Consider the following 288,358-nt stretch of genomic DNA (forward strand, 5'->3'; position numbering starts at 1 on the left):
CAACCGATGAGTTATTAGGTGTCAGCAGGTTACCTGCTTACAGCTGAATGTGAAAAAAATAATTGCAGGAAAAAAAAAAAAAACAATTAGGAAAAAAAATGGCATGGGGTTGTTCTAACCCCAAATCCATACCAGGCCCAAGGGCCTCCTCAAAACCCTGGGCTGTGGTTGTGGAGGTCTGCAGGCAGGGGGCTTATAAGATCCCGCTCTCCCCCCATGTGAATGAGTATGGGGTACATACTGTAGTACCCCCACCCATTCACCAAAAAAGTGTACAAAATAAATAAAGACAGTACACAAGTTTTTGACAATTTCTTTATTAAAAAATAAAAAACAATGTCCCCCGATGAAGATCCATTGTCAATCATGACTCCCATCGCTCCTGAAAAAAAAAAAAAAAAAAAACACAAAAAAGCTCTGCTTCCAACGATTGCTCCCATGGTCTGTCTGGCCTGCCGTGTGACATTTCATAAATTTCTATGCAGTGGGGCAACCTGGCGACAACACCTGGTAGCACCGCCCCCATGTGACATCATCGACCGGTGCATGCTGGGCTGCCAACGTCACAGGGGGGGGTACCACGTGGATCTACATCGAGGGATATTGTTTTTTATTTTTTAATGAAGGAATTGTCAAAAACTTGTGTACTATCTTTATTTACTTTGTACACTTTTTTGGAGAATGGGTAGGGGTACTATGTACCCCATACTCATTCACATGGGGGGGTTGGAATCTGGGGGCTCCCTTGCAAAAGGGGGCTTCCAGATTCCGATAAGCCCCCTCGCCCGCAGACCCCCACAACCACAGCCCAGGGTTGTGAGGAAGATGCCCTTGTCCCCATCAACATGGGGACAAGGAACTTTGGGATGGCGGGGGGGCAGAGCCCCAAAGCAACCCACATGTTGAGGGCATGTAGCCTGGTATGGTTTAAGAGGGAGGGGGCGCTCTCTCATGCCCTCCCTTTCCTGACCTGCCAGGCTGCATGCTCGGATAAGGGTCTGGTATGGGTTTGGAGGGGGACCCCACCCCGTTTTTTCCCAATTTTTTTTTTTGTCAGCAATGCTTTTATCACATTCAGCTGTCAGCGGGGAATCCAATTGACAGCTGATGACTCATGGGTAGTTATGGACGTGGCAAAATGCATCAAAAACACACAAAAACGCAAAAAAGCATGTTCAAAAACGCACCGCAAAACAAGCCTGAAAAATACATCATGCGTAGCCCGCATAGATGTGAACCTAGACTTAAAACTGACTATACAGCATGTGAATTTCAGCAGGTTCCCGATGAAACTCTTTTTTGGTGCATGGTTGTCATTGGTCTTCATTGTTCTCAACTGATTATGAAAATTTGTGGCCTCTCTTCATAGTTCATACAAGCCTTACTTCCAATAGGTGATGTAGCCACCCTGCCCCAAGCAGGGGCGACTATTTAAATTTAGTCATGCTGGATGGTCTGATTTAGGCCTCTTGCACACAGGCGTAATAATTAATTTATATAATGTTTATACTCAGGAGCTTGTTGCCAGAAAGACCCTGAGTACAATGTTCCGCAAAGACCCTGTGTATACAGGTGTATAGGCGCCTAAAAATGCGTATGCGTATACATGCATAAAATTCTTCTTTATTGCCAATGTTACAATATACATGCATAAACATGCCTATACACACATATGTGCATACAAATCTGCACTGTGTTAAGATCAGTAAAAAATGGGGCATTTTTTTTACTCCTGTGTGCAAGAGGCTTGATTCTAATTACTCATTTGTTTTTTTTCCTATGCTCAGTGTTGCTGTTGTTTCTCTTTGCTGCCAGTAGGTGTCACTGGTACTTCTGGTAATAGAATGAGATGGTTCAGTAATACTGAGTTATGAATATTTAAATATTTATATAGCAAGGAAGGCAGTAGGAAGCACAGATTAGTGCCTACAGGGGTCCCGAGGGCCACACAAAATGTGCCAAAGGGCCGCAGATTGGGCACCAGGCCATTATATTGTATTGTTTAATATGTTTTCTAACAAACTTCCGAAATAGTTCTATATATTTTATGATCATATTTAAAACAAAAAAATAATTAAATTGCAAGCAGGTGGATCCCCATTGAACACATTATGTAATTTCTTAAAAATATGTTATGCTAGACCTTATATAGGGGTTTTACTGCAAAGGTAGTTAATACTTATTATATGTTATTCCAGGCTGTAACACTACAAATGTGCAAATGCCAAATGGGGTAGATGCTTATACTAATTGTGCATGTTTACAGCTTTATCATTGTGTAACATGACATCACTGCCAGGAATCATAACACTTTGTGTCTCTGATTAATTATACAGCATGACAATATTGCCATCTACAGCATAATGTTAGTATTGCAGGAAAGCAAGCCCACAAGTGTTTTATACAAGAACAAATGTGAACAAATATCTGCGCTAACTAGAAAAAAGAATTAGCAGCCAGCATAGTTTGTTGATTCATCAAACGCACATGAAAAAAGGTCAAAATGCAGCGCTAAATTGAAACAAAGTTATCAGGTGAATATAATAGTCCATAAAAGAGTAAAGATGACGTGAAGCCTCCACCAAACTTCATTGTGCACTAAGAAAGCACTCCACACCCACGTGCTGCCAATCTGCTTACCAGAAAAATATGAAAAACATGCGATGTAATCATATGATGCCAAGGCTCAACAGTAACTGCGAACGACACACTCAAGTATAAAATGTACATCATCACAGAAAGAAAATAATCCGCGGCTCACAGCGTGCTTGCATCGGCCAGCCTGACATGTTTCATCCTATGTGGATATCATCAGAGGACAGAGTGATCTTTCCAGGGAATTCAAAGCAGACAAAAGCCCACAAATCTGGAAAGAAAATTACAGCCATTGGACCGAATATGCTTCTTCTTCAACTTAGGCCTCATGTACACTGCTGCTGGTAAACAGACGTTTAGGAGCAGTTGTGCATTTTTTTCAACTGCTCCTGAACTCTCCTCTATGTTATCTTATCAGTACATGTACACAGGGTCATTTATAGTCATTTCTAGGCAGTTGAGTTTAGAGGCCTTTTTTGGAAAGCAAAAAAATGAGTTCAGACGCTGAGTTTAGAGGCATTTCAAGCGCCAAACGCTTCTTAACGCGGCTAAATGCGGTAACTCGCATTTAGCCGCATTTCGCTTACAGGCGTTTTTCATTTTTGGCTATTTTGAAAAAAAAAAATTTTTTCAAATGCTTCTAAACGTAAACGCGGCAAAACGCCGGTAAACGCAGCAAAACTGACGTTTTAAATTGTGGGTTACTATCTGTCAAGTTAAATTGTTCAGGAGAGGTTGTAAAAATGTCCCGTGTACATTAAGCCTAATCCAAAACAATTACAATGTAAGACAGGGGTAGTTTTAAAGTACCGGTAGTTTTATTTAATAAATAACTTCAATTAACAATTTTGTAAAAAGTGAACACTAGATACAATAAAAAGGTACTTAAAAACAGGATTGTGACAAACATGAAACACAGGCAAAGCAAAATGGTCCAAGGCTAAAATACAACGAAACCATATGGCAAAAATGTCGATCGAGCTGTGACAAGGCTGAATAATAAAATGGTCACAGTGTAAGTAACCTAAAAGGACAAGTCTGTACATTTTACCGCTTCAGGTGAAATTCTGATGAAATGCAAAAAGACACTAAAAGATTAGAAAGATAAGGAATCACTTCATTTAAAAATAAACATACTCTGACATTGCACCATTACACCCTCTTCACACTTGTGCGATTTGTCATGTGACTTTGGACTTAAAAATCGCATGACAAGTCATACCCCATGTTTTCCAATCATAACCATGTATGTATAAATGAAACTTGGGCATTAAGGCCGCACCATAGACATTTGAGACCTAAGTTTAAGCACTGGGTACACTCCTGGCCACATAAACATGTGTAGAGTTTTGCATACAAGTTTAATTTAATTAAAACTACATTATCCCACCATTCCTAGATCTGCATTGCCCAAGCTGTGGCCAAGATTTGAGGTCAACCACCGCAGAGAAAGCTATTGCTTGGGACAGGTTGCAGATATCTTCTTAAATAAGTAAGCTGTGGTGGTAGTTATAGTACAAAATAGGTCAGGAGGTCTAAGAAGGGAGACCAGTGTACTTTTACTGTAAGTTTACTTGTCCTTTTTAAACAAACCTGCCATATACAATGCATGCTGATATCCTTCTGAAAATGCCGACTGCCCCTCTTGCTCATCCCCTAGCTCCATTATTGAGTCAGTGACCATGTATAATAGGGCGTACACATGGTCGGACTTTGTTCGGACATTCCGACAACAAAATCCTAGGATTTTTTCAGACGGATGTTGGCTCAAACTTGTTTTGTCTACACACGGTCGCACAAAGTTGTCGGAAAATCCGATCGTTCTAAACGCGGTGACGTAAAACACGTACGTCGGGACTATAAACGGGGCAGTGGCCAATAGCTTTCATCTCTTTATTTATTCTGAGCATGCCTGGCACTTTGTCCGTCGGATTTGTGTACACACGATCGGAATTTCCGACAAAGGATTTTGTTGTCGGAAAATTTTATCTCCTGCTCTCCAACTTTGTGTGTCGGAAAATCCGATGGAAAATGTCCGATGGAGCCCACACACGGTCGGAATTTCCGACAACACACTCCGATCGGACATTTTCCATCGGAAAATCCGACCGTGTGTACGGGGCATAATTGTTCTAGTGTCAGCAAGACTAAAAGCTGAGGTGGTCAGCAATGGCAAACTTTGTGTTTATCCCATCAGAATAGCAGGGTTCAAACTGCATTGTCACACAAGTAGCAATTCCCACGAAAATTTGGAATTTACCATTTACAGAGGCTCCAGGACCATTTATGGCACCATTAATGGCATCCATAAGTCAGGAAATATTTTGCTCCCTCTCTCATTTGCACTTAGATTCATCCATTATATCTCTTACAAACTCTGACCTACATTACACCATCCAAAACGTACTGATCATGCTGAAATCTGAAGTATGCGTTGCATTAATATTGGCTAGTCTGTAAATTCCAACCCTGATTTTCCCTGTGAAGTAGAAGTATAATACTTGGAAAATCCTTTAATTACGACCCAAGAACAAAAAAACGTTGCTTTGGAAATTTTTAACAACCATGCTTATATAGATATAATAGTAGGCAGTACATAGGTAGGTGGGCTAGTTTCTTATCAGTCTAAAGCAGGGGTCTCCAAACTTTCTAAACAAAGGGCGGCGGTCTGTCAGTATGTGTGAAAAATGCCCTGACATAAATGATAATAAACAATGCCTCTTCATTGGTATTAGTGGGAGGAATAATGCCCCATCATTGGTGTCAGGGAGAGGAATAGTGCCCCATCATTGGTGTCAGTGGGAGGAATGGTGCCCCATCATTGGTGTCAGTGAGAGGAATAGTGCCCCATCATTGGTGTCAGTGGGAGTAATAGTGCCCCATCATTGGTGTCAGCGGGAGGAATGGTGCCCCATCATTGGTGTCAGTGGGAGGAATAGTGCCCCATCATTGGTGTCAGTGGCAAGAATAGTGCCCCATTGTTGTATCAGGAGAAGGAATAGTGCCCCATCATTGGTGTCAGTGAAATGAAAGCGTGCCCCATCATTGGTGTCAGTGGGAGGAATAGTGCCCCATCATTGGTGTCAGTGGGAGGAATGGTTTCCCATTATTGGTGTCAGGACAAGGTATAATGCCCCATCATTGGTGTCAGTGGGAGGAATGGTGCCCCATCATTGGTTTCAGTGGAAGGAATAGTGCCCCATCATTGGTGTCAGTGGAAGGAATGGTGCCCCATCATTGATGTCAGTGGGAGGAATGGTGCCCCATCATTGGTATCAGTGGGAGGAATGGTGCCCCATCATTTGTGTAAGGAGCAGGTATAATGCCCCATAACTGGTGTCAGTGGGAGGAATTTTGCCCCCTTGTTGGTGTCACTGGGAGTAATAGTGCCCCAAGGGCCAAATTTAGGCAGGCACTGGGCCACATCCAGCCCCTGGGCCGCAGTTTAGAGACCACTGGTCTAAAGAATATGAATATGTGCAAAACATTATTAGAGCCATGCGCAGTGTGCAAACATAAGCAAAGCACACAGAAAGTAGTACACTTTTATACAAAATTTAAAAAGTATTTCACACCATATACAAAAGTCATCACCATTCATTTTCCCTTATATTTAGGATTCACCACTGTTGTCACTGCACTCTTGTAGATGGGGTTTTCACCCTGGAAAGAGAGTGAAAGAGGCAAGCATTAATGCCTGGCACACACAATGAGATTATCGGAGGAATGATCGTCCCTTTTTTTTTTTGCATGCTAATCTCATATCAAAAATGAAGAGTTTACTAAAGTTACGAAAATTCTTGTACGACAAAATAAAAATTCAGAAGTGATGTAATGTGTTGTAGTGTATTTGTATTGCATTTTCAAATGACAACTGTACTGATTAAACGAAAATCGCACGATCTGCCATCCTGCGATTTTTTTTTCCGTGCATGTCCGATCGGATAATATCAGATGAGCTGTCATGATCAGCTCTCGAAAGCTGTGCACGAATGATCCGATTATCGTACGATCGCTCCAAAAAGTGGTATTTTTCGTACGATTTTCTGATCATGTATATGGGGCTAAGACAAGGCCTTAGTATATTATGCAAAATATGTCAATTAAACATTAAATACGTAGGTAAGCAGATATAATCAAACCATTCCCACTGAAAACCCCCACAAAACAGTCATTTATAAGGCAGTCAAACATAAAACTACATCATTGTACATCTTGTCCCCACACTGACACCAAAAGGGAACCAAACACAAAGCAGAGCTGTTAGAGTAAACTTGTTGCATTTCTTGAAGTGTAAAACAGTTCTTGAATGGGATGCAAACAACTTCCTTCAGTGTAATATCTCTTATATCCAACAAGTGTTTAAAGCTGAACTGGAGGAATTGCAGCAGTTTTTAAAAAAATCTCCTGGTTTATAAGGGGTTAAGTCCAACAAGGTGTATGCCACCTCTGACAATGGACCTTTGGATCTCTAATGCAGCAGCTGCAGAGACCTTTGCAGCCACTCTGCCCGCCTCTCCTCTTGTCCAATAATGGAAGGCTTTATACTATGTGCACCTATTCGTAAAATACAAGTATTCAAGTAATGGACAGCAGAGGGGAGGGATGGGGAGAGCGGCTGCTGTGTAGCAGAGCAAAGCTCTCCTGTTAGAGCGCTGAAAGTACAGCGATAGCTGCACTCACAGTGCTCATTAAAAATGTATATAGTAATATAACAGAGATAAGTCCATAAGGTGCCATACAGCTTGTTGGACCTAAAGAGTAACTGAAGGCAGCTTATACTCACCTTTCCTCCAAAAGTCCCTGTTTCTCGCCGGCACCGGCATTTTCTTCTGTGTGCTTGTTTTTGGCCACCTTCATTGGTCGGCGCAGGATAGAATCACTCTGGTGAATGCGCAGGAGACTGCCATTCTGGCATACAGGGATTGGACCAGCCGCTGTATGCCGAGCTGTGTATGCGCAACTCAATTTACATGCTGGGGACACTACGAACAGGCAGTTAAGTGTACATTATTTCAGAAGAGTCATTGCATGTAAAAAAGCCTGCCTGCTCACAGTGAACAACAGCAGAACTTTAGTTATGCTTTAACCCTTTCATAAACTAGCATTTACTAAAAGTCCTGCAACTCCTGGAGTTTTGCTTTATAAAAATAGACTGATCTTAACCACAGACAGTTCATATTTAAAAGACCAATAAAGTGAAAAATGATGCTTCTTGTATACTCTATACCAGGGATCTCCAAACTACAGCCCTCCAGCTGCTGCGGAACTACACGTCCAATGAGGCATTGTAAAACTCTGACATTTACAGACATGACTAGACACGATGGGATTTGTAGTTCCGGAACAACAGGTGGGCCATAGTTTGGAGACTCATTTTCCATACTGTGAGCAGCAAATACATATAATACTATTCATAACATGAATTCCTTTATTTCAACTATAATGTTGCCATGTGTCCTTACGCATGTAGTGCTCAACCCAGAAGGGGCCGCTTGACGCGCGGGGGCCCCCTCTTCTTGTGACCATGATTCTGCAAACAGCACCACAAACACTGACATGCCTGGCAGAGGGGAATATTTATTGCAGATGTCTGGATATACAATCCAATGATTTAACCCTTTGAGAACCAAGGGACGTATTTGTCCTATGTTTTTAATTGCCTGTATCATCTGATTAAGAACTTAAAATACTTTTTTTTTTGGTTTGAGTCAAAGTATTAGTTCTTATCAACAAATGGATCTAGCTTTTTTGCCATTTATTTCATGAAATGGTTTAGTTACAGCAACTGAAGTGTACGAACTTACGAAACTGTACGAAAATAAACATTGCTTCTTTTTTTTCCATAAAAAGTAACTTAAATAGTCAGATGTTATTGGATCATAATTCCTCCCCCAAAAATGACACAAGTGTGGAAATGGTTTTATTTACAGTATTGTTCAAATACATTCAAAAAATATAATTATTTTTATATTGATGACGGTAATCTTATGGTCCTCAAATTGTTGTATGGTATTCTAGAATACCACAGTAAATATTTAGACAATAGCAGGAAGTAAATTACAAGCAGAGAAACAACAGTGGAAAAGAACAGCTAGCAAGAATAAACAGTTAAACAAACACACTGCATTGAATAAACAAGGGCAGGAATGTGCTGCAAGCACAATGATAGGTATAAAACACAACCCCTTCTGCACCCTACTCTGGATAACCCTAATTGTGGGGAAGATATAACACACTGTCAGTTCAGCAGTCAGTAGTGATCTACTCTACTCCTTTTGCTGGCCAGCACGTTGGAGCTCAAAACATTATGTTGGTGCACTTGGGGTAGTGTTCCTATAAGAACTGACACAGGCAATAATACAGTGATCCTTTGCAGGCAACTCTGTCCCTGTTACACAGATGCAGTACAAGGTTGGCCAGCGGCCTCTCACCAGCTCCCTGTCAGCACTAGGTAAGGTGTCCCCTTCTGTCAATGTCCTCGATTTCCAGCTTCTTAGCTAGACAGCATTCTCAGAATCCAGGGTTCACTCCACTGTTTCAGAATGGTGACGATCTGTCTTTACAGCTCTCAGGTACCACTACCTGCTTACTGAATCTGCTTCTCAACAAAATGTCGTCTCTCCTCTCTCCCCAGGTGCAGCAGGTATGTCTCAGTCTCTCTGCAGAATGCCCCCTATTCCTCTTCTCAGCCCAGGAACACACTTAAAACACTCCCTTCCTCAAGTGGGGTTTGAAGTCCAAAAACAAACTATAATATAGGTTAAGTCTCTTTTTTTTAACTACCTTTCCCACAGTCCTTCATATGTCTCAAGCAATCCATGCCCTCAGTTTGCCCCCTAGTTTTATACACTGTTGCTGCTAAACAGACATTTAGGAGCAGTTGTGAATTTTTTTCAACTGCTCCTGAACTCTCCTCTATGTTATCTTATCAGTACATGTACACAGGGTTGTTTATAGTCATTTCTAGGCAGTTGAGTTTAGAGGCCTTTTGTGGAAAGCAAAAAAATTAGTTCAGATGCAGAGTTTAGAGGCATTTCAATCGCCAAACGATTCTAAATGCGGCTAAATGCGGTAACTCGCATTTAGTCACATTTCGTTTACATGCGTTTTTCATTTTTGGCTATTTTTAAGAAAAAACATTTTTTTTTTCAAACACTTCTAAACGCAAACGCGGCAAAACGCTGCTAAATGCGGTATGTAAACACGGCAAAACTGACGTTTTAAACGTGGGTTACTATCTGTCAGGTTAAATCGTTCAGGAGAGGTTGTAAAAACGTCCCTTGTACATTATGCTTAAACTGTTTCTGAATGCTTTCCCCAAAGAGGAGCAAAAGTAGCATTGTACACAAGAGACTTGTAGCCAGGTCTAAGTAGTTGCTCTTCTCTCTGCCAGCATTGCAGACTGGGGCCTCAAGCAGTTGCAGCAACACACCCCATTGCACGGGTAGAGACCAAGCTCAGCAGTTTTTCTAATTGGCTTTCTCTGTAACTGCGCATGGGCAGTTCAGTGTCACCAACAAGGATTTTTTTTACCGCCGTCCAACGGGGGCAATCCGAACGAGGATATAAGGGGGCACTAAGGGGGCACTCTGGAAGGGGAGGACGTAAGGGGGCACTCTGGAAGGGGAGGACGTAAGGGGGCACTCTGGAAGGGGAGGACGTAAGGGGGCACTCTGGAAGGGGAGGACGTAAGGGGGCACTCTGGAAGGGGAGGACGTAAGGGGGCACTCTGGAGGGGGAGGACGTAAGGGGGCACTCTGGAGGGGGAGGACGTAAGGGGGCACTCTGGAGGGGGAGGACGTAAGGGGGCACTCTGGAAGGGGAGGACGTAAGGGGGCACTCTGGAAGGGGCAGGACGTAAGGGGGCACTCTGGAAGGGGCAGGACGTAAGGGGGCACTCTGGAAGGGGCAGGACGTAAGGGGGCACTCTGGAAGAGGAGGACGTAAGGGGGCACTCTGGAAGAGGAGGACGTAAGGGGGCACTCTGGAAGAGGAGGACGTAAGGGGGCACTCTGGAAGAGGAGGACGTAAGGGGGCACTCTGGAAGAGGAGGACGTAAGGGGGCACTCTGGAAGAGGAGGACGTAAGGGGGCACTCTGGAAGAGGAGGACGTAAGGGGGCACTCTAGATGAGGAGGACTCAAGGGTGGATTCTGAAAGAGGATATGCGTCCATAGTTTGGGTTCTTTAAATTATTAATAGGACTCTTGTAAATAGGATTCTCTTGCTGGAGAAAGGAATCCACAGAGAAAAGGTTCACACATATAGTCTGACAGAAGTCTGGACAGTGACTTAAAAGCAGGTGAAATCTGAAATACATCTAACAGGACAGCTTTGTGGAAGGAATCTTCTGGTCTAAAGCATCTGAAAAGGCTAGCAGCTACCACAAATGCGAAATATTCCATCTGTAAGCTCTCTACACTTCCAATCCAATGTATAGGAACAAACTGACAACTACAGAAGCTCAACACAAATGTCCTGGGAGGAACGATAGCTTGGGATCTCCTCCAGTTTTCAGCAGCGCTGCCTAGAGGTAAGTAAGCTATAATTTACTTCTTATTAACTATATCAAAAGTAGGGATGAGCCGAAACACCCCCCCGGTTCGGTTCGCAGCAGAACATGCGAACAGGCAAAAAATGTGTGCGAACACCGTTAAAGTCTATGGGACGTTAAAAATCAAAAGTGCTAATTTAAAGACTTTTGTGCAAGTTTGTGCAATAAAAAGTGTTTGGGGACCTGGGTCCTGCCCCAGGGGACATGTATCAATGCAAAAAAAAGTTTTAAAAACGTATGTTTTTACGGGAGCAGTGATTTTAATAATGCTTAAAGTGAAACAATAAAAATTAAATATTCCTTTAAATATCATGCCTGGGGGGGGTGTCTCCTTAGTCTGCCTGTAAATTAGCGCATCTTTCCCATGTTTATAACAGTACCACAGCACAATGAAATTTCGAAAGGAAAAAATGTCATTTAAAACTGCTTGCGGCTGTAATGCATTGTCGGAACCCGGCAATATAGATAAAAATCATTGAAAAAATGGCATTGGTTCCCCCCTCCCAGTCCATTACCATGCCCTTTGGGTCTGGTATAAATATTAAGGGGAACCCCGCACCAAAAATATTAAAAAAAAAATGGCATGGGGGTCCCCCAGGCCCCCCAAGCACTATATACTCTGAACAGCAGTATATATACTATACGGCCTGCCCTATATACTAGGCAGAAAAATTGGGTCTTAGGTGTTGGTGGTGCCAGAATACTGTAACCCTTCACAGTTACTCTTGTTGGGCGCAGGAACGGGCCCTGCTGTGAAATTTATATAAAAAATTCCAATTACATGTCCCTGTTAAACAGGGGCAGAAAAATTGGACCTTTTGTTTTGGTGGTGCCAGAACACTGTAAGCCCTCACAGTTACTCTTGTTGTGCGCAGGAACGGGCCCTGCTGTGAAATATTATATAAAAAATTGTAATTACATGCCCCTGTTAAACAGAGGCAGAAAAATTGAGCCTTGGGTGGTGATGCTACAACACTGTAACCCCTCACAGATACTCTTGTTGGGCGCAGGAACGGGCCCTGCTGTGAAATATGATATTACAAATTGTAATTACATGCCCTTGTTAAACAGGGGCAGAAAAATTGGGCCTTGGGTGGTGATGCCCCTCACTGCCCGATGTACTGCTGGTCGAGACCCGCTGCGCTTTATTATTAACCCCCAGGCGCTGCCTGGCTCACTGCCCATACAACTGGTTGCTAGACACGGCCTGCCCCAGCATTCAGAGCAAGCCGTAGGAGAATCTCCTCCTCCCACCTAAGCTCAGCCCCGACTCCGCCACCGACTCTACCCCCCGACTTCGGGTCTCTTTCTGATGTCTGTTCCTGCTCTGGAAGAAAGGAAGGAGAAATGCTCCCTGCCCCGAGGACGTGCATGGTCACTCTCCTTCCTCCCATACACCGCCCTCCACTATCCCCCCTCCCATCATACTGCCCTCCACTACACCCCCTCCCATCATACTGCCCTCCACTACCGTCCCTTCCATCATACTGCCCTCCACCACCGTCCCTTCCATCATTCTGCCCTCCACTACCCCCCTTCCATCATACTGCCCTCCACTACCCCCCCTACCATCATACTGCCCTCCACTACTACCCCTCCCATCATACTGCCCTCCAATATCCCCCTCCCATCATACTGCACTCACTGCCTCCCCTTCCATTATACTGCCCTCCATCATACTGCCCTCCACCCCTCTCATCTCACTGCCCTCCACTGCCACCCCTCCCATCATACTGCCCTCCACTGCCACCCCTCCCATCATACTGCCCTCCACCCAATAATTCTGCCCTCCACTGCCACCCCTCTCATCTCACTGCCCTCCACTGCCACCCCTCCCATTATACTGCCCTCCACTGCCACCCCCTCCCATCATACTGCCCTCCACCCCATCATACTGCCCACTGCCACCCCTACCATCATACTGCCCTCCACTGCCACCCTCTCCCATCATACTGCCCTCCACCCAATCATACTTCCCTCCACTGCTACCCCTCCCATCATACTGCCCTCCACTGCCACCCCCTCCCATAAAAAAAAACACTATAGAAAATAAAATCTAATGGTAAAAAAATAGTAAAAAAAAAATAAAACAAAAATTAAAAACTACTGATCCTGTCCACTACTCTACTGACCACGTCCACTGCCCTACTGACCACATCCACTGCCCTACTGACCAGAACCCTGAGCTCTGTACATAGCTCATCTCAGAACTCTGCACTCTGTACATAGCTCATCCCAGAACCCTGCACTCTGTACATAGCTCATCCCAGAACCCTGCACTCTGTACATAGCTCATCCCAGAACCCTGCACTCTGTACATAGCTCATCCCAGAACCCTGCACTCTGTACATAGCTCATCCCAGAACCCTGCACTCTGTATATAGCTCATCCCAGAACCCTGCACTCTGTACGTAATGCACTCCAAACCCTGCATGCTTTTATCCTTTTTTTTTAACTGAATGTGCTGGGGCTTGTATGTATCCATGAGACTTTTGCTTGCGGAACAATAATAAAAGCATATTTTATAGGTACAAGGAGGCCCGAGTTTTGTTTAATGACGCCCCTTGAGCTCCTCCCACTGTCAGAAGTTTGACCGCACCCACATTTGCCGTGGCGCGCTATGCAAGGTTACTTCCTTCCTCAAGTGCCCCTCATTCTGAAGTTGGGAACTATGGTGGTGGTGATGCCCTAAACCAAAAATATTGTTGGAAGCTAGCATCATCAAGAAAGAGGAGGAATAGGATAGTCAGCATAGGCAGTCTTCAAGGGATCCCACATCCATAGCAAATTCAATCAGTTACATCAGCATCAGGTGCTTGATAGCTGCTATTCCAAGACTGATTAATTTTTATGAATGTGAGCCTATCAACAGAGTCTGTGGACAGGCGCACTCTTACAAACCCTCCAGCAGCACTGAATGTGCATTCAGAAAGCACGCTGGATGCAGGACAGACCAGTAGCTCGATTGCATATTAAGCAAGTTCTGGCCATTGGTCCATCCTAAGACCCAGTAACCCAGTGGATGCTCTGTTGGAAAGGTTTCCAAGTCTGCTCTTGCCCCTAGATATTCCTGCACCATATAATGCAGATGCTGGCGAAAAACAGACAGGCAGACCCGATCGGACCGATTGTGTGAAAGGGGCCTAAGGCTGCTTTCACACTGATGCACAGCTGTTTATCTGCATCTCAACTGATTCAATCTTCACTTCTTCCTCAGGATTCCTGCAGCTGGTTGCTGCTGTCCACCAAGTGGTTATAACTGGTGGCTGCTGCTGGCTGTCCTCCAGGGCTAGTACTGCTGTTGGGTACTGCGGACAGGTGCTGGTACTGCTGGCTGGTACTGCTGTTGGGTACTGCCTGCTGGTACTGCTGGCAGATACCGCTGGCTGGTACTGCTGGTTGGTACTGCTGGCTGGTACTGGTACTGCTGGCTGGTACTGCTGGCTGGTGCTGGTACTGCTGGCGGGTACTGGTACTGCTTGTGGGTACTGATACTGCTGGCGGGTACTGATACTGCTGGCGGGTACTGCTGGTTGGTACTGTGGGTACTGGTACTGCTGGCTGGTACTTGTACTGCTGGCTGGTACTGCTGGTGTGTACTGGTACTGCTGGCGGGTACTGGTACTGCTGGCAGTTACTGCTGGTTGGTACTGGTACTGCTGGCGGGTACTGGTACTTTTGGCTGGTACTGGTACTGGTGGTGGGTACTGATACTGCTGGCGGGTACTGATACTGCTGGAGGGTACTGCTGGCTGGTACTGCTGGTGGGTACTGGTACTGCTGGCTGGTACTGGTACTGCTGGTGGGTACTGGTACTGCTGGTGGGTACTGATACTGCTGGCGGGTACTGGTACTGCTGGTGGGTACTGGTACTGGTGGCTGGTACTGGTGGCTGGTACTGGTGGCTGGTACTGGTGGCTGATACTGGTACTGCTGGCTCTGGCACTGCTGGCTCTGGCACTGCTGGCTGCTGTCCGAGATCGCGGGTTCCCGTGCATTAGTGTGACAGAAGCATGTGGCTGCAATAGAGAGCAGAGCCGATGCTTCCTGTCACAGGTGGAGTACATTTGGTATCACTACACCTGTGAAGGAGCCAGCGTTATACAGGAAGCATCGGCTCTGCTCCCTCTAGCGGCGGCTCCGTTCTGCGCGCTGATGCTCGGAGATGGCGGGTTGGAAACCCGAGATCTGGGCTTGCTGACCCGCCATCTCAGAGCAAGACGTGGCGGGCCACATCGGAGGGTGCCGCGGGCCACATGTGGGCCAGCGGTTGGGCACCCCTGCTTTAAGGCCTCCTGAAGGTGTTTCATCCTCTGATCCCTCTGCGAAGGCAGAATGAGTTCTGCAACTTTACCCTTGTAACATGGATTAAGAAGGTTTGCCAGCCAGTAATGATCCCTCTCCTTGATATCACGAATCCTAGGGTCCTTTCGCAGGCTTTGCAGAATAAGGGAGGCCATGCAGCGTAAGTTTGCAGACGCATTTGCAACTCCTTGGGTTTCTGGGGACTAAAAACCATCCCTTGAAGACTGAGTGTTATCCTCTACATCCATGCTGACACAATCCTCCTCCTCCTCTTCTTCCTGTATGTTTGGCGGGCCCGCAGGAATGCTATCTGGATCAAGGGGGCCTTGAGAGGAAAAGAAGTCCTCCTCTTCCTCCCGCTGTTCTGCCTCAAGTGCCCTGTCCATGATTCCATGAAGCGTGTGCTCCAGCAGGAAGACTAGAGGGACAGTGTCACCGATGCATGCATTGTCGCTGCTCACCATCCTTGTGGCCTCCTCAAATGGTGACAGGACAGTGCATGCATCCTTGATCAGTAGCCACTGGCGTGACGAAAAAAAGCCAAGCAGCCCTGACCATGTCCTGGTGCCATACTCGCACAGGTACTCATTGATGGCCCTCTGCTGTGTGTGCAGCCGCTGCAGCATTGCCAACTTTGAGTTCAACCTGGTGGGCATGTCACAAATGAGGCGGTTGGTGGGCAGGTTGCATTCCCTTTGAATGTCATGAGCACTGGCATTGTATGACCGGCAGAAATGACCACAGACTTTTCTGGCCTGCCTCAGGAGATCTTGTAAGCCTGGGTACCTGGTCAAGAACCACTGCACCACCAAATTTAGGACGTGTGCCAAACATGAAACATGGGTCAAGTGTCACTGTCGGTGGGCGGAGAGAAGGTTGGTGCCATTATCGCATACAACCATTCCTGGCTGAAGCTGGCGTGGCTTCAACCACCTCTGAATCTGCCCCAGCAGAGCTGACAGAATCTCTGCCCCAGTGTGGCTCCTGTCCCCTAGGCAGACCAACTCAAGCACTGCATGGCATCTTTTAGCCTGGCTGCTTGCATAGCCCTTTGAGCGCTTACAAAGCACTGCTGGTTCAGAGGACAAACCTGCAGAAGAGGCCATAGAGGAAGAAGAAGAGGAGGGGGTGGAGGAGAGAGCTGTGGCAGAATCACCACTAGCATTTTGGAGGCGTGGTGGCGAAACAAGCTCCAGCAACACTGAACCCTGTCCTGCATCCTTCCCAGCTGCCAGCAGAGTTACCCAGTGCGCCGTGAAGGTAAGGTAACGTCCCTGCCCATGCCTCCTGGACCATGAGTCAGCAGTAATATGAACCTTATTGCTAACCGCCCTGTCCAACGAGGCCAAAACATTGCCTTCCACATGCCGGTAGAGAGCCGGAATGGCCTTCTGTGAAAAAAAAATGATGTTTTGGAACCTGCCACTGAGGTACAGCACATTCCACAAATTCACAAAAGGGGGCAGAGTCTACCAGCTGAAAAGGCAGCAGTTGCAGTGCTAGCAATTCGGCCAAGCTAGCATTTAGACGCTGAGCATGTGGATGGCTGGGACTGAATTTCTTTTTACGGTTCAGCAACTGGGGTAGGGAAATTTGCCTGATAAAATCAATTGGTGGTGTACTGCTAGCAGATTGGCTGCAAATACTTGGGACACCTGTTGTTATACCTTCATTCCTCTCAGTGCAGGTTTATGAGAGGGTTCTGGTTTATGTGTTCTGGTTTTGAACGGCCCGCCTGGTTATTTGGACATATATATCTTTTGTGGCCCCCAATGATCTCCCAGCAACGGGGCCACAAAAGATATATATGTTGGCTGCCTTGGAGGGGTCAGGGAGGAGGCGGGACGAGTGCTGTACACACAGGAGAATTTCCTGTTTACACAGCAGCCTCTGTAATAGGAAGTCCTGTCTCCTGCGCTGCCATTGGAAGACTTTTCTGTCCATCATAGGAGGCGGGACTCTGTATTTAAGAGGCCGCCGAGAAAACAATAGTTTTTCCTGTATGTAATCTTTTGGCGCTCGTCCCGCCCCATTCCCTGTCCCCTCCAAGGCTGCAGATGGATGGGCATCAATCAGGCTGCACTGATGGCAATGGTGGATGCTGCATTCCTGGCAATGGTGGGTGCTGCATTCATGCCAATGGTGGGTGCTGCATTCCTGGCATTGGGGGTGCTGCATTCCTGGCAATGGTGGGTGCTGCATTCCTGGCAATGGTGGGTGCTGCATTCCTGGCAATGGGGGTGCTGCATTCATGGCAATGGGGGTGCTGCATTAATAGCAATGGGGGTGCTGCATTCATGGCAATGGGGGCGCTGCACTGATGGCAATGGGGGTGCTGCATTCAAGGCAATGGGGGTCCTGCACTGATGGAAATTGGGGTGCTGCATTCATGGCAATGGGGGTGCTGCACTGATGGCTATGGGGTTGCTGCATTCATGGCAATGGGGGTGCTGCACTGATGGCAAGAGGGGTGCTGCATTCATGGCAATGGTGGGGCTGCATTCATGGCAATGGGAGTGCTGCATTCATGGCACTTGTGAGGCTGCAGATGGGCACTGACCCTTATTTTGCTTCACGGTTCTTTATTTAATTTTTTTTTTTGTCCTGAAACTTAAAGACAAGGTGCGTGTTATATGCCAATAAATACAGTGTATTCAAATAACACGCCTGAGCTCATCTCTTTACTCGCACACAGCCACAAAGGCAAGATAATTCTTGTTGGGCAGTATATTAGTGCTTGAATAAACACACTTAGACCAAATTTTAATGGTTCAAAGAATGTCAGGCAAAATGGTCGGCCCTCACGCATGTTCACTTCATCAAATCTGGCCCTCTTTGAAAAAAGTTTGGACACCCCTGCTTTAGACCATCCAGGGCATGGCTCATTAATCACTACTCTCTGACTTCTGTCTTTTAGCCAATTTCCTATCAATTTACAAACTGAATTTTTTAAACCTGTAGACTTTAACGTACACATCCGTGTGTAGGAAACTGTGACAAATGCTTTTGCAAAATCCAAGTATACTATATCCACAGACACTCCTTTTTTTGCTTACTTCCTCATAAGAAGAAATCAGATTTGTTAGACAACTTTGGTTTTTCGTAAGTCCATGCTGATTATTGCTTAAAATATTTTTTTAGCAAAAACTCTTCTATATGGTCTTTTGTTAACCGCTTCCCGACCGCCTCACGCAGATATACTGCGGCAGAAGGGCACGTACAGGCAGATTAACGTACTTGTACTTTGCCCTTTAAGAGGCGGCTTGCGGGTACTTGTGCCTGCCGGGAGCTCCGTGACCATGATCACGGGTCCTGCTGACCTGATGTCCGCGGGGATACCCGCGATGGTCTCACGGTGAGGAAGAACAGGGCGATGCTAATGTAAACATGCATCTCCCCGTTCTGCCTAGTGACACTGTCACTGATCTCTGCTCCCTGTGATCGGGAGCGGCGATCAGTGTAGTGTCACACACAGCCCCCCCCCGCACAGTTAGAAACACTCCCTAGGACACACTTAACCCCTACAACGCCACCTGGAGGTTAACCCCTTCACTGCCAGTGACATTTTTACAGTAATCAATGCAATTTTTTAGCATTGATCGCTGTATTAATGCCAATGGTCCCAAAAATGTTTCAAAATTGTCCGATGTGTCTGCCATAATGTCACAGTCATGATAAAAATCGCTGATCGCCGCCATTACTAGTAAAAAAAAAAAATATTAATAAAAATGCCATAAAACTATCCCCTATTTTGTAGATGCTATAACTTTTGCGCAAACCAATCCACAAACGCTTATTGCAATTTTTTTTACCAAAAATATGTAGAAGAATACATATCGGCCTAAACTGAAGAAAAAAATGTTTTTTTATATATTTTTTTGGGGATATTTATTATAGCAAAAAGTAAAAATTAATGCGTTTTTTTTCAAAATTGTCGCTTATAGCTTATAAACATTTTGTTTATAGCGCAAAAAATAAAAAACGCAGAGGTGATCAAATACCACCAAAAGAAAGCTCTATTTGTGGGAACAAAAGGACGTCAATTTTGTTTGGGAGCCACGTCGCACGGCCGCGCAATTCCCAGTTAAAGCGATGCAGTACCGAATCGCAAAAAGTGCTCTGGTCTTTGGCCAGCAAAATGAACCGGGGCTTAAGTGGTTAAACTATCAAGTATCTTCCTAACTAGAGAAGTTAAATTAACCAGCCTGTAGTTACTTGATAAAGACTTTGATCCTTTTTTAAATATAGGCACCACATCAGCCTTACACCAATCCAGTGGTATCACACCAATCATTAAAGAGTCTCTGAAAATTAGAAACAATGGCTTAGAAATAACAGAGCTCAACTCTTTGAGGACCCATGTGTGTAAGCCACCTGGTCCAGGTGCATTATTCACCTTTTTTGACTAAGAATTTTTTGACTATATCAATTTTGAGCCATTGTGGATCATTTGGAGCTATGTCAATACTATCTCGATTAAGAATTTGAGCTCCCCATGCTCCTTTCTATGCACAGAGCTAAGGAAGGTATTTAATACATTTGCCATTTCCCAATCACGAACTCAAAATGATCTTGTAAGGCCTCCATGCTCAGACCTGATTTTTTACTAATAGTATACAATATTTAGTTAAACAATAAGACTAAAATCATAAAATATGCGAGCCAAGTCTCTGATTCGTTGTACTTATTGAAGCAGCGCTGAGTGTCCGATGTTATAAAACACTATATATAAAACAGATGCTGGAGAGACAGGAAAGTTTCAAAATAAAGATGTGGTCTGTAGTTATGAAGGTATACGTAGAAATCCTTCCACCAATAATGATCACCGCGTGAGGGGGTCGCCCCCCGTGAGATTGCACTCACCACAATTTTAGCAATCACAAGCCTTTGAGGGCGTCCTCAGATGACGTCCGGAAGTGACGAAACGCGTCAGAGTCGTAATCTACCGGAAGTGACGTGTGCGCTCCACGGAAGGTAACCAGGAAGCGAAAAAGACTAGCTGCATACAGCGCGCATTCCGGAACACCTCCCGGGGGACGAATAACACAGGCACAGTGCACTTTTCAATGCTCTTTTAACCTATTATATCTGGTACGCATATTTTAAAAGGGGGAAGTCTGTTTTTGTGTATTATTTAATAAACATCCTTAAGCAATATTACGCTATATGGCATCTCATTTTCTCCCCATGTTATACTTACCGAGAGGGTCTTGCACCACCTGGTGGTTGAACTAAGGAGACGGCAAGTTTAAAGATCATTATCCAAAGGCTTGTGATTGCTAAAATTGTGGTGAGTGCAATCTCACGGGGGGCGACCCCCTCACGCGGTGATCATTATTGGTGGAAGGATTTCTACGTATACCTTCATAACCACAGACCACATCTTTATTTTGAAACTTTCCTGTCTCTCCAGCATCTGTTTTATATATAGTGTTTTATAACATCGGACACTCAGCGCTGCTTCAATAAGTACAACGAATCAGAGACTTGGCTCGCATATTTTATGATTTTAGTCTTATTGTTTAACTACATGTTCAATTTTTAAAGTAGCTGCTTGAGCCTGCTGCAGCTGATTACAGAGTAATTCCAAGGCGCGGATTGATGTGAGGCAGAGGCGGTTTAAATTGTCCACATATCTTACAGTTTTAGTATACAATATTTGAAGGATTTTTGGGGGCTTGTCCTATTTTCCTTTGCAACCTGTCATTTGAATTGAATTTTTACAGCTTTGATATTCTTTTTACATTTTCTGGTATATTCTTTTGTAACATTTAAATGATAACAGTGTTTCTTCATTTTTATACTTTTTAAATTCCTCTTTTCTTATTATTCTTATTTTTCTATTATTCGGATGTAGCTATTTTAACTTTAGATGTGACCCACATAGCTTATATTTTTAGCCCTTTAAACTTATTGCACATATATTTTGAAATTGATTTGAAGCATTCCCATTTATGTTCTGTGTTCTTTAAAGACAACGATCCCTCTATTCTAAATCTTGGAGAGCAGCCCTCAGGCTTGTAAAATATGATTTAAAAATTATATGTTTTTATCTTTTCAGTATGTGCTTATTGTTTACGGCTTACCTTAAATGAAATTAAGGTCACTGTTGCCCAGATGTTCTTTTATATGAATATCAGTAATAAGCTCCACAAGTTTTGAGATCAATGCCGCGTACACGCGCTTGGACATTCCAACAACAAAATTGTGGATTTTTTCCGACGGATGTTGGCTCAAACTTGTCGTGCATACACACGGTCGCATAAATGTTGTCAGGAATTCCGAACCTCAAGAACGCGGTGACATACAACACTTACGACTAGCCAAGAAAAATGAATTTCAATAGACAGTGCGGCTCTTCTGCTTGATTCCGAGCATGCGTGGAATTTTGTGCGTCGGAATGGTCTACACACGCTTGGAATTTCCGACAACGGATTTTGTTGTCGGAAAATTTGAGATCCAGCTCTCAAATTTTTGTTGTCGGAAATTCTGACAAATGTCTGATGGAGCCTACATACGTTCAGAATTTCCAACAACAATCTCCCATCGAACATTTGTTGTCGGAAATTCCAAGCGCGTGTACGTGGCATAACAGGTCCAACAGAGCATCATTTCAAGCAAGGGATTCGATAAACCGTACCATAAAATTATCTTGTAATAGGTTTATAAATTTTTGCCCTTTTACGGTTCGAGAGGTGCCATTACTACAGTCAATTTCAGTGTATTTGAAATCCCCCATTATTATCACCATTGCAGCCCTAGCTACGCAAAGAACTGAGTCTCCACTATCTCATTAATTATTCTTCTCATCACCTTCTCATCCCAGTCTTTAGTTTCTGATTTTTCTCATAAGAAAATTGTACAAAAACGGTACACGGTACAAACAAAAATCGTTTGCTCTGTTCACGTGCGAGAAACATTTTGGAGTTTGTCCCTTCGGAAATTTTCATTTGAAAAGTCTGAATCGATTGTCGACAGTTGTGTACACACTATATGAAAATCAAAAGATCGTGCCTCGGACTGAATTTTTATTCCAATTTTTTCATAATGTGTACCCCCCTTAACACTGCTTGACCTATAACAAACTCCAATAATCAACTTTGAAGTATGTACGTATGTTTGTTCTACCCAAAAGAAAAAGACATCGCCATCTTTTCGTTTTACCCTGTCTCTCTGAAAGAGGGCATAGCCAGTAATATTAATAGCCCAAACATGTGCAGGATGAAGCCAAGATTCAGCATTACCAATTAAATCATAGTTCTCTTAACTCCTACTTTGCTTGGCAGACTTCTGTCATTGGTGAAAAAACACTTTAATTTATTGTCACATTTGCACTTGTGTTTTGCATATCTGTTTTAGTAGTTCAAACAGTATCATAATTTTCAATAATTGTTTGAAACATAAGAAACTCATTATCACCCTCTGACCCATGACAAACTTACTGTATCTGCCCCATTATATTCTAATTCTCCCTCTTCCCCCCTCAATCCAAGTTTAAATACTCCTCCAGCCTTCCCATAAACCTCTCCCTAAGCACATCTCCCATTTAGGTGCAAACCATCTTTAGCATATAGGATGTGCCCCAATGAAAAGTCAGCCCAGTGCTTTAAAAACCCAATTCCTTCCCTCTTACAACAGGTCTTTGTCATGCATAACGTTCTCTAAGCTTCCCCTGACTTTCCTATGTTGCACGGGCAATATTCCAGACAATTTTAATCATTTTATTTCACACAAATAGAGCTTTCTTTTGGTGGTATTTGATCACCACTAGGTTTTCAAATTTTTGTTTTTAAAAAGAGAAAACATTTTGAAAAAAATTATATTTTCTACTTTTTGTTATAAAACATGTAGAATAAAATCAATTTTCATCATAAATTTAGGCCAAAATGTATTCTGCTAAAACCTGTATATTAATTGGTTTGTGTTAATGTTATAGCATCTACAAACTATGGTATATACTGTATTTGAAAATGGATCAATCCTGATGTACTGAGCTCATAAATTGAGGTCCTAAAATGCTAGGACAGTACAAATTGCCCCAAAATTACCCCTTTTTGGAAGATAGACAGTCTGAGGCATTTAGTAAGGGGCACACCAAGTTTTTTGAAGTTGTAATTTTTGTCTTTTTTCTTTCTTTAATAAAAAAACATTTTTTTCATTTTGTTTTCATTTAATACTATTTTTTATATACTTTGATCAGAGTAGTTCAGTGTCACCATAGTAACAATCTGATTTTTTTTTATACTTTGTTTGCTGTTACAATGAAGATCAATGTAACAGCAAAGTTTTCAACTGTCATGAATGGGTTAACTATTCATAATAGCTGAGATCACTAGTGATTGGCTACAGCTAATTACATGGTACATGGTGTTGTGATTGGCCCAGGTACCATGTGAAAGCTGTGGGCCATTCACAACATAAGCAACACAGCTGTTATGAATTGATTCATTCATAACAGCTGTGTTGACATTGTGATCATGTGACTGCATAGCGATCACATGATCACCTGGCCCCGAGTACTGGGATCCACTGCTGTGTGCCCCTAAACTCGGAGCAGGCACATGATGCAGGCACATGACGTACATGTACATGATTGTGACACCCCACCTCAGTATATGTACTGTGATGGGTTGGCAGGTGGTTAAATTGATTCTTAAAAAGGATCCTCTGTAGATGCAGACTTTTAATAAATATAACAAGACACTTGCCAGTCCAGGGATTCAGCGCTGTCCTCACCTGGGACATGTTTTGCCCATCTTTATGGACTCGGAACCATCATGTTTACTGTTTGAACAGTGCAGTAGCCTCCTGGGACCTGTGATGTATTCTGGGAAGTTGTGCACAGGAAGGAAGGGGAAAGAACTTCTGCTGGGATCACCTAGGCAATTAGGCAATCCGAGCAGAAGTGAGAGCAGGTACCTGCTAGAAATAGGTATTTATATATTTAAAAAAAAAAAAAAAAAAAAGGGGAAGTTGTGCTTTAGGGATCCTCCATCTGCCATGTAGTCTGTCATTGGTTCCTACATGGACCAAGACAGCTGGCCAGCCCCTCCCAGTACTTTATGAACCTGGTCCACCACGTGCCAAACTCTGATTTTAGAGAGACAGCAAGCAATTTAGTTGAGATGATCCTAGCAACAAATTACTCTATCAGTTCTTCCTGATTTAGGAATCATCAGTTATCACCAACTGTATAGGCCTTCCTGCATTACATTCACCACCCCAGCTAGATGGGCTGCTCTCCTGGCTGTTAGGAGTAGCAGTGACATGTCAACAACTTCACCCAACTTGGCAAAATTGTCAGAGTGCTCAAACACAGGACTGACCTTCCTTTTCTGCCCCTACCACTCCCTCTAACTACATTAACCCATCTTCCTACTTGATCATCCTGAATTACCCCTCCACCCTCCACATCCACTCCAATAACCACCTTTTCAGTGAGAAGAAGATTCTTTTTTAAGGCTTTCCATTCACCTCATTGTTACAATTTGCTCCATTTCAGTAGTAAAGTTTTCTTTATCTCTAGTGTTTTTAAAGCCAAGATGAAGTCAGTGTGCCCCTCAGAAAATCACACACATCCCCCGTATACTCACTAGAAAACCGTACACACACAGTATGGTTCTATACATATCCCCAGTGTCATCACTAGAAAATTGCACACAGGATAGCTCCATACACCCAGGACCAGATTTCCCACAAGGCCACCGAGGCCAGGCCTCGGGGCGGCAGTGGTGCAGGGGTGGCACTGCACCGCTCCCCTTATTATACAGTTTTTTTCGCCGCTGGCCGCCGCTAGAGGTCCGTGGCCAGCGGAGACAATGTCTTCACCGGCCGCCATTTTGCAGAAGACTAGAACGCCTTGTGGCTGACAATAGAAATTGAGCTGCGGTGCCGCCCACCCCCCGCCCCGCTGCTGGTCTGACAGTCTGTGACATGTTGTGGGAAAGGCCGCGGGGCGGGGCGGGGGTGGGCAGCCTCCCGGCCGGCTCAATTTCTATTGGCAGCCACCCAACCGGCTTCGTCTATTGTTCCACGCTGCCTGAGTGAGTCTCCGCTGCTGGGGGAGGGGGGCTTCTCCACTGGGGACACCTGATGTAAGGGGGGCTTCTCCACTGGGGACACCTGATGTAAGGGGGGCTTCTCCACTGGGGACACCTGATGTAAGGGGGGCTTCTCCACTGGGGACACCTGATGTAAGGGGGGCTTCTCCACTGGGGACACCTGATGTAAGGGGGGGGCTTCTCCACTGGGGACACCTGATGTAAGGGGGGGGCTTCTCCACTGGGGACACCTGATGTAAGGGGGGGGCTTCTCCACTGGGGACACCTGATGTAAGGGGGGGGCTTCTCCACTGGGGACACCTGATGTAAGGGGGGGGCTTCTCCACTGGGGACACCTGATGTAAGGGGGGGCTTCTCCACTGGGGACACCTGATGTAAGGGGGGGCTTCTCCACTGGGGACACCTGATGTAAGGGGGGGCTTCTCCACTGGGGACACCTGATGTAAGGGGGGCTTCTCCACTGAGGACACCTGATGTAAGGGGGGCTTCTCCACTGGGGGACACCAGATGTAAGGGGGGCTCCGCTGCCAGGGACACAGATCTGTAAGGAGGGCCTCTGCTTCTGGGAGCACCTAATGTAAGGACAGACTCTGCTGGGGGCACCTGATGGCATCTCGTGGCAGGCGACGTGGCAGGTGACATGCTCAGGGGTCCCAATGATTCTGGATTATGGTGAGTTGAATGATTTCATTCTATATTACAATGTAATAATAGAAATAATGCGCTTCAATCATCCTGACACCACAACAACCATGGTGCCGGGATGATTGAAGCGCTAACACCAGGTGTTTGGAGTATCTTTATCTGCTGATTTGTTAAACTCTGGAATACACATTTCTATAGTGGTGTAGGATCTGGGCCTGCTGTCCCTCCATCCCTCTTTCCTTCCTTCTCTCTCCTTCCCTCCTTCTTTCCTTCTTTCTCTCTCCCTCCCTCCCTCTTTTCCCCTTTCTTTCTCCATCTCACGTTCATTTCAGACTCTAACCACACCCCCAATTGAACCATGCCCATATAAGCCACGCCCACTATTTTACGTAAACCACGCCCCGAATGGTGGTGGTGTGTGTGTGTGTGTGTGTGAGGGGGTGGGGGCGGCATTGAAGGACCCGGCCTTGGGGCGGCAAAGGGAGTAAATCCGGGCCTGCATACACCTCTCCAGTGTCCTCACTAGAAAAGCACACACAGGATCTTTCCTTACACATCCATATAGTGCTCCCAACTTAAAAAAGAACTCAAAAACTTAGGAAAAGGACCCACTGTTACTGCACTGTAACACTTACATGAAATGGGAACAGATTGCCCCATCACACAGGGGCAAGAGGCATTTCTCTTAGAGGGCTCAACATTGTCTGTGCTAAATCATTACAGTGTGACCAGGGAGAATTGTGAACAGGAAAACTGCTGGCATGTAATTTCCAACCAGGGCGGTGCTACCACTAGGCAAACTAGGCAACCGTCTAGGGCGCACTGCCGCCTAGGGTGCCTGGCCGCTGGTTTCCCTACTCTCTGTCTCCCGCCAGTCTCTGCGCTATGTAGGTTTTCGGTGCGGTGGTGACTGTATGCAGGGGATGCCTCTGTCTGCAGCATGTAACTAACTCAGGCGGCAGCCGCCCCGTCCGTAAGTAAGTAGTGTCAGAGCCCATCACTGGAGAACTCTGTCCTAATGGAACGGAAGCACACATCCCCTGCGTGCCGCCTCTATGATCAGTGACCTGTCTGTCTCTCCCTCTCTGAGTCTGCCCATACACTATTCCTATACTGAGTCATGTGACCCCCTGACCCCACCCCCCCGCCATGTCACCGTCATTCGTAGAGGCCGCTCTCTCTCCCGGCCTGTCCAGTACAGCGGCACCGTGTGCTATAGCCTAATCAGATCTGAGTAGTGAACGCTCCGGTGCTGGTGACCGCTGGAGGCACAAAGGCAGGGTTTGTTCCTGGCACTGGCAGGGCCGTCAGATGCATGTAGAACCCCGGAGAGTGAAGAACACTGACATTGTATTAGGAATCAGGTAGGTCAGTGAAATGGTCAGGTATGTCAGTGTAGGTGTCAGGGGGGTCAGGTAGGTCAGTGTAGGGGTCAGGCAGGTCAGTGTAGGTGTCAGGTAGGTCAGTGTAATGGTCAGGTAGGTTAGTGTAGGGGTCAGGTAGATCAGTGTAGGTGTCAGGTAGGTCAGTGTAAAGGTCAGGTAAGTCAGTGTAGTGGTCAGGAAGGTCAGTGTAGTGGTCAGCTAGGTTGGAGCAGGGGTCAGGTAGGTTGGAGTAGGGGTCAGGTGGGTCAGTGTAATGATAAGGTAGGTTAGTGGAGGTGTCAGGTAGGTCAGTGTAGGTATGTGAGTGTAGGTAGGTCACAGTAGGGGTCAGGTAGGTCAGTGAAGGGGTAAGGTAGGTAGGCCAGTGTAGGGGTCATTGTAATGGTCAGGTAGGTCACATGGGTTACATAGGCAGGGCAAAGGGGGTGGAGTCAGCAACATCCCCTTCCCCCTTACAGCATTAAATACTTACAGCATCCCATTTGGCATTCATTTTCTCTTTTTCAAATTTGGCAAACTCTCTTCTGTCATGAATAATCATAAGAAGCTTCCATATAAGCAACAATGCCAATCCAATAAGTACAATTGCAGCCACCACACCAGCAACGATGGGAACTATATCAGGCCCACTGAGACACTCTAGAACAGGAAATCAGTAGATGTATTCTCATTAGCTGATAACTTTATATGGGAATGCTGGGGAACAATAATATCTCTGCTAAGGATACATTACCTGGCTCTCTCACAACATGTACATGAACCTCAGAGCTAGAATTTATAGAATAGGTATAGTAGAACCAGCAATCATCTACATCCTTCTCTGTGCACTCTTTAACTGTGAGAGTGTCTTTCTGTCCTGACTGAGGTAACTCATCACGGCTGTCCACTATAGTAAGCTTGAAATGTGCACACTGGGTATCACACCCTTCTTGTTTCTCTCCTTTATGGAATGCTCTGCACTGAACACATTCCCTGATTAAACAAAAAGAGAGAAAACAAAGAGGCATTAGCAAATAACTCTGTAAAATAGACAAGCTATGTTAAAACAACACATAAAGAGAAATAAAAATTAAAATATGCTAGTGGATAAAAGACCAGAATTTGGCTGTCATTCTATGGTGTGCACGAAGGATCAGAGTTTAACTGCGGATGATGAAGGCACACCTGTATAACCCCCCATAAAACTAGAGGAAGCCCTCCTCTGTTCACCTGTCACATCTGACTTAGAGGCATGGCTGTGCAGTTCTAAAATCTAGGTTCCCCACTTTAAATAGAACATTGTGAAGCCAAAATATATCTATAGGGAAATTAACAACCTAAGTGGTGAAATCAGAAGATGCATAGTTACAGCTACAGAACTTTGGTGTCATAGTCAACAGTGGAGGTGAAAGCCACAGAGAAGTAGGTAACTGCAGGTGAAGTTGCTATTAAAAAGACTTAAGCCAGTCATAGACGGTTTGAATCTCGGCTGGTTCACCAGGAACTGGCATGAGATTCAAACCATGTATGGGCAGGTTGAATGCATCCAAGTTGATCGATCGATCAACATGGGTGCAACCAGCCTGTTGGATTTTTACATATGATTATTGCTAGCGGCTGTTATAGCTGCTGGTAATAATTACTGTGTTCTCCCGGCAGGGATGGCTTCCTCCGCCCCCCTGCTGGGAAAACTGACTGATGGGGGAATTAAGAGGTTTTCTTTCCTGCAACCTGTGTTTGCAGGAAAGAAAATTGCTCCATCTATAGCTGGCCTTAGCTATGCACCTGGTGTTATTTGCAAGATCCATTCAGCGTAGAGCCTAGAACACGTCAGGCGGCATCGGCCGGTTCAATAGAACTCGGCCTGCTGGGTTGAACGAAAAAAAACTCAGTGTGTACCAGGCTTAATGATTTAGCTGAACTAAAATTGATTTTTACATTTCTCGTAAAGAAGAAATGTGTTCCTTGTTAATACTCACTTGTGTTTCACACAAACACCAAGAGTGGTCTGGGATGTCTCATTCTCACACTTCTGTTCATGGAGTTTGGGGTCTTCACATTTACACCTTCCACAGACACATCTTCCTCTTCCATTACATAGCTGACCATTAGATGCCATGCACGTTGAGTTATCTTTGGAGCAATCACAAGCACTACCAGAAAAATTAGAGAAACATATGCATTTTCTGCATTTGCAGACTCCATTACCTGTAATAAAAGACATGTTTTAAGTATCCAGTTTGAAAACTGACACACGTAACTGCCATATTTGCCACTTTGTAATTAACAAACACCTTTCCATTTTAGCCTGCAACTACCTATGATTGTTACTGCTTGTCCTGATTATCAGTGCAGTCCCAACAGTGCTGCCAGTCAGCGCCTCTTCATCAGTGTCACATATCAGTGCCGCCTACCAGAGCCCATCAGTGCTGCCTATCAGTGTCCATCAGTGCCACCTATCAGTGTCACCTATCAGTGCAGTCTCATCAGTGCAGCCTCATCAGTGCCCATGAAAGACCATGGAAGAAACAAGGAGGGTCTAGCTCAGACTACACAAACTAAGAAGACAAACAAGGATTCCAAAATCATATAGCAAACATCTAATTTGGCCCAAAACTGCCACTAGATGGCAGTATACTACAAAACAATAATAACCTGATGCAGTTCAATATACAATACAGAAAACAATACATGAATGTGGAACAGAACAAATCCGACTGCATTAAAAAATGTAACCATGTGCGGGCCTAATATCGGGAGAAGTGTTACATAGTTAGTTACATAGTTAGTCAGGTTGAAAAAAGACCATCTAGTTCAACTATAAAATAAAAAATAAAAAGTATCATACAATCCCATATACCCAATTCTATACCCACAGTTGATCCAGAGGAAGGCGAAAAACCCCCCAGAAAAGCAGGATCCAAAATTCCTTCCTGATCCCAGAGAGGCAATGGATTTTCCCTGGATCAGCTTTACCTATAAATGTTAGTACCCAGTTATATTATGTACATTTAGGAAATAATCCAGGCCTTTCTTAAAGCAATCTACTGAGCTGACCAGAACCACCTCTGGAGGGAGTCATTTTCACAGCTCTTACTGTGAAGAAACCTTCACTTTAACTTTATGTGATAATGACTAAGCCCCTTCCATCCCCTTAAAATGATGCCCCCCCTGAAAAAAGTTCTGCAGACGCCCATGAAGATGATGTTACTCCCGCATACACGGTTTAGTGTACATAAACTTTGACAGGCAAAGAGAAGGGCTCATGATAAAAAAGACCAATAGGGTGTCTTCTGTCATAAAAATCCTACCTGTCAGCGGTTTTTATGTTTAACCACTTGCCGACCGCGCTATAGTTGAATGACGGCTACAGCGTGGTCGTCCAGTTCTGGGAGGCCATCTATGACGTCCTTCCGTGATCGCGCCGGGACACTGCTGATCACAGATTGAGGTAAAGAGCCAAATCAGCGGTTCTTTACCACGTGTTCAGCTGTGTCCAATCACAGCTGAGCATGATGTAAGCAGAAGCCAGTTATCAGCATTCCTTTCCTCACGCTGACAGCATGATGAGAGCCAATAACTAGCTTGTGTAAAAGGGACATCTACACTGATAATCAGTGCAGTCCCACCATTGCTGCCAATCAGTGCCCACCAGTGCCGCCTCATCAGTGCGCATCAGTGCAGCCTATCAGTGCCCATCAATACCCATCAGTGCAGCCTATCAGTGCCCATCAATACCCATCAGTGCAGCCTATCAGTGCCCATCAATACCCATCAGTGCCACCTCATCAGTGCCCAACAGTGCAGCCTATTAGTGCCCATCAATGCCCATCAGTGCCACCTCATCAGTGCCCATCAGTGCAATCAATTAGTGCCCATCAGTGTAGCCAATCAGTGCCCATCAGTAGAGCCTCATCAGTGCACATCAGTGAAGGAGAAAAATTACCTGTTTGCAAAATTTTGCAACAAACTATGAAAACTTTTTCATCACCAAGTGAAAATGAAGTAAGAAAACAAAACCAATGCAGTTACCACATTTAAAGTGTAACTCCACTTCTGTTGAAAAAAAAACTACCCCCTGGGTGATCTATGTACATTGCAAGGATTATAACAACCTTTGTTGCAGATTCCTACCTTTTTGTTATTCTAAAGAAATCCATGTGTGTTTGTCTGTGACTCTGTCCTGAGTGGGTCTAATGGGAGTGGTTTCATAATTATCAGCCAGCTGTGGCAGCTGTAGGGCTCTAATGAGGAAAGCTGCTGGGCCTGCATCCCTTTAGACATGTTCTTATTGTGAGTATCTCACCAAAAATAATTTTTTTGTTGCAGGTGATGCCTGAAATCTGACTTGTATCTTAGTGTTGACTTCTGGGAAAATTGGTGAGCCAATCACACAAGCAGGAAATTATGTTTCTGGGGAATGGTCAATACACATTCTGTGTACGGAACAATTTCATGTAGCCATATTGCTTTGCATTTAAATTACAGCAGCTGCCGATTGAAAAGGAAAGGTAATTTTTAACCGCTTCCTGACCGCCTCATGCAGATATACTGCAGCAGAAGGGCACGTACAGGCAGATTAATGTACCTGTACGTTGCCCTTTAACCACTTGCCGACCGCCTAACGTATATATACGTCGGCAGAATGGCACGGGCAGGCAGAATCACGTACCTGTACGTGATCTGCCTCCCGCGGGCGGGGGGTCCGATCGGACCCCCCCCCCGGTGCCATCGGCGGTCGGCATCTGACTGGGAGCGTCGGGAGGCGAGGGGGAGACCATCCGATCGTGGCCCCCCCCTCGCGATCGCTCCCAGCCAATGGGAATCCTCCTCTGCCTGTGTGTAGTTTCACACAGGCAGAGGATGTGATGTCATCTCTCCTCGGTCTGGCAGTTTCCGTCCAGCGCCGAGGAGAGAAGACATGTAAGTCCACACAACACAAACACACACAGTAGAACATGCCAGGCATACTTTACACCCCCGATCCCCCCCCGATCGCCCCCCGATCCCCCCCCAATCACCCCCCCCCCTGTCACAAACTGACATTAGCAGTATTTTTTTTTTTTTTTTTTTTTCTGATTACTGCATAGTGTCAGTTTGTGACAGTTACAGTGTTAGGGCAGTGAATATTACCCCCCTTTAGGTCTAGGATACCCTCCTAACCCCCCCTAATAAAGTTTTAACCCCTTGATCACCCCCTGTCACCAGTGTCACTAAGCGATCATTTTTCTGATCGCTGTATTAGTGTCGCTGGTGACGCTAGTTAGAGACGTAAATATTTAGGTTCGCCGTCAGCGTTTTATAGCGACATGGACCCCCATATACTATCTAATAAAGGTTTTAACCCCTTGATTGCCCCCTAGTTAACCCTTTCACCACTGATCACTGTATAACCGTTACGGGTGACGCTGGTTAGTTCGTTTATTTTTTATAGTGTCAGGGCACCCGCCGTTTATTACCGAATAAAGGTTTAGCCCCCCGATCGCCTGGCGGTGATATGCGTCGCCCCAGGCAGCGTCAGATTAGCGCCAGTACCGCTAACACCCACGCACGCAGCATACGCCTCCCTTAGTGGTATAGTATCTGTACGGATCAATATCTGATCCGATCAGATCTATACTAGCGTCCCCAGCAGTTTAGGGTTCCCGAAAACGCAGTGTTAGCGGGATCAGCCCAGATACCCGCTAGCACCTGCGTTTTGCCCCTCTGCCCGGCCCACCCAAGTGCAGTATCGATCGATCACTGTCACTTACAAAACACTAAACGCATAACTGCAGCGTTCGCATAGTCAGGCCTGATCCCTGCGATCGCTAACAGTTTTTTTGGTAGCGTTTTGGTGAACTGGCAAGCACCAGCCCCAGGCAGCGTCAGATTAGCGCCAGTACCGCTAACACCCACGCACGCACCGTACACCTCCCTTAGTGGTATAGTATCTGATCGGATCAATATCTGATCCGATCAGATCTATACTAGCGTCCCCAGCAGTTTAGGGTTCCCACAAACGCAGTGTTAGCGGGATCAGCCCAGATACCTGCTAGCACCTGCGTTTTGCCCCTCCGCCCGGCCCGGCCCAGCCCACCCAAGTGCAGTATCGATCGATCACTGACACTTACAAAACACTAAACGCATAACTGCAGCGTTCGCAGAGTCAGGCCTGATTCCTGCGATCGCTAACAGTTTTTCTGGTAGCGTTTTGGTGAACTGGCAAGCACCAGCCCCAGGCAGCGTCAGGTTAGCGCCAGTACCGCTAACACCCACGCACGCAGCATACGCCTCCCTTAGTGGTATAGTATCTGATCGGATCAATATCTGATCCGATCAGATCTATACTAGCGTCCCCAGCAGTTTAGGGTTCCCACAAACGCAGTGTTAGCGGGATCAGCCCAGATACCTGCTAGCACCTGCGTTTTGCCCCTCCGCCCAGCCCAGCCCAGCCCACCCAAGTGCAGTATCGATCGATCACTGACACTTACAAAACACTAAACGCATAACTGCAGCATTCGCAGAGTCAGGCCTGATCCCTGCGATCGCTAACAGTTTTTTTGGTAGCGTTTTGGTGAACTGGCAAGCACCAGCGGCCTAGTACACCCCGGTCATAGTCAAACCAGCACTGCAGTAACACTTGGTGACGTGGCGAGTCCCATAAGTGCAGTTCAAGCTGGTGAGGTGGCAAGCACAAGTAGTGTCCCGCTGCCACCAAGAAGACAAACACAGGCCCATCGTGCCCATAGTGCCCTTCCTGCTGCATTCGCCAATCCTAATTGGGAACCCACCAATTCTGCAGCGCCCGTACTTCCCCCATTCACGTCCCCAACCAAATGCAGTCGGCTGCATGAGAGGCATTTTCTTTATGTCCTCCCGAGTACCCCTACCCAACGAACCCCCCCAAAAAAGATGTCGTGTCTGCAGCAAACGCGGATATAGACGTGACACCCGCTATTATTGTCCCTCCTGTCCTGACAATCCTGGTCTTTGCATTGGTGAATATTTTGAACGCTACCATACACTAGTTGAGTATTAGCGTAGGGTACAGCACTGCACAGACTAGGCACACTTTCACAGGGTCTCCCAAGATGCCATCGCATTTTGAGAGACCCGAACCTGGAACCGGTTACAGTTATAAAAGTTAGTTACAAAAAAAAGTGTAAAAAAAAAAAAAAAAAAAACACATACAAAAATATAAAATAAAAAAAAAATAGTTGTCGTTTTATTGTTCTTTCTCTCTCTATTCTCTCTCTCTATTGTTCTGTTCTTTTTTACTGTATTCTATTCTGCAATGTTTTATTGTTGTTATGTTTTATCATGTTTGCTTTTCAGGTATGCAATTTTTTATACTTTACCGTTTACTGTGCTTTATTGTTAACCATTTTTTTGTCTTCAGGTACGCCATTCACGACTTTGAGTGGTTATACCAGAATGATGCCTGCAGGTTTAGGTATCATCTTGGTATCATTCTTTTCAGCCAGCGGTCGGCTTTCATGTAAAAGCAATCCTAGCGGCTAATTAGCCTCTAGACTGCTTTTACAAGCAGTGGGAGGGAATGCCCCTCCCCCCCCCCAACGTCTTCCGTGTTTTTCTCTGGCTCTCCTGTCTCAACAGGGAACCTGAAAATGCAGCCGGTGATTCAGCCAGCTGACCATAGAGCTGATCAGAGACCAGAGTGGCTCCAAACATCTCTATGGCCTAAGAAACCGGAAGCTACGAGCATTTTATGACTTAGATTTCGCCGGATGTAAACAGCGCCATTGGGAAATTGGGAAAGCATTTTATCACACCGATCTTGGTGTGGTCAGATGCTTTGAGGGCAGAGGAGAAATCTAGGGTCTAATAGACCCCAATTTTTGCAAAAAAGAGTACCTGTCACTACCTATTGCTATGATAGGGGATATTTACATTCCCTGAGATAACAATAAAAATGATTAAAAAAAAAAAAAAAATGAAAGGAACAGTTTAAAAATAAGATAAAAAAATAATAATAATAAAGAAAAAAAAAAAAAAAAAAAAAAAAAGCACCCCTGTCCCCCCTGCTCTCGCGCTAAGGCGAACGCAAGCGTCGGTCTGGCGTCAAATGTAAACAGCAATTGCACCATGCATGTGAGGTATCGCCGCGAAGGTCAGATCGAGGGCAGTAATTTTAGCAGTAGACCTCCTCTGTAAATCTATAGTGGTAACCTGTAAAGGCTTTTAAAGGCTTTTAAAAATGTATTTAGTTTGTCGCCACTGCACGTTTGTGCGCAATTTTAAAGCATGTCATGTTTGGTATCCATGTACTCGGCCTAAGATCATCTTTTTTATTTCATCAAACATTTGGGCAATATAGTGTGTTTTAGTGCATTAAAATGTAAAAAAGTGTGTTTTTTCCCCAAAAAATGCGTTTGAAAAATCGCTGCGCAAATACTGTGTGAAAAAAAAAAATGAAACACCCACCATTTTAATCTGTAGGGCATTTGCTTTAAAAAAAATATATAATGTGTGGGGGTTCAAAGTAATTTTCTTGCAAAAAAAAATTATTTTTTTATGTAAACAATAAGTGTCAGAAAGGGCTTTGTCTTCAAGTGGTTAGAAGTGTGGGTGATGTGTGACATAAGCTTCTAGATGTTGTGCATAAAATGCCAGGACAGTTCAAAACCCCCCCAAATGACCCCATTTTGGAAAGTAGACACCCCAAGCTATTTGCTGAGAGTCATGTTGAGTCCATGGAATAATTTATATTGTGACACAAGTTGCGGGAAAGAGACAATTTTTTATTTTTTTTATTTTTTTTTGCACAAAGTTGTCACTAAATGATATATTGCTCAAACATGCCATGGGAATATGTGAAATTACACCCCAAAATACATTCTGCTGCTTCTCCTGAGTATGGGGATACCACATGTGTGGGACTTTTTGGGAGCCTAGCCGCGTACGGGACCCCGAAAACCAAGCACCGCCTTCAGGCTTTCTAAGGCCGTAAATTTTTGATTTCACTCTTCACTGCCTATCACAGTTTCGGAGGCCATGGAATGCCCAGGTGGCAAAAAAACCCCCCAAATGACCCCATTTTGGAAAGTAGACACCCCAAGCTATTTGATGAGAGGTATAGTGAGTATTTTGCAGACCTCACTTTTTGTCACAAAGTTTTGAAAATTGAAAAAAGAAAAAAAAAAATTTTTTTTCTCGTCTTTATTTTCAAAAACAAATGAGGGCTGCAAAATACTCACCATGCCTCTCAGCAAATAGCTTGGGGTGTCTACTTTCCAAAATGGGGTCATTTGGGGGGGGGTTTGTGCCACCTGGGCATTCCATGGCCTCCGAAACTGTGATAGGCAGTGAGGAGTAAAATCAAAAATGTACGCCCTTAGAAATCCTGAAGGCAGTGATTGGTTTTCGGGGTCCCGTACGCGGCTAGGCTCCCAAAAAGTCCCACACATGTGGTATCCCCATACTCAGGAGAAGCAGCTAAATGTATTTTGGGGTGCAATTCCACATATGCCCATGGCCTGTGTGAGCAATATATCATTTAGTGACAACTTTGTGCAAAAAAAAAAAAAAAATTTGTCACTTTCCCGCAACTTGTGTCAAAATATAAAACATTCCATGGACTCAACATGCCTCAAAGCAAATAGCTTGGGGTGTCTACTTTCCAAAATGGGGTCATTTGGGGGGGTTTTATGTCATCTGGGCATTTTATGGCCTTCAAAACTGTGATAGGTAGTGAGGAGTAAAATCAAAAATGTACGCCCTTAGAAATCCTGAAGGCAGTGATTGGTTTTCGGGGCCCCGTACGCGGCTAGGCTCCCAAAAAGTCCCACACATGTGGTATCCCCATACTCAGGAGAAGCAGCTAAATGTATTTTGGGGTGCAATTCCACATATGCCCATGGCCTGTGTGAGCAATATATCATTTAGTGACAACTTTTTGTAATTTTTTTTTTTTGTCATTGTTCAATCACTTGGGACAAAAAAAATGAATATTCAATGGGCTCAACATGCCTCTCAGCAAATTCCTTGGGGTGTCTACTTTCCAAAATGGGGTCATTTGTGGGGGTTTTGTACTGCCCTGCCATTTTAGCACCTCAAGAAACGACATAGGCAGTCATAAATTAAAGGCTGTGTAAATTCCAGAAAATGTACCCTAGTTTGTAGACGCTATAACTTTTGCGCAAACCAATAAATATACACTTATTGACATTTTTTTTACCAAAGACATGTGGCCGAATACATTTTGGCCTAAATGTATGACTAAAATTGAGTTTATTGGATTTTTTTTAGAACAAAAAGTAGAAAATATCATTTTTTTTCAAAATTTTCAGTCTTTTTCCGTGTATAGCGCAAAAAATAAAAACGGCAGAGGTGATCAAATACTATCAAAAGAAAGCTCTATTTGTGGGAAGAAAAGGACGCAAATTTCGTTTGGGTACAGCATTGCATGACCGCGCAATTAGCAGTTAAAGCGACGCAGTGCCGAATTGCAAAAAGTGCTCTGGTCAGGAAGGGGGTAAAACCTTCCGGGGCTGAAGTGGTTAACCACTTGATCCCCGGACCATTATGCTGCCTAAGGACCAGAGGTCTTATTCCAATTTGGCACTGCGTCGCTTTAATTGCTAATTGCGCGGTCATGCAATGCTGTACCCAAACAAAATTTGCGTCCTTTTCTTCCCACAAATAGAGCTTTCTTTTGATGGTATTTGATCACCTCTGCAGTTTTTATTTTTTGCGCTATAAACGGAAAAAGACCGAAAATTTTGAAAAAAAATGATATTTTCTACTTTTTGTTATAAAAAAAATCCAATAAACTAAATTTTAGTCATACATTTAGGCCAAAATGTATTCAGCCACATGTCTTTGGTAAAAAAAATGTCAATAAGCATATATTTATTGGTTTGCGCAAAAGTTATAGCGTCTACAACCTAGGGTACATTTTCTGTAATTTACACAGCTTTTAGTTTATGACTGCCTATGTCATTTCTTGAGGTGCTAAAATAGCAGGGCAGTACAAAACCCCCACAAATGACCCCATTTTGGAAAGTAGACACCCCAAGGAAATTGCTGAGAGGCATGTTGAACCCATTGAATATTTATTTTTTTTGTCCCAAGTGATTGAATAATGACAAAAAAAAAAAAAATATTTACAAAAAGTTGTCACTAAATGATATATTGCTCACACAGGCCATGGGCCTATGTGGAATTGCACCCCAAAATACATTCAGCTGCTTCTCCTGAGTACGGGGATACCACATGTGTGGGACTTTTTGGGAGCTTAGCCGCGTACGGGGCCCCGAAAACCAAGCACCACCTTCAGGATTTCTAAGGGTGTAAATTTTTGATTTCACTCTTCACTGCCTATCACAGTTTCGGAGGCCATGGAATGCCCAGGTGGCACAAAACCCCCCCAAATGACCCCATTTTGAAAGCCTGAAGGCGGTGCTTGGTTTTCGGGGTCCCGTACGCGGCTAGGCTCCCAAAAAGTCTCACACATGTGGTATTCCCATACTCAGGAGAAGCAGCAGAATGTATTTTGGGGTGTAATTTCACATATTCCCATGGCATGTTTGAGCAATATATCATTTAGTGACAACTTTGTGCAAAAAAAAAAACAAAAAAAATTTGTCTTTTTCCCGCAACTTGTGTCGCAATATAAAATATTCCATGGACTCGACATGCCTCTCAGCAAATAGCTTGGGGTGTCTACTTTCCAAAATGGGGTCATTTGGGGGAGTTTTGAACTGTCCTGGCATTTTATGCACAACATTTAGAAGCTTATGTCACACATCACCAACTCTTCTAACCACTTGAAGACAAAGCCCTTTCTGACACTCATTGTTTACATGAAAAAGTTATTTTTTTTTGCAAAAAAATTACTTTGAACCCCCAAACATTATATATTTTTTTACAGCAAATGCCCTACAGATTAAAATGGTGGGTGTTTCATTTTTTTTTTTCACACAGTATTTGCGCAGCGATTTTTCAAACGCATTTTTTGGGGAAAAAACACACTTTTTTAAATTTTAATGCACTAAAACACACTATATTGCCCAAATGTTTGATGAAATAAAAAAGATGATCTTAGGCCGAGTACATGGATACCAAACATGACATGCTTTAAAATTGCGCACAAACGTGCAGTGGCAACAAAATAAATACATTTTTAAAAGCCTTTAAAAGCCTTTACAGGTTACCACTTTAGATTTACAGAGGAGGTCTACTGCAAAAATTACTGCCCTCGATCTGACCTTTGCGGCGATACCTCACATGCATGGTGCAATTGCTGTTTACGTTTGACGACAGACCGCCGCTTGCGTTCGCCTTAGCGCGAGAGCAGGGGGCGACAGGGGTGCTTTTTTTTTTTTTTTTTTTTCTTTATTATTTTTTTGCTTTTTTATCTTATTTTTAAACTGTTCCTTTCATTTTTTTTTTTTTTAATAATTTTTATTGTTATCTCGGGGAATGTAAATATCCCCTATGATAGCAATAGGTAGTGACAGGTACTCTTTTTTGAAAAAATTGGGGTCTATTAGACCCTAGATCTCTCCTCTGCCCTCAAAGCATCTGATGACACCAAGATCGGTGTGATAAAATGCTTTCCCAATTTCCCAATGGCGCTATTTACATCCGGCGAAATCTAAGTCATAAAATGCTCGTAGCTTCCGGTTTCTTAGGCCATAGAGATGTTTGGAGCCACTCTGGTCTCTGATCAGCTCTATGGTCAGCTGGCTGAATCACCGGCTGCATTCTCAGGTTCCCTGTTGAGATAGGAGAGCCAGAGAAAAACACGGAAGACGGTGGGGGGGGGGCATTCCCTCCCACGGCTTGTAAAAGCAGTCTAGAGGCTAATTAGCCACTAGGATTGCTTTTACATGAAAGCCGACCGCTGGCTGAAAAGAATGATACCAAGATGATACCTAAACCTGCAGGCATCATTCTGGTATAACCATTCAAAGTCGTGAATGGCGTACCTGAAGACAAAAAAATGGTTAACAATAAAGCACAGTAAACGGTAAAGTATAAAAAATTGCATACCTGAAAAGCAAACATGATAAAACATAATAACAACATTGCAGAATAGAATACAGTAAAAAAGAGTAGAACAAGAGAGAGAGAATAGAGAGAGAGAGAGAACAATAAAACGACAACTATTTTTTTTTTATTTAAATATATATATATTTTTTTTTTTTACACTTTTTTTGTAACTAACTTTTATAACGGTAACCGGTTCCAGGTTCGGGTCTCAAAATGCGATGGCATCTTGGGAGACCCTGTGAAAGTGTGCCTAGTCTGTGCAATGCTGTACCCTACGCTAATACTCAACTAATGAATGGTAGCGTTCAAAACATTCACCAATGCAAAGACCAGGATTGTCAGGACAGGAGGGACAATAATAGCGGGTGTCACGCCTATATTCGCGCTTGCTGCAGACACGACATCTTTTTTGGGGGTTCGTTGGGTAGGGGTACTCGGGAGGACATAAAGAAAATGCCTCTCATGCAGCCGACTGCATTTGGTTGGGGATGTGAATGGGGGAAGTACGGGCGCTGCAGAAGCGGTGGGTTCCCAATTAGGATTGACGAATGCAGCAGGAAGGGCACTATGGGCACGACGGGCCTGTGTTTGTCTTCTTGGTGGCAGCGGGACACTACTTGTGCTTGCCACCTCACCAGCTTGAACTGCACTTATGGGACTCGCCACGTCACCAAGTGTTACTGCAGTGCTGGTTTGACTACGACCGGGGTGTACTAGGCCGCTGGCGCTTGCCAGTTCAATAAAAAGCTACCAAAAAAACTGTTAGCGATCGCAGGGATGAGGCCTGACTCTGCGAACGCTGCAGTTATGCGTTTAGTGTTTTGTAAGTGACAGTGATCGATCGATACTGCACTTGGGCTGGGCTGGGAGGAGGGGCAAAACGCAGGTGCTAGCAGGTATCTGGGCTGATCCCGCTAACACTGTGTTTTTGGGAACCCTAAACTGCTGGGGACGCTAGTATAGATCTGATCGGATCAGATATTGATCCAATCAGATACTATACCACTAAGGGAGGCGTATGCTGCGTGCGTGGGTGTTAGCGGTACTGGCGCTAATCTGACGCTGCCTGGGGCGACGCATATCACCGCCGGGCGATCAGGGGGCTAAACCTTTATTCGGTAATAAACGGCGGGTGCCCTGACACTATAAAAAATAAACAAACTAACCAGCGTCACCCGTAACAGTTATACGGTGATCAGTGGTGAAAGGGTTAACTAGGGGGCCATCAAGGGGTTAAAACATTTATTCGGTAGTATATGGGGGTCCCTGTCGCTATAAAACGCTGACGGCGAACCTAAATATTTAGGTCCCTAACTAGCGTCACCAGCGACACTAATACAGCGATCAGAAAAATGATCGCTTAGCGACACTGGTGACAGGGGGTGATCAAGGGGTTAAAACTTTATTAGGGGGGGTTAGGGGGGTATCCTAGACCTACAGGGGGGTAATACTAACTGTCCCAACACTGTAACTGTCACAAACTGACACCAATGCAGTAAAAAAAAAAAAAACCGCTGGTGTCAGTTTGTGACAGGGGGGGGGGTGATTGGGGGGGGATCGGGGGGCGATCGGGGGGGGGGAATCGGGGTGTTTAGTGTGCCTGGCATGTTCTACTGTGTGTGTAGTGTTGGTGCACTCACATAGACGTCTTCTCTCCTCGGGCCGGAACGGAAATTACCGAGCCGAGGAGAGATGACATCATTTCCTTTGCTGCTGTTTAGCATACAGCAGCAAAGGAATGATGTGATTGGCCGGCGGCGATCGCGAGGGGGGGGCCACGAACGGATGGCCTCCCCCTCATCTCCGATCGCCGTGGGACAAAAGACGACCGCCTCGGGCACCGGGGGGGGTCCGATCGGACCCCCCACCCGCGGAAGGCAAATCACGTATATGTACGTGATTTTGCCTGTTCGTGCCACCTTGCCGACGTAAATCGGCGTGAGGCGGTGGTCAAGTGGTTAAGAGGCGGCTCGCGGGCGCGCCCGCCGGGAGCTTCGTGACCGTGATCGCGGTTCCTGCAGACTTGATGTCCGTGGGCATACCCGTGATCGGCTCATGGTCTGGAAGAAAGGGGAGTTGCTAATGTAAACAAGCATATCCCCGTTCTGCCTTATGACACTGACACTGATCACGCTCCCTGTGATCGGGCGCGGTGATCAGTGATGTGTCAGACACAGCCCCACAGTTAGAATCACTCCCTAGGACACACTTAACCCCTACAGCGCCACCTAGTGGTTAACCCCTTCACTGCCAGTCACATTATTACAGTAATCAATGCAATTTTTTAGCATTGATCGCTGTATTAATGCCAATGGTTCCAAAAATGTGTCAAAATTGTCCGATGTTTCTGCCATAAGGTCGCATTCACGATAAAAAAAACAAAAAAAAAAAAAAATCGATGATCGCCGCAATTACTAGTAAAAATAAAATTATCAATAAAAATGCAATAAAACTATCCCCTATTTTGTAGACTCTATAACTTTTGAGCAAATCAATAAACGCTTATTGCGATTTTTTTACCAAAAAAATGTAGAAGACTACGTATCGGCCTTAACTGAGGGAAAAAAAAAAAAATTTTATATATTTTTTGGGGATATTTATTATAGCAAAAAGTAAAAAATAATGTGTTTTTTCAAAATTGTCGCTATTTTTTGTTTATAGCGCAAAAGATAAAAACCGCAGAGGTGATCAAATACAACCAAAAGAAAGCTCTGTTTGTGGAAAAAAAAGGACGTCAATTTTGTTTGGGAGCCATGTCGCACGACCGCACAATTGTCAGTTAAAGTGACGCAGTGCCGAATCGCAAAAAGTGCTCTGGTCAGGAAGGGGGTAAATTCTTCTGGGGCTGAAATGGTTAATAACATTCAATTACAATATGACTTATATGGCAATTGTACACGCTATATTAATTTTTCTTTATTTGCTATTTTTTTCCCCACGAAAGTGAAGTTACCCTTTAAGGATTGGTAAACTCAGATAAAATACAATTTTGATTTGGGGTTTAATACAGATTTAAGCATTTTAGGGTTGTTCTTTCTTACAATTAGTGTTGAACTCACCTCCACAAATCAATCCATTGGATCGATCACAATTGAAATTGTCACAGTCACAGTATTTCCCAGAGTAGACCTCATTGGGTTTTTCCCTCTTCTTACACACACACTGGCCACAGATACAGGCTCCATTGTTACTGCAGATCTCTGAGCTGTTCTCCTTTCTGCACTGAGCATCCATGTCTTCACTGCTGACTTGCTGTGTGCTGCATTCACATTGTTTTCCAATACGCCCCTCATTGCATCTGGAAATATAGGAATCCAGTGTGAAATGCCAACATACACCAAAAATAATTTATGCCTCCATAACCTCAAGTTTGCACTCCTAGAAAAGTGTACATTTAGCTCTGTGCTTCCAAAAAAAAAAAAAAGTATAAGATGTACTGTACCTACAGTTGTGCTCAATAGTTTACATACCCTGGCAGAATTTATGATTTCTTGGCCATTGAATGATAACACAAAAACTTTTCTTTCACTCATGGTTAGTGTTTGGCTGAAGCCATTTATTATCAATCAACTGTGTTTACTCTTTTTAAATCATAATGGCAACAGAAACTACCCAAATGACCCTGATCAAAAGTTTACATACCCTGGTGATTTTGGCCTGATAACATGCACACAATTTGACACAAAGGGGTTTGAATGGCTATTAAAAGGTAACCAGAGGCGTCACCAGGGGGTGGCTATCAAGGCTGGAGCCCCGATTGTGGAGCCCATAGCCCCGAGTCTCAGTGGGTGTGGAGGAGGGACGAGCGGGCGGGTCACGGCTGCGGCGGGCGGCATTGGAGGTGGAGGAGAGACTAGCAGGCATGTACAGGCACTGAGCCATCGGACCACCACCTCCCTCACCCCCCCCCTGCAGCGCTCACCTCTTCTCCCTGCTTAGTTATGCAGCGCGGCTGCATACAGACAGGATCCTTAGGAGTGGACACTGATAAGCTCATCGTACGATCCAGAAGACATGCAGCCACACACAGCTGTGACATAAACTTCCTCGGCACTCTTCTCGTACGATGAGCTTATCAGTGTCCACTCCTAGAATCATGTCTGTATGCCTGTCTGTGTTCTGTCATGTCTGTATGCCTATCTAAGCAGGGAGAGGAGGTGAGCGCTGGGAGGGGGGCATAGAGCAGCATGGGGGGGGGGAATAGAGGAGCACGGGGACCAGAGCAGGGGGGGGGACCAGCAGACCACATGTGGGACCAAAACAGCATGCGGGGGATCAGCTGAGCATGCGGGGGACCAGCGCAGCACACAGCACATGGGGGACCAGCGCAGAACACAGCACATGGGGGACCAGAACAGCACGCGGGGGACCAGCGCAGCACACAGCATGGGGGACCAGCGCAGCACACGGGGGACCAGAACAGCACGTGGGGGACCAGCGCAGCACACAGCACATGTGGCACCAGCGCAGCATGCGGGGGACCAGAACAGCACTTGGGGGACCAGCGCAGCACACAGCCCATGGGGGACCAGAGAGGCACTTGGGGGACCAGCGCAGCACACAGCACAAGGGGGGCCAGCGCAGCACATGGGGGACCAGCGCAGCATGCGGGGGACCAGAACAACACGCTGGGGACCAGCGCAGCACACAGCACATGGGGGACCAGCGCAGCACGTGGGGGACCAGAACAGCACGCGGGGTACCAGAACAGCACACAGCACAGGGGGACCACAGGAGCAAGGGGGACCAGAAGATCAGGAGAGAAATGCAGAAGCATGTGGGGGAACAGAGAGGCAGGGGGGGACCAGAGGAGCACAGGGGGACCAGCGCAGCACGTGGGGGGACCAGCGCAGCACGCGGGGGGGGCAGCGCAGCACACAGCACACAGGGGGACCAGCGCAGCACGCGGGGGGGACCAGAGCAGCACGCGGGGGACCACAGGAGCACAGGGGGACCACAGGAGCAAGGGGGACCAGAAGATCTGGCATGGGTGAGACCTGTCAAAGTTGGCCGGTCTGGATGAAGTCCAGGGCCAAATTTTTGTCCCAGTCCAGCCCTGGAGATGAGCGGGCGGGCGATCAGAGATGACATCATCTCTCTCCGCCCGCCCATCACCACTCTTCCGCTCTCACAGCTGGGACTTCAATGTGGGAGCGATGTGCGGCGGGGAGCAGAGAGATGACGTCATCTCTCACTGCCTGCCACACATCAGCGCTCTTCTGCCATCACAGCACGGGCCTCTTCAATGTCGGAGGTGTGGTGGGGAGCAGAGAGATTACATCATCTCTCACTGCCCGCCCCACATCTCCACTCTCCTGCCCTCACTAAATGGGCCAGTGCTGCCAGCTTGCCACCAATGCAGCGAGAATGCACATTTGGTGGCACTGGCTGGCATGGCAAGTGACAATCTGCAAATGGTGGCAAGTGACAATCTGCAAATGGTGGCAAGTGACGTGGCAAGAGACAATCTGCAAATGGTGGCAAGTGACAATCCGCAAATGGTGGCAAGTGACGTGGCAAGACACAATCTGCAAATGGTGGCAAGTGACAATCCACAAATGGTGGCAAGTGACAATCCGCAAATGGTGGCAAGTGACAATCTGCAAATGGTGGCAAGTGACAATCTGCAAATGGTGGCAAGTGACGTGGCAAGAGACAATCCGCAAATGGTGGCAAGTGACAATCCGCAAACGGTGGCAAGTGACAATCTGCAAATGGTGGCAAGTGATGTGGCAAGTGACACGCCCAGGGCTCCCACCGCTTCTGCATTATGGTGAGTTGAACCACTTCATTATATATTACAATATAACAATAGAAACAATGCGCTTCGATCACCCTGACACCATATCAACCATGGTGCCATGATGATTGAAACGCCAACACCAGCCTTCCTTTGCCCGCAAAAAATTGCTTACCACCGGCGTGCCCCCCCGCCAGGTTGGTGACCGCTGCTATGGGCTCTAGCCCCAGATCTTTTTCAGACCTAGCAACGCCCCTGAAGGTAACCATCCTCATCTGTGATCTGTTTGCTTGTAATTAGTGTGTGTGTGTATAAAAGGTCAATGAGTTTCTGGACTCCTGACAGACCCTTGCATCTTTCATCCAGGAAAGGCACACACCCCCTCCCCACACATGCAGAAGTTGCCTGTGTATAGTTTAGCTGTCTACTAATCTATTTTAAACAACCGTCATAGCTGTACGTTGGCTCTTTAAGATGCCTCAGGCGGCACGCAAATCGTGCCCCCGGAGCCGATGCTAGTGCCCGGCAGGCGCGATGACCGCCAGGCACCCGCGATTGCTCGTTACAGAACGAGAACGGGGATGTGTGTGTGTAAACACACAAATTCCAGCTCTTTCAGGGGAGTAGAGACAGATCGTGTGTTCATAATAAGTATGAACACCGATCTCTCTCTTCCCCTAGTCAGTCCCATCCCCCCACAGTTAGAACACACATAGGGAACACAGTTAACCCATTGATCACCCCCTAGTGTTAAATCCTTCCCTGCCAGTGTCATTTATACAGTAAAAAATGTGTCAAAAGTGTCCGATTTGTCCGCCACAATATTGCAGTTGAGACGAGATTGCAGTTGGGACGAGACAGGCTGCACACACTACCAGAGGCATACGAGCTCGCCGCTTGTCGGATTGATACTGCTGTTTTTATATTCTAATGTGAGTACCAAATACTTTTTGAATAAAGAGATTTACCATTTACCAAACGGGATTACACTATTGGCTTTCTTCCTGCCTATTATCCCCTATATTCCCCCCCGCACCACACCTGAGGGAATCCCATCCTAGGATCCAGGACAGTGAGGGACGTGTTGGAGTCTATAGGCGGATGTTACAAAAGCTCTCCTGATAAATGCTTTTGCCCTATTACCTTAAGGTAAGGGGCCATTACTTACCTGAGTGGTTTTGCACACGAAGAAACACTTGATGTGATTCACCCTAGCACTCTAATTGCAACGTGTGCATGCTAAGACGTTGCTGTTACAATTTTCAAAAGGACTTTTTTTCTTATGGATTTTTTTGTACGTTTCTTTTTTTCTGTCACTTCATTTTTTGAGATCTCAGCATATTATCTATTTTGATGTCGTTTTGCACAGTATGCACTTTATATAAAGAGTAACTTATTACTCCTCCACTGTTTAAAGGTTGCACATTGCACTTTTTGCTTGCACTGTACACTTTGTTGTTTTAAACTGTAGATGCACACAGCTTTAATTTATTATGCACTTTACTTATGATTGATTTACTTATGACAGATACTGTTGTCTAGGTAGCCCCACTACCACGGTCATTTACCTTGGATTATGTGCATTTTATTTTAGTTGATTCGAATGACGGTTTATTATTTCATCCAGAATATATATATATGTCACCTCTCACCAGCTATTTATTAGCTTTAATATTTATATTTTTAATTTTTTTTTCACCTATTTTCACTATATCTGTGAAACATTTATTTATTATTTAAATTACACTTGTCCTTGTATTGAGGATTAGCGCAGCACCACCCATTTATACAATATTGCAGTCCCGATAAAAATAGCTGATCGCCGCCATTACTAATAAAAAAAAAAAATAATAATAAAAATGCCATAAATCTATCTCCTATTTTGTAGGCGCTATAACTTTTGCACAAACCAATCAATATACGCTTATTGCGATTTATTTTTTACCAAAAATATGTAGAAGAATACATATCGGCCTAAACTGAGGAATTTTTTTATTTGTGGGAAAAATAGGATGTCAATTTTGTTTGGGTAAAGCATCACATGACACAATTGTCAGTTAAAGCGACACAGTGCCGTATTGCAAAAAATGGCCTGGTCATTGAGCAGCCAAATCTTCTGGGGCTGAAGTGGTTAAGCACCAAGCCTATTTCTGACACTTGTTTACAAGTTAAAATCAGTATTTTTTGCTAGAAAAATTACTTAGAACCCCCAAACATTATATATTTAGCAGAGACACTAGAGAATAAAATGGAGATCATTGCAATACTTTATGTCACAACGTATTTACGCAGCGGTCTTACAAGCAAAGATTTTTTGGAAAAAATACACTTTTTTAATTAAAAAATAAGAAAACAGTAATGTTAGCCCAATTTTTTTCTATAATGTGAAAGATAATGTTATGCTGAGTAAATTTATACCTAACATGTCTGGCTTCAAAATTGCGCATGCTCATGGAAACTTTGGTAATTAAAAATCTCTATAGGCGACATTTAAAAATCTACAGGTCACCAGTTTAGAGTTACAGAGGAGGCCTTGGGGCAGAATTATTGCACTCACTCTAACAATCGCGGCGATACCTCACATGTGTGGTTTGAACACTGTTTACATATGTGGGCGTGACTTGCGTATGCGTTCGCTTCTGTGCACAAGCTCAGAGGGACGGGGCGCTTTACATTTTTTTTTAATTATTTATTTTACTTTATATTTTTTCTTTTTACACTGTCCCTTTAAAAAAATGTTTTTGATCACTTTTATTCCTATTACAAGGAATGTAAACATCCCTTGTAATAGAAAAAAAGCAGGACAGGGCCTCTTTAATGTGAGATCTGGGGTCAAAAATACCTCAGTTCATACATTTACTCTAGGTTCACAATGCAGCCTGATTTCGGGAGGCGATTTGACAGACATCTGTGTGGGTTCCTGCACAGATGTCTATACAAATTGCCTCCCGAAGTCACCAAAAGTAGTACAGGAACTACTTTTGGGAATCGGTGCAGCGCCACAAAGTCGGTGCCACACCGATTCAGATGGTGTCATTTCCGGCAGTAGCCGCCGATTTGACATGTGACTGCATGCCAAATCGCTTCACTGTGAACTTGGGCTTACACTTACAACTTACTGGGCTTACACAAAAAAATCTTAAAAAAAAAAAAAATTGTGCCTTTAAGGCCAGAGGGCGGAAGTGACATTTGACGTCACTCCGGTCCTCCAAGGGCATAGAGTCGAGTGGGGGCCACCTTGCCCTCACTCGACTTCCTGCCCATCTATCCTGGGGATCGGCTCTGGTAAGCGGCGGGAGGGAAGGGGGGCACCTCTCCTGCCGCCCATAAAAGTGATCTTGCGGTGAATCCACGGCTGTGACCGCTTTTATGTTAGAGGGGACCACCCACTATCTGCTGCCATAAACCTGGTATTTAACGTCAAAGTAATGACGAATATATCCACGGTGGGCGGTCTGGAATTGGATATACAAGAAAAATCAGATATGAAAGACTGCACATGATCAGAAACAATAAACAAGAACAAAAAAAGCCATTGTCGTATGAGAATTTTCGTACATTATTTCCTTACTTAGTTTCGACTTGCTGTGAAACATCGAGGAAAACCGGATGATCGTTCGCCCCGATTTTCTTATAGTGTGTATCCACCTTAAGGCTCCATTCACACCTGGGCATTCCAAATCAGGGGCGGAATTGCCACAATTCTGCCCGCCATTCAGAATCGCGGAAAAAAGTGTGACGCGTTTGCGATGCCAATATTTCTCAATGGCACCCCAAACGCGGCATGATTTTGCAGAGATTGTTGCACGAAAAATCGCGGCAAAATCATGCAAACAAAAACATGGGACACGTGTCGCCCAAAAGAAGTCCCGCAGCAAAATCGCACCGCGTAATTGCCAGCTCTCATCACTCTCCACAGTTAACCAGCTGTTGTGGATCTGCTCGTCAGTCCCGCCTACCTAAAGATCACCAGCTCACTTCAATCCTGCCTTCGCCTTGGTCACATCACAAGAAACCATCTCCTGCGTTCCTGTTTAAAGACTGGCTTTGCTGACATCCCTTCTGGCTCCTTCTCCTGCTTGCTGTTCCTCTACTTGGATCCCTGACTTCTGGCCTGGCTGATTACCGGATCTGGGTACTGAACTCTGGCTTGGCTGATTACCCGATCTGGTTACTGAACTCTGGCTTGGCTGACTACCCGATCCGGTTACTGGACTCTGGCTATGCTTTGACTTTGCTTACTCTATTTACCTTTTTATTTTTATTAATAAACAAGTGTGATTTTACTGTACTTCTGTCTCGGTCTGGTTCATGGTTTCTGACAGTGGCGCCTTACACAGGCTTAGTCTAGGGGATATCTTATTGTAGATTTATTGCCGCAATCAACAGGAGAGAGGGAGAGTGTGCAGGATACTCCAAAATGTTAAAAGAAATTAGCAGAAGGATAAACTTTAGACAAAAATCTTCTTATAACCCCTTGTATACTTTGCTGCAAGTAAGAAGGAATGGCTAATCTGGAACTCTCTGTGAGCAGTCACAGTCCTTTCAGCATCCTCTGGCATTTACATCCCCAATAATACGCACACCTGGGTTTCCGGTTTCAGATCTGTCATTCCCTGGCTGCTGGTTACAGCCAGCATCTGATCAAACACAATCTGTGTCTGATCAGCTGTTTTGAAGGGCAGGGTAGACCTCAATAGACCCCTGAGGTCTCCATAAAGAGTACCTATCACTTGCCCAAAGCTGTCACAAGGGGGTTATTTGCCCCTTGTGATAGCAATAAAGTTAAAAGAGAAGTTTGGGGTTACTAAAAATATAAACATACAAACTCACCCCTATGCTGCAGCAGCGCTGTGAAGCTGCGGCAGTCGGCTCTAAGCCTGAGAACTGAGCGACCCCGTGTCTGCTGATCTCTCAGTTCTTGGTCAGCTCTGAGCAGAGAGAGATGACTGTCAGTCACCGCTCTCCACTCTGTTTCTCCAGTGCTCATTGGAGCACCGGGCTGGAGAGGGGGCAGGTGCAGCTGGCTTCGGCTCTCGGCTGGAGCCAACTGTCAATTAGGTGGCTGGGTGGATCCCAACAAAATGGGCATGCAAAATTTTAAATCTTTACATATTTGGTATCTATTTACTTGATGCAACATCATCTTTTATATTTTGTGCCATACTTGTTTTATTAGAAAAAGTTGCAAATAATACAGTATAAAAAGTGACCATATTGACAGAAACATCAAAAAGTAGGACAAACATGGAGCTAACATATAGATCCACAGAAAATAAAAGGGCATATCCAGAGCAAGATATCTAGCTAGGCAAAACATTGCACTAGAGGTCACATTAAACCAAGAGTAATGCTTGATACACACTAATGGGTTGAACGGAAAAAAAAACTGACAGCTCCAGTCTGAGCCACTGTATTAACTATCAGTGGCGACTGGTGCTCAAAATTTTTGGGGGGGGCGCAAACAAACTGAAAAATTCTGAAAAAAAAACATCAATTGCAGCCTCACTGTGCCCATCAATTGCAGCCACTGTGCCCATCGAACGGCGCCACTGTGACCCCCCTGCCCGCTCGCCGTCTGCCCGGCACTTACCCTGTCTCAGTGGGGCAGCAGGTGACGGCGGCGAGCGGTGTCCTCCATGCGTCCCCTCCCATCCTCTCCTCCTGATAGACGTCCAATCACAGCACCTGTCGTTTCAGCCAATCAGGTGACAGGTAACAGACCCAAGCACCTGATTGGTGGAGAGGTGGTTCAGTGTTAGGAAAGCGAATATTCATTCGCTGTTCTAACACACCTGGGTGAACTGCAAGCGCCAAGCATGGTGCTCGCAGGTCACCTTTTTTGATGCCTATTAGAGCAAAAACACCCCCCGCTGCTGTAATTAAGGCGCCCGAAAAGGGGCATGAATCTATCCATTGGTCATAGAGGGGGTGGCTGGAGAGAGGAGGGCAGCGCCTGTGCGCAATTATGGACGCACCACCACTGCGAACTATCTGAAGTTAGTACAGCAATCTCCCTTGCTGAGCTAATGTGTTCTGACGGCGGGACGTCCCAACCTCCCCCCGCAGAATACTCCGATCAATGCTCTCTGCCATTGGCTGAGAGTGCTGGTATAGAGTCGGTTGGCTGTTGGTTTTCCAGCATGCTCGTCTGACAGAAGCCGGCCAAACGGTTGGATTGTCTCGGACAGACCATCATACACACAGGCAGAATGTCGGCCAGTTTTTATTGAACCGGCGGATGTCTCCCAACATTTGGCCCGTGTGTATGGGGCTTTATTCTGGTGTAATAAAAAAGGCAGAACCACATAGGTTGTCACACCCTTCTATCAACAGCTCCCAATTTAGTTGAAAGGAGGAGGAAGTAGCAAGAGGAGGGTAAAAAATTAAATAAAAAAGGGGGGTAGGCAAAAGGAAGAATAGGGGGAGGGGAAACGCAGAATGCAGGGAGGAGTGGGAGAGAAGTCTCGCCACACAACGATCCAGAAGCCCAATGGGACTAAGAGACCAGTAGAATCATCAGTTCCTTGCGCCAAAGACTTAGCCTGAAAATCACAAGTAATCCCAATATTCAGCTGTCATCTGAAAGTCCAACCAACAGAACCATATGGCAGTGAACTTAAACATTCTATCCTGTGCAATGTGTATCCGTTCCTCCATCTCTGTCATTATGTTAATCCTGTGGAACCATTTCCACATTGTGGGAGTGTCAATGCCAATGGCAAGGTATACATTGTTTAGCCACATTAACCATGCACATCGCCAAAGATTTGTTATATTCTGTCCTTGAAAGAGTGGGGTAGTGAAGCAAAAATTGTCCAGCGTATACGCATCTTTTATATTTTACTAAAAAATTGGGTATTATATTGTGTTTGTGTGCATTAAAATGTAAGTGTATTTTTTCCTGAAAATTTGTGCTTAATAAATGACAGCACAAATATCTTGTGATAAAAAAATTCCCACAGCCACCATTTTATTCTCCAGGGCCTCTGCCTTTAGAAAATATAATGTTTGGGGGTTCTAAATAATGTTATAACAAAAAAAAATGCTGATTTTAACATGTATGTGAAACTTCCCCGGACAGCTAGTGATTAAGAATCTGTTGCTGCCGTAGGGGTAGATTCAGCAGCTGTAGTTAGAACTACCTGAATTTGGTGCACGCGTTGGTAATGCTATTGCTGCAAACGCTTACCTGAATAAGGTGAACGTAAAGGGAACTAACACTAGAAGAGTGACATTAGAGCTTTTTTGAATTCCACAGACTGTGTCACACATCTTCTAAATGCACAGAGTATGACATCTTCAGACTTCAGGTGATCTCTGACACATCACTCAAAGAGTCAGGATCACATTAAGTGCTTAAATAGGTGCTTCAGTCTCACTGCAAAAAAAATAAAAGTTAGCAGCTACTTATATTATTGCTGCTAACTTTTAATATAAGGACACTTACCTGTCCAGGAATCCAGAGCTGTCCTCACCTGAGCCCAGTTGGAAGACTGTGATATTTTATAAAGGGGCATTTCCAAGAAGTAGAGACAGGCCATTTCTCATAACCCCCTCCAAAAGAAAAGCATACATTATTGTGTATGGAAGAAAAAAGTTTTAGCGTGTAGATAAAGAAAGAGCAGCAAAAAACAAGTACTGTACCTGCAGGCTCCACATTCAAATGTACCATTCCCAAAATGACATTCTGGGCTATCAGGGGTTCCCGACTCTTGACAATCACATTCACAGATAAATTCCAGGTGAATCTCAACCTCCTCATTAAACCCCAATGGCTTAATTTTAATGGACTCTGTTTCATTCTTTTTGGGGCACTTGTGAGCAGTTACACTGATCTCAAATTCAACCTAAAAGAAAAACATATAGTCCAGTTAATGCCATGTTGCTAAACAATACAAAAACGGTCCAAATACTACACTGTGATGCAGATCTTTTAGTATAAATTATTTGTATAGGAGATAATGAGGAAGATTTACTAAAACTGGAGAGTGCAAAATCTGGTGCAGCTCTGCATAGAAACCAATCAACTTCCAGGTTTTATTGTGAAAGCTTAAAGTGCTTTTTTTTTTTTTTTTTTAATGACTTCAGCCCCGAAAGATATGGCTGCTCAATAATCAGGCCATTTTTTGCGGTATGGTACTGAGCCCCTTTAACCATTTAAGGACCAGCCTCGTTTTGGATTTTAGGTGTTTACGTGTGTAAAACGTTTAAAAAGTTTTTGCTAGAAAATTACTTAGAACCCCCAAACATTATATATTTTTTTTTTCTAACACCCCAGAGAATAAAATGGCGGTCATTGTAATACTTTTTTTCGCATCGTATTTGCGCAGCGGTCTTATAAGCGCACTTTTTTTTTGAAAAAATTCACTTTTTTGAATAAAAAAATAAGACAACAGTAAAGTTAGCCCATTTTTTTTATATTGTGAAATATAGTATTACGCCAAGTAAATTGATACCCAACATGTCACGCTTCAAAATTGCGCCCGCTCGTGGAATGGCGTCAAACTTTTACCCTTAAAAATCTTCATAGGCGATGTTTAAAAAATTCTACAGGTTGCATGTTTTGTGTTACAGAGAAGGTCTAAGGCTAGAATTATTGCTCTCACTCTACCGGTCACGGCAATACCTCGCATGTGTGGTTTGACCACCGTTTTCATATGCGGGCGCTACTCATGTATGCGTTCGCTTCTGCGCGCAAGCTCGTCGGGACAGGGCGCTTTAAAAAAAAAATTTTTTCTTATTTATTTTACTTTCATTATATTTAATTTTTCACAGTTTAAAAAAAAAAAAAAAAATCGGATCGCTTTTATTCCTATTACAAGGAATGTAAACATCACTTGTAATAGAAAAAAGCATGACAGGTCCTCTTAAATATGAGATCTGGGGTCAAAAAGACCTCAGATCTCATATTTGGACTAAAATGCAATAAAAATAAATAAATAAAGAATGTCATTTGAAAAAATTACATTGAAAAAATGTGCCTTTAAGAGGCATTGGCGGAAGTGATGTTATGACGTCGCTTCCGTCCTGCAGTGTCATGGAGACAGGTGGGGGCCATCTTCCCCTCACTCGTCTTCATGCACAGCCACTGAGAGGACGCGATCGCCTCCGCCGCTACCGACGGCTCTGGTAAGCGGTGGAGGGCACCGGATCGCAGCGGGAGGAGGGTGCCCCTCTCCCGCCACCGATAAAAGTAATCTCGTGGCGAATCCGCCACAGGGACCACTTTTATCTTGTAGCCGACTGCCGGCCGAAAACTGTGATACCAGGGTTATGGCAGCTAGCTGCTGCCATAACACCGATATCCGTCCTCAAAGTTAGGACGTACATCGGCGGTCGGCAAGTGGTTAACTGACAATTGCGCGGTCGTGCGATGCTGTACACAAACAAAATTGACGTCCTTTTTTTTCCCACAAATAGAGCCTTCTTTTGGTTTCTTTTGGCTTTCTTTCTATTTGACCATCTCTGCGTTTTTTATTTTTTGCGCTATAAACAAAAAAAGATCGACAATTTTGAAAAAAACACAATTTCTGTTTCGTTCATTGACAGACACAGCCTTCTTTATTCAGAACCATAGGGTTATATCGCACCCTACACGAGTAGGACACTAGGCAGACAAAAGACTTGGCTACGCCCATGGGCAGTCCTAGGTGATATACACCCCCCCTCTGCTACAGGCCTTCAGTTTTTTCTGCCTAGTCAGGAGTAAGGACCTAGTTCCCTGTTGGGATCTTTTGTCCTGGCAATTTTTATTTATTTATTTATTTTCCATGGATTTTTCCAGTGAGATTTACAATCAACTGCCGGGCTGGACATTCGATCCAGTGGTCACTCCAATCTGGCCAGTGAGCGTGTGCAGACCGCAGCTACGTGCTAGGTCAGCCGCGACATAGCCCCACTGGACGGGGGCTGGCCCTGCGAGTTAAAAGTCTTGCGAGGTCGCATACGACCGGGTCTCGGCTTGAGTCGCAGCGTCCCTCATGGCCGACAGCCCCCCCACTTCGGTGGCGAGGAGGTTCTGTCCGGAGTGATGCCCGCTTGGTCCTGGTATGGTTAGTAAAGGTCCCCCTCTCCCCTTAGGTTTTTTTTATGTGGCGGACGCGGGCCCCTCCCCGGGTTAGTCGGTCCTGCGGGTCCCCTCTATCCCTGCATCCTCTTTTCCTAGCCCTTGAGGTCCCTTGATAACCCCTCTCTTTCCCTCCTCCCTCCATATGAGGTAGTGTGCCTCAGGTGGGTTCTGGGAGACGAGGTTGAATACTGGTGGGCTGGGGGTGTGCACCGCCTAGGTGCTGTGCTTAACGGGGGCGGAGGCACTGGGTCCGGTTCTCGAATCCTCTCTCTCTTTCACTCTCATCCTAGGAGGCTACAGTATTCTCCTGCATCTGTGGTAGACTCGTGTAGCACAGCCGGCGGCCATTTTGCCGTAGCCGGCGTCCTCTTCCCTAGTGTCTGAGGACTTCCTATGGCCGGCGGCCATTTTGCCGTAGCCGGTGTCCTTTTCCCTAGTACCTGATGACTTCCTATGGCCATGTTTGTGTAGGGGGTCATGATATGGTGGATTTTTCCCTCAGGCAACAGCGGCCATTACTATGTAGCCCAGGACGGCGTTTTTTTCAGACGAAAGCCGCTCTTTTTAACCCGGCACTGACTCCTGTGCTTTCTTCTCCCTTGGATGCCACGTGTGTGCAGGTCGACATCTGAGGCAGCAAGTGCTACGCTAGTGGGGTGGGGAGTCTGGGGGATCCCTCCTCTCTCAGCTGCAGGCTGTGGGGTGTCTTGGTGGTCCGGTATCACTACCGGTGTGGGGGATGTCCCATTGTAGTGGTCACTCTTGGTGTAGAGCTCTCCTTTTTCTCTCTTATGGAGTCTCAGGAGCATGTTTCCCTGCCTGACCCCCTGTCAGAGGCTGCAGGTCCCTCTGGGTCCCAGTCATCCGTTGACGCACTGACGGCGGCCCTGGAGTCCTTTGTGTTCCAGGTGGAGGTGGCTCTTGGGCAGCGGACTAGCAGGAAACGTCCCCTGCCTTCCCCTGCTTCATCTATCTCATCGGATCCTGAAACCGATTCGGCTGCCGTTGACGGGGCCCACTCTGCGGGGTCTGCGGCCATGCTCCTAGATCTCTCAGACAGTGAGGATGATTCCTCGGCCCCAGTGGCTGCGCACGAAAAGGCGCTGGTGGATGCACTGATTGCTTCTGTGGGGGAAACTTTAAAGATGGAGGATGCTGCCACGGCTGTGGTGGAGGTGCTGGTCCCTTTTGACACTCAAGCCACTTCACGCATCAAAAGTGTTCCCTTATCCCACCTTTTTTGACACGTTTGTCTATAAAGATTGGAAGCGTCCAAAACGCCCCTTTGTGATCCCAAAGTGTTTCGCTGTGTGTTATCTCTTTGAGGAAAGTCTGCTCGAAAAATGGACAGCTCCGCCTGTGGTGGATCCCCCAATTTCCTGGTTGAAAAAAAACACTATGATTCCTGTTGAGGACTCTCCGGCCTTTAAACACCCAGCTGACAGGAAGGCAGAGTCTCTGAGCCCCACTATGTTCTCTATTGTGGGTTTGGTGCTTTGGCCGATTTTTGGCTATTGCTCTGGTGTCGCAAACACTGACAGAGTGGGCAAAGCGGTTGCACCGTGACCTGGAAGGGGACCAGTTTCCACCTGCTTTCACGGAATTAGTGGACCAACTGGTCCAGGGGCAGCAGTTTGTCTGCAATGCCTCTTTGGACGCAGCTCCCTTGCTTTCTGAGCTATCTGTTTCAGCGGTAGTGCTTCGACGGGTATTGTGGCTGAAGTATTAGACTGCAGACCAGGCCTCAAAGAAGGCCCTAGCTGATCTGCCTTTTCAAGTCGATCGTTTATTCGGGGCCACTCTGGATGATATCATTAGGAATGTCACAGGGGGAAGAGTACTTTTCTTCCATAGTCAAAGAAAGGGAAGGAGCCAAGTCGCAAGCGTGGCCCTTCCTTCTCAGCTCACAGAAAGTTTTTTCGTCCCTCAGGGTCCACTGACAAAGGCTCAAAGTCTTTCAAGCCCCCCTCGGGAGGTTCTAAGTGGCCCTGGTTGGGCAAACTGAGAGTGGGTTTCCCCAGACCCCCAGATAAGACTCCTTTGGCATGAAGAGGCGCCCTTACCTGCAGTCCGGGTGGGGGGACGTCTTCGCTGGTTTCCGGGCCCGTGGACTTCTCTGATAAACGAATCACTTCGTGGGTCCACGAAGTGATTCTGTCTGGTTACAAGATCGAGTTCCAGACTTATCCCCCAAGCAGATTTTTTCCGTCCAATCTGCATCTGTCTCCAGACTGCTTGTTAGCCCTCCGGGGTGCGGTACAAGGCCTGTCGATCCAGGGGGTGACAGTCCCGGTTCCGGTGTCGTAACGTTTCTAGGGCTTTTATTCAAACCTATTTACGATCCCCAAAAAGGAGGGTACGGTACATCTGATTCTGGACCTCAAGGTCGTGATGTGCGGGTGCGGAAGTTCAGAATGGAGTCCATTCGCTCCGTGGTGGCATCTCTTTATCAGGGGGACTTTCTTGCCTCCATCGACATCAAGGATGCCTACCTGCACATTCTGATTTGTGCATAGCACCAGCGGTTCCTCCGCTTTGCTGTGGGAGAGGAGCATTATCAGTTTGCGACGTTACCCTTTGGTCTCGCCTCCGCTCCTCGGGTCTCCACCAAAGTGTTAGCCCCGGTTCTGGTGCTGCTGCGTCAGCTGGGAATTTCTGCTCTGGGCTATCTGGACGACCTTCTGCTGCGGGCAGAGTCCTCAGCGGCCCTGAAGGGCGACGTGGAGATCACTGTTCAGACTCTGGCAGATTTTGGGTGGCTGATAAATTACCACTCGTCCACAGTAAGCCTAGTGTTAGTGTTAGAGTCTTGCTTTTCACAGTTATTTTTAACAGTAAACTCAACTTATATTTCACTAAATAAGCTGAGTTTACTGTTAAAAATAACTGTGAAAAGCAAGACTCCGGTGGGTGTATAAAGATGTCTGCTTGCCAACTTCTAACTCTAGTCTTACTGTGGACGAGTGCGGGAGTACCAAGATGGCCGCGACACAACGTCCCTTCAGTCACATATTCAGACAAGTGGGGGTGTACTGCTGACAAGTGGAGGTGTACCAAGATGGCCGCAATGCAACATCACTTTGGTTGCATACTCCGATGAATAGCGGCTTTCTCACATCATCTCTCACCCTGCATCACCACAGCTCAGCTTCTGACATCACTGTGCAGGCGTGGGCAGCAGAGAGATTACATTATCTCTCACTGCCCGCCCTCACTCTGGGACACAGCCACTGGCAAGTGACAATGCATCTTGTGGCAGGCGACATTGGCAAGTGACAATTCGCATCTTGTGGCAGGCAACATTGGCAAGTGACAATCCACATCTGGTGGCATAGGATGTGGCAAGTGACATGGCAAGTGACAATCCGCATTTGGTGGCAGCCAACAGTGGCAAGTGACAAGCTGCATCTGGTGGCAGGCGACGGTAGCAAGTGACACGCTCAGGGCTCCCACTGATTCTGCGTTATGGTGAGTTGAACTATTTAATTTTATATTACAATGTAATAATAGAAATAATGCGCTTCAATCATCCTGACACCATATCAACTGTGATGATTGAAGCGCCAACACCAGCCATTGCCCCGACAAATTGCCCGCAAAATTTTCTGGCAGTGCCCCTCCCGAGACTAGGCTCTGGATCCGCCCCTGCCCGGCGGTAGGGTGCCCACGTGTCCTGGATTGCCCAGGATTGTCCCTTAATTATGATTTTTGTCCCATGTCCCGGGCACCTTCATTCCGGGTCAATACAATTTCTTTTGGTGGTATTTGATCACCTCAGCGGTTTTTATTTTTTGCGCTATAAACAAAAAAAGAGCGACAATTTTGAAAAAAAAGCAATATTTTTTAATTTTTGCTATAATAAATATCCCCAAAAAATATATAAAAAAACATTTTTTTCCTCATTTTAGGCCGATATGTATTCTTCTACATATTTTTGGTAAAAAAAAATCGCAATAAGCGTTTAGTGATTGGTTTGCGCAAAAGTTATAGCATCTACAAAATATGGGATAATTTTATGGCTTTTTTATTATTAATTTTTTTTTTTTAGTAGTAATGGCGTAATGTGTGTGTGTGTCGGGGAGGGCGACATTGAAGGACCCGACCTTGGGGCGGCAAAAGGAGTAAATCCGGGCCTGTCTGTCTGGATCATTGGACGGATCGGCTTCAGGGGCTCCCGATACGGATCCAGTTAGACAATGCCACGGCGGTGGCCTATGTCAACCACCAGGTAGGAACGAGGAGTGTGTTAGTCAGCCTGGAAGTAGCCTGGCCTGGGGTTTTTTTTTGTTTTTGTTGGCTGCCCCACCCCTCATGTTTGGCACTGCTTTGGGACATCCCTATGGTTCTGAATAAAGAAGGCTGTGTCTGTCAATGAACGAAAGAGAAAGTAGGATTTTTGACTTGCCGTAGAATCCGTTTCTCATTGACAGACCCAGCACCCGCCCCTCTATGGAGTTTTTAATACTTCTGATACTGCTTGTTACATAACTGAAGGCCTGTAGCAGAGAGGGGGGTGTATATCATCTAGGACTGCCTATGGGCGCAGCCAAGTCTTTTGTCTGTCTAGTGTCCTACTCCTGTAGGGGGCGATATAACCCTATGGTTCTGAATAAAGAAGGCTGTGTCTGTCAATTAACTCAGAGAAACAGATTTTACGGTAAGTCAAAAATCCTATTTTGTACTTTTTGCTATAATAAATATCCCCAATTTTTTTTTAAAAAAAGCAAATTTTTTCCTCAGTTTAGCCTGATATGTGTTCTTCTACATATTTTTGGTAATAAAAATCGCAATAAGCATATATTGATTGGTTTGTGCAAAAGTTATAGCATCTACAAAATAGGGGATAGATTTATGGCATCTTTATTATTATTATTATTTTTTTTTTTTTACTAGTAATGGTGGTGATCAGCGATTTTTATCGGGACTGCGACATTATGGCGGGCACATCTGACACTTTTGACACATTTTTTAAACTATTGACAATTATACAGTGATCAGTGCTATAAAAATGCACTGTGTAAATGTCACTGGCAGAGAAGGGGTTAACACTAGGGGGTAATCAAGGGGTTAACTGTGTTCCCTGACTGTGTGTTCTAACTGTGGGGGGTAGGGGACTGACTATAGGAGATGACAGTTAATGGTTCCTAGCTATTAGGAACTCACGATCTGCCTTTGCTCAGCTTACAGAACAGGGATTTGTGTGTTTACACACACGCGTCTCTGTTCTGCCTCTCGTGCCCATGATCGCACACAGTTGGTGGTCATTGCAACCAACAGGCCACGAGCAACGGCACCCCCACAATGCAGCAGGCACGCCTGCTATCCCGCTTAAAGCAGCCGACATACAGCTTCGCCGTTTCGCCCACCCGTGCCATTCAAGTACTGACTGTGTGCTACATGTGAAAACAATCTCCCATATTCTTCATGTCTGGGCTATGCTATAGAGTGGGAAGCCGGAAGCCTTTTCTTCCCAAGAAAAACATCCAAGCCTGGCTAAATTTAGCAAAAACACATCTGAAGTCTCCCAAAAGTATGTGGGAAAATGTGTTATGGTCTGATGAAACAAAGGTTGAACTCTTTGGCCATAATTCCAAAAGTTATGTTTGGTGCAAAAACAACACTGCACATCACCAAAAGAACACCATACCCACCATGAAGCATGGTGGTGTCAGCATCATGCTTCCGGGCTGTTTTTCTTCAGCTGGAACAGGGGCCTTAGTCAAGGTAGAGGGAATTATGAACCGTTCAGGCTTCTGCTAGAAAGCTGAACATGAAGAGGAACTTCATCTTTCAGCATGACAATGACCCAAAGCATACATCCAAATCAACAAAGGAATGGCTTCACCAGAAAAAGATTAAAGTTTTGGAATGGCCCAGCCAGAGCCCAGACCTGAATCCCATTGAAAATCTGTGGGGTAATCTGAAGAGGGCTGTGCACAGGAGAAGCCCTCTCAATCTGACAGATTTGGAGTGTTTTTCCAAAGGAGAGTGGGCAAATATTGCCAAGTCAAGATGTGCCATGCTGATAGACTCATACCCAAAAACACTGAGTGCTGTAATAAAATTAAAAGGTGCTTCAACAAAGTATTAGTTTAAGGGTGTGCACACTTATGTAACCAGATTATTTTATTTTTTTATTTTTACTTCCCTCCGCCTAAAAGATTTCAGTTTGTTTTTCAATTGAGTTGTACAGTTTATAGGTCACATTAAAGGTGGAAAAAGTTCTGAAATTATTTATTTAGTCTCATTTTTTTTACATCACAGAAACCTGACATTCTAACAGGGATGTGTAGACTTTTTATATCCACTGTATTTCATCTGTGCATTTAGCAGTTTGCCTGGAGTTCAGATTTAAGAAAGTGAAGTACATGCAGCATAAGTTATCAAATGTAAATGGTTTGGCTATACTTATAGTGCCACATCCTGTATACGGAGAACAACTTTTCAGAAAAGACCAATTGGTTGGACTGTTAGGCCTCTTTCCCACTGACAGAACGATCAGGTCCGCCTGTCAGTTTTTCAGGCAAAATCAGACCATCCATTTCTCTCTATGGAGCGGCGGATGTCAACGGACATCTGATCTGATCCTGTCTGGCAAAAACAGACAGATGGGGATCATTCCCCATCCGTCTGGTCGATCGGATCAGATGACAGTCAGATGTAAACGGACAGGCGGTCAGTTTCCATCTGACAGCCCATAGAAGAGAGCTGGCTGTGTCCGTGCTCTTCATCAGTGGAGTGGACATGGACCTGTCATCCACCTGGTCAGCAGGGGTCAGCAGAAAGATCCCCTGCTGAGCAGGTGGATCTGCTGGCAGACACTGCCAGTGTGAAAGGGGCCTAAAGGCACTTCCTTGACTCAGATAACTTTTCTAAAAAAAAAATTGCACTTTTTATGTTTTTTACATTAAACTTGCATTTTAAAAAACAAGCATTATTTGCCTGTTAGGATCCATAAATACTTAAATGCCTTATCACCTGTTACACCAGTTCAAAGTGTACAAATTGGGTATACTCAATTGTTCTTTCAATGAGTTGGGGTAAATGGTGTCAGATAGGTATGATGTTCTACTAAACGTGTTTCACAGAAAACCTTTTGTCTGCTTTTCCAGGAGTGTATAGATTAATATAGGCCCATGTAAAAACTGGTCCCTGCACCACAGCCAAGGTTGGGACTCATGGGGTGGGCTGACAGGTAGCCAGATGGAAAAGGCCAAATACAGGTATACATCTATGATTTAAGTGGTCTTACATCTTTATTGTTAGGCATATTTTGTATGTCAACTCAGGGTAGATACAACATATATGGTCTAGACTGGCATCCCTCCTCACTGTGACGCCTCGGCTTACCCTTTATATTTATTACAGGTACTTATATAGCACCATCAATTTACTCAACACTTTATATACATATTATACATTCACATCAGTCCCTGACCTCCGACAAAAAACTCCCATCGAACATTTTCCGTCGGAAAATCCGACTGTGTGTACGGGGCATAAGACCATAAAAGTTGTATCTAGCCTGATTTAACATACAAGATATACAGGTGCATCTCATAAAATTAGAATATCATCAAAAAGTTCATTTATTTCAGTTATTTAAAATGTGAAACTCATATATTATATACAGTGGGGAGAACAAGTATTTGAAACACTGCTGATTTTGAAGGTTTTCCCACTTACAAAGCATGTAGAGGTCTGTAATTTTTATCATAGGTACTCTTCAACTGTGAGAGATGGAATCTAAAACAAAAATCCAGAAAATCGCATTGTATGATTTTTAAGTAATTAATTTGCATTTTATTGCATGACATAAGTATTTGATACATCAGAAAAGCAGAACTTAATATTTGGTACAGAAACCTTTGTTTGCAATTACAGAGATCATACGTTTCCTGTAGTTCTTGACCAGATTTGCACACACTGCAGCAGGGATTTTGGCCCACTTCTCCATACAGACCTTCTCCAAATCCTTCAGGTTTTGGGACTGTCGCTGGGCAATACGGACTTTCAGCTCCCTCCAAAGATTTTCTATTGGGTTCAGGTCTGGAGACTGGCTAGGCCACTCCAGGACCTTGAGATGCTTCTTACGGAGCCACTCCTTAGTTGCCCTGGCTGTGTGTTTCAGGTCGTTGTCATGCTGGAAGACCCAGCCATGACCCATCTTCAATGCTCTTACTGAGGGAAGGAGGTTGTTGGCCAAGATCTCGCGATACATGGCCCTATCCATCCTTCCTTGAATACGGTACAGTCCTCCTGTCCCCTTGGCAGAAAAGCAGCCCCAAAGAATGATGTTTCCACCTCCATGCTTCACGGTTAGGATGGTGTTCTTGGGGTTGAACTCATCCTTCTTTTTCCTCCAAACACGGCAAGTGGAGTTTAGACCAAAAAGCTCTATTTTTGTCTCATCAGACCACGTGATCGTTTCCCATTCCTCCTCTGGATCATCCAGATGGTCATTGGCAAACTTCAGACGGGCCTGGACATGCGCTGGCTTGAGCAGGGGGACCTTGCGTGCCCTGCAGGATTTTAATCCATGACGGCGTAGTGTGTTACTAATGGTTTTCTTTGAGACTGTGGTCCCAGCTCTCTTCAGGTCATTGACCAGGTCCTGCCGTGTAGTTCTGGGCTGATCCCTCACCTTTCTCATGATCATTGATGCCCCATGAGGTGAGATCTTGCATGGAACCCCAGACCGAGGGAGATTGACCGTCATCTTGAACTTCTTCCATTTTCTAATAATTGCGCCAACAGTTGTTGCCTTCTCACCAAGCTGCTTGCCTATTGTCCTGTAGCCCATCCCAGCCTTGTGCAGGTCTACAATTTTATCCCTGATGTCCTTACACAGCTCTCTGGTCTTGGCCATTGTGGAGAGGTTGGAGTCTGTTTGATTGAGTGTGTGGACAGGTGTCTTTTATACAGGTAACGAGTTCAAACATGTGCAGTTAATACAGGTAATGAGTGGAGAACAGGAGGGCTTGTTAAAGAAAAAAATAACAGGTCTGTGAGAGCCGGAATAAGTAATTGTAAGTAGGAAAACCTGCAAAATTGGCAGTGTATCAAATACTTGTTCCCCCACTGTAGATTCATCAGACACAGAGTGATATATTTCAAGCATTTCTTTTTTTTTTTTTTTTTTAATTTTGATGATTATGGCTTACAGCTAGTGAAAATCCAAAATTCAGTATCTCAGAAAATTAGAATATTACATAAGACCAATTAAAAAAAAGGATTTTTAATTCAGAATTGTTAGCTTACTTAAAAAAGTATGTCCATGTATAGTATAGTGTGCACTTAATACTTGGTTGGGGCTCCTTTTGCATGAATTACTGCATCAATGCGTCGTGGCTTGAAAGGCGATCAGTCTGTGGCACTGCTGAGGTGTTATGGAAGCCCAGGTTTCTTTGATAGTGGCTTTCAGCTCATCTGAATTGTTGGGTCTGGTGTCTCTCACCTTCCTCTTCACAATACCCCACAGATTCTCTATGAGGTTTAGGTCAGGCGAGTTTGCTGGCCAATCAAGCACAGTGATACCATGATCATTAAACCCGGTATTGGTGCTTTTGGCAGTGTGGGCAAGTGCCAAGTCCTGCTGGAAAATTAAATCAGCATCTCCAAAAAGCTGGTCAGCAGAGGGAAGCATGACGTGCTCTAGAATTTCCTGCTAGAGGGCTGCGCTGACTGTGGATTTGATAAAACACAGTGGACCAACACCAGCAGATGAAATGGCTCCCCAAATCATCACTGACTGTGGAAACTAAACTTCACATTGGACCTCATGCAACTTGGATTCTATGCCACTCCACTCCTTCTCCAGACTCTGATGCTCAAATGAAATGCAAAAAGTTCCACAGTCCGTGAGGATTTGGGGAGCCATGTCATCTGCTGGTGTTTGTTCATTGTGTTTTATCAAGTCCAAAGTCAGAGCAGCCCTCTACCAGGAAATTCTAGAGCACTTCATGCTTCCCTCTGCTGACCAGCTTTATGGAGATGCTGATTTCATTTATCAGCAGGACTTGGCACCTGCCCCCACTGCCAAAAGTACAAATACCTGGTTTAATGATCATGGTATCACTGTGTTTGATTTGCCAGCAATCTCACCTGACCTGAACCCCACCGAGAATCTGTGGGGTTTTGCCAAGAGGAAGATGAGACACCAGACTCAACAATGCAGATGAGCTGAAAGCCACTATAAAAGAAACCTGGGCTTCCATAACATTTCAGGAGTGCCACAATCTGATCGCCTCCATGCCATGCTGCATTGATGCAGTAATTCATGCAAATGGAGCCCCGACCAAGTATTGAGTGCATACTATACTGTACATGGACATACTGTACTTTTTTAGTAAGCCAACATTTCTGCATTAAACATCCTTTTTTTTATTGGTCTTATGCAATATTCTATTTTTCTGAAATACAGAATTTTGGGTTTTCACTAGCTGTAAGCCATAATCATCAAAATAAAAGAAAGAAATGCTTGAAATATATCACTCTGTGTGTAACGCATCTATATAAAATATATGAGTTTCACTTTTTAAATGAAATTACTGAAATAAATTAACTTTTTGATGATATTATAATTTTATGAGATGTACCTGTATATAACAATAAATGTGTAATGTATTGACACCACTTAAATCCTACGCATGCACCTGTCACTATGGATGGGCCGAACACCCCCCTGTTCGGTTTGCAGCAGAACATGCGAACAGGCAAAAAATTTGAGCGAACACCATTAAAGAGTATCGGACACAAACATGAAAAATCAAAAGTGCTCATTTTAAGGGTTAATGTGCAAGTTATTGTCATAAAAGGTGTTTGGGGACCTGGGTCCTGCCCCAGAAGATATGTATCAATGCAAAAAAAAGTTTTAAAAACTGCAGTTTTTCCGGGAGCAGCGATTTTAATAATGCTTAAAGTGAAACAATAAAAGTGAAATATTCCTTTAAATTTCGTACCTGGGGGGTGTCTATGGTATGCCTGTAAAGTGGCGCATGTTTCCCGTGTTTACAACAGTCCGAGAGCAAAATGACATTTCTAAAGGGAAAAAAAAGTCATTTAAAAGTACTAGCAGTAGCGCCGGCAGCTATAATGAATTGTCGGCTCTCTGCAATACTCATAAAAGTAATTGAAAAAAACGACCTGGGGTTCCCCCACAGTGCATTACCAGGCCCTTTGGGTCTGGTATGAATATTAGGGGAACCCCGAACCAAAGTTAAAAAAAAAAAATGCGTGGGGGTCCCCCCAAATTCCATACCAGGCACTTCAGGTCTGGTATGGATATTAAGGGGAACTCCGCACCAACATTTTTTAAAAAAATGGTGTGGGGATCCCCCTAAAAATCCATACCAGACCCTTATCCGAGCATGCAACCTGGCAGGCCACCTGAAAAGAGGGGGGGGGGCGAGAGAGCGCCCCCCCTCCTGAATCGTACCAGGCCACATGCCCTCAACATGGGGAGGATGTCCCCATGTTTATGGGGACAAGGGCCTCATCCCCACAACCCTTGCCCGGTGGTTGTGGGGGTTTGCAGGCAGGGGGCTTATCAGAATCTGGAAGCCCCTTTTAACAAGGGGACCACAGATCCCGCCCCCCCCCGTGTGAAATGGTAATGAGATACAAATGTACCCCTACAATTTCACAAAAAGTAAAAAATGTTAAAGACAAGAGACGGTTTTTGACAATTCCTTTATTAATCTATTAATTATTCTTTCCCCACTTGTTCTTCCATCTCCTTCTGGTCTTCATTACGTAACCGGGTGACCCCACCCCCTCTGACACAACGGGGAAAAACCACAGATTCCGATAAGCCCCCTGCCCGCAGACCCCCACAACCACCGGGCAAGGGTTGTTGGGATGAGGCCCTTGTCCCCATCAACATGGGGATATCCTCCCCATGTTGATGGCATGTGGCCTGATATGGTTCAGGAGGGGGGGCGCTCTCTCATCCCCCCCCACTTTTCCTGTGGTCTGCCAGGTTGCGTGCTTGGATAAGGGTCTGGTATGGATTTTTAGGGGGACCCCACCCATTTTTAAAAAAAATTTGGCGCGGGGTTCCCCTTAAAATCCATACCAGACCTGAAGGGTCTGGTATGGATTTTAAGGAGGACCCCCATGCCATTTTTTTTTAAATTTTGGCGCGGGGTTCCCCTTAATAACTATACCAGACCTGAAGGGCCTGGTATGGAATTTGGGGGGACCACCACGCATTTTTTTTTTTTTTTAATTTTGGTTCGGGGTTCCCCTTAATATTCATACCAGACGCAAAGGGCCTGGTAATGCATTGTGCCAGTGCTACCGCTAGTACTTTTAAATGACTTTATTTTCCTTTAGAAATGTAATTTTGCTCTCGGACTGTTGTAAACACGGGAAACATGCGCCACTTTAGAGGCATACTATAGACACCCCCCCAGGTACGAAATTTAAAGGAATATTTCACTTTTATTGTTTCACTTTAAGCATTATTAAAATCCCTGCTCCCGAAAAAACTGCAGTTTTTAAAACTTTTTTTTGCATTGATACATTTCCCCTGGGGCAGGACCCAGGTCCCTAAATGTTTTATGACAATAGCTTGCATATTAACCTTTAAAATTAGCACTTTTGATTTCTCCCGTAGACTTTTAAAGGGTGTTCCATGGCTTTCAAATTTGCCGCGAACACCCCAAATTGTTTATTCGGCGAACGGGCGAACAGCCAATGTTCGAGTCGAACTCATGTTCGACCCGAACAGACAGCCCATCCCTATCTGTCACGTTGCCTGTATTTGGTCTTTTCCATCTGGCTACCCATCAGCCCACCCCATAAATTCCAGCATAAGCTATTAATCTGCAAATTCTTACCTGATCTCCAATAGAAATATTGGAGCATTTCCTTCCATTTTCTCCTGTTCCAATCACTCCGTTCTTACAGAATGACTTATAATTGATTGTTACACCTTCTGGCAATTTGCTGTTTTCTAGAATAAGCTCTGAAGATAGTGACTGGATATAAAATAAAAAATAAACAAAATTATTTTTACATAAGAAGTACCACAAAGATTTGAAAACAGGAAGCAGACAGGAGCCAAGATGGTTATCAGCCAGAGTCAAAAGTGTGTACTTACGTTGTAGGAATCAATGATCAGCTGAATTACATTACTAGAGTTTGAAGACAGAGTTCCCACAGCTGATTTTGGGATTAGATTTTTCAGCTCCTAGAAATGAGACGGAACACTTTAATTACTATTTGTGGGGTAGTGGGGTAATTGTCTAGGATGAAAAGGGAAAATAGCTGCGCTTAAGGTTATACAGGTTAGAGTGATAAACCAATGTGAATCGAATGAGTGAAATTCTAGATAATAAATAATTATGAATACCAGTAAAAATAATGAAAATACAATTGCAGGACACAATATTGTAAATGTATAATCTTGTGACAATACAGTATAATCTTCCACCACCATTAAGTGCTGATCACCGTAAGAAATACACACTTACCAGAGGCAAGCAAAGAAACAGCTTGCGGCTATAACCCAGCCAAGGCCTTTAGTTGGAATCATGGATGGATCACTCAAACTTCCACCGGGACTCCGTATAGCTGCCACCCGCTAAGATGTATGGAAGTGGGTACCAAGTATTGGCCGGAAAAACAAAAACGAAGCTCCCATAGGCCCCTTTCACACTGGGGCGGTTTGCAGGCGTTATTGCGCTAAAAATACCGCCTGCAAACCGCACCAAAACAGCCTCCGCTGTTTGTTCAGTGTGAAAGCCTGAGAGCTTTCACACTGAAGCGGTGCGCTGGCAGGATAAGAAAAAATCTCCTGCAAGCCGCATCTTTGGAGCGGTGAAGGAGCGGTGTATTCACCGCTCCTTCACCGCTCCTGCCCATTGAAATCAATGGGACAGCGCGGCTATACCGCGGCAATACCGCGGCTATAGCCGCGCTATACGAGTGGTTTTAACCCTTTTTCGTCCGCCAGCGGGGGGTTAAAACCGCACCGCTAGCGGCCGAATACTGCGGTAAAACAGCGCTAAAAGTAGCGCTGTTTTACCGCCGACGCCCCCTACCGCCTCAGTGTGAAAGCAGCCATAGTATATTACCGTAATTAAATTTATTGTAAATAGGTAAAGATTGCACTTACAGATGAAAGTAGATAAAAAAGCATGTAAAGCCGACCGGCTTGCAAGCGCCTGTCCGCTCGGAAGGTCTACCGCGATGATGTCAGCGCATCCTGTCCGCCCGACGTACGTTTCATCATAAATTGACGTAGTCTGGGGCACGGGCGACGCACTGACGCATCAGGTTAAATACACAACAATGTTTAGCCAAGCCTCGATCTGAATTGAGGATAGAAACGCAAACAGATAAGGCATGGCGAACAGATATCATCTAGTCCTCCATGATGGATGTGGGCAAGATATTGCCAAAAAAATAAATATGTAAACAAAAATGCAGTGCATGATAAAAAGACTGTAAATTAATATATGAAGCACAGCCGAGAACAATAATATGAATCGACTAAGGGACATAAATAAAGAAAAATATGTGGAAAATGAGAAACGGATCACCCATAATTAAACTGGGAATACGAAGGGGGGATTGATTGCATAAAAAATGCCTTATAGGCTATAAAAAGGTAACAGAGGTAACAAGAAAAATAAGAGAAATCAAAAATAATAAATACCGTATTTATCGGCGTATAACACGCGCCGGTGTATAACACGCACCCCAAGTTTAGGAGAGAATTTTAAGGAAAAAAACTTTTAGGAGGGAAGTTTAAGGAAAAAAAACTTACATTAAAATGCCCATCAATGCAGCCTCATCAGTGTTCATCTGCAGCCTTGTTAGTGTCATTGCAGCCTTTTCAGTGTCAGTGCAGCCTTGACCCAGTGTCCATTGCAGTCTTGTCAGTGCAGTTTTGCCCCAGTGCAGCCTTGTCAGTGCAGCTTTGCCCCAGTGCAGCCTTGTCAGTGCAGCCTTGTCAGTGCAGCTTTGCCCCAGTGGTCAGTGCAGCCTTGCCCCCAGTGTCCATGCTTGGACAGATCGCCGCCGACATACACATAGCTGCATGCAGTTTTAAATATGGCACTGCGGAGTTCGGAGAGACTCGGCGGAGCTGAACGAACGCCGCAGAGATACACATAGTCGAGTGTATTCGGCTCTTTCCGGCGCCGCTCACAGTCCCGCCAAGTCCCGCCCTATGATGGACATAACACAGGTCCAATGGCAGGACTGGGCGTGACTGTGAGCGGCGCCGGAAAGAGCCGAATACACTCGGCTATGTGTATCTCTGCTCCGCCCAGTCACTGTGATTTCGGCGGCACTCGTTCAGCTCCGCCGAGTCCCTCCGAACTCCACGGCGCCATATTTAAAACGACACGCTATGTGAATGTCGGCGGCGATCGCCGCCGATAGATCACAATTAGCTGGGATCGGCGGGGATCGGCGTATAACACGCACCCACGATTTTCCCCCTGATTTTAAGGGGAAAAAAGTGCGTGTTATACGCCGATAAATACGGTATCTCGATCCTCAAATCACATGAAGTTTACAGTTCATCAATACAATAAGTAAACATATTTTATATTCATAATCGCAGAAAGTAACAGAATTAAAAAAGCAAAAGACACAAGCAATTTGCAAATATATGGTATGAATTACATGGGTGGGTCTAAATAAATTAACACTAAAAATGAATGAGACTAGGAATTATCAATAAAGGAATTTACATCCACATCTATGTTGAGGCCAAATGGGGCATAACACTTTAGTCTATGGATCCATGCCATTTTGAGCTGGGAAATGCTCCTAATAAGAGAACTGCCTCTCCAGTGTGGGCAGTATTTATCAATACCTAAGAAAGTGGTTTTGGACGGATCTTTATTATGGCACTGAAGATAATGTCTGGATACAGAGTGTTTGGGAAAACCATTGTTTATATTAGTAATGTGTTCATTTAGATGCACAGAAAGGGGTCGTTTGGTCCTTCCAACGTATTGAAGCCCGCATGGGCATTGAAGTAGGTAAACGACCCCTTCCGTAGAACACGTAATGAAAGGTTCAATAGTGTGTTTATTATTTATTTATTTCAGGTACTTATATAGCGCCGTCAATTTACGCAGCGCTTTACATATACATTGTACATCATACATTCACATTTTTCATGCAATCAATCCCCCCTTCATATTCCCAGTTTAATTATGGGTGATCCCTTTCTCATTTTCCACATATTTTTCTTTATTTATATCCCTTGGTCGATTCATATTATTGTTCTCGGCTGTGCTTCATATACTAATTTACAGTGTTTTTATCATGCACTGCATTTTTGTTTACATATTTATTTTTTTGAGAGCAGTGTTATAAAGTAATCAGCATTTAGACTAAATTATCCCACTAGACAGCGCTAATGTTGAGCAATTGAAACTTGTGGCCAACAACACATATAGGGACAGTCTTATGACAGAAAAGAGTCCTTTAAAAGAAAATCCCTTGTAAAGGGAAGTGATGAAAAGTTCAGGGTGTAATTCAGAAAATCTACAGGTGATCTTGAGAAAGAATCCTCCACATGCACCTTCCACCGATCACTTGATCGCTTGTGAAATCCACCCGGTGACAAGCACTCACCCCCCTAGGGGGTTAAACTCACCAGAAAAGGGGAGTAATAAAGCCTTCAGCAGTAGTACGTTGTCATCATCACTATAAACAGGGTCACAGGCTAGCAGGGCTCATAATGAATCAAAGAACAGAAAAAAGAAAGGTGCACATAGCGTAATCCCGTTTATTGATTCAAACCCCTTGTACAAAGACAGACAAAGAACCCCCCTTCAATAAAAATACGTACATCAGATAAAACAGCAAGCAATCAATCAAACAGGCAGATAGTATGCACACTTCACCCAGAGCCGTCAGTCTGTCTTTGTACAAGGGGTTTGAATCAATTAACGGGATTACGCTATGTGCACCTTTCTTTTTTCTGTTCTTTGATTCATTATGAGCCCTGCTAGCCTGTGACCCTGTTTATAGTGATGATGACAACGTACTACTGCTGAAGGCTTTATTACTCCCCTTTTCTGGTGAGTTTAACCCCCTAGGGGGGTGAGTGCTTGTCACCGGGTGGATTTCACAAGCGATCAAGTGATCGGTGGAAGGTGCATGTGGAGGATTCTTTCTCAAGATCACCTGTAGATTTTCTGAATTACACCCTGAACTTTTCATCACTTCCCTTTACAAGGGATTTTCTTTTAAAGGACTCTTTTCTGTCATAAGACTGTCCCTATATGTGTTGTTGGCCACAAGTTTCAATTGCTCAACATTAGCGCTGTCTAGTGGGATAATTTAGTCTAAATGCTGATTACTTTATAACACTGCTCTCAAAAAAATAAATATGAAACATGTAATAATGTCCCTTTTTCTGTTTGGCAACGCCAACAGAGGTCCGATGTCGTCGGGAAGAATTTGTGTAACAATGCTGGGGTTCTGTACCATCGTGATAAAATTTTGTAATTTGTCTCCTGGGTTTTGGCACATATAGAGGATTTGTGCATTAATCTAAGGATTTGTTGTCTCTTGGTTGTGTTAAATCTACAGTCTAGTTCTCTCTCCCATTTAAATAAGCCCGGTGGTATAAAATCTGTTGGGGGTGTATTTATGAGTTTGTAGGACTGGGAGAGTGTGTGTGGCAGTATCCCCGAGGTTGAGCATAGCTCTTCAAGAGTGGTTAGCAGTTGGTTACTGCCCGTGGGAGGCTGGATGGTGTTAAGGAAATGGTTCAGCTGGAGCGATCTCAGGAAGTCCAAGCGGAACGGGCCCGTGGGGTCAGAGAGTTCTGTAGTTGTTTTCCAACGCCCTCCAGAACTAAAGTGGGAGGCTTGGTGCAGACCCGCCTCACCCAGGCCCCCAAAGATCGCATCCCGTAGACCTGGCGTAAACAGCGGATTTCCCAATATTGGGTATGGAGGGGAGTTTGATGAGGACAGATTTTCCCGAGAAAGAAGCCGGGCGCAGATTTGTATTGTATTTCCTATCAGTGGATGGCGCTTCATCTCCGCCGGTAGGGCCGAATGGCACCACGGAGCTCTCTGTAGGGGGACTATACTTTGGTTTTGCTCTAGTTGGGTCCAAAGTTTGGTGTCTTGATGAGGACACCAATCTATCAGCCTCCCCAGATGCACTGCCCGGTAGTAGGCACGGACATCTGGTAGTGCTAGGCCACCGGATTATTTGGGGAGGACAAGTAATTTGTTTGTAAGTCGTGGTCTTTGTTTGGCCCATACAAATTCCGTGGATATTGACTGCACTTTCTTAAAATAGGATGCAGGTATGTTTACAGGCAAGGCTTGCATAAGGTAGAGGAATTTTGGGAGTATGGTCATTTTTTATATGTTGCAGCACCCTAACCAGGAATGTAGACCTGTGGCCCAGTTGTTTAGTAGTGTTTTGACAGATTTCAGTAGTGGTGGAAAATTTAATTCATAAAGTCTTGAGAATGTTTGGGGGATTCGTGACCCCTTTTCGCTTTCTATAGGTGTATGTATTCCACTTATTATTTGCTGCTATGTTTGCTTTTTAGGCTTAGCGCAGTATTCAACCTCTCCCTATAATTGTCTGGGATGGTTAAACACAAAGCCAAAAAAAAAACTAAAAAAACTCAGAAAAAAAAAAACGCACACAATTCACATACCTTGTAAAGAGGCTGAAATTCCTCACTAACAGCAAAGATTGTTTGTATGTTGTTTTCAGTGAGCTTCTGGACCAAATGAGCAATTGAGGGGTAGTCCTGTGAATGTAAGTATTCTGTAAAAATACTGTATATATTTTGGTTGGATTCAAAAACTATCATTATGCTTATGTGATATAGGAAATACTGCAAGCTAAGTATTCTTAGAAGATCTAGAATTCAGATTTTTTTTTCAGTTGTCGACTAAGATTAGTTCTAGAAATATGTAGGGATCTACTTCCTTCTACTTTCTCTATTTATAACTGTGGCTGTACCATTAATGTCACAGAATTATTTATGTATAGCTCTTCCTGTCTCTAGGTTGTTGGGTTGAAAGCCCCAGAAGGAGGAAGTGGAGAGAAAGTCTGAGGCAGCATGGCTTTATAGACACAGGAACTGCTATATTTCACAGAAGACAGAAGCAGAGACTATTAGGCAAGTATTCCTATATTTTAATAAAGACGTATCTCTGTCCTATTGTTATTATCTTGCATGCACAGTGCCAGATAGCTAGGTCTGTGCTACAGTGCGTAGTGGTCATCTTCATCTTCCAGTAGATGAAAAAGGTTTATTACAATATAGTTTATATGCAGCTCCTGATATTTTAGTTAGCCTTGTCCTTTATGATCTGGTGTTCTATAGCTAGTTTTAGGTTAGGGCTCAATAACCAACATAGGCTAGAGCCAGGTTAGGCATCTGATGGTCATTTCTTGTAGTTAGAAGTCTGGATGCATAATAGATTAGAAACTATTAGGAACACAGAGTAGATAAGCGACCCTGATTTCCAGTGCCACACTACAGTTTCTGCTGGGGAGAAGCTGCTTTCCAGGCTGGTTGGACAATGGTTTAGAAGATCTTTCTCATCACAGCTGATATTGTCTTCAGGTCTCTGACACAAAGATGGATGCCACATCGTGATCATTCTCAGGGGCCACTGCAACTGAACTTTGCTGCAACATTCATTTGGGGGTATCTTTATTAATAACTATATATAGCTGGGTATATGTGCACAATCCATCGGGACTTTTGTTGGACCCTTTGCTGGTGATACTTATTACAATGGATTTATGTGCCATTATTAACATTTTCTAACATAAAGCATGTATTATTTCAATACTGGTGTGCATCTTTATACTTATGGTTAATGTTATATGCTGGCTGCAGTAATTCTTTTGCTTCAAATTACTGTGGTTAGATTACTAGATAATTTCCAAGGAAGGGAATCCCCTCTGTTCATGGAGACCCTGTCCTGGGTGGAGGCACTGCCAACTTTATTATAAAACTCACTCTTTCACTTAATTAATCAGTGTCAGCTTTATTAGCAATTAATTATATATTTGGATATAGAGCATAACAAATATACTCAATTTCCCTAAGATTTACAATTAACAGCTTCAGCTCCGGAAGGTTTACCCCCCTTCATGACCAGGCCCTTTTTTGCGATACGGCACTGCCTTACTTTAACTGACTATTTCCCGGTCGTGTGACGTTGTACCCAAATAAAGTTTATGTCCTTTTTTCCCCACAAATAGAGCTTTCCTTTGGTGATATTTGATCACCTCTGCAAGTTTTATTTTTTTGCGCTATAAACAAAAAAGGACAACAATTTTGAAAAAAAAAAAAAACAATATTTTTACTTTCTGCTATAAAACACATCCAATAAAAAAATGCAAAAAATCTAATTTCTTCATCAATTTAGCCCAATATGTATTCTGCTCCAAATGTTAGGTAAAAAAATCTCAATAAGCGTAAATTGATTGGTTTGCGCAAAAGTTATAGTGTCTACAATCTATGGGATAGATTTATGGATTTTTTATTATTTTTTATAGTAATGGCGGTGATCAGCGACATTAGGGGGACTGCGACATTGTGGAGGACAAATCGGAAACTAAGTGACACTTTTTCGGGGACCAGTGACAACAATACAGTGATCATTGCTAAAAAATGTGCACTGTCACTGTACTAATGACACTGGCAGGGAAGGGGCTAACATCAGGGGCAATCAAAGGGTTAAATGTGTGCCTAGGGAGTGCTTGCTAACTGTGGGGGAGGTGCTTGTGCTGGGAAGACAGAGATTCGTGTTCCTGCTTAGCAGAAACACAGGATCACTACCTTTCCTACTGACAGAAGGGTGATCTGCCTTGTTTACGTAGGAAGATCGCCATTCTGCTCCTCTCGGGAATGATTGGCGAGTTCCGGCAGACATCGAATCTGCCGGACCCACTAATTGGCTCCCGCTGTTTCCAATAACAGCGGTAGAGGGTCGCCAGGGGAGTGTTTGTGAGCCCCAGACCCGGTAGTGCAAAATCACGTACAGGTACGTGATTTTGCACAGGAGAGCTGCCTTGCTGCTGTATATGTACTGCTGTATATGTACTGTATATGGTCGGCAAGCGGTCAAACGCTTAGAAATTACGGATCCAACTTCAACGTAGTTTAAGAGAAAAAAAAATTCACAAAAACATCTGCAGACTCACATAATAATGGCTCATTGTGTACACATTGTCTTCCATGTGACATTTTCCATCATTTGGCAGAACTATTCCTCCCAATATGCCATCGCCAGCAAAATGGAAGCCAGCGTCGGTAGAAAACACCAACAAGCGTGTGACATTCCTCCATTTAATGAGTTCCTACATAACAAAAAGCATGAAGAAACAGGCAATGCTTATAGAAACATGAAACTATGTCATAATCTTCTGTGTCCGTACCAATGCCCCCATCACAGTGTGAGAAGCCTAGGCTAAATGACAGCACATTGTCATCTTCTTCACATGGGGGAGATTAGGGTGTTCTGTAGCTCTGTAGTGAATTTGACAGGACGCTAACACTACTTAAGATGACACATGCAGACAGAGACACATCAACTTGATACAATGGATATAAAAATTCTACACACCCCTGTTAAAATGTCAGGTTTCTATGATGTAAAAAAATGAGACAAAGATTATTATTATTATTATACAGGATTTATATAGCGCCAACAGTTTGCACAGCGCTTTACAACATCGGGGAAGACGGTACAATTACAATACAATACAGGAGGAATCAGAGGGCCCTGCTTGATAGAGCTTACAATCTAGAAGGGAAGGTCAAGTGGAAAATACAGTTGTTAGGTGTGGGTAGGATAGGCTTCTCTGAAGAGAAGGGTTTTCAGGGATTGTCTAAAAGCTAAATAGAGTAGGAGATAAGTGAACAGATTGGGGTAAGGTGTTCCATAGGCTTGGAGAGGCTCTGGAAATGTCCTTGAGGTGAGCGTGGGGGGAGGTGATGAGAGAGCTAGAGAGCAGGAGGTCTTGCGAAGAACGAAGAGAACAAATAGGTTGGTATTTTGAGACTAGGTCAGTGATGTAGCTGGGGGCAGAGTTGTGGATGGCTTGGTAGGTAGTCATTAATATTCTGAATTTAATTCGTTGGGTGAGCGGAAGCCAGTGGAGGGATTGATAGAGAGGAGTAGCAAACACGGAGTAATTAGTAAGGTGGGTGAGTCTGGCAGCAGCCTTCATGATGGATTGAAGGGGGGATAGAGTATGTAGGGGTAAGCCAATGAGGAGGGAGTTGCAGTAATCAAGGCAAGAGATGACTAGTAAGTGAATTAAGAGCTTTGTTGTGTCATTGGTTAGAAAGGGGGCGTATTTTGGAGATGTTGCAGAGGTTGAGGCGGCAAGATTTGGACAGTGATTGGATGTGGGGCTTAAAGGAGAGTTCAGAGTCCAGGACTACACCTAGAACCTTGGCATGTGGGGATGGGCTGATAGTTGTGCAGAGATCGGGGGAGGGGGCACGTGGGGGAGGTTTTGGATAAACTAAGTCTGAGGAAGTGGTGTGACATCCAGACTGATATATCTGATAGTAAATTAGTGAGACACGAGGAGAATGATGGAGTGAGTTGAGGGGTAGAGAAACAGATTTGAGTGTCGTCAGCGTAGAGATGGTATTGGATACTGTAGGAGGCCATAAGCTGGCCCAGGGTGGAAGTGTAGATTGAAATAAGAAGGGGTCCAAGAACAGAAACCTGGGGGACTCCAACAGAGAAAGGAAGAGGAGAGGAAGAAGTAGAATTGTAAGTAACGCTAAAGGTGCGGTTGGATAGTAGGTAGAGAATCAGCGAAGAGTACAGTCGTGGAGGCCAAAGGCATGGGGTTTTTGAGGAGGAGGGGGTGGTCAACCATATTAAAGGCAGCAGAGAGGTCCAGGAGTAGGAGTACAGAATAGTGTCCCTTAGTTTTGGCCTTTAGTAGATCATTTGTTAGTTTTAGGAGAGCAGTTTCTGTGGAGTGCTGAGGGCGAAATCCAGACTGAAGGGGATCAAGAAGGCTATTCATTTCAGAACTTTTTCCACCATTAATGTGACCTATGATCTGGATCTCATTGTTAAAAGGTATCAGTCAGGAGAAGGGTACAAAAGAATTTCCAAGGCATTACATATACCATGGAACAGAGTGAAGACAGTCATCATCAAGTAGAGAAAATATGGCACAACAGTGACATTACCAAGAACTGGACATCCCTCCAAAATTGATTATAAGACGAGAAGAAAACTGGTCAGGGAGGCTGCCAAGAGGCCTACAGCAACATTAAAGGAGCTGAAGGAATATCTGGCAAGTACTGACTGTGTGGTACATATGACAACAATCTCCCGTATTCTTCACATGTCTGGGCTATGGGGTAGAGTAGCAAGACGGAAGCCTTTTCTTACGAAGAAAAACATCCAAGCCCGGTTTAATTTTGTAAAAACACATCTGAAGTCTCCTAAAAGCATGTGGGAAAATGTGTTATGGTCTGATGAAACCAAGGTTGAACTTTTTGGCCATAATTTCAAAGATATGTTTGGCACAAAAACAAATATTGGCAAGTCAAGATGTGCCATGCTGATGGACTCATACCCCAAAAAACTGAGTGCTGTAATAAAATCAAAAGGTGCTTCAACAATGTATTAGTTTAAGGGTGTGAACACTTATGCAACCATATTATTTTAGTTAAAAAAACTAATGGGGCGGTGATGTCATAAGGGGCGGGGCCTGATTGGGAGGTGATGTCATAAGGGGTGGGACCCCTGGATGACATCGCCCCATGCCAATATAAGTAGTGGCACACCGCGCACCCAGCATTAGAGCGGGAGAGAGCATCGAGTCAACATCGGAAGAAGAACAGAGGGAGAAGACAGTGGAGAAGACCCAGCAAAAGAGTGAGAAGACAGCAGAGAAGACCCGGCAGTGGCAGAAGACAGTGGACAGAGGGAGAAGAAATGGAGAGGGCTAGAAGACATCAGCGGAGAAGACCCAGACAGGGGAGAAGAACCGGCAGAGGCAGAAGACGTCAGCGGAGGACGCAGAACAGTCGGAGAGGGAAGAAGAAATCGGAAGAGACGCCGGAGCTGCCTTAATAAATTACTTTAAAATCCTGTGTACTGTGTTTTATTTTTGACACTTTTTTTGGGTGAATAGGTTGGGGTACATTGTATCATGGTGGGGAGCCGGGATCTGATAAGCCCCCCCGACAACCAACGTCCAGGGTTGTCGTGAAGAGGCCCTTGTCCTCATCAACATGGAGACAAGGTGCTAAGGGGTGGGGGGACACAGGGCCCCCCCTGCCCCAAAGCACCCACCCCCTCATGTTGAGGGCATGCAGCCTTAAACGGTTCAGGAGAGGGGGGGCGCTCGCTCGTCCCCACCCCCCTTCCTGACCTGTGGGGCTGTGTTCGGATAAGGGTCTGGTATGGATCTTGGGGGGGACTCCCACACCGTTTTTTCGGCATGGGGGTTCCCCTTAAAACCCATACCAGACTGAAGGGCCTAGTATGCTCTTGGAGGGGGGAACCCATGACGTTTATTTTTTTAATTTGGCGTGGAGTTCCCTCTAAAGATTCATACCAGACACAAAGTGCCTGCATTGTCAGAATCAAAGTCAGATCCCCGTTCATTGAAGTCGGACAGATGTCGGACTTCAAGTCATAGGGCAAAGTCGGATCCGCAGTCGTACGACTGTTGTGTCGTGCCAGTGTGAACCCGGCCTTAAGGTGGAAAAAGTTCTTAAAATGATTTATCTTTGTCTTATTTTTTTACATCAGTGTGCTTTTGCAAAAGGAGAGTGGGCAAATATTGTCAAGTCAAGATGTGCCATGCTGATAGACTCATACCCAAAAACACTGAGTGATGTAATAAAATCAAAAGGTGCTTCAACAAAGTATTAGTTTAAGAGTGTGCACACTTATGCAACCAGATTATTTAATTTTTTTATCTTTACTTCCCTCCGCCTAAGATTTCAGTTTGTTTTTCAACTGAGTTGTACAGTTTATAGGTCACATTAAAGGTGGAAAAAGTTCTGAAATGATTTATTTAGTCTCATTTTTTACATCACAGAAAACTGACATTTTAACAGGGGTGTGTAGACTTTTTATATTCACTGTAATGCCCCGTACACACGGTCGGATTCCAACCGTGTGTAGGCTCCATCACACATTTTCCATCGGATTTTCCGACACACAAAGTTTGAGAGCAGGCTATAAAATTTTCCGACAACAAAATCCGTGTGTACACAAATCCGACGCACAAAGTGCCACGCATGCTCAGAATAATTAAAGAGATTAAAGCTATTGGCTACTGCCCCATTTATAGTCCCGACATACGTGTTTTACGTCACCGGGTTCAGAATGATCGGATTTTCCGACAACTTTGTGTGACCGTGTGTATGCAAGACAAGTTTGAGCCAACATCCGTCGGAAAAAATCCTAGGATTTTGTTGTCGGAATGTCCGATCAATGTCCGACCGTGTGTATGGGGCATAACTGTATTTCTAGCAGGATCAACAGGTATTTTTGCCCTTATCAAACAGATATAACAAAATGCTTTCAGTGGTATATTAATCAGACCAAAATGAAGCATATAGAAGCAATTTATTGTTAGGGTTTACACACACTTTAGTATTAGGCAGGATTGAAAGCATTTAGGGCACAAGTAGGCTTATGATTCAAAACACTGAACTAAAGGATTATGTGTGATGTAATGACAGGTTATCTTTATGAAACACATGTAGGTGCAGAAATTGTTGGTTCCAATGTACGCTATACATTTTCTTCAGTACTTACACCACACACAGCGACTTGCATAATGGCATCAAATCCACCTTCTGGGGAATCCAGATTACCAGAGATCTGCTGTTTCCCTACTAGTTCATTGAAAAGACTTCCATTACTTGTGAGGCTGAGTACATTCTTGTAACTGAATGGACTGGTACAATTCTGAGAGGTGCATGGGTTGATAAGTTTAGCAGGAGCAGTACTAATAAATGGCATGACTGTCTTATCTACAAAGGACCCGAAACCTGAAGCAAAACAGACAGATAAGTAGTGGCACATCACGCACCCAGCATTATAAAATAAAATTCAGTAAAATTCCAACATACGTACAAAGGGCAACTTAAGCAGGGACCAGCCGAATTTCAATCTATCTGTGGTCATTGCCTTTCGAGAAGAGTCAGTCTAATGATTGATTTCTCTCAAATGGGACCGTTGGTATAGTACTGCTGTCATAATACAATAGAGCAGCAGGGAGGATTCCCCCCCCGCCCACAGGCACGATGTGCAGAGCCTTGTGAAAAGAGGTCTGGTGGCTTCCCTGTGTGCCCCCAGTGTGGAATTAACTTAGTGGTGCAGATTTGAAATATGAGACAAGCTGGTGGGGAGGGGGGGGGGGGGGTGAAGTACTTACTTGAAAGCAATGCTTTCCTAAAATGATTCAGAATCATGTGTCGAGGCAGGTAAGAACAGACCTAGATGGCAGTTGAATAAGAATGTGGGGCTCAAGTAACTTCCCAACTATAGAAGTTAAAAAAACAGGTCTATAGTTACTTGGTAAAGACCTTTTTATGTGCAGTGCCATGCCCTGCCACATGAAATTGCTGAATCCATGTAACTACATGATCAATGCACACTTTATGCAAGTAAAAAACACAAAGTGCAGGTAGGAAGGTTTATAATGCCTTTATATTTATTCATAGTCTCTATTATACATCAAAGGGGTTGGGTAAAATGGGTCTTCAGGCCCATGCACAATGTCCATGTCGTGTTGCTGACCATGTGGGTCACTTTCATATCCAAACCTACTGGTCCACAGTCTTCTCTAATCTTGGGATAAAACTGGACTTTCCACTACCATATGCTCCTGAAATGTTTCTCCAGAATATAATTAATAAACACATTCCCAGAACTTTCACGTATTCAGTTATACAGTGGGAAAAATAGTTATTCGATCCCCTGTAGATTTTGTAAGTTTGCCTACTTACAAAGAAATGAAGGATCTATCATTTTTATCATAGGTGTGTTTTAAATGAAAGAGATAGAATATCAACCAAAAATCCAGAAAAAAACACATTACAGTATACGAATGTTATAAATTGAGTTGCGGTTCAGTGAGTAAAATAAGTATTTGATCCCCTACCAACCAACAATAATTCTGGCTACAGTATGTGCTCATGTGGCACACATATTAGTCCTGTCAATTTAGGAAGGTGCTCCTAATGACAACTTGCTATGTGTATAAAAGACACCTGTCCACAGAATCTCTTTCTTCCATTCAAACCCATCAAGGGCAAGAGCAAAGAGCTGTCAAAGGATGTTAGGATATTAGGGACAAGATTTTAGACCTGTACAAGGTTGGAATGGGCAACAAGACCATCAGCATATAGGTTGGTGAGAAGGAGACAACTGTTGGAGCAATTATTCGCAAATGGAAGAAATACAAAATAAACATCAATCGGCCTCTGTCTTGATGTCTATGGTAGACTTTGTGTCATTGAGTAAGGATAATCATGAGAAAAATGAGGGATCAGCCCAAAACTACACGGGAGGAGCTTGTGAATGATCTCAAGGTAGTTGGGACCTCAGTCACCAAACAAATCTTTGGTAACACAATACGCTGCCATGGACTGAAATCCTTCAGCGCCCGCAATGTCCCCTTCCTCAAAAAAGCACATGTACAGGCCCATCTGAAATTTGCCAATAAACATCCAAATGATTCAGAGAAGGATTGGGAGAAAGTGCTGTGGCCAGATTAGACCAAAATTGAGCTCTTTGGCATTAACTCGACTTGCCATGTTGGGAGGAAGAAAAATGCTGACTATAATCCTGAGAACCTACAGTCAAACACGGAGGTGGAAACATGCTTTAGGGCTGTTTCTCTGCTAAAGGTACAGGCTGACTTTGCCACATTGAGGGGCCAATGGACTGGGCCGTGAATCGTAAAATCTTGGATGAGAACCTTCTTACCTCAGCTAGAACACTGAAGATGGGTTGTGGGTGGGTCTTCCAGCATGACAATGACCCAAAACATACCACCAAGGCAACAAAGGAGTGGCTCAAGAACCAAAATCCCTCCTAAGATATGTGCAAACCTGGTAACCAACTACAAGAAATGCCTTACCTCTGTGCTTTCCAAAAAGGGTTTCTCCACCAAGCACTAAGTCATGTTTTGCTTGGGGATCAAATATTGATTTTTCTCATGGAGCTGCAACTCAATTTATAATATTGTTATTGTGTTTTTTCTAGATTTTGGTTGATATTCTGTCAATTCTGTTGATATTCTATCATTTAAAATACACCTATGATAAAAATTATAGACCCTTAATTTCTTTGTAAGTGGGCAAACTTACAAAATCAGCAGGGGATCAAATAATTATTTTCCCCACTGTATTTGATTCTACACACGTGAAGCAATTCTTTTACATTCACATGCCAGTTTTTTATTTTGATAAATGAAGTTCCTTCGTTTTAAGGTTATCCTAGCAAGGGACTGGAGTATTGGAACATCCAGGATATGACAGGATAACTACAGTATCTCACAAAAGTCAGTACACCCCTCACATTTTTGTAAATATTTTATTATATCTTTTCATGTGACAACACTGAAAAATTACACTTTGCTACAATGTAAAGTATTGAGTGTACAGCTTGTATAACAGTGTAAATTTGTTGGGGCGTGGCCGGGATGTGAAGCCGGACGGACATGTGACTCCAGAGCTTCGTGCCTATCCGAATCTACCGCCCTGTGTACAGACCTTCTATATGCCCAAAAAAAACACGGCAGCTCCCGCAGGTATCCAGGACCCCCTGCGGCAATCTTGTCGGCTAAAGGCCGTGGTGAGCCCACCAAAGACCCGAAATCACAGCACTCTGGGAAGGGGTGGGGTGCGAGCTCACCAGGCGCCATCTTAGCCTCCACTTCCGGTATACGGAGCGGGCAGGGGACAGTGCAGAGCCCAGGAATATCAGCATCTCCCTCAGCCATGTCATCTTCCTCTGCTGCACTGGAGGCTGCTCTCACCTCTGCAGCACTAGAGACAGCACCAGAAGTGATTACCAAACCGATCTTGGCTGCCATACAGGGCTTCAAAACCATGATGATGGTCTGCATTGACCATCTGGCATCAGAGTGCACGCTGATCCACCATGATCTAAATAAAATGAGAGGGAGAATTACTGAAGCGGAGGACCAGATTGGCACAGTAGAAGATCAGCAGGGCTCGCATACCGCACAAATTGCAGAGCTGCAGTCGCTGGTGAGTTCCCTTGTACATAAAATGGATGACGCCGAGAACAGGCAGAGGCGAAATAACATCCGCGTGGTAGGCCTACCGGAAGAAGCAGAGGGCCAGAAACCTGCCATATTTGCCAAAAACCTGTTTAAACAATTGCTGAACCTACCAGATATGCCGCCCACGTACATAGTTGAAAGGGGACACAGGGTACCCATGGGAAAACGCCCGGAGGGTGCACATCCCAGACCATTCCTGGTGCGACTTTTGAACTTCCGAAATAGGGATATGATCCTGGCGGAGGCGAGGAAGCATCCTGAATTACCGTATGAAAACACCAAACTGATGTTGTTCCCGGATTTCTCGGCTGAGGTTCAAAAACATTGCAGATCCTTCAACGAGGTGAAACGCCGTCTTTGGGAAAAAAATATCAAGTATGGTATGCTGTATCCCAGCTGGCTGCGGATCCCTCATAAGGGCACGGTCTGATTTTTTGATACGCCTGAGGAGGCCAATGAGTGGATCAACAATTTGTGAATTGGAAGTTGGGGTTTTTACTTTTCTTGACCAGTTTTGGAGATCTTGATATCTATGGGGGGGGGGGGGGGGAGGATGGCATGCATAGTGGGGGCCACGTATACACCCTAACATCTTGACATATTGATTCATATTGATTCCTTTACACCGTACTGCTGGCAGGACCAGGACTTTCTGGAGGACGCCTGTATCATTATAACCCTGCTGGAGGCATTTCTATATTGGGTGTGTACAAAAATTAACACTCCTGGAATTATGTGGAAGGAGGGTCTATTAGTTTGAATGTTTTACACAGCAGCAGGGAGTTATGCAGGATTGGGGATATTTTTGTGTTTGGGTGTGCAATGTGCCATATTACACCCTTGGCCATTTGAGACCTATAATCTAGAGACCTTCAGTGGTCACTGGTCGCTAGAATTTATAGAACAGATATGCTATTTGATATATTTCTTTATAAGGTATTTCTATGGCCGGAATCGTATTTGATTTACTGTCTTGGAACATTAGAGGCCTAAACGATAAATTTCGCAGAGCCCTAATGTTCCAATACTTGAAACCACTTAAGCCTCATATTATCTTCCTGCAGGAGACACATTTAGATGGCAATAGGGTTCTGACCATGCGGCGCTCCTGGATCCAACGTGCCCTACATGCTATGTACTCCACTTACACCAGGGGAGTGGCTATTTTGATCAGCAAAACAGTCCCCTGCACCATTCATCAGGTCATCATGGATCCAGGAGGCCGGTATGCGATTGTTGTGGCTGACATATATGCATAAGATGGTGTTAGTAAATTTATATGTTCCCCCTCCATTTCAAATACAGGTGCTGTATGACCTGTTGGGTAGATTGGCTCCTTTCATGCACTTGCCCCTCATTGTAGCAGGTGACTTCAATGCCATTTTAAGTGCTACTCTAGACTCCTCTAATTCCAAGAGAGTTGCGTCCATAGAACTGTCAGCCTGGGCAGAGACGGCTATCTTTCACGGAGTTATGGAGATGGAAAAATCCCACCACTAAAACTTTCTCACATGTATCCAAAACGCATAAGTCTTCCTCAAGGATTGATCTAGCGTTCGCAAATGCTTCAATGATGCAGCTGGTGAGGGGAGCTAATTATATTGCGGGGGCCTGTCAGATCACGCGCCTTTACGGATACATATTGGTCTACCCTTACAGGTCAGAGGGGGTTCATGGCGGTTAGGCCCAGGTTGGTTGGAGGTAGAATCGGTTGCTTCCCAGGTGGCACCAGTATTTTCTGGTTACTGGGAGGATAACTTGCAGTCAGCTCCCTTGCCTATAGTTTGGGATGCCTTTATGGCGTGTATGTGAGTCCAACATATCTCAGCGAACAAGCAAGCATGCAAACAATTCAATGCTGTGTCACAGGAATTGCAGGACGGAGAGTGGATGTGTGAGCTGACCCACGCAACCAACCAGTCAGATGTCACTTACACCAAAGCACGCCGTCTTTTGGCGTTTAATTTCACTGAGTTGACACACACTTCTTGGACAAGGAGAGCAGAGTCCCTTTTTGAACAAGGAGATAAAAACGGAAAACTCCTAGCTATGTTAGTTGCAGAACATAGAGTCCAGACTAATATCCCCCGTATTACCAACTCTCAGTGACATCTAGACACTTTTGTGGACTATTATAGAACACTCTACACACCTATCCCGGTCTATAACAAACAGGATCTTGAATCCCTGCTTACCACCCTGTGCATTCAAGTGCTGTCTGAGATAGATAAAAATAGCCTAGAGGTAGAGATCACAGAGAAAAAAATTGATCATTCCCGCCACACAAATCACCAGGGCCAGATAGATTTTGCATAGAGTGGTATAGGTTGCACCTAGAAACTCTTGTCCCAAGACTTAAGACTTTGTTCCACTTCTGTTTAGAACACAGGATTCTACCGGATTCTCTTATGGAGGCTCAGGTGGTCCTGTTGCCCAAACCAAGCAAGGACCCCCTGAGCTGCTCCTCCTATAGACCCAAAGCTCTCCTTAATCAGGATCTTAAGATCTTAACAAAGATATTAGCCACAAGATTATTGAAGGTAATCACCACACTGGTAGACATAGGTCAAACGGGCTTCATTCCCAGAAATCCACAGACACAAATCTCCTTGCACACTTCCAGATTAATCATGTGTAGCACTAACTCACGGTGGAGCTGCTGGTTTAAGCGGGTCTGTTACCTTCACTTTGCTTCCCTCTGTTTCACCGGCACCGGGTCTAGGGGTTCCGTTGAGTTTACTGCTGGACGACACACACGCACCAACACTGGAGTACATTTTCAATGCTTTATTAAACAGTCAAACTTTAGGAAGTAGCAGGAAAGAGGTGGAAAAGGAAACCTTCGGGAGAAACTCAAATATCTTCTTCTAATATCTTAGCGACAAATGTCCCGGTAGATTTCAGATAATTATGTGGAATGCATTCCCCTCATGGGACACACTCTTTGCTCGTCTGGATAGGCCTCTCTCACCGGTCTAGCAGCCAGCACGCAGCACGAATCTAAAGTCTCTGCCACAGACTTACTTGGGTGGGTAAATCTGCACGATCCTCTGTCACAGGATGTATCAGATCTTCTGCAGTGAACAGTCAGTCACAGTGCCTGAACCTTTAAGCCAAACCGGCGACACTATGCTGTGGAATTACTTCTTTTGGATACGTCCTGCAACCAAGTCACCAGGCCCCTCTATAGACCAGCACGCTGCATGATCTCTCCAAGACGGGTCCTCCCCTGGGATCTCCTCGGCTGTCCAGCTTCGTCACACAGGACCGACAGCTCAGGACCATTCCTCGGCCGCGGTGGTAGGCCCCAGACAAGCCTCTAGACCCACCCCTGCGCCGCAGCATCGTGGGCCTCCCGATCGGAGGACCACGAGGTAGCTCCTTAACACATACCTGTCGGCCAGGAGGGCCAGCAGGTGGCTGTAAAACGTACCCTAAAACATGGCGTCTGTCCCATAAATACCCCCTTCCCAGAATGCAACTCAGAGGACCACCTCCACCGAGCTTGTCTCCGAGACAGAGGAGCATCTATACACTTCGACACGTTGCCCTTCCAACACTGACTAATGGTAACAGCGACACCCACCGGTCAGCAGGGAAGCACACACAACGTCAGCCAAGCTGGAACAGAGGCGAACTTTTAACCTTCCTAACACCCAATTTACTACATTTACCTAATCTGCGGTAGATTGTAAATCTACCAGCGCTACATACTCCCCCCACTACAATAGACGTTGTCCCCAACGTCTGTCCTGAACGCAGTAACAGTAATTCTCAAGCCTGAGAGTAGCATTTGAGTTTCTCATAACTTTAGATAGGTAAAGAGAAAGAAAAAGTTAAAAGACATTATGACTTATATCTATAAAACATTATGTTCACAGCCGCGAACAAAACCACAATATATAGTATATTTTTATTAAACCTCACTAACTAACTAGCTGAAAAGCCTCCCAGCTCTGCATATGATCCGGTGATCCCTGAAAAAGAAACCTATTTAAACACACATATTTATACACTATACAGCTCAAGGAACCAAACCTTAATTTAAAATGAGACTCTCTTCCCATGATCCATACCAAAATATATATATAATCTTTAGGAGTCCATCCCTGCATAAGAACTTTTCTTATAAAAGAAATCTGGCTAGCAAACAGAAGTCCTTGGATTCAAACACAGAACAGGATCTGTAGATCTTGACCACGCAGATCTCTTTACCCTGTCGCTATCTAACTAGCTAACTTCAAAGTATTAGTGTCCACAATTACCAGCAGAACCGAGGATCTGGTAGAGTCACATATTTTCCTTCTTTATCTACAGTGGTGATAAAATATACAGCATTGTCCTTTCCCGGTCTGCAGATCATCACTTTATCAGCATAGATATGCCGACCATAGTTCCAATGAACAAAGCATCCGTTAAAACGTTCATCCATCCGAACAGAACATCCAGTCTTTCTAAAGGGCTTAGGCACAGATAAGTAGTCCCAAATAGCTTCATTGTACCAAAGTTCCCTATTAGCTTCAATCTCCCGCATGACATCCTGGGGCACATAGGGAAATTCTAAACCATACTCTGCGGCCACACGCTTGTTTAACATCCTTTGCAAGCGAGCAAGTTTTGGCAAAGATCTGTCTTTTCCCATACCAGACGGTACACAGGAGTCTAATGACTTTTTCACCATAGACCCAGCCGGTGTCTGTAGTGAATCAATAACTTTTGACAAAGTCCCAACAATAGCACTGTGCGTCTCCACACAGGGCGACGTCTTCCCAGAACTCATGGCAGTCCATTCAGGAAGGGTCATTGTGGAGGCAACATCTTCGCCTTGTGACCACAATAGCTCTTGCGACATGGTTTCGAACAAGTCATCATCCCCGGAAAGATCCGACATGGATTCTATTTCCGAGTCTCTCAATTCTTCTGCTGGCAAATACTTATTTACAGTCCCCAACAATGGCTTACCGGTTCCAGACGTAGACTCTGGTAGCTCTGGCTCAGGTAACCTCTGGGGTAGGCCTCGACCACGGCCGCGAGAAGCTTTCACATAGCCCACCTTCTTCTGAATAGGTACTACAGGAACAGGTGTAGTGGACTCAGGAATCACAGTAATGTCTCCTGATGAAACAGCAGCAGCAGTGTCTCTCTCTGAAACATTGTTGGCAGCAACAGGCGAAATGGCGGCCCGTCGCTCTTTTTCTGTAGCGGTAGCAGCTTCCACTGTAGTGACACCTGTCACCCAATCCATCCGATAGGCACGGGGTGGCATAGTAGGTGGCTCCACTGCAAACAAATACTCTCCACACTGCGGACATCGGCCGAATGGACGAAGATGCACGGCCAATCCTCCACATCGATGGCAGGTCATGCCCAGTCCCTCAACATCTCCCGAGGTATACAGGACAAACTTCCCCTGCAGTTTCATTCGAACTCCAGTATCCGTGAGCAGAGTTCCAGATTGCACAGTATTCATCACGGTGCTTGCCGGGAACACTCTGGGTCCCACAACCGATTGCAATGCTGGAAAAGACATGGCCACACTCTGATCTTTTCAGCACGATCACGAGGCTTCTCTTCTCCTCTGGCGCCAAGCACACTACACGCGTCCCATGCGGTAGCAAGTAGGGTAACTCCTCCCACTTGTTCTTTCAGTCACGTAGCTTACGGGCCTCTTCTGGCGCCCAGCGTCTACGCACCAAAAACAAAGTCCTGCAGTTTAACCTTTCCTCTTCCTGAAAAGATTTTTTTAAAGTCCAGCTCTCTCTGTAAACTCCCAGTAAAACACTCCACTGGGTTGCAATAATTGTCGGTCAACAAATCCCGGACGACGCCCCCACATGTAGCACTAACTCATGGTGGAGCTGCTGGTTTAAGCAGGTCTGTTACCTTCACTTTGCTTCCCTCTGTTTAACCGTCACCGGGTCTAGGGGTTCCGTTGAGTTTACTGCTGGACGACACACATGCACCAACACTGGAGTACGTTTTCAATGCTTTATTAAACAGTCAAACTTTAGGAAGTAGCAGGAAAGAGGTGGAAAAGGAAACCTTCAGGAGAAACTCAAATATCTTCTTCTAATATCTTAGCGACAAATGTCCCGGTAGATTTCAGATAATTATGTGGAATGCATTCTCCTCATGGGACACACTCTTTGCTCGTCTGGATAGGCCTCTCTCACCGGTCTAGCAGCCAGCACGCAGCACGAATCTAAAGTCTCTGCCACAGATTTACTTGGGGGGGTAAATCTGCACGATCCTCTGTCACAGGATGTATCAGATCTTCTGCAGTGAACAGTCAGTCACAGTGCCTGAACCTTTAAGCCAAACTGGCGACACTATGCTGTGGAATTACTTCTTTTGGATACGTCCTGCAACCGAGTCACCAGGCCCCTCTATAGACCAGCACGCTGCGTGATCTCTCCAAGACGGTCCTCCCCTCGGATCTCCTCGGCTGTCCAGCTTCGTCACACAGGACCATTCCTCGGCTGCGGTGGTAGGCCCCAGACAAGCCTCTGGACCCACCCCCCGCAGCATCGTGGGCCTTCCGATCGGAGGGCCACGAGGTAGCTCCTTAACGCATACCTGTCGGCCAGGAGGGCCAGCAGGTGGCTGTAAAACGAACCCTAAAACATGGCATCTGTCCCATAAATACCCCCTTCCCAGAATGCAACTCGGAGGACCACCTCCACCGAGCTTGTCTCTGAGACAGAGGAGCATCTATACACTTCGACACGTTGCCCTTCCAACACTGATTAATGGTAACAGTGACACCCACCGGTCAGCACGGAAGCACACACAACGTCAGCCAAGCTGGAACAGATGCGAACTTTTAACCTTCCTAACACCCAATTTACTAAATTTACCTAATCTGCGGTAGATTGTAAATCTACCAGTGCTACACATGCTAACCCTGGGGCCAGAGTGATAGTGTTCTTAGATATGGCTAAAGCCTTTGATTCCGTGGACTGGCATTATATGTCCACGGTACTACAGTATATGGGGTTTGGAGATGTTTTTCTTACCTGGATCTCTCTGCAGTACAGTAAGCCCAAGGCGTCAATTAAGATAGGCTTGTCGGTCTCTGCACAGTTCTCGGTGGGTAGGGGGACGCGTCAGGGATGCCCGCTCTCACCGGCTTATTTGCCTTGGCCATTGAACCCATAGCTATTGCTCTGCATGCATCCACAGAGGTAAAAGCCATTGAGGTAGGAGGCATTCGTGAATGCACTGCCTTATATGCGAATGACATGCTTCTGTTTTTAGAGGACCGGGGATCATCACTAGAAGCAATATTTAAGATTCTAAGCATCTTTGCAAGGTTTTCGGGCCTACAAGTTAATTGGGAGAAGTCCAATGTCATGGCTATCGATGATGGAGCTCAGGCTCGGGCATCACCTTTGGTCCCTATAGCCTGGGTATCTGAATTTAAATATTTGGGTGTTTGCGTATCCCCCAAAGTTGGTGACTCCCAGTACCTATCACTCAATTTAATGCTGCTACTTGTAAAAGTTAAGATTCAGTTAGATGCCTGGAAGCATTTACTACTCTCCCTGATCGGTAGGGTGAATCTTCTTAAAATGAAAATCTTACCAGTCTATTTTTTGCGCAAGACTCCAATATGGGCCCCATGCTCATTCTTTAAGAGTGCAAATAGCCTGTTTAGCTCCTACCTGTGGTGCTCCGGTCATCCCAGAATAGGTCTCCGTACATTACAGGAACCCCATGGACAGGGAGGATTAGCTCTCCCAGACCTGTTTAAGTATTTTATAGCAGGGCAAATGGTGATTGCCAGGCGCTGGCTGGTAAGAGATGATGGTGATGCAGCAACAGTACTTGAAGCTGCACTTATGGGATCCTTTGCTATTTGGTGCACAGGGGACCACAGGTAACGGCGCCTTTGACTGGCTCCATGTGCGCTACTATCTGCGCGTGGGACAGGGCAAGGGTGCTAGTGCACTCTGCAACAGAGGTATGGTCGCGGGACACTCCATTATGGTTCAATCCTAGACTATCCCATTTTAGTGAAATTCTGGACCCAATAATATGGGCCCGAGTCAGCATCAAACAATTGAAGAACATAGTAGGGGGGGACTGCTCACTTTTGGTCAATTAAAGGATAGGCACGACCCTCCAAACTGGTACTTTTTCCGTTATTTATAGCTGCGGTACGCATTCGCTTCACAGTTGGAACACCAAACTTCGCCCCTGGAACAGTTACTGTGTGACGGGTCCATGCAAAAGACTGTCGGAAGCTTCTAAAGAGTTATTCGTCGAAAGGCCTAAGAAAGTGTAGGGATAAATGGAGCTCACTAGTCCCCAATTTTCAGGGGGATGACTGGGATAATATGTGGGACCACCCATTTCGGGTCCTAGTGTCGGCTCGTGATCGGTATATTCAATTTAAGATACTTCATAGGGTATACTACACCCCAGCAAGAATAGCCAGTATATATAGTTCGGATGACGCGACTTGCTGGCGTTGCACTACTGCCATGGCGGATTTCGATCATATATTCTGGCATTGCCAGCCAATAAGGAAGTTCTGGGCAGGGGTCACAAGAACCATTCAAGGCCTAATCTCTCTACCTGTCCCCTTGACTATATCAGTATGTCTGCTAGGCCTGGTGGAAGAGGTGACACCGCTTAGGGCACAAAGAACCATTCTCTCCCTTACTTTGTTCTATGCATGCAAGGCTATACTACTATGCTGGAAAAAGCCTGAAGCTCCCTCCCTGGCCTACTGGAAGGACATAGTGAATAAGGCATTGCCCTTCTATAAAGCCACTTACTTGAGTAGGGGTTGCCCCAAAAAGTTTGAGAAAGTATGGCAATGCTGGCTTTCATCCAATGACACTCTATAAATAAGGGGTTTAAATAATGCATGACTGGAATACCCACATGTTAGAATGGCCTGGCATGCTTAGTAGCGAACAAGTGTTTATGTGTACAACTCTATATCTCATCTAGTCTCCACTGCTTTAATTGATGAAAGGATGCTGACAGAGTAATTAATACTGTTTAACTGCCTGTAATTTTTTGGGACATTGCACGGGGGAAGAGGAAGGAGGGGGGGGGGGGGGAATGGTTGCGGGTTTTGCACTTTTTGTATTGTTTATAAAAATGTGAATAAAAACAGTTTTCCAAAAAAAATAAAAAAATTTTGTTGTCCCCTCCAAATAACCCAACACACACAGCCATTAATGTCTAAATTGCTGGCAACAAAAGTGAGTACATCCCTAAGTGAAAATGACCAAATTGGGCCCAAAGTGTCAATATTTTGTGTGGCCACCATTATTTTGCAACACTGCCTTAACCCTCTTGGGCATGGAGTTCACCAGAGCTTCACAGGATGCCACTGGAGTCCTCTTCCACTCCTCCATGACAGAGCTGGTGGATGTTAGAGACCTTGCGCTCCTCCACCTTCTGTTTGAGGATGCCCCACAGATGCTCAATAAGGTTTAGGTCTGGAGACATGCTTGACCAGTCCATCACCTTTACCCTCAGCATCTTTAGCAAGGCAGTGGTCGTCTTAGAGGTGTGTTTGGGGTCATTATCGTGTTGGAATACTGCCCTGCGGCCCAGTCTCTGAAGGGAGGGGATCATGCACTGCTTCATTATGTCACGGTACATGTTGGCATTCATGGTTCCCTCAATGAACTGTAACTCCCCAGTGATGGCAGCACTCATGCAGCCCCAGACCATGACATTCCCACCACCATGCTTGACTGTAGGCAAGACACACTTGTCTTTGTACTCTTCACCTGATTGCCGCGACACACGCTTGACATCATCTGAACCAAATAAGTTTATCTTGGTATCATCAGACCAAAGGACATGGTTCCAGTAATCCATGTCCTTAGTCTCCCTTTCTTCAACAAACTGTTTGCGGGCTTGCTTTTGCATCATCTATAGAAGAGGCTTCCTTCTGGGATGACAGCCATGCAGACCAATTTGATGCAGTGTGCGGCGTATGGTCTGAGCACTGACAGGCTAACAACCCACCTCTTCAACCTCTGCAGCAATGCTGGCAGCACTCATACGTCTATTTCCCAAAGACAACCTTTGGACATGACGCTGAGCACGTGCACTCAACTTCTTTGATCGACCATGGCAAGGCCTGTTCTGAGTGGAACGTGTCCTGTTAAACCGCTGTATGGTCTTGGCCACCGTGCTGCAGCTCAGTTTCAGGGTCTTGGCAATCTTCTTATAGCCTAGGCCATCTTTATGTAGAGCAACAATTCTTTTTTTCAGATCCTCAGAGAGTTCTTTGCCATGAGGTGCCATGTAGAAGTTCCAGTGACCAGTATGAGAGAGTGAGAGTGATAACACCAAATTCAACACACCTGCTCCCCATTCACACCTGAGACCTTTTAACATTAACAAGTCACATGACACCGGGAAGGGAAAATGGACATTTTCAGTTAGGGGTGTACTTACTTTTGTTGCCAGCGATTTAGACATTAATGGCTGTGTGTTGAGTTTTTTTGAGGGGACAGCAAATGTACACTGTTATAAAAGATGTATACTCACTACTTTACATTGTAGCAAAGTGTCATTTCTTCAGTGTTGTCACATTAAAATATTTACAAAAGTGTGTAATAAAATATTTACAAAAGTGTTTGTTTATTTGTGGCGATAATTAATTTCCACTTAGCTGTCATATGAATGTGCATTGCATGATTGCATTTTCCTGCAAATTAAACAAACATTTATAATCAAGGGCTGCATACCTATTCATTGGGTTGTTCCTTATATTAATATTTGAAAACTTTTAAACTTCTTCACTGCCACCTCTGTGAAGTGCAGAGGTATTACACACAGCCACCTGATCGCTTGTATGCACCCCTGGTAGTGTTACTGAAGTGCAATCTGTTCACTTTTCTTTTTCTTTTTTTTTTGCACAATTAACTTCATTGAGGGGGAGGTGAGACATCAGGGATCTCATTAAGGAGAACCTGTCACAAAAATAGTATCACAAAGGGGAGTTTTCGTCCCCTATGTGATAAAAAATAAATAATGTTTAGTTAAGAAAAGTTATACCCAAGCAGCACTATACTTTAATACAATTTAAATTGCACAGCTACTGTGCGTATATTTAGAGGAGAGTTTGTCTTATCTCTTCTATAACAAGCCTATGATGTAACTCTTACCTATCCGGAAATCTGAAGTAATATTTTTCATTTCTTCCATGAGAGCTGTGCCAAGGCTTTTTACATTCTCTAAATCATCTTTCATGGAAAATGACAGGTCCATAAGATAGTATAAGTCAATAGGATAATCCTCTGCTCTTCTGAATGTTAAATTTATTGTCTGGGGCTCTCCTGTACAAAATATAAGATAAAAATATATTAGAGAATCCATGTGACAATGCTTATACACAGAAACCCATGCTCAGGAGTCAAAACCCATTTTTGCACCTGGTCTTAGTTCAAAATGTAACTGCTGGGGTCTGATCTGTGTAATGTTGGAGGGGTTCATAGGTTTTCCATCGGTTTTATTTGTTATAGGATCGTCCTTTAGCTTTTCTTTGCTCCCTCTGGGATTCTGAATGTTATCCTCTGAACAGCCCTTACTTTTCAAAGCAGCAGGTTCATCACAGCGTGCAGATGTGAGCTCATCTTCTTGCAAAAAATCCTAAAATTAGGAACAAGGTATCGAGATTAAAGTACATGAAAAGTAAATCAAGTGCATAAATAAAATCAACTGCATAAAAAAAAAAATGGCTTCTAACTTGTTATGCCAGCTTAAGCAGCATGACTTCTACCCAGGGGCGGCCTGTTCATTAAGGGCGTACGGGCACTGCCCCCTGTCACACTACCTTCTCTACTTCTCTATGTAGAATATATGGATTCATGCATAGCATGAATCTATCCATAGCCGCTGTAGCCACCCCCTCTTCAGGCGTCCAGCCCCTTTTTGGACGCCGGGCTCCTGAATTACAGCGGCGGGGGTGTTTTTTTTAAGCACCTGATTAGGCACTAGTAGGCTTCAAAAAAGGTGGACTTGGAGAGCAGAGCATTGCGTTTGCAGTCCACCCAGGTGTGTTAGAAAAGCAAATGAATATTTGCTTTTCCAACACTGAACCGCCTCTCTGCTAATCAGGAGGCATGGGTCTAATACCTGTCACTTGATTGGCTGAAGGCACAGGCGATCCCATTGGCCGCCTAGCAGAAGGCAAGAAGAGACGTATGGAGGACACAGGAGACATTGCCTGACCTGCGCTACCCATCCCACAGCTCACCACCATCACCCACTGCCTGACCCACCACCACCATGGGGTAAGTGCCGGTATGACAGCGGGCGGGTGGATGGGGGGTGTCACAGTGGCTACATTTGCTGGGCATAGTTGGCTGCAAATGATGGGCACAGTTGGCTGCATTTGCTGGGCACAGTTGGCTGCATTTTCTGGGCATATTTGGCTGCATTTGCTGGGCACATTTGGCTGTATATGATGGGCACAGTTGGCTACAGATGATAGGCACAGTTGGCTGCATATGATGGGCACAGTTGGCTGCATATGATGGGCACGGCGGCTGCATATGATGGGCACAGTTGGCTGCATTTGCTGGGCACAGTTGGCTGCATTTGCTGGGCACAGTTGGCTTCATATGATGGACACAGTTGGCTGCATATGATGGGCACAGTTGGCTGCATATGATGGCCACAGTTGGCTGCATATGATGGACACAGTGGCTGCATATGATGGGCACAGTTGGCTGCATTTGATAGGCAAAGTTGGCTGCAATTGATGGGCACAGTGGTTGCACATAAAAAGTGTTGTTGCTGATGTCTTTATAAACTGAATACTCTTTATATACACTACACAATTTTACTAAATGTCACAGTTTATATACTGTGAGGTTCTATATACTGTTTATTGTCTCAAATCTCAATTTCACTCTTGCTTCATATAGTAACTTCATAATGGAATAATGATTTTAGCTAATGTCGTTGTGTATCCATATTAGCATAAATGCCGTTATTGAAAGACATAATAGATTTGCTTGAAAAAACACTGAATCGAAATTAGAAATAACTTTTTATAGGTCACACCAGGATGGTTAATGTCCTTTTAAAATTTTGTTGAAACACTGACAGTGTCAGATTTAATAAATGTGCTTTGTATACCCCCCCCCCCCCCGTATATAACAGTATGCTGGATCACAGAAGCAAAAAAAAAAAAGAAAATAATTTTGAGTTATGGAGAAGGCTGAGAGCAATACAGTAGAAGGTACATACTTGAGTAGAATATATTTTTTGAACCAGAGTATAGCAAATTCAATAAATCCAGTCCAATCCAATTCAACAAATATGTAGCCACACAATTATAAATGCCTTTTGGATACCGCAAACAGTTCATCCTAACTTACTACTTTTGTGCACCACCCACAATTTGGTCCAGCTTGTATACATTCTCCACAAGATTTGGCATTTGCTTGTAAACACTCTGTTCCACCTACAAAAAAAAATACATTATTTACCCTGACATTCAGTCCAACCTAATGCAGTCTCATGCCAGTTTAAGGCAAGAGTTTTTTAAAAGACATTTATATATTTTATTTTTTAACCAGTTCCCCTTTAGAGCAATTTTAAATTTTTTTTTACACTCGTTATTAGTTTAGCTATAAAATTACCTTCATTACACCCAGAAAGTGAAACCAGATGCCTTACAGAATAAAAATATACAAATGAGGAGACAAATAATTCCACAGTAGAGCACTAATTAATCTACAAATCTCCTAAATATTAGAATTGTGAAATGATCAACATAAAACAACCATGCATAATAAAAAGTGTCCATGTGGCATATCCAAAAAATATACATGCTCTAAAATATGCAAATCAATATGGTAATAAAGTCCAACTTAAAGTGATGAAAAAATAGTGAAACAAAATCTCGATGATCAACCAAAATCCTTCACCAAAGTGATGTGTGCCAATTCCAATCCCTTAGGAATAAAGCTCACCAGATGCTGATGTCAGCAGTCTGTGGTAGTGAGCTCTTGTAGATCACCAACTCTGGGTTCCCCAGGGCGCAGAGTCTAAGCCCCAGCCTGCTTCTTCACCAGAGCCCCTGATGGTGGGGATGGTCTTGCAGCAAGCTGGAACCAGGTCGCGGCCCCCAAGTACGCCTAGCCAAGGATGCAGAGACCACTCGTGTGTGCAGTGTACAAGCAGCAGGCAAAAAGGAATCCAGAAGACAAGCCAAGACTGGGGCGGACAGCGAACAAGCACAGATGGTAAACAAAGCAGGGGTCGGTACACAGGTAATCAGACACAGTATGGACAAGAGGTATGCAAACGGGAGCTCAGAGAACTAAGACATTGCTCAGGCAATGTGGGTTTCACTGTGCATGTCTTATATAGACAAGCAACTAGGAGGCGGGCCAGGAAGTGATGGAAGGGAAGGAAATAAAAGGTCCACAGAATAGCAGACGCCCACAGGAGAGCACAGCCAAGCCACACATGTGAAAGGAATCAGATGGAGAAACACTGCAGCAAGGAGATGAGAGTACACAAGCAGGAAACTGCAGGCTAACTTGTGACAGTACCCCCCTCTTACGAGGTCTCTCCACTTGTTTAGGGCCAGGCTTGAGAGGAAACTTCTGATGAAAAAGTTTCACCAAATGCGGGGCAAAAAGATCAGTAGACGGAATCCAACACCTCTCCATATCACTTTCCAATCAATGAGGTACAAAAGCCTCCCCCTGGAGAATTTGGAATCCAAGATTTGCTTGATTTCATACTAATCCGAGGTACTGACCTTTTGGGAAGTATGACGAATAGGATGAGAAAACCTATTGATGATGTAAGGTCTAAGAAGAGAAACATGGAAAACATTAGGCTTTCGTAGATGTGAAGGGAAACGGAGCTTGAAAGCGACAGGGTTAACCAGGGAAATAATTGTAAAGGGACCAATGAAACGGGGAGAAAATTTCATAGAAGGTACGCGGAGATGGATATTCTTGGTAGAGAGCCAAACCTTGTCACCGGGAAGAAATTTGTCACTCACACGGCGATGACGATCAGCCGCTACTTTGTACCTGGAAGATGCCAGATGTACATTCTTGGAAAAATCTACCCAGATAGAATTGAGAGATCGTTGCATCTCTGCAGTCGCAGGCACCTCAGCAGAGATGGGAACAGGAAATGGTACCGAAGGATGGCGACTAGGGATGAGCTTCGCGTTCGAGTCAAACCCATGTTCGACTTGAACATCGGCTGTTCGATCATTCGCCGAATTGCGAACGTTATGGGCCGTTCGCGCCAAATTCGTGTGGCGCATCACGGCCCATTATTCACTGCGGCATCGCAGTGCATTGCTGGCTGATGATTGGCCAAGCATGCACTATGACCCGCATGCTTGGCCAATCACAGCGCCGTCGGTAGAGAGGGCTGTAATTGGCCAAAGCCAGGGTGGCTTTGGCCAATTATGGCTCAGGGGGTTTAGAACACGCCCCACACTATATAAGGCCGCCTGCACGGCGGCCCTGTGTAGTGTGTTCCGGCGTGCTGAGAGATAGACAGAGAGACAGTGTCATTTCATTTGAGTTAGCTAGATTAGGCAGGACAGTCAGTGAGTTAGCTGCGCTTACAGTGTATTGTGTGTATATATATGCATCCCAGGTGTTGCATATATATATATACACTGTATTCAGTTTAGCTAGATCCGTTCCTGTTATCTTCCTACTGACAGGCAGGCTTGTCTTGTTACAGTATTTACAGCTACCTGAAGAAAATTACTGGTGTTCTTTTGATCCGATTAGTACCACAGTCAGGCAGCTAGACTATTTACAGTTAGTGTAGTGCGTCCTGCTCACAGTGTTCAGCTAAAACTACAAGTTAGTGTAGTGTGATCTCTGAACAGTGTTCAGCTAAAGCTACAGTTAGTGTAGTGAGACCTCTGCACAGTGTTCAGCTAAAGCTACAAGTTAGTGTAGTGCGTCCTCCTCACAGTGTTCAGCTAAAGCTACAAGTTAGTTTAGTGTGACCTCTGCACAGTGTTCAGCTAAAGCTACAAGTTAGGGTAATGTGTTCTCCTCACAGTGTTCACCTAAAACTACAAGTTAGTGTAGTGAGACCTCTGCACAGTGTTCAGCTAAAGCTACAAGTTAGTGTAGTGCGTCCTCCTCACAGTGTTCAGCTAAAGCTACAAGTTAGTTTAGTGTGACCTCCTCACAGTGTTCAGCTAAAGCTACAAGTTAGGGTAGTGTGTCCTCCTCACAGTGTTCAGCTAAAACTACAAGTTAGTGTAGTGCGACCCCTGCACAGTGTTCAGCTAAAGCTACAAGTTAGTGTAGTGAGACCTCTGCACAGTGTTCAGCTAAAGCTACAAGTTAGTGTAGTGCGTCCTGCTCACAGTGTTCAGCTAAAACTACAAGTTAGTGTAGTGCGACCTCTGCACAGTGTTCAGCTAAAGCTACAAGTTAGTGTAGTGAGACCTCTGCACAGTGTTCAGCTAAAGCTACAAGTCAGTGTAGTGCGTCCTGCTCACAGTGTTCAGCTAAAACTACAAGTTAGTGTAGTGCGACCTCTGCACAGTGTTCAGCTAAAGCTACAAGTTAGTGTAGTGCGTCCTCCTCACAGTGTTCAGCTAAAACTACAAGTTAGTGTAGTGAGACCTCTGCACAGTGTTCAGCTAAAGCTACAAGTTAGTGTAGTTCGTCCTCCTCACAGTGTTCAGCTAAAGCTACAAGTTGGTGTAGTGTGTCCTCCTCACAGTGTTCAGCGAAAACTACAAGTTAGTGTAGTGCGACCTCTGCACAGTGTTCAGCTAAAGCTACAAGTTAGTGTAGTGCGTCCTCCTCACAGTGTTCAGCTAAAACTACAAGTTAGTGTAGTGAGACCTCTGCACAGTGTTCAGCTAAAGCTACAAGTTAGTGTAGTGCGTCCTCCTCACAGTGTTCAGCTAAAGCTACAAGTTAGTTTAGTGTGACCTCTGCACAGTGTTCAGCTAAAGCTACAAGTTAGGGTAGTGTGTCCTCCTCACAGTGTTCACCTAAAACTACAAGTTAGTGTAGTGCGACCTCTGCACAGTGTTCAGCTAAAGCTACAAGTTAGTGTAGTGAGACCTCTGCACAGTGTTCAGCTAAAGCTACAAGTTAATGTAGTGCGTCCTGCTCACAGTGTTCAGCTAAAACTACAAGTTAGTGTAGTGCGACCTCTGCACAGTGTTCAGCTAAAGCTACAAGTTAGTGTAGTGAGACCTCTGCACAGTGTTCAGCTAAAGCTACAAGTTAGTGTAGTGCGTCCTCCTCACAGTGTTCAGCTAAAACTACAAGTTAGTGTAGTGCGACCTCTGCACAGTGTTTAGCTAAAGCTACAAGTTAGTGTAGTGCGTCCTCCTCACAGTGTTCAGCTAAACCTACAAGTTATTTTTTTGCAAGCTCTGCAACAGTGTTCAGCTAAAGCTACCTGTAGAAGGTTGGTGGTGTTTTCCTGATCCTATCACTACCGCAGGCAGCTAAATAAGCTACAAGTTAGTGTAGTGCAAGCTCTGCACAGTGTTCACCTAAAGCTACCTGTAGAAGGTTGGTGGTGTTTTCCTGATCCTATCACTACCTCAGGCAGCTAAATAAGCTACAAGTTATTTTTTGGCGAGCTCTGCACAGTGTTCACCTAAAGCTACCTGTCGAAGGTTGGTGGTGTTTTCCTGATCCTATCACTACCGCAGGCAGCTAAATAAGCTACAAGTTAGTGTAGTGCAAGCTCTGCACAGTGTTCACCTAAAGCTACCTGTAGAAGGTTGGTGGTGTTTTCCTGATCCTATCACTACCGCAGGCAGCTAAATAAGCTACAAGTTATTTTTTGGCAAACTCTGCACAGTGTTCACCTAAAGCTACCTGTAGAAGGTTGGTGGTGTTTTCCTGATCCTATTACTACCGCAGGCAGCTAAATAAGCTACAAGTTAGTTTTTTGCGAGCTCTGCACAGTGTTCAGCTAAAGCTACCTGTAGAAGGTTGGTGGTGTTCTCATACTACAGGCAGGCAGTTGATTTTGCTAGCTGCAGTATCAGTACATATATATAGTCCAGCTTAGTGCAGCTACAGGCCATTAGTATGTCTGGAAGGCCAACAAGGAGAGGCAGACAGTCACAAGCCAATAAAAGAGGGCAAGCAGGCTCTGTGTCTAGAGGCAACAGTGCTGGTCGTGGGGATGGTGCATCCTCATCAGCACGTGGCCATGGGACACACTTGGCCTTTTCTTCGGCAGCTGGTTGTGTTGAGCCGCAACATGCGGAAGACTTGGTCGAGTGGATGACGAAGCCGTCCTCATCCTCCTCATACTCTCTCACCCATGCTCAGGGTACTTTGTCTGGCAAAGCAGCGTCCTCTTCCCTCGGCTCAATGTCATCAGTGACTCCTTCCCTAGCCCCACCATGTCCTCCTGAGGAGTCCCTCGAACTGTTTGACCACAGTATTGGGTACATGCTCCAGAAGGATGCCCAGTGTTTGAAAGGCTCTGATGATGATACTGAGCTAGATGAAGGCAGTAACATGAGCACGGACAGAGGGGGTGTCCAAGAAGGACAGCAATCTGGCAGTCATGCTCCCCCTGCTGCAGTATACTGCCAGATTTGCTCCAGTGATGAGGAGGGAGGGGATGATGAGGTCACTGACTCAACGTGGGTGCCTGATAGGAGAGAGGAGGAGGAGGCGGCACATCACCAACGAGGCAGGATGCCCTCCAGGGGCCAGCCTAAGGCAGCACACTGACTGCATCACACCCCAAAGCTCCGCATGTGCAGGGCGCTGCAGTCTCTGCGCGTTATTCAAAAAGTTCTTTGGTGTGGGCCTTTTTTGAGACGAGTGCATCAGATCGAACCGCTGCTATTTGCAACATATGTCTCAAGCGTATCTCGCGTGGCCAAAACATCTCCCGCTTGGGCACCACATGCCTGAACAGACATATGTTGACCTGCCATGCAGTTCGTTGGCAAGCGTATTTAAAAGGCCCACACCAAAGAACAAGGAGGACCTCTCCTTGCTCCTCATCAGCTGAGATCTCCAACCCCACTATACCTTCAGTCCTCTCTGAGACCTGCACTGAGAGGAATGAAGGTGTAGAATTAGGTGTGTCACAGCCAAGTACTTGTGGGGAATCTGCTTTCGGTACACCAACGTCAGATTGTACCAGGCAAATTTACCTGCCCCAGCTGCTGCACCGCCGAAAGAAGTTTGCTCCCAGCCATCCACAAGCCCAGCGGTTGAATGCTAGCTTGGCAAAATTGCTAGCACTTTAACTGCTGCCTTTTCAGTTGGTAGACTCTGTTTTCCGTGAGTTTGTGGAATGTGCGGTTCCTCAGTGGCAGGCACCCAAACGCCACTTTTTCTCATGGAAGGCAATTCCGGCTCTCTACCGGCATGTGGAAGGCAATGTCCATGCCTCGCTGGACAGGGCGGTCAGCGGTAAGGTGCATATTACCGCTGACTCATGGTCCAGCAGGCATGGACAGGGACGTTACCTAAGTTTCACGGCGCATTGGGTGACTCTGCTAGCAGCTGGGAAGGATGCAGGACAAGGTGCAGTAGTGTTGGAGGTTGTTCCACCACCACGCCTCCAAAATGCCACTACTAATGATTGTGACACACCTCTCTCCTCCACCCCTCCTCTTCTTCTTCCTCCATGGCCTCTTCCTGTGCTTTGTCCTCGGAACCAGCGGTGCTCCGTAGGCGTTCAAGGGGCTACGCATGTATGCAGGTCAAAAGATGCCATGCGGTGCTTGGGCTGGTGTGCTTGGGGGACAGGAGCCACACTGGGGCAGAGGTTCTGTCAGCTCTGCAGGGGCAGGTTCAGAGGTGGTTGACGCCATGCCAACTTAAGGCAGGAATGGTGGTTTGCGACAATGGCACCAACCTCCTCTCTGCCCTCCAACAGGGACAAATGACCCATGTGCCCTGTTTGGCTCACGTCCTTAACTTGGTGGTTCAGCGGTTCTTGGGCAGGTGACCGGGCTTATAGAATGTCCTGAGGCAGGCCAGGAAAGTCTGTGTGCATTTCCGCCGGTCATATAATGCCAGTGCTCGGCTGGCGGACCTCCAAAAGGAGTTTAACCTGCCCAAGAACCGCCTAATCTGTGACATGCCAACCAGGTGGAACTCAACGTTGGCCATGCTGCAGCGGCTGCACACGCAGCAGAGGGCCATCAATGAGTACCTGTGCGACTATGGCACCAGGACAGGGTCAGGGGAGCTTGTTTTTTTTCCCCCACGCCAGTGGGCCATGATCAGGGATGCATGCACTGTCCTGTCACCATTTGAGGAGGCCACAAGGATGGTGAGCAGTGACAGTGCATGCATCAGTGACACTGTCCCCCTTGTCCACCTGTTGGAGCACACGCTGCGTAGAATAATGAACAGGGCACTTGAGGCAGAACAGAGGCAGGAAGAGGAGGACTTCCTTAGTTCTCAAGGTCCCCTTTATCCAGACATTGTTCCTGCGTGCCCACCGATCACACAGGAAGAGGACGAGGAGGAGGATTGTGTCAGTATGGAGGTGGAGCCTGGCACTCAACATCAGCAGCAGTCTTTAAGGGATCAGTCCCAAGAAACACATGGACTTGTACGTGGCTGGGAGGAGGTGGCTGCGGACCATGTCATCCTTAGTGACCCAGAGGACTCCGGACCGAATGCCTCAGCAAACCTACGCTGTATGGCCTCCCTGATCCTGCAAAGCCTGCGTAAGGATCCTCGTATTCGTGGTATCAAGGAGAAGGACCAATACTGGCTGGCAACCCTCCTTGATCCACGTTACAAGGGTAAGGTTGCGGACCTTATCTTGCCGTCGCAGAGGGAGCAGAGGATGAAACATCTTCGGGAGGCCTTGCAGAAAGGTTTCTGCAACGCGTTCCCAGTGACTGGGAGGTTACAAACTCCTGTTTCTGGACAAAGTGTTGCTGAGGCTTCGGTCAGTCATGCAATTCAGAAAATTCGAGCATCACATAGTCTGTCAAAAAGTTCAGAAATCCAGGGTAGCGGGTACCAATTCCTATTGGTGTTGGCATTGAGACCTCTATAATCAATACAGGGCTGGAGTGTACCATCCTTTTTCTCCACAAAGAAAACGGCAGCCCCAGCAGGAAAATTGGACTTATGGATAAAACCTTTCTGCAGATTCTCCTGGACGTACTCAGACATGGCTTGAGTCTCAGGGATGGAGAGAGGGTAGACTCGACATCGGGTGGCATAGTCCCAGGTTGAAGGTCAATTGCACAATCGTAGGGACGATGAAGAGGCAAACTGTCAGTAACATTTTTTCAAAAGACACCTTGGAAGGCCTGATAATGTCAAGCAGCATCCGAGAGGTAGTGACCTCAGCCACAGGTACACGGAGAGGTGGGCTCACCTTAGGGAGACAAGTCTGATGGCATTGCGACCCCCAAGATAACACTTGGCCAGAGTTCTAATCCAGATAGGGTGAGCGTTTCTGCAACCATGGAAGTCCAAGAAAGATGGGGCTAGAGGACTTAGAAAGGAGACTTCTTCACGATGAAGGACACCGACATGCATAGTTATGGGGGCAGTTCAAAACCATAGGGGTCCTAAGGCCAAGGTAGAGCCATCCACTGCAGATACTGATAGAGGCATTGCCGGAGGAACATGAGGAATGCCCAATTTAGTGGCCGAAGACTGCTCAATTAAATTTCTGGGTGCCCCAGAGTCCACATGCAGAAACTTGATATGAGTTCAGGGCCCAATGAATGGAGACAGGTATGATGAATCAAGGGTAAGTGGCGGAATTCAGGTTCTGGTCTAGATCACCTCCCTCTAAGCGACCTAGACCCGAAAGTTTCCCAGACAGACAGGACAGGACTTTATTATATGACCATCAGCTCCACAGTAAAGAAATAGACCGAGTCTCAGGCAACGTGAGTGCTCTTGTGGAGTGAGACACGTCTGGTCTAATTGCATTGGTTCTTCAGAAGCTTACACAGCTGGAGAGATGGGTTGTTCTGGAGCTTTCTGGACAACAGGGGCAAAGCGGCCCACTGGGGGGCGGTGTGGAGCAGTACTTTCCAGATCTCGCTCCTGGAAACGGACATCGATTTGGGTGCTAAGGGTGATCAAGCCATCCAGGGTGGTGGTCATAGTTCTGCCAGCTAATTCATCCTTAATACAATCCGCTAGTCCTTGCCAAAAGGTTGCAGTAAGGGCCTCATTATTCCATGCCAGTTCTGAAGCCAAGGTGCGAAACTGAACTACATATTGACCAACAGTCATGTTGTCCATGTTGACGAAGCCAAAGAAGAGCTCCAGAAGCGGATGAGGTCCTGCCAGGAACATCAAAGGTGTTATGGAAAGCTTGTAGGAAGGCAGAGAGACTGGAAACATTAGGATCTTGACATTCCCACAATGGCGAGGCCCAAGCCAGAGCCTCTCCCAAAAGGAGTGAAATCATGTACGCCACCTTGGAACGATAGTAGGAAAATAATGGCCTGCTAGCTCGAAGTGGATCGAGCACTGATTGATGAAGCCCCGACAAGTTTTAGGATCACCAGAGAAGCGAAGCAGTGGAGGCAGCTGGAGTTTTGAAAGACTGCCCTCTGCTGGAGGGACTGCGGGAGCTGGAGCAGCAGGGGCTGAAACAGAAGCTGTAACGGAGGGTGAGGAAGTGTATACATCCTGCAGCTGATCCACACGGGAGGAAAGTTCCTGCAGACACTGCATAATCCATTCTTGATAGGCCTGCTGGATGTCAACTCTCTGCGCCAAACACTGAAGTTGATCCAGAAGAGGCTGTGGTGTTTCTGAGGAGCTCATGGCCTGAGCAAACTGTCAGGAGTCTGTGATAGTGACCTCTTGCAGATCGCCAGCTCAGGGTTCCCCAGGGCACGGAGTCTAAGCCCCAACCTGCTTCTTCACCAGAGCCCCTGATGGTGGGGATGGCCTTGCAGCAAGCTGGAACTAGGTCGCGACCCCCAGGTATGTCTAGCTGAGGATGCAGAGACCACTCGCGTGTGCAGCGTACAAGCAGCAGACAAAAGGGAATCCAGAAGACAAGCCAAGACCAGGGCGGACAGCGAACAAGCACAGATGGTAAACAAAGCAGGGGTCGGTACACAGGTAGTTATACACAGTATGGGCAAGAGGTATGCAAGCGGGAGCTCAGAGAACTAAGACATTGGCAATGTGGGTCATACTAAGCATGTCTTATAAAGGGAAGCAACTAGGAGGCGAGCCAGGAAGTGAAGGAAGGGAAGAAAATAAAGGTCCACAGAATAGCAGACGACGACCATAGGAGAGCACAGCCAAACCACACATGTGAAAGGAATCAGATGGAGAAACACTGCAGCAAGGAGGTAAGAGTACACAAGCAGGAAACTGCAGGCTAATTTGTGACAGCTGTTGCCATTCAGTCTCGTGTCTGGCAAATATTGCCCCTATTAAATGTTATTGAAGAGCTGCTTATACATGCCAATCTCCATCCAGATCAATAAAGACACTCTCTACATGTGGAAGATAGAAATTGATAGAAATTGAGACAGAGCCTCCAATAGTGTAAAAACACCTTAAGGTAATCAGTTTATTAAAAGTAATGCACTTACATCATGAAAGATTCAAAATCGCTTTGTTAAAATTCCAAATATGCCAGGAGACTCAGTGTTGCGATCTCCTCATAGCTTCCTTCGTACACATGGAGTCACCATCTCAGAGTTGCCGTGTAGCCACGTCCCTACGCGTTTCATTACTTACGACTTCATCATAGGGGGTGGCGACACAGCACGGCAACAAAGCTTAAGTATCCTCCTCCTTATCACTTTAACTCACAGTGAGCAAATTTAATAGACCTTTAAGCCAATGGACATGGACCACCGCAATCAGAGGCGGCTCTCTAATTAGGCAAATTAGGCGGTCACCTAAGGCCTCGTGCTCACAGGGGCCTCGGGACCGTCTAATTTGCCTGACAATGGGAGAGGAGGAGAGCCCAGCATCAGAAAGGATTGCGCTGCCTACGGATGGGCGGGACCCATCTAGAACACCGGGACTGCACTGTCTGCTAAGACTCTCCCCCGCCGCCTTCTCATCTCTTTTATGGGCTCGGGCAGCACTGTACGGGGTGAGTCACTGGCCCCGTGCCGCTATGATTCCTGTAAGAAAAAAAGCCACACCAGTGATCACAGGGGAGGTGAGCGGTGTCAGCTCAGCCTGTCCTGTCCAGGTCCTCTATGATTGCCTATGAGGATGCTGGAATCAGCTCACACACCGCCCGCTCTGTCCTCTGCACATCCTGCAGATAGGTGTGCTGGAGTGCTGACAGGTGGGCGTGGCCAGCGGAGGCAAAACATCTCACCGTGCTCGGTCCGGAGACTAATGAGCTGCAGACCGCGAGGTTGACTGCTTGGTGAAGCCCCGCCCCCTCGTGTGTTGTGGATTCACCCCAGCAATGCAGAGGCTGCTCAGAGTGCCGGTAGTCTGATGAGTTCGGGGATTGGGGTGAGTCCGATGACATGGAAGATCCGTTTTTCTGCACACTGATACATGACCGATCTGTTTATCACCCAGCAAACCACTGCTCTTCCATGTGACCCCATCTTCACCCCCATCCCTCTCTTCCCCCCCTTCCCTCCTCTTCCGCCTCTCTCTCCCCCCTCTTCATCCCCATCTCCTGCCTTTCTCCCCCCCCCTTCTCCCCCCCTCCATCCCCATCCCTCTCTCTCTCCTCCCTCCTCTTCCGCCTCTCTCTCCCTCCTCCCCTCTCTTCATCCCCATCTCCCTCCCCCCTTCTCCCTCCCGCCTTTCTCCCCCTCTCCCTCTCCCCAATCTCTCTCCTCTCCCCCCCTCTCCTCCTCTTCCCCTCTCTCTCTCCCCAATCTTCTCTCTCTCCTCTATCCCCTCTCCTCCTCTCACCCCTCCCCCATTCTCTCCCATCTCTCTTCCCCTCCTCCTCTCACCCCTCCCCCATTCTCTCCCCCTCTCTCTTCATCCTCATCCCTCTCACTCCCCCCTCCCCTCTCTCCCCCCTCCCTCTTCATCCTCATCCCTCTCACCCCTCTCTCCCCTCTCCCCTCTCTCCCCCTCCCTCTTCATCCTCATCCCTCTCACTCCCCTCTCTCTCCTCTCTCTTCCCCCTCTCTCTGTCCCCATCTCTCTTCCCCCCATCCCGTCTCTTCCCCCCTCTCACCCCCTCTCTCTCCCCCACTATCGCTCTCTCTCTCTCTCCCGACCTCTTGCTCCTCCCCTCTGCCCACTCTCTCTCCTCTCTCCCCCTCTCCCCCCTTCTCCTCTTCCCCTCTCCTCCTCTTCCCCTCTCTCTCCCCAATCTTCTCTCTCTCTCCTCTCTCCCCTCTCACCCCTCCCCCATTCTCTCCCCCTCCCTCTTCACCCTCATCCCTCTCACTCCCCTCTCCCCTCTCTCCCCCCTCCCTCTTCATTCTCATCCCTCTCACTCCCCTCTCTCCCCCTCCCTCTTCATCCTCATCCCTCTCACTCCCCTCTCTCTCCTCTCTCTCCTCTCCTCTCTCTTCCCCCCTCTCCTCACTCTTCCCCCCTCTCTCTGTCCCCATCTCTTTTCCCCCTCTCACCCCCTCTCTCTCCCCCACTATCGCTCTCTCTGTCTCTCTCTCCCCACTCTCTCTCCTCTCTCTCCCCCTCCTCTCTCTCCCCCCTCTCCTCCTCTTCCCCTCTCTCTCTCCCCAATCTTCTCTCTCTCCTCTCACCCCCTCCCCCATTCTCTCCCCCTCCCTCTTCATCCTCTTCCCTCTCACTCCCCTCACCCCCCTCCTCTCTCCCCCCTCCCTCTTCACCCCTCGCACTCCCCTCTCTCTCCTCTCTCCCGACTATCCCCTCTCTTCCCCCCTCTCTCTCCCCACTATCTCTCTCTCTCCCCACCTCTCACTCCTTCCCTCCCTTTCTTCTCCCCTTTCTCTTACCTCTCTTTCCACTCCTCACTCATCCCTCTCTTTGTCTCTCACCCCCACACTATTTTGCTCCCCTTTTCTCTCTTTCTCCCCACCTCTCTCCCTCCCCCCCTTCCCCCCTACTCTCTCACATATTTTCCTACTTCCCTCTTTTTCTCCTCTCTTTTCCTGACACTGCAGTACAAAGAAATTCAGCTAGTGCTTTTCTGTCTTCAGGTTCGCTGACCATAGTAAATGCATTGGCTGTGTCCACAGCAGGTATGGGGCATAGGTTTAGGAAAATAGATGATGGATCCATGGCCTTTGTTAGGTAATGTGAAATTTGGGCATAACGCAGAGCTGTCTAGTAAGTGCCGTTCACTATACAGAGGGAACTTGTGTTACAGTGCATATCCTGGTGTGATATGATCCAATGACATGCTGGAATCCTTGAGGACTGGCCATGGGTGAATTGCCATTTCATTGTACACTGTACAATTCAAAGTATTCATTTTTACTGCTTGAATTATTTTTATTTTTATGAGTGGGGCCTCATGTATAAGTTTTGCCTAAGGCCTCACAAAGCCTAGAGCTGCCTCTGACCGCAATATTGTCCATCTGTCCAATTAACCCGCCTTTTGCTAGTTAAAATTGTAATGATAAATTATAAAATACTCACAACCATGTCATGCACATTACTGTGTCTCACCATACCACACCAATTGTCTAACTGTTCCATTAACCCCACACTAAGAGAGTTTGAAATAACCATTAAATTCTGCAAGAAGAGACTAATAGTCTCTCCAATTCTAAAGTTCGCAGCACGCACATATAAAATTAAATTAAATAATGGTAAATATAATCTACAAATATTAAATCTCACATTAATTGCCACTATAATTTAAAGGGGTTGTAAAGGTAAAATTTTTTTCACCTTAATGCATTCTATGCATTAAGGTGAAAAAACTTTTGACAGTACCGCCGCCCCCAGCCCCCCCGTTTTACTTACCTGACGCCTCGAATCTTCGCTGCTCGTCCTCGTCATCTTCATTGCAGCTCAGCCTGGTCGCTGATTGGCTGCAGTGGATGGATTGAAAGCAGCGCAGCCATTGGCTCGCACTGCTGTCAATCACATCCGATGACGCGGCGCGCCGGGGGGCGGGGCCGAGTGATACAGCGAGCGGCTATAGCCGCCGGCTGTATCACGGGAGCGCGCCCGCAAGCACTCACCACCATGCGAGGGAGCTCGCATTAAGGTGGTAAATGCTTGCGGGGAGGAGCTGAAACAGCCGCCGAGGGACCCCAGAAGACCAGCTTCGGGGCCACTCTGTGCAGAACGAGCTGCACAGTGAAGGTAAGTATAACATGTTTGTTATTTAAAAAAAAAAAAAAAATACCTTTACAACCCCTTTAAGGTTTGGAGGACTAATACTGTTGCTTTTACAAACTTGATTATAATTTATAATCTATATAAAATATCCCTAAATCATATATATATATAAACTTTATCTCATCCCCAAAAAATAAAGAATAAAAACTAAAGGTATATCCTCAAAAAAATCTCAAAATATTCAGTTAGAACCCAACTAATAAGTATTGATCATTAATAATCACTAATGAAACAGTTAATGTCCAGTTTGATGTTTAACCCCTCAGGGCTCATCGTTTGTAATAAATGAATCCACTTATTTTCCCTTCTGGAGAGGTCTCTAACTCTATTCGAGCCTCTCCAAGCAGGGCGGACCCTATCAACACCCCAAAATTGGAGAGAAGAGGAGTCTTTTGCATGGAAACTCCTTTAGTGTTCTGAGACACTATGATATTTATATCCTTTTAATATATTGGTTATATGTTCACCTACTCTTATTTTCAGAGTTCTTTTTGTGCGTCCAATATACATCAGTCCGCATGGGCAGACTAATGCATATACGACATGAGCAGTGTCACATGTTATGAGGTCAGTGATCTACCTGTAGGGTTTGAATAAAATGTGGATCGTTTCTTTACATTGTTTTTTGCAAACTGACATGCTCTACATTTCCCGCAGGCTATAAAAGCCTTTTGACCCTGACAGAAAGTTGGCTTGGACGGAGGATCTAGAATTTTTTTAACTACATTGTCACCAAAATTAGGAGCCCTCCTATTATTTATAGGAGGGCTCCTAATTTTGGTGACAATGTAGTTAAAAAGGAGGGTTTTTTGGGGATTGCAGGTTTTAATACCTTATCCATCCTGGGAATATGCCAATGCCTGGAGAATATGCTCTCAATTTCCTTATACTGGCAATTAAAAAAAAGTGTTTTTAAAAGAAGTCTACATGAGAAAAGTCATACTCACTTTGCTGAGCATTGCTGTATAAAAGTGAAACAAGACACAGCCCCATGAAGATGAGTTTATTTGCCATCTATAAAGAATTAGAATGCTTTCATTAGTGGCTTAAATTGCTGAAAGGTCTCAAACTATACATACATCAGTCCAACTTTCCACAGATTTGATCTTTTAGAATTTAGACTAACAAAACATACCAAATTCTGTTTAATGTGAGGGCCCACCTAAACAATTTATTTCTAGGCCTTGACACAACACAGAATGTGGTACATTTTGCCACCACCTGCTCTTATTAATGGTAAGACAGCAAATGTTTAATGACTTATGATTATCTGCTAGACCTTGTAAAGTATAACCCTCTCATCTTCTGGATGTGTCTAATTGCTTTCTGTGCTGCCCTAGGTCCCAGCCCTCATTCCTCCTTCCACCTCAATACATGTAGCTGCAGGTGGGGTTGAGAAGAGAAGGATAATGCCATAGAGTCTTTTGAGCTCGTAGTCTGTGGGGGCTGCTGGCATCACATCCAACATGAAGAGAACAAGAAGACCTGGACAGCCGCACACCGGAATGGATAAATCTGTCTTTTTATTCAAAATGCAGGATCATGGGGTATACAAAACACGACTGTGGGGTGGTACTAGAATATCTGACACATTTCGCACTTACACCAAGTGCTTACTCATTACTCATGTAACATATCTGGGGTCTAGAGGGGTCAGAGTGCTGGGGGATATGTGGGGTGCAGAGAGGGATCAGAGTGCTGGGGGAATATCTGGGGTGCAGAGAGGGATCAGAGTGCTCTAGGAATTTCTAGGGTGCAGAGAGGGATCAAAGTGCTGGGGAGATATCTGGGGTGTAGAGAGGTCAGAGTGCTGGGGGATATCTGGGGTGTAGAGGGGTCAGAATGCTGGGGGATATCTGGGATGTAGAGGGGTCAGAGTGCTGGGGGATATCTGGGATGTAGAGGGGTCCAAATGCTAGGGGGATATTTGGGGTGTAGAGGGGTCACATTGCTGGGGGGGGGAGGGCAGGGGTTATCTGGGGTGTAGAGGGGTCAGAGTGCTGGGGAGTTATTTATTTGGGGTTGAGAATCCATGGGTGTAGAGGTGGTAACAGGATAATAATGGTAAGAGGAAACCTGGTGTGTGTGTGTGGAGGGGGCTGGTTGGGTGAAGTTAGGAGTGCTGGATGTATATTAGATGTAGAGGGGTTACAATGTTGGGGGTTTCTGAGGCCCTGTCAGGCTGGATGGTGCCTCATGATTTTTTTTGGTGGCCGTGTCTATGCTTGTTACAACTGTCCTGAGCAATATATTATATGCACAGGACAGCTTTGTTACTTTATGTATGTAGTATTTTCCCACTGTTTCTTTTCTGTACAGAATGATTGTTCATGTAGTTAATGCGGAGCTCCACCCAAAAGGGGAAGCTCCGCTTGTCTGCCTCCTATCTACTTGATGTCTGTTTACCTGCGCTGTCTCCATTGTAGCAGCCCCAGAGCATCACTTTGCCCAGGGGCCCATGATGCTATTAACAAGTACATATTTGGGGGGCACACCATGCAATGCGTTTAAATTCAAGATGGTGCTGCTATAAGACCTAGAAACAGTACAAAATATTTTACAGCGCACACATAAAAGAATGACATTTCCTGTGGGGCTAGTTAAAAACACCTGAACATATTCAAAAAATGCGGGGGTTTGGTCACACTATATGGTCATATAGTGCTAAGCCCACTTACTGCGACAAAGTACCCCGAATTAGTGGGTCCTACTCTAGTAATCCATTGTCTCAACCATGGGAGCTAAACTCCTCTATGTGGGAGAACTGAAGGGGATACATCCTATACACTGGTGGCCACTAAATAAGAAGTAATGAGGAGGGGGAGGGGTGCTCCAGCCCAAAAAACCTGGTCAGGGTCTATTCCAATATACAAGTACATGGTATGGTTGAGACAAAGGATCTTCCATTCTATTACTAGAGTAGGACCCACTAATTTGGGGTACTTTGTCGCAGTAAGTGGGCTTAGCACTATATGACCATATAGTGTGACCAAACCCCCGTATTTTTTGAATATGTTCAGGTGGTTTTAACTAGCCTCGCAGGAAATGTCATTCTTGTATGTGTGCGCTGTAAAATATTTTGTACTGTTTGTAGGTCTTATAGCAGCACCATCTTGAATTTAAACGCATTGTAGGGTGTGCCCCCCAAATATGTACTTGTATATTGGAATAGACCCTGACCAGGTTTTTTGGGCTGGAGCACCCCTCCCCCTCCTTACCACCTCTTATTTAGTGGCCACCAGTGTATAGGATGTATCCCCTTCAGTTCTCCCACATAGAGGAGTTTAGCTCCCATGGTTGAGACAAAGGATCTTCCATTCTATTACTAGAGTAGGACCCACTAATTCGGGGTACTTTGTCGCAGTAAGTGGGCTTAGCACTATATGACCATATAGTGTGACCAAACCCCCGTATTTTTTTAATATGTTCAGGTGTTTTAAACTAGCCTCGCAGGAAATGTCATTCTTGTATGTGTGTGCTGTAAAATATTTTGTCATGATGCTATTAAGACGGCCCTGGCGATAGGATTTTGATCCAATTTTCAGTGTGATTATGTAGTGCGACTTTGTTGCCATTTGATTGCCTTTTGGATGTAGTTTGCATATTGCATGGGGCCAAAATCTCACTGTTAGTCATACCAAAATAGTACAGGAACATTTTCCAAAATCACACGAAGTCGCATTGATGTGAACATGCAGCATTGAAATAATGTGATTTCTGTGTGGCTGAAATCGCATCTGAAATCACTATAGTGTGAACCAGGCCTAAAAGTGACCATGTGGTAAAGGGGTGACTTTAAGTTTATATTTTTTACAGGCTGGCTAACTTTTATCTTCTTCAGAATGGCAACCGAGTTGGTTTAATAAAATTGACTCCCTTATATGTACCTAGAGATGGATGACACTTTAACAAATAAACTGTTTTTTTTTTTTTTTTAGGAAAGATTTAGATTTAACATAGCAGCATTATTTAAATAGTGCAAAAATACACATTTTGTTGTTGTTGTAGCTACACAATTCTTGATTACCAGTTCTCTATCCTTGGAAATTCCAAAATTAGATGTGTTACAGACCCTTGCCAGCCATGTAAATAAGCTTTGAAAAAATTCAGCTCTCACCAAGTTAGATTTTGTTCTATGCGGTTATGTGCTGCCTGTGGGGCAACACATTCATTTCAATGGGCTGCCTTATCCACGGGAAACACGGGGAAAGATGTCCCTGACCCTTGTCTTTTAATCACACCACACCAATGTACAAGGTTTGACGTGTGCAAATCCTGCACATTTGCTGGTGCGTGGGGGTGCCATTAGGAATTAAATATTTGGTAAACATTTGGTGAAATTTGTATTCAAATGTTCAAAGCTTTATTTTGAATTGTTACTTTTTTTTAATTATTCTGCCCTTAATATTTTTGATTTATTTACATACATTTTTTTTTACAGATTCCCCTCCCTTATCCCAACACATACTGTATCTCAAAAAAAAAAAAAAACTCTCTTTCACATACAACATACATCTTAATATCTCAATAATTCTTCTCTACTCTTCTTCCCTCACGCCACCAGGACACTACTCCTGGGAGTTTTACATTGCACCCCATACTACTGATCTGAGATTACCATTTAGGCTAATTATCTACTCTGGTCTCTCAACCAAATACTATAGGTCTCTCCCTTTCTAGTCTCTCAGTGACGTTCAGTTAACAAAAGTCACCTTTAGTATGCCTTTATGTAATTCCTTCACAACCACTGAGCCCCCACAAAATATCCTCATTCCCATCACAAACATGTCTACCCCCTTTTTATATACCACATACTGTAAATCCAAATTTTTCTTTATCAAATCCACATAAGTTTCTCACCAAACTCAACAAAATTCCCAATGTTTCAAAAAAATAAATCAACAGAATCTTTGTGTGACTTCATGAATTCTTCTATTAAACATAAATAATCTACTTTTGTAATCCACTCTTTCTTTGTGGGAATATTCTGTGAACACCAATATTTTGAAATAAGCACTTTAGCTGCATTTAGCAAATAAGGTATTAGTAATTTCTTATATTGTACACTAAGGTGTTATTTAGAATTGCTATTTTCATAAAGTAATACTTTTATCATCTTGGTTCTTTTTCCTCCTCTCCTCAATAGACTCTTTACTGAAACTCTGGCATTGCCACCCTGCTGATACTTTCCAATCACTGACTTTTTTTATTTTATATTTTTTATTACAGATGTTTATATAGCAGTGACAATTTACACACCTCTTTACATACTATACATTCACATCAGTTCCTGCCCTCAAGGAGCTTACATTCTCATTTCTCCATTTCACATGCATACATACAAATACTAGGGCCAATTAACCTACCGGCATGTCTTTGGAGTGTGAGAGGAAACCAGCATACCCTGTTGAAACCCAAACAAGCAGAGCAAAAACGTGCAAACTGCAACAGATGATGTCCTGGTTGTGATTCAGACCAATGCAGCAAGACAGATGTGCCAACCACTGAGCTACTGAACTTCTGACTGCCTTGTCATTCTTTTTGCCCACTGGTGCAGGTAGTCACAGCTAGCTAACGTTAAGTCACTTTAGTGGAGCATATTTCAGAGCTAATCCTCCTCCCAGCCCCCATGTGACCGTATTTGAGTCTGGTTGTGGAAATTTTAAAGTCCTGTTGTCCTTAGGGAAAAGAAGCCTGTGAAAGATATTGCATGAGAAACATATCGACATCAAGATCTGTTATGAGAATATTTCTGCTTTATTCCAAGATCAGTCTGTTTTTATATATTCTTGAGAAATAGATGACTCATTGGCCAAGAATAACTAAGGTGGTCAGCGAATTATCTAGTGTATCTGACAAACATTATTCAATTTCTGATGAGTCTAAAGCTGGGTATACACTAGTAGAATTCAACAATTCTATAATTGTTAGCCTTCTTGGGGGGGGGTTAACAAAAAAGGGAGAAAAAAAATTAAAAGAGGTAACTTTTTTTATGGTTTGGTGAATGTTATTGCCCTTGTATGTTCGTGTACCTTTATAGATACTTTTATGTACGGGTTTTGGCACTGTCTGTAACCTCTGTTTGCTGGTGATAAAAAAAAAATTAAAAAAAGAATTGCCCCTCAAAACAGATTTGATACTGCTCCTGAGTATGGGGATACAACATGTGTAAGACCCTTTTAATGCTTGGACTGATTATGCACCCGACATTGCAACCTGTGTATCACAAAAATCAATCAGCATTGTATATAAACAATATACTATAATGGTCGCCTCTGTACGAGTGGTCAGTGAATACAGCATTACCTACAGCAGTCCCTTTTCCCCAAAAAACAAGTAGGCCTAACCTAATGGTATGAGTCTGCCCCCATAGCACAATGCTACGTTCATCGGCCAGGAAGTCCAGGAGGCTGAGCAAAAAGACTACCTGTGGTTCTAGTAGTGCCGCCGTCTGCAGAGGATGGGAGGTACTGGTGTCACACAGGAATAATCCAGTGGGACATGCAGATGGGTCAGTACTAGTGGCAAGCATAGATGTGGTCAGAAAATAGTCAAAGGATTGGTGCAGGTGGCCAGCAGGAACTTAATACATAAACAGACCAGGGTCAGTACAAGCAGTAGGCATAGACGTGGTCAGCAAATAGCCAGAAGATTGGTCCAGGCAGCAAGCAGAAACATCAGGGTTAGAGCCTTGGTCAGGTAAGACCTGGACAGAAGTAGAAGCTTCTTCCCATCCAAAGCTCCTCAAAGCCTCCAGACTACAGACCCTGATCAGAGTCCCGGAAAAACCCAAACAAAACCAAAAGCTTATTTTTTCAGTTCTGAAACAATACTCTGGAGCCAAAATACAAAAAAATGACAGCGCTTCACAGACCCAAAACAAAATAAAAAGCTGCAGTCCCTATTTGTGAGGCATACACAAACACAGAAACCAAAAAATAAAACTGAACTGCGCTAAACAAAAATTGAAATAATATACATTGAGACATGTGTAAATGATATCCCATATAACAGGAAGGCAAATAACTGACAGTGATGTAGAAAATGAATAATCATAAATAATCAAAAATAGGTGACAAAATAAAGAATAATAAACAATAGTGATAAGTGAAAGAAAGTCCCAAAAAACCCAATTGGTATCCAATATTATTTGCAATAAAACTCTTCAGATGGCACCAAGTGACAAATCCACCACCAAAAGCAATGCACGCTTACCAGAGGCAAGCTACAAAACAGCTTGTACAAATTGAGATATCCGATCAATGGAGGCGTCCTGGTCCAACCTCACCAAGGAGAGGAGAAAGGCAGGAAAGGCTCTATCTGGTAGACAAGGATAATCAACAAGGAGGACCCAAAGGAATAAAAAGATAGAAACTCCATAGTGTAAATCAGCAGACACAATTCATTTAAAAAAGGGGTTTGCACTTACATAAATGACGTGAATAAAAGCATAAACGAGGATAAAAACAGCCAGCCGGCCTGCAGACACCCGTTCAAGATGAGAGGATACCGATGACGTCAGCGCGTCAACCTTCCGACGTACGATTCGTCTTAACAGACGTCGTCTAGGGAACCAGTATTTTTTTTAATACTCTGGAGCCCCTCACTCTGCATACGCGAGACCCCTGGCTTTTTCAGTCCCACTATTACAGTGGCAGGCAAAATATCAACCCAGGCAGCAGGTAAAAAACATGTTAGATTAACAGGCGGAGGTCAGTTCAGGCGTAAGGCCGAAATGTGGTCAATAAACAGGCCAAGATCAGTTCAGAGGGCTGGCAGAGACATAGTCAGTATGCAGGCAAACGGTTGCTCCAGGCAGAAATGTGGTTGAGAAAACAGGCAAATGGTCGGTACACAGGACATCTGATATAGGCAAAATATAGGTAGTCAGACATAAGAAAAACACCTTCACCATACCTTCACTAATATCATAGTAAGGTATGGTAGTGACAGAAGTAATCTACTATTCAGGGGCCAGGTTGTGAGGGACACTGGGGATAATAGTAAAGTGTCATGTCTTATTCCATCTATGGAGCATGCACAGAACTTTTTGTTGGTTTTGTTTCAGTAGGAGGGGGCATATAGGGGAAGTGTCTCTCATGCAGCCTACTGACTGCATCAGAGAAAGGTTTTCAGGTGCAGTGTTTTCTGGTAAATACGGGGAGGTATAACCTTTTTTTGGTGTTTTAGGAAGGAGCCATGTTTTTCTGTGGCCCTGTAGATTATGTAGATTTATAAATGGACAACTGGACAACTGGACAGTGGCAGCCGCTCCATCAGGAGCGCAGGGGCGCCCTGAGGCCACCCAGTTGTGTGACAATAGCCAATTAATATTTGCTATTGTCTTCCTGCTTCTCCTCCCGGCCAATCGGGAAGTGGGTCTTAAAAACCGATTGACCGAGAGGAGAAGGGATCATATTGGCCGGGAGCAGGGGAGAGGCTCCAAGGAGGAGATGCAGGGGGAAGCCACTGAAGCTACCCACGGCCTGGATAGGGTAAGTGCGGGGCTGATGGGCGAGCGCCGGGGGAGGTGGGGGGGTTTGACTGACCGACCAACTGACTGATTGACTGACTGACCGAGCGACCCGGGGGGGGGTCTTGGGGGTTTGACCAACTGACCGAACCACCGAATGAAGGGGGGGTCGGGGGGTTTGTTTGCTCCCCCCCCAAAAAAAATAGAGCACCAGCTGCCATTGCAACTGGAGTAGGTAGATGGGCACTTAATGCCAGTGAATTTATCTTCAGGTTGCCAGGTAAAAGTCTTCATTTGGTCTGTAAAATCTACACCTTCCATGAATTTATTGTAGTCATGTATACAAGGAGGTTTTTTCACCAGACTGTGCCTTTCTTGAATTTCCACTGAGGTGTCTTCGTTGATGGAAGAAAGGACATAACATTTTCCACTTATTCTAATTTTAGGGGCCAAAATTTCTTTATTGAGCAAACTTGCTGACTCCCCCCTTTTTAGCTTTGTGGTCACCAGTCTTTGTTGGAAACCCTTGTGATTTGCTTGCACTATACCATAAGCTACAGTTTGTCATGGATAAAGATGATGGAAAAGAGTCAGCCTGGTATGAAAATTGTCCACATAGAAGTGGTATCCTCATTGGAAAAGGGGTGGCATAAGGTCCCACACAATTTTTCCACTGCTACCCTTTGTAAATGTGGAAGTTATATGTGTACCCTGTGGCCCTCTCACAGCAACCTCCTAGATGTGAGTACACCATTGCAATTTACCTTTTCATCATATACTTCATGCAATCATCTGTCAAACTACTACACCGTAAGGAACTCTCCTGCGGCCTCTGTTTCTTTTTCTCTTTTTTTGTTCTTATCTTTGGAGGTACCACAGTTATCTGTCACAATTACTGGGGATATATTATTTGATGCCCAGCCTGTCTGTTAAATGGATGAGAGACTCATCAATGCAGACTTTGTCAAGAGCATAAATTCTGGAAAAAAATTGGAGGAAAAATAAATGATAAGTGGCTTAATTTTATAAAGCTTGTCATATTAGTGGTGACGTTGGGGAGGGTACAGGGAATTGTTGTTAAAATGCAGGAATATCATAATTATTTTATAGCATGTCCTGATCATAATGGAGGAATACAATGACATATGATGAATGGGGTGTGTGAACCAATAGGACTGCAGTTCAATTTTTTTTTTTTGTGAGTTTCATATTTAGGGTATTTTTCTTTCACAAAGGCGATCTGATCAGTTCTGCCTGTTGGTTTTTCAGGTAGACCTGATCGGACCTCAAGTTTCTTCTATGAAGTGGCAGATGTCAGCGGACACATGTCTGCTGACACCTGCTGCCGTCTGGTCCGATCCTGTGCGCCAAAAACAGTCAGATGGTGGACCTATTGCCTATCTGTCAGGTGGACCAGACTGGATGGCATTGGATGGATTGCCCCAAAGAGGAGAGAGAAACTATGCAGAGCGGACACGGACTTGTCATCCACTTGTTCAGTGGGGATCAGCGGAGAGATCCCCCGCTGAGCAAGCAGATTCCGCTTCACAGGGGCGCCCATGGGGGCCTAAAGCCAAAAAATGTTTTAATTCTTCAACTGTGGCAGGCTTCCACTCAAAAGGACGGTCATAAACGGAACTGGATTATTAGTTATGTACTGTTGGACAAAACAGATTGCATTTCAATTGAAAAAAAATATTCTGTGAAAAACAACTAAAAAACTTAATTGGTGTAAAATTTTCAGTTTCTACCTGAAAGCCTAGCTGCGCTCAGTACACCTTATTATTTTTGTGGGGATCCTTTTCTTCTCTAAAACAGAGGCTTTTACTGAACCACTGCTCTCCATGGGTTCATATTCAGAAACAAAATCTGACAGTGAGAGCTCATTCCCGCTACTCTCTATTCTGTCATGCTCAGAATTTGAAAGGCCTCCTCACTTGTGAATCTTTTTTTGGGCATGGCGTTCATGTTCTGGTGATACTGTTCTGGTGTGATTGTGATCAGAGCACTGTTGTTGGCTTGAATGGCTTTGCTGACACTGACGTGACTAGGGATCAGAACAGTATTGCTTGCTTTACTGGCTCTGTTGACACTGGCACTGGCACAGTGGTGTTCAGGACACTGGTGCTGGTGTATACTGGGCTGACGTTACTGCAGATAGGAACACTGACTGGTGGCACTGGACTGGTGACACTGACTAGTGTAGTTAGCAATATGGTACACTGTTCCTGGCTGCACTGGTGACATTGGGACAGGTGTGGTAGGCTGCAGTTTATTCACACCAAACTGGTGGGCAAACGATCGATCAGGGACACTGTTAGCTGGCTACCAGTGTGGGGAGAAAGAGACCATGTCTGCCCCATGCAGTCTTTGTTTACATTTATAATACCTGTGATTGGCCACAACAATCACATGGTACAGGACCAATTTCACTGGTCCTGCAACTGTCATGTGATTTGATGTGTCCCAGCTCACTACTGCCTGCTCTAGGAGCCGCACACAAGTGGATGATGCGGAGGACAGACAGATATTTCTACCTGCATCAGCAAAGCGTCCGTGCGGCCGCTTATATACAACAGCCAGGCGAGAAATGGTTAACATAATTTGAACAACTGAGGATATGCATTTTTCTTAGCAAGTAGTTTGCAGTGCATGCGCACAAAGCTAATACTATCTAAGTGTAGCTCTCTTCTGGGGAGTGGGGGGCTATGAGAAATGGCCCTCCCCAAACAGGATTTTGCTAAACCTTTGCTAAGTGGAAGAGTGGAACTGATAATAAAGTGCTTTCACCCAGGAAAGGGCCTCTGTGAATAGAGGGGATTCCATTCCTGGGAAGTTAACCAGTAATCTAATCAAAGTAATTGGAAGTAAAAGAACTAGTGCAATCAGTATATACAGTAACATTCAGTGCTTTTTTTTCTCAAACAATAGGTGCTGGAACTTAACCATGGCCTCACAAAACCCCTCCTACCTCCAAATCACATCAAATAGTGCGTGTGTGCAGTCAAATTTCACGAAAACAGTAGGAGGGTCTTAAAGGGGCATTAAATACCAGGATTGCATTACATATAGATTGCTGAGCTGTCACTTGTAAACACAGAAACCAGACTTCTGTGATTACAAGTGATTGTGGTGAGCAGGCACCAAAGGGTCTGAGCCAGAGGTGGTGGAACTGAGTTCCACCAAGTTCCCCCTGAAAAAAAAGCCCTGGTAACATTAACCATAAGCATATAAATGCACAATAATAAAGGAATAACACAAGCTTTATTTTAAAAAAAAGATCAATAACAGTACATTCATTCAATGTAAAAACAGATATTATCAGCAAAGAGCCCGATAGGAGTCCCGGTGGAATTGTGCACATATATCCAGGTATATATACTGTAGCTATTTATAGAGATACCTCAAGATGAATGTTGCAGCAAATTCCCATTGCAGAGGCCCGTGAGAAAAAAACAGTGTCTGTCTTTGTGTCGGAGACCTGAACAGAAGATCTGGGGTGATGATGAGACCTTCCAGCTGTTACCCAACCAGTCTGGAATGCAGTCCTAGTTATCTGGCACTGTGCATCTGAGATAGTAATAGGACAGAGATACTCTGTTTGTCACAAGGATTCAGCAATACACTCAAGAAGCTATGCGCAGCTGCAGTTAAACTATTAGAACATAGAAATACTTGCATAATCATCTCTTCTGATCTGATATTAGTAGCATGGACGGGACACAAGGCTGAGACCTTCTCTCTATTCACTACTTCCTTCCAGGATCTTTTCCCAACAACCCTTGAATCAGGAAGTGACATACATGATTTTACTTTATATTGTGATACTAGTAGCTGACAGTAGAGGGCAAACACAGCTTGATGTAAAAAACGCCATTTGTTTGAGGGATACACTCATCAGAAACTGAATGTTGTTTGTCAGACATGCTAGATACTTTGCTGCCCTTCTTATCTCTTCTAATGACTAATAAGTCATCTATTTCTGAAGAATGTACAAAAACAGACTAAACATGGAATAAACCAGAAATATTCTCTTCTCTGATCTTAATGTTATTGTGATATATTTCTCATTGCATTCACAAGCTTCTTTTTCCTAACAGGACAGGACAGGACAAAAATTATGACAAAAAGATCCAAATACTGTCACATAGGGGGCGGGTAGGAGGCTTGATTCTGTGTATGCTCCACTAGAGTGACTTAACATTAATACAGAGCTATGACTTCCTGCACCAGTGGGCAAACAGAATGACAAGGCAGTGGGCAGCACAGTGGCTGAGTGATTAGCTCTTTCGTCTTGTTGCACCAGGGTCCCCAGTTTGAATCCAACCAGGACATTATCTGTTGGCACGTTTTTCCTCTGCTTCCGTGGGTTTTCTTCATGGTACGCTGGTTTCCCCCACACACTCCAAAGACATGACGGTAGGCTATTTGGCCCTAGTATTTGTATGTATGCACGTGGGATACAGAAATTCGATTGTAAGCTCCTTTAGAGCAGAAACTGATGTGAATGTACACTATATAAAGAGGTGTTTAAATTGTCAGTGCTCTATAAACATATCTAATTTAAAAAAAAGGCAGTGGCTGGAAGGTGTCAGCAGGGTGGCAATAACAAGGTTTTAGTAAAGGGTCTATTGAAGAGAGGAGGAAAAGAAACCATGATGATAAAATAATAATTTGTGAAAATAATGATACAAAACAAAGCTTTGATCATTTAAATACCAAAAAAATTCCACTCCCTGTCCACACCTATGCATGTTCTGCAACGCACGTTACAGGGTGCATTTGTATGTACCTTGTACATGCTTTGTTTGCATACACTCTTTTGGTTCCTATGGGCCCTCAATGGACATTTAGACATCAGAAAATTCACTTAATTTTAACATTGTCCCTGCTGCAAAGTTGCTGCTGGGCCATGTCCCAGCCTTTTTGGCAGCGTAGCTTAGTCCTAACTAATTATAAATGAGATCAAGGATGAGGAAGCTGAACTGATAACAGAATGATATTGGGTTTATAACTTTTTATAATTGTTTTGCTATCTATTCCTTTTTAAACAGTAATTGTGTTGAAATACAGTTTTTCTGTGATGTCCCTCATTTCCCGTGGTTTTTGAAAAAAATAGAACAGAAATGTTTACAGTTTTATTTCTAGACATGTAAAAAATCTTTCTGAGGTTTGTAAGCTTTGCCATAAGTTATGGAAGAGCCCTGACTTTGAAACTCAAAATTTTGACTTTTAATCTCAGAATTCTGACTTTGAAATTCAGAATTTTGTTGAATAAATGGCCTCAAGTTTTAATCTCAGAATTCTGACTTTGAAACAAGTAAGTGCATACCTGTGACCCACAAGAGAAGTATGATCAAAAGAGCTTTGACCATAAGACGTCATGTACACAGGCAGCTCCTAAACTTGAGTTTAGAAGCTTTTGGAGTTTTTTGCCAAAGCTCCTAAACTCAACTCCATAAAAGCCTATATGTCCATTTACACATAGGCTTTTAGTAGAGTTTAGGAGCTGCTGCAGTTAGGTGAGGTTAAACCTCCCTCTCCTGAACACGGAAGAATTTATTATTATTATTATACAGGATTTATATAGCGCCAACAGTTTGCGCCAAGAATTGCATTCGGGTTAGGAATGTTTTGACCGCCGGCCACGGGAAAATGCAAAAAAAGGCAAAAACGTGTTTTGCACTTTTGCTGCTATATTTTGAACTATATCGCATCTTTTACAAAATATATGGCCCCTGGTACAAACCTTACACCCCTCATGCCATATTGCCTTTTGATTAACTATTATGCAGCTAGTAACTCCATGTGAACAGCCCCAACATTAGACTGCCAACCCACTCCTTGGCTATTATTTTCAGGGATATATGTGTGTTGACACTGCAAGATTGGCATGTGAGAAGCTATGGTATACCTTTTTCCTGTTTATTTTTTTATGCACAATATATTGGGTATGTTTGTCTTTTAAAAGCTGCTTACTTATGACGTTTATCTCCTGTTCATATATGCCATATAATGGTGACCACACGCACTTCCTTTTTTTTTTTTTTGTATGCCATGTCGAATCCTAATAAAACTTTATGGAACTAAACAATTAATAGTATATATTGTTCATCCAAAAGAACAAATCTTTGGCAAATTGGACTGATGTATGCATAGTTTTAAGAGACATTTACGCAATTTAAGCCACTAATGAAAGCATTCTGTTTCCTTACAGATGATGTATGAACTCATCTTCATGGGACTGTGTCTTGGTTCAATTTTATACAACAATGCTCAGCAAAGTGAGTGTGACTTTTTTTTTGTACCTACAAGGTAAAGGCATAATGTGCTAGTATGCATCACATACTAGCACATTATGTTAAACTTACCTTAAAACAAAGTTCCTCCAGCGCCGAGATGTCAGTGCTGCCGGTGTCCTCATCTTCACCTGTCTTGCTTCCAGGTTCATGGACTCCAGTTTTGTGCAATGACGTCACTCACGGCACGGGGCTCTGAAGAAATGGCACGGGTGGCCATTCTTTCAGAGCGCATGGGCCAGTGATGTCACTGGCTGCACGTATGCTAAATATCTTCTAAACGGTGCACGTTTAGGAGATATTTACACTATCTATAGGTAAGCCTTATTACAGAGCAGCCCTGATCCTCCTCTTCTCGGGTCCCTCTTTGGTGCTCCTGGCCCCTCCCTCCTGTTCAGTGCCCCCACAGCAAACAGCTTGCTATGGGACACCTGAGCCAAGTCACAGCTCTCTGTTTCCATTCAGACACGGCGTCCCGACCTGGCCCAGCCCCCTCTCTCCCCTGATTGGCTAGCTAACTTTGATTGACAGCAGCGGCAGCCAATGGTGCCGCTGCTGTTTCTTAGCCAATCAGGAGGGAGAATCTTGGACCTCTGAGACATTCGTGGACATCGCTGGACAGAGACAGACCTCAGGTAAGTGTTAGAGGGGCTGAGGGGGGCTGCTGCACACAGAAGGCTTTTTAACTTAAAGAGGAACTGCAGTCAAACACACATAATCTAAAAAAATATAACAGTATGTAGTTCTAACCTTGTAAAGCTTAATTAGGAATTTGTATAGTTTTTAACCTTTTTGGCTTGTTTCTCATACCCCACAGTTCTTGTGGGGTATGAGGGCAACTAAAGCCCTGGCCACAGTTTTCCTGCAATAGCCTCTGTTTCTCTGCCTCGTCGGCCAGTAAAATCTCGTGCGTGCGCAGTACAATGCCTCCCAGTCGCACATGTGCAATAAGCAGAGCTCTTCCGATCCGACGTGTACAGGTTACTATAGCCTTAGCTCCCAACTGTCCCTGATTTTGAGGGACTGTCCCTGATTTGGAGCAATGTCCCTCTGTTCCTCATTCCTCCTCATTTGTCCCTCATTTTGGTCTGATCTATATAGTTTTATATAAAATGCACTTTTTATCTATCAAAAAGTGTTTTCCAGTGCCAAACCTTTCATCTGATTTCTAAATTGCTGCATTTGTAAATTCCAAAAGCCAATATAAAGGAATAGTAGTGGTAAAAAAAAAGCACTTGTGGGTTTAACTAATTTTGTTTTTTTGTACAATTCTCCTTTAAGGGGGCATGGCAAGGGGTGTGTCCTGTGCCTGTATACTTTTGCCAATAGGTGTCCCTCATTCCCATCTCAAAAAGTTGGGAGTTATGCTATAGCAGCGCAGCCCTTTGCTTACATGATGATTTAGCAGTAGCAGCAGCAGAAGTTTACTGCCTCTGTTATAGTATCCTATACACATCAGATGCAAAGCGCTCTGTTTACTGCACATGCGCGACCGGGAGGCATTGTATTCCTCCTATCTCCACCCTCATCCGGCCCCCTCCAGCCCTCCTCTGCTTTCCTGTGAAAGTCCTCTGGCAGCCCTGTGTGCCCTCCTCCACTCTCCCCGCCCCTCTCCCCTGCTAGCAAACTCTCACGATAGTGAGAAAAAAAAAACGATACCTGAAGAGTCTATCCCGGGAGTCAGCGCAAGTGCTGTACAACACGTCATTCATATAGGCCAGGGATATGCAATTAGCGGACCTCTAGCTGTTGCAAAACTACAAGTCCCATCAAGCCTCTGAATGAATGAGTGACTTGTATAGCGCTACCTATGCAAACTGAATTGCCTGAAGGCGCTTTTTGCCACCGGTGTCCATCTGTGGTATAGTGCGGTCCTTTACCCCATGGGGTCCCAACGCGCTTACAAACACATATTTGGTCAATTTTTTTGGCAGGATCTCATTAGCCTACCAGCATGTCTTTTGGAGTGTGGGAGGTAACCAGAGGAAACCCACGCAGGTACAGGGAGAACATGCAAACTCCAGGCAGATGGTGTTGTGGTCGGGGTTTGAACCAGCGACCCTATTGCTGCTAGGTGAAAGTGCTAACCACTACACCACTGTGCTACCTCTGCCTCTGGGCATCATGTTTGTGGCTGTCAGAGTCTTGCTATGCCTCATGGGACTTGTAGTTCTGCAACAGTTGGAGGTCCGCTAATTACAAATCCCTGGCCTAGGTGGATTACAAGGACAAAAAGCAGAAGTAACAAATATAAGGTATTTACTGGCACCAAAGGAATGTTTTACTTTCCAAAGTTAACACAGCAAGGGCAGACGATTCAATAGCAGGAAAGATAAAAAAAACCCTGAAGGTCCGCTTTAATTGATAGAATGCATTAAGATAAAAAAAACTTTCTGCCTTTACAACTCCTTTAAACTGGTATGAGACTGCTTTAGCTTGGGCTGATAATGTCCGGGTAACTAATATAATAATATTTTAGGTGGAACGGAGTGTTTAAAAGCGAATGCCAGATCTTGTGGAGAATGTATACAAGCTGGACCAAATTGTGGGTGGTGCAAAAAAGTGGTAAGTTGGGATAATGAACTGTTTGTGATATCCAAAAGGAAATGTAAAATTGTATAGCTCCATATATATATATGTGTGGATGGGGGAATCAGGTCAGTTTTTTTTGCGCTGAAAAAAACAGACTCATGTATCGCCAGCTTTAGATTCGAGCCCCGGCCGAGATTCGAACCATTAATGGGCAGGGTGGATGTACCAAGTTTTTTTTTTTTTTTTTTTTTAATTCAGATTTTATTTTTTGAAGTTTTCCATATTAACATATTATACAAACATACAGTAAAAAAAATCAAACAAACAACAAGAAGAAAGGACAAAAAAAAGAACACCAAAAAAAAACAATCAACTTGCCTGCCGGATTCGCTTCTGATTATTGCAAGTAGCTGCTATAGCCGCTAGTGATAATCACTGTAGACATGTGCAGGACGAAAAAATTTGTTGTGTTTCGTTTTGATTCGTTAATCTAGTTAGTTCGTTTAGTTTAATTCGGTTGATTCGTTCAATTTGTATTCGGAGTTCGTATTCGGAGTTCGTATTCGGAATTTTCTTAGCAATTACAGATTTTTTCGATTCGGAACGTTCAAATTGGTAAATTTTCGAATCGGTCGAAACAAAAAATGTTATATTGTTTTTGATTTGAATGCAGCAAAGTGAACAAACAAAAGAAAAATCTTCATCAAATGATTACAATGACTCTTTAAATCACCTTTGGCTTAACAAAAACAGAATTATTTCGAAATGGTACTCTAATAACACAATCTTTGATTTCAGCAATATGTGTACAGTTAGAATTTGACTGGAGTTCAATGTAAAATTAGATTCAAATTTCAGTCTGAATCTCCGAAATTCGGACGAATTTCGTTACGTTATTCGGGGGAATTCAGTAAAATTTGTTTATATTGTAATTCGGGTATTCAGAATAATGAAAAATTAGTCCGAATATAAATTCGGAACGAAACTAACCACACATGTCTAAATCACTGTTTGTCGGGGACGGCTTGCCTTCTTGCTCCCGTTTCCCCACCGGGAAAAGACAATGTCTCGGCAGGAGGGATTCCCGTCAGCGCTGTCTGTGTTGATGGGGGCCGGCCTTAGACTATTGAGGAGATTTAGAGTGAAGATAATAGTGAGATACATTGACTTATGGAAGCCAGGCAAGAAAAGACTACTTGAAATGATAAAGAGATCCTAATTCTCAGACAGACAAAGAGAAAAAAGTATTTTCTAGAGAAGATTCTAATGAAATATTTAGATTAAATTATGGAGTAAAGAGCAATTTACACAGACAGTATCCATAGGTCTAGGTAACATTCATACAGTACAGGTAGCTACAAACTCTCTAATTTAACCCTTCTAGTCTAAGTATAAGGCATGAATTTGATGAAGAGTATACAGATACTCCTCATTTAATGACTTACCTGTTTAACCACTTCAGCCCCGGAAGTTTTGGCTGCTCAATGACCAGGCAATTTTTTGCGATTCGGCACTGCGTTGCTTTAGCTGATAAAAAAGCTAATTTTTTCCTCAGTTTAGGACGATATATTCTACATATTTTTGGTAATAAAATCGCAATAAACGTATATTGATCAGTTTGCGTAAAAGTTATAGCGTCTACAAAATAGGGGATAGATTTATGGCATCTTTATTATTTTTTTTTTACTAGTAATGGCGGTGATCTAGGATTTTTATTGGGACTGTGACATTATAGAGGACATTTCAGACACTTTTGACACATTTTTGAAACCATTGACAATTATACAATGATCAGTGCTATAAAAATGCACTGATTATTGTGTAAATGTCACTGGCAGGGAAGGGGTTAACACTAGGGGGCGATCAAGGGGTTAACTGTGACTTGACGGAACTTCCCTGTGACGTCACGGGGAATGCCACAGGGAAGTCCCGTCATGTCCCTGTGCGTCAGAGGGGGGCGGGGTCACCGGGTGGCCCCACCCCCCATTATTTAAGAACCGTCAGAAGAGGAGACGCGTCACACAGCGGGAGCCTCCCACCATGCCAGCATGGATGCGGAGCAGCCCTGAGAAGGAGATGAAGAAGCGAAGAAGATGAAGAAGAGAAGAAGATGAAGAGAAGAGCGGGAGCCTCCCCCCATGCCATGGGTGCGGAGTGGCCCAAGGAGAAGAAGATAGAAGACGCCGCGGAGGAGATGCTGGATGAGAACAACGGAGGAAGAACCAGAAGAGCCAGAAGAACCAGAAGAAGAAGAAGAAGATGAAGGAAGATAGAAGAAAGAATAAGCATTTAAATAAAGGAATTGTCAAAAACTGTCTCTTAAATGCAAAAATTTGATTCACCAAAATCTAGCCCCAAGTGAATTCAAATAGCAGCGCTCACTGAACTCCTAATCATAAATAAAATAAATTAAATAAATGAGTGATTAAATAATCCACCAGTGATAAACTTATATACTCACTCCTTCCTACTACTGTGCATCAAAATAATATGATCTAAATTCACAAATATAGTGCGCATAACCAATTATGTGAATATCATAGCTGTACACAAAAATATATATTAAAAAATTGAAGAATATATATATAAACACCAGTGTCAATAAGTCCACAAATGTGTAAAAAAAGTCCAAAAGTATTGATCCGTGACGTGATACAGTGTAGATCTCCACTTTAAATACTCTTCCACCGCACCTCTGTGACTGTGAATCCACTCCCCTTAGGTTAGTAAACTCACCAGCTCCTTTCGCCCACACTCTCGTGTTGGGCCACAAAGCTTTATCCCACACAGAAAAGGGAAATAAATGGCCTCCAATAGTTCACCTTTACATATCCAGAGTGTAATGATAAAGAGCTCTCTCCACATGAAAAAAAGAAAATGATCCAATAGTGCAATAACGTAATGATATTTATTAAAATAACACACTCCTCCACCATTAAACTCACATCTTTAAAATTCACTTCAAGCTCAAAACAGCACAGCACAGCAAGCTGTCACAGCATAAACTCCAAACAGTAAAACCAGTGTATGGTGGTCGCGGCGGACTCAGGTACTGCGCTCTCTAATACCCGTCTCACCCGATCCCTGGTGTTGCTAGGACCCACTTCCGCACTTCCTCGTATGGCGCACCCTGTCACAGCGTCCTACGTCACAATCGTTCGATTGCCGTGTAGCCACGCCCCGACATGTTTCGTCATGAAGACTTAATCATGGGATCCCATGATTAAGTCTTCATGACGAAACATCATGGGATCCCATGATTAAGTCTTCATGACGAAACATCATGGGATCCCATTATTTTGATGTACAGTAGTAGGAAGGAGTGAGTATATAAGTTTATCACTGGTGGATTATTTAATCACTCATTTATTTAATTTATTTTATTTATGATTAGGAGTTCAGTGAGCGCTGCTATTTGAATTCATTAGGGGCTAGATTTTGGTGAATCAAATTTTTGCATTTATGGTTGTTACACTTTAAGCAGCAGCTTAGATTTAGGCTTCATTTTCCATCAGCGCAGTGTTTTGGGTATAGGAGGGGGCGGATTTTCTATACACCTGATTTTGACATTAAAAACTGTCTCTTGTCATTTTTAACAGTTTTTTAGTGAAATGGTAGGGGTACTTTTGTACCCCCTTACCATTTCACACGGGGGGGGCGGGATCTTGGTTGTTAAAGGGGACTTCCAGATTCCGATAAGCCCCCTGCCCGCAGACCCCCACAACCACCGGCCAGGATTGCGGGGATGAGGCCCTTGTCCTCATCAACATGGGGACAAGGTGTTTTGGGGGTTACCCCAAAGCACCCTCCCAATGTTGAGGGCATGTGGCCTGGTACGGTTCAGGAGGGGGGGGCGCTCTCTCATCCCCCCTCTTTTCCTGCGGCCTGCCAGGTTGCGTGCTCGGATAAGGGTCTGGTATGGATTTTTGGGGGGACCCCACGCCGTTTTTTTTTAAATTTTGGCGCGGGGTTCCCCTTAAAATCCATACCAGACCTGAAGGGCCTGGTATGGAATTTAGGGGGACCCCCACGTCATTTTTTTTTTTAATTTTGGTTCGGGGTTCCCCTGTGGGGAATTCCCATGCCGTTTTTATCAATGAACTTTTGTGTGTATTGTCGGACCGGCAATGCAATAGCCGCGAGTAGTTTTAAATGACTTTTTTTCCTTTGAAATGTCATTTTGCTGTCAGACTGTTCTAAACACGGGAAACATGCGCCACTTTACGGGCATACTATAGACACCCCCCAGCTAGGAAATTTAAAGGGATATTACACTTTTATTGTTTGACTTTAAGCATTATTAAAATCACTGCTCCTGAAAAAACAGCCGTTTTTAAAACTTTTTTTTGCATTGATCCATGTCCCCTGGGGCAGGACCCAGGTCCCCAAACACTTTTTATGACAATAACTTGCATATAAGCCTTTAAAATTAGCACTTTTGATTTCTCCCATAGACTTTTAAAGGGTGTTCTGCGGCATTCGAATTTGCCGCGAACACCCCAAATTATTCGCTGTTCGGCGAACTTGCGAACAGCCGATGTTCGAGTCGAACATGAGTTCGACTCGAACTCGAAGCTCATCCCTACAGTACAGTACAGTAGTTAAGAATGCTAAAAATATTGATTACTTGTAGCTCCTCGTTTAACAACCAATTCGTTTAACGACTTGGTCGTGGGAACAGAACCTGGTCATTAAGTGAGGGGTACCTGTATATTGAATCCTGGAATTACATTCATTTTTGATAGAGTTCAAATCCGATAAAAGCACTCTTTAACCGTTTGCCGACCAGCTGCCGTCACTATACTGCGGCGGGTCTGCTCTCCTGCGCAAACCGCCGTAGGTATATGTCGGCCCCTGCATAGGAGATAGCAGGTGCACGCCGCGGGAGTGGACTCGATGTCTGCCGGCGACCCGTGATCACAGTGTACAGAGGCAGAACGGGGAACTGCCTATGTAAACAAGCGATTCCCCGTTCTGCCAGATGACATGTCAGAGATTTTATGTTCCCAGTGACCGGGAACAGTGATCTCTGTCATGTCCCAGTGAGCCTATCCCGCCTACAGTTAGAACACACCCAGGGAACACACTTAACCCCTTGATCGCCCCCTATTGTTAACCCCTTCCCTGCCAGTGTCATTTTTAAATTGATCAGTGCATTTTTATAGCATTGATGAATGTAACAATGTCACTGGTCCCCAAAAAGTGTCATTTGGGGATAGAATTGTTCGCCGCAATGGCGCAGTCACGCTAAAAATCGCAGATCGCCGCCATTAGTAGTAAAAACAATAAAAAATAAATAAAAGTTTTTTTTGTGGGTTTACAACCACTTTAGGGGGGCAAATCCTTTGGGGACTGAAGTGGTTAAGACATACATAAGGGGATGAATGTCATTCCTAGTATTCAAAAAACACAAATGTTAGGCCCCTTTCACACTGGGGCGGTGGGGGCGTCGGCGGTAAAACAGCGCTATTTTTAGCGCTGTTTTACCGTCGTTTTTCCGGCTGTATTCGGCCGCTAGCGGTGCGGTTTTAACCCCCGCTGGCAGCCGAAAAAGGGTTAAACCCGCTCGTACAGCGCGGCTATAGCCGCGGTATTACCGTGGTATAGCCACGCTGTCCCATTGATTTCAATGGGCAGGAGCGGTTTAGGAGCGATGAACACACCGCTCCTTCACCGCTCCAAAGATGCGGCTCGCAGGACTTTTTTTACCGTCCTGCCAGCGCACCGCTTCAGTGTGAAAGCCCTCGGGCTTTCACACTGAACAAACAGCGGAGGCTGTTTAGGGGCGGTTTGCAGGCGGTATTTTTAGCGCAATAACACCTGCAAACCGCCGCAGTGTGAAAGGGGCCTTACTGGTGTATGCTGATATAAGTTTCTCCTTACTGTATTAAAGCGGAGTTCCACACAAAAATTGAACTTCCGCTTTTCGGAACCCTCCCCCCCTCCGGTGTCACATTTGGCACCTTTCAGGGGGGAGGGGGGTGCAGATACCTGTCTAAGACAGGTATTTGCACCCACTTCCGACATAGACTTCCATGGGAGTCTATGCCTCTTCCCGTCCCCACCGCGCTGTCTCCTGGGAACACACAGCTCCCAGGAGAGAGCGGGGACCACTTGGGACGCGCAGCGCGACTTGCGCATGCGCAGTAGGGAACCGGGAAGTGAAGCCGCAACGCTTCACTTCCTGATTCCCTCACTTAGGATGGCGGCGGCAGCTGCCGAGAACCGAGCAGGTTCTCGGCGTCCCCTGCCGACATCGCTGGACCCTGGGACAGGTAAGTGGCCATGTATTAAAAGTCAGCAGCTGCAGTATTTGTAGCTGCTGGCTTTTAATATTTTTTTTTTTTGGCGGTGTGGGTGAACCCCCGCTTTAATTAATCAACAAAAGTGGAGTTACTTTATAAGCCTTTTGTTCTGGATATTTAATCCAAGAATTTGGCTGAAATGCATCAGTTTCTAGTTTAAAGACTAATTTGCAATTTTAAGCCTTCTTGATCATACTGATAGCTTTTGATGTACAGCACTGGCTGAGTGGAACCAGTTAAACCAAGAAAATATGGTAGAATTCATACCGCTTTAACTGCCATAACAAGTTAGGAACCATTTTTATTTTATGCAGTTGATTTTATTTATGCACTTGATTTACTTTTCATGCATTTTAATTTTTATACCTAATGCTTAATTTTAGGATTTTTTACAAGAAGGTGAGCCCACATCTGCACGCTGTGATGATCTTGCTGCGTTGAGACTTAAGGGCTGTCCAGAGGAAGACATTCAGAATCCCAGAGCAAGCAAGGAAAAGCTCAAGGACAACCCTATAACATATAAGACCAAAGGAAATTCTGTGAACTCCTCTGAAATTACACAGATCAGACCCCAGCAATTAAAATTTAAACTAAGATCAGGTACAGACAGACATATGTTCTGAGTGTAAGGCTTCTTTCACACGGGCTTTCCGATCAGGTCCGCCTGTCAGTTTTTCAGGCGGACCTGATCGGAGACTCCATTCACTATTATGGAGCGGCGGATGTCAGCGATGACATGTCTGCTGACACCCGCTGCTATCCGATCCGATCCTGTCCGTGAAATCCAGGCGGATGATGACCCTATTTTCCATCCGTCTGGTGGATCGGATGAAAATGGACAGGTGGTCCGTTTTCATCTGATCTTCTGAGCGGGCTCTGCACAGTGAGTGGAGATAGACCTGTCATCCGCCTGCTCAGCAGGGATCAGCGGATCAATCCCCAGCTGAGCAAAGCGGAGTCTGCCGGGCAGACCGCCTGTGTAAAAGGACCCTAACAGGCTTCTGTATATAAGCCTTGACACACAGGGGTTGATTTACTAAAACTGGAGAGTGCAAAATCTGGTGCAGCTCTGCATAGAGACCAGTCAGCTTCCAGATTTTTTTTGTCAAGCCTAATTGAACAAACCGAAGTTAAAAGCTGATTGGCTACCATGCATAGCTGCACCAGACTTTGCACTCTCCAATTTTAGTAAATCAACCCAATAGATTCTTTGTGTTTTCATTTGCATTTATTTCTTTTATTTTTGTACAGGTGAACCCCAGACATTTAATTTAACATTTAGAAGAGCAGAAAATTATCCTATTGACTTGTATTATCTTATGGACCTGTCATATTCTATGAAAAATGATTTAGAGAATGTTAAAAATCTTGGCACAGTTATAATGGAGAAAATGAAACAAATTACTTCAGATTTCAAGATAGGTAAGAGTTACATTATAGGTTTGCTCTGATGAAAAGGGTATATCCCTTGAAATGCGTTGACCTTCTTGCACTGTGTTGTATGAACTTTCACATTGGTCATTTAGGTCCTTGAATCTCAGGTGAATTATTACATTTTCATGTACTGGCAACTTTTGTGAGTAATTTTATACATATTGTTTAAATAAATGGTGCTTGGGATAATGCATGAGGATGGTGCTCCCTCCTCTTCTTTTATCGATTTGTTTTAAAATACACAAATCTGTACATGTACCATTTGTTTTAAGGGGCTTGCTCAATGCGTGTAAATGCACAAATATGCAGTGTAGCCATATGCTTGGCTGAGAATGGAGAGTGAGGGAAACTGGCTGCAGCTGCTCTACTGTTGTGCTGAATCAAGCAGCACTGCACTGTGGGAACTGTAGTCCAGAGGAAAGAGACTCTACTGTCATCAAAAGCTGTTTTTTTTTTTTAAATTGATTTGCATTTTATTTTTTTTGATCAAACGAAAAGTTTATTGAGCATAAATGTCAATACAGGTTATTAACAACGGATTACAAAGTGCAATATATTTCAATGTTATGCATAGTGTTCAGTTCACAGAATTTTAAGCATGTCATTATGGCTTAAATTCAGGTATCAAATATTGTCATACATGTATAAAAGGTAGGTTGCTTAGGGAAAGGCTGGGTCTGTGCAACTACAATTTCACCAAACAAATAAAAGTCAAAGAACAAGAAAAGTAAAAACAGAAGAGGTGGGACACAATTGGTACTAGTCAGTGCATGTGGAAGACTCATTTATCCACCTGTCCCATATTTTATGGTATTTGCCCGGGCAGCCACGGTGGGTATACAAAACCTTCTTGTAGGGGAGGGTAAGATTCACAGCCCTCTTCCATTGTTGCATGGTAGGGGGGGGCGGGCCGAAGCCACTGTTGGGCTATCTGCATTCTGGCTGCAAAAAGGGTTTCCTGCAAGAATATCGATAGATACTTTGCTTCCTCTGAAACGGGAAGAAGGCCAAGCAGGCATTGACGTGGGCATAGTGTTAGGGGGCAGCCCATGCGGTCGTGGAGAAATTTGACAATTTGTGACCAGTAACATTTGATAGGTGGACAGGACCATATAAGGTGATAAAAGGTACTGGGGTTGTTGCCACAGCGGGGACAGGCTGGATCAGTATCTGGCTTATATTTAGAGATTCATGCTGGAGTGAGGTATGACCTATGCAGGATATAAAGTTGGGTAAGGCAGTCCGATAGTTTAGGAGACACCTTCGTGCTAATCAAAAGGATTTCTTCCCACTGTTCGTCGTTTATTTCACCAGTGTCAGTCTCCCATTTGGCTCTCAAGTGTTGCGTATGGGTGATAGCTGAGGGTGTGAGTAGGCTATTATACAGGTTGGATATCAGTTTTTTGGGGTCGTCACCTAGAGCTATATCTGCAAAGGTCACTATTTCCAGGTTAGGAATGGAGTTGTCAAATTGGGATTGGAGGGCGTGACGGACTTGAAGATTTCGAAAAAACATATAATTGGGAAGAGAATATTCCTCCTTTAGGGTCTGAAATGTTTTAACTGCTCCTCTGGATATGAGTTGGGAGAGGTAGATGACTTTATAAATAATCCACAGTTTATAGTCTGGGATGGACAGTAGTTCAGGGAGTGGTGTGTGGGCGTGTATGGAAGGGGCCCCAACGGCAGTAAGGGCGCGCTGCCAAATTTTGCCGTGGTGTTTTAGCATGTGGTTCCCACCCGTGAGACGAGACACCCCTCTGTGTTTACAAAAAATTATCTGAAATGGATGGGCCACTACATCTGTCGCAGATGTGCATACCAAAGCGGAGTAATGGAGTTTGTCATGATTATTTAAATAATAGAAATGGGACAATTGGGAAGCCATATAATAAAAAGTGAGGTCAGGGGTGGCCGTACCCCCAAGGTGAGTGGGGCACTTCAATGTCTGCCATGATAATTTGTGTCGGGAGGAGCCCCATATAAAGGTATTGAGTATAGATTCCAGGGATCTAAATATGTGGGTCGGGATATGTAGGGGGGCATGCCAGAATAGGTATAATAATTTAGGAAGGAGGACCATTTTCACTAAGTTAATGTGACCCATTACACCGAGAGGGAGCCTAGACCATATTTGCGTTTTACTTTTAAGGAGAACGTACATTGGTTCGATGTTGAGGCGCACGTAGTCCGTGAGGGAGCGCGAGCATTGTATGCCTAAATATTTGATCTGGTTGGTCCTGACCAGTGAAAGGGTGGCCTGAGTGTTTGTTGGGACAGAGATATCTATGGGAAGTATTTGGGATTTTGACCAATTTATTTGGAGTCCCGAGAAGGTTCCGAATTGTTGAATGAGTTGTAGTGCTGCTGTTATGGAGGGACCTGCGTCTGACAAATAGAGGAGCATATCGTCAGCGTATAAACTGATTACTTCTGTCAGTTGGCCCAAACGGAGACCCTTGATATTGGGGTGTGACCTGATGGCGATGGCTAATGGCTCAACGTCCAGCGCGTACAGAAGAAGGGATAAGGGGCAGCCCTGTCGTGTACCTCTAGATAGTGCAAAGGGGGTGGATGTTTTACCGTTGACCTGGATTCGGGCAGTGGGAGCCTGGTATAGGAGTTGGATCCACCTGATAAATCTTGGTCCAAATCCGAATCTGTGTAAACACTCCCACAGATAGCTCCACTCCACGGAGTCGAACGCCTTAGCGGCGTCGAGGCTGACCACCACCCGAGAACTGACGTCATCGTGTGTAGCTTGTAGGTTTGTGAATAGTCTTCTTAAGTTGAATGCTGTGTTCTTATTAGACATAAAGGCTGTTTGGTCTGCGTGGATGAGGCTAAGTATGGCTTTGTTGAGTCTCAGGGCGAGGATCTTGGCGAGGATTTTTACGTCTAATTGGAGAAGAGATATTGGGCGATAAGATTCAGGGTAAAGGGGGTCTTTACCAGGTTTGGGAATAAGGATAATTAATGCCTCATTCATAGTGCGTGGGAGTGTGCCCGAGTCCAAGATGTGCGAGTATAAAGATTCCAGTCTGGGTATAAGAACTTCTTGAAAGTGGGAATAGAATTCCAACGGGAGCCTGTCAGAACCTGGGGCCTTTGACGCTGGTAAGTTCGCTATAGCCTCCCCGATACACTCCTCGGTGATGGGTGCCTCGAGGAGATCTACTTGGGAGGCCGTGAGAGTGGGGAAATTGATACTATGCAGCAGGTGGCGCAGCTCCTCTAGGGGATGGTCGGTTTTAGAGGTGTAGAGATCCATGTAAAATCTTTGGAACTCATGGGCCACATGGTCAGGGTCTGTAATCACGACTCCATCTTGCGAATGGAGCCATATAGGCAAGTATTCTACCCGCCCGCTCCCCATGCTCAAACACCCTCTGTTTGCTAAAAAAATATGTCCTTTTTGGCCTTTTCATAGTGTAAGTGGTCCGTGAGCCTGGATTGTAAGTGAAGCTGAGCCGAGTTAGAGGGTGTGGGATCTGCAAGGAAGTTTCGTTCAAGAAGATTTAAGTGTTCCTCAGCCTGCTGGATGATAATTTTGGAGGAGGCTTTGTGTCTATTTATGTGGGTGGAAAGAATCAGGCGGGCATGGGACTTGAACATCTCCCATATTGTCCCGATCGAGGCCGAACCTTGATTTGACAAGAAGTAATAAGACCACTCGCGCTGTATAATCTCGGTATCCGTGAGGATAGTGAGTCAGAATGGGTTCAGCCTCCACCGGCGGACCGGCGGAGTGGAGGGCAGTCGCAGTTTGATCCAGTAGGGTGAGTGGTCCGAAAGGACCCTCGCACCAAATACTACTTCAAGGAGCTCTGGGATCAGGGTTGGGGTAAGCAATATCATGTCTATACGAGACATTGCGGACTGTGAGGGCGTGAAGCAGGAGTATGCGGGTGTGTTAGGGTGTTTAAATCGCCATGTGTCGGTCAGGGCGAATTCTGATAAAAATCTGCCGAACCTAGTAAGGGCCGGTCCGTCCGGTGGCGTTGCTGGTGAGCGGAGTCTGTCCAGCCTAGGGTCAATCACTGTGTTGAAGTCGCCCAGCCACACAGCTGGTACTGTCGGGTGTTCAGTCATAAAGGTCAGCCCCTCTTTGAGAATAGCAAACTGGAATGGTGGAGGTATGTAAAAGGCCAGCAATAGAATCTCGAGTCCCCCCACTGTGGCGTGCAAGAAAAGGAACCTTCCATGCTGATCCGACCGCAGACCATGAAGCTGGATTGGGCCGTTTTGGCAATTAGGATTGCTATCCCCCTGGAATTGTTGGTGAATGGGGCCTGATACATCCAGCCCACCCAAGGTTTTTTGAGCGACAGCTGCATTTGCCCTGTGATATGAGTCTCCACAAGCACCGAGATATCCGCTCGTATGCGTTTGAGGTGGGACAGTGCAGCGAGTCGTTTAGTTTTGTCTCGCAATCCCCGTTCCACGTGACAATTTTTGAAGAGGCCATCCCAGCATTGAGGGCAGATGTAAGCGTAGTCGGATCAGCATGAAATGACCCACACACAAATATACCATACAAAGAACCAGAACATATAATGATGCAGAATGAGATTCAAGGGCCACAAAATATAGTACAATGAGTCCCCGCGAACTGGTAAAAAGAGGCCGCGTGGCGACCGCCACCATTCCGTGGGGAGCCATACAAATGAGTATCCCAAGCAATCTTGATAATGTCAAGCATTGTATATGCATTTTAGTATGACCGGTTGCACTATGCAGAAAAATGCGTATGAGACAGATTAAAAAATGAACGAAAAAAACAAATAAAGCCAGAACTTTGCCTACTCTGGACCAGCGTGGCAAGGCAAACTCGTAGCACCCCTCCACGGCCGTGGGGGCTGCAGCTGGCCAGGGAAACATTACTTTTTGCGGCTGCAGGAGGGAACCTGATCCGATCGATATAGGAGAAATGGTACATCCGAGTGAATCAGAGAGAGGGTCGGGCATCCCCCTGGGCGCCGTGAGGGGCGAACAGTAGTCAACAGAAGGGCACGGCGGTGCTGAACAATTAAGCATCCGATCTTGCAAAGGGGGTGTGAGAGATTAATTGAACCCGGCTGGGTAGATGGCTCTGTTGCGGGGCCAAGTAACTGTGCAAGTAACGAAGATGGCGTTACGTGGATAACTTGTTGGATTGAAGGGGGTAGGCAAGCAAAGTGTGAGGAAGTCCATTGGGGTGACAAATGCCAGGGTGTTGAAAGTGGAAAAGTAAATGTAGTTAGACTCACTGTTCTGGTGGCGTAGGTCCTCGGGTTGAGGACTAGAGTAACTTCTAGGTGCGGATCAGCAGGGCGATGGAGCGTGTTGCAGACGGCTATGATGCCGGGCCTGCCGCAGCGCGATGTTCCAGCCAGGAGATGACCGCCGAGGGATCCTCAAAAAAATAGGCCTTTCTGTCTCCGATCACACGGAGGCGTGCAGGGAACAACATTGCATAGGTTAAATGATGGTTTCGTAGTTGTCGCTTGGCCTCTAAGAATTGTGCCCGCTTCTTTTGAACTTCTGCGGAGAAGTCGGGGAATACTGCAATGTGGGCTTCTCCGAAGGGTATGTTCCCTTTCTCGGTGAGGCGGAGGACAGTATCTCTGTCGCGGTAGTTCAGGAGCTTTGCGATGAAGGTTCTCGGAGGGGCTCCGGAGAGTGGGGGACGCGCTGCCAACCGATGCGCGCGCTCCACCACAAAGGTGGAGGAGAAGGCCTCTCTACCAAAGGTGGAAGTTAGGAGGTTCTCTAGGAATGTGGGGGGGTCAGTGCCTTCCAATCTTTCCGGTAACCGCACAAATCGGAGGTTGCATCGGCGTAGCCTGTTCTCCATATCGTCCTGTCTACTCAGGACTGTGTTGAGTTGGTATTGTAGTCTCTCCGTAGTAATCTGCAGTGGAGGTATTTCATCTTCCGCTTGCCCGATCCTGCGTTCTGCTTCGGTCACTCTCTCTCTTAGTTTGTGGATATCTTGACGGATTAAAGAAATATCAACTTTAACTTCCTCTATCTTAGATGTGAGGGTTGTTTGGCAAAGGGATACAGCTTCAAGGATTCGGGCCGTATCACCCGACTGCGTAGTCTCTTCCCCTATGGCTGAGGTGGCGCCATCTTCATTCACAGGGTCCCGCTCCTCATGGCGGTATTTATCCAACTTTCCAGTCGTCCCTGTGGTTCTTTTGGGTGGCGACATAGTCCCGGGAGTAGCCACAGGTATCCGAAGCAGGTATTGTTGGTTTTGGGGGGTGATTTGGCCCCGAAGGATAGAGATAAAGGATAAATTTGGCTGGAGCTCTCACACCACACTCCTTACTCCATGCGGCTTCAGGCCACGCCCTGTCATCAAAAGCTTTTGAACTGCATTTCCCAGAGAGAGATCGCCTGGAGGAGGGGAAAGAGCTGCATTTTCTCAGGCTCTACAGGACATAGCCTTCTCTTGCCATGAGGGAACACCAGAGAGTGCACATACCTGTCCAGTGTGCACCACTACTGATGCTGAATGACATTCTGAGCAACGTCCAGAGTGCTGAGTTCATGGGTACCGACAGCCAGAGTCATCTGGGTGCAGAGCAAAGAGTGGACTAATATGGTGAGTTGAAATATCACTGGACTGGTTTGCTGCTGATGTGTGTCAGGAACCTTGACTCAGACAGAAATGCAGTAAAAATCATACCTTTTAATGTAATGGTAAAAAATGGTACAGATCAGTAAAAGTAGTCAAAATATAAGCCAGGGATCATAAGCCAAAGCAGGTGGTCAGACAAGCCAGTAATCAGGAAACTAGAGATCAATGTAGTCAGAGGCAGAAGAACAGGACCAGGAACCAGAAGGGACTTCAGCCGGGCAAAGTCTTTCACAGGAACACAGCAGAGAAACTCCAGATATGTTGACCAGGCGAAGGCAGGAAAGGAATGAACAAGGCAGTTTAAATAGCCAGAAGGGGCTGGCTGTAGGTGGGACTGACAAGCAGATAATGATAACCAGGTGAGCCACCGAGGAAATAATGAGTGCTGACAATTATTCAATAGCTGAGCAGCCTGAGCACAGAGAAGAGAGCCCAGCCCTGACACTGTGGGGATTTACTATCGGATGCTAGAGAGACTGAGCTCTTTAGGAACTGATCTACAGCCATTTAGTAGCTTTATTTCTGCCCCCTGGCTTGACTGGGACTATTCTCATATGCACCAGTGGTACAGCTGGGTCCCAACGCTAGCTGGCTGAAAAGTTAGGACTAAAGACTGTCCTTTTACAGCTGCTACACAGAGATCTTCACCTATTGCTTATGCTAAGAGATACCGCTCAGGGGACATTGCACCATATTCTAGCTGTTCTCCTAGAGTACACTCTAGACTAGTTATAGTATTTTTACACATATTGCAGTTAATGCTTATATGCACTGTTTATTGCTGACTTTGCCGATTTATGTGTTGATTCAAGTCTATTGGTACAGAACTTTATTCTAGGTTACCTTGGCATAGTGTTTATCCTGTGTCTGAACCTTCCATCTTTTACCTCCCTATATTTTAAACCTACCTTTATTTTAGGAAACAGTGTTTAAATTTGGTCTAGATCCATAGCAATAAATGCTAATTCTTTTTGAAATGTATTTTCCTTTTAAGTGTGGCTAATTTGACACAATCAGAATCAATATACAGTACCCTTGTGTTGCTGTAGAGAGCAAAGAAACAGTAGTGTTTGATTTCATAATCCTTAACAGTAATGGTTTGTATGTGAGATGGGGAGTTCCACATTCTCATAAATAGCTTGGTTTGTTTGATATACGTTGCCCTTTGTATGTTGTAAATTTACTGAATTTTTCTTTATACTGTCTGTTTTACTTCAGGTTTTGGGTCTTTTGTAGAGAAGACAGTCATGCCATATATTAGTACAAATCCTGCTAAACTCATAAACCCGTGCACCACCAATCAGCAATGTACCAGTCCGTTCAGTTTCAAGCATGTACTCAGTCTCACAAATAATGGAAGCCTTTTCAATGAACTAGTAGGCAAGCAGGAGATCTCTGGTAATTTGGATTCCCCAGAAGGTGGATTTGATGCCATCATGCAAGTCGCTGTGTGTGGTGTAAGTAGTGAAGGGACTGTATATTGCACATTGGAACCATCTATCTCTGCACTTACATATGTTTTATAAAGATAACTCACCACTATGTCATACATAATGCTTTTGTTAATTTTTTTTTAATGATAAGCACACTCAAATGCTTTCAGCACTTCCTACTGCGGAAGTGTGTGTAAACCATAACATTAGACTGCTCTTACTTGATCCCTTTTGATTACTATACCATTGAAACCATTTTAAATCTATTATTATTAATATTATTTAAGTCTATTGGGATAAACACAGAATGATAATAGTCCTCAAAAGATTTTCCCCTATTCTAGGAAAAGATAAACAACTTTTTAATGTTTTTGGATTTAAATGGATTTATGATATTGAATCATGGACCAATCCCTGTGATATATAAATTATCCAGAAGTATATTTAAGTAAATAAAACCATATTGGAGGTTGGAGGTTGGAGGAAGAGGGGAAGGGGGAGAGGAACCCGTGGGATTCCCTTCGGGCATGTGTGTTGAATACATGTATGGAAACATCCGGGTCCATGTATCGCAATTTCTGGGGGAATGTCATTGCACATAGTATGTTAAATTTTGCTGTATTTTGACATAATTACTAAAAGTTTGTTATTCTATTTAGGTGGCACTAATTAAAAGTCTGTATAGATAGCTCTTGATGAAGAGGACCATGTCCAAGAAACATGTTGAGCTGTAAAGACTATTATGTGCAATTACGTCAGTATTTGGGATTGATTGTTTTACAATTGTATTTTATTATAGTCTGTTGTTGTATGGACTAATATTGTCTAATTTTAAATGAATTGAATAAATGGTATTTTTTTTTTATAAAAAATGCTGTGCCTCAAAAATCCCACATTTATACTATAAATGTACACAAGGTAAGGTGCAGCGCAAGAACAGGTAAATGAAAAATGCAATGATACAATGATAAAAATGCAATGATGCAATGATAAATGCAGTATTAAAAGAGCAATCACAAAAAAAGTTCAACAAGAGAGGGGAAGAGGACTAAAAGACCCAGCAAGAACCAAGAGGATTCCACGTGACAATCGCACATTTTAAGGAAGATATTGGTCATAGACCCTCCACCTTCAGAGCAATTGCTTCACTCACCTTAAGGACTTGACCACTGAATTAACAGATGGTCAAATAGTTAGGTCCCTTCATAGGGTAAATGATCCAGGCAAAGACAGGAACTCCAGTAGATTCCCCGGAATATACAAAAGGTGAAGCAAAAACAACTCTAAGTGCTCACTGTGGATCAGTTACAAAGCAGCTTTATTTTAAAAATTGTTACTCACAAACGGCTGTTAAAAACAGCATTTCCATCACAGATGGCTGAGTGGTGTGTAAGATGCATGTCGGCAGCAGGTGACATTAGCGAGTAGCTCCTCCCCCATACACGTTACATTCATAGAACTTCGTCAGCGGGGCGGTGCCTAACGAACGTCACCCATCCTCCTTAAAACTGTATCCGTCGTCATGGAAACCATGATGTGAATGAGGGGCGCGGCTAAGCCTCCCCCCTCACATGGTACACAAATCCCATCAATCAACGTTCCTGCTGAAGGGGACAGAGAAAAGGATATCTCATGACCAAACCACTTCTTCTATATTATAATATATAAAGGCAACCAAAAAAGAAAGTTAGGGACCCTTTATATATTAAAAATGGCGTCTCCTCGTTGGCAACCAAAAAAGATTTAGTGATCCCCCCCCTGATAAGTGGGGCGGCCTGGTAATAATGAGTAAAATCTTCTACAGGGAAGAAATGCAACGTCTATTAGGGGATCGTTTAAAGGGGAATTATCAGTATTGATACAAAAGGGTGTGAAACGTAAGCTTCTCACTAAGAAGGAGGCTAATTTTCTGGATCCAAGTGTGTTTAGGACACCGATTATCTATTGCCTACCAAAAATTCATAAGGATGCCCAATCTCCACCTGGGAGACCCATTGTGACATTGACTCAGTGTCCTCCCATCTTGGACAGTATATAGACTTCTTTATTAAACCTTTAGTATGTGATACCCCAGCCTTTCTTAGACCCCTTTCACACTGAGCCTCCCCGGGCAACAACTGTAAATAGCGCCCCTTTACTGGCGTTTTAGTGGCACTATTCAGCCGCTAGCGCGGTGGAGGTGGTTTTAACCCCCACTAGCGGCCGAAAAGGGGTTAAATCTGCCCGCAAAATGTCACTGCAGCGGCGCTTTACCAGCAGTATAGCAGCGATGCCCCATTGTTTTCAATGGGGAGGAGCGGTGTATTCACCGCTCCTCCACCGCTGTTAAGAAGCTGCTGGCAGGACTTTTTGTAACGCCCTGCCAGTGCAGCGCCCCACTGTGGAAGCACTCAGGCTTTCACACTGGGTTTGCAGCTGAGGCTTTTTTCAGGCGCTTTACAGGCGCTATTTTTAATGATGTAGCGCCTGAAAAATGCCTCGGTGTGAAAGGGGTCTTAGGGATACCAAGCACATCATACAGATCATGGAAGCCCTTCCGTGTACCAGTAGTAGTATATTAGTCACGGCCGATGTTGGCTCCCTATATACTATTATTGGCCATTGGGAGGCCATTGCCTCTGTTAAATGGGCTCTTAATAAATCTAATCTCAGTAGCTCACATAAAAAGTTTTTGCTACAGTGCCTGGAATTCCGCCTTACTAAGAACTATTTCTGGTATGACAGGCAGTTTGTCCTTCAGATCATGGCCGTGGCTATGGGGGCTATGTTTGCCCCTAGTGTGGCAAATTTATTCATGGCACTATGGGAGGAGGAGTCCATTTTCCATGACCGCCCTGGGCAACTTGCTACAAACGCTATACTGATGACTTGATTATGGTCCGGGAAGGAGTTACAGACAGCCTTCCTGCTTAGGCTGAACAACAACACTAAAAATATCTCCCTAACTTGGAGCATTGATACAGAACATCTTGTGTTTTTGGATCTTGAAATTTTCAAGGAGGGGGATCATTTTAAAACACACAATTATTTCAAGCCAATGGATAGGAATGGGTATATCCCATTAGATAGCTGCCATCACAGCACTTGGCTGTGTAATATTCCTGGGGGCCAATTCATCCGCATCAGGCGCAATTGTGCCTTGGATTCCGAATATCAGGCTCAATCTCATGTATTGGCGGAGAGGTTTTTTCAAAAGAGGTTACCAAAAGGAACAAGTCCTTATAGATTGTGTTGAGATAGGGAATCGTGACAGACAAACATTGGTTGCTGATTCTAATATGGGGAATAAAAAGAGTGTTAACACGCAGGAGTACAGAATTGTCCTTGATTATAATGTACAATACAGACAGTTTGAACGGATCATCTTGAAACACTAAGATGTCCTCAGGAAAGAGAGGGTGCTTGACACCGTTCTCCCTAGCTGACCCCATTTTATTTACAGACGGGCACCAACCCTGCGAGATGCTATTGCACCTGGAGTCATAGACTCCTTTAGAGAGAATAGGATTTTTTCTTTTCTGTCCGGTTTTTATGGTTGTGGCAGATGCCCAGCGTGTAAACAATGTAAATGCAACAACAAAAAACGTAAAGAATTTGTTTCTTCCTCTACTGGTCGGAGGTATCAGGTAAAAAAACCTGATAACATATAGCACACAAGGGGTGGTATATATGCTGGAGTGCAAATATGGACTCCATTATATTGGTAGGACCTCTAGACCCCTGAGTGTGCGCGTGGGGAAACACGTGAATAACATCAAAAAGGGACTCAGATCCCATAGTGTCTCCAAACATTTCAAAGTTTTGGGGCATCAAAAAGGTTGACAGGCATTGGCGGGGGGGGGGGGTAACTATATCCGCCGCCTTAGCCAGAGGGAGTCCTTCTGGATTTTTGAGGCTAAGGTCCTCTCTCCTGAAGTGTTAAATATATATTTTAATTTAAATTGTTTTATCTCTGATAGGTAGTATAGCGCTGACAACTTGTTTCTAGCCATATGTGTGTTATACAGTACATACGTTGTTATAGTGCCATCTTGTGGACAACTGAAAAGGTACAATACTTTTACGTTTCATAATTAAGTGAAGTGACATGGAAGTGATTGATTGTTTACTTGGGAACTTTAGCTGTGACCCACCCACAATGCTCCTGGACAAGAGGAGAACTGAACTGCATTGTGGGAGGATATAAAAGGGCTGGGAGCGGCCATCTTATATCTCTTGTTCCTGGGACGCGTGGCCTGCCAGCAGAACTCTGTGGGTGTGTGTGTCCCACAGGGTTGTGGCCTACTTTGTGAAGGAGCGGAGCAGTTGCAAGGATCCTGCCATCGTATCACAGTGTGCTGGAGCTGCAGAAGTGATCGTTCCGGAGACCCGTGGGGAGATAACCGAGGACTCCTGGTCGTGTGTGTAACGGAACAGTGTGACGGCGTGGTGGTGCCTCCTTACGGACTGACAACTGCTGAAACGGAGACATCCATCTGCCCGGATCCCGTGTGGTGAGAGGGTTAACACCCAGAAGTTTGTTTAACTACTGCACACACATTTAGAACTGTTACAGAGTGTTGCTGGGACTGATAGTCCCACGGAACAAGTTAAGTTGGAGAACTTTACATCTGAATAGATTTCAGTATACAAGAACGGATGCTAGATGTTTGTTTTCTTCATATAAGAACACTTATGCCGCGTACACACGGTCGGACTTTTCGTCTACAAAAGTCCGACAGCCTGTCCGACAGACTTCCGGCGGACTTTCGGCGGACTTGCAGCAGACTTTCTAACGAACGGACTTGCCTACACACGACCACACAAAAGTCCGACGGATTCGTACGTGATGACGTACACCGGACTAAAATAAGGAAGTTCATAGCCAGTAGCCAATAGCTGCCCTAGCATGGGTTTTTGTCCGTCGGACTAGCACACAGACGAGCGGATTTCGGGGTCCGTCGTAGTTACGACGTAAAGATTTGAAGCATGTTTCAAATCTAAAGTCCGTCGGATTTGAGGCTGAAAAAGTCTGCTGAAAGTCCGGAGAAGCCCACACACGATCGGATTACCAGCCAGCTTTAGTCCGTCGGCGTCCGTTGGACTTTTGTAGACGAAAAGTCCGACCGTGTGTACGCGGCATTAGTCAATCTGCTGGATTACAATTGTTTTAGTGTGTTATATTACACTGCGCAACACCTAGGAGGAACCCATTGCGGATTACGCGCAGAATCAGGCCCCGACCGTTACAACCCTGGCAAACTGACAACACTAGAAATCTCAAGAGACATTGCCGTGCTCTTGAACGACTGTGGCGTAAAACCAAATGCCTGTAAGAATTCACCCTATATAAATCTGCCCTTCTAAAATACAATTCATGCCTCCATGCTGCTGTCTCTCTTATTAATTCCTTGTCATCCAGTCCCCATCGGCTCTTCTCAACCTTTAACTCTCTGCTTCGTCCACCACCCCCTCTACCCCACTAACTTACTCACTGCCCAAGAGATTGCCAATCACTTCAAAGACAAGATCGATGCAATTCGTGAGGACATCTCCACTGTGCGTACGTCTTCCCCACCCAACATACCTTGCCTAGCAGCACATTCAACACTCTCCTCTTTTGAATTGGCTACTACTGAAGAGGTTACAAAAATTTTCTCAGATGCCCACCTAACCAATTGTCCCTTGGATCCTGTTCCCTCACAACTACTACGGTCACCCTCTTCTTCTATCCTATGCTCCCTCACCCACATCTTCACTCTCTCCCTCTCTAGTGGCATTTTCCCCTCCCCTCTAAAACATGCGCAGATCACTCCCATTCTTAAAAAGCCCTCACTGGACCCTACCGACCTAAACAACTTAAGACCCATCTCATTGCTCCCATTCACCTCTAAACTTCTAGAACGCTTAGTCTACAACCGTCTTAGCTCCTACCTCAATGAAAATAACCTTCTTGACCCCTTACAGTCTGGCTTTCGCTCGCAGCACTCCATGGAAACTGCCTTACTAAAACTGACTAACAATTTACTAACTGCTAAAACCAACAGCCAGTACTCCATACTCCTACTACTTGATCTCTCTGCGGCCTTTGATACTGTTGACCACCCGCTCCTTCTCAATAAACTACATTCCCTTGGCCTCCGAGATTCTGCTCTATCCTGGTTCTCTGACTATTTATCACAGCGCTCCTTCAGTGTCACCTACAACTCTGTCTCCTCCTCTCCATTGCCCCTTTCTGTGGGGGTCCCCCAAGGCTTGGTTCTTGGACCCCTTCTCTTCTCTATCTACACCTCCTCCCTTGGTCACTTAATAAGTGCCCACGGCTTCCAATACCACTTATACGCTGATGACACCCGAATCTATCTGTCTACTCCTCACCTCACTCCTTCAGTCTCCTCTCGCATTACTAACTTACTAACTGACATATCAGCATGGATGTCGCACCACTTCCTTAAACTAAATCTCTCTAAAACTGAGCTATTAATATTCCCCCCCCCCCCCGCCCGTGCCCCCCTCCATGACTTTTCCATCAAAATCAACAATGCAACCATCAGTCCCTCCCCTCACGCCAGGGTACTAGGTGTAATCCTAGACTCTGACTTGTCATTTCAGCCTCAAATCCAATCGCTGTCAAAAGTTTGTAGAATTCATCTCTGTAACATCTCTAAAATTCGCCTTTTTTTAACAAATGAAACCACCAAGCTCCTCATTCACTCCCTTGTTATCTCTCGCCTTGACTATTGCAACTCCCTTCTCATTGGCTTACCTCTCCATAGGCTATCCCCTCTTCAGTCTATCATGAATGCTGCTGCCAGACTTATCCACCTTATCAACCGCTCAGTGTCTGCCAACCCTCTACTTCAATCCCTACACTGGCTCCCAATCACCCAGCGAATTAAATTCAAAATTTTAACCACAACATACAAAGCCATTCACAACTCTTCCCCAAGCTACATCACCAATCTTGTCTCCAAATATCACCCAAATCGACCTCTCCGCTCTTCTCAAGACCTCCTACTTTCAAGCTCTCTCATCTCCTCCTCCCATGCTCATCTCCAGGATTTCTCCAGAGCCTCTCCCATCCTCTGGAACGCGCTACCTCCATCTATCCGGCTATCCCCTACTCTTGCTAGCTTCAGGCAATCCCTTGAAACTCATCTCTTCAGGAAAGCCTATCACGTCTCCAACTAATCTCCTACCACTTCCACCAGCTCATTCCCCACAGTTACAACCTTTTGTACCACCTGCCCCACCCTATTAGATTGTAAACTCTTCTGAGCAGGGCCCTCTTAATCCTATTGTATTGTATTGTATTGTATTATAACTGTATTGTCTCCCTTTTATATTGTAAAGTGCTGCGTAAACTGTTGGCGCTATATAAATCCTGAATAATAATAATAATAATAATTACAATTATAAAAGCTAGCGAAGACTGACGACTTCAGGACTACCTTTTTATTTGCAGGGCCCTGCATTTAGTTACCAAGGATAGTGACTTTACCGTTTAGAGCAGGGGGAGCTCCCTAGTCTAAGTATATACAGTTAGGTATATTTGTGTATGTTGTCAATTGTCCTAACCATTTCCTATACTGTTGCACTACGTTGGTGTGATAGTATAGTCATTGTAATACCTAATGATATAAATATATTATTTACTCAAAGAAAGAAGTTATTTTTGGTTATTATTGAAGTTTGTGTGCAGTATTTTTATTTCTCCTGCAGGTGGCGCTACCAGCACCCAGGTAGAGGTAACTATAACTATAAGTGTGTATTGTGGGTTCAAGTTGATACTCATATTATTACAACACTGCACTACATTTGTGTCAAGGGGATTGAACAATTTAAGAAGGGTGAAGAGCATAGAGGACAGGCCCGCTTTAAATCAGCAGCTCCACCGGGAGTTATTGCTACAGTAGTTTTGTTTATAATATTATTTTTATTTTTATTTATTTTATTTTTATTTTATTATTTTTATTAGTTTTGTATTTTTTTTCCATATCCTGACTGTTTGTTCATTGTTCATGAAGGTGTGAGATGCGAGGAGTCAGTGGGTGACTAGTGCTTTTTATATTTTATGCATTTTTTATATATACTTTATATACTCACATGTTATATGCTCAGCGAGCATTTTCCTAACTGGCCACTAGGGGTCAATGTGCTAACCTAGTGTTCACTTCCTGAGCTGGAAGTGGTTTGGTCATGCGATATCCTTTTCTCTGTCCCCTTAGCAGGAATGCTGATTGATGGGATTTGTGTACAATGTGAGGGGGGAAGCTTAGCTGCGCCCCCTGTTCGCATCATGGTTTCCATGACGTTCCTTAGGCACCACCCCCTGACGAAGTTCTATGAATGTAACGTGTACGGGGAGGAGCTACACACTGATGTCACCCGCTGCCAACCTGCATCTTACACACCACTCAGCCATCTGTGATGGAAATGCCGTTTTTTAACAGCCGTTTGTGAGTAACCATTTTTAAAATAAAGCTGCTTTGTTACTGATCCACAGTGAGCACTTAGATTTGTTTTTGCTTCAACTTTTGTATATTCCGGGGAATCTACTGGAGTTCCTTTCTTTGCCTGGATCATTTACCCTATGAAGGGACCTGCCTATTTGACCATTTGTTAATTCAGTGGTCCAGTCCTTAAGGTGAGCGAAGCGATTGCTCTGGAGGTGGAGGGTCTGTTACCAATATCTTCCTTGAATTGTGTGATTGTCACGTGGAATCCTTTTGGTGCTTGCTAGGACTTTTGTCCTCTTCCCCTCTCTTGTTGGACTTTTTTGTGATTGCTCTTAATACTGCATTTATCATTGCAAATTTTTATTTACCTGTTCTTGCACTGCACCTTACCTTATGCATTTTACTTAGATTACGTGATGATCTTTTTGTGCTAGCTGCATTCATTTTTAGGTTATTTAGGAATTATTTTTTGCGCTGATTGCTTTATTTGTATATACTATAAATAAAGTTTCGATGTATCAAATTTTAGGGATAGAACTTGATTATTATTATGTTTTTGATCAGATTATTGAAAGCATTTTGTTATATCAGTTTTGTTAAATCCAAAAATACATTGTTGATCATGCTGGAAATACAGTGACATATCACGTTGATGTGCCTCTCTGCGTGTATTTTCTCAAGCAATGTTATCAGCCCTATCCAATTCTCTACAGAGCTGCAGAAGCTACAGGACATCCTACAACCCCCCACCCCCCACCCCATTTTAAGAAGGTGAATGATCCCCTTTGAACTTGTGCCATATGTACTGGTTTTAGACAGTGTTGTACTTATACATCAAGACCTTACTATATAAAAGAATGGTACTGTAATCGTTTGTGCTGTCATTCGGCCTAGCCTTATAGCACTGTCATGGCGGCATCATGGCTACACACACAGACAATTATGACACAGTTTCATGTTTCTATAATCATTTGAGCATTGCATTTTTTTGCCATGAAAACTTGTCCTTCATGTTGTAGTATTTTATTTTAGGATCTCATTGGATGGAGGAATGTCACACGCTTGTTGGTGTTTTCTACCGACGCTGGCTTCCATTTTGCTGGTGATGGCAAATTAGGAGGAATCGTTCTGCCAAATGATGGAAAATGTCACATGCAAGACAATATGTACACAATGAGCCATTATTATGTGAGTCTGCAGATGTCTTTGTGCTTTTTGATAATTTTTTTTTAATTAGTTTAATTGTAAATCTTAGAAAAATTGGGTGTATTTGTTATTGCTCTGTATCCAAAGATATCATTAATTATTAATTTAGCTGATGCCGCTGATTTATTTTTAAAGGCATATAAACACTAATCCTTCACATTAACCACTTGACCTCCGGAAGATTTACCTCCCTTCACGACCAGGCCATTTTTTTGGGATACGGCAATGCTTTACTTTAACCACTTAAAGACTGCCCCACATACATTTACTGCGGCAGGGTGGCCCTTAAGCGCAAAATCATGTGCCTGTACGTGATCGCTGTTGTTGGCTCTGGGACATGCGTGCGCCGCCAGAGCCACGCTCCCACTGTGATTGGACACAGCGGGAGCCACGATCGTTCAGATGAGAGACAGAACGGCAGTCTGCCTATGTAAACAAGGCAGACCGCCGTTCTGTGAGTGAGGAAAATAGAGATCTTGTGTTTCTGCTAAGCAGAAACATCGATCTCTCTTTTCCTCCAGTCACAGCATTCCCCCCCACAGTTAGAAAACACTCCCAGGGAACACACTTAATCCTATGATTGCCCCTGATGTTAACCCCCTCCCTGCCAGTGGAATTTATACTGTGACAGTGCATTTTTTTTAGCACTGACCACTGCATTGGTGTCACTGGTCCCCAAAAAGTGTCACTTAGTGTCAGATTTGTCTGCTGCAATGTTGCAGTCCCACTAAAAATAGCTGGTCGCCGCCATTACTAGTAAAAACAATTACAAAAATTAAAAGTCCATAAATCTATCCCATAGTTTGTAGGCGCTATAACTTTTGCGCAAACCAATCAATCTACGCTTATTGGGATTTTTTAACCAAAGATATGTAGCAGAATACATACTGGCCTAAATTGATGAAGAATTTCGATTTTTTTATTGTATGTGTTTTATAGCAGAAATTAAAAATAATGTTTTTTCAAAATTGTCGGTCTTTTTTTGTTTATGTATAGCGCAAACAATAAAAACTGCAAAGGTGATCAAATACCACCAAAAGAAAGCTCTATTTGTGGGAAAAAAGAACATCAATTTTATTCGGGTACAGCGTCGCACACCGTGCAACTTTCAGTTAAAGCAACGCAGTGCCGTATCGCAAAAAATGGCCTGGACGGGAAGGTGGTAAAATCTTCTGGAGCTGAAGTGGTTAACTGACAATTGCGCAGTCATGCAACGCTGTACCCAAATAAAATGTATGTAATTTTTGTCCTACAAATAGAGCTTTCTTTTGGTGATATTTGATCACCAATGTGTTTTTTTTATTTTTTGGGCTATAAACAAAAAAAAAAGACTGACAATTTTGAAAAAAAAAAATAAATTTTTCTTTACGATCTGCTATAAAACATATCCAATAATAATAAAAAAAAAAAAATCAAATTTCTTCATAAATTTAGGCTAATATGTATTCTGCCACATGTTTTTGGTAAAAAAATGACAATAAGCTTATATTGATTGGTTTATACAAATGTTATAGCGTCTACAAACTACAGTACTGTATATATTTATGGAATTTTTATTTACTTGTTTTTTAATACTAGTAATGGTGGCCTTTAGCGAATTTTAGGGGGACTGTGATATTGCGGTGAACAATTGGACACTAACTGACACTTTTGACACTTTGCGGGAACCAGTGACACTAATACAGTGGTCAGTGCTAAAAATGTAACACTGTTACTGTACTAATGCCACTGGCTGGGAAAGGGTTAAACATCTAGGGCGATCAAAGGGTTATCTGTGTGCCTAGCCAGTGTTGTTGTATACTGCATGTGCTGCTTTTAATAGGGGAATATATGGATTTCATTCCCTGCTTTGCAGGTACACAAAATACATCCTTTCCTCCCCTGTCTGATTAATCACAGCAGAAGCGGCCCACTGGTGGTGTGCGCACGCCCTCAAGGCGGAAGTGCAGAATCACATCTATAAAGTATATACAGTACATGATTCTGCACAGGGGGCCACCCTGTAACAGTAAATCTGCTATAGGGTGGTCTGGAAGTGGTTAAAAAAAAGCTTCATAGAGTCACCTAAGCAATGATACACATAAAAATTCAAGCCACCCTGCAAGATAGAATCTACACATACCTGAAGACTTGGTAACCCTGTGTAGACAACTTTCTTCCTCCTTATTTTGATATGACCCTACTGTAGCCCTGACATGTTGTATCAACTGCCCCCTATATCAGAAAGCTGGATCACCTACCAGACTAACTTGTGGATACCCTTTCCCCCCACCCTTTGGTATTTCCCCTCCTCTCCTTTTCTTGCTCTCCTCTCTGGCTCCATTTGGTGGCTAGTTGCCCCGAGCCAATCCAAAACTATGTCTAGGATTGGACACTTAGCAACCATTCTGTCTGTATTATCTCTATTGTTTTTATTATCAGCTGGATTTTTTTTGTTATAAAACATTGCACATTTTTGATCTACTACGGTTTGAGATATTGTAATACTGCTGTTCACATGTTATTTACTAACCCCTCCATGATTCCTGCCGTTTCCTCTTAATTCTTGTGCAGAGTTTGGCTGGGCCCTAAGTTGCTTATATTCCGATATTTCCGATATATACAGTACATGCCTTATCTTTCAACAAAAATGTTGACTAAGAAAAAAAAAGCTTCAATGCCAATATAAATGTTACTGTTCTATGAACAGTATCAACCTTACTTCCAGATTACTTTCCTGACGTCTCCATGTCAGCACAGCTAGGTATAGGCTCTGCCCCCCCCCCCCCCCATGCCTCCAGGACTTAACTCATATAAATTTGAGCCCACCTAAAGCCTCTGCGTTCTTTATTTTTCCTCCTATGCACAGGACCTAGGTGTGCTCCTCTACCTGGCTGGTCTAAAGGGCTGGCCGGTCGTCTATGTGTGTGGATTAGACTGGACACAGTCCCTGGTGTCTCGGCTAAATGACCCATAATCCAGGTAGCCCCACTGCTGGTCCTCGGGCGGCTTTTATCAGGGCTAACAGCCTTGTTTGGGGTCCACTGGGTCCATGTAAAGTGGGCGGTGGTGTTGGCAGAGTCTCCACTATTCACGCGTACCCGCGCTGTGCCGGTGTTTACGGTCAGATGGCGGAGGATGGGTGAGCTAAATTTGAAAAATGCTTTGCATCCAAATGAATGCTGCATTGCTGGGTATTGTTGTGCCTTGCTCCCTGCAGCCACTATGCATAGCCCGAGCTCCTCCACAGGGAGTACTCTGCATAACAGGTACACAAAGTAACACTTTGTCTGTTCACACATAACAATAACCTCTTGGTGGCTTCTCATGTTTGCTTTACTGTTGTACCATTATGCCAACCCCCTCAAAAGACCAGCATTTCCACAGAAGATAGAGGAGTCACCTGTGGATGACTACTGGAGCCAGCTATGGCCTGTTGAGATATGGGATATCCTTTTATATTTCTATGTGCTCTCCAGTTTTTCATAAAAAAAAAAAAGAGAGAAGCATGTTTATGAGGTCTACAATTCCCTTGGTCTGTGTACATTGCAGAATATTAGTGTAATTCTGTTGCAAATTCCTACCTTTTGCTGTTCTGAACCAAATTTTTCATTATGTCCTGATTCCTGGCAGGGCAAGGTTTAGCTCATTAACCACCTGGTGAATCAGTGCTGTAGATGGAGGCTTCAAGACCACTTTGTGCTACAGGTAAGCCTATAATAAGGCTTACCTGTAGCTACCACGGATATCTCCTAAACCTGCACGGTTTAGGAGATACCTGCACGGTTTAGGAGATATCCCCTGTATTTGCATGTGCTGATGTCATGGACACATGTGCACTGACACAAACTGAAGCAATGGCACGTATGTGCCGTTGCTTCAGTGAGTGTGCATGCGCGTGAGTGACATCATCACTGCTCTGGCACCGTGATTGGCCAGAGCTGCGGCTCTGGCACGGCTCTGGCACGGCTCCGGACAATCACTGTGCCAGAGCCGCGATACCCGGAAGTAACCCCCGGGAGTGATGTCGCCAGCCAGTGCTGTGTACGGGCACCGCAGCGAGGGCTTAGATCTCAGGTGAGTATTACATAATGAGCCAGTATGCTATGCATACTGGCTCATTATGCCTTTGTCTTGCAGATGTTAGTTTTTTTTTTTTTTTTTCAAAGTGGGTTTACAACCACTTTAAGTCTCCCTCTAGCAGTGGTTAAGCCCTTAAGGTTTGTTACTAAGCAAACTATTTTACTGCATTTAATTATTTTATTGGCTGGTTTGTTAAGTGGCATGCAAAACCCTGTGGAAAGGTTATCTACTGGTAATTACCAGTCTCAGAACAAAACAGCCCTCTTCAGGCTCTTCAATAAAGAAGATGCGGAAGAACTTGACTGTGTGAATCTTGCTTTGATTAAACAACCAGAGATGAGGATGATGATACCTAACAGGTTGTCTTATTTATTAAACAAGTGGCCAATACACTCAAAGAAGTTATTCCCACTTACCCTGTGAAGGAGTTGAATTCTCTGGCAAGGAGCAGTCTCACAGCTTTCCCAAGCAAGCATCCCAATTCAGACTCTATAAGAGGAATACAAGGATGGGCATGACAGTATGTATCCCACTGGCTCAAGCAGCCAAGGACAAGGATGACATCTAATAGAATGTCACATTCAATAAACACATTGTCAATACGTGTGTATGATGTTACTACCAAAAATAACAAATGTGTCAAAGATCACTGAATTGTGAATGTGAATGAGTCACCTGTGAAGTAAAATAAAAAAATGCAAAGTGCTCTAAAACGCATGTGAAAAAATCTCATATCCAGTGAAATAAATAACTGTATCCTGAAAGTGATCCCTATATCTTAAAAAATATGTATATAGCTAGGGAACCAACCTTATATGTAAACAATCGTGAGAACAATTATGGTGATCCGCATAAACAGTTGTTAAAATACATAAAAAACGTATGAAAAGTGAAGACCTGAGAGAAAAAAATCTTAATGTAAACTATTGATGTAAATATTTTTGTGAAATTAACCCCCGCCTGTGGGCATTAAACAATCACATTAAAAGCAATAAATGAAAAACAGTCCATGTGTGTGTAAAAGCAAAAAAGAAATATATAAAATAGAGCCAGTAATAAAATAAATAGAAAAAGTCCACAAAAAAGTCCCAAAAAGTGTGTCCCACTGGTGAAGGGAAAACGTAGTCACAGCTTACAGCTTGGGATGTTCCGTCCTTCACTACACCCCCACTTGTGTGTACACTTACCGGACTGCCTAACCCCTGCAGGGGTAAAAGGCATATGCAGACAGTCCTGCAGTGGCGGAACCGGGAAGTGATCCTCCGTCCAGGGGTGCTATATCCTGCTCCGGCGTGATGTTATCCCCAATGATAGTTATCCATATGAAGTGAGAAAAGAAAACACTTCATAGTGTGAATCCATAAAAAGTAGAAGTTTTATTTAGAAAATCCATATAGTAAAATTCGTAGAAGTACAGTCCATAAACTAAAGCTAAAAACAGTGCTCAGATAACCGGCTCACAACCGAGGGGCAGCGTGGTGAGGCGTGCGTTCCACCGCCCAACAGCTGAAACCGGAACTATCACAGACAAGAAGAGAGATGCTGACGTGTGCGTATCACGAGGCCACGCCTTACGCGTTTCGTCATCAAGACGTCATCTGAGGCGCGGCCATCTTGGTACTCCACACGTCTATATAGGGAAACGGAGGTGCCATTTGGCCAATCGAATGCTTGAAAACCGCCCCTTTGACTCCCCATAAGAGACCAATTACGATCCTTATTGCTGGTCTAGCGCCATCATGTGGAGGAAATACATAATGGTAATTTTAGGCGCCTCCGTTTGACAATGGAAGCCGCAGCATAAGATAACATTCTAGGCAAGTCATAAAAGTAAACAACCAGCTAGGGGACGTCCCCTCCTACCAGATGCATTTTATATTACATATCCCAACAATGTGTGACTCCAGTCAAAAAAGACGTGTGGAGTACCAAGATGGCCGCGCCTCAGATGACGTCTTGATGACGAAACGCGTAAGGCGTGGCCTCGTGATACGCACACGTCAGCATCTCTCTTCTTGTCTGTGATAGTTCCGGTTTCAGCTGTTGGGCGGTGGAACGCACGCCTCACCACGCTGCCCCTCGGTTGTGAGCCGGTTATCTGAGCACTGTTTTTAGCTTTAGTTTATGGACTGTACTTCTACGAATTTTACTATATGGATTTTCTAAATAAAACTTCTACTTTTTATGGATTCACACTATGAAGTGTTTTCTTTTCTCACTTCATATGGATAACTATCATTGGGGATAACATCACGCCGGAGCAGGATATAGCACCCCTGGACGGAGGATCACTTCCCGGTTCCGCCACTGCAGGACTGTCTGCATATGCCTTTTACTCCTGCAGGGGTTAGGCAGTCCGGTAAGTGTACACACGAGTGGGGGTGTAGTGAAGGACGGAACATCCCAAGCTGTAAGCTGTGACTACGTTTTCCCTTCACCAGTGGGACACACTTTTTGGGACTTTTTTGTGGACTTTTTCTATTTATTTTATTACTGGCTCTATTTTATATATTTCTTTTTTGCTTTTACACACACATGGACTGTTTTTCATTTATTGCTTTTAATGTGATTGTTTAATGCCCACAGGCGGGGGTTAATTTCACAAAAATATTTACATCAATAGTTTACATTAAGATTTTTTTCTCTCAGGTCTTCACTTTTCATAAGTTTTTTATGTATTTTAACAATTGTTTATGCAGATCACCATAATTGTTCTCACAATTGTTTACATTTCACTGGATATGAGATTTTTTCACATGCGTTTTAGAGCACTTTGCATTTTTTTATTTTACTTCACAGGTGACTCATTCACATTCACAATTCAGTGATCTTTGACACATTTGTTATTTTTGGTAGTAACATCATACACACATAGTTGGACAGCGCCAATTCCCCTTCCCAGAACAACTTTAATATTTTGGATCTCACTTCGGTGATTTTCACGTATAAAGGGGAGCAGCAGTCCTTTCTTTTTCCACCTTCCTAAGCGCGGAATTTTTGTTATTCACATTGTCAATACACTCTAAAGGAGTGTTTTCTGCTCACCCTTTGAAAGGGTTATCTGCTCTGGCAATGAGAAGCTGCCTAGCCTTACCAGGTGAAACAGCCCATTTTCCGAATTTCCGGATGGGCAAGACAGTATGTATCCCACTGACTCAAGCAGCCAGGGATAAGGATGACACCTAATAGGATGTCACATTCAATAAACACATTGTCAATACACTCCAAAGGGGTGGTTTCTGCTCACCCTTTGAAGGGATTATCTGCTCTGGCAATGAGAAGCTGCCTAGCCATACCAGGTAAAACAGCCCATTTTCAGAATTTCCGGATGGACATGACTGCATAATTCTGCTTTGTTCAAGCAACCAAGGATTATAACACCTAACAGTTTGTCACATTCATTAAGCCTGTGGTCGTAACACTCTAAAAAGAGTGTTTCCACTCAGCCTGTGAAAGGGTTACCGAGCAATCTCAAGCCTTCACAGGCAAGCAATCTGCTTCAGATTCTTCCAAAGAGAAGACAGACGAGCATGACTGCAAGAATGTTGCCTTGTTCAAGCGACCACGGATAAAGATGACGACGTCACCTAACCGGTCACATTCATTAAGCATGTGGTCAATACACTCTAAAGGAGTAATTTCCACTCACTCTGTGACGGGGTCATATATGGTGCCAATGAGTAGTCTCAGAACCTCCTCAGGCAAATTAACCCTTGTCAGCTTCTTTCCAAGTAGAGGTGAATGAACATGTGATATCTACTTTGTTCAGGCAGGCTGTGATTAAGATGATGTGACCAAGTTGTCACTAGACATGTGCAATTAATTTCGTTCTGAATTCGTTTTTTAAGGAATTTCGACAAATTCGTTAATTCCGAAATATCTGGATTAACGAAAACCCGAAAACGAATTTTTCAGAATATTTGTAAATTCGAATATTCGAATATTTGTAAATTCGTACATTTGCACATTCGTAAATTCGTACATTCGTAAATTCGTACATTTGCACATTCGGAAATTCGTACATTCGGAAATTCGTACATTCGGAAATTCGTACATTCTAAAATTAGTAAATTAGTAAATTTGGAAATCTGAATAATAATTAACTTATAATAACTAACTATTACTAACTATTAAATTATAGGTATTGTAATTTCCTTTCAAATTTGGCTGTTAGTGAATGTAACAAATACAAATTTATCCGAAGTTACGAATTATCCGAAATAACAACTGCAGCATTCGTTATTTCGGATAATTCGTAACTTTGGATAAATTCGTATTTGTTACATTACAATACCTATAATTTAATAGTTAGTTACTATTTCAGATTTTCGGGTTTTCAGTTTTTCGAATTTCCAAATTTCCGAATTTTCTAATCTATGAATGTACGAATTTACGAATGTACAAATTTACGAATGTACGAATTTACGAATGTACGAATTTTCGAATGTACGAATTTACTAATTGCGATCATAACGAATGACCCGAAAAACAAAAAAACAAAAGCGAATGAAACAAAAACTAAAACGAACAAATTTTTTGGCAGTGCACATGTCTAGTTGTCACAATTAAGCATATGGTCAAGACACTCTAAAGGAATTGCTGAATTCATCTTCTGCAAGGGCCATCTATTCTGGCAATGTCTAGTCTTCTATTCAGGGCCTTCTCAAGCCAATCAATCCTCTTCAGTCTCTTCAGAACAGGAAGATGAGGACGACCTTTGCCCAGATTGGTAAGGTTGGTGAAATGCCTTTAAATAGAAGTGAAACTTTGGAAGTATTTGAAGTACCTCCAGAGGACAGCTTGACAATTCCTTTATGTTGGCTGGATCAAGTGCTATTTTGGAGTATGTTGTCACAGCAGGACGACAAAGTTATGCCCTTTTGAACTGAAAGATGTCCAGGGGTTGGGATCACCTCTCTGGTCAGTGTGTGTCCCTTGTGGGATTGGTCATATACATGACCTTACCATCAGAAGATGTGGCCTTCAAGAACAAACGCTATCACTGCATTTTTCTTGATCGTAGAAGGTCAAGCCTAAATTTAATAGTGGTCAGTTGGGTTCCTGTCTTAGGATGAATGTCTGCTGAGTAAAAGGAGACCGAAAAACTCAAGAGTCAGTTTCCACGCTCACGCTCACTCTCACTCCAGAGAGCTTAGCTTCTGCATTTCTGGCTGGGAGTCCAGCAAAAAGGGGAAGCCAATGCATAAACCAAGAAGTTAGTAAAGAGTTCCAGGTCAGGATGCTTTCTGTTATTTTGGGATTGTGCCACCCATACATGCCTTATGGGCACTATGTGTCTCCTCTGTGGACATAGGTGATTGACACGTGGTCCATTAAGGCAAGCATTTTAGGCCATATTTGGAAAGCTTTCATCCTTCACGTCTCAGATTGAGCCATAGAAATCGCCTCGCTCCAGCAGCTCAGGTAGGCTCAGTTTAACTCTCGCTCCCGTTCAAGTCGGGTTTCTGGACCAGTGGCCTAAACTTATGGCTGAAGAAACTAAATCGTCTACAATGTTCCTGGGTAAGCCTGTCCTGGTAAAGTTGGACAGCGCAACGACTGTGGCCTATATCTGGAAACAAGGCTCAGTCTCTCCCTTCTGAAGGAGGTTTCTCTAATTCTAGAATCTGCCCAAGGCAATCTTCTGCAGCTATCTGCAGCCTATGTGCCTGGGTAGAAGAATCTTCAGGCAAACTATTTGTCCAGGACGAAGTCTGGATGACAATGAATGGTCCAGACTACTGCGAGTCTTTCAAGACTAACAGAGAATGGTATTTTTCTTCCAGAGGTAAACCGCTCACATCCCCAGTCAACACCAAGTTGCTGAAATTCCATTCCAGGGCCCAGAATCCGCAAGCAATTGGGCTGGAGGTGCTGACTGCAGTATGGATCTCCAAGACAGCTTATGCCTTTCTGCTGCTCCCTCTGATTCTCAGCTTCCAGCTGAGGCTGTGGTGGGGGAAGGTGACAGTTCTGGTGATGATCCCAGATTGGCCGAAGGGGCCTTGGTACCCTTTGCTCATCCTTAGAAATGTCAAGGATTGATTCCCTCTGTATGTAAGATCAAATCTTCTCCAAAGTCCCATTCATCCAGCATCCGACAGGCTCAGGCTGATGGCCTGGGTCTAGAGAGGCAGAGGCTAATGGATTTGAATGCTCTGTGAAGATTGTAAATACTCTTACGAAAACAAAGGACAGCACTAACCATGCCTATAGTAGAATATGGCATAAATTCCTTATATTTTTGCTGATCAAGATTTTACGCTGGACTCTTCAGAAGTCTGTTCTGAAACGCCTGCAGGCGTGGCTTGATTTAGGTCTATGCGTAAGTATGCTATAGGCACACATTTCAGCTATCTCTGCCTTCATCGGCTTACAGTGGGCATCCAACACCTAATTATACTATTTGGTTGAAACCTCGAATTGTTTCCTAAATGGTATCTCCCATTGCTGTTGGATGTTATTGCAGCAGATGCCTTCAGTCACCCTGTGGTACCTCTCACTGAAAACTACTTTACTGGTAGCAATAACATCAACCAGAAGAGAGTCAGCATTGGTGGCCTTGGGGTTTAAAGAACCCATACTCGCGTACTTCCCAGACAGGGTGGTACTCATGACAATGCTCGAATTTTGTGCCTGAACTGAACTTCAGAGTCCATATCACACAATAGGTTGTCCTCCTACGTTCCTTTTGGGGAGTACTCAAGAAATTAGCCCATTGGATATGGGCAAAGCTTTAAAATGTTTAATCAAGGCGACTTCTGCCATCAGGAAGTCGGAGCATCTGTTTGTCATTCCAGGTGGAACACTTAATGATTTTACGGCTTCCAGCAAGATTATTGCCTCTTGGTTGGTAAAGCTCATCTCCTTGGCCTACAAGTTGAAAGGGTTGGCCGTGCCAGGAGAATCGCAGCACCCTTCACTAGAAGGGTCTCGATCTTGAGAGTGGCAGCAGGCCGAGTGTCTGAAACTTTCTGCAAGGCAGCTACGTGTGCACCAAAATATTCATATTCATGGCTAAATGACAGTTGAGTTTGGCAGAGGCCTCCTGGCTTCTGTTTTTTTAGTCAGAATTGAGGAGTGTGTAGCATTATCCCTCTCCTGTTTTGGCTAGTTAGTTCCCAGCTGTGCTGACATGGAGCCGTCAGGAAAACGGAAAATTCAATTCAAATACTTACCGTAATTTTCCTTTCCTGATGAACTCCATGGTACCACAGATCCCACCCAGCTTGGTAGGACTAGCTACAGAATGCAGAGGCTGTAGGTGGGCTCAAATTTATATGAGTTAAGTCCTGGAGGCACAGGGGGCGGAGCCTATAACCAGCTGTGCTGCCATGGAGCTCGTCAGGAAAGGAAAATTGCGGTAAGTATTTGAATTCAACTTTCTGTTATCCAGTAGGTCAGCCGTGTGTGAAGCTGGCAATTTATTCATTTCATGTACTTATACAGTGGGGAAAGAAATTATTTGTTCCCCTGAAGATTTTGTAAATTTGCCCACTTACAAAGAAATGAAGAGTCTATAATTTTTTATCATATGTGTATTTTAAATGATAGAGACAGAATATCAACCTAAAATCCAGAAAAAAAAAACTATACAAATGTTATAAATTGAGTTGCAGGTCAGTGAGTAAAAAAAAGATTTAATCCCCAAGCAAAACATGACTTAGTACTTGGTGGAGAAACCCTTTTTTGGCAAGTACAGAGGTAAGACGTTTCTTGTAGTTGGTTGCCAGGTTTGCACACATCTCAGGAGGGATTTTTGTTCACTCTACTTTACAGATCTTCTCTAAATCCTTAAGGTTTCTTGGCTCTCGCTTGGCAACTCGAAGTTTCAGCTCCCTCCATACATTTTCTGGAAGATTAAGGTCTGGAGACTGCCTAGGGAAAAAGGTTCTCATCCAAGATTTTGAAATACATGGCCCCATCCATTGGTCCCTTAATGCGGCAAAGTCAGCCTGAAACAGCCCCAAAGCATAATGTTTCCACCTCCGTGTTTGATTGTAGGGGTGATGTTCTTAGGGTCATAGTCAACATTTTTCTTCCTCCAAACATGGCGAGTCAAGTTCATGCTAAAGAGCTCAATGTTGGTCTCATCTGACTATAGGGCTTTCTCCCAATTCTTTTCTGAATCATTTAGATGCTCATTGGCTAATTTCAGTCAGGCCTGTACATGTGCCTTCTTGAGGATAGGACCTTGCGGGCCCTGCAGGATTTCAATCCTTGGCGGTGTAATGTGTTACCAATGGTTTGTTTGGTGACTGTGGTCCCAAGTGCCTTGAGATCATTCACAAGCTCCTCCTGTCTAGCTCTGGGCTGATCCCTCACTTTTCTCATGATCATTCTTACCCCATAAGGCGAAATCTTACATGGAGCTCCAGGCGGAGAGCGATTGATGGTTATCTTGTATTTCTTTCTGTCTGCGAATAATCGCTCCAACAGTTGTCTCCTTCTCACAAAGCTTCTTCCTGATGGTCTTGTAGCCCATTCCAGCCTTGTGCAGGTCTACAATCTTGACCCTGGTATCCTTTGACAGCTCTTTGGTCTTGCCCATGATGGTGAGGTTTGAATGGAAGAAAGAGATTCTGTGGACAGGTGTCTTTTATACACATAACGAGTTGTCATTAGGAGCACCTTCTTAAATTGACAGGACTAATCTGTGTACCACATGAGTACATACTGTAGCCAGGCTGTGGGAGCCAGAATTATTGTTGGTTGGTAGGGAATCAACTCACTGAACTGCAACTCAATTTATAATATTTGTATCATGTTTTTTTCCTGGATATTTGGTAGATATTCTGCCTCTATGATTTAAAATACACCTATGATAAAAATAGACCTTTTTTTTGTAAGTGGGCAAACTCACAAAATCTGCAGGGGATCAAATAATTATTTTCCTCACTGCATAGTGCCATTAATTTACAGACCACATCAGTCCCTGCCCGAAAGAAGCTTACAGTCTAAGGTCCATAACTCACATTTATACATATTAGGGCAAATTTAGACAGGATCCATTTAACCTACCAGCATGTCTTTAGAGTAGGAGGAAACCAGAGTACCCAGAGGAAACCCACGCAAGCACAGGGAGAACATGCAAACGCCAGGCGGGAAGTACTATGGTTGGGATTTGAACCAATGACTCTAGTACTGCTAGACAGACATGCTAACCACTTAACCACACTGCTACCCTAGACGTATTATGGTGCTCAAAATTGTTCATATTATGGTCATGAATCATTGGTATCTAGGTCTGTGGTGGAAGAAAGAGGGAGAACAGTTAGATACTTCTAGAACTTCTAGCAGACAACTGAAAACATAAATCTTGAATCTCTAAATTTTAGAGCCTCCAACATCAACCTGTTTGCAACAATTCCTGTACAGGTAATAGGGATAGTGATAGATTTCTGATCCAATCAAAATATACACCGATCAGAGATAACATTATGACCACCCACCATATCCAGTTGCGGCATGGATGCCACTAGACCTCTGAAAGTATGCTGCGGTACTGTATCTGGCACTAAGCCATCAGTAGCAGACCTATAAGTTGTGAGGTTGGGCCTCCATGGATCAGATCAGAGTTATTTTTCCTGTGCATCCCACAGATATCCAACCCTGTACATATCACAAGTCAACACCCTGAACTCATTGTTGTTCTCCTCAAACCATTCTTGAATTTATCAGACCTGGCCACCTTTTTCCATTGCTTTGTGGTCCAGTTTTGATGCTCACGTGTCCATTGTAGGCATATTTGTTTGTGGACACGGGTCAGCATGAGCACTCTGACCAGTCTGAAGCTACACAGCCTCATACACAACAAACTGTGATGCACTGTGTGTTCTGACACCTTTCTATTGGAACCAACATGAACGTTTTTCTAGCAATTTGAGCTACAGTAGATCTTCTATTGGATCAGACTACATGGACCAGCCTTCGTTCCCTACATGCATCAATGATCCTTGGCCAGTCATGCTTCTGTCAGTGGTAATCAACTTTTCCTTCCTTGGACCACTTTTGATATGTCCTGACCACTGCAGACTGGGAACAACCCACAACATCTGAGGTTTTGGAGTTGCTCTGACCCAGGCGTCTAGCCATTACAATTTGGCCCTTATCAAAGTCACCCAAATTCATACGTTTGCCCATTTTTTCTGCTTTCAAAGCATCAACTTCAGGGACAACATGTTCACTTGCTTCCTAACCCCCCCACTTCTAGGTTCCATTGTAACAAGATAATCAATGTGATGCACTTTAGCTGTCAATGGTCATAATGTTATGGCTAATCTGTCTATATATTTACTTGCTTTCACAGGACTACCCATCAATCGCTCATTTGGTCCAGAAGCTCAGTGAAAACAACATACAGACAATCTTTGCTGTTACTAAGGATTATCAGGATATTTACAAGGTATGTGAAGGTATTTGTGTTTTTTTTTTTTTTTGTTTTTTTTTTGGGGCTTCGTGTTTGACCATCCCTGACAATTGCCCCACTAGTATTGTTCTATTTTATAAATAATAATTAAAGTGTTTCTTCTCATTTCTAGGAGCTAGCAAACCTAATCCCAAAGTCAGCTGTTGGAACTTTGTCTTCAGACTCTAATAATGTAATTCAGCTGATCATTGATTCCTACAACGTAAGTACACACTTCTGACTCTGGCTGGTGACCATCACGGCTCATGTCTGCTTCCTGTTTTTCAAGCTTTGTGGTACTACTTACGTGAAAATATTTTTTTTTTTTTGGTATCCAGTCACTATTTTCAGAGCTTATTCTAGAAAACAGCAAATTGCCAGAAGGTGTAACAATCAGTTATAAGTCATTCTGTAAAAATGGAGAGATTGGAACAGGAGAGAATGGAAGGAAATGCTTCAATATCTCTCTGGGAGATCAGGTAAGAATTTGCAGGTTAGGAACTTATGCTGCTACTGCTGCAAAAAAAAAAGCTGTAAAAAAAAACCCAACAGTTTCCATGCAATATAATAGCATAATGTGCTAGTATGCATAACGCATTATGAAATATTTACCTTAAAAGCAAGCCCTACAGAGTTGCGCTGTCACCACTGAGAGGGCTTCCATCTTCACCCGGTCTTCCTTCCGGGTTCGTGGACTCTGGCTGTTTGAGTGTCTGGAGCCGCGATAATGCCACTCCCGCGCATGCATGCGGGAGCCCTCAGTTATGGCATGGTGCTCTGAAACTCTGGCGTACTGGCATCCACCACAAATGCACACCAACCGCAGTGGTCCTCCCGGTCTGTTGCGGGTCTGGTGGAGCAATCTCATCCCATCACACAGGGCCTCAAAAGGTTTCGGTGAAGACATTTCCTGATGACCTCGGGATGTTCAGACACCACATTGTACATGGTTGTTTCTCCATTTGATAGGGGTAGCCTTCCACCTAGGCTCCAATTTGCTACCCCTCTCGAACTTTGAAATTTTCACTAACACCAGGTCCCCCAGTTGCAGCAATAGTATCTCCAGGGCTGTGTCTTCTGCTATATCTTTATGTCATTTTAAGACTATCTTTTCAAGAACTATCTACATATTGGTACCAGCGGTCTCGGTGCCCCTGCTCCAGTGATCACAGCATCCTCAACAGCATACGATTGAAACAATCACAAACCCTATTGCCCTGAGGGTGGTATGGAGTAGAGTGAGACTTACAGATTCCACTCAGGCGACACAGTTCACAGAATACCAGGGACTCAAAGTTAAGGCCTTGATCTGCCAGAATTTTTTTGGGGCACCCATAATGCTGTACCACGTGGTTCCAGAACAACTTAGCAGTTGTCATGGCAGTCGGGTCTTTAGCAGGTACCACAAAAGCGAATTTCGAGAAGTGATCCATGAACACTATTGTGTAGCAAAATTCAAAAAGCTCTGAGGTGACAGTGCTCATAGGGCTAGTCTGTTCTGGGGTGGCCTTGTGCAAGGTGCAGGAGGTACATTCACGACAGGCTCACTGTACCCATTCTGACAACCTGGGGCAGTAGAAATATCACCTGACATGGGCTCATGTGTGGTCCACCCCAAAATATCCAATGTCCATGCACCAACTTGCAGATCTGTAAGATGTGCGACTGGGGTACCACAATTTGCAGGATGTCCCGCTGCTCAGTACGTATGCGAGCTTGACAATATAGCACATTGTCTAGGACCTCCAAATTCTCCTACTGCCATAGCAGGACTCTGGTTGTGTTGGGCAATCGCTGATAATCCTGTGAGGTAGGCCTTTGCTGTCTAGCGGACCCTGTAAAATTTCAGGGTTCTTTTGCTGTAGGGTAGCCCATTCGGACAAGATTTATACCTCAGCCACCCTTGAAGGCTGATCTGTGAACTGCACCAGGGCACACACAAAGTGGAGGCCTGCTGGGGCAGAGCAGGGGCAACTTCCAAGTCCTCCTGGCCCTGATCCACATCTCCTTTGGGCTGCTCCACTGGGAATTGAGAGGGGGAGTCAGCATGGCCATTGTGTTGCCCTGGCTTGTAGTATGTTTTATAATTGAAATGAGCCAGCAGAGCGACCCATCTCTTTTCCAAGGCCCACATTTGGCGGACTGCAGGGGGCAAGGGGACTGTTATCGATGTTCAATTTCAATTTGAGCTCCCGTGAGGTATTTGCCAAATTTCTCGCTGATAGCTTAAACTAGGCTAGAAGCTCCAGTTTGAATGATCTGTAGTTATGGTTATGGGGGTTTTACCCAGAGGGTTGGAGACTGTGACTTTCATATGCAATTACTCATTCATATCCTATTCTTGGCTAATACAACACCTAACCCTTGTAGGCTTCCATCCGTGTAAACCCAGAAGGGCTTAGTATAGTCAGCGTAGGCCAAGAGAGGGGCTGACATTAGACTCTGCTTTATGATGTCAAAAGCTTGTTGTTGTGGTTCACACCACTGGGCCTGGATGGAAGGTTAAGGCTGCTCTTTTTACTCAGAAGGCTGCCCTTTTTGCTCAGAAGACTGCCCGCTCTGCAGATTGGTGAGATGCGCTACAATGTGGAAGAACTTAAGGATAAAACGTCTGTAGTACCATAATAGTCCCAAGAAGGAATGCAGTTCAGTCACTGTCTTTGGGGCGTTCCAATCTTGCACAGCTTGAATCTTAGCAGGGTGAGAAGATAACCCTCGTGCTTCCACGACAAGTCCCAAGTATTGAATTTTCTGTCACACTATCTAGGCTTCAGTTTCAACCCGTACTGCGAGAGCGAGTAAACACCTGGTCTAGATGCTGTATGTGGTCTTCAAAGGTTTTAGAAAAGATGATGAAATCATCCTGGTAGCTCAATACTGTTTCAAAGTTGTAATGTCCCAGACATCTCTCCATCAGTCCTTTGAATTGGTTCCGTAATAGCTTATCTGGAGTGCCTATATCACCACACCCAGATCACCAGATCATTTTTTTCCAGCTGTTTCCATATTTTTTTGTAGAGCTACAGCAAAGTGAGTAAGGCTTATTTTGATCCTGTCAATAAACTATTCACTTTGCAAATGCGCACCAACTGCAGTGGGACAGTACTATTTATTAGCATTGCCCTCACTAAAGATTGGCGCAGCCAGTGCAGCTGCGTCAAATTGGACTGCTACTCCCCTAATGACACTTACAGGGGCTTCAGAGGAACAAAGCTTGCCTCAACCTCCATGCCCCTCTGCACAGTGGCCAGCTGAACAGTGCCACCTACAGCGGAGAGGACAAACTGAACCTGCCTACAACAGTGTGGTATTTGTACAATTTTGCATTGTTTGGAAACATGGCATAAGCTGAAATATATGTTTTTCTTTTAGGTTGAATTTGAGATCACTATAACTGCTCACAAGTGCCCCAAAAAGGACCAAACAGAGTCCATTAAAATTAAACCATTGGGATTTAATGACGAAGTTGAGATTCTTCTAAAATTTATCTGTGAATGTGATTGTCAACAGTTTGGAACACCTGATAGCCCAAAATGTCATTTTGGCAATGGTACATTTGAATGTGGAGCCTGCAGGTACTTGTTTTTGGCTGTTCTTTATCTACGTGATATAACTTTGTTGATCCACACACAATAATATATATTTTATATTCATATGTGTTATGTGCGCTTTGGGGGAGGCAGTATCAGACTCTGTGTTTGCTGATTACCAAGTATTTGCCTTCATACTTGTCTGGGCACTGCAAGATTTTACCTCCTTCACGACCAGGCCATTTTTTGCTGTTCGGCACTGTGCTAATTTAACTGGTAATTACGTGGTCATGCAATGCTGTACCCAAATAAAATGTATAATTTATTTTACACAAATAGAGTAGAGCTTTCTTTTGATTGTATTTGATCAGCAGGTCCCAGCCATGAATCATTGGCCAGGACTTGCTGATATGCTCCTGCTGTGTACAATCACAGCGGGAGCTGGGCGGCGGGCACGCACATGCGCGCCAAACCCGGAGGTAGGCAGTGATCTATGGGTATGTTGCTTTGCCTACAGCCGCCGCTTGCCCGCAGTACATTGCAGGCAGGCAGTCAGCAAGTGGTTAAAATGATTAAAGAACATACAAAATACTTGTTGGACTTCCAAAAGTCCAGTGTGATTCCTCTAGTGGGATGACAATGCAGTGCCTTTGGTGCACTGCAATCCCAAGCAATGTTGTCAGTCCTGCCGATCTCTAACCTGGATTACAGAACACCTCCCCCATAAGACACACAGAATGGGGCTTTCCCATGTATTGCCATTAGGTTATCATAGAGCTGGCCAGGGACCAGATGGTCCCTGGCCAGCTCTATGGTCCTGGGAGGCCGGAAGCGATGTCATGATGTCACTTTCAGTCCGGTTATAGTTCTGAAAAGCATGAGATCAATATTTTTTTTGTTTAATCCCATGCTTTCCATGGAAGACGTTGGGCACCTACATCCTTGTTTGCCCTCTCCTCTGCTTCTCCCTGTCAGCACTGGGGTCACGTTAGCTAAATGCGGGAGAGAAATTGAGGGAGAAGAAATGGTGTAATACTAGTCAGTACCTGTGTGCAAATGTGTATTTGCTTTGTAAGAACATATTGCCTCCAATGCTGGGTGGCCCACGTGTGTGGATACTGCTGTATTACATTTAGTTTAGTTTTTTACATTTTAGAATTGGGTGACTCAAGAATGACAGGGAAGAAATGCTGCCAAAGCTGAACACCTTGGCTTTTAATTTTATTAATATACTTTGCATACTGTTGTCCTATACATTGCTTTATAAAAATGTCAGTAGGCTCGAGAGGGCAAAAAATACAAAAAAAAATTATTTTCTATCAGCTTGGCTTTACTTCTTAGTACCAGGAAGCATTTCTTTATCTTAATTTCCTGATTTCCATAGCAGCCTTACTTCTCCACTTGAAATAGCTTTTTGTGGTTTCCCTAAGGCACGCTGACAACTGAGGGAGTAATTTTGAGGGTTTTTTGATGTACTGAAGCTGTATGCTGTCCACAGACAGCTTTACTGTCACTGGAAAGTTTTAAAGCCTTTTGGCAATAGTTGTATTATGCAGGACACTTTAATTCACTTTAAGATCTCTAATTATTTTAAAGTGTCATTAAACACATCATTAAAAACTAGTGAAAAAAATAGTCCAAATGTGGTAAATAAGCTCTGTGTCAACATCCGCACCATCCGCCACCATTGATTGAATGATCCAGTGACAATCACCTCCACTATAGGCAAAATGGTCGCTTACCAAATAGCACGGACCTTCTGTCACGGAAGGTCAGTAATGCTCCTGGCTCTAGACCCAGCGCAACTCTGTTTATGAACTTGTTATTTGGGACTGTGCTATATCTCACAGTGGAGTTTGCAGCTGTTTTTTTGTTTTATCATTAAAAAACTGTCAGTGCATGCTATATTACATTCTGTTCACACTCACTCAGTCACTACGGGATTCATTTCTATCTTCTGCAAAAAAAACTGGTTCATCTTTTGACAGCTGATAAATTGTAAAACTGGCAATACACATATAGATTTATTTATGTTTAGCCCGCAAGGTGAACAGAAAAAAAATCTAACATTCCTCCGTCTATCTATGCTACATAGTGCGGATAGATGAATCTCCCACAAAGAATATTTGTATTTTGACAGCTGACTTTGTCAACTGTCAAAATACCCAAACAGTTCCTGCATCTGAATAGATGCAAGTGCTGTTCGGCCACCAATTTTTTGCTCTGCCTTCTTCCTCTCTATGTGTATGGCCAGCTTTAGTACCTGGGAATATCATTTTAAAGATATGATGGGTAAAATGCATTTAAAGCAAAGCATACAGTATATGCAGATGTAGCACACACCTGGATAGGTGCTAGGGTTAGATAGATAGAATTAGTATGTATTTTAATAGGTGAATTTAGTTACTACACTGTAGTCAGTGTGGTTGTGATTGTTAGGTAAAAGCATAGTTTGCTCACTGTACTCAGCACAGCTGCATTCTGCTAGATACATCTGCTCAGTGTGTTCAGTTGCTGCTAGTCTGATAGCTCCCTCTGCATCCGGAGAGCTTGAGAGGTTTCTGGATGATGGGTGTGGAGCTATACAGATGGCAGCATAAATATTGATACAGTCCTGGCCAATCCCAGTGAAGCAGGCTCTGATGACATGCTGGGAGACTGTATATATTCTGTGAGCACACTGGGCTTTAGATCTTTTCCTGGAGAGAATTAGTCCAGACTGGAGGGCATGCTGCCCTCCCAGGCAATGCTGCTATGTCTGCTGCCATGAGGCCTCAGGTGGGCGGTCTGATGGTCTGGATGTTGATACTCTGGAGCTAGAGAAAGCTGACTGAGGGGGGCTGTCTACTGAAGATCTGGTCTAGTATCACCGGAGTAAGGCGTCGCTTGGAAGTTGGAAGGAGGCAACCAGCTGTCATTGGGCCTTGTGTGAGTACAGATGCTTCTAAGAGAACTTGGGGACCTTTGTGCTTTTGCCACCCTTCTGGTGCTAGAGAGTCAGCTGTGGGTCTTGTTAAAGGGGACACCAACTGGAAGAGCTTTGTCCATCTAATCTTCTCCTGAAATTGATTCTGCTCCTGTCACTCTAAAAAAGGAGTTTACAGTTAACTACAACTACTACTACCTTAAAGCGGAAGTCTACTGTTTGCTACAAACACAGACTTTAATATAGCTTGTTCTGAAGAATACCTAAGTCCTCAAGTGTACATAGTTCTTGGTTTTGGAATATCCCACCTAATTCCCTCAACCCTATCCAAGTTCTCCAAAAATAAGAAATAAACACCCCTAGACTGAGCATTGAAGAAATTCATGAATGAGCCTGTGTGCACGCCTGCAGGGCAAAGCTTGTGGGAAAGACCTGGACAGTATTCTTGCAGCTCCTACGTTAGTAGTGCTACACATATATATGTGTGTAAGTACATATGTTAATTTTTTTGGGGTGCAGAGCTAAACTCTACAGTAGGGATGAGCCGAACACCCCCCCGGTTCGGTTCGCACCAGAACCTGCTAACAGACTGAAAGTTTGCGCAAACTTTAGAACCCCATTAAAGTTTATGGGACTCAAACGTTTAAAATCAAAAGTGCTAATTTTAAAAGCTAATATGCATGGTATTGTCCTAAAAAGGGTTTAGGGACCCGGGTCCTGCCCCAGGGGACATGTATCAATGCAAAAAAAAGTTTTAAAAACGGCCATTTTTTCGGGAGCAGTGATTTTAATGATGCTTAAAGTGAAAAAAAAGTGAAATATTCCTATAAATATCGTACCTGGGGGGTGTCTATAGTATGCCTGTAAAGTGGCGTGTGTTTCCCACACTTAGAACAGTCCCTGCACAAAATTACATAGTTACATAGTTACATAGTTACATAGTAGGTGAGGCTGAAAAAAGATACAGGTCCAACCTATGTGTGTGATTATGTGTCAGTATTGCATTATATATCCCTGTATGTTGCGGACATTCAGGTGCTTATCTAATAGTTTCTTGAAGCTATCAATGCTCCCCGCTGAGACCACCGCCTGTGGAAGGGAATTCCACATCCTTGCCGCTCTTACAGTAAAGAACCCTCTACGTAGTTTAAGGTTAAACCTCTTTTCTTCTAATTTTAATGAGTGGCCACGAGTCTTGTTAAACTCTCTTCTGCGAAAAAGTTTTATCCCTATTGTGGGGTCACCAGTACGGTATTTGTAAATTGAAATCATATCCCCTCTCAAGCGTCTCTTCTCCAGAGAGAATAAGTTCAGTGCTCGCAACCTTTCCTCATAACTAAGATCCTCCAGACCCTTTATTAGCTTTGTTGCCCTTCTTTGTACTCGCTCCATTTCCAGTACATGCTTCCTGAGGACTGGTGCCCAGAACTGGACAGCCTACTCCAGGTACGGCCGGACCAGAGCCTTGTAGAGTGGGAGAATTATCGTTTTATCTCTGGAGTTACTCCCCCTTTTAATGCATGCCAATATTCTGTTTGCTTTGTTAGCAGCAGCTTGGCATTGCATGCCATTGCTGAGCCTATCATCTACTAGGACCCCCAGGTCCTTTTCCATCCTAGATTCCCCCAGAGGTTCTCCCCCCAGTGTATAGATTGAATTCATATTTTTGCCACCCAAATGCATTATTTTACATTTTTCTACATTGAACCTCATTTGCCATGTAGTCGCCCGCCCCATTAATTTGTTCAGGTCTTTTTGCAAGGTTTCCACATCCTGTGGAGAAGTTATTGCCCTGCTTAGCTTAGTATCATCTGCAAATACAGAGATTGAACTGTTTATCCCATCCTCCAGATCGTTTATGAACAAATTAAATAGGATTGGTCCCAGCACAGAACCCTGGGGAACCCCACTACCCACCCCTGACCATTCTGAGTACTCCCCATTTATCACCACCCTCTGAACTCGCCCTTGTAGCCAGTTTTCAATCCATGTATTCACCCTATGGTCCATGCCAACGGACCTTATTTTGTACAGTAAAAGTTTATGGAGAACTGTGTCAAATGCTTTTGCAAAATCCAGATACACCACGTCTATGGGCCTTCCTTTATCTAGATGGCAACTCACCTCCTCATAGAAGGTTAATAGATTGGTTTGGCAAGAACGATTCTTCATGAATCCATGCTGATTACTGCTAATGATACCGTTCTTATTACTAAAATCTTGTATATAGTCCCTTAGCATCCCCTCCAAGAGTTTACATACTATTGATGTTAGGCTAACTGGTCTCTAATTCCCAGGGATGTATTTTGGGCCCTTTTTAAATATTGGTGCTACATTGGCTTTTCTCCAATCAGCTGGTATCATTCCAGTCAGTAGACTATCTGTAAAAATTAGGAACAACGGTCTGGCAATCACTTGACTGAGTTCCCTAAGTACCCTCGGATGCAAGCCATCTGGTCCCGGTGATTTATTAATGTTAAGTTTCTCAAGTCTAATTTTAATTCTGTCCTCTGTTAACCATGGAGGTGCTTCCTGTGTTGTGTCATGAGGATAAGCACTGCAGTTTTGGTTACTGAAGCCCCCCTATTCACTCGTGAAGACTGAGGAGAAGAATAAATTCAATACCTTCGCCATCTCCCCATCCTTTGTAACCAGATGTCCTTCCTCATTCTTTATGGGGCCAATATGGCCTGTCCTCCCTTTTTTACTGTTTACATACTTAAAGAATTTCTTGGGATTTTTTTTGCTCTCCTCCGCTATGTGTCTTTCATGTTCTATCTTAGCTGTCCTAATTGCACCCTTACATTTCTTGTTGCATTCTTTATAAAGTCTGAATGCTGAGGATGATCCCTCAACCTTGTATTTTTTGAAGGCCTTCTCCTTTGCTTTTAATGCATTTTTACATTGGAGTTAAGCCATCCAGGACTTTTGTTCGCTCTTTTAAATTTATTACCCAATGGGATACATTGGCTAATGCCCTTATTTAATATGCTCTTAAACCAAACCCATCTCTCCTCCGTATTCTTTGTTCCTAATATTTTATCCCAATTTATGCCTTTTAGCAAGGTTTGTAGTTTAGGGAAGTTGGCTCTTTTGAAATTTAGTGTCTTTGTATTCCCTTTATGTTTCCTATTTGTGTGATTTATACTGAAACTAATTGACCTGTGATCGCTGTTACCTAAATTGCCCCGTATTTCCACATCCGTGATCAGGTCTGTATTGTTGGTAATCAGTAGATCCAGTAATGTTTTATTTCTAGTTGGTGCGTCTACCATCTGACCCATAAAATTGTCCTGCAAGACATTAAGGAACTGGCGAGCCTTATATGAATGCGCGGTTCCCTCCGCCCAGCCTATGTCTGGATAATTAAAATCCCCCATTATGATAACACTTCCCATCCTTGCTGCTAATCCAATTTGTGATAGGAGATCCGTCTCCACTTCCTCCCTCAGGTTAGGGGGCCTATAGCATACTCCCAGTATTATTTTCCCCTTAGCTTCATCCCTTTGGAGCTCTACCCATAAGGATTCTACCTCCTCTCTAGCTCCCTCAGTGATGTCATCTCTCACATTCACTTGTACATTATTCTTGATATATAGGCATACCCCTCCCCCATTTTTTACCCTCTCTATCCTTGCGGTATAGGTTAAACCCTTGAATGTTTGCCAGCCAATAATGAGAGCTGTTGAACCAGGTTTCTGAAATTCGCACAAAATCCAAATCCTCCTCGTACAACAGTATCTCTAGTTTACCCATCTTGTCCACCATGCTCCTGGCATTGGTGAACATGCCACATAGTTTAGACCGGTCGCATATTGTCCTCGTATTGGGTGTTTCGAGATTGCAACTAGGACTTGCTACTATACTCACCTTGTGTTTTTGTGCTTTGGTTAACCTACCACTAATGCCCCCAATACTACCCTCTGGAATATCTTCCGCGCTGGCTATCTCTGTCTCTGGACCCTCCCCCCCATTGCCTAGTTTAAAAACCCCTCTAACTTTTTGGCCATCTTCATTCCCAGCAGATCTGCACCCTCCTCATTTAGGTGCAGTCCGTCCCTTCTATAGTATCGGTTACCGACTGAGAAGTTGGCCCAGTCCTCCAGGAACCCAAACCCCTCCTTACTACACCAGCTCTTCAGCCACTTGTTTACTTCCCTAATCTCCCTCTGCCTTTCTGGTGTGGCTCGATGTACCGGTAGTATTCCTGAGAATACTACCTTGGAGGTCCTTTTCCTCAATTTAGCTCCTAAGTCCCTAAAATCGTTCTTTAGGACACTCCATCTGCCTCTGACTTTGTCATTGGTGCCAACGTGCACCATGACAGCCGGGTCTTCCCCAGCCCCTCACAGTAATCTGTCCACAAGATCCGTGATGTGCCGAACCCGAGCGCCCGGTAGACAACATACTGTTCGGCGCTTCAGGTCTTGGTTACAGATTGCCCTCTCTGTCCTTCTAAGAATTGAGTCCCCTACCACCAGAATCTGTCTTTCCTTTCCCTTTGATGCCCCCCCACTCTCACTGGAGGAGTTCTTCCCCCGGCAGCTAGGAGAGTCCCTCAGCTCCAGCAGTGCTGGTCCCTGACTGGTTTCACCAATGTCACTCAATGGAGCGTACTTATTGGGATGCTCCAGTCCTGGAATTGGGATGCTCCAGTCCTTTACATTTTTAAAGGAATAAAAGTCATTTAAAACTGCTTGTGGCTTTAATGTAATGTCGGGTCCCGGCAATATGGATGAAAATCAGTTAGACAAACAGCATGGGTACCCCCCCCAGTCCATTACCAGGCCCTTTGGGTCTTGTATGGATATTAGGGGGAACCCCGCACCCAGATGAAAAAAAGGCCCCCAGGCCCTATATACTCTGAACAGCAGTATACAGGTGGCGTAAACAAGATAGAGACTGTAGGTTTGTTGTTAAGTAGAATCTGTTTGTAATTTTGAACTGGAACATTTTTAAAGTGTAGCTCCAGCCAAAAAATCTATTTTTAAGCTTTTTGGAAAAACATAGGGAAGGGTTATCACCCCTGTAACATTTGTTTTGCTGTCTGTGCACCTCTTCAGAAGATTTCACCTCACTTTTTGTCCCAATGACAAATGTTTTTTGAAAATTTGGGGTTTTTAGTGAAACAGGGATTGGCGATAAAGCATCAGTGGAGAGGAGACACGTTTTTCCTATATTAACTCTTACAGGAGAGAATTTCCCTTCCTAGGGGTAGATTTCATCTCACTTTCTGTTGTTTCCTTTCGTTTGCAAGTAGGAGTCGTTTCTAAGTTGGATGTTTGAAAGTAGGGGCCTGCCCTATATACTCTGCAGAAATTGGGGCCTTAGGTGTTGTTGGTGTTGCCACAACACTGTAAGCCCTCACAGTTACTCTTGGTGGGTGCAGGAATGGGCCCTGCTGTGAAATATTAGATCAAGAATTGTGATTACATGCCATTGTTGAACAGGGGCAGAAAAATTGGGCCTTTGGTGGTGGTGGTGGTGCTGGTGCCACAACACTGTAAGTCCTCACTCGCTCTTGGTGGGCTCAGAAATGGGCCCTGCTATGAAATATTAGATCAAGAATTGTAATTACATGCCCCTGTTGAACAGGGGCTGAAAAATTGGGCCTTTGGTGGTGGTGGTGGTGCTGGTGCCACAACACTGTAAGTCCTCACTCGCTCTTGGTGAGCACAGAAACGGGCCCTGCTGTGAAATATTAGATCAAGAATTGTAATTACATGCCCCTGTTGAACAAGGGCTGAAAAATTGGGCCTTAGGCACTGGTGCTGGTGCCACAACACTGCAACCCCTCACAGATACTCTAGTTGGAACGCAGAAACGAGCCCTGCTGCAAAGTATTGCATCAAAAATTGTAATTACACGCCCCTGTTAAACAGGGGCTGAAAAATTGGGCCTTAGGCACTGGTGGTGGCGCCCAGAACCAAAAATGTTCTTACAAGCTATCAGCGTGATCATTGAGGAGGAAGAGGATAATTACTCAGGATAGTCACTCAGCATCAGCATAGGCAGTCTTTGAAGGGATCTGAGATTTCAAAAAAAATTATTTGGTTGCATCAGCATCAGGTGCTTGGTAGCTGGTGGTGATCCAAGACTGATTCATTTTTATGAAGGTCAGTTGATCGACCGAGTCTTTTGGCCTTTGGTGGTGGTGGTGCTGGTGCCACAACACTGTAAGTCCTCACAGTTACTCTTGGTGGGCGCTGGAATGGGACCTCCTGTCAAATATTATATCAAAAATTGTAATTACATGCGCCTGTTGAACAGGGGCAGAAAAATTGGGCCTTTGGTGGTGGTGGTGGTGTTGCCACAACACTGTAAGCCCTCACAGTTACTCTTGGTGGGCGCAGGAATGGGCCCTGCTGTGAAATATTAGATCAAGAATTGTAATTACATGTCCCTGTTGAACAGGGGCAGAAAAATTGGGCCTTGGGCACTGGTGCTGGTGCCACAACACTGCAACCCCTCACAGATACTCTAGTTGGAGCGCAGGAATGAGCCCTGCTGCAAAGTATTGCAACAAAAATTGTAATTACACGCCCCTGTTAAACAGGGGCTGAAAAATTGGGCCTTAAGCACTGGTGCTGGTGCCACAACACTGCAACCCCTCACAGATACTCTAGTTAAGCGCAACAACGAACCCTCCTGCAAAATATTGCATCAAAAATTGTAATTACACGCCCCTGTTAAACAGGGGCTGAAAAATTGGGCCTTAGGCACTGGTGCTGGTGCCACAACACTGCAACCCCTCACAGATACTCTAGTTGAGCGCAGCAACGAACCCTCCTGCAAAATATTGCATCAAAAATTGTAATTACATGCCCCTGTTAAACAGAGGCTGACAAAATTGGGCCTTAGCCACTGGTGGCGGCGCCCAGAGCCAAAAATGTTCTTACAAGCTATCAGCATGATCATTGAGGAGGAAGAGGATAATCACTCAGCATAACAGGATAGTCACCCAGCATCAGCATAGGCAGTCTTGAAGGGATCTGATATTTAAAAAAAAAATATTCTCTCACATCAACATCAGTTGCCTCGTAGCTGGTGGTGATCTAAGACTGATTCATTTTTATGAAGGTCAGTCAATCGACTGAGTCGGTGGACAGGCGCACCCTGTGATCGGTTACAAAGCTTCCAGCAGCACTGAATGTGCGTTCCGAAAGAATGCTGGATGCAGGACAGGCCAGTAACTCAATTGCATACTGGGCAAGCTCTGGCCAGTGATCCATCCTCAAGACCCAGTAACCCAGAGGATTTTCGGTGGGAAAGGTGTCCAAGTAAGATCTTGCCCCTAGGTATTCCTGCACCACGTAAAACAGACGCTGGTGATGGTTGCTGGAACCGATCATACCTTGGGGCTGTGGACTAAAATTTGTCTGAACGCATCGGTCAGACGGCCACCTTCTCCACCGCTCCTTCTTTGACTGACCGAAGCCTCAGCAACACGTTGTCCAGGATCAGGAGTTTGTAACCTCCCAGTCACTGGGAACGCGTTGCACAGACCTTTCTGCAAGGCTTCCTGAAGATGTTTCATCCTCTGCTCCCTCTGCGACGGCAAGATAAGGTCCGCAACCTTACCCTTGTAACGTGGATCAAGGAGGGTTGCCAGCCAGTATTGATCCCTCTCCTTGATACCACGAATAGGAGGATCCTTCCGCAGGCTTTGCAGGATCAGAGAGGCCATGCAGCGTAGGTTTGCTGAGGCATTCGGTCTGGAGTCCTCTGGGTCACTAAGGACAACATAATCCGCAGCCACCTCCTCCCAGCGACGTACAATTCCATGGGTTTCTTGGGACTGTAAATGATCCCTTGAAGACTGCTGCTGATGCTGAGTGCCAGGCTCCACCTCCATGCTGACACAATCCTCCTCCTCTTCCTGTGTGATCGGCGGGCACGCAGGAACACTGTCTGGATAAAGGGGGCCTTGAGAGGTAAGGAAGTCCTCCTCTTCCTCCCTCTGTTCTGCCTCAAGTGCCCTGTCCATTATTCCATGCAGCGTGTGCTCCAACATGTGAACAAGAGGTACAGTGTCACTGATGCATGCACTGTCACTGCTCACCATCCTCGTGGCCTCCTCAAATGGTGACAGGAGAGTGCATGCATCCCTAATCATAGCCCACTGGCGTGGGGAAAAAAAAACAAGGTCCCCTGACCCTGTCCTGGTGCCATAGTCGCATAGGTACTCATTGGAGGCCCTCTGCTGCGTGTGCAGCCGCTGCAGCATGGGCAACGTTGAGTTCAACCTGGTGGGCATGTCACAGATTAGGCGGTTCTTGGGCAGGTTAAAATCCTTTTGAAGGTCAGCCAGCTGAGCACTGGCATTATATGACCTGCGGAAATGCACACAGACTTTCCTGGCCTGCCTTAGGACATCCTGTAAGCCCAGGTATCTGCCCAAGAACCGCTGCACCACCAAGTTAAGGACGTGAGCCAAACAGGGCACATAGGTCAGTTGTCCCTGTCGGAGGGCGGAGAGGAGGTTGGTGCCATTGTCGCAAACCACCATACCTGCCTTAAGCTGGCGTGGCGTCAACCACCTCTGAACCTGCCCCTGCAGAGCTGACAGAATCTCTGCCCCAGTGTGGCTCCTGTCCCCCAAGCACACCAGCTCAAGCACCGCATGGCATCTTTTTGCCTGCGTGCTTGCATAGCCCCTTGAACGCCTACGGAGCACCGCTGGTTCCGAGGACAAATCAGCACAGGAAGAGGCCATGGAGGAAGAAGAAGAGGAGGGGGTGGAGGAGAGAGGTGTGGCAGAATCACCAGTAGTAGAATTTTGGTGGCGTGGTGGCGGAACAACCTCCAGCACTACTGCACCCTGTCCTGCATCCTTCCCAGCTGCCAGAAGAGTCACCTGGTGTGAGGTGAAAGATAGGTAACGTCCCTGTCCATGCCTGCTGGACCATAAGGCAGCGGTAATATGCACCTTTCCGCTGACCGCCCTGTCCAGCGAGGCCAAGACATTGCCTTCCACATGCCGGTAGAGAGCCGGAATCGCCTTCCGTGAGAAAAAGTGGCATTTGGGAACCTGCCACTGGGGAACATTCCACAAACTCATGGAAGGGGGCAGAATCTACCAACTGAAAAGGCAGCAGTTGAAGTGCTAGCATTTTAGCCAAGCTAGCATTCAACTGCTGGGTATGTGGATGGCTGGGAGTGAACTTCTTTCGCCGGTGGAGCAGCTGGGGCAGGGAAATTTGCCTGGTACAATCTGACGTTGGTGTACCGATAGCAGATTGCCCCCAAGTACTTGGCTGTGACACGCCTAATTTCACACCTTCATTCCTCTCAGTGCAGGTCTCAGAGAGGACTGAAGGTATAGTGGGGTTGGAGATCCCAGCTGATGAGGAGCAAGGAGAGGTCCTCCTTGTTCTTTGCTATGGGTCTTTTAGGTACGCTTGCCAACGAACTGCATGGCAGGTCGACATATGTCTGGTCAAGCATGTGGTGCCCAAGCGGGTGATGTTTTGGCCATGCGAGATACGCTTGAGACATATGTTGCAAATAGCAGCAGTGGGATCTGATGCACTTGTCTCAAAAAAGGCCCACACCAAAGAACTTTTGGAATAACGCGCAGAGACAGCAGCGCCCTGCACATGCGGAGCTCTGCAGTGTGATGCAGTCGGTGTGCTGCCTTTAAGCTGGCCCCTGGAGGGCATCCTGCCTCGTTGGTGATGTGCCTCCTCCTCCTCCTCTCTCCTATCAGGCACCCACGTGGAGTCAGTGACCTCATCATCCCCTCCCTCCTCATCACTGGAGCAACCTGGCAGTATGCTGCAGCTGGGGGAACATGACTGCCAGATTGCTGTCCTTCTTGGGCACCCCCTCTCACTGGGCTCACGTTACTGCCTTCCTCTAGCTGGGTACCATCATCAGAGCCTTCAAAACTATGGGCATCCTCCTGGAGCATGTACCCAACACTGTGGTCAAACAGTTCGGGGGACTTCTCAGGAGAACATGGTGGGGCTAGGGAAGGAGTAACTGATGCCATTGAGCCGAGGGAAGAGGCCGCGTTGGCAGCAGCTTTGCCAGACAAAGTACCCTGAGCTTGGGTGAGAGAGGATGAGGAGGATGAGAACAGCTTGGTCATCCACTCTACCAAGTCTTCCGCATGTTGCGGCGCAACAAGGCCAGCTGCCGAAAAAAAGGACAAGCAGGTCCCACAGCCACGTTCTGATGAGGATGCACCATCTCCACGATCAGCACTGTTGCCTCTAGACACAGAGTCTGCTTGCCCTCTTTTATTGGCTTGTGACTGTCTGCCTCTCCTTGTTGGCCTTCCAGACATACTAATGGCCTGCAATGAGATATAGCTGCACAAAGCTGGGATGTATATATATACTGATACTGCAGCTAGCAGAATCAACTGCCTGCTGTAGTATGAGAACACCAGCAATTGTCTTCAGGTAGCTTTAGGTGCACACTGTGCAGAGGACACAGTACACTAACTGTAAATACTGTAGCTGCCTGCCTGTGGTATTAATAGGAGCAGAAGAACACCACCAATTGTCTTCAGGTAGCTTTAGGTGCACACTGTGCAGAGGACACAGTACACTAACTGTAAATTCTGTAGCTGCCTGCCTGTGGTATTAATAGGAGCAGAACAGCAGCAATTGTCTTCAGGTAGCTTTAGGTGCACACTGTGCAGAGGACGCAGTACACTAACTTTAAATACTGTAGCTGCCTGCCTGTGGTATTAATAGGATCAGAAGAACACCACCAATTTTTTTCAGGTAGCTTTAGGTGCACACTGTGAAGAGGACACAGTACACTAACTGTAAATACTGTAGCTACCTGCCTGTGGTATTAATAGGATCAGAAGAACACCACCAATTTTATTCAGGTAGCTTTAGGTGCACACTGTGCAGAGGACACAGTACACTAACTGTAAATACTGTAGCTGCCTGCCTGTGGTATTAATAGGAGCAGAAGAACACCACCAATTGTCTTCAGGTAGCTTTAGGTGCACACTGTGCAGAGGACACAGTACACTAACTGTAAATACTGTAGCTGCCGGCCTGTGGTATTAATAGGAGCAGAACAGCAGCAATTGTCTTCAGGTAGCTTTAGGTGCACACTATGCAGAGGATGCAGTACACTATCTGTAAATACTGTAGCTGCCTGCCTGTGGTATTAATAGGATCAGAAGAACACCACCAATTTTTTTCAGGTAGCTTTAGGTGCACACTGTGCAGAGGACACAGTACACTAACTGTAAATTCTGTAGCTGCCTGCCTGTGGTATTAATAGGAGCAGAACAGCAGCAATTGTCTTCAGGTAGCTTTAGGTGCACACTGTGCAGAGGACGCAGTACACTAACTTTAAATACTGTAGCTGCCTGCCTGTGGTATTAATAGGATCAGAAGAACACCACCAATTTTTTTCAGGTAGCTTTAGGTGCACACTGTGCAGAGGACACTGTACACTATCTGTAAATACTGTAGCTACCTGCCTGTGGTATTAATAGGATCAGAAGAACACCACCAATTTTATTCAGGTAGCTTTAGGTGCACACTGTGCAGAGGACACAGTACACTAACTGTAAATACTGTAGCTGCCTGCCTGTGGTATTAATAGGAGCAGAAGAACACCACCAATTGTCTTCAGGTAGCTTTAGGTGCACACTGTTCAGAGGACACAGTACACTAACTGTAAATACTGTAGCTGCCGGCCTGTGGTATTAATAGGAGCAGAACAGCAGCAATTGTCTTCAGGTAGCTTTAGGTGCACACTATGCAGAGGATGCAGTACACTATCTGTAAATACTGTAGCTGCCTGCCTGTGGTATTAATAGGATCAGAAGAACACCACCAATTTTATTCAGGTAGCTTTAGGTGCACACTGTGCAGAGGACACAGTACACTAACTGTAAATTCTGTAGCTGCCTGCCTGTGGTATTAATAGGAGCAGAACAGCAGCAATTGTCTTCAGGTAGCTTTAGGTGCACACTGTGCAGAGGACGCAGTACACTAACTTTAAATACTGTAGCTGCCTGCCTGTGGTATTAATAGGATCAGAAGAACACCACCAATTTTTTTCAGGTAGCTTTAGGTGCACACTGTGCAGAGGACACTGTACACTAACTGTAAATACTGTAGCTGCCTGCCTGTGGTATTAATAGGAGCAGAACAACAGCAATTGTGTTCGGGTAGCTTTAGGTGCACACTGAACAGAGGATGCAGTACACTATCTGTAAATACTGTAGCTGCCGGCCTGTGGTATTAATAGGAGCAGAACAGCAGCAATTGTCTTCAGGTAGCTTTAGGTGCACACTATGCAGAGGATGCAGTACACTATCTGTAAATACTGTAGCTGCCTGCCTGTGGTATTAATAGGATCAGAAGAACACCACCAATATTATTCAGGTAGCTTTAGGTGCACACTTTGCAGAGCACACAGTACACTAACTGTAAATACTGTAGCTGCCTGTCTGTGGTATTAATAGGATCAGAAGAACACCACCAATTGTCTTCAGGTAGCTTTAGGCGCACACTGTGCAGAGGACGCACTACAATAACTGTAAATACTGCAGCTGCCTGCGGTACCAATAGGATCAGAAGAACACCACCAATTTTCTTCAGGTAGCTTTAGGTGCACACTGTGCAGAGGACGCACTACACTAACTTGTAAATACTGCAGCTGCCTGCGGTACTAATAGGATCAGAAGAACACCACCAATTTTCTTCAGGTAGCTTTAGGTGCACACTGTGCAGAGGGCGCAGTACACTAACTTGTAAATACTGCAGCTGCCTGCGGTACTAATAGGATCAGAAGAACACCACCAATTTTCTTCAGGTAGCTTTAGGTGCACACTGTGCAGAGGACGCAGTACACTAACTTGTAAATACTGCAGCTGCCTGCGGTACTAATAGGATCAGAAGAACACCAACAATTTTCTTCAGGTAACTTTAGGTGCACATTGTGCAGAGGACGCACTACACTAACGTGTAAATACTGCAGCTGCCTGCGGTACTAATAGGATCAGAAGAACAACAGCAATTGTCTTCAGGTAGCTTTAGGTGCACACTGTGCAGAGGACGCACTACAATAACTGTAAATACTGCAGCTGCCTGCAGTACCAATAGGATCAGAAGAACACCAACAATTTTCTTCAGGTAGCTTTAGGTGCACACTGTGCAGAGGACGCACTACACTAACTTGTAAATACTGCAGCTGCCTGCGGTACTAATAGGATCAGAAGAACACCACCAATTTTCTTCAGGTAGCTTTAGGTGCACACTGTGCAGAGGACGCAGTACACTAACTTGTAAATACTGCAGCTGCCTGCGGTACTAATAGGATCAGAAGAACAACAGCAATTGTCTTCAGGTAGCTTTAGGTGCACACTGTGCAGAGGACGCACTACAATAACTGTAAATACTGCAGCTGCCTGCGGTACCAATAGGATCAGAAGAACACCACCAATTTTCTTCAGGTAGCTTTAGGTGCACACTGTGCAGTGCATGCACTACACTAACTGTAAATACTGTAGCTAATAGGACTAATAGGATCAGAAGACCACCAATTTTCTTCAGGTAGCTTTAGGTGCACACTGTGCAGAGGTCGCACTACACTAACTTGTAAATACTGCAGCTGCCTGAGGTACTAATAGGATCAGAAGAACACCACCAATTTTCTTCAGGTAGCTTTAGGTGCACACTGTGCAGAGGACGCACTACACTAACTTGTAAATACTGCAGCTGCCTGCGGTACTAATAGGTTCAGAAGAACACCACCAATTTTCTTCAGGTAGCTTTAGGTGCACACTGTGCAGAGGATGCACTACACTAACTGTAAATACTGTAGCTAATAGGACTAATAGGATCAGAAGAACACCAGCAATTTTCTTCAGGTAGCTGTAAATACTGTAAAAACAGCTGCCTGCCTGTCAGTAGGAAGAGAATAACAGGAAAGGATCTAGCTAAACTAAATACAGTGTATATATATATATATATATATATATATATATATATATATATACACACACAACACCTAGGATGCATATATATACACAATACACTGTAAGTGCAGCTAACTGACTTGCCTGCCTACTCTATCTAACTTAAATCCAATCACACTGTCTCTCTCTCTCTCTCAACACCGAAAACACTACACAGGGCCGACGTGCAGGCGGCCTTATATAGTGTGGGGCATGTACTAAACCCCCTGAGATATAATTGGCCAAAGCCACCCTGGCTTTGGCCAATTACGGCTCTCTGTACAGACGGCGCTGTGATTGGCCAAGCATGCGGGTCATAGTGCATGCTTGGCCAATCACCAGCCAGCAATGCAATACAATGCCGCAGTGAATTATGGGCCGTGATGCGCCACTCGAATTTGGCGCGAACGGCCCATATCGTTTGTAATTCGCCAAACGGTCGAACATGCGATGTTCGAATCGAACATGGGTTTGACTCGAACTCGAAGCTCATCCCTACTCTACAGGCTCTGCAGGCTTTAGGTTATGGAGGTATAAATAGATTATCTTATTTTTGGTATATGTTGACTTTTAACACTGGGTTCTTTTGTTCTCAGATGCAATGAGGGTCGTATTGGAAAAGAGTGCGAATGCAGCACACAGCAAGTCAGCAGTGAAGACATGGATGCTCAGTGTAGAAAGGAGAACAGCTCTGAGATCTGCAGTAACAGTGGAGATTGTATCTGTGGCCAGTGTGTGTGTAATAAGAGGGAAAATCCTAAGGAGGTCTACTCTGGAAAATACTGTGACTGCGACAATTTCAAGTGTGACCGATTCAATGGACTGATTTGCGGAGGTGATTTCAACACTAACCCTAGGAAAAACAACCCTAGATGCTCAAAGCGCTATTAAACCCAAAATTAAGAATGTAAAATGTAGTTTACTGCAGCTTACCTAAACTTAAAAGTGGTACTGAAATTTTCTTTTTTAATTTTTTCTTTTTTTTCCCTTTATTTTCACTTGGTGATGTAGCACATAATTTACTTCTGTCTCAGGGTGTCTCCCCTCTGGTTGGAGGAGCAGTAGAGATGGCACAGCAGCATTGTCAATCTGGGGAGAGGGTAGTGTTAGATGCACTCAGGGCCGCTCATAAGGCAGTACAGCCAGCTCTCCTTTACTGGGCCCAGGCCTCATCAGTTCAAAAGGGAGGCCTGGGCACCTGCCAAACAGGAGGGCAAGAAGTACTGCCTTATTGCTGACATTTGTGACTTAAGGGCAGTGCTGCTGGATTCTACTTTTCTTTTCTTTCTCCAGCTGTACTGCAGGGGGATCTGTGTCCCCTTCTCCCTGCTGTCTGGGACCCCTGTGTGCCCCTTTCCCTCCGCAGTGCTGCAGTTTTCACTCCTCTTCTCTCCCTCTGCTGCTGCTGAGGGCACACAGGTGGGTCATTTCAGGTGAGCGACGGGCTCACCATCCTGAATGAACACAACACCCTGAATGAACAGTGGAGGTGCAGATATTGCCTCTGTGCTGCAAATTCACTTGAATGGGTCTTGTTCGATGGGGGTATTATTTCTGCCATGACTGCAAAGCATAGCATTGTGGGCGATGCATTTTAGCAAAACTATAATTTTATGTTTTTGAAGGAGGGGGTCTCTGTTAGGTAGGCTATATGGGGCCCTGCGATTTCTATCAGCAGCCCTTAATGCACTAGCAGATATTGAAGAACCTGAATAAAAAAAAAGTCAAAGTCCAGTTAACACTTTATTAAGCAGTTGTAGCAAAAGTTTTTTTTTTTTTCTACTGGGGATTGCCTTTAAACTTCAGGTTGTACTACCGCATACAGGAGGATTGGACACTTGCAAAAAAAAACATTGTTGGCAACCCAGGATAACCCATCCTACTACCAGGATGTCCCTGTTTTTAGCTGGTGTCCCAGGAGGATGTATAACTTTTCTTTAGCGCCACTGTGCTAGACTATGCTGCTTTTGCTAGCACTTTTTTTTCATGTTAAATCAAAACTCTTCTCTACATTGCTGATGTAGATTTGTTTCTTCAGTTGCAGCCATCTAACGCAGTTGGCCTTAGCCTGCCTTTTGGAGAACTGCACCTGAACTCCCTGGATTGGGCATTGCAGGGATAGCCACCAAGTGTAAAGTATATTTAAATAGTGCCACACAGTAATTATTTATAATATTGTGACAAATAACCGCAATAATAACATACTCAACTGTACAGTGATGCTCCCAAAAAAACAATCCAAAAAAAAATTGCTTTTGACAATGTCCATTAACCAATGTCCATACTGCTTCAGCCCCGGAAGATTTGGCTGCTGAATGACCAGGCCATTTTTTGCGATTCGGCACTGCGTCGCTTTAACTGACAAGTGCGCAGTCGTGCGGCACTGCACCTGAACATAATTGACGTTCTTTTTTTTCCCACAAATAGAGCTTTCTTTTGGTGGTATTTAATCATCTCTGCGGTTTTTATTTTTTACGCTATAAACAAAAAAAGAGCGACAATTTTGAAAAAAACACAATATTTTGTACTTTTTGCTGTAATAAATATCCCCATTCTTTTTTTAAAAAAGCACATTTTCCCAAGGCGTCTTTCAGGACAGCACCTGAGAGATAGCGACTCCACCCACCGGAAACAGGAAACACCTTCTTCCTCCAAACTTTAAAGGGAGGTGCCTCCTTACCATACCTCAGTTTTTGTGTTTCCTCCGGCCTGGAGGGAACATCTTTTGGAAGGGGAGTCAGGGTCTCTCAGGTGCTCCTGGGAGATGGGGCTTCCTTTCTTTTTTCCTCCTTCAGGAGACCCGCTGTCCTCCCGGCCTACCCAAGCCTTTGCAGCGGTAGCAATCGGGCTCCTCTTCCCCTCCTGGTGCTCGGTGAGAGCCGTAGACCCGGTGATCCGCGCGGTCGTAGGAGCGGCGGTGCGCGTGTGCCGCCACCAAGTTTTTGGCTGGCAGACGCGCCGGAAGTGACAAGGCGGGTCACCAGGTCAGCAGAAGCATCATTTCCGGCGTGGATGCAAGGGGGGAGGAGGGAGGACAGGAACTGGCGCCTACTTCCGCTTCCAGTCCGGTGCAGATCACTATGGGAGTCCGGAAGCGGCATATGAAGCCACAGGTGAAGAGCTGCACACCAGAGATGGAGGACTCAGCGTCTGCAGCGGTGGGGACAGGCACAGGCGCCAGTAAAGCTCAGGTAGGAGCAGCAGTTTAAGTCTGCCTTTCTTCCTTTTCCTGGGTTTGGTCTATTTTCTTTTTTCTCTACCCCCTAGTGGCAAGGGGCCTGTCTGGGCACTAGAGGCTGACTGGTTTCTTCTTAGTGCACCTGTGGGTGATTCTTGTGTAGCTTAGACCGGGTCTCACTAAAAGGTCCCCTGTTTTTTTTCCCTTTTTTGTTTTTTCTCTCACAGGCTAAAAGCTCTGACCCAAAAAAGAGATGTCCTTCTTGCAGGGCTAAAATGGGAGAAAATTGGAAAAAAATCTTATGCAGTACATGCATCACTTCTTTAGTTAAGGAGGAATCAGCTTCGGTTTGTGATGACCTGGTTGCCTCTGTAAAGAAGGAGCTATACGCCACGATTCAGACTTTTCGTGACTCTTTAGTCAATCCAGCTGCTAGTCAGCCATCCACTTCTGAGGCCTCCCAGGGTTCTATTTCATTCACCATGGTAGAAGCTTTACCTGAAGGCCCCTCTATCAGGGAAGAGCAGTCCCCTACTCCTTCTGTTAAAGATTCGGAGGAGGAGGGTGAGGAAGCGGAGGTGGCTCCTTCCAAATTTAAGCTTTACCTAGAGGAGGTAGCCGGACTCCTTAAGGCTATCCATGTTACACTTGGCTTAAGTGAGGAAAAAGAAGGAGTTATCTCTTCATGACCACATGTATGCAGGGTTAAATGAGCCTAAGGGGCGAACATTTCCGGTTCATTCAGTCATTTCTGACGCCATTACTAAAGAATGGCAAGATCCAGAGAAAAAGCCCTTTTTTTCCAGAGCCCACAAAAGGCGCTTCCCTTTTGAGGAGGACCCTTCTGCGGTGTGGAAAAAGGTGCCCAGGTTGGATGCGGCCTTTTCACAGGTCTCAAGATCCACAGACCTGTCTTTTGAAGACATGGGGGTTCTGAGGGATCCAATGGACAAACGCATGGATCTTTTGCTCAAGAGATCATGGCAATCAATCATGAGCAATTTAAAACCAGCAATGGCCACAACTTGTGTAGCCAGGAACCTGGAATACTGGGTGAACCAACTTAGATCTCATATAGTGGCGGATTCCCCCAAGTAGGAGATCTTAGATTCCTTTCCTACCCTGATCTCTGCGGTTGCTTATATTGCAGATGCTTCGGCTGAAGCTATCAAAATGTCAGCTAGGTCTGCAGCTTTAGCAAATGCTGCGAGAAGAGCTTTATGGCTAAAAACCTGGCCAGGTGATACAGCTTCAAAGAGTAAACTTTGTGGTATTCCCTTTTCAGGTGACCTTCTTTGGCCCTGATCTAGATAATATCCTAGACAGAACTGCCAATAAGAAGAAGTCCTTCCCGGTCAAAAAGAAAAAGCAGACCCCAAAACGTCTTTTTTCGACCTCAAAAAACTCAACAGCAGCAGCAGGAAAATAAGTTTCAGGGCTCCTTCACTGGCCGAAAACTCACAATGACTCATCTCTGCGGGTCGGCGGAAGATTACGAAAGTTTCTTCCGCAGTGGTCAGGGATAACTTCAAATCAGTTTATTCTGACCACTCTCTTGCAGGGTTATACTCTCGAGTTTTCCAGAAGCCCCCCAAGAAGGTTTCTGATAACAAATGCTCCTCGAGATCCAATAAGGGCCCTGGCCATGAAGTCCTCTCTGGAGGAACTGATGCAACAGGGTGTAGTAATCCCAGTGCCACCAGAAGAATGGCACGAGGGCTTCTATTCGCATGTCTTCCTGGTAAAAAAACCAACAGGAAGATTTAGTTTAATTCTCAATTTAAAGCCACTAAACAGAGCCATCAAATACAGAAGGTTCAAGATGGACTCAATTTTCACCGCCAGAAATCTTCTGACTCCAGGTTGTTTCATGGCGTCAGTGGATCTAAAAGATGCATACCTGCATATTCCAATCTCATCCCAGTCCCAGAGGTTTCTCAGGTTGGCGGTAAGGTTGGAAGGCAGAATTCAGCATCTGCAATTCAGAGCCCTACCCTTCGGGCTATCATCCGCACCCCGAATTTTCACCAAGGTAATGGCAGAGGCCCTAGCTCCGCTGCGTCTTTAGGGAATCGCAGTAATTCCTTACTTAGACGATCTGCTATTTTTCGCCCCCTCAAGAGAGGAATTGAGGAGCAATTTAAGCAGAGCATGCAGCCATCTGGAGTCTCTAGGTTGGATCCTAAATCTCCAAAAATCTTCCCTGGAACCATCTCAGGAGATTCGGTTTCTAGGGTATATAATAAATTCGGTAAGCCAAAGAATTTTTCTTCCTTCGGAGAAGAAAGGAAAAATCCAGGATACAGTGTCTTTCTTGCAGACCAACCAGCAGCTGACGGTAAGATTGGTCATGTCAGCTCTGGGTGTTCTGACTTCGTCAATGCCAGCTGTTCAGTGGGCAAGACTACACATTAGACATCTGCAGGCCTTCCTTCTGAGATCTTGGGATCACAATTTGGAATCCCTAGAATCAGAGGTAAAAGTTCCAACCCAAGTGAAGAGGTCACTATGGTGGTGGAAAAGGCAGGCTATCCTATTGGAGGGTTTAGTCTGGGCCTTTCCAATCGGAAAAAGGCTGACAACCGATGCCAGTTCCTGGGGTTGGGGAGCCCACCTAGAAAAGGGTTTCACTCAGGGAAACTGGTCCAGGAAAGAGGCGACAAAGTCCTCAAACTGGAGAGAGCTCAAGGCGATCGACTTGGCTCTGAAGTCATTTGCTCAGGGGCTCCAGGCCCAGCATGTTCAAATACTAACAGACAATGCCACGGCCGTGGCTTATATAAACAGGCAGGGAGGTACAAGGAGCAAATCGCTGCAGGTACTAGCCATGAGCATTCTCCGATGGGCAGAAGGACACTTGCTGTCTTTATCAGAAGTCCGTCTAAAGGGATCCCTGAACGGGGTGGCGGATTTCCTGAGCAGAAACCCCATTCAGGAAGCAGAATGGTCGCTGAACCCAGAGGTTTTCGCCATGATTGCCGAAAAGTGGGGGCTGCCAGAGGTGGACCTGTTCGCCTCAAAAGAAAATGCCTTGGTTCCGCAATTTTTTTCCCTAAACAATCACGACGGATCACTAGGAACAGATGCCTTGGCGTATCCATGGAGATTCCATCTTTGCTACGCTTTCCCCCCATTCCAGTTAATTCCCTTAGCATTAAGGAAAATTCAAAAGGAAATGGTACCGGTTATCCTAATCATGCCCTTTTGGCCAAGAAGGGCCTGGTTTTCAACCGTTCTGAGAATGGCGGTCAGGCCTTATTGGCATCTGCCCCTCAGGCACGATTTACTATTTCAGGGTCCAGTAAATCACCCAGAGGTAGCCACTTTGGCGCTCACAGCCTGGTATCTGAAGAGCAGCTCTTAAGGAGCAAGGGTTTTTCCAACCGGTTAATCTCAACACTATTATCAAGTAGGAAAAGGGTGACTAGAAATATCTATTCCAAGGTCTGGAAGGTTTATAATACATGGTGTAATTCATCTGCCCAGGACCCAGGGAGTCGTGTTACCATTCTGGAATTTTTACAAGTTGGTGCTGACAAGGGACTAGCAGTTAATACCTTGAAGGTGCAGGTGGCTGCGCTAGCAGTGTTCCTACAAAGATCTGTGGCCTTAGATCCGTTGGTAACCAGATTTTTCAGATCCCTTACGAGATCCAGACCAGCACCACTTAAGTTGATTCCCAAATGGGATCTGTCGATAGTCCTTCAGTCTCTAACAAAGAGTCCCTTTGAACCCTTGGAAGAAGCGCCACTCAGATATCTCACTTTTAAGTCTGTGTTTCTGATTGCCATGGTCTCTGCACGCAGGATCAGTGAGCTTAATGCTTTATCAGTTAAGGAACCCTATTTGTCTATCTTCCCAGACAGGGTTATACTTAGAACAGATCAGAAATTCTTACCAAAGGTAGCTTCAGTACAGAATCGTGTTCAAGACATTGTACTTCCGACCTTCTGCCCCAACCCAGCAGGGGAGGAGGAGACTTGTTTTCACATGTTGGATGTTAGAAGAGTTTTGTTATGTTACTTGGAAAGGACAAAGCTCTTTAGATGTTCAGATTCTCTGTTTGTGCTATTTTCGGGCAACAGGAAAGGTTGCCAAGGCTTCTAAAATTTCTTTAGCAAGGTGGCTGAAACTAGCCATTTCAGAGGCTTATTCGCATGCAGGTGTGTCTCCATCAGCAGGAATTTCTTCACACTCAACAAGAGCATTAGCGGCCACTTGGGCAGAGAGAGCTGGTGCCACCCCTGAACAAATTTGCAAGGCGGCAACATGGTCGAGTTTTCACACATTCGTGAAACATTACAGGCTGGACCTCGCATCTGCTAATGATCAGGCATTTGGCAGAAAGGTCCTGCAAGCTGTTGTCCCGTCCTAAGGGGGTAAGTCTCTGTTATCCTCTCAGGTGCTGTCCTGAAAGACGCCTTCGGAAAAACCAAGTTAGACTTACCGGTAACTTGTTTTCCAGAAGTCTTTCAGGACAGCAACATCCCGCCCTATTGTATTGTATATACTATGCTGTGACTAACGTATGTGTTTATGTGTTCCAGCCGGGGCTGGAGGTCTTCTCTATTACAACTGAGGTATGGTAGGGAGGCGCCTCCCTTTAAAGTTTGGAGGAAGAAGGTGTTTCCTGTTTCCGGTGGGTGGAGTCGCTATTTCTCAGGTGCTGTCCTGAAAGACTTCTGGAAAACAAGTTACCGGTAAGTCTAACTTGGTTTTTTTCTCAGTTTAGGCCAATATGTATTCTTCTACATATTTTTGGTAATAAAAATCACAATAAGCATATATTGATTGGTTTGCGCACAAGTTATAGCGTCTAAAAAATAGGGGATAGATTTATAGCATATTTATTATTTTTTTTTACTAGTAATGGCGGCGATCTGCGATATTTATCGGGACTGCAACATTATGGCCGACACATCGGACACTTTTGACACATTTTGGTGACTATTGGCATTTATACAGCGATCAGTGCTATAAAAATGCACTGATTACTGTGAAAATGTCACTGGCAGGGAAGGGGTTAACACTAGGGGGCGATCAAGGGGTTAACTGTGTTCCCTCACTGTGTTCTAACTGAAGGGGGGATGGGACTGTCTAGGGGAGATGACAGATCGCTGTTCATACTTTGTATGAACACACGATCAGTCTCTTCTCCCCTCAGAGAACTGGGATCTGTGTGTTTACACACACAGATCCCGGTTCTCTGTGTGTGTCACGAGCGATCACAGGAGCCCGGCGGTCACACTCGCATAGTTTCTGGGGGCGCGCAGCCCCTAGTGGCCACAGGGCGAAGCGACGTAACATAATGTTGTTTCACCCAGTCGTGCCATTCTGCCACAGTAAAACTGCGGCGGCTGGTCGGCAAGTGGTTAAACTCTCTTCACTATATCATTATGCTTTGAGCACTGGTTGAAATCATTTGGTGGAAGGGGGATTATGGTGTGGGGTTGTTTTTCAGGGGTTGGGGTTGGGCTTGGCCCCTTAGAAGGGAACTCTTAAGGCGTCAGTTTTCATGCTCCCAACTTTGTGGGAACAGTTTGGGGATGGTCCCTTAAGGTTCCAACATGACTGAGCACCAGTGCACAAAGCAAGGTCCATAAAGACATGGATGATCAAATTTGGGCTGCAGCAACTTCACTGACCTGCACAGAGTCCTGACCTCTACTCAATAGAACACCTTTGGGATGAATTAGAGCGGAGACTGCAAGCTAGGCCTTCTCGTCCACATCAGTGCCTGACCTCACAAATACACTTCTGGAAGAATGGTCAAACATTCCCATAGACAAGCTTCTAAACCTTGTGGACAGCCTTCCCAGAGGAGTTGAAGCTGTGATAGCTGCACAGGGTGGGCCAACTCAACATTTAACCCTACGGACTATGCCATTAAAGTTCATGTGCGTGTAAAGGCAGGCATCCCAATACTTTATATATACAGTATATATTGCAATTACTGTGTTTGTCATGTTCTTTTAAATAATTATTGTGTGGCACTATTTAAATATACTTTATGGTTAATGACATATGGAAACACATAGAGTGTGGGCAACAGTATTAAGATCTATCACGTAAAGGTATAGCATTGGTTGCGCTGGCTTTTTTTTTTTGCTTAACCTGACTTTCCAGCACTTGGTTCCGCTTGGGGAGCTTTTGAGACTTTGTTATGCTAAAAGTTAGCTGTGGAGCATATTCCAGGTTCAGAGTGACTGGCATTGCCTCAACGCTTTTCCTGTGCCTTATGACTCGATGAGTGGTCTGGGTAGGCTGAGCACTGGGACCTACCTCATTTGTTATGAACACCTTTATTCCCCACTTGTTTTTACTGAAGAGGGGGTTAACACTGCAAATGAACACTAATGTCATCTGCTGGGTGAAACTTTGTACGATCTGTGTTCCTATGTTTGATCTGTTCTTGCTTCTCCCCTACAATGACTTTGGTCACTTCTGGCCAACCAACCTTCACCTGCTACAAGCTGTCTGGGTTTGTGGCTTTGTGAGTACCCGAGGTCTTGCCTGTTACATTGAGCCTATACATTGCCTTATTGCCATATGTTTGCAACATATCTGATTCTAGACATGCAGGGTAGCATGGGTTTGAGCAGTCTCATCCTGCTTAACTTTGAGCAATTTGGCTGTCTCTGCAGTGTAGGACCATTCATGGGGGGGTCATCCGATCCAGACAACATAAATTATCAGCGAGGTACCAGATGAGATAGATTGGATCCTGTCCTGAACAGAATTTCACATTCCAGCCTTATGTCACAGCTGGTGGATGCCTGGTGTGGACCTCCTGGCCTCCAGATTCAACAACTAGCTGGTAAAGGTTTGTTTCCAGTTACAGGAATTCTCTAGCAGAAGCAGTGGATGCTCTGGTGGCTCTATAAATTCAGTACACCTTAACTTATGACTTTGCTACCCTGAAATCTCTTCTAAAATTGAGATGGGGAGATTCATTGCTCCATACTAACCAAGGCTGATGTGGTAGGCTTACTTGTAAGACATCTGGCACGTGCTCCATGATTACTGCCAGATCAACAGGATCTTCTGTTCCAAGCACTGATTTGCCATCCTGCTTCATGGCTGCTGGCTTTACCGACATGGCTGGTATAGCCCAGGTTCTGAAGGATGGGAGCATCTCTAGGTCTGTGATTTCTGTGATGCTAAAACCTAGGAAGTCTAATTCCTTCAAGGTCTATTGTTACACATGGAGGGAGTACTTCAGGTTGTGTGAGTTGAGTCTCTGAACTTCCACTCTAGGTGTTTATCACTGGTATGATTCCTCTCCTTTCTGCAGCTTGGTCTGTACCAGTTTTTGGCTCTCAGCATTATCAAGGTTAAGGTTTCTGCCCTTTCTAGTCTGTTTAAAAAACTGTTGGCTTCTCACTCTTTGATTAAGACAGGGGCGTACAGGGCGTCTCTCATGTAGTCCCCCTGTCTGTTTCTCCCGTGACTCTGTGGGATCTGAATCTGGTTCAGATCACCTGAGCTTCAGAAATCGCAGGTGTTAACCCATTAGACATTGCTCTTTGCACTCTCACCCACAAGGTAGTGTTTCTTATAGCCATCACCTCTGTAATGCAAGTGTGTAAATTGGCAGCCTTATGCTGCAAGGGATACTTTCTGGTTTTACAGGTTTAGGTTTTGAGATCTTTCATCTTGTGGATGTAGGGATGCACTTTGGAAAATGGAATTCTCCTGAAAAAGCAGTAACAGCCATGTGTAACTGCTGACATGGAAAGTTGTTTTCTAATTACAAAGTGGTGATTGATAGTTATGTGCATCAGTTTTCAAATTGTATTATTTCTTTAACATGTCTTTTATTACAGGAAATGGAGTCTGCAAATGTAGAGTTTGTGAGTGTTTCCTCAATTTTTCTGGTAGTGCTTGTGATTGCTCAGAAGATATCTCAACATGCATGGCATCTAATGGTCAGCTATGTAATGGAAGAGGAACGTGTGAATGTGGAAGGTGCAAATGTGCAGACCCCAAATTCCATGGACAGAAGTGTGAGATGTGCCAGACCTGTCTTGGTGTTTGTGCAGAACAAAGGTACGTGTTAAGGAAGAACACATTTCTCGTTCACAGGAAGTGTAATAATGAATTTTAGTTCAGCTAAACCATTGTTGTACTACATAGATCTTGTAAATAACACCATGTGCATAACTAAATCTTTTTAGTGGCAACTTCTCAACTTGCCTGCAATCACCTACTTCTCTGCAACTTTCTCCTTCACTATGGACTATAAGGACACCACAGTACTGTAGCTGTAACTATGTAGCTATGCAGCTTCTGATGTCAGCACTTGGTTGTGACTATGCAGTTTCTGATGTCACCACCAAGTTGTTATGTCCCCTATAGATACATTTTGATACATATAGATACACAATGTTCCATTTAAAGTGGGGAACCTAGGCTTTAGAAATGTACATCCTTTCCTCTACTGTAAGTCAGACATAACAGGTAGACAAAGGAAGGGAAGGGTTAAGGCCTGTACACACAATACGAAAATCAGATGGAAAAATTTGTACGAGTTGTCTGACGATTTTCGGAACGTTAGTATGGTGCCTTCAGCAGTCGATTTAGCTTTTTCGTCAGACAAAAACTGGATGTGCAGACTATAACATTTTTGTCGGATGTGAACTCAACTTCTGATTTTCGTTTCATTAGTACAATTTTTGTACGAAAAAAATTGTAAGAGCAAGACTATGAATGCTCAGAAACGAACGGATACATACAAAATGACTCAACACATTACGTCACTTCTGGTGTTGTATTCTGTCGTACGAAAATTTTCATATTGTGCGTAACCTCTTCACTTTCGACATAAGACTAGCATGCCACAAAAAATGGATGTTCGGTCATCTGAAAATCTAAGCGTGTGTACAAGGCTTAATACCATCCACATTTCAACTCTGATTCTAAAGCCTCGTACTTGCGGTTCGATTGTCGTACGACCGAGTGCCTGATTTTTGTCAAAAGTGCGTGTGCAGGATTTTGTCTAACATACTAACTATCCGCAAATTGTCGTTCGACAAACATGAATGTAGTGACGTATTACTAGAGTATAAAGAGGAAGTTAATTTCTCGAGCTACACCCTTCGGGCCACTTCTGCTAATTTTGTGGTAGTAGAAGTTTGGTGAGCGTTGATTCGCGATTTTCAGATCGTTCCTGATCTTCAAATGACAGTTTGGGAGTAGGCAGTTACATTAAAAAAAATACAATGTAAAATTAACAAGGGACACCAACCTAGTTGTATCTTTGATCTTAAAAACTCAGGGATAATGGTGTTGTGCTAACTTCCCCCAAAAAATCAAACAACAGCCATAATATTAATATTTATATCACTACAAAACAAATGCCTTTTTAAACATGTTTGGCATAACTACGTCAGTATCACCAGCAAAGCAGCTTCATTATTATCCCATTAAAGAAGATGAGAATGTGCGCTGCATTTCGACATTTCATCAATTGCCGCGTCACGAATGTTAATTCTAGATTACGAACAGTTGTTTACAAGACCGAACACTTCCGGGTCATTCCTTAATTCCGATCATGCGTGTTTGTACGTTTGTGTGACAATTTCTGTACTGACCATCCGAAAATCGGACGTTGAGCTGTCGTTCGTCAAAAATTTACTAGTCTGCTCATCCAGCTTTTGCCTTATGAAAAATGAAAATCGGATGTCGAAAGGAGCATACTAACGGTAAGAATTTCAGACGACAGGCCATCGAACAACAATTCCCTTCTGAAATTCGCATCGTGCGTACGGGCCTTTAGTGCACACCATAGAATGACAGACAAATACTGGTGTTTTATCCATTGGCATATCTTCCTTTTTTTTTTTTTTCTTTTCATGAATTATTTTAACATAGCTTGTCTATTGAACAGTGCTTTTTGCTATTGCTTGTTTTTTGTTTATTTTTTTTCCCCCAGGGAATGTGTTCAGTGCAGAGCGTTTCATAAAGGAGAGAAACAAGAAGGGTGTGATACCCAGTGTGCACATTTCAACCTTACTATGGTGGACAGCCGTGACAAGTTATCTCAGCCAGGACAGGAAGATGCTCTCACACGCTGCAAAGAGAAGGATGTAGATGATTGTTGGTTCTACTATACCTACTCTGTAAATTCTAACTCTGAGGTTCATGTGCATGTTGTGAAAGACCCAGGTAATGTAGGCTCAGCAGTGATATTATTGTTCCCCAGCATTCCCATATAAAGTTATCAGCTAATGAGAATACATCTACTGATTTCCTGTTCTAGAGTGTCCCAGTGGCCCTGAAATAGTTCCCATCGTTGCTGGCGTGGTGGCTGGAATTGTACTTATTGGATTGGCATTGTTGCTTATATGGAAGCTTCTTATAATGATTCATGACAAAAGAGAGTTTGCCAAATTTGAAAAGGAGAAAATGAATGCCAAATGGGATGCTGTAAGTATTCCATGCCACGAGGGAGGGAAGTGGGATTGCTAATGTACTACAGTGTCAGATATTACATGTCGGCAGTTTTTCTGTTAAATACTCTTTCTGGTCACACTGTAATGGCTTAGCACAGGCAATGTTGAGCCTTCTAATGCCGTGTACACACGATTGGAATTTCGGCCCGCAAAAGACCGATGAGAGTTTTTCGTCGGAAACTGCGACGTGTGTATGCTCCATCGGTCTTTTGCTGGCGGAATTCCAGCCAGCAAAAAAATTTGAGAGCATGCTCTCAATTTTTCGGTCAGGAAAAGTTCCTATCCGAAAATGTGATCGTCTGTGGTTATTCCGACGTGCAAAATCCCTAGGCATGCTTGGAAACAATTCGACGCATGCTCGGAAGCATTGAACTTCATTTTCTCGGCTCGTCGTAGTGTTGTACGTCACCGCGTTCTTGACGGTCGTAATTTCAGCAAACTTTTGCGTGACCGTGTGTATGCAAGGCAAGCTTGAGTGGAATCCCGTTGGAAAAGCCGTCATATCTTTTTCCGGCGAGAAATCCGCTCGTGTGTATGCGGCATTAGTGTAATGTCTCCAGTGTGATGGTGCAACCTGATCCCATTTTATATCATTATTTTAGTGTGTGCTTTTCTAAGTTGGGAGCACTATGGGGATGTGTATGGAACTATACTGTGTGTATTTTTCTTGTGAGCACATTGGGGATATCTATGGAATTATATAAAAAAAATCAACAGGATCTAAACCCAATATCCCTACTCCTTATCCTACCTCTGCGCCATAAAATACAGTATAAAATTCATAAAATTAAAAGACTTAAGAGTCCAGCTGCCACTTTAAAAAATTAAAAATAATCACAATTTTACCAGAAAGCAGTAATAGGTATAGTAGGTAAACAGTGGCGCTCTGGAATAAAGCATATCATATATACAACGCAGGAGCACCCAGTGAATAGGTGAGTGATAGCATTAAATAAATAAATAAATAAAAAATTAACATGTCCACAACTAGTTATGTCAAATGAATAAAGTCCGTGATGGGTCACTGATATTGGGAATAAAGCCTTCACATTATACCATGTGCAATTCATGTCACCAGATCCCCATAGGATATGCACTCACCAATGTTAGTTGCCTCACGTTCTCATGTTCAGGTAATACGCAATGTACCCCTCATGGTTAAGAACACTCCAATGTTGATCTTCAGAGATTAGAGATGACATAACTCCCGTATATATGAAACAAAAAGAATAATCGAATGGTGCAATCCCGTTTGGTAAGATTTATTGATAAACCATAAAAAACACCTTCAAACATTGCACTCACATGTATTTAAGATATTACTCGCATTCAGAGATGTAAACCAGATATCATTGTCACGGCAGACACTGTATCTCAGCACCACATCTCTGTGTCTCGGATGGATGGTAGATGGTTGCAACCTTCATCGGAACGTCACTTCCAGTATAAGGTGAGGATTCTAGTTGCCGTGCAGCCACATACTGATGCATTTTGTCACATCGACTTCGTCCTGAGATTCCCAGAATGAAGTCGATATGACGAAATGCGTCAGAACATTCCAATGAAGGCTGCAATGATCTGGTGAAACAAAGAGATGCGGTGCTGAGATGCCGTGTCTGCCATGACCATGATATGCGGTTTACATCTCTAAATGCGAGTAATGTCTTAAATAAATGTGAGTGTGATGTTTGTAGGTGTTTTTTTTATGGTTTATCAATAAATCTTAACAAACGTGATTGCACTATTGGATTATCCTTTTTGTTTCATATATATATATATACGGGAGTTGTGTCATCTCTAATCTCTGAAGATCAACATTGGAGTATTCTTAACCCTGAGGGGTACATTGCCTGTTAGCCGAACATGAGAATGTGAGGCAACTAATTTTGGTGAGTGCATATCCTATGGGGATCTTGTGACACGAATTGCAGACAAAAGTATCATCTTCATCCCTGGATATCATCATCCACCTTGCACGGTTTGTGCTTTCCTCTGACCCACAGCCATAAAAATATCACAGACTCTGGTTTTCTGGCATCATTTGAACTACAGTTTCCGCCAGAACTACCCCCATCTGACTCGAATTGCACATGGTGTGGAGGCTTTATTCCCAATATTAGTGACCCATCACTGACTTTATTCATTTGACATATCTAGTTGTGGACATGTTAATTTTGGACTTTATTTAATGCTATCACTCACCTGTTCACTGGGTGCTCCTTCATTGTACATATGATATGCTTCATTCCAGAGCGCCACTGTTTACCTACTATACCTATTACTGCTTTTTGGTAAATCTGTGATTATTATGGAATTATATTGTTTGTACAGTTTACTTGTGAGTACACTGGAGATGTACATGGAGCTCTGGTGTGAGCCGTTTTCTAGTAAGTATGCTGGGGATATGTATAGGGCTCTGATGTGTACAATTTTCTGCTGTGTACACCGGAGATGTGTATGAAATTATCCTGTGTGTGATTTTCTGGTGAGCACATTGTGGATGTGTATGGAGATCTGGTGTGTACTTTTCTGGTGAGTACGCTGGGGATGTCTATGTAGATCTAGTGTGTACTTTTCTGGTGAGTACACTGGGGATGTGTATGTAGATCTGGTGTGTACTTTTCTGGTGAGTACACTGGGGGTGTGTATGTAGATCTGGTGTGTACTTTTTCTTTTGAGTATACTGGGGATGTGTATGGAGATCTGGTGTGTACGTTTCTAGTGAGTACACTAGGGATGTGTATGGAGATCTGGTGTGTACGTCTCTAGTGAGTACACTGGGGATGCGTATGGAGATCTGGTGAGTACTTTTCTAGTGAGTACACTGTGGGTGTGTATGGAGATCTGGTGTGTACTTTTCTGGTGTGTACACTGTGAATGTGTATGGGGATCTTGTGTGTACTTTTCTGGTGAGTACACTGGGCATGTGTATGGAGCTCTGTTGAGTATATTGAGGATGTGTATAGAACTATCCTGTGTGTGATTTTCTGGTGAGCACAATGACTTCATCTTGGATTTGAAATTACTAGAATTAAAATACAATTTACTATTGCAAATTAATTTATCTCTTCCATTCCATCAATATATATTAGACATATAGACATCCTTTATAGCCACTTCTCCAGTACTTAATAAATGTCTTGATTATCTGTTAAGGTTTACAGTCTCTGTGTGGTTATATACTTTGATCATGTTAATGTATTTTCAGTACAGGAATTGGCCTATAAATATGCAGTATGCTGGTCTAGTTTCCTAATTTGGAAACCATAAAGCAGTGTATGCAAATGGGTGCATACACTCTTATTTTGTTTTTTTAAAGAAAATACCCTAAGTGAGCCCATTTTGAAAAGTGTTTACTCAAAAATATTGGAGGACAATGTGTGATTAAGACCAGCTCCACAACCATCTGTGCTTTTACAGGATAGAAAGCTCCAGTGTCATAGATAACCATATACTGTATCTGAAGGGGAATTTGTCATTGAAGGAGGAAAAATCAGTGCTCAAGTTAAAGATATTTAAAAGTTTTATTACAAAGTAATGTCAGTTGGAAGCAATAAATCTTGTTTGTTAACTTACTGCAAGTTCCTTAGTTTCCATGCACACTGGACTTAAAAAACGTTGATTCTACAGGCGTTTGACGTTTTTTTCACCTGCCTCTAGAAGCACTTCTATTGTGTTCTATGTGTGACACATTATGACTACTACAGGCATTTTCTGTCAGGGACGTTCAGAGGCAGGAAAAAAAACCCTTCTCTATCGCGTTTTCTGGAGAAGTTTATGAGCTGTAAAAACATCAGTCTCTCCTAAACTCCTCTTATCTCTTCTAAACGTCAAGTTTCAACGTTTTTTTTAGTAAAAAAGGGTGTGTTGTCACTGTACATCATTTCCTGGCTTTACAGGAAGTATCTTTTGACCCTGTCCATCGTCTCCAACCTTCTATGAGAGAGCCACACGTTCAGACATGCTCAGGAGGGAGGTCATACAACATTAGTTGATTGCAGCTGTGCAAGGACATGTCAACCTCTGGGATAAATCTCACCCAGATTATAAAGACTGAATTATAAAACTTTCATCCTGGGAGGAGATAGCGTGAACTGGAGCCCCCTGAGTATTCGGAAGAGTAGTATTGAAGAGTAGAGTGGCATGGCTCTTGATGGCTCAAGAATCTCTGCTCACAATATCCTTTGCTCTTTTTGTCCAAAATGGCACCCATCAAAAAAAGGCTGTGAGATGCTTATTTTGGGAGTAAAACTTTTGCAGAGGGGAGTGTAGTGCAAAAAACGCCTATAAACTAAAATGCTCTTAAATTCTCATAGACTCGCCTAAACTTTGTACTATATGCTCTTAAGTCGTGCCTTTTATGCCACTTTTTTAAAGCTAAAACACTGACGTTTCTTCTGCTCCTAGTGTGCATGGAGCCTAAAAGGTGCACAAGTTGTGTGTTCCCCATAACAGATATGATTCAAGCATCAAATATTCTGTATGGTATGTGACTTTTTTCCATAGAATCTCCTTGTCAAAAGAAGTTTATTGAGTATACAATGTTATAAAGATACATAAAGTAAGTTTACAAGGATCTATAAAGTAAGCTCATTGTTTTACAGTAGGGTTTATATAGGTAAATATCATGAAATTTCAAATATTAAACATTGGGTTCACATAAACCTAAATTAAAGATATATATCATTTCCTTAGTTACTTTTGTAGGTATTTAAATGATTTATACCTACTATACATATTATTTACAAGTAGAGTGTATATAGGTCATTCTGATAATGAGCTTTAATCGTAAGGTGGAGAAAAGGAAAGAGAAAGAAGAAAAAGGGTTGAAAGGTAGAGGTATGGTCCACAAGGTTGTCCCGCTCGTCAGTTTATTATTCTTTTTAGTTCTCTTTGAAGCCTTAGAATGGGTGTCTCTGTAAGTCATTTAATCTGTTACCATGGCAACAGGACAGAGTCATTGAAGTTTGACAGGAACTGTTGTTTTATCCAAGGATGCCAAAGTTTTTCAAATTTTGGAATTTGATTTTGATCGATGGCTACCATCTTAACATGGGACATTGTATTATTCATTCTGTGAATTGTTTCTGCTAGTACCAATGTAGGAGATTTCCATGCCTTGGCCACTGTTTGTTTTGCAGCCGTTATTAGTTGGATCATAAGTTTGAATTGAGAGAGTGTTAACCATTCCGGTTTTAGATTAAGTAAAGTTAAATATGGATCTGGTTGTATTATTTTTTTAAATATTTTAGATGCAATCACGAAGACTTCCTTCCAGAAGGTTTGGATTACTGGGCATGTCCACCATATGTGTAAATATGTGCCTATTTCTGGGCATCCTCGAAAACAAAGAGCTGAGTTATTAGGTGAATATTTTGCCACTCTAACGGGTACAAGGTACCAGCGAGTTAGGACTTTATAATTTGTCTCCAGTGCTAAGATGTTGGGTGAAGATGACTTAGATGTGAGCCATATGTTAGACCAGTCCGTGTCTTCTAAAGTTCGTCCCAGGTCCTCCTCCCACCTCTGAACGTAAGAGGGTCTATTAAGATTTGCTACTCCATATAATTGATTATAAAGTGATGAAATTGTACCTTTAGCAAATGGATCTTTTGTACAGATTGATTCAAAAATGGATAATTGGGATAATGGTGTATCCCCCTTTAGGAATGGTGTATAGAAATTTTTGATTTGGAGATATCTAAATATCTCAGAGTTTGGTAGATCATATTTTTCTCTAAGCGATGGGAATGAAAGGAATGATTTAGATGCTATGAAGTCATTTAGTGTCTGAATGCCTGATGTTGTCCAAGCTTTAAAAGAATTTGGGTAGATCCATGCCGGATAAAAGGCCGGATTTCTGATAAAAGAAAGGAGAGGATTGTGTGGAGATTGTAACTGATATTTGGTTTTTAGTTTATCCCAGAGAGATAAGAAGTGTTTAGTTATGGGATTATGAATTTTAAAGCGGTCTTTAGGATCAAGCCATAATAAATTTGATATTAATAGAGGGTCATTTTCTGAAGCCTCTATAAATACCCATAATGGGATTTCCTGTTTTGCATGGTATTTGGACAGACTGGCCAAATGTGCTGCTCTGTAGTAGTTAGTAAAATTAGGGTATCCCAGGCCTCCTTTATTTTTGGGAAGATGTAGTGTGTGTATAGGTATACGTGGTTTAGAAGAGCCCCATATAAATGAAGTTGCTCTTTTTTGTACTATTCTCAAAAAATAGGAAGGAATTGGAATAGGGAGGACTCTGAATAGATAAAGCAATTTGGGTAGAATAGTCATTTTGATTGCATTAATCTTCCCTATCCAGGATAAAGGAAGTTGCGACCATTGTTTTATTAGATTTGTGATCTGTCTTAATACAGGAGGATAATTGGTTGAGAATAAGTCAGAATGAGATGCTGTTAAATGAATTCCAAGATATGGGATTGATTTTTCTGCCCATGTGAATGGGAGTGCAGCCCTAGCCGGGATCAATTCCATGTTTGTGAGTGAAATATTAAGCACTAGGCATTTCTTAGGATTAATCATAAGGCCGGATAGGGCTGCAAACCCATCAAGAGCTGGTATTAAGTTAGGACCAGAGACCTGTGGTGATGATAGAAAAAGTAATATATCGTCTGCAAATATACATAATTTGTGTGTAATACCTCCTACTTCAATGCCAGTTATAGTTTGGTTTGTTCTGATGTATTGGGCCATGGGTTCGAGTATAAGGGCAAATAATAAGGGAGATAATGGGCAACCCTGTCGGGTACCTCTTTCGATATTAAAGGCTTCAGATTTGTATCCAGCATATTTTATATAGGCTTTGGGTTTATTATATAATGCTTTGATCCATGTTAAAAAGTGGGGTCCAAAACCCCATTTTTGTAATGAATATTGCATATATTGCCAGGATACTGTGTCAAATGCCCTCTTAATATCGAGAGATAGAAAACATAAAGGGATTTTCCGTTTTTTAGCAATATGTGCCAATAACACTGCCCTGCGTATATTATCGCCTGCCTGTCTATTTGGCATGAAGCCTACTTGATCTCTATGTATTAATTTTCCTATAATGCTATTGAGGCGTTTTGCTATTATTTTTGCTAATAATTTAATATCGAGGTTTAACAGAGAGATAGGCCGATAATTCACACAGGAAGTATCATCAGAAAGGGGTTTTGGGATCATACAAACAATTGCCATTAGTGTTTCTTGCCGAAAAGAATGTCCATCTAGAAGTTTGTTAAAAGTTTCAGTGAGAATGGGAGAGAGTATTTCTGAGAATGTTTTATAGTATAAAGCCGAGTAGCCGTCTGGGCCTGGTCTTTTGTTAAGTTTTAGGTCTTTTATGGCGTTAGCAACTTCATCTATAGTTATAGGCTCATCCAAACTGCTTTTTTGATTCTGAGATAACTCAGGTAAGGTTATTTTTGAGAAGAAGGATTCAGCCTCTGTAGGATTAAATTCATTGTTTGTCTTGTATAAAGTTGCGAGATGTGAGTGAAATTTATGGACTATTTTAACTGGATTACAAGTGTAAACATTTTTTGATAATTTCAAACGTATTGGTTTGAAAGATTTGTTAGTTGAATTTAATGCCCGAGCCAAATAAGTACCTGGTTTGTTTGTATTCATGTAGAAATTGTGTTTGGAGCGTTTGAGGGATTTATCAACTGACTCAGTGAGAAATAGATCGTATTCCAATCTAGATTTTTCCAGATGAGATTTTGTACTCTGAGATGGATTATCTTGGAATGATATGTAGGCTGCATTAAAATTGAGTTCTAGTTTTTTTGCTAGATTTTTGCGTTCCCGTTTAAATAGTGCCATTTGTCTTTGTATTGTACCACGCAAGACAGGCTTATGAGCTTCCCACAGTGTTATTGGGGAGATGTCTGTTGTATTATTAATTGATATGTATTCCTTTAAAGCTTGTTCAATGGCCATCTGATGTAGTGGGTGTTTGAGCATTATGTCCGGTAAGTACCACGTTGGGTCATGCGCTTTTGGTATGGCTGAGGCTATAGTAGTGTATACTGCATTATGGTCAGACCACGGAATCGGAATTATATCTGATGCAATAATTTCTGGTATCATTCCTATTGTTAGAAAAATATGATCTATTCTGGTGAAGGTTTGATGAGGGTGCGAGAAATAAGTGAATTTCTTTTTCATTGGGTTACTTTCTCTCCATGAATCTACCAGATTGTATTTGGAAAGAAGTTGAGAAAAAGGTAATCTAGAGGTTATTTTGGATGGTGTAAAAGGTGATTTATCTAGAAATGGGAGGAGGACCTGGTTCGAATCCCCACACATTATCACTGTTCCTATTTTGTGTGTATTAATCACTTGTAATATATGTGAGAGGAATGGTGTAGGTTGTTTGTTAGGAGCGTAGTAGGAAATCACAGTGATTGCTGTATCCATTATATAACCCATGAGTATCAGGTATCTACCTTCTGGTTCTTTAATTTCTGATGATAAGGTGAATGGTGTGGATCGGTGAAATGCAATTAGAGTTCCCCTTTGCTTGGTACAGGCAGAAGCCGTGTAAATTTGTTGATAAAAAGGAGAAATATATTTTGGAGTAGAATCTTTGGTGAAGTGTGTTTCTTGGAGGCATACTATTTGAGCCTTCTTGTTATGGAAAGTACGGAAGGCTTTGGTCCTTTTTTGAGGGACATTTATTCCCTGAACATTCAGGGAAAGTATATTCAGTGGTGCCATGGCAATAGATCAAATAGTTTTGACTTACTTTTTGTTATGCAGATTTTCCATAGAATTTCAGTCCTCTATACAGGTCACAGCAAAGTGGAACAAAGCTTTGTATTTTGGATGACACCTTATTGAAAAAAGGCAAATATATTTGGAGTGCGGCTGTCCAGAATTTCTTTGATGTCCAACAAAAAAAAAATATCAGCATTTCATAGAGTACTGAAATTCTGTGGAAAAAAGTCACATACCATACAGAATATTTGATGCTTGAATCATATCTGTTATGGGGAACACACAACTTGTGCACCTTTTAGGCTCCATGCACACTAGGAGCAGAAGAAAGTCAGTGTTTTAGCTTTAAAAAAGTGGCATAAAAAGCTTTGTTCCACTCTTCTGTGACCTGTATTTTGGATGACACCTTATTGAATAAAGGCAAATATCTTTGGAGTGCGGCTGTCCAGAATTTCTTTGATGTCTAACTGCCATAGCATTGCCAGCACCTGGACTTCTAGACTGAAGGAGATGCCTTTTACCTTGATCTGACCCACCTGGAGCGGTGATACTCTCTCTCTACTGATATTTTTTTGCCCTTCTTTCTTCAAATACCCCATTTAGTATGTACCAGATCATAGTACTACTCAGCCTGGAGCAGATATGTCACAGTTGGGGTCTTCAGGGAAAGATCTTCACCGCAGCATCCTGAAGGGCCATATAACACCAGCAGCTTTGTAACAGCTACAATCCTCTTTATTGTTCTCTGTTGATCTTTAGCTGTCTCAAGAGTTGCTTCTGTGTGTAGCTACAATACTGCTATATGCTGCTATGAAAATTGCTGGTGCGCTATGATCACTAGAGACTGCATTGGATAATGTGCATCTACTGAAGCTGGCTTTTCTGTGGGTAACTTCAACTGTACATCACTTGGCACCTGAGCTATACATCTCTTTAGTTGGTATGGCAGGATTCATAGCCGTTCAATTTTTCCTAGTGATAAAAAGGCTAAGGTGAACATTTCAGCAATTGCTTCTTGAGAGGTCACTTCCTAAGAGCCAGCCACACAGCCTACAAGCCATGAAAGTAACACTCTAACTCACTGCTTCATGCGGGCATTAATACACTTCAGGCTGGAGGCCCAATTTATATCTTTACTCATACACCTATTGAAGGATCATATCCCCTGCCCAGCCAGTGTCAAGGTTTGTTCCTACCTGCCCTGACAATGGACTCTAGCGTTTTGAGCAAGTAATGCTGAACATGTCCTAAACTCCACCAGCCCTTTCTCATTTTTGGCTGAGACTGTAATCCGTGATTCACACTCTCAGCTCTGTATCTTTAGTTGATTCTGCCTCTTGAACACACAGGAAGGCCACTGTACTTCTGATCTGTAAGGCCTTGCATATTGTGACTCCAGGCTGGGTCCCTAGGTGAACCCTGTACAAAAGCAGGCTCCAAGATGGAGACCAAGCCACTAGGTGGATCACATGACGTACACCTGTTCCCTCACCACTAGGGCTCCCATTACCCACTTCCACTGCCAGCTGGGCACTACTCCTTCCGTACACCTTCACCACACAGTCATAAGGGTTGACTGTGATGTTTGCTTGTTTAACCACAAGGGTCAACTTTGTCAACTTGTAATTGTCTCTTTCTAGGGTTACCTGGCTTCACTCCATTTTATAAGTTTTTTCACTATTGTTGCACCTTGGTTTCACACTCAGGCGACCTTTTCCCCAGTAAGCAACTTAAACATTTCTCTTTGTAACAAAAGCTTTTCTACTTAGCAGACTTGTAAATTAACGAAATAAACATGTATCCAAAACATAAAGTAGGCACCTGCCTACATGCTACAAGGTGGCTTATGTGTAAGCCAGTTGGTGGTTATACCAACCAGCACCCTCCCAAAACTGCACTTTTGGTGGAATTGTCCATTGATAAACTTGACACAGTAAAAAATAAGTACTGTAGATTATTGCTAATTTACCTGTAAGTGCTGAAAACTGGAGGAGATCCCAATCTGTATTTCCTCCCAGGACTATCTTGTTGAGCTTCTGTAGTTGTCAGTTTGTTCCTGTACATGGGATTGGCAGTATAAGGAGTTTACAGCTGGAATATCACTAATTTCTGGTAGTTAGGCTTTAGACCAGGTATTTCTTTCCACAAAGCTGTCCTGTTAGATGTATTTCAGATTTCACCTGCTTTTAAATCACTGTCCAGACTTCTGTCAGACTATATGTGTGAACGTTTTCTCTGTGGATTCTTTTCTCCAGTGAAAATCCTGTTTACAAGAGTCATTATTACAAGAACCCAAACTATGGACCCAAAGCAGTTCTCTGATTCTCAGTGCTGCCAGGGGTTCTTTGGGAAGTTATCTTTTCCATTAACATGCATTTTCTTAATTTTCTTTTTAACTGTTGCTGCAACTGCTTAAGGACCCCTGGCAGCATTATAGCTAAGATAGTTGAACTCCAGGAATATGCTGGTTTGAGAAGGGGGTTAAGTCCAACAAGGCATATGCCACCTTGTGGCCTTATCGCTATTTACTATTTACATTTTTACTGAGCACCGTGAGTGCAGCTAATGCTATATTTTCTGACAGGAAAGATGCAGTCTGCCCACCCCACCCCTCTGCTGTCCATTCACAGAATACTTGTATTTTGCAAATAGGTTTACATAATACAAAGAGGAGAGGCAGGCAGACCGTCTGCACACATCTCTGTAGTTGGTACATTAGAAACTTGAAGGTCCAGTGTTAGTGCACCAGAAGTACAGACATAGCATACACCTTGTTGGACTTAAAGTGTTGCTAAACCCACAACAGTAAAATCAGTCTGTAAATGCAGTCAAGATTGCTTGTTATTCTCACTGTGGAACCTAAGCAGTCAATCCTCTGCATGGTGTAAAAAGGTTGTTTGATCCTGTCTTCTCTGTTCCTCTGTCAGGTCACCTGGGACCAGGTGACAGATGCACTCTGTAGGAGTCGGAAGTGCATCAATCGCCAAGACCACCAATGGCGTTGAAAGGGGCAAAACGGTAATGCCCCGTACACACGGTCGGATTTTCCGATGGACATTGTCCGATCGGAGCGTGTTGTCGGAAATTCCGACCGTGTGTGGGCTCCATCGGACATTTTCCATCGGATTTTCCGACATACAAAGTTGGACAGCAGGAGATAAAATTTTCCGACAACAAAATCCGATCGCGTCAATTCCGACCGTGTGTGGCCTGTTCCGACGCACAAAGTGCCATGCATGCTCAGAAGAAATTCCGACACGGGACAGCTCGTTCTGGTAAACTTAGCGTTCGCAATGGATACAGCACTTTCGTCACGCTGCAATGTTCAAAATAGTTTAATACAGCGCACTCTCTTCTTCTTTATAATGTAACAAGAATTAAGTCGTTTTGATGCTCATATTCACACACACTTCTCACAAACTTCTTTTGTTACTATTTATCGGGATTCCCTCAATATATTTTGATTTCTCACATCTGACAACATATTTTTTTTTTTTTTTGACTTTTTAATGTAGAATCTTTTTTTGTGTTTCTCTTTTTTAATTTTTTTTTGGGTGATTTTGATTAGTACTCCCGAAAATGTTTGTGTGTTTTTTGTGACAAGTTCCCACAACACCATTGATATGTTGTTGTTCTATTTAATCTGTAGGAGATTGTTTGGTGTTGTTGTCCCTTGTTAATTTCACATTTTATGTTTTTAGAAATGTACCTGAATCGTCACCAACAAACTGTCCTTTTTGGATGAAAACACACACAGGAGAGTAGAATTTACCTAAAAATATTTTATTAAGGGGTCACAACTATAAACAAAGAGGGAGGCAACGCTGGAGAAACTGCAGAAGTGGGCGAAGCCTTGGACCCCCAGGGCACACATCAATTTTTTAAAAGCAAAATTGGTGGCCTGAGGAGTCCTTATCTAAGGGAGGGCAGTGTGGTCCAGAAGTCCCAGAGATCCGGAAAGCAGCAGATGACATCTGTGTCCCCAGGCTGTGGTCATACGAGAGACTGCATCTTCTGTCAGACCAGACTGAACCCAGGGTCATCACTCTTTGGTCTTCCTTCCATGCCTCCTTCCAGCCTTTGGCTGTGGTGGTGGAGTTGTGGCAGCAGGAGGAGGAGGAGGAGGAGGATCGTCGATCTCAATGACATCCGTCTTGTGTGTCAGTTCCCCACTCAACCCCTTACGTAGGACTTTATAAATCAGGTCCTCAGAGATCTTGCGTTGGCCCTCCTGCATGCCCTGCAATTTGGTGGCAGCCATGCAGGCAAAGGCCTCTTCAGGACTGGGGAAGGCTCTGAGGGACGCAGAAGCCTCCTGGATCAGCCTGTATGCTGAATCCTGCACAGGACTGGGAGTGGCCTTCCTGGCCCTTTTGAATGGCAGGTGGAGGGGAGGGACCTGAGACTCAGTCAGGCTGCGACTTGTCCCAGGCTTCTCTTGGCTGCCACTTAGCCCCGCCTCCTCCTGGCTGCCACTAATCCCCGCCTCCTCCTGGCTGCCACTAATCCCCGCCTCCTCCTGACTGCCACATTCCACAGCCTCCTCCTGGCTGAGGTCTTCCTGTGTATGAAAAAGGGACATAGTTTTAGTATTGTTTTCATCAATCGTACACAATTTTCACCTCCTGACTGCTGCAAATTGAATGTTAACAAATATAACAGACTATCCTTCTGAGCCCAGCATTTTGCATTCTTGTCCCAATTTTGGGTGCCCACTACTGTCTATTGATATGTAAAACACTTTTTTTAATCAGCAATTAATGATCAATAATAACATCTAGTAAACATCATTTATTTATTGTCCTGAAATCTGTAGAACAATGCTATACCTGACTCCAGCTGGGCTCCTCCACTTCTTCCTGGCTGGAAGGCCCAGGTTGGACATCGGAAGCCTCAGCTGGTATGGAAGGAAGCGTGGAAGGAAGAGTAGAGAGGGATTCCCTGACTTCAGTGTGGTCTGACAGAAATCGCAGTCTCTCATAGTACCACAGCCTGGGGACATAAACGTCATCTGCTGCAGCTCCGGACCTCTGGGAATCTGTGACCTTCTTGCGCTCCCTCAGATATGTGCTCCTCAGGCCACCAATTTTAGCTTTTAAATAAGGGATGGTTGCTGTGGGGACCACCGGCTTCACCAACTCCAGCAGTTTCTCCAGCGCTGCCTGCCTCTTCTGTTTGTGATTATAGTGGGGGTGTCTCACTTGCCACAGACAGGGCAGCTCCCTGTACTTGTCTATGAACAGGGGCAGGAAATTGTGGTCGTTGAACCCATCTATTTTCTCTGCAAGACACAACACAAGACAAACCCTAATGTCAGGCCAAACTCCCCTAATCTTGTTACAATATAGGCTTCAATTTCGAAGCAGTATAGGCCCAAGTTTAGATCCTACCTTCGTTAGCATGATCGGCGTCTCCGATGCTCCTTCCTCCACTCACAGATCGTACGTAAGACGCGCGCGTTACGATTTATACACACTGCGCATGCGTATAACTCCGCCCAGCCCCTGACGTTCTTTCTATTCTATTCCCCGCCCCTTTTCGTTCGGCGCAGTGGAGGAAGAGCACATGGCGGATAGACAGCAGGATCGTGCTAATTACAGCAACGAGGAGGAGGAGGAGGAGGAAAGGCCGGAGCCTGAAACGTCCCAATCCAGAAGGAGATTAAAGGACTCAAATATGTCCTTTGGGGAGATGTTGGAGATGGTGGACATCCTGAAGAAGGCCGACTATGATGGAAAATATGGGCCTTACCCCAACCCCAATGTCCGAAAGGCCAAGATCATGGCGAAAGTGGTCAGGAGTCTGCACCGGAAATTCGGGGTACGACGATCGAAAGATCAGCTCAGGAAGCGGTGGTCGGACCTGAAATTACGAGAACATGAGCAGTACAGAAAGATCCGGAGAGTGCTGCAAAAAAGTAAGTAGTTGTGCTGCGTTCCTATTCTTTTTGTGTTTATTACGTTCGTGCTGCTCCATGTGCTTTTAGGAACTGTTGTACAGTTTAAAATGGCAACTTTCATGATCATGGGCACATTATTCGTTCGGATCACACATTTTTATTTCGGACGATAAAATACCATTGTTTAGGCCATATGCATTTGGCCACCATTTTGAGGCCCTATACTTGGCTTCAAAGAATTGGGTTGTGTAGATGGCTTTGTTACTAGAATGAAATGCAAACTAGATTGTGTGTAAGGAGAGGACACTCAGCAGCTGTTTTCACATCTGGACACTGGTAGTGTGGGACACAAGAACACCATTTTTATTAGGAGGGGCACACAGGTGCTCCAGTGTATACTATAGGGGGGGCTACATCTGTGAAGCTTGTACAAAACAGGTAAAGTATTGCAGGTTGACAAAGGACACTAAAAAAGCTACATCTTGGAGCTAAAATAGACAATTGTACCCCACTTCCAAGCAATGTTTCATCTTTATAGTTCTGCCATCAAATATCTGTGTGCTAATTATACCATTTTTGTTTTACATAGGGGAGAAAAGACTCGGAGGACACCCCTCATCCCAGGAGACCAGAGCCCCCCCCGGAAGAAGGGGAAATCCCAACAACACAAGATGAGCAGGAGGATGAAGACGTGGTGGAACTAGTCACCACAACAGGTGAGTGTCTGCAACCACAGGCTCCAATAAGAGATGGATGGCGGCATTTTTTTAAGACCTAATTTTTTTTGGGTTTCCTCTCTTTTTAGGTGATCGTGATGGTGTGGATGAAGATCCTTTCACATCAGAAAGTGCCCAGATCCTGATCGGGGAGATCATGGGGTGTAATTTACAATTGGAAAACATCAAGAAAAACATCAATGATGTTATTCCAAAATATAAAAACATCATTGATGTTTTGGGGCGAGTTTAAAGCCCCTAAAATCACTTTCTTCTTTTGTGTGCTACAATGTGCGAAATGTTTTTGTGATTTTTCCCAAAGCCAAATTTGGAGGATGCACACAGTGTGCCAACATGTGCTATCTGCCATCACGGGAGATCAATGGACGCGTTTTGGGGGTGCAACCCCTTCCTCAATAATAAAGTAGCGGTGAGGAAGGGCTTTCTCCCCCAAAACACGTCCCTTGATCCCCCGTGATGGCAGATAGCACATGTTGACATTGTGAAATTTGTGTGCATCTTCCAAATTTGGCTTTTCTTGGGGTGATTTCCCCCCATCTGAACGCAATATCAAACACAGTTCCTAAATACTCATGTCTGATATTGCCTTCAAGTTCTACCAAATGTGAACTTTGTAAGATCAAGATTTGTGTCTTTCTTGTGGGTTTTACACAGGCCTGTTTTCTATAAAATGCACATTTTGATTTTGGATAATGACACCACAAAAATTGTTATACAACAAACATGCTGGTTTGTCAGAAAAACCTTTGGTAAATGCACATGTGATTGTGCAGGTATTAAAAAGATTGTTAATCAAGAATGTGTGGATTATTGTCTCAACGCTACAACACTTTTGGGGTGATGTAATTGTTGTTTTATGAGAAAATGGGGGTAATTTCCTAAGGGCAAATCCTCTTTGCACTACAAGTGCAGTTTCAGCGCAGTTGCAAGTGCACCTGTAGTGAAAAGTGTCTTTGCATTTAGTAAATAACAGCCAACAGTGCTTTGTATAAGGTTACACAATCACGCCATTTTCTGCACTCCACACATTTCTGTCAGGGTCAGCTCAAACAAACACAAGCAGTAAATGTCCACAAAGAAGAGCCTGGGGGGAGATGCCTGTCGAGAACTTGAGGTCCTACAGGCTTCTCCCTGTGGCCAAATACCGCAAGGTAGCGACCAACCTCTGCTCCGGAGTGATGGCTTGCCTCATGCAGGTATCCTGACTGCTGATATAAGGGGTCAGCGAAGCCAACAAACGGTGAAATACGGGGTCCGTCATCCTGAGAAAGTTCCTGAAATCATCAGGATTATTCTCACGGATCTCACGGAGCAAAGGCATATGACAGAACTGGTCATGCTGAAGCAACCAATTCTTGGACCATGAACTCCTCCTCACCCTGTTCATGGACTGAACTTGTGTCAAGGTCAGGACCCCAACACCAAGCCCCCGCACAGCACGAACTCTACGAGGAGTACGCATACGAAACATGGCTAGAAAACGGTCGGCTGCTCAGAACGAAGTAACAGAACGCACTGAAGAACAGCAAGGCCTGTGAAGAGTGACCTGAAAAACAGCAACGAGCGGGCAAGATCGCACAGAAAACTCCGATACGAACTGACTGTACGCACTGAAGAGCAGATACAAACCCACAAGCACAAACTGAACGGCAGAAAACGATCTGAAAGCCACGAGTCTGAAAAAGCGCGAATCGTCTCTCACCAAACTTTTACTAACACGAGATTAGCAAAAGGAGCCCAAAGGGTGCCGCGCTTGGTTCTGAACAGGCCTTTTCTAGTCTCGTCGTACGTGGTGTACGTCACCGCGTTGTTGGCGATCGGAAATTCCGACAACTTTGTGCGACCGTGTGTAGGCAAAACAAGTTTGAGCCAACATCCGTCGGAAAAAATCCTAGGATTTTGTTGTCGGAATGTCCGAACAAAGTCCGACCGTGTGTATGGGGTATAAGTCTCATGGAAGATGCAGTTTCCCAATCCATGAAATTGCCATCGGCTCCGGAATCCAGATGTGCCGAGACCGAACGAGAGGAAGCGCTGACATGAAGGATTACAGAAAGAAGAAGACGAGAAGGTGAAGGTGATACTTCAGGGTCTAATACTCCACCTTCCAGATGTATTAGCCCCGATCGTTTTTCCGGACGAACAGAACAAGTGTCACGAAAATGACCTTTGGCCCCACAATAGAGGCACAGGCCCAGAGTTCTGCGCCTAGCGCGTTCTTCAGGGGACAACTTGGTCCAGCCCAGCTGCATAGGTTCCTCAGCGGGCAGGGGGTGCTCCTCGGATCGAAGAGAAGGGACTGGGAGCTCAAGCTGCCTAAGGAACGGGGAGTACTGGCGTCTTTTTTCCAGAGACCTCTCCTGAAAGCGAATATCGATCTGGTTACACAAGGTGATGCCACTGTCCAGATCAGCAGGAAGGGATCTTCCTGCTAATTCATCCTTCACTCTATCAGAGAGGCCATGTAAAAAGGTTGCAACTAGGGCCTCATTATTCTGAGGAGCTGAGGAGACACGACCCGGTTCCTCGAAGATATTCCGAAAAAGTTTCAAGAAATCAGACAGGCTAGAAACCACTGGATCATTCAGTTCCCACAGAGGGGCAGCCCAAGCTAGCTCCTCGCCGGACAGGAGGGATATAATATAGGCTACTTTCGCTTGATCGGACAGGAAGTTTTGGGGCTGAAGTTCAAAATGAATCGTGCACTGGCTAAGGAACCCCCTGCAAGCCTTGGAGTCCCCAGAGAAACGGGCCGGAGCTGGCAGTTGTAATGAATGTGTGGCTGTGACTGGTGCGATAGGTGCAGCAGCAGATAGCGGTTGAGGTTGTTGAACCAGGGGTCCTAATGAGGCCTGAACCTGTTCAAAACGGGATGCCAAATCCTGAAGGAATCGCATCACTTGGGTCTGATGTGATTCCTGGGTCTCAAGTCTGCGAACTAAGCCCTGCAACGGATCATCTGCGGGTAGCGGCACATCAGCCGGGTCCATGGCTGATCAAACGGTCAGGTCACCTGGGACCAGGTGACAGATGCACTCTATAGGAGTCGGAAGTGCACCGCTAAGGTAGTGGACCCTAGAACTGATTGCTACGGATTGAACCCTGGAAGGTTCAGGAAGCAGGTCTGCAGGATAACTAACATGGATCCCAGTGGGAGCTAGAGCATAGATTCCCCAGGGCGCGGAGTCTAAGAGCCAGCGGGTGTTCACCAGAGCCTCTAGTGGTGAGGATGGACTGCGCTGAAGTCCGGCTCCAGGTCGCGGCCCCCAGGGTCTCACAGCTCTCGCTCACCGTAGACTACAGGAGAAGAGGAAGGAGGCAGTTTATATTTACTAAAATAATTGCATTTCCATGTTCTGTGTACTATGGGAGACCAGATATAGTGAATGCAGGATTCTATGTTTAGTAACACTTTAATCCCTTATAAACCAGCAGACTTCAAGAAAAAGCGCTGCAATTCCTCAAGTTCAGCTTAAAACACTTGTAAGACATTCAAGAACTGTTTTACATAGCAAGAAATGCATTGCAACTTATAGTAATGAGTTTACAGCTCTGCTTTGTGTTTAGGTCCCTTTTGCAGTCACAGTGTGGTGAGATGATGCACTCTGTGTAGTTTTGTGTTTGGCTTCCTTTTAACTCATAAATGTCTGTTTTTGTGGTTTTGTTAGTTGGGAATGGTTTAATTATATCTGCTTACCTACATATTTACTGTTTTATTGATATAGTTTACATATTATACTAAGGCCTTATATTAAAGCTTGCCTCATTCACTCTCTTTCCAGGGTGAAAACCCCATCTACAAGAGTGCAGTGACAACAGTGGTGAATCCCGAATATGAGGGAAAATGAATGGTGATGACTTTTGTGTATGGTCAGCCAGGCTATATACAAAGTAACATCTTGATCGGATCAGATGGTGGCATGTGTCCGCTGACATCCGCCGCTCCATAGAGGAGACTGCAAGGTCCGATCAGGTCCGCCGGAAAAACTTCATTTTTATTGTTTCACTTTAAGCATCTTTAAAATCACTGCTCCTTTAAAAATGATATTTTTTTAAAGTTTTTTTTTGCATTGATGGAAAGGAGAGAGAAGCGCCAAGCCAATCCTTTAAACAGATTAGGAATTCATTCAGTATATAAGTATAAAACAACACTAAAAACTTGCGTGAAGAATGTTGGAGCACAGGAGGACCGCCAGGAAGTCTCTATTGAGGGATCCACAAGCGGCGTGTGTTAGCCGCAGCTGGAGCCTCGGTAAGCCTCATTGAGACTTTGCTGTGTGTCTCTGGGTGGAAGTGGTCCAGGGCTGTCAAACTGGGGAGCTGCCCACACGCTGTCTGGCCAAATCGAAAGATTTTCTAAGGCACAGCCTCGTCTTCTTCATCAGCTGAGCTGCGGCTAACACATGGCGCTCGTGGATCCCTCAATAAAGGCTTCCCGGCAGTCCTCCTGTGCTCCTGTGACACTGCACGTGGAAGCTCAGATCCACTTTAGCACTCTGCAAGTGCTCCAGCATTCTTCACGCAAGTTTTTAGTATTGTTTTATACTTATATACTGAATAAACTTCTAAGCTGTTTAAAGGATTGGCTTGGCGCTTCTCTCAACTCCTTTTGCTTTCCTTTTGTTCACAGAGATCGGGTTCCCCAGCCCGTGCCTGAAGCAGCCTCGTTTCCTTTACAGCCTCCATTTATAGACTTTTTTAGAGACTAATTTTTAGGGGTTCATCCCACAGAACTTTCAGTCCACTCACCATTCACATAGTTGCACCTTCGTGTATCAGCATGCAGATGCATGCCTTTTCATTTAAATTTTAAACTTTAATCTTTTTCATCAGATGGTTTAGCGCTGAACATTGTGTTTTCTCCTAATTTGCATTGATACATGTCCCCCAGGGCAGTACCCGGACCCACAAACACTTTTTATGGCCAATAACTTGCATTTTCATATAAGCATTCAAAATGAGCACTTTTGATTTTTCACGATCGGGTCCCATAGACTTGAAATGGGTTTGATGTTCCAGTCCAACTTTTGCTATGTTTTGGGAGTTCTGGTTCTTATATGGTCCTATGCCATTGTTAATTGCCTTCTGAAGATGCCAGTTGCCTGGCTGTCATGCTCATCCTCTAGACTAAATGTCTGCTGCCTCACTAAGGGAGAACAAGCATTCAGCAAGGAACGTTAATGGATGTCCATGGTATCAAAAATTTCAAAGCACCCTTACAAAGTTTGTAACGTATAAACTGCAAAGATGTTTAAGCAAACAAACATTTGTCTAATATGAAACGTTTAGTCCAGGCACAGAAAAAGCAGTTAATACATAGACTATGTGGGTCAAGGTATACTTTTCTTTTTTTCCAAACTGCAAAAGATGGTATTTGGATATTCCCTTATCCAAAAAAAAACGCAAATCATGTTGGTAAAGGATCAATGAGCTCCTTCAAGTAGACATCTAAAAGAAAAAAATAATATCAATATATACCTCTTGCTAGGTGTTCCTGCAAACTCATCCACATTAAAAAATGAAAAATTATTATTTAAGATATGTTTATAAATCTTTTTAATCAAGGTTATTACTTTCAGTTTGGAGTTACACTCAACTTTAAATATATCCTGCGCTGGATCTCCTCTCCAAAATCCAAGTGACAACAGTTTGTTGGTCCAAGTGACAACAGTTTGTGTTTTAAAATGTACTGTATGTTACCCCAATGTATTTCTGATATGTGCTTTTTGTACAATGTACTTGTACTAATAAATATACTTTTCTTTTTGTATTGCCTCCATTGTATGAAATGCCTGGTGATCCTGCCACTCCCCCTGCTTTTCTATTTCAAACTGACCACGCTAGGCATGGCACATCCATCTCAGGGTGGTCAGTTTTCTGGCTGTACTAGGAGCATAGTTTGCCTGTCCTCCAATGGCCAAAACTTGTGCTGACATGCCCCCCGCACAGCCATTCATTGGGAATCTCCGTATGCTGCAGTTTCTCTATCCCATGCACTCCAAGCCCCTTATGCAACTGAGAACAGAGACTATGTGATCACTTATAGAAAAAGAGAAAATGTATATATATATATATATATATATATATATATATATATATATATATATATATATATAATTTCTATGATGCCATTTATGCTGTGAATTTACCTGCATTTAGGTGTGGTCAATTTAGCTGCATTTATATAAAATATAGGTTTTTACCTTAAGGGTCTGATAGATGTAACGAAACGCGTGTACATTTGTTTTGAAGCTGGAAAGTCTAAGCCCATGAAAAAGAGATACGGAAGTATAAATGTTGTTTGAGCCCCTTGCACAGAGATGCATCTAGCTGCTGTGCTTCCCATCTTGGAGCTTGTGCACTGAGCCCAGGCCCTAGTGGTCAGTGTAATATAAGGAACTCAGGCCATGGTGGCCAATATATTGTACAGAATTTTGTTCTAGTGGTCATTATGTACAGAACAGTGTCCCTGGTGGTAGGAATAATGTATAGAGGCTAGTCCCTTGTGGTCAGTACAGTGTACAGAACTCATTCCCTGGTGTGCAGTAAAATGTACAAAACCCAGTCCCTGATGATGGTCAAGACTATCTAGGGATCCATGTCCCTGGTGGTCACTGCCATAAACAGAGCCCTGTCCTTGGCAGGCAGTATGATGGACAGAACAAACTCCATGGTAGTCAGTATAATATGCAAAGCTGAGAACCTTATGGTTAATATAACGTACAGAGCCTAGTTTCTGGTCTTCAGTGTAATTTTTATAACCCACTCTAGTTGTCAGTATAATGTACAGCCCATGGTGGTCAATATAATGTACAGAGCCTAAGCCCTGCTGGTCACTATAAAGCACAGAACCCTCTGCCTTTTGGTCAGAAAAATGTAAAGAGCCCAGTCTTTGGTGGTCCATAAAATTTGCAGAATCCAGGCCCTGGTGGTTAGTTTAAAATACAAATCCCTAGAGGCCAGTATAATATACGGGGTCCTTGTGGCACAATATATTGCACAGAACAAAATCCCTGGGAGTCCGTTTAATGTAGAGAGCCAGTCCATTTCGTTCAGAATATTGTTCAGAACTAACTCAGTTCCAGGTGGTGTTGTGTGGTGGGAAGGGGGGGGGGGGCTCACTTGCTGGTTGCTGCCTGGCTAACCAGTGCCCATCAATGCTGACCAGTAAAAACTGACCTACCTGACCCACACTGACCTACCTGACCCACGCTGACCCACACTGACCTACCTGACACACACTGACCATTACACTGACCTACCTGCCACACACTGACCCACACTGACCTACCTCACCCACACTGATCATTACACTGACCCACACTGACCTACCTGATGCACGCTGACCTACCTGACACTGACCTACCTGACACACACTGACCAACCTAACACACACTGACCTACCTGACACACACTGACCATTACACTGACCTACCTGCTGACAAACACTGACATGCACTGACCAACCTGACACACACTGCCCATTCACTGACCTACCTGCTGACACACACGGACATGCACTGATCTACCTGACCATTACACATCAGACTTCAGGTGACCGTGACCTCCTCCTGCAGCTCAGCCGTAGTGTGCGGCGCGCCCATCCCAGTAGACAGCAGGCAAGCAGAGACAGGAGAGGAGAGCCGCCCACCCGAGCGCCAAACAGGGAACTCAGTGCTCAGCGCGGCTGCATTGTAATTCCCGCCTTCTGGAGCCTGCAGCGCCTATGATGGACATCACGCGTCCCTTGGTCCTGACATTGGACCAGTGGGACGTCCATCATAGGCGCTGCAGGCTCCAGAAGGCAGGGCCTGCTATATCACTAGGCCGCGCTCCGAGTCAGATCGGTTCGCGGCCCAGCCCCTCTTAGCCACCCTCCCGACGCCACTGCCCTGGTGGTAATTATAATGCATAGAGCCATGTCCCTAGTGGTAGGTATAATGTGAAGAACCCCATCCCTTCTGGCCAATGTAGAAAACCCAGGCCATGGTGGAAAGCATAATGTACAAAGCCCAGTCCCTGGTGGCCAGTATAATATAAAGAGATCCTCATGGTCAAGATGATGTACAGAGCCTAGTTCCTGGTGGTCAGTAAAATGCAGACAGCGTCTTTAGAAGTCAGATTATCATAGAACTCCCTGGTGGTAAATATAATGTACAGAGCCTAGGCTCTGGTGGTCAACATGATGTAAGCTTGGTCCAGACTGATGTGTTGAATACATGCAGAGAGGTTCCTTCATCCATCACTGGATACAAACAGGAGAGGTGTCCCTAGACTGTCCATATTTGGACAGGACTTTGTTTTCAATCAGACATACTGTAGGTTCACCCAACATGGCACCTAGAGTACATGGAAGACATTATGGTGCCATAGGTGATTTACCCTAGAACAGGGGTAGGCAACCCCCGGCATGAAGCCTCTTTTGCCATCACACGAGACTCCCTCCCCATCAGCAGAGCAGCGCAGCGCAGGGAAGTGTCAGTGAGACACTAATGCATTCCAATTTCAGAGTTCCCCACACCACACTTGCACTGAGGGATGGGCACTGTGCCCCCACACATTGTAAAAGATGGGAAACATTGTTTGGTTCTCTAACTTTGCTGTATCTGCAATTGTCAGCTTTGGTGATGGGGAAGAGATTGGATGCAGTTTTGCTAGGGGGGCGGGCCCTGTTTCCAGGAGGAGGAAGACTGTCATTGGCCACTGCTAAAGCCAATCACAGTCCTGCTAGCTCCGCCCACCATTTGGAGGAAGATGATTCGCTTGGTTGCCACAACCAATCTAAGAAAGAAGGGATTTCACTGTGATTGAGAAAACCACAATCAGGTGAAAGTTTGTGGAATTACTGTTGTGCTTCTGGGAACTTTGTTGAAATTATTCTTGAACCCTGCACTCTGTGTCCCTTTAAGCCAGAGCCAGTATTCAGTGCAATGAAAATCACACCCAACTTTTCCTGTGGCGCAAAGCGCCACACTTATCCTCAGCTGCGGAGGCCCAACTTATGATCCTGCACACAGGCCCACTGCTTTCAGAAAATGCCCCTGACCTGAGCTCATCATTGCGCATCCATTCCAGATGCTTGTATGTGACAGCACATACATTACATACATCACATACAAGCACGTGGGCTGGATGCGAGAGGTGAATCAGCAGGATGATTGTGCCAGGACAGGTAGATGTGTCTTATCTCTGCTTCTTTTCACCACTCTGCATATCACGTGTAGCAATCACTCTCGGTGGAGTTGCTGGTTTAAAGCGGGCTGTTACCTTCACTTTCGCCACCTCTGTTTCACCGACAACGTGTCTAGGGTCCCGTTGAGTTTACCTCCAGACAATGTAAGCACCAAACACTTGAGTATCTTTTCCAATGCTTTAATGAACAGGGAATCAAGGAAGTAGCAGGAAAGAGGTAGAAGGGAAGTTGCAGGGAAGCTCAAATACCTTTTCGTAGTATTCTTTTGTACATTATTAGGAATTGAACGCTTGTAGTTGAATGCACTCCCCTTGTGGGATTCAATCTTTGCCCACCTGGATAGGCCTCTCTCACTTGCCTAGCAACCAGTACGTAGCACGAACAAAGGTCTCTGCCACAGACTTGTTTGGAATAAAACCCGTACGATCCTCTGCCACAGGATGTAATGGTTTGTGATGAATATCAGACACAGCACTTGAACCTTTAAGCCAACCCAGCAGTACTATGCAGTAAGATTACTTCAGGATACGTCCTCCAACTGAGTCACCAGGCCCCTCTCCAGACCAGCACTCTGCATGATCCTTCCATGATGGGTCCTCCCCTGGGATCTTCTCAGTTGTCCAGCTTCTTCACTCTGGATAGACAGCCCAGGACGATTCCTCTGCCGCTGTGGTAGGCCCCAGACAGGCTTCTGGGCCCACCCACACGCCGGAACGGAGGACCACGAGGTGGTATTCCTAATGCATACCTGTCGGCCAGGAGGGCCAGCAGGTGAATGGAAAGAAGACCCTAAAACATGGCGTCTGTCCCATAAATACCCTCTCCCAGAATGCAACTCGGAGGACCACCTCCACCGAGTTGTCTCCGGGACAGAGGAACACTCATACGCTTCAACACGTTGCCTTTCCAACACTGGCCCATGGTGACAACGACACCCACCGGCGCAGTGTGAAACTACCCACAACTCAGCCAAGCTGGAACAGAGGCAAATCTAACTTCACCTAACAAGTAACCCACTAGATTTACCTATCAGCAGTAGATTAAAAATCTACCAGCGCTACACACGCATATCATAGATGAGAAGAGGGTACAGCGGTAGAGCAGATGAGCAGGAGGGGTTCAGAGGTGGGAAAGATGAGCAGGAGGGTACATTGGTGGAAGAGAAGAGAAGTGGGTTCAGCAGTGGGACAGAAGAGCAGGGGGGTACAGTGATGGGGCAGATGAGCAGGGTGTTACAGTGGTGGGACAGATGAGCAGGGAGGGGGTTCAGTGTTGTGCCAGATGAGAAGGGGGTTTCAGTGTTGGGGCAGAGGAGAAAGGAGGTACATTGGTGGGACAGATGAGCAGGGGGTTACAGCGGTGGGGCAGAGGAGCAGGGGGTTACAGAGGTGGGGCAGATGAGAAAGGAGGTACATTGATGGAACACATGAGCAGGGATTTAAAGTGGTGGAGCAGAAGAGCAGGGGGTACAGTGGTGGGGCAGATGAGAAAGGGGGTTACAGTAGTGGGGCAGATTAACAGATATGTTCAGTGTTAGGACAGATGAGAAGATGGTTCAGCTGTGAGACAGAAGAGCATGGGGGTACGGCGGTGGAGCAGATGTGCAGGGAGGTACAGTGGTGGGGCAGATTAGAAAGCGGGAACATTGGTGGGGCAGATTAGAAAGCGGGAACATTGGTGGGGCAGATGAACAGGGGGTTACCATGGTGGGACAGAAGAGCAGGGTGGTACAGTGGTGGGACAGAAGAGCAGGGGGTTACAGTGGTGGGGCAAATGTGCGGGGTAGTACAGTGGTGGGGCAGATGTGCAGGGTAGTACAGTGGTGGGGCAGATGTACAGTGGTGGGGCTTATGTGCAGGGGGTTACAGTGGTGGGGCAGATGAGCAGGGGGTTACAGTGGTGGGGCAGATGAGCAGGTTGTTACAGTGGTGGGGCAGATGAGCAGGTTGTTACAGTGGTGGGGCAGATGAGCAGGGGGTTACAGTGGTGGGGCAGATGCAGGGCCGTCTTTACTATTGATTGGGCCCTGGGCAAAAAAAATTCTTGGGCCCCCCCCATGCAAATTGTCTCTCCACCCCAACATTCGAAAAAACAAAACAAATACATAAACTTATGTATTGCATTGTATTCTACTTGTATTGTCTGCCCTCATGTTGTAAAGCGCTGCACAAACTGTTGGCGCTATATAAATCCTGTATAATAATAATAATGATGGGGGGAAGAGATAGAGAAGTCCAGGATGATGGGTGGGGGGGGAGATATGGGAGTCCAGGATGATTGGGGGGGAGAGATGGGGGAGTTCAAGATAATGGGGGAAGGGGGGAGATAGGAGTCCAGGATGACACACGGGGATTGGGGGGGTGTACTTTGAGGTGTTTGTATCATACAGGGCACAGAAAAAAATCAGCACAAGGGGCAGTACTTGCATATCCTCCTCCCTCCCGCAAAGTAACTATCTATTGGTCACCTCTGCACATCACTTTGCTTACCTCTGCTTCCTCATCCACAGCTCACTTCTGTATTCCCTGTCTATCTCTGTCCCCCCCATACACAGCTCACCTCTGTACCCCTCTATCCACAGCTCACCTCTGTACCCCTCTATCCACAGCTCACCTCTGTACCCCTCTATCCACAGCTCACCTCTGTACCCCTCTATCCACAGCTCACTTCTGTATCCCCTGTCTACCTCTGCCCCCCCCCATCCAAAGCTCACTTCTGTATCCCCTGTCTACCTCTGCCCCCCCCCCATCCACAGCTCACTTCTGTATCCCCTGTCTACCTCTGCCCCCCCCCATCCAAAGCTCACTTCTGTATCCCCTGTCTACCTCTGCCCCCCCCCCCCCATCCACAGCTCACTTCTGTATCCACTGTCTACCTCTGCCCCCCCCCCCATCCACAGCTCACTTCTGTATCCCCCATCCACCTCTGTACCCCCCCCCATGTCCACCTCTATATCTTTCCGTCCACCTTTGTACCCCACATCCACCTCTGTGTTCAGCTCTGTACCCCCATCCACGTTCACTTCTATATCTTTCCGTCCACCTCTGTACCCCCCCCATGTCCACCTTTGTACCCCCTATCCACCTCTGTAGTACCCACATCCATGTTCACCTCTGTACCCCCCCACCGCCTCTGTTCACCTCCGTACCCCCATGTCCATCTCTGTACCCCCATGTCCATCTCTGTACCCCCATGTCCATCTCTGTACCCCCATATCCATCTCTGTACCCCCCATGTCCATCTCTGTACCCCCCATGTCCACATCTGTACCCCTTCCACCTCGGTACCCCCCATGTCCATCTCTGTACCCCCCATGTCCATCTCTGTACCCCCCATGTCCACCTCTGTACCCCCATGTCCACCTCTGTACCCCCATGTCCACCTCTGTAACCCCCATTTCCACCTCTGTACCCCCCATGTCCACCTCTGTACCCCCCATGTCCACCTCTGTACCCCCCATGTCCATCTCTGTACCCCCATGTCCATCTCTGTACCCCCCATGTCCATCTCTGTACCCCCCATGTCCACCTCTGTACCCCTTCCACCTCGGTACCCCCCATGTCCACCTCTGTACCCCCCATGTCCACCTCTGTACCCCCATGTCCACCTCTGTACCACCATGTCCACCTCTGTAACCACCATGTCCACCTCTGTACCCCCAATGTCCACCTCTGTAACCCCCATGTCCATCTCTGTACCCCCATGTCCATCTCTGTACCCCCCATGTCCATCTCTGTACCCCCCATGTCCACCTCTGTACCCCTTCCACCTCGGTACCCCCCATGTCCACCTCTGTACCCCCATGTCCACCTCTGTACCCCCATGTCCACCTCTGTAACCCCCATGTCCACCTCTGTAACCCCCCATGTCCACCTCTGTACCCCCCATGTCCATCTCTGTACCCCCATGTCCATCTCTGTACCCCCCATGTCCATCTCTGTACCCCCCATGTCCACCTCTGTACCCCTTCCACCTCGGTACCCCCCATGTCCACCTCTGTACCCCCCATGTCCACCTCTGTACCCCCATGTCCACCTCTGTACCCCCATGTCCACCTCTGTAACCACCATGTCCACCTCTGTACCCCCAATGTCCATCTCTGTACCCCCATGTCCATCTCTGTACCCCCCATGTCCATCTCTGTACCCCCCATGTCCACCTCTGTACCCCTTCCACCTCGGTACCCCCCATGTCCACCTCTGTACCCCCATGTCCACCTCTGTACCCCCATGTCCACCTCTGTAACCCCCATGTCCACCTCTGTAACCCCCCATGTCCACCTCTGTACCCCCCATGTCCATCTCTGTACCCCCATGTCCATCTCTGTACCCCCCATGTCCACCTCTGTACCCCTTCCACCTCGGTACCCCCCATGTCCACCTCTGTACCCCCCATGTCCACCTCTGTACCCCCATGTCCACCTCTGTACCCCCAATGTCCACCTCTGTAACCCCAATGTCCACCTCTGTAACCCCCATGTCCACCTCTGTAACCCCCATGTCCATCTCTGTACCCCCCATGTCCATCTCTGTACCCCCCATGTCCACCTCTGTACCCCTTCCACCTCGGTACCCCCCATGTCCATCTCTGTACCCCCATGTCCATCTCTGTACCCCCCATGTCCACCTCTGTACCCCCATGTCCACCTCTGTACCCCCATGTCCACCTCTGTACCCCCCATGTCCATCTCTGTACCCCCCATGTCCACCTCTGTACCCCCCATGTCCATGTCCATCTCTGTACCCCCATGTCCATCTCTGTACCCCCCATGTCCACCTCTGTACCCCTTCCACCTCGGTACCCCCCATGTCCATCTCTGTAACCCCATGTCCATCTCTGTACCCCCCATGTCCACCTCTGTACCCCTTCCACCTCGGTACCCCCATGTCCATCTCTGTACCCCCCATGTCCATCTCTGTACCCCCCATGTCCATCTCTGTACCCCCCATGTCCACCTCTGTACCCCCCATGTCCACCTCTGTACCCCCCATGTCCACCTCTGTACCCCCATGTCCATGTCCATCTCTGTACCCCCATGCCCATCTCTGTACCCCCCATGTCCACCTCTGTACCCCCCCATGTCCACCTCTGTACCCCCCCATGTCCACCTCTGTACCCCCCCATGTCCATCTCTGTACCCCCCCATGTCCACCTCTGTACCCCCCCCATGTCCACCTCTGTAACCCCCATGTCCACCTCTGTACCCCCCATGTCCATCCCTGTACCCCCCCCATGTCCACCCCTGTACCCCCATGTCCATCTCTGTACCCCCATGTCCATCTCTGTACCCCCATGTCCACCTCTGTACCCCCCATGTCCATCTCTGTAACCCCCATGTCCACCTCTGTACCCCCCATGTCCACCTCTGTACCCCCCATGTCCACCTCTGTACCATGTTCATGTCAATCTCTGTACCCCCATGTCCACTTCTGTACCCCCCCATGTCCACCTCTGTACCCCCCATGTCCATCTCTGTACCCCCCCATGTCCACCTCTGTACCCCCATGTCCATCTCTGTACCCCCCATGTCCATCTCTGTAACCCTATGTCCATCTCTGTACCCCCATGTCCATCTCTGTACCCCCATGTCCATCTCTGTACCCCCCATGTCCATCTCTGTAACCCTATGTCCATCTCTGTACCCCCCCATGTCCATCTCTGTACCCCCCCATGTCCACCTCTGTACCCCCCATGTCCACCTCTGTACCCCCCCATGTCCATCTCTGTACCCCCCCCATGTCAACCTCTGTACCAGCAATTCTCTGCAGTCTGAACAAATGAATCCTCTTCCCCTTCTCTTCACCTTGTTCTTTCTTACCTGATCACACGGCGGTGCAATGAACACAGTCTCCGCCTATCAGACCCAGCACACAGCCAGAAAACTTCACTCGGCTGTGTGCTACACAGGTCTGCCAGGCGGGGGTGGGGGCGGGAGGAACACAGAGCGCCGCTCTCGCTCTGTCATTGACTAGGGTCCGCAGCTCCTGACAGAGGGAGAAGCGGGACGAGCGGGCTCAAACACATGAAGCCCGCAGCTGTCCCGCTCTCCTGTATAATGAATGTAGCCGCTTGGGAGAGCAGGGGGGATCGGCTCCCCCCGCTACTCCGCAAAAACTGCGGGCAGCGCAGGGCTTAAGTGGCAGCTGCTTTGGGCCCCACAGCAATGACAGGGCCCAGGGCAGCTGCCCCTTTTGCCCTGCGTTAAAGACGGCCCTGGGCAGATGAGCAGGTTGTTACAGTGGTGAAACAGATTTGCAGGAGGGACAGTGATCTGAGGTGTGAAGGTGGATGAATTGGGGCTGATTTGAGGTGTGAGAGTGCAGGATGTTAATTTCTCACTACTAAAGTAGTTACAGCATTTACTTTATAAAAAAATCCTTTTCGTGATTGAGAGTGTGAAGTTCGACATTTTTTGGGTTTAAAATCGGCACGCTCAGTTTCTTTTAAAACATTTTTCGGCACATTGTGCTCAAAAAGTTGCCAACCTGAACCATTAATTTACACATCTCATATGAAATAATGTTTGCCACGTCCCAAAATAATACTAAGTCTTTGCACTTACTCTGGAAGCCATGGTTAGACTGGTATAAACTAAATAAAGTCTAAAACACAACACCCAATACCTACCTAAATGGTAACCTATGTTCCTCTGTGTTAAATATATCCCAATGTTAACTCACAAACCATGTTGACTACTAGCTCAAAGTTATGTGAATGAGACACTAAAATCTCTTTAGACAGCAGTTACTGAATATAAACCACAATACCTGAAATGGAGAGGAGGGGGGCACCGGCCTCGTGGGCGTGCAGGAAGTTTGTCTGTCCTTCTCTATCACCGCAGTTTGTCCCCAGTTGGGGCGGTGGGGGAGAGGGGGAGATGGGGCGCGTGCCGCGGGGTATGGAGCACCACAATAGTATTAGTGGAACCATGGCCGCATTTCAGGTTGCGGTTAGGGGCCCACACTTAGTTATACAACGTTGTATTTTTTAACCTTCTCTTCCTAGAAGAATGGCATACATATTACAAGTATGGTTATTTCGAAAGATTGTATTGAATCTACATAAGATCTGTCTATTCAAGATGCATAACTATATTCACCGTATTTTCCTATCTCTTATTTATTTTCTTTTATGCTTTGAATTGTTCAAGAAAATATTAATAAAAAACCTATTGAAATGAAAAAGTTGCCAACCTTGCCCTAGAAGACAGAACTAATTTAAAGTATGGTACTTCTCTTGAATGTGATTCTCATTTAGGAACTATAAGCAGGTGGGGACATCTAGTGGCAAAAAGTGAGAACGACATCCATAACACCATTCTGCATACAGAAAAAATTAATATATATAGTGTAAGCAAACCACATAACAAGAACACTTTTACAATAATGTTGTAGTAGCGTTTTTTAGCTGTAGCATTTCTAAACTTACCATACCAGCAGGTGCAGGTATGCTGCGGATGCAGGACAGCAGGTGCAGGTATGCTGCGGATGCAGGACAGCAGGTGCAGGTATGCTGCGGATGCAGGACAGCAGGTGCAGGTATGCTGCGGATGCAGGGCAGCGGATGCAGGACAGCAGGCTGGAGCAGGGTCAGACAAGCCAGGTCATACACAGAAGAGCAATCAGCATAAATAGCAGGCAGAGAGTAGTCAGAGTCCAGGCTGGGTTTGGCAACAGGTAATCAGGCCGGCAGACAGGAAGAAGCAGGGTCAAACAAGCCAAAGGTCAGGACTGGAGACAGTAGCATGGTCAGGATGCTGAGTCAATACTGGAACAGGATACAGGCACAGAGTCAGGGTTTCAGGGGACAGCTGTAGATCAAACAGCAAAGACCTAGCGCCCCTGAGATAACTTTATAGGCCACTAGGCACAAAAGCGCGTCTAACGTGCGTGCATGCGCACATCCATGTGCGATGTCCGTGATTCGCGCATTGGCACACGTCTCCTAATGTGGGCAGCACGTCCCTGACAGGCACTGCTGCAAGTGAAAGCCAAAGGGGCTGAATGTCATTTATGTTGATGGGAAAAGGAATGCTGAAATGGGAGGAAACCAGAGTACCTGGAGGAAACCTAGGCATAAGACAAAGACACATCTAGTTCAACCAATATTGCATATGGAGATAAAAAAAACTGTCTATTTCTTTGAAATTTAAAAGAAAAAAAATTGCACAGATATACAGCACAACCTTGAAGACTTTTTTTGATAGGTCGCAAATCCTGAGACAGAGAGCAAGCACATTGCATCTGGAAATAAAAAATGAAAGTAAATCTATTACCAAAATGTAAACTCATATATTAAGCATAAATGAAAAGTGCTGCGCTGGTCCAGTGTAATGTGACTGTGTGGTAGTGCATAAAAATACAAATGAAAATAAGAAAGGTATACGGGTAATATGTTTGTATGCACAGTATCCTGTGATAAAATCCAACAGTGTATAGGAGTGAAAAAATATCCTGTATCAGATTCAGCCTATATAAGGACTGTAACAGCACAGTGTGAAAAGGGGATAATGGTCTGGAGAAACCACTCTAACACCTCCATCCCTAAATGCAACAAGAAAAAGGAAAGCAGCCCTGGGACTTTAAATGAGGTGGGAGAGATTGGGACACTTCCACAATAGGTGCAATAAAATGTTTTATTGATCACAGAATGCTGTGTAGAACACATGGGAACAGCAATAAATGTGCGTTACCCGGCATAGTGGCCTAGTTCTAAGCATACGTAAAAAACAACTACAATTTATAACACTTGATATATACATCCATAAAAAAACCTGTACATAAGTGCACATACATGATATAAATTGGTAAAGTACATAATACATAATACATATGCATAAAATGAAGCAGTGTGTGACCAGCTTCAGGTACCCAACAATATGGGCGTACACGTAGCATCGATGGTACCCTACGCGTTTCGCAAGTCTTTTCTCGCTCATCAGGGGCCGATGCATGATTCATGTGTCTATAACTAAAATGTTGGAAATAATGAAAATATATAAGTGACTAAATAAATCGGGGTAAGGGTGAGTTGGCAAGGGAGGTCAATGAAACAACGACCTCATACTTACCACTGGGCTGGAGCAGGTCACCAAAACGCTGGGTGTCACAAATGGCGGCATTAAACAATGCCGGTCCGGGGGCTGAGGGGACGTGGCAACCAGAAGTCGCAGCAGGAGAACTCAGGAAACATAGCACGGACTGCAGGAGGCATGTGGTTGGTGGTCAGAGTGTATCCATAGCCATGTCTAGAAAAAATATATATATAAAAAGATGCATGAGTCTCAGCAGACATACTGAAACCAGACTAAGCATCAAAAAATATTCTCTAACCCTGAGAAATGACCAGGGAGGGTTGTGTTGAAAATAAAAAATGTATATATATGAGATAAAATAGGTATCTAGTATGGAATATGGTAGGTGATGTAAAGATCGTCATGACAGATAATTAAGGGCAGGGCTGCGGAGAAGTGCAAGCACTTATTGATATATGATGGAAATTAAACCCAAAATGTATGTGGGTAAATGTGTAAACAAACAATACTAGGTGAGTAATATAGTGTGTAGTGAGATAGTAACACATACACAACAAGTATTGAGTGAGAGGGACCACTGAATGAAGGATATTACCTGAGTGAGAGTGATGAGTCCCAGGCATGTAAATGCACTGCACAGACCTCTGATCATAACCGCAGACCAACAGAACACAAATGCAAGCTTCAGCTGCGCCGAGCGTCAAGATATACCCACAGCGGCCACAGAAGCTCCGCCCCCAGCGTCATGTACGGATGGCGATAGGCAGACATAGGAACCGCCAACCCGGAAGACCGGGTGAGCGTGTCAGCCATCAATCGCCCATCCGGGATGTTCCACACAGCTCCAAGGATGTGAGGTCATCACATAGTGGGCGTGGAAAACATGATGCCGACGTGTAGGTGGCCCCACCCGCCCCTGAGGACAGATGAGGACAGCAGGAGGTCAAGTAAACCTCCCTTGTGCATGTCGCAGCCCCCCATACCGGAAGTGCAACGCCACCATCAGACAAGAACCAGCGAGAGGGAACCAAGCCGGCCCAGGAGTAAGCCCCGATATTGACCGGATGTAATGGTGGAAATGAACCCGTGGCAGGAGCAGACCAAGTTTTTGGGCTTAATGGGTGTCTTCCACCCGAATATCGAGAAAAGGGGATAATGGTCTGGAGAAACCACTCTAACACCTCCATCCCTAAATGCAACAAGAAAAAGGAAAGCAGCCCTGGGACTTTAAATGAGGTGGGAGAGATTGGGACACTTCCACAATAGGTGCAATAAAATGTTTTATTGATCACAGAATGCTGTGTAGAACACACAGTGTGTGCAGGGAGCCAATACAAATAATCCTCATACACACTTAGTGCTAATATGACTTGTGCAAGTAAACCTTAAAGTGCTGTTGTGTCACTGTGCAACCCGTATAAATAAGGTCATAAGTATGTACGTAAACAATATCCTAACGAAAAATCAACTGGTAAGTATCACAAAAATAGCATGTGCAAAAAAATAATAATATATAACAAATACAAGAAAGTGCAAACTATGCAAGATAAATATCTATGGGCGGAGAAGTGCAAACTATGCAAAATAGATATTGTGCAAAAAACGCATCAGTGCAAAACAGGTGTGTGGCGTCTCTCTATGGAGCCCAAATAAATAATGACACTAAAAAATATATATTGTTGCATGAAGTCCAAACCAAGTCTTTAAAATGCAATAAAACATATATGCCAGTGCAAACTCAAAAAGAAATATTTAGTGATCCTTTAGCAATCCAAATGTGCAGCAAGTAGCCGGTGGGGTGCCGAAAGAGAGAGGGTATATATCCTCTTCGTGCTCAAACACACACAGGTGAGTAATGGCCCCTTACCTTGCAGCAATGGGACAACCGCATAGAAGGTAAATGGAGGAGATGATCTCTCTTTGGGGTCCCTGGACCGGAGCCGGTGGTCCCTGTACTTTAATCCCTCAGTACCAGCATCAATAGTAGCAGAGCCAACATAAGGGAGAATAAAAGGGTGCCAGATAGTGTAGTATTTTGGACAAAGCGGTATTTTTATTGAGAGTAAAAAGCATACACTCACATGAAGTAAATGCACATCGCATGTATATCCTACGAGCGGCAAGCTCGTCAATCCAGATCTGTGTCAGTGCCTATCCCGTCCCTACGCGTGACGTCACCCAATCACGTGACTTCATCAGTGGATGACAGGGGAGGCACATTCATGTCTTTAAATAGTTTTTAACATTGTAGTCAATGGGCGGCCATTTTCTTGTGGCCCGGTGTGATGTTACGGCGGCCATGTTTGAAGGCATCGGCTTCAAGACACGTGTGCGGCCATTTTTTTGGTCAGAAGGCACATTAATAGTGCCATAGGCATCTATGATGGATAGGCGGCCATTTTCCTGTGGCCTAATACAATATACTGGCGGCCATGTTTCAGGGGATTATGTCTGCGGATATAAGCTGAGTTAAAAGGCGCATCGCTAGTGCCACAAATGTCAGTGGCATGATATTGGGTATATATATGGCCGCGAATAAGACTATAGGGACTGATTGGTACAGGTAGTGCTCTATATAAAGCACTTAAAGGTGGCGGCTCGGTGGACCTTGTACTGTCGCAAGTAGATCCCCAAACCAACTGCAGATAATAGTAAAGAAGTGTAAGAAGTGATGTAAACAGGGGGAGCTGGGACTAGCGCTCAGCGTAATGCTCTATGGCAGCAAGTGTAAAGCATTCAACACTGGCTCACATGTGTCCTTATACAGTGTTCTTGATGGTAGAATGATAGGTGACCTTATATGGGAACACTCCGGTGTAGTAAGGCTATACATACGGGCTCTGTCAGTGCGCATAGGACGGGATGGGCTCTGGCAGCTATACATCTCAATCCTTATGTACAAGAGTTAAATCATGTATCAATAACAATAATTTACTCCCCTGGTGTATATTCACCCATGGTGCACATAAAAACCTAAAAAATTAAAACCTTAAAACAGGATCTATACATAGTAATACAAAACAGGGAAAAAAATAATATATACAATATATGCATGTAAAAGGAGATGAAATTGCGTAAAAGGGAGGGGAGATGGAGGATTACATGGGAAGAGAACCCGTCATACGTAAAACTCAGATAAAAGCACTAAAATGCATAGGGAAAGAGAGAACTAGGGGTGCATTGAGAGAGTTAAAAATTGCTAATAAAACAGTTAAGATCAAATTCGATATTCAAACCTCTGGGTGAAAAAGTATCCAATGTATATATCCATTTCGATTCTAACTGACTGAGGGTCCTCACCTTGTGCCTGCCCCGCCAGTGTCTAACATATGGTTCTATTCCCCAGAATCTTAACTGAGTGGGGTCCTTGTTGTGGTGTAACAAAAAATGTTTCGACACACTGTGCTTGTCATATCCGTTAAGGATATTTTGCATGTGCTCTTTAATGCGCACTCTAAGGGGTCTTTTTGTGCGACCTATATATTGTAGGCCGCAACTGCATTCTAGAGCATAGACAGCTCCTTCCGTATTGCAGCAAATAAAGTTGCTGACCTCATATGATTCTCCTGTGCTAGTGGACGTAAAATGGAATTTTTTCTCATTTGGACGTTTCGTTCTTAAACACGCAAAACATCTTCTGCAAGGGAAAAAGCCTTTTCCCGTAAAAAAGGAAAATGTTTTCTTCGGTGGGTCTAACACGCTCTTAACCACTATATCCCTAATAGTAGGTGCTCTCTTGTAGATAAACCTTGGATTGATAGGTAAGGTATTGTATAAATCTCTGTCCGCCAGAAGGATGTGCCAATGTTTTTTCACTATTTTCTCTACCTTCTTATACTGTACATTAAAATCCAGAATTATAGGGGTTACTGCCGGTGATGTTTCCTTTTTGACTTTCTCTTTTATTAATACAATGACCGGAAGTATATTAAGAAGAAAATCACGGAGGTGACGGAAATGAATCGGAATGAGTTAATAAAAAAGAAAGTCAAAAAGGAGACATCACCGGCAGTAACCCCTAATTCTGGATTTTAATCCACATCAACCACTAGATGGCATATTATTATAATTAGATTAGAACACATCCTATACTGGATTGTTGCTTGTGTGTTATAAATATAAAGAAACTGCAAAGCACAACAGAATTGTGCTTGTCTGTTTCAGTGAACATTTGGGCACTTTAATCAATTATTGCTCATTCACACCAGATGTGTTAAGGCTATGCTGGCAGCTATGTCCAATGCAGCCCCAATGCATAGAGAAGGCAAAATGTCTTGTCTTGTTTCCTATGGTGTCAGTTGACACCACAGTTTTGCAGCAATGTGCTCTGAAAAAAGGAATGCATGCAGTAATTTTTTTCAGCACATCAGGTTGCAACACAAATCACATCACATTGCTGCTGCTGCTGTTCAGTGCAGCTCGATGGTGTGAATGAGTCCTTATATTAGAGATGTAACCATTTCACTAACATACAAGGATGAGAAGTTCAGGAAACTGGGCCAACATTTACACAACTGAGAAGCTAAATTTAAATATGATTATTTGAGATAAAATGAATGCTTCATCTGATTTTAACCACTTGACGACCGCCTCACGCCGATTTACGTCGGCAAGGTGGCACGGACAGGCAAAATCACGTACATATACGTGATTTGCCTTCCGCGGGTGGGGGGTCCGATAGGACCCCCCCCGGTGCCCGAGGCGGTCGTCTTTTGTCCAGCGGCGATCAGAGGTGAGGGGGAGGCCATCCGTTCGTGGCCCCCCCCTCGCGATCGCCGCCGGCCAATCACATCATTCCTTTGCTGCTGTATGCTATACAGCAGCAAAGGAAATGATGTCATCTCTCCTCGGCTCGGTAATTTCCGTTCCGGCCCGAGGAGAGAAGACAGGTATGTGAGTGCACAACACTACACACACACAGTAGAACATGCCAGGCACACAAAACACCCCGATCCCCCCCCCCGATCGCCCCCCGATCCCCCCCCAATCACCCCCCCCCCCGTCACAAACTGACACCAGCAGTTTTTTTGTTTTTTTTTTCTGATTACTGCATTGGTGTCAGTTTGTGACAGTTACAGTGTTGGGACATATAGTATTACCCCCCTGTAGGTCTAGGATACCCCCCTAACCCCCCCTAATAAAGTTTTAACCCCTTGATCACCCCCTGTCACCAGTGTCGCTAAGCGATCATTTTTCTGATCGCTGTATTAGTGTCGCTGGTGACGCTAGTTAGGGAGGTAAATATTTAGGTTTGCCGTCAGCGTTTTATAGCGACAGGGACCCCCATATACTACCGAATAATTGTTTTAACCCCTTGATTGCCCCCTAGTTAACCCTTTCACCACTGATCACCGTATAACTGTTACGGGTGACGCTGGTTAGTTTGTTTATTTTTTATAGTGTCAGGGCACCCGCCGTTTATTACCGAATAAAGGTTTAGCCCCCTGATCGCCCGGCGGTGATATGCGTCGCCCCAGGCAGCGTCAGATTAGCGCCAGTACCGCTAACACCCACGCACGCAGCATACGCCTCCCTTAGTGGTATAGTATCTGATCGGATCAATATCTGATCCGATCAGATCTATACTAGCGTCCCCAGCAGTTTAGGGTTCCCAAAAACACAGTGTTAGCGGGATCAGCCCAGATACCTGCTAGCACCTGCGTTTTGCCCCTCCGCCTGGCCCAGCCCAAGTGCAGTATCGATCGATCACTGTCACTTACAAAACACTAAACGCATAACTGCAGCGTTCGCAGAGTCAGGCCTGATCCCTGCGATCGCTAACAGTTTTTTTGGTAGCATTTTGGTGAACTGGCAAGCACCAGCCCCAGGCAGCGTCAGGTTAGCGCCAGTAGCGCTAACACCCACGCACGCACCGTACAGCTCCCTTAGTGGTATAGTATCTGATCGGATCAATATCTGATCCGATCAGATCTATACTAGCGTCCCCAGCAGTTTAGGGTTCCCAAAAACGCAGTGTTAGCGGGATCAGCCCAGATACCTGCTAGCACCTGCGTTTTGCCCCTCCGCCCGGCCCAGCCCAGCCCACCCAAGTGCAGTATTGATCGATCACTGTCACTTACAAAACACTAAATGCATAACTGCAGCGTTCGCAGAGTCAGGCCTGATCCCTGCGATCGCTAACAGTTTTTTTGGTAGTATTTTGGTGAACTGGCAAGCACCAGCCCCAAGCAGCGTCAGATTAGCGCCAGTACCGCTAACACCCACGCACGCACCGTACACCTCCCTTAGTGGTATAGTATCTGAACGGATCAATATCTGATCTGATCAGATCTATACTAGCGTCCCCAGCAGTTTAGGGTTCCCAAAAACACAGTGTTAGTGGGATCAGCCCAGATACCTGCTAGCACCTGCATTTTGCCCCTCCGCCCGGCCCAGCCCACCCAAGTGCAGTATCGATTGATCACTGTCACTTACAAAACACTTAACGCATAACTGCAGCATTCGCGGAGTCAGGCCTGATCCCTGCGATCGCTAACAGTTTTTTTTTGGTAGCTTTTTATTGAACTGGCAAGCGGCCTAGTACACCCCGGTCGTAGTCAAACCAGCACTGCAGTAACACTTGGTGACGTGGCGAGTCCCATAAGTGCAGTTCAAGCTGGTGAGGTGGCAAGCACAAGTAGTGTCCCGCTGCCACCAAGAAGACAAACACAGGCCCGTCGTGCCCATAGTGCCCTTCCTGCTGCATTCGCCAATCCTAATTGGGAACCCACCGCTTTTGCAGCGCCCGTACTTCCCCCATTCACATCCCCAACCAAATGCAGTCGGCTGCATGAGAGGCATTTTCTTTATGTCCTCCCGAGTACCCCTACCCAACGAACCCCCAAAAAAGATGTCGTGTCTGCAGCAAACGCGGATATAGGCGTGACACCCTCTATTATTGTCCCTCCTGTCCTGACAATCCTGGTCTTTGCATTGGTGAATGTTTTGAACGCTACCATTCATTAGTTGAGTATTAGCGTAGGGTACAGCATTGCACAGACTAGGCACACTTTCACAGGGTCTCCCAAGATGCCATCGCATTTTGAGAGACCCGAACCTGGAACCGGTTACCGTTATAAAAGTTAGTTACAAAAAAAGTGTAAAAAAAAAAAAAAATATATATAAAATAAAAAAAAATAGTTGTCGTTTTATTGTTCTCTCTCTCTCTATTCTCTCTCTCTTGTTCTGCTCTTTTTTACTGTATTCTATTCTGCAATGTTTTATTGTTATTATGTTTTATCATGTTTGCTTTTCAGGTATGTAATTTTTTATACTTTACCGTTTACTGTGCTTTATTGTTAACCATTTTTTTGTCTTCAGGTACGCCATTCATGACTTTGAATGGTTATACCAGAATGATGCCTGCAGGTTTAGGTATCATCTTGGTATCATTCTTTTCAGCCAGCGGTCGGCTTTCATGTAAAAGCAATCCTAGTGGCTAATTAGCCTCTAGACTGCTTTTACAAGCCGTGGGAGGGAAAGCCCCCCCCCCCACCGTCTTCCGTGTTTTTCTCTGGCTCTCCTGTCTCAACAGGGAACCTGAGAATGCAGCCAGTGATTCAGCCAGCTGACCATAGAGCTGATCAGAGACCAGAGTGGCTCCAAACATCTCTATGGCCTAAGAAACCGGAAGCTACGAGCATTTTATGACTTAGATTTCGCCGGATGTAAATAGCGCCATTGGGAAATTGGGGAAGCATTTTATCACACCGATCTTGGTGTCATCAGATGCTTTGAGGGCAGAGGAGAGATCTAGGGTCTAATAGACCCCAATTTTTTCAAAAAAGAGTACCTGTCACTACCTATTGCTATCATAGGGGATATTTACATTCCCCGAGATAACAATAAAAATGATTAAAAAAAAAAAAAATGAAAGGAACAGTTTAAAAATAAGATAAAAAAAGCAAAAAAATAATAAAGAAAAAAAAAAAAAAAAAAAAAAGCACCCCTGTCGCCCCCTGCTCTCGCGCTAAGGCGAACACAAGCGGCGGTCTGTCGTCAAATGTAAACAGCAATTGCACCATGCATGTGAGGTATCGCCGCGAAGGTCAGATCGAGGGCAGTAATTTTTGCAGTAGACCTCCTCTGTAAATCTAAAGTGGTAACCTGTAAAGGCTTTTAAAGGCTTTTAAAAATGTATTTATTTTGTTGCCACTGCACGTTTGTGCGCAATTTTAAAGCATGTCATGTTTGGTATCCATGTACTCGGCCTAAGATCATCTTTTTTATTTCATCAAACATTTGGGCAATATAGTGTGTTTTAGTGCATTCAAATTTTAAAAAGTGTGTTTTTTCCCCAAAAAATGCGTTTGAAAAATCGCTGCGCAAATACTGTGTGAAAAAAAAAAATGAAACACCCACCATTTTAATCTGTAGGGCATTTGCTTTAAAAAAATATATAATGTTTGGGGGTTCAAAGTAATTTTTTTGCAAAAAAAAATAACTATTTCATGTAAACAATGAGTGTCAGAAAGGGCTTTGTCTTCAAGTGGTTAGAAGAGTTGGTGATGTGTGACATAAGCTTCTAAATGTTGTGCATAAAATGCCAGGACAGTTCAAAACCCCCCCAAATGACCCCATTTTGGAAAGTAGACACCCCAAGCTATTTGCTGAGAGGCATGTCGAGTCCATGGAATATTTTATATTGCGACACAAGTTGCGGGAAAGAGACAAATTTTTTTTTTTTTTTTGCACAAAGTTGTCACTAAATGATATATTGCTCAAACATGCCATGGGAATATGTGAAATTACACCCCAAAATACATTCTGCTGCTTCTCCTGAGTATGGGGATACCACATGTGTGAGACTTTTTGGGAGCCTAGCCGCGTACGGGACCCCGAAAACCAAGCACCGCCTTCAGGCTTTCTAAGGGCGTGAATTTTTGATTTCACTCTTCACTGCCTATCACAGTTTCGGAGGCCATGGAAAGCCCAGGTGGCACAACCCCCCCCCCCAAATGACCCCATTTTGGAAAGTAGACACCCAAAGCTATTTGCTGAGAGGTATAGTGAGTATTTTGCAGACCTCACTTTTTGTCACAAAGTTTTGAAAATTGAAAAAAGAAAAAAAAAAAAGTTTTTTCTTGTCTTTCTTCATTTTCAAAAACAAATGAGAGCTGCAAAATACTCACCATGCCTCTCAGCAAATAGCTTGGGGTGTCTACTTTCCAAAATGGGGTCATTTGGGGGGGTTTTGTGCCACTTGGGCATTCCATGGCCTCCGAAACTGTGATAGGCAGTGAAGAGTGAAATCAAAAATTTTCACCCTTAGAAATCCTGAAGGCGGTGCTTGGTTTTCGGGGGCCCGTACGCGGCTAGGCTCCCAAAAAGTCTCACACATGTGGTATCCCCATACTCAGGAGAAGCAGCTAAATGTATTTTGGGGTGCAATTCCACATATGCCCATGGCCTGTGTGAGCAATATATCATTTAGTGACAACTTTGTGCAAAAAAAAAAAAAAAAGTGTCACTTTCCCGCAACTTTTGTCAAAATATAAAATATTCCATGGACTCAATATGCCTCTCAGCAAATAGCTTGGGGTGTCTACTTTCCAAAATGGGGTCATTTGGGGGGGTTTTGTGCCACCTGGGCATTCCATGGCCTCCGAAACTGTGATAGGCAGTGAAGAGTGAAATCAAAAATTTACACCCTTAGAAATCCTGAAGGCGGTGCTTGGTTTTCAGGGCCCCGTACGCGGCTAAGCTCCCAAAAATTTCCACACATGTGGTATCCCCATACTCAGGAGAAGCAGCTGAATGTATTTTGGGGTGCAATTCCACATAGGCCCATGGCCTGTGTGAGCAATATATCATTTAGTGACAACTTTTTGTAAATATTTTTTTTTTTTTTTTTTGTCATTATTCAATCACTTGGGACAAAAAAAATAAATATTCAATGGGTTCAACATGCCTCTCAGCAATTTCCTTGGGGTGTCTACTTTCCAAAATGGGGTCATTTGGGGGGGTTTTGTACTGCCCTGCCATTTTAGCACCTCAAGAAATGACATAGGCAGTCATAAACTAAAAGCTGTGTAAATTACAGAAAATGTACCCTAGTTTGTAGACGCTATAACTTTTGCGCAAACCAATAAATATATGCTTATTGACATTTTTTTTACCAAAGACATGTGGCTGAATACATTTTGGCCTAAATGTATGACTAAAATTTAGTTTATTGGATTTTTTTTATAACAAAAAGTAGAAAATATCATTTTTTTTCAAAATTTTCGGTCTTTTTCCGTTTATAGCGCAAAAAATAAAAACTGCAGAGGTGATCAAATACCATCAAAAGAAAGCTCTATTTGTGGGAAGAAAAGGACGCAAATTTCGTTTGGGTACAGCATTGCATGACCGCGCAATTAGCAGTTAAAGCAACGCAGTGCCAAATTGGAAAAAGACCTCTGGTCCTTAGGCAGCATAATGGTCCGGGGCTCAAGTGGTTAATTATTCATTTTTCTTTAAAGCTGAACTTCAGTCATTTTTCATCTTTCCATTTATTAAATCTTCTGCCCTTGTTGTCTTAACTTTGGATAGTAAAACATTTTTTTTTCTGCCAGTAAATATCTTATACAGCCTACTTCCTGTTTCTTGTCTGGTAAAAAGCCTAGGCTTATGACATCCTGCACAGCTTTCTCTCTCATTCTCGTGAGAGTTTGCCAGGAAAGGGGGGGGGGGGGTGAGTCATAAGAAGGCCAATGAGAGCTGCAGAGCTGGAGGCGTGCCTCTGTGTGTCTGTGTAAACCAAGAAGGGAACATTGAGCAGCTTCAGTTGCCTACAGTTAAAACGTTTGCAGCCAGACTCAGTGGAGGGAGATTTCTGCCGCATATTTGGCAAGTACAGAATCACAGTATATATAAAATGATATGCAAAGTGGTTGGAGGGAAGCTTCAGAATGGCAAAGATGTTTTTATTACAAATGATGTGAGCAGACTGCAGTTCCTCTTTAAACCTTAGTACCTATTGTATGCAGAAAGCCAACAATTCTGTTACCTAGTTGCAAAACTTTATTTTGCGTTTTGGTATTTCCCCATAACTAGCCATAAAGAAAAGCTTCCAAACCAAGAATGAGCATACACAGCCTGACTGCAGGCCTGAATTAGAAGTAAGAGGTAAATAATGTAGCGCTAAATAGTGAATGCAAATATGGTAATATAAGTGATAAAGAAGACAAATCAAAAATATGATGATAAACACAAAATGTCCGATCTGTGAAAAAACCAATAGGTCATTGGAAATAAACATACAAATAATGAAAATGTGAAAAAAAAAACAGTGCGATAATATGAAGTATAGTCATATTATGAAAATATGATGAACACTGTTCGGTATGGAGACCATCAGGGATATTGCATCCTCAAACATGAAAATAAATGCATGTGCCCTTACCGGAACTGGTGGACTCCTATGTCAGCGACAAGGAATCATACAGGCATGATGCCACGGATGGCCGATGTATGGAACTCCAGACGGACCGGGACCTCAGGGATGGAATCCAAGGAAGGGATGAAGGGCCTCTGAATGGACCTCGAATCCTAGAAGCTGCAGGCTGATTCTAGATACAGTGCATATTTTTTAGCCTTGATCACTGTATTAGTGTCACTGGTCCCCAAAAAGTGTCAAAAGTGTCAGGTGTTCGATTTATCCACCGCAATATCGCACTCCCGCTATAAGTCGCTGATCGCCGCCATTACTAGTAAAAAAATAAAAATAAACGAAAAACCAAATACCAAAAACATGTAGCAGAATACATATTGGCCTACATTGATGAAGAAATTAGATTTTTTACATTTTTTTTATTGGGTATGTTTTATAGCAGAACGTAAAAAATATTGTTTTTTTCAAAATTGTCTTTTTTTGTTTATAGCGCGAAAAATAAAAACCGCAGAGGTGATTAAATAACACCAAAACAAAGCTCTCTTTGTAGGAAAAAAAGGGCATACATTTTATTTGGGTACATTGCATGTCCACGCAATTGTCAGTTAAAGTAACGCAGTGCCATATCGCAAAAAATGGGCTGGTCACGAAGGGGGGGGGGTGTAAGCCTTACGGAGCTGAAGTGGTTAATGTAGAGAATGTATTAAGGTAAAATAAACCTTTATCCTTTACAACCACTTTAACTTATTAAATCCTTTGGTTTTATTTGCTCTCTGTGTCCCTGCTGGGGAGAATCACACCTCTAGTTTTCACGGTGACCATTGTCACAGAAGGTGAGGGGGAAATTAAATGACTGGAGTTGTCACCGGGGCAAAAGGTGAATTGTGGCTTGACTTAACCTTTAACATGATACTGTAGCGTGAGAGGATGAATGCAAACAGTTCTCAGGAAGTAGCCTCTAGCTGGGAGAATTAGCACAATTATTGCATTTTTTGGTTTTGTTTGATACAATCGTCTTCCCGTTTTTAACCAGAAAAGTGACTATCTGAAACTAGACCACCTCTGTCCACAGTAGAAGAGGAAATAACATAGGGAAATGGCAAGAAAGTAAACATGATGTCTCACACAGTACAATTAACTAAAGAACCAACCAACTCAGCTAAAACAAAGGCTGTGACTGTAATGGATAATATGACATCACACATAAACCAGCTGTCGGTAATTCCTGGGAGAAAACCTCATGCAGAAAACATGATACAATGAGAAGCTAAAAACCTCAAAGAAAGGTCAGTAAGAACAGATTAAGGAAAGCATTCAGTAGGAGAGAAAGTAAAATCCAAGACTGAATTAGTGAATGAAAATGGACACACTGACTACAGAGCCAAGGCTGTTATGATATCTAGGGATGGGCCGAACACCCCTGGTTCGGTTCGCACCAGAACATGCAAACAGGCATAAAATTTGTGCGAACATGCAAACCCTATTAAAGTCTATGGGACATGAACATGAAAAATCAAAAGTGCTCATTTTAAAGGCTTACAGTCAGGTCGATAAATATTGGAACATCGACACCATTCTAATCTTTTTGGCTCTATACACCACCACAATGGATTTGAAATGAAACGAACAAGATGTGCTTTAACTGCAGACTTTCAGCTTTAATTTGAGGGTATTTACATCCAAATCAGGTGAACAGTGTAGGAATTACAACAGTTTGTATATGTGCCTCCCACTTTTTAAAGGACCAAAAGTAATGGGACAATTGGCTGCTCAGCTGTTCCATGGCCAGGTGTTTGTTATTCCCTCATTATCCCATTTACAAGGAGCATATAAAAGGTCCAGAGTTCATTTCAAGTGTGCTATTTGCATTTGGAATCTGTTGCTGTCAACTCTCAATATGAGATCCAAAGAGCTGTCACTATGAGTGAAGCAAGCCATCATTGGGCTGAAAAAACAAAACAAACCCATAAGAGAGATAGCAAAAACATTAGGTGTGGCCAAATCAATTGTTTGGAACATCCTTAAAAAGAAAGAATGCACCGGTGAGCTTAGCAACACCAAGAGACCCGGAAGACCACGGAAAACAACTGTGGTGGATGACCGAAGAATTCTTTCCCTGGTGAAGAAAACACCCTTCACAATAGTTGGCCAGATCAAGAACATTCTCCAGGAGGTAGGTGTATGCGTGTCAAAATCAACAATCAAGAGAAGACTTCACCAGAGTGAATACAGAGGGTTCACCACAAGATGTAAACTATTGGTGAGCCTCAAAACAGGAAGGCCAGATTAGAGTTTGCCAAACAACATCTAAAAAAGCCTTCATGGTTCTGGAACAACATCCTATGGACAGATGAAACCAAGATCAACTTGTACCAGATGGGAAGAGAAGAGTATGGAGAAGGAAAGGAACTGCTCATGATCCAAAGCATACCACCTCATCAGTTAAGCATGGTGCTGGTTGTGTCATGGCGTGGGCATGTATGGCTGCCAATGGAACTGGTTCTCTTGTATTTATTGATGATGTGACTGCTGACAAAAGCAGCAGGATGAATTCTGAAGTGTTTCGGGCAATATTATCTGCTCATATTCAGCAAAATGCTTCAGAACTCATTGGACGGCGCTTCACAGTGCAGATGGACAATGACCCGAAGCATACTGCGAAAGCAACCAAAGAGTTTTTTAAGGGAAAGAAGTGGAATGTTATGCAATGGCCAAGTCAATCACCTGACCTGAATCCGACTGAGCATGCATTTCACTTGCTGAAGACAAAACTGAAGGGAAAATGCCTCAAGAACAAGCAGGAACTGAAGAGGCCTGGCAGAGCATCACCAGGGATGAAACCCAGCGTCTGGTGACGTCTATGCGTTCCAGACTTCAGGCTGTAATTGACTGCAAAGGATTTGCAACCAAGTATTAAAAAGTGAAAGTTTGATGGATGATTGTTAATCTGTCCCATTACTTTTGGTCCCTTAAAAAAGTGGGAGGCACATATACAAACTGTTGTAATTCCTACAACGTTCACCTGATTTGGATGTAAATACCCTCAAATTAAAGCTGAAAGTCTGCAGTTAAAGCACATCTTGTTCGTTTCATTTCAAATCCATTGTGGTGGTGTATAGAGCCAAAAAGATTAGAATTGTGTCGCTGTCCCAATATTTATGGACCTGACTGTATATCCAAGTTATTGCCATAAAACGTGTATGGGGACCCGGGTACTGCCCTAGGGGACATGTATCAACGCAAAAAAAAGTTTTTTAACCACTTGACGACCGCCTCACGCCGATGTACGTCGGCAAGGTGGCACGGACAGGCAAAATCACGTACATATACGTGATTTGCCTTCCGCGGGTGGGGGGTCCAACCGACCCCCCCCCCCCCCCGGTGCCCGAGGCGGTCGTCTTTTGTCCCACGGCGATCGGAGGTGAGGGGGAGGCCATCCGTTCGTGGCCCCCCCCCTCGCGATCGTCGCCGGCCAATCGAATCATTCCTTTGCTGCTGTATGCTAAACAGCAGCAAAGGAAATGATGTCATCTCTCCTCGGCTTGGTAATTTCTGTTCCGGCCCGAGGAGAGAAGACAGGTATGTGAGTGCACAACACTACACACACACAGTAGAACATGCCAGGCACACAAAACACCCCGATCCCCCCCCCCGATCGCCCCCCCAATCACCCCCCCCCCCCCCCCCGTCACAAACTGACACCAGCAGTTTTTTTTTTTTTTTCTAATTACTGCATTGGTGTCAGTTTGTGACAGTTACAGTGTTGGGACAGTTAGTATTACCCCCCTGTAGGTCTAGGATACCCCCCTAACCCCCCTAATAAAGTTTTAACCCCTTGATCACCCCCTGTCACCAGTGTCGCTAAGCGATCATTTTTCTGATCGCTGTATTAGTGTCGCTGGTGACGCTAGTTAGGGACCTAAATATTTAGGTTCGCCATCAGCGTTTTATAGCGACAGGGACCCCCATATACTACCTAATAAATGTTTTAACCCCTTGATTGCCCCCTAGTTAACCCTTTCACCACTGATCACCGTATAACTGTTACGGGTGATGCTGGTTAGTTGGTTTATTTTTTATAGTGTCAGGGCACCCGCCGTTTATTACCGAATAAAGGTTTAGCCCCCTGATCACTCGGCGGTGATATGCGTCGCCCCAGGCAGCGTCAGATTAGCGCCAGTACCGCTAACACCCACGCATGCAGCATACGCCTCCCTTAGTGGTATAGTATCTGATCGGATCAATATCTGATCCGATCAGATCTATACTAGCGTCCCCAGCAGTTTAGGGTTCCCAAAAACGCAGTGTTAGCGGGATCAACCCAGATACCTGCTAGCACCTGCGTTTTGCCCCTCCGCCCGGCCCAGCCCAGCCCAGCCCACCCAAGTGCAGTATCGATCGATCACTGACACTTACAAAACACTAAATGCATAACTGCAGCGTTCGCAGAGTCAGGCCTGATCCCTGCAATCGCTAACAGTTTTTTTGGTAGTATTTTGGTGAACTGGCAAGCACCAGCCCCAAGCAGCGTCAGATTAGCGCCAGTACCGCTAACACCCACGCACGCAGCATACGCCTCCCTTAGTGGTATAGTATCTGAACCGATCAATATCTGATCCGATCAGATCTATACTGGCGTCCCCAGCAGTTTAGGGTTCCCAAAAACGCAGTGTTAGCGGGATCAGCCCAGATACCTGCTAGCACCTGCATTTTGCCCCTCCGCCCGGCCCAGCCCACCCAAGTGCAGTATCGATCGATCACTGTCACTTACAAAACACTAAACGCATAACTGCAGCGTTCGCAGAGTCAGGCCTGATCCCTGCAATCGCTAACAGTTTTTTTGGTAGCTTTTTATTGAACTGGCAAGCGCCAGCGGCCTAGTACACCCCGGTCGTAGTCAAACCAGCACTGCAGTAACACTTGGTGACGTGGCGAGTCCCATAAGTGCAGTTCAAGCTGGTGAGGTGGCAAGCACAAGTAGTGTCGCGCTGCCACCAAGAAGACAAACACAGGCCCGTCGTGTCCATAATGCCCTTCCTGCTGCATTCGCCAATCCTAATTGGGAACCCACCGCTTCTGCAGCGCCCGTACTTCCCCCATTCACATCCCCAACCAAATGCAGTCGGCTGCATGAGAGGCATTTTCTTTATGTCCTCCCGAGTACCCCTACCCAACGAACCCCCCCAAAAAAGATGTTGTGTCTGCAGCAAGCGCGGATATAGGCGTGGCACTCGCTATTATTGTCCCTCCTGTCCTGACAATCCTGGTCTTTGCATTGGTGAATGTTTTGAACGCTACCATTCATTAGTTTAGTATTAGCGTAGGGTACAGCATTGCACAGACTAGGCACACTTTCACAGGGTCTCCCAAGATGCCATCGCATTTTGAGAGACCCGAAGCTGGAACCGGTTACCGTTATAAAAGTTAGTTACAAAAAAAGTGTAAAAAAAAAAAAAAAAATATATAAAATAAAAAAAAAAATAGTTGTCGTTTCATTGTTCTCTCTCTCTCTATTCTCTCTATTGTTCTGCTCTTTTTTACTGTATTCTATTCTGCAATGTTTTATTGTTATTATGTTTTATCATGTTTTCTTTTCAGGTATGCAATTTTTTATACTTTACCATTTACTGTGCTTTATTGTTAACCATTTTTTTGTCTTCAGGTACGCCATTCACGACTTTGAATGGTTATACCAGAATGATGCCTGTAGGTTTAGGTATCACCTTAGTATCATTCTTTTCAGCCAGCGGTCGGCTTTCATGTAAAAGCAATCCTAGTGGCTAATTAGCCTCTAGACTGCTTTTACAAGCCGTGGGAGGGAATGCCCCCCCCCCCCACCGTCTTCCGTGTTTTTCTCTGGCTCTCCTGTCTCAACAGGGAACCTGAGAATGCAGCCGGTGATTCAGCCAGCTGACCATAGAGCTGATCAGAGACCAGAGTGGCTCCAAACATCTCTATGGCCTAAGAAACTGGAAGCTACGAGCATTTTATGACTTAGATTTCGCCGGATGTAAATAGCGCCATTGGGAAATTGGGGAAGCATTTTATCACACCGATCTTGGTGTCGTCAGATGCTTTGAGGGCAGAGGAGAGATCTAGACCCCAATTTTTTCAAAAAAGAGTACCTGTCACTACCTATTGCTATCATAGGGGATATTTACATTCCCCGAGATAACAATAAAAATGATTAAAAAAAAAAAAAAATGAAAGGAACAGTTTAAAAATAAGATAAAAAAGCAAAAAATTAATAAAGAAAAAAAAAAAAAAAAAAAAGCACCCCTGTCGCCCCCTGCTCTTGCGCTAAGGCGAATGCAAGCGGCGGTCTGTCGTCAAACGTAAACAGCAATTGCACCATGCATGTGAGGTATCGCCGCGAAGGTCAGATCGAGGGCAGTAATTTTTGCAGTAGACCTCCTCTGTAAATCTAAAGTGGTAACCTGTAAAGGCTTTTAAAGGCTTTTAAAAATGTATTTATTTTGTTGCCACTGCACGTTTGTGCGCAATTTTAAAGCATGTCATGTTTGGTATCCATGTACTCGGCCTAAGATCATCTTTTTTATTTCATCAAACATTTGGGCAATATAGTGTGTTTTAGTGCATTAAAATTTAAAAAAGTGTGTTTTTTCCCCAAAAAATGCGTTTGAAAAATCGCTGCGCAAATACTGTGTGAAAAAAAAAAATGAAACACCCACCATTTTAATCTGTAGGGCATTTGCTTTAAAAAAATATATAATGTTTGGGGGTTCAAAGTAATTTTTTTGCAAAAAAAAAATAACTATTTCATGTAAACAATGAGTGTCAGAAAGGGCTTTGTCTTCAAGTGGTTAGAAGAGTTGGTGATGTGTGACATAAGCTTCTAAATGTTGTGCATAAAATGCCAGGACAGTTCAAAACCCCCCCAAATGACCCCATTTTGGAAAGTAGACACCCCAAGCTATTTGCTGAGAGGCATGTCGAGTCCATGGAATATTTTATATTGCGACACAAGTTGCGGGAAAGAGACAAATTTTTTTTTTTTTTTGCACAAAGTTGTCACTAAATAATATATTGCTCAAACATGCCATGGGAATATGTGAAATTACACCCCAAAATACATTCTGCTGCTTCTCCTGAGTACGGGGATACCACATGTGTGAGACTTTTTGGGAGCCTAGCCGTGTACGGGACCCCGAAAACCAAGCACCGCCTTCAGGCTTTCTAAGGGCGTGAATTTTTGATTTCACTCTTCACTGCCTATCACAGTTTCGGAGGCCATGGAAAGCCCAGGTGGCATAAAACCCCCCCCCAAATGACCCCATTTTGGAAAGTAGACACCCAAAGCTATTTGCTGAGAGGTATAGTGAGTATTTTGCAGACCTCACTTTTTGTCACAAAGTTTTGAAAATTGAAAAAAGAAAAAAAAAAAAGTTTTTTCTTGTCTTTCTTCATTTTCAAAAACAAATGAGAGCTGCAAAATACTCAATATGCCTCTCAGCAAATAGCTTGGGGTGTCTACTTTCCAAAATGGGGTCATTTGGGGGGGGTTTTGTGCCACCTGGGCATTCCATGGCCTCCGAAACTGTGATAGGCAGTGAAGAGTGAAATCAAAAATTTACACCCTTAGAAATCCTGAAGGCGGTGCTTGGTTTTCGGGGGCCCCGTACGCGGCTAGGCTCCCAAAAAGTCCCACACATGTGGTATCCCCATACTCAGGAGAAGCAGCTGAATGTATTTTGGGGTGCAATTCCACATAGGCCCATGGCCTGTGTGAGCAATATATCATTTAGTGACAACTTTTTGTAAATTTTTTTTTTTTTTTTTTGTCATTATTCAATCACTTGGGACAAAAAAAATAAATATTCAATGGGTTCAACATGCCTCTCAGCAATTTCCTTGGGGTGTCTACTTTCCAAAATGGGGTCATTTAGGGGGGTTTTGTACTGCCCTGCCATTTTAGCACCTCAAGAAATGACATAGGCAGTCATAAACTAAAAACTGTGTAAATTACAGAAAATGTACCCTAGTTTGTAGACGCTATAACTTTTGCGCAAACCAATAAATATATGCTTATTGACATTTTTTTTACCAAAGACATGTGGCCGAATACATTTTGGCCTAAATGTATGACTAAAATTTAGTTTATTGGATTTTTTTTATAACAAAAAGTAGAAAATATAATTTTTTTTCAAAATTTTCGGTCTTTTTCCGTTTATAGCGCAAAAAATAAAAACTGCAGAGGTGATCAAATACCATCAAAAGAAAGCTCTATTTGTGGGAAGAAAAGGACGCAAATTTCGTTTGGGTACAGCATTGCATGACCGCGCAATTAGCAATTAAAGCGACGCAGTGCCAAATTGGAAAAAGACCTCTGGTCCTTAGGCAGCATAATGGTCCGGGGTTAATCGACCGTTTTTTCAGGAGTGGTGATTTTAATAATGCTTAAAGTGAAACAATAAAAATTAAATATTCCTTTAAATATCCAGCCTGGGGGTCCCCTTAGTCTGCCTGTAAAGTGGCGCATCTGTCTGATGTATTTTACAGTGCCGCAGCAAAATGACATTTGCAAAGGAAAAATGTAATTTAAACTTGCTCGCGGCTGTAATGTATCGCCGGCTCCCGGCAATACAGACAAAAATCAATGAAGAAATTGGCGTGGATTCCCCCCTCCAGTCCATACCAGGCCCTTTGGGTCTGGTATAGATATTAAGAGGAACGCCAGGCCAAAATTTTTTTTAAAAATTGCGTGGGGCTCCCCCAAAATCCATACCAGACCCTTATCTGAGCATGCAGCCTGTAGGACAGGATGGGGGGACGAGCAAGCGTCCCCCTCCTGAACCATACCAGGCCACATGCCCTCATCCCCACAACCCTTGCCCGTGGTTGTTGGGGTCTGCGGGCAGGGGGGGCTTATCAGAATCTGGAAGCCCCCTTTAACAAGGGGGCCCCCATATCCCACCCCTCCATATGAATGGGTATGGGGCACATGATGTCAGAAGGGGCGGGGTCACTCGGTTATGTCACTGGGTGGCCCCACCCTTGCCTATATAACAGCTGTCACAACAAAAAGACAGCATTTGGTGGGATGCTTCCCATGGAGGTGGAGTATTTTCCCCCCAGTATGGACTGGGGGAGGGGGAACCCCATGCCGTTTTTTTCTTAATTCTGTCATAGGGTTCCCCTTAACCACTTCAATTCACTGTAATATATATATATATATATATATATATATATATATATATATATAATACTATACTGTACACTGACTGCACTGTGTATATAATATATATATATATATATATATATATATATATATATATATATATATATATATATATATATATATATATATATATATATATATATATATATACACATACATACACAGTATCTCCCAAAAGTGAGTACACCCCTCACATTTTTTGTAAATATTTTATTATATCTTTTCATGTGAGAACACTAAAGAAATGACACTTTGCTACAATTTAAAGTAGTAAGTGTAAAGCTTATTTAACAATTTTTTAAAAATTTTCTGTCCCCTCAAAATAACTTACAGCCATTAATGTCTAAATCGCTGGCAACAAAACGTGAGTACACCCCTAAGTGAAAATTTCCAAATTGGGCCCAAAGTGTCAATATTTTGCGTGGCCACCTTTATTTTCCAGTACTGCCTTAACCCTCTTGGGCATGGGGTTCACCAGAGCTTCACATGTTGCCACTGGAGTCCTCTTCCACTCCTCCACAACGACATCACGGGGCTGGTGGATGTTAGAGACCTTGCGCTCCTCCACCTTCAATTTGAGGATGCCCCACAGATATGCTTTAGGTCTGGAGACATGCTTTGCTGGTCCATCACCTTTACCCTCAGCTTCTTTAGCAAGGCAGTGGTCGTCTTGGAGGTTTTTTGGGGTCGTTATCATGTTGGAATACTGCCCTGCGGCCCAATCTCCGAAGGGAGGGAATCATGCTCTGCTTCAGTATGTCCCAGTACATGTTGGCATTCATGGTTCTCTCAATGAACTCTAGCTTCCCAGTGCCGGCAACACTCATGCAGCCCCAGACCATGACACTCCCACCATCATGCTTGACTGTAGGCACGACACACTTGTCTTTGTATTCCTCATCTGGTTGCCGCCACACACGCTTGACACCATCTGAACCAAATAAGTTTATCTTGGTCTCATCAGAGCACAGGACAAGTTAGTTCCAGTATCGTCCCTAGTCTGCTTGTCTTCAGCAAACGGTTTGCAGGCTTTCTTGTGCATCATCTTTAGAAGAGGCTTCCTTCTGGGATGACAGCCATGCAGACCAATTTGATACAGTGTGCAGCATATGGTGTGAGCCCTGACAGGCTGACCCCCCCACCCCTTCAACCTCTGCAGCAATGCTGGCAGCACTCATACGTCTATTTCCCAAAGACAACCTGTGGATACGATGCTGAGCATGTGCACTCAACTTCTTTGATCGACCATGGCGAGGCCTGTTCTGAGTGGAAACTGTTCACTCAGAATGCAGAGATCAGGAGTGCATTGTGCTCAGAATGCAGGGATCAGGAGTGCGTTACGCTCAGAATGCAGAGTTAAGGAGTGCGTTACGCTCAGAATGCAGGGATCAGGAATGCGATGCACGCAGAATGCAGGGATCAGGAGTGTGTTGTGCTCAGAATGCAGGCATCAGGAGTGCATTACGCTCAGGATTCAGGGATCAGGAGTGTGTTGCACTCAGAATGCAGGGTTTAGAAGTGCGTTGCGCTCAGAATTCAGGGCTCAGGAGTGCGTTGCACTCAGAATGCAGGGTTTAGAAGTGTGTTGCGCTCAGAATTCAGGGCTCAGGAGTGTGTTGCGCTCAGAATGCAGGGTTAAGGAGTGTGTTATGCTTAGTATGCAGGGTCAAGGAGTGCATTACCCTCAGAATGCAGGGTTAAGGAGTGCGTTGCGCTCAGAATGCAGGGTTAAGGAGTGCATTACGCTCAGAATGTAGGGTTAAGGAGTGTGTTACACTCAGAATGCAGGGTTAAGGAGTGTGTTACGCTTAGAATGCAGGGATCAGGAGTGTGTTACACTCAGAATGCAGGGATCAGGAATGCGATGCGCTCAGAATGCAGGGATCAGGAGTGCATTGTGCTCAGAATGCAGGGATCAGGAGTGCGTTGCACACAGAATGCAGGGATCAGGAGTGCGTTGCACTCAGAATGCAGAAATCAGGAGTGCGTTACTCTCAGAAAGCAGGGATCAGAAGTGTGTTATGCTCAGAATGCAGGGATCATGAGTGCGTTAGATATGAGTTTTTAAGATTAATTTGGTGAGGTATTAGTATAGTGTATGGTAGCGCTCTTATCTTGTTCACAAATGTAAACTTTTGATCGGGGTCATTTGGGTAATTTCTGTTGCCATTGTGATTTAAAAAGAGTAAACACAGCTGATAATAAATGACTTCAGCCAAACACTAACCATGAGTGAAAGAAATGTCTTTGTGTTATCATTCATATTCTCTGAAAAATGGCCAAGAAATCATAAATTCTGCCAGGGTATGTAAACTTATGAGCACAACCGTGTGTGTGTGTGTATATATATATATATATTTATATATTAATACACTGCCTGCACTGTATATATTCTATACTGACTACACTATATATATATATATATATACATACACACACACACACACACACACACACACACACACACACACACACACACACACACACACACACACACACACACACACACACACACACACACACACACACACACACACACACATATATATATATACACACTAAACTGCCTGCACGCCACTAACTAACCTGCCTCTAGCTAACATTCTCTTAATCATAACACTATACATGGCTGCCGTGTAAGCAGCCTTATATAGTGTGGGGCGTGGACTTAGCCCCCTCAGCCATGCTTTGCTAAAGGCACCCTGCCTTTGGTCAATCATGGCTCTCACAGCAGGTCAGGTGCATGCTTTGGCCAATCATCAGACGTCAATGCACTGCAATCTCGCAGTGCATTATGGGGCATTCCGTGGCAGTTGAATTTGGCGCGAATGCCCCATAATGTTCGGTATTTGGCAAACCTTTGGCAATTTGGCAAACTCTTATCGAACTAACGTTCGACTCAAACATCGGGCCTATCCCTAATGATATCCAAAATATAAGATTTCAACAAACAGAGAACCAGCACTGCCAATAATAAATCTTTAAACTCCCAGAGCAGCAGGCAAAAAAAGTATTAGCACTTAGCAAAAACAAACACCTTCTATAGAGCAGACAGCAAAAAAAAAAAAAAAAAAAGAGGAAGAGGAAGGGCAGGGTACCTTGGGAAAAATACAAGTTAGTCAAGCTTAACTTGCTACTTTTTGTTTTTTGTATGTATTTATTTTTAATGTTCTGTATTAGGATGTTTACACTCTGATTCCTCTTGTTCCAAATTGTATTGTAACTGTAACGTCTGCCTTTTTTTTTTAAGTGCTGCTCAAACTGTTGGCGGTATATTATGGAAGAGCCCTGGGGCCATCATAAAAAAAAAACTGAATTCTGACTTTGAAACTCAGAATTCTGAGATTGAAATTCAGAATTGTAAGTTTAAAAAAAAAATACAGAATTCTGAGATTCAAAGTCAGAATTCTGAGATTCAAAGTCAGAATTCTGAGATTCAAAGTCAGAATTCTGAGTTTCAAAGTCAGAATTCTGAGTTTCAAAGTCAGAATTCTGAGTTTCAAAGTCAGAATTCTGAGTTTCAAAGTCAGAATTCTGAGTTTCAAAGTCAGAATTCTGAGATTCAAAGTCAGAATTCTGAGATTCAAAGTCAGAATTCTGAGATTCAAAGTCAGAATTCTGAGTTCATAAATATAGTAGTCTTTATTAGGAAGATTTTAGGACCAATGAGCAATAAGGTAGTAACACCCACAGATTATCATTCTGCAGACATACACGTCTTCTGCTCTGTATATGAATATGTAAATCTATCTTAGTTACAGCACACAGTATAGGGAAGCAGGCAGTGCTGGGTTCTCTGGTTCCTCTACTGTATTAATTAGTTCCTTGGTTTGCTGTCTTATCCTTCTTCTCTGTCATCTGCTCCAACATAAAGAGCCATGCTGAAAACGTGTGTATTGTGTGTGAGTGGGGGGACGCAGCTCCCATAGATAACAGAACACAAGGGCCAGCACAGCTCTGCACCCCAACTTGTAGGACACATTGCACTATTGCCCCTACATGAGGGAATTGTGAATGGCTAGAAGGCAGCAGGAAAATGTGTGTCTATGATCATAACAGATTAATCATAGCAATTAATTGTATGGGCTGATAAGGTGTTTCACACACCATTTATTTCATATTCAACATAAAAAGCATTAATAAAGTGTCCTTAAGTTATAGCCTAGTGGCTAGAGTAACAGGCTTATAGTGTTGAAAGTTATGGGTTCTAATCCAGTTCAGGGTATAATCTTTAGTAATATATTGATTTTATATTAAATATATTTTAAAATATATTATATATATGTATTTTATTTATATATCCAAATTGATTTCAAGGCATATTAACAAAGACATATTGATAAAACTGTTGTATATGCTGACTACTGTAAATTAGAGAGTAGGGATTTTTTTTACAAATCTGTGTATATATTGGGATGATTTTGGTGACATGGGGCCAGTTCTCAATGTCAGGAGATTGTCCCTGGAAGCTGCATGATAACCATCATATCTCATAACTCAGCCCTGAGCTCTGCACTATAATCTGTGTGTACTACAATGTACACGCCCATATCTCCCCTTCACTGATTGGCTGCACTTTATCCCCACTGACACCAATGCAGCGCCATTTTCCTCTTAGCTACACCATTGACACAGAAATTTTTTCCATCCAATGACACCACCGATGCAGGGTCATTTTTCCCATCTAATGACATCACCAATGCAGGGTCATTTTTCCCATCAAGTGACACCACCAATGCAGGGTCATTTTCCCATCTAATGACACCACCGATGCAGGGTCATTTTTCCCATCCAGTGACACCACCGATGCAGGGTAATTTTTCCCATCTAATGACACCACCGATGCAGGGTCATTTTTCCCATCCAGTGACACCACCGATGCAGGGTCATTTTGTTTCCATCTAGTGACACCACCGATGCAGGGTCATTTTTTTCCATCCAGTGACACCACCGATGCAGGGTCATTTTTTTCCATCCAGTGACACCACCGATGCAGGGTCCTTTTTTTCCATCCAGTGACACCACCGATGCAGGGTCATTTTTTCCATCCAGTGACACTACCGATGCAGGGTCATTTTGTTTCCATCTAGTGACACCACCGATGCAGGGTCATTTTTTTCCATCCAGTGACACCACCGATGCAGGGTCATTTTTTTCCATCCAGTGACACCACCGATGCAGGGTCATTTTTTTCCATCCAGTGACACCACCGATGCAGGGTCATTTTTTTCCATCCAATGACACCACCGATGCAGGGTCATTTTTTTCCATCCAATGACACCACCGATGCAGGGTCATTTTTTTCCATCCAGTGACACCACCAATGCAGGGTCATTTTTCCCATCTAAAGACACCACCGATGCAGGGTCATTTTTCCCATCCAGTGACACCACCGATGCAGGGTCATTTTCCCATCTAATGACACCACCGATGCAGGGTCATTTTTCCCATCCAGTGACACCACCGATGCAGGGTAATTTTTCCCATCTAATGACACCACCGATGCAGGGTCATTTTTCCCATCCAGTGACACCACCGATGCAGGGTCATTTTTCCCATCCAGTGACACCACCGATGCAGGGTCATTTTGTTTCCATCTAGTGACACCACCGATGCAGGGTCATTTTTTTCCATCCAGTGACACCACCGATGCAGGGTCATTTTTTTCCATCCAGTGACACCACCGATGCAGGGTCATTTTTTTCCATCCAGTGACACCACCGATGCAGGGTCATTTTTTTCCATCCAGTGACACCACCGATGCAGGGTAATTTTTTTCCATCCAGTGACACCACCGATGCAGGGTCATTTTTTTCCATCCAATGACACCACCGATGCAGGGTCATTTTTTTCCATCCAGTGATACCACCGATGCAGGGTCATTTTTTTCCATCCAATGACACCACCGATGCAGGGTCATTTTTTTCCATCCAATGACACCACCGATGCAGGGCCATTTTTCTTCTTCACTACTGTTAGCCCCTTATGTGTGCTCCAGTTTTAAACTCTAAGACTCCAGTTTTAAACTCTAAGACCCCTTTCACACCGAGCTGCCTATAGCGTCCGCTTTAAAACGCAGCTATTTTTATAGGCGTTTTACCGTCGGATTAGCGGCGCATTTTGGCCGCTAGCGGGGCACTTTTACCCCCCACTAGCGGCAGAGAAAGGGTTAAAACCGCCCGCAATGCACTGCAATAGCGGCGTTTTGCCGGCGGTATCCCAGCACTGCCCCATTGATTTCAATGGTGAGCAGCGGTGGAGGAGCGGTAAACAAATCGCTCCAAAGAAGCTGCTGACAGGACTTTTTTCCTGTCCTGCCAGCGCAGCGCTCCGGTGTGAAAGTCCTCGGGTAGAGTAATGTGAAGTCCTCGGTGGTGTCACTGGATGGAAAAAATGACCCTGCATCGGTAGTGTCACTGGATGGAAAAAATGACCCTGCATCGGTGGTGTCACTGGATGGAAAAAATGACCCTGCATCGGTGGTGTCACTGGATGGAAAAAAATGACCCTGCATCGGTGGTGTCATTGCATGGAAAAAATGACCCTGCATCGGTGGTGTCACTGGATGGAAAAAAATGACCCTGCATCGGTGGTGTCACTGGATGGAAAAAATGACCCTGCATCGGTGGTGTCACTGGATGGAAAAAATGACCCTGCATCGGTGGTGTCACTGGATGGAAACAAAATGACCCTGCATCGGTGGTGTCACTGGATGGAAAAAATGACCCTGCATCGGTGGTGTCACTGGATGGAAAAAAATGATCCTGCATCGGTGGTGTCACTGGATGGAAACAAAATGACCCTGCATCGGTAGTGTCACTGGATGGAAAAAATGACCCTGCATCGGTGGTGTCACTGGATGGAAAAAATGACCCTGCATCGGTGGTGTCACTGGATGGAAAAAATGATCCTGCATCGGTGGTGTCACTGGATGGAAACAAAATGACCCTGCATCGGTGGTGTCACTGGATGGAAAAAATGACCCTGCATTGGTAGTGTCACTGGATGGAAAAAATGACCCTGCATCGGTGGTGTCACTGGATGGAAAAAATGACCCTGCATTGGTAGTGTCACTGGATGGAAAAAATGACCCTGCATCGGTGGTGTCACTGGATGGAAAAAATGACCCTGCATCGGTGGTGTCACTGGATGGAAAAAAATGATCCTGCATCGGTGGTGTCACTGGATGGAAAAAATGACCCTGCATCGGTGGTGTCATTGCATGGAAAAAATGACCCTGCATCGGTGGTGTCACTGGATGGAAAAAAATGACCCTGCATCGGTGGTGTCACTGGATGGAAAAAATGACCCTGCATCGGTGGTGTCACTGGATGGAAAAAATGACCCTGCATCGGTGGTGTCACTGGATGGAAAAAATGACCCTGCATCGGTGGTGTCACTATATGGAAACAAAATGACCCTGCATCGGTAGTGTCACTGGATGGAAAAAATGACCCTGCATCGGTGGTGTCACTATATGGAAACAAAATGACCCTGCATCGGTGGTGTCACTATATGGAAACAAAATGACCCTGCATCGGTGGTGTCACTGGATGGAAAAAAATGACCCTGCATCGGTGGTGTCACTGGAAGGAAAAAAATGACCCTGCATCGGTAGTGTCACTAGATGGAAACAAAATGACCCTGCATCGGTGGTGTCACTGGATGGAAACAAAATGACCCTGCATCGGTGGTGTCACTGGATGGAAACAAAATGACCCTGCATCGGTGGTGTCACTGGATGGAAAAAATGACCCTGCATCGGTGGTGTCACTGCATGGAAAAATGCCCCTGCATCGGTGGTTGAGTTATGAGATATGATGGTTATCATGCAGCTTCCAGGGACAATCTCCTGACATTGAGAACTGACCCCATGTCACCAAAATCATCCCAATATATACACAGATTTGTAAAAAAATCCCTACTCTCTAATTTATAGTAGTCAGCATATACAACAATTTTATCAATATGTCTTTGTTAATATGCCTTGAAATCAATTTGGATAAATCAATAAAATACAATTTAAGTTCTCAGTAACTTATAGTTTAAAATAAGTTTAATATAAAATCAATATATTGAAAAAATATATATAATTAAAAAATGTGTTCTGAATTGGATAAGAACCAGAACTTTCAACACTATAAGCCCGGCACTCTACCCACTATACTATCACTTAAGAGTTCTTAATTGTTGCTTTCTATGTTTAATAAGAGGTTAATTCTCTGTGAAACAACTGTATTAATCCAGACGAGTGAATTATGATCGATTTGTTATGACCAGTCTCCTGAAATTGTGAACTGCCCCCCAGGGGAAACTGAAGATGACACCCTGATGATCCCATCTGATCACCCTAATAATATATACACAGTTTTTTCTTTGAAATCTCTACTCTCTAATTTATAGTAGGCAGCATATACTACAACTTTGTGTGCTCAATATATCAGTGTGTCTTTGTTAATATACCTTGAAATCATTTTTGGATATATTGATAAAATACAATTTAAGCCCTCACTATCTCATATTTTAAAATATATATGTATAAAAAAAAGCCCTCACCTGGACTAGAACCCACAACTTCACCAATATAAGTCTGCTACTCTAACCACTATGCTATCTCCCAGTAGTGGTTGTATTAGCTTTTATGTTTAAAATGAGGTTAATTGTAAGTAAAACATCTCTATTAATCTAGACAAGTAATTGCTATGATCAATCCATTATGAACATAGACACACATTGTCCTGCTGCTTTCTAGCAATTCACAATTCCCTCATGTAGGGGCAAAAGTGCAATGTTTCCTACAAGTTGGGGTGCAGAGCTATGCTGGCCATTATGCTCTGTTATCTATGGAAGCTGTGCCCCCCCCACTCACACACAATACACATGTTTTCAGCATGGCTCTTTATGTTGGAGCAGATGACAGAGAAGGATAAGACAGCAGAGGAACCAGAGAATCCAACACTGCCTGCTTCCCTATACTGTGTGCTGTAACTAAGATAGATTTACATATTCATATACAGAGCAGAAGACATGTATGTCTGCAGAATGATGGTCTGTGGGTGTTACTACATTATTGCTCATTGGTCCTAAAATCTTCCTATAGACTACTATATTTATAAACTCAGAATTCTGACTTTGAAACTCAGAATTCTGACTTTGAAACTCAGAATTCTGACTTTGAAACTCAGAATTCTGACTTTGAAACTCAGAATTCTGACTTTGAAACTCAGAATTCTGACTTTGAAACTCAGAATTCTGACTTTGAAACTCAGAATTCTGACTTTGAAACTCAGAATTCTGACTTTGAAACTCAGAATTCTGACTTTGAAACTCAGAATTCTGACTTTGAATCTCAGAATTCTGACTTTGAATCTCAGAATTCTGACTTTGAATCTCAGAATTCTGACTTTGAATCTCAGAATTCTGACTTTGAATCTCAGAATTCTGACTTTGAATCTCAGAATTCTGACTTTGAAACTCAGAATTCTGACTTTGAAACTCAGAATTCTGACTTTGAAACTCAGAATTCTGACTTTGAAACTCAGAATTCTGACTTTAAATCTCAGAATTCTGACTTTAAATCTCAGAATTCTGACTTTGAATCTCAGAATTCTCACTTTGAATCTCAGAATTCTCACTTTGAATCTCAGAATTCTCACTTTGAATCTCAGAATTCTGACTTTGAAACTCAGAATTCTGACTTTTAATCTCAAAATTCTGTATTATTTTTTTTTTTTAAACTTACAATTCTGAATTTCAATCTCAGAATTCTGAGTTTCAAAGTCAGAATTCAGTTTTTTTTTTATGATGGCCCCAGGGCTCTTCCATAAAAGTATAAACAAGTCCCTGGTGTTTAGTGGAACTTATATGCTTCACAGTCCCTGCTTATTGGAAAGAACACTGCTATTCCTTGGTGCTTAGTGGACCGTATATCGGCAGTCCCAGCATATTACACAAACCTTTTTCAACCAGGATGCCTTGGCGAAATGCCTAAAAATTGCCCAAAAATTGTATACAAGCCAACATGTGGATAAAGGCTACCTAGTTACACAAAGCCACAGGTTTTCATTGTTCACCATTACAACCTTCTAGCTGCTGGCATACTAACGACTAATGACACCATCAATTAATATGGAGGATGTCAGTCGCCTGCATAGCATCCTTGTTTGATCCTCCCCTGTCCCTCTCCATCAGTTTTGGAGTCACATTAACTGAGTGATGGAGAAAAACTGAGGGAGAAGAGAAACATTGGAATACTAGTCAGAACCAGTTTGCAAAAGTGTATTTGCTTTGGAAAAATAAATGTCAGGAGACTCCAGTCGCCTCCGTTCGCCGGGCTCCGGGGCGCATGCGCAGTGGACTGGCGCTTCGATGCACACCAGTTCGCGGCCCGATGGTGCGGCGCGTGTGGGTGCATGGCGGTCCCCATGTGCGCGCCGTCGCCCGTGCGGGTACCCGGTAGCGCGTCACGCTGATGCGCGCGCCAATGGGGCTACTTCTGACGACTCCAGCACCCAGTCGGGTTGCTGGTTTGTCGTCAGCTGTCCCTGTCTCCCTGTACCTCTACAATCCTTGTCTGCCTGCTGATTACCCGGTGCTGACCTCTGCCTGTTTAACGGATCCTGCTCTGCTTGACTACCCGGTTCTGACCTCTGCTAGTTTAACGGACTTTGCTCTGCCTGATAACCCGGTTTTGACCTCTGCTTGTTTAACAGACTCTGCCCTGCCTGACCACCCGGTTCTGACCTCTGCCAGTCTAACGGATTTGTTCTGCCTGATTACCCGGTTCTGACCTCTGCTTGTTTAAACGGACTTCCTGTTTCTCAGTCCCCCGGTTCTGCACACTTGCCGGTGCACCTCCGGCCAGCAACCGAAGACTTCCACCAGGCCTCCAGTCCCACCTTCGGATCTCTCATATACCGGAAGCCCGTGCCTCTGCGTGCCCCCTACTCCCTGTATCAATTCCAGGGGCCTGGGTGCGCGTGGTCGTAAGGGCGAGCCGCTCTCGGCATTTTGGCCTCGGTGAGTATTAGTCATGACAATAAATCACCTTTAATGTTGGGTGTCCTACTTATGTGGATGTTGCTGCATTATGTAAAACTATAAGAATAGTTTTTACATTTTAGAATGGGGTGCCTCAAAACTGTCCATAGTTCTTAAAGGGTGCCTCGAGAGGGCTCCTAACCCACTGGGTCAAAAAACTTCACTTTTATTACAAATATGAAAGTAAAATATCTTAAAAACTCCTTATGTGGCTTACTGTGCATTAATTACAGAGAGGGCAGGAATAAGTTATGAAGGAATCTCCATTTCAACTGGATCCAGCTCTGAACTTCCGTTCTTATCTTAGTCCAGCACTTTAAGTTATGGATGACAATCTAGTCATAACAATATATTCCTAATGGGCCCAGGGACGTCTTTAAGGCAGGGCAAAAAAGGCAGCTGCCCTGGGCCCCATCATTGTTGTGACACCCTGGGTTCCATCATTTCACCAGCTGTGGTAGTAAATACAGACTCACACAATATTAAAGAAACAGTTCAAATATGTTTACTGTTGTATCAAAAACACAAGATACATATGTATATCAACTTTGATCAATAATGGAAACACTCCTGTATACACTGCCCTTTATCTCAAACTTATCTAGTAAACACAATATATTGGTGTAAGGTTCCCTGAATTGTGAATGAACACAAATATTAAATCAATACAGGAACCTATGTAAACAGGTTAACAGAAGAGTAAACGCCTGGCACAATATCGTATGTGTCAGATCTCTCCCTTCTGCCTCCTCAACTCACAGGCCAGCAACCCTGCTCAATATTGAAACAGTATAAACAATATTATATTTAATAGGATGGCTCCTTTTAGCAGATCAATGCAATTTGAGCAGATGAGAAGAGAAAATTATAAAAAAAATGGTGAGAAAGGGTATTCCTTGAAATCCAGATGTCCTCAGCTAGCCTCTTTTTAGTTGTAAATAAAGTGATCCAAAAAGGTAAGGTGTGACAAAGTTAGCAAAGCTGTGATTTATCCTGGTAGTGGTATAGCTTCCTTCTTTTTATAATCCTAAAGATGTCATCTGATGTGGCTACTGGAATCAGTAATGTGTACTCAGCATAGGCATCTACTGACTGTGTCCGTTATAACAGAGAGTTTAACTTCTGTGGGACTACAAGTACCACCAGCTAAACTGTGTGGATGTTGTTTATCAGCAGTGTCCTTAACTATAACAAGAGCTATGCCTGCTCACCACTCCAAGTATCAGATGAATTAGATAACGGTGCAGATGATGAGAAGACTCCAGCCGGAACTCTCTCTCTGTGTCTTTGCTCTGTAAAATGGCGGCAACTCTGGATGATCCGGAAACACCCGCCGGTCCGCTGCACTGAAGAAGTGATGCTGTCCGCAGAGATCCCTCTGGGTGTAGCTGTCCGGCTCACCGCTGTGTAGGCCGCAAATCGTCAGCAACTCCCTGTCACACACACCTCCTGCTGGCAGTCAAAACGGTGTCCAGAGAGGCTGATCTAGGCCACGCCAGCCCTTTTTATATCCTCTCCCAGCAGTCTGCTCTGTGCACTCAGCATTCTGTTCCTTGTAGTTCAGATCAGTCCTGCTGGCAGTGTCACTTGAGCATTCTGAACTACACGTTCCATGATGCTTTGCTCTGAGTCCTCACACAGTAAGAGAAAAAAATTCACACATAGAGTCCAGCATACACTAGAGGGAGCCAACCCCACATACAGCAACAATACAGAAAATTTTTCTAACTTATAAGCATAAGGCCTCATGCACACTGGACGTTTTTTGACGTTTTTACAGCAGCTGTTTTTGGCTGCAGACGTTTTTTTCTACAGTCATTAAACTCTCCATCATGTTATCCTATGTGTCTATGCATACATAGGCTGTTATCAGCAGTTTTGGGCCGTGGCGTTTTTGAGCAGTAAAAAAAACCCAAAACTAGTGGGTTCTGAGAGATGTTTTTCAGCTGTAAAAACGCTGATAAATGTCGATAAACACTCAAAAACATCGCTCACCGATGTTTTTAAACGTTTTTGATCCATTGAAAAAAGAAAAAATTTAATTTTTTCTTAAAAAAAAAAAAAAACACTAAGAAACGCTAACGCGGAAAAATGCTAAAAACACTAAAAACTGCTATTGCAAAAAAAAAAAAAAAAAAAGAGTAATGAAAGAATAGAAAACCTGGCACAGTGTCTCTTGTTGTCCGTACCGCTGTTAAGAAGCTTCACCCTCCCTATTTGTCATGTTTACCATTATCAATGAAAGTAAATGTAAAGAAAAAACCCCAAATTTGGGTTCTCCCCAGAATAGTAAGAGAGGGGAAATCTTGCAATGGGGACTCTGGATCTCTGGTGACAACCAAGGATTTCCTGTTTTGGTTTTTGGACAGAATGTGAATGGAAATCTCCCCAATGGGACACCGATGGCAAAAAATAACTAGCTGACAGGGGTTATAACTCTTCTGGCCAAGAGTGTCTATTCTTATCACTCGACTCTGCTCACTACTTTTCCAATAAAAATTTTCAATAATTAGCAAACACAACCTAGGGAACATTGCCTAAAATCTCCCTTTCTCCCTTCCTGAACTACAGTGTAGGTTGGAAGACCTGGACTGAGAATATCACAGTGGTGTAGTGGGTAGCACTCTCACCTAGCAGTAAGAAGGGTCACTGGTTCGAATCCCAACCACGACACTACCTGCTTGGAGTTTGCATGTTCTCCCTGTGCCTGCGTGGGTTTCCTCCGGGTACTCCGGTTTCTTCCCACACTCCAAAGACATGCTGGTAGGTTAATTGGATCCTGTCTAAAATTGTCCCTAGTATGTATGAATGTGAGTTAGGGACCTTAGATTGTAAGCTCCTTGAGGGTAGGGACTGATGTGAATGTACAATGTATATGTAAAGCGCTGCGTAAATTGACGGTGCTATATAAGTACCTGAAATAAATAAATATCAGACTTTAGACAGAATAATTTATTTCTAATAAAAGCTGCTGGGTATTAATATATAAAAAGATTTATTGTTAATGAGGGTTGGTAAGCTTGGCAAGTTATTTTTTTTTTCTGCTATGAGATCAAAATCATTTGCAAAATTCTTAAATGTTTGTCCTAAGTTATTTGTTTCCTTTGCACAATAGGAGGAAGGTAAAGTTCATTTCCACTGGTGCGCTAGATAAATGTGCCATATGTAAAATATACAGTAAACATAATAAATCCCAGTCTATCTCAGTTTACCTATGCTAGTAAACTTACCTTAAAGTGGAGCTCCACCAAAAATGTGAAGCTCCTCTTGTTTTCTTCCTCCCCCTCCTCCGCTGCCACATTTTGCACCTTTCGGGGGGGGGGGGGGGGGGAGCGGATACCTGTCAAAACCAGGTACCCGCTCCCACTTCCGAGTAAGATTGCCACAATTGCTGTGCAGTGATCTACCAAACTCCCCCCCCCCCCCCACTGTCTTTTGGGAGACACACAGGTCCCAGAACACACTGGGACCATTCAGAAAGCACAGCGCAATTGGAAACAGACTGTTAAGCCGCAAGGCTTCGCTTCCTAGTTCCCTTAGTGAAGATGACAGCGCATGCACCCCGATTCGATGGACGGATCAGCTTGGGGTGCCAACAATGCGGTTTTCCTGAACAGGTAAGTGTCCTTATATTATAAAAGTCAGCAGCCACTGACTTTTAATATGACCCACAGACATGCAGTAAGTACATCTCCAAATTTCTGAAGATGCTGTCAAAGGGTTTATGGCTGTGGATTGCAGCTGTCACTTATAACATATAATATTTATCACTTTTAATAGTTGCTTTATTGATAGAGGGATGAGGAATTAACCAAAAAATGTGAACACGGATGTTTGGTATAGGGATGAGGCTCTGTGTTACCCTGAATATTAAAACACTTATCCATTTTGGCTGAAGTGAATGGGAGCTCGATCCCCCATTCAGCATGCCTCAATCTAGTCAACAATTTCAGGTGGAGATTTTATATTAAAGTAATTGTAAACTATCACATTGTAAAACAACCAACTCAGTTTAAAACAGAAATTAAAGGCCAAACATTTGTGTATAGATATAAAAAGACATACCTTTTTCCACCTTTTTTACAAGTGATCACATTCCCTCTGTCCCCTCTGTTCTCAGCTGCATAGGAACTAGGGGGAGGAGAAGCAACAGTACACTGAGCTTCCCAGTGAACGCTGTGAAGGGGGGGGGGGGGGGGGGGGGCGTGTTAGGACAAGTCTGAACATTGGGGGAGGGCACACTGAGTTCCCGGCAAAGCTAGAGAACTGAGCACACTGTGTTCAGGATGCTTAATGTGGTCAGTTTTTAATAGGAAAGCAGAGGGACTAGCAGGAACATCAATGGTTTCACACAAAGGAAGCAATACAAAGAGAACAGGATACTTTTTCATACAAGTACGAGGTACAGCAAGCACATATCAGGAATATGAAATGTTGGGGTAACAAACACTTTAAGTCCAGTGTTAAGTCTGAAATTAAGTCATAAAATTACTACAGTATAAGATGTGTGCACTGCATTGATGTAAACAGGCACCACTGAAATTAATGTGATTTCCTTGATCATGCAATTCTGTGCGACCCAAGTCGTATCTAAAATCACACCATTGCGAACCAGGCCTAACTGTGCAAGATTTGTGGATTCATTTCAATTAAGCTAAATGTGATACTACCCAATACAAAATGGATTTAGTAAATAGAAAATATATAACTTTATTTACAAAGTAATATCATAGAGTAAAGGATCTCTGACTGAATTCAACTACATATTTCTTAATGTTGTAGCGCACCCCACGTACGAGCCGATGGTGAAATGGGATCCCCCATCCTGCAGAGCCAGCCACACTGAATTCTCACTGGCTCCCAGAGTCAGAAAACAGTCCAATGCTTTTTTTTTTTTAAATATTTTTATTGAGGGGATAAAACTTGCATGGGGATAGGGGTATTATGGGATGACCTCAAGGGGTGACTAGGGGTCACCCTCATCGACAGCTTCCTTAGCACTCTATCTCCATCTTCCACCCGACTGGCCCAGCTGTCATGACCCCAGAGTACTTAAAGCGGAGGTCTGCTATAAAAAAAAATATTAAAAGCCAGCAACTACAAATACTGCAGCTGCTGACTTTTAATATATGGACACTTACCTGTCTAGGGAGCCCACGATGTCGGCAGCCGAAGCCAATCCATCCATCGGCTCTCGGCTGCTGCCGCCGCCATCCTCGCTAAGGGAATAAGGAAGTGAAGCAGTGCGGCTTCACTTCCTGGTTCCCTACTGTGCATGCGCGAGTCGCATTGTGCGTCCTCTCTGGTCCCTGCTGTGTTCTGTGTCTCACAGAATACAGCGGTGGAGGACAGTGTAGGCGCCGGAAGTGGCGTAGGTCACCGCAAGCGCCGCGGTAATCTATGCCAGGTATCTGCTCCCTCCTCCCCCCTGAAAGGTGCCAAATGTGACACTGGAGGGGGGAGGAATCCAAAAAGTGGAAGTTCCATTTTTGGGTGGAACTCCACTTTAAGAGGTGCTCGTCCCCTGCCAACCCACTTGCCGGGGATTGGCTGGGGCCCTATTCAATACTCCAAGCAGCTCCTCCTAGACTCCACCTTCTACTTCTGGAAGCTTCTCCAAGGTTCCAGAGAGCAGGGAGAGTTACCAGAGGTGCTGCTTGATGAGTCATCCAGCCTCCCTGAGTCACTTATCCCTGACCCAGATTCAACCCAGGCCTGGCTCTCAGCCAGGCCAATTTACCTACTCTACAGCCAGCCTATACTAGCACAATAGAGGGTGCTACACTGTCATTAGACCTAACTGAGAAAAATTAAACAGTGGGCCTTTAAAAAACTGACATCAGTTCAGGAAACCAAAATGTATACTGGTTTTGTGTATACTCTGCCAACTTTGATAGCTGTCTGCAGTAGGGATGAGCCGAACACCCCCGGTTCGGTTCGCACCAGAACCTGCGAACGGACCGAAAATTTGCACGAACGTTAGAACCCCATTGACGTCTATGGGACTCGAACGTTCGAAATCAAAAGTGCTCATTTTAAAGGCTAATTTGCATGGTATTGTCCTTAAAAGGGTTTGGGAACCTGTCCTGCCCCAGGGGACATGTATCAATGCAAAAAAAACTTTTAAAAACGGCCGTTTTTTTCGGGGGACATGTATCCATGCAAAAAAAACGTTTAAAAACGTCCGTTTTTTCGGGAGCAGTGATTTTAATGATGCTTAAGAAAAAAAAAAAGTGAAATATTCCTTTAAATATCATACCTGGGGGGTGTCTATAGTATGCCTGTAACGTGGCGCGTGTTTACTGTGCTTAGAACAGTCCCTGCACAAAATGTAATTTTTAAAGGAAAAAAAGTCATTTAAAACTGCTTGTTGCTTTAATGTAATGTCGGGTCCTGGCAATGGATGAAAATCAGTGAGACAAACGCATGGGTACTCTCCAGTCCATTACCAGGCCCTTTGGGTCCTGTATGGATATTAAGGGGAACCCAAATTAAAAAAAGGAAAGGCCCTTTATATTCTGAACAGCAGTATACAGGCGGTGCAAACAAGACAGGGACTGTAGGTTTGTTGTTAAGTAGAACCTGTTTGTAATTTTTAACTGGTACATTTTGAACGTGTTTAGCTCCAGCCAAAAAATCTATTTTAAGCTTTTTGGAAAACATAGGGAAGGGTTATCACCCCTGTGACATTTGTTTTGCTGTCTGTGCTCCTCTTCAGAAGATTTCACCTCACTTTTTGTCCCAATGACAAATGTTTTTTGAAAATTTGGGTTTTTTTGTGAAACAAGGATTGGTGATAAAGCATCAGTGGAAAGGAGAAATGTTTTTCCCATATTAACTCTTACAGGAGAGAATTTCCCTTCCTAGATGTAGATTTCATCTCACTTCCTGTTGTCTCCTTCTGTTTGCAAGTAGGAGTCATTTGTAAGTTGGATGTTTGAAAGTAGGGGCCTGCCCTATATACTCAGCAGCAATTTGGGCCTTAGGTGTTGTTGTGGCTACAATACTGTAAGCCCTCACAGGGCCCTGCTGTGAAATATTAGATCAAGAATTGTAATTACATGCCCCTGTTGAACAGGGGCAGAAAAATTGGGCCTTTGGTGGTGGTGGTGGTGCTGGTGCCACAACACTGTAAGTCCTCACTCGCTCTTGGTGGGCGCAGAAACAGGCCCTGCTGTGAAATATTAGATCAAGAATTGTGATTACATGCCCTTGTTGAACAGGGGCAGAAAAATTGGGCCTTAGGCACTGGTGCTGGTGCCACAACACTGCAACCCCTCACAGATACTCTAGTTGGAACGCAGGAACGAGCCCTGCTGCAAAGTATTGCATCAAAAATTGTAATTACACTCCCCTGTTAAACAGGGGCTGAAAAATTGGGCCTTAGGCACCGGTGCTGGTGCCACAACACTGCAACCCCTCACAGATACTCTAGTTGGAACGCAGGAACGAGCCCTGCTGCAAAGTATTGCATCAAAAATTGTAATTACACGCCCCTGTTAAACAGGGGCTGAAAAATTGGGCCTTAGACACTGGTGCTGGTGCCACAACACTGCAACCCCTCACAGATACTCTATTTAGAACGCAGGAACGAGCCCTGCTGCAAAGTATTGCATCAAGAATTGTAATTAGATGCCCCTGTTGAACAGGGGCTGAAAAATTGGGCCTTAGGCACTGGTGCTGGTGCCACAACACTGTAACCCCTCACAGATACTCTAGTTGGAACGCAGAAACGAGCCCTGCTGCAAAGTATTGCATCAAAAATAGTAATTACACGCCCCTGTTAAACAGGGGCTGAAAAATTGGGCCTTAGGCACTGGTGGCGGCGCCCAGAACCAAAAATGTTCTTACAAGCTATTAGCGTGATCATTGAGGAGGAAGAGGATAATTACTCAGGATAGTCACTCAGCATCAGCATAGGCAGTCTTTGAAGGGATCTGAGATTTCAAAAAAATTATTCGGTTACATCAGCATCAGATGCTTGGTAGCTGGTGGTGATCCAAGACTGATTCATTTTTATGAAGGTCAGTCGATCGACCGAGTCCCTGTGATCGGTTACAAAGCCTCCAGCAGCACTGAATGTGCGTTCCTAAAGAACACTGGATGCAGGACAGGCCAGTAGCTCAATTGCATACTCTTCAAGCTCTGGCCAGTGATCCATCCTCAAGACCCAGTAACCCAGAGGATTTTCGGTGGGAAAGGTGTCCAAGTCAGATCTTGCCCCTAGGTATTCCTGCACCATGTAAAACAGACGCTGGCGATGGTTGCTGGAACCGATCAGACCTTGGGGCTAAAAAATTGTCTGAACGCATCGGTCAGACGGCCACCCTCTCCACCGCTCCTTCTTTGACTGACCGAAGCCTCAGCAACACGTTGTCCAGAAACAGGAGTTTGTAACCTCCCAGTCTCTGGGAACGCGTTGCACAGACCTTTCTGCAAGGCCTCCCGAAGATGTTTCATCCTCTGCTCCCTCTGCGATGGCAAGATAAGGTCCGTAACCTTACCCTTGTAACGTGGATCAAGGAGGGTTGCCAGCCAGTATTGGTCCTTCTCTGTCAACCACCTCTAAACCTGACCCTGCAGAGCTGACAGAACCTCTGCCCCAGTCCCCCAAGCACACCAGCTCAAGCACCGCATGGCATCTTTTGGCCTGCATACTTGCGTAGCCCCTTGAACGGCTACGGAGCACCGCTGGTTCCGAGGACAAAGCACAGGAAGAGGCCATGGAGGAAGAAGAAGAGGAGGGGGTGGAGGAGAGAGGTGTGTCACAATCATTAGTAGTGGCATTTTGGAGGCGTGGTGGCGGAACAACCTCCAACACTACTGCACCTTGTCCTGCATCCTTCCCAGCTGCCAGCAGAGTGACCCAATGCGCGGTGAAACTTAGGTAACGTCCCTGTCCATGCCTGCTGGACCATGAGTCAGCGGTAATATGCACCTTACCGCTGACCGCCCTGTCCAGCGAGGCATGGACATTGCCTTCCACATGCCGGTAGAGAGCCGGAATCGCCTTCCGTGAGAAAAAGTGGCATTTGGGTACCTGCCACTGAGGAATCGCACATTCCACAAACTCACAGAAGGGGGCAGAGTCTACCAACTGAAAAGGCAGCAGTTGAAGTGCTAGCAATTTTGCCAAGTTAGCATTCAACCGCTGGGCATGTGGATAGCTGGGAGCGAACTTCTTTCGGCGGTGCAGCAGCTGGGGCAGGGAAATGTGCCAGGTACAATCTGACGTTGGTGTACCGAAAGCAGATTGCCCACAAGTACTTGGCTGTGACACACCTAATTCTACACCTTCATTCCTCTCAGTGCAGGTCTCAGAGAGGACTGAAGGTATAGTGGGGTTGGAGATCTCAGCTGATGAGGAGCAAGGAGAGGTCCTCTTTGTTCTTTGGTGTGGGTCTTTTAGATACGCTTGCCAAAGAAATGCATGGCAGGTCAACATATGTCTGGTCAAGCATGTGGTGCCCAAGTGGGAGATGTTTTGGCCACGCGAGATACGCTTGGGACATATGTTGCAAATATCAGCGGTGCGATCTGATGCACTCGTCTCAAAAAAGGCCCACACCAAAGAACTTTTGGAATAATGCGCAGAGACAGCAGCGCCCTGCACATGCGGAGCTTTGGGGTGTGATGCAGTCAGTGTGCTGCCCTTAGGCTGGCCCCTGGAGGGCATCCTGCCTCGTTGGTGATGTGCCTCCTCCTCCTCTCTCCTATCAGGCACCCACGTTGAGTCAGTGACCTCATCATCCCCTCCCTCCTCATCACTGGAGCAAACCTGGCAGTATGCTGCAGCAGGGGGAGCATGACTGCCAGATTGCTGTTCTTATTGGGCACCCCCTCTGTTCGTGCTCACGTTACTGCCTTCATCTAGCTCAGTATCATCATCAGAGCCTTCTAAACGCTGGACATCCTCCTGGAGCATGTACCCAACACTGTGGTCAAACAGTTCAGGAGGACATGTTGGGGCTAGGGAAGGAGTCACTGATGCCATTGAGCCGAGGGAAGAGGCCGCGTTGGCAGCTGCTTTGCCAGACAAAGTACCCTGAGCATGGGTGAGAGAGGATGAGGAGGATGAGGACGGCTTGGTCATCCGCTCGACCAAGTCTTCCGCATGTTGCGGCTCAACACGGCCTGCTGCCGAAAAAAAGGCCAAGCGTGTCCCACGGCCACGTGCTGATGAGGATGCACCGTCTCCACGACCAGCACTGTTGCCTCTAGACACAGAGCCTGCTTGCCCTCTTTTATTGGCTTGTGACTGTCTGCCTCTCCTTGTTGGCCTTCCAGACATACTAATGGATTGTAGCTGCACTATATACTGATACTGCAGCTAGCAAAATCAACTACCTGCCTGTAGTATGAGAACACCACCAACCTTCTACAGGTAGCTTTAGCTGAACACTGTGCAGAGCTCGCAAAAAACTAACTTGTAGCTTATTTAGCTGCCTGCGGTAGTGATAGGATCAGGAAAACACCACCAACCTTCTACAGGTAGCTTTAGCTGAACACTGTGCAGAGCTCACAAAAAAATAACTTGTAGCTTATTTAGCTGCCTGCGGTAGTGATAGGATCAGGAAAACACCACCAACCTTCTACAGGTAGCTTTAGCTGAACACGGTGCAGAGCTCGCACTACACTAACTTGTAGTTTTAGATGAACACTGTGCAGAGCTCGCAAAAAACTAACTTGTAGCTTATTTAGCTGCCTGCGGTAGTGATAGGATCAGGAAAACACCACCAACCTTCTACAGGAAGCTTTAGGTGAACACTGTGCAGAGCTTGCACTACACTAACTTGTAGCTTATTTAGCTGCCTGCGGTAGTGATAGGATCAGGAAAACACCACCAACCTTCGACAGGTAGCTTTAGGTGAACACTGTGCAGAGCTCGCCAAAAAATAACTTGTAGCTTATTTAGCTGCCTGAGGTAGTGATAGGATCAGGAAAACACCACCAACCTTCTACAGGAAGCTTTAGGTGAACACTGTGCAGAGCTCGCAAAAAAATAACTTGTAGCTTATTTAGCTGCCTGCGGTAGTGATAGGATCAGGAAAACACCACCAACCTTCTACAGGTAGCTTTAGCTGAACACTGTGCAGAGCTCACAAAAAACTAACTTGTAGTTTTAGCTAGTATAGTGTCACATATAAAATATATAATATATAAAAAAAATAAAAAAAAACTTTCACATATAAAACACATATAATGTGATAAATAAAACCATACAGGTAAAATATAATGCAAATAACTATAAATAATAAACCACCAAGTGCATATAAAGGTGCAATCGTGGTAATAACTAATAAAAGTGCAACGTGCTGAAATATAAATATCAAAACACTTTCCAGTGACAAATGAGTGTATATCCCAATTATTAAATACAAATCACAAAAAACGTGAATAAATAGTGTCCATAAAATGAGTATACATCATGCTTCTTCTGATGGGTGTATAAATCACAACACGTGAAAACTGTGCTCTCCCGTGACACCCCACATGTGCTTGCGCTCACCTTCAGTCGTGTGACACAGTAATTAAATGGTGTCAAAATAAGCATTGGGGCCACTGCTAGGCTCACTCAGGATACAATGATGCAAAGACACTCCTCTCAGGTGAAACTGCTAGGCTCACTCAGGTTACAATGATCCTCTTCCTCTGCTGACAGCTCCGTCCTACCCCTCCCCGACGCGTATTCGGCACAGGGGTTTTGTGCCGAATACGGTTTTGGGTTATCCCCCAGAGGAAGGCACAAAACCCCTGTGCCGAATATGCGTCGGGGAGGGGTAGGACGGAGCTGTCAGCAGAGGAGGAGGATTGCACATGCCATACCGCACGCCATACGATCAGCTGCTTATTATTTTACCTGTACAGTCTGGTGCACTCTAGCACCCATCTAATGTGAGTACCCTCTTGGAGGGCTTTATTCTTTTAATAAATGTCCTAGCTATATTGCACTATGGAGTCCCTCTGTTTGTTTCTTCTATGATTTTGGATCTTGGTTTTACCTGAGAGGAGTGTTTTTGCATCATTGTAACCTGAGTGAGCCTAGCAGTTTCACCTGAGAGGAGTGTCTTTGCATCATTGTATCCTGAGTGAGCCTAGCAGTGGCCCCAATGCTTATTTTGACACCGTTTAATTACTGTGTCACACGACTGAAGGTGAGCGCAAGCACATGTGGGGTGTCACGGGAGAGCACAGTTTTCACGTGTTGTGATTTATACACCCATCAGAAGAAGCATGATGTATACTCATTTTATGGACACTATTTATTCACGTTTTTTGTGATTTGTATTTAATAATTGGGATATACACTCATTTGTCACTGGAAAGTGTTTTGATATTTATATTTCAGCACGTTGCACTTTTATTAGTTATTACCACGATTGCACCTTTATATGCACTTGGTGGTTTATCATTTATAGTTATTTGCATTATATTTTACCTGTATGGTTTTATTTATCACATTATATGTGTTTTATATGTGAAAGTTTTTTTTTTTTTTTTTTTTTTTTTATATATTATATATTTTATATGTGACACTATACTAGCGCGGGCACATTTACTATTTTATATCTATTTACACGCAATGAAACGTGGTTCAGTGCTTGCAGCTTAAATAGTTTACTCCTTAGAGGCATTAGTCCATCTGTGGCTCGCAAGACACCTATATTTTGTTTATAGTTTTAGCTGAACACTGTGAGGAGGACGCACTACACTAACTTGTAGCTTTAGCTGAACACTGTTCAGAGGACGCACTACACTAACTTGTAGCTTTAGCTGAACACTGTGCAGAGGTCGCACTACACTAACTTGTAGTTTTAGCTGAACACTGTGAGGAGGATGAACTACACTAATTTGTAGCTTTAGCTGAACACTGTGAGGAGGACGCACTACCCTAACTTGTAGCTTTAGCTGAACACTGTGCAGAGGTCACACTAAACTAACTTGTAGCTTTAGCTGAACACTGTGAGGAGGACGCACTACACTAACTTGTAGCTTTAGCTGAACACTGCGCAGAGCTCGCAAAAAACTAACTTGTAGCTTATTTAGCTGCCTGCGGAAGTGATAGGATCAGGAAAACACCACCAACCTTCTACAGGTAGCTTTAGCTGAACACTGTGCAGAGCTTGCACTACACTAACTTGTAGCTTTAGCTGAACACTGTGCAGAGGTCACACTAAACTAACTTGTAGCTTTAGCTGAACACTGTGAGGGGGACGCACTACACTAACTTGTAGCTTTAGCTGAACACTGTGCAGAGGTCGCAATACACTAACTTGTAGTTTTAGCTGAACACTGTGAGGAGGACGCACTACACTAACTGTAAATAATCTAGCTGCCTGACTGTGGTACTAATGGGATCAAAAGAACACCAGCAATTTTCTTCAGGTAGCTGTAAATACTTTAACAAGACAAGCCTGCCTGTCAGTAGGAAGATAACAGGAACGGATCTAGCTAAACTGAATACAGTGTAAATATATATATATATATATATATATATATACAACACCTGGGATGCATATGTATACACAATACACTGTAAGTACAGCTAACTCACTGACTGTCCTGCCTAATCTATCTAACTCAAATGAAATGACACTGTCTCTCTCTCCATGCACGCAGGAACACACTACACAGGGCCGCCGTGCAGGCGGCCTTATATAGTGTGGGGCGTGTTCTAAACCCCCTGAGCCATAATTGGCCAAAGCCACTCTGGCTCTGGCCTATTACAGCTCTCTCTACTGACGGCGCTGTGATTGGCCAAGCATGCGGGTCATAGTGCATGCTTGGCCAATCATCAGCCAGCAATGCACTGCGATGCCGCAGTGAATTATGGGCCGTAACGCGCCACACAAATTTGGCACGAACGGCCCATATCGTTCGTAATTCGGCGAACGATCGAACAGACGATGTTCGAGTCGAACTTGGGTTCGACTCGAACGTGAAGCTCATCCCTAGTCTGCAGCCCCCACTGCAATGAACTCTCATGAACAGTGGCTAATGAGGGGCAGAAAGCATGCAAGGCCAAGCATCTCCACATACAAATGCATGTTTCAACTACTGATTTGTGGACCTACTCTGTTATGCTATATGTCATGTAGTAACCATTATTCATTACGGAGGTGAACGAAAGTCCACAGAAAGGCCACAATGGCAGTCCAGGAGACCGGGCATTGAAATCTAGGATCCTCAAGCCTATCCTCAAGCTCCAAGATAGCCTAAATATCTTAAAACGTCTGTGTCACTTCTAACATACATATAATTAACCAATATACAAATTAAACAATATCATGTTATTTTATCTGGACTTTGCAGTCAACATGCCTCTGCAGTTAATGAGATGAAAATATTTCAGTGCACTAGTTGTAGTCTTTTAAAATAAATGGCCTGCCTGAGGTTAACCATATGAAACAGCCCCACAACCTAAAAAATAAATCTTTATACTTATCTTTTTCCCAGGCATCTTCGGTCTGGTGACATCACAGGTCCTTTTCACACTCTTCTTCTTCCGGGAGTAGGGGATCCTAAATAGTGCAGAGAGTGGTGCCACATCAATTAAGACGTCGCAGCTCTCTGCAGAATTCTTCTGTTACTCCAGGATTGGGGGCAGAGCCATTAAGGCCTGGACTCACTGGAAGTGAGTGCATGGCAACATTCAAGTCAGAAGAAGTGGAGTTGCACAGCAGATCGGTGGGCAGGTAAGTCTGCTGGAGATAGGGTGAGTATTAGGGTTAAAGCAATTTTTTTTATTTTTTAAAGAGGCTAGGGACTGGAGTTTTGAGGGGTTTTGCCTAAACTCAAGTTGCCTGAAAGACCTGGTATGGATTGTGGGGAAATCATTTTAACTGTCTAGGCTTCTTTGTTTACATTCACCTGTGAGCTGGATTCCTGGCTGACAGCTGAATGAGCAGGGCAGGACAGTTATTAGGATGCAGACGGGTGCCAGCTCCATAACAACCAGCATCCCTGTTGAAACTGTCTCATTAGCAGTGGTAGGAATACCTCTGCTAAGTGAATTAAACAGTCTCCTTCCCCTATAAAAAAAGTGTCAAAAACATTCCATGTTGCACTACAAAATTGCACTGATCGGATCAAAGTCGTAGCTGCACTAGTGTGAAGCTAGCCCAAGATGTGCACATCTCCTATTCATTTCCTCTTGTTACAGCTCTCCTCTTCTTTTTCTGTATGTCTGATTTTTAAAATCAGTAAAGTCCACTGTGATGTTTTATAGGATGTCATACTGCACTGTTGAGCATAAATAGCAGCTCCTGTCATTATACAAAGTACTGTTTATTTAATAACAGGTCTGCATAAATGACAAGTTGCTCCCTCTAATTCCAAACATTACATTGCCAGCAGAAGTGTACTTTCATTTTCCACCTTGTGCTACAATTACCAAATGCTAATTATTTTTAGAAACCTACAATTACATTTGCTGTCTTTTTATATCTTAGACAAAGCAGCAATTCCAACCCCATGGTGGTGAGCTGGCCTTTTCAAAGAACTTTACAACAAGAATACAACAGGTGTTTTACTTTGTTTTTGTAGTAGAAAATACAGTTGTGCTCATAAGTTTACATACCCTGGCAGAATTTATGATTTCTTGGGCATTTTTCAGAGAATATGAATGATAACACAAAAACTTTTCTTTCACTCATGGTTAGTGTTTGTCTGAAGCCATTTATTATCAATCAACTGTGTTTACTCTTTTTAAATCATAATGAGAGCAGAAACTACCCAAATGACCCTGATCAAAAGTTTACATACCCTGATGAATTTAGCCAGATAACATGCACACAAGTTGACACAAAGGGGTTTGAATAGCTATTAACCGCTTGCTGACCAGCCGCCGCAGTTATACTGTGGCAACATGGCTCAGCTGCGCGAATCGTCATGTTACGTCGGCAACATATTCAGCCACAAGGAGGCGCGTGAGCGCGCCCCCTGCTCGCCCACAGAGCCGATGCGAGTGCCCGGCGGTCACGATCACCGCCGGGCTCCAGCGATCGCTCAGGGCACACCGAGAACCGGGATCTGTGTGTGTAAACACATAGTTTCTGGTTCTCTGAGGGGAGAAGAGACAGATCGCCTGTTCATACAGAGTATGAACAGCGATCTGTCATCTCCCCTGCACAGTCCCCTCCCCCTTCAGTTAGAACACACAATAGGGAACACATTAACCTCTTTATCCCCCACTAGTGTTAACCCCTTCACTGCCAGTGACATTTTTACACTAATTAATTCCTAGATTGTAAGCTCTAACGAGCAGGGCCCTCTGATTCCTCCTGTATTGAATTGTATTGTACTTGTACTGTCTGCCCTAATGTTGTAAAGCGCTGCGTAAACTGTCGGCGCTATATAAATCCTGTATAATAATAATAATAATAATAATAATTAATGCATTTTCATAGCACTGATCGCTGTATTAATGCCAATGGTCCCAAAAATGTGTCAATATTGTCCGACGTGTCCGCCATAAAGTTGCAGTCCCTATAAAAATCACTAGTAAAAAAAAAAAAAATAATAATAAAAATGCCATAAAACTATCCCCTATTTTTTAGATGCTATAACTTTTGCGCAAACCAATCAATATACGCTTATTGCGATTTTTTTACCAAAAATATGTAGAAGAACACATATCGGCCTAAACTGAGTAAAAAAAATTGTTTGTTTATAGCGCAAAAAATAAAAAACGCAGAGGCGATCAAATACCACCAAAAGAAAGCTCTATTTGTGGGAAAAAAAGGACGTTAATTTTGTTTGGGTGCAGCGTTGCACGACCGCGCAATTGTCAGCTAAAACAACGCAGTGCCGAATCACAAAAAGTGCTCTGGTCGGGAAGGGGGTTACATCTTCCGGGGCTGAAGCGGTTAAAGGTAACCATCCTCACCTGTGATCTGTTTGCTTGTAATTAGTGTGTGTGTATAAAAGGTCAATGAGTTTCTGGAATCCTGACAGATCCTTCATCTTTCATCCAGTGCTGCACTGACGTTTCTGGAGTCATAGGGAAAGCAAAAGAATTGTCATAGGATCTGCAGGAAAAGGTAGTTGAACTGTATAAACAGGAAAGGGATATAAAAAGATATCCAAGTAATTGAGAATGCCAATCAGCAGTGTTCAAACTCTAATCAAGAAGTGGAAAATGAGGGGTTCTGTTGAAACCAAACTACGGTCAGGTAGACCAACTAAAATTTCAGCCACAACTGCCAGGAAAATTGTTTGGGATGCAAAGAAAAACCCACAAATAACTTCAGGTGAAATACAGAACTCTCTGAAAACATGTGGTGTGGCTGTTTCAAGATGCACTTGAAGAAAGATGGGCTACATGGTCGAGTCGCTAGAACACGCCAAACAGCACAGAGACAAGCCTCAAACCTTCTGGCACAAAGTCATTTGGAGTGATGAGACCAAAATTGAGCTTTTTGGTCACAACCATAAATGCTACATTTGGAGAGGAGTCAACAAGGCCTATGATGAAAGGTACACCATTCCTATTGTAAAACACAGTTGGGTGGATTGCTGATGTTTTAGGGATGTGTGAGCTACAAAGGCACAGGAAATTTGGTCAAAATTAATGGCAAGATAAATACAGTATGTTATCAAAAATTACTGGAGGAACATTTGCATTCATCAGCCAGGAAGCTGTGCATGTGATGTACTTGGACATTCCAGCATAACAATGATCCAAAACGCAAGGCCAAGTCGACCTGTAATTGGCTACAGCAGAATAAACTGAAGGTTCTGGAGTGGCCATCTCAATCTCCTGACCTCAATATCATTGAGCCACTCTGGGGAGATCGCAAACGTGCAGTTCATGCAAGACAGCCCAAGAATTTACAGGAACTGGAGGCTTTTTGCCAAGAGGAATGGGCAGTTTTACCATCTGAGAAGAAAAAGAGCCTCATCCACAAATACCACAAAAGACTTCAAGCTGTCATTGATGTTAAAAGGGGCAATAAACGGTATTAAGAACTGGGGTATGTAAACTTTTGATCAGGGTCATTTAGGTAGTTTTTGTTGCCATTATGATTTTAAAAGAGTAAACACAGTTGAATGGTAATAAATGGCTTCAACCAAACACTAACCATGAGTGAAAAAAACGTTTTTGTGTTATCATTCATATTCTCTGAAAAATGGCCAAGAAATTATAAATTCTGTCAGGGTATGTAAACTTATCAGCACAATTGTATACTTCACCTTCATAATAATACTTGGGAGATAAGAAGAAATCTTTATATAGGGGACACCTGTTCCAGAAACATCTGTCTAAGGGAATTTCCTCCTGTACTAATTTTGGAGAGATTTCATTTGACCCTTTGCTGTGTCTGATTAACAGTCAGGGGACACAGACAGCAAAAAAAAGAAAGAAAGAAAAAAATTAATGCATTTCCTGTGGATCTGTGGTACCATATTGCTTATGAAAGTGGAGTGGGTTGTTTCTTTACTTACCCAGTGAGGTACTTCCCAGGCTGCATGATAACTAGTTAGTTGGGAGTGGTTTGGTAGTATTTTGTGTAACTGGGTAGTCCCAAACCTTCCTTAAGCATATCTGTTGATACAAACCTGTTTTGGGTATTCGGGGTTTAGTTAACCACATATGAAAATAAGGACTCTTTTATGTAAGATGCAAAGGTAGGATGAGGAGACCATAATCAGGAGGACCCTGAATAAGTACAGGATTTTTAATAGTAGGATTATCTTAGCCTCAGAACCATTATAGGCATTGGGGAGACCAGGTATTATGGAGATGGGTACATTTTGTTAGCAAAGGGGAGTGGGGAGTAATTAGCCTGGTGGAGCATATCAAAGGGTTCTGGTCAGGCCTACTCTCAGGTATGATATGAAGTTTTGCCAAGGAGAAGAAATCCTTCAGAGCCAAAATTGGGGAGACCCAGGTTATAAACATTGGGCCAAAGCCCCATTCTCAACAGTATAAAAAGGTAATGCCAATATATTGAGTCAAATGCCTTCCAGATATAAAGGGCCAATGGATACAATAGTATCCATTTAGTTATGATAGTGTGAAAAAGGTGTCAGGTTTTGCGTAAATTATCCCACGCTCATA

General features: G+C 44.4%; 2 protein-coding genes across 2 annotated transcripts; one reads left to right on the plus strand and one right to left on the minus strand.

Moving 5' to 3' along the window:
* Positions 1 to 3,417: 3,417 nt before the first annotated feature.
* On the minus strand, positions 3,418 to 118,534 carry LOC141144315 (integrin beta-1-A-like). Its single transcript, XM_073629871.1, has 16 exons — positions 118,211 to 118,534; positions 113,792 to 113,858; positions 98,988 to 99,073; positions 97,035 to 97,251; positions 96,768 to 96,938; positions 82,122 to 82,357; positions 77,512 to 77,667; positions 74,999 to 75,094; positions 69,443 to 69,532; positions 69,180 to 69,320; positions 53,913 to 54,115; positions 43,585 to 43,823; positions 29,506 to 29,734; positions 28,281 to 28,519; positions 28,020 to 28,186; positions 3,418 to 6,258 (listed from the first exon to the last, which is right to left on the minus strand). The coding sequence occupies exons 1-16, from the start codon at positions 118,214 to 118,216 to the stop codon at positions 6,193 to 6,195; spliced, it is 2,409 nt and encodes an 802-aa protein (XP_073485972.1). The 5' UTR covers positions 118,217 to 118,534; the 3' UTR covers positions 3,418 to 6,192.
* Positions 118,535 to 125,541: 7,007 nt separating this feature from the next.
* LOC141144314 (integrin beta-1-A-like) lies at positions 125,542 to 223,578 on the plus strand. Its single transcript, XM_073629869.1, has 16 exons — positions 125,542 to 125,736; positions 127,535 to 127,601; positions 130,096 to 130,181; positions 136,837 to 137,053; positions 137,705 to 137,875; positions 145,734 to 145,972; positions 155,419 to 155,574; positions 169,964 to 170,059; positions 170,196 to 170,285; positions 170,401 to 170,541; positions 173,435 to 173,637; positions 191,057 to 191,295; positions 201,465 to 201,687; positions 203,573 to 203,805; positions 203,900 to 204,066; positions 223,238 to 223,578. The coding sequence occupies exons 1-16, from the start codon at positions 125,731 to 125,733 to the stop codon at positions 223,301 to 223,303; spliced, it is 2,400 nt and encodes a 799-aa protein (XP_073485970.1). The 5' UTR covers positions 125,542 to 125,730; the 3' UTR covers positions 223,304 to 223,578.
* The last annotated feature ends 64,780 nt before the right edge of the window (positions 223,579 to 288,358 follow it).

The sequence above is a fragment of the Aquarana catesbeiana genome, linkage group LG05 (assembly GCF_042186555.1).
Source record: "Aquarana catesbeiana isolate 2022-GZ linkage group LG05, ASM4218655v1, whole genome shotgun sequence".
In the NCBI taxonomy this organism is placed as follows: Eukaryota; Metazoa; Chordata; class Amphibia; order Anura; family Ranidae; genus Aquarana; species Aquarana catesbeiana.

What these genes read in the sequence shown, in the direction of transcription:
- LOC141144314 (XM_073629869.1), top strand. An exon ending in ATACAACAATGCTCAGCAAA is followed by an intron (nt 127,602 to 130,095) that starts GTGAGTGTGACT and finishes ATAATATTTTAG; the next exon opens with GTGGAACGGAGTGTTTAAAA. An exon ending in TACTTCAGATTTCAAGATAG is followed by an intron (nt 137,876 to 145,733) that starts GTAAGAGTTACA and finishes GTTTTACTTCAG; the next exon opens with GTTTTGGGTCTTTTGTAGAG.
- LOC141144315 (XM_073629871.1), bottom strand. An exon ending in TGCAAGTCGCTGTGTGTGGT is followed by an intron (nt 77,668 to 82,121) that starts GTAAGTACTGAA and finishes TTTGTTATGTAG; the next exon opens with GAACTCATTAAATGGAGGAA. An exon ending in TTTGAATGTGGAGCCTGCAG is followed by an intron (nt 43,824 to 53,912) that starts GTACAGTACTTG and finishes CTATATTTCCAG; the next exon opens with ATGCAATGAGGGGCGTATTG.